Source organism: Microtus pennsylvanicus, chromosome 6 (genome assembly GCF_037038515.1).
Source record: "Microtus pennsylvanicus isolate mMicPen1 chromosome 6, mMicPen1.hap1, whole genome shotgun sequence".
In the NCBI taxonomy this organism is placed as follows: Eukaryota; Metazoa; Chordata; class Mammalia; order Rodentia; family Cricetidae; genus Microtus; species Microtus pennsylvanicus.
Window position 1 is genome coordinate 51,481,660 of NC_134584.1, and position 288,358 is coordinate 51,770,017.

Genomic DNA, 288,358 nt, shown 5'->3' on the forward strand with positions numbered 1-288,358 from the left:
TGTGATTTCAATTTCCTACAGTTTCAGGCTCTTCCAGGTATCTACTTTCTGTTGGGTGGATTATGGTCAATTCTTTTGTACGATGGCATTTACCCATGTTTTGCTTAATGGAACAGTCCTCAATCTTTGGAGGTTGCATATCAAATATCTTGCATATCAGGTATTTACATTACAATTCATAACAGTAGCAAAGTTATAGTTATGAAGTATCAATGAAATAATTTTATGGTTGGCGGTCACCATAAATGAGGACTAACTGTATTAAAAGGTCACAGCATTGGGAAGCTTGAGAACCACTGGCTTAATGTCTTTCTTGGATTCCATGGTTCCTATAATCCTTCTTTTACAATTTCCTCTTTAGAGAACTCCATTTAACTATTTTTCTTCTTCAGAAAAAGCCCACTGCTGACAAAAAATGCTTTAGTTTCCTTTCATCTAAGAATGTCTTCCCTCATCCTTGCTTCTAAGGGTTCTTTTGGTGGGTTTGGGATTTGAGTAGGTTTTTTCCTTCTGAGTGAGGTGGGATTTTTGTTTGTTGCCCATTTGTTTTTTGGGGAGTTTTGTGTTTTGTTTTGTTTTGTTTTCCTTTCTGCACTTGGCAAGATGTGTCATGCCTTCCTTGTGCCTCTAGGGTTTCTGAAATCCACTGTCATTTGGATTGCTCTCCCCTGTAGGGAAGGTGATATTCTTTCTGCTCTCCGGATTTGTTTCTTCATCTTTAATTCTCAGAAGTTGAAGAATGGGTGTCTTGACATAGATTTCTTTGCATTTATATTACTTAGGTTGTGTGTGCTTTATTTTAAATAATAGCTTTGTTGAGGTATAATTTGTAAAGCATAAAACTTAGCCTGTTAAAATGTACAATTCAGTAGCTCTTGGTATATTTACGGGGTTGTGAAACTTCATATCTAATTTTAGAATTTTCCCCACCTCAGAAAGAAACCCTATACTTCCTAGTTGTCACTGCCCCAACCCCGCCTACACCCTTAGCAACCACTAATGTTCCTCCTGTTTCTGTACAGTTTGCCATACCAGACATTTCACATAAATATGACAATTCAGTATGTGATTTCTTAAAAACTGGCTTCCTTTGCCTAGCATCCTTTCAAGTTTCATTCATATGGTAACATTCATATCTAACGCTAATAAAAGTATTTTATTCCTTTTTAGGGCCAGATAATAGTCTGTTGTAAGGATGTAAGGAATATATTGTTTACTCGTTAATCAGTTGATACCTCTATTGTTCTACTTTTGGGGTACTTATAATCACAAGATGCTGCTATGAACATTTGTGCACCGTTCTGGGGTAGGCCTGTTTTCATTTTGGCTATGAAAACTGCTGAGAGACAGGGAGATTGTGTATTTAATTGTTTGAGGAACTGCTAGACTGTTTCCTAAAGCAGTCTTAGCATTTTATAACCCTGCTAGCAAGGTATGAGGGCGCCAGCTCCTCCTGTGCTCCCCAGTAACACGTGAAATTCCATAGTTATACTGCTGGATATCAAGTGGTATCTCCATGTTTTGATTTGCATATCCCTAATAGCTACTGATCCAGAGTTTCTTCTCATTGTCTTTTACTTCATTTTATATGAAAGGATTTAAGTATATAAAATGAAGTATATATATCATATTCTTTGTGTGTGTGTGTGTGTGTGTGTGTGTGTGTGTGTGTGTGTGTGTGTATTTCTTGACTTAGCTTGGTGGGACACACTTTCAGTCTCAGCACTCCTGAGGCATAGGCTTGTGAATCTCTGTGAGTTCGAGGCCAGCCTGGTCTTCAGAGCTAGTTCCAGGACAGTCAGGGATATACAGAGAAACCCTGTAGTAAAAGGTGCAGGCTACTTTGTTTTGTCCAGCCCGGCTCCCTGTCGCCCAGCTAGCTTATACCAGAAACGACCACATGGAAATCTGTATTAATTAAATTGCTGCCTGTCCCATTAGTTCTGGCCTCTTATTGGCTAACTCTCACATCTTGATTCAACCAATTTCTAATAATCTGTATGTCACCACGAGCTCGTGGCTTACCAGGAAAGATTCAACATGTCTGACCTGGCAGCTTCATGGTGGGCAGCTCTCTGTCTCTACCTCCTTTCTCCCAGCATTCTGTTCTGTCTACTCCACCTATCTAAGTTTTGACCTATCAAAAGGCCAAGGCAGTTTTCTTTATTCAACCAATGAAAGCAACACATAGAAAGAAGACCCTCCTATACCAAAACTCTGTTTTTAAAAACCAAAAAGAAAATAATGCTCAATTTTCAGCACTTGCAATAGCTTTATGACCAATTTGTGGTTACTTTTTATACCCAATATGATGTACAGAATCAGCTTGACTCCTTGGCACATTTGCCCAACCCTTACAGCACTGCTCTTTAAAAAGGCTATCTTGCCTTCATTTAACTATGTTCAAATGTACTCAACTTCTTGAGTTATAGGTTCATATTTTTCAACAGACGTCAGATGCTTTCTGCTATTATTTCTAAGAATTTTTTTCCTTATCCCTCATTCCTCCCTGGGTCCATGAATGGACCATGTATTACAGTTACTCAGTTCCATGATATTGCTCAGCTGTTGTCAGGCTGTTCTTGCTTTGTTAGTCTGGATAATTTCTTTACCAAGGTCTTTGATTTTATTCTTTCTCCCCTACCCCCCCCCCCCCGTCTCCTCTATTCTGTTGCTAAATTTGTCACCTGTGCCACCCCTGTCGTTTTGGCCTACAATCTCCCTCTGCCCCATACAGCTTGAGTCCTTGATGAATCTTTTTCTGCTATACCTATGGTATTGGGGGGTATTACACTACAAGATTTAGAATTTTTGTTTGTTATGTTTTGTTTGTTTTTCAAGACAGTGTTTCTCTGTGTAATAGCCCTAGCTGTCCTAGAACTAACTCTTGTAGACCAGGCTAGCCTCGAACTCACAGAGATCCACCTGCCTCTGCCTCTGGAGTGCTGGGATTAAAGGCATGTGCTCCCACTGCCCAGCAAGATTTAGGATATTTTTGGTGGCGCACGCCTTTAATCCCAGCACTCGGGAGGCAGAGGCAGGCAGATCTCTGTGAGTTCGAGACCAGCCTGGTCTACAAGAGCTAGTTCCAAGACAGGCTCCAAAGCCACAGAGAAACCCTGTCTTGAAAAACCAAAAAAAAAAAAATTAGGATATTTTAATGTTCTTCTTTTTACCTGACTTTTTCTGAAAGTGCTGGCAAGATGAATGGGGTAGCAGACAGATATTGCCCACTACGGCCAATTTAGTAGAGAAGCCCAAGTTCCTCAAGTGTCTTTCTTTGACAATGAAGAGAGAAGGCCCCAGAGGTAACAAAATTGTAGACATTATCCTAGGGAAGAACAAACTAGGCCCCTTACTCTACCCAAGAGTAGAAATTAGGCTGTTAGGTCTTTGTTGATACGGCAAAGGAGTGGAAGGAGGGTTAGTTAGGATTTCTGTTGCTGTGAAGAGGCACCATAACCATGGCAACTCTTATAAAGGAAAACATTTAATTGAGGAGGCTCACTTACAGGTTCAGAGGTTCAGTCCATTATCATCATGAAAGGGAACATGACGACATGCAGGCAGATGTGGTGATGGAGTAATAGCTGAGAGTCCTATCTTGCAGACAACAGGAAGTTGACTGAGACACTGGGCAGTATCCTAAGCACAGGAAACCTCAAAGCCCGCCTCCAGTGGCACGCTTCCTTCAACAAGGCCACACCCACTTGAATGAAGCCACATCTAATAATGCCACTCCCTATGAGATGATGGGGGCCAATTAAATTCAAACTACCACAGAATGTGTCATAATTTTCTTTGATTTTTGCTGATTTAACGGGTTCTTTTCCAAAAGTTTTCTGTATCCTATGCTGCCCCTTCAGCTGGAGAGAGCAGTGTTTTGATGGACCTTTTTTATTGTTTGTGTTTTGTCTGGGCCATTGGTATTTCCAGCTGGTTGAGTCTTCAGTTTCAAGTGTGGGATATGTAAGGCCAAAGAAAAACCTAAATTCATCATTATGTCCTTCCTCAAATCCCAAGGTCCTTGCTTAGTCTGTTTTCTATCAGAGCTTCTTCTGTTTGCTTTCTATGTAATGCCTGGGACTTTTAGCTGTACTGAGAAGAACAGTGAACACTGTCTACTTCATCTTCCCAGAAACAGGAGTCTGAGTAGGGCATTTTTATAAATAGAATTATATTTAAATTACTAGGAGTTATTAATAGCTCAAGGAACTTTGAAGTTAATTTTTCCCATTTAATAATAACTCCTAATTTATCATTTTACAAATTAAGGCCTTATATAAGGGTTTGCTTTAAGTAAGAAATACCTACAAATTATTTACATATTCCTGAATTACTGTAACCCCCCCTTTCAACTCTTTTAAATTCCCGAAATTATCGCTTAGAAAATATTTTCCTTAAGGTTAACGTGGAGATGTTTCAAAGCAGAAGACAATTCCTTAAACTGTCTAGTGTTAAATGATGAAGCGTTAAGAAGGGGAGTGGGTACAGGGTAAGATAACAGTATCTTTCCCGAAGGACAACTGGAAAAACGGTTCTCAGAAGTACCCTATTTTAAAGCTTGCCTGCCTGAAACATTACTTCAGTTCTCTTGGTGAATTTTTATATAATATTGGTAGTTACTAATCACCACTAATAAAATAACTTATTAATAGTCATAAAAGTGTTACTAAAATAATGAAATATAGTAATATTTTCCTATTAAAGATATTTAGCAAGTTTTGACTTTCAGACCTTTTTTTTTTCAAAATCACCCCCTCCACCCAGGTAAACATGGTCATTTATATTCATTAATGTCCAGCAATACTTTTATCTATTGCCCCCCATTGCTGCCTGCCTACTGCTATTGAATTCCTCATGTGCTTTGTCTTCCTTAGTCCTGTCTAAGACAAAGTAAAGGTCTGAGAGACAGAACTGCACGCAAGCAGGAGTGGTAAGGCTGGCATCTGGATGCAGGTCACGGTAAAGTCGGCATCAGGATGCAGGTCGTGACCTCCTGAGTATCACAGGGTTTTTGATGATGCTACATCTGACAAAGTAAGCAACTTTTCTTTCCCAGGGGTTGGTTTTCTCATGGGGGTGCCATTTTGTAACTGTTAATGTTCTTTAATTTTTGTCTTTGTGAACTCTTTCACCTAAGGAAAATTTAATGTAGAAATTAAAGAACATAAAGGTTGTGAAGAGAAAAGCAATGTTTTTTTTTCTTTTTTTTGTTTTTTTTTCTTTTTTTGGTTTTTCGAGACAGTGTTTCTCTGTGGCTTTGGAGCCTGTCCTGGAACTAGCTCTGTAGACCAGGCTGGTCTCGAACTCACAGAGATCCGCCTGCCTCTGCCTCCCGAGTGCTGGGATAAAGGCGTGCGCCACCACCGCCCGGCAAGAAAAGCAATGTTTATTTACCATCTTAAACTTCAAAATATGTCAATGAAAAATGCCAACAACTCTGCAGAGTTTTGCCACATGAAATGTAAAGAGAAAAACACCACCGAGTAGCCATTATTATATGCACAAAGGAAAAATGAAATAACAGGAAAGAAAAATTAAATAAGCCATGTTAATAAGCTTCAATGACAAATAAGAGTTATTATTTAAAACACATATTTTTAATTTAGGCTAGAAGATGAGACAAAGGCCACCTAGATAAACATCTCTTCTACCCACAGTCACTTCACGGTGTCCTTTTCATCTCAATGTTATGAAAGAATAGATTCTTGGGTTACCTCATCTCAATTTCATAACATCTGGTAACCAAGTATTTTTTTAAAAAAATTTTGAGGGAACAAATGCCTCAATACTCAATTCCTCCTCCCTTCCAATTATTTCCAAGGTATTATTTAGGTGAATTTATATTAACTGCCTGGTAGGTCTCATAACTGTCATTAATTGCTATCCTTTCTGATTGGACTTAGATTTATTCATGTGTATGAGTGTTTTGCAGACATGGATGTCTGTGTGGTATGTGTGTCCCTGGTGTTTGAGGAGGTAAGAAGAAAGCACTGGATTCCTGAAACTGGAATTATGAAGTTATGATCGACCATGTGGGTTCAGGCCCTCTGCAAAAACAAGGCTCTTACCCACTGAACCATCTCTCCAGCCCCTAATCTTTTAGATTTCAACAATCTTTTGTTAAGCTCTAGCAATGTAAAACTCGGCTACCACAATCCTGAGTTATACAAAGTCCCTAGTCTGCAATGCAATCTTTTAAGTACAAAACAAGCCCTGCTTGCATTTCCTCGGAGACTCACCAAACAGCTCTGGGAAAAAGTTTACATTAAATTGTTTCCTGGGGGGAACATATTTCCTCTTAGAAACCCCCTTTCCAAGAATACTACTTGATCCAGCTTCCATTAAGTTAACATTATAAAATGCTGAAATGTATATTTTGGCTACTTTATTTTTTGAGACAAGGTTTCTCTGTGTAGTTCTGGCTGACCTGGAACTCTCTCTGAAGACCAGGCTGTCCTGGAACCCAGCAATCAGGCAGCTTCTGCCTCCTGAGTGCTGGGATTAAAGGTGTGTGCCATCACACCCAGTCATATTTTAGTTATTTTAAATATTTTCCCCTTCTATGTTCAACTTTCTGATAATAAACATCATCTTTTACTCAAATATGAGTTAAACTAATTGTAATGGATATTACAAGAGAAGATTCTTACGTTTCTTAATAAATAAGCCGTCTTAGTAAACGTTTAGCATTTTCTAGAATTAGGCACTATACCATATATAAAGTGATGAAGAGCACTAAGTGCCTAAACAAAAAGTATGTGCCACTAAGTTCTGGTGTGAGGATGTCTCCCCTGCAACTCCCCTTAAGAAATAAAGAGCACCTTGCTATGCACATTTACAATATTCATAGAGTATATTTGTGTAAAAGTAATCGCAGGGAAGGAGAACAATTCTTATCTATTCATTACCATCATCACAAATGGGTTTAAACATGTCTACCTCTCCCATTTGAAAACATTTTCAGTTTGAAATAACAGTACTTTTCTCATGGTGGCTGTATAAAGCTAGGAGCGCTAATTATTTCCAAGCACATAAAGTAGTTTTATATTAAGATACAGACCTAAAGAAGTAAATTTAATTTTCTAAATAGTTTCATTTGGTTTACACAGCAGCACAGCTCAGAAACCCGTCTGGTACCAAGCGGGCAGCGGGCAGCGGGCCGCCTACAGCCATCTGCCTCGTACCGGGGAATCTGTGGGATAAGCGGCGGCTCCCGGGACTCGGCTGTCACTCGAGGGGCTACAGCGGGGGACACAGTATGGCCGGGGCACGTCACCTCCTGGAAGGGCCCTGCATCTAGACATCACACTCACGGTCCGAGCAGAGACAGAGCCCCACGCTGGGCCTGCGGGGCCGCGAGGGCGTGGGGGGACGGGCGCGGGGCCGAGGACGCGACCTCGGGGCCCGCTCGGGGAAACCGCTGTCGTGCGCCGCCCGACCCAGGCCCGCAGGCCCAGGCCGCGGTTTTCCCAGCCCCGCCGCCGTTGCCAAGGCGACCGCCGCCGAAGATTCCCGCGCCGGGCTCCGCCCCCCGGCCAATCGGACCGGCGCTCGCCCGAGCCCACATTCTCTTTGTTCCGCAGCCATTTCAGGCCCCGGACGGGAGGCAGCGCCGCTTCGGCAGAAGGCCCGAGCACCGGAGGCCTCTGGGATGGTGTGGGACCGGGTAGGTGGCGTGAGGGTGCGTGGCCGGGGCGGAGGGGCGGAAGCGGCCGAGCGGGCTCCCACCCGCTACCGTGCCGAGGGGGACGAAGCTCGGCTGCCGGCTCTCCAGGACCCGGCCCGGCCGTTTGGAGCCCGCCGGCGACGGCGCGGTTCTAAGCCCAACAGCTGCCGCCCCGGGCGCCCTGCGGGACCGGGGCGGGGCGGGTGGCGCCCCAGGGCGTGGGAGGTCGGTCCTGGGGCGGGAAGGCGGCTGTCGGGCCGCACCGGGCTAGGACCCGAGGTCGCCGGTCTTTGTCCCGGAGTTCACACACCTCGATTTCTGCAACCAGCTGATCCGCCTCCCCCGAGGGCCTGCTGGCCTCGCGACGTGTTTTCATCATTTTAATGTTTATAACTACGGGTTTTGCTTAGGTTTGTGGGGCTTGCACATCTGACCGTGTCCTGTCCGTACAAGGCACGGGGGAACGGCCGCCGAGGAACAGACCCGCCACCACAATTAAACTGGTTTTAGAAAGGCTTTCTTCCCCCTCCTTAAAAATGATCTCGCGTTGTTTAATTTTTTTTCTTCAAATCACGTGGGCCTTGCAGGGATTGTTTACAGTTTCACTTTGTCATGCCAGTCGCAAATCAGCTGTAACTGTAGAAACGAATTTGGAGGCCGTCCACTAATTGGGAAGGTTGTCTGAAGAAGCTTAGTTTGTCCCTGCTGTAAAACAGGAATGGCTTCAGTGAGTATGTGAGCAGTGCTTGGCCCCCTAAAGAAAAGATGCTTGTTAAGTGCAACATGTTTGATGAAATCAGTATTCGGAACTGACTTGTCCGGAATATGCTCATTCATATGTGTTCATCTTTACCAAAAGGGCCTGCTGGGTTTGAAGGAAGTCTCCCTATCGAATTTTTTCCTTTAAGAGTGATAAGAAAATATACTTAATGAGGTAGTGGAGGATTTGGGTTTTGGGGAAGGGTTATGATTTCTACCGGCTCCCTTATCCTGCGTCCCAGTTATTCGAGAGAATGGCTGACCCGGCTGAAAACTTGGAACTGCCAAGAGAAAATAGTAGTTTAGAGGTGCGGGTTTCTTTGAAAATCTTTGACACTTGGGTGTGGGGGGAACGTGGCTTGGCAGTACTGTTTTTACTTGAGTCGATATAAACCCATTGGGGTCTGTTTCATTTTCCTCTTCTGAAAAGTGGCCTCCACCTTCCATGAGCCTTCATGTGCTCCATCGTCACCCCAGTTAGGATACTGAATTCCTCCCATTGAAAGACTATCACAAATATTTTTTGTACTTCTGTCTCCATCCCTAAAAGCCTTTTGTCATTCCATAATAGGAGTAGAATACATTTTGGGATAAAAAAATGTTATCCTTGCTGTGACAATTTTCACTATCAATATTTGTTCGTTGTTTTCATGACTGATTTTTCTCTTATATAATGTTAAAGTGCTTGTGTGCATTCAGTTTTTTTTTTTTTTACTGAATGAATTGTGTTGAGATGTGAACAAGCTTTATTCAGAGGAATTTCTTTATTTGTTAACCATATTGGGTTTTGCAAACATTTTTTTAGGAAAAGAAATCAGGTTTTAAGGAAACCAAATCAAGTTACATATGAAGTAAATTAAAGCAGTATAAACAGAAGACAGGTGTGCACGGCAGCGGGGACTGTGTTTCTTTGCCAGGTATGAAGAATGTGGCACACAGGGTGTGGCGGCGCTCGCCTTTAATCCCAGCACCCAGAAGGCAGAGGCAGTGGACTGTTCAGTTCTAGGATAGCCTGGTCTACAGAGCCAGTTCCAGGAACTGGCAGGGGCTGCACAGAGAAGCCCTGTCTCAAAAACAAACAAACAAACAAACAAACAAAAAAGTAGCAGAAAGACTCTCCCCTCCTCCCTCCGCCCCTCTCACCCCTCCCCACACTGACTTACATTGCAAAGGTGGAGAAAGCTGGACTAGAGTGAGCAACTGAGAGGTTTTCACATTCACAGAGGACAATGCCCCTTCAGAAAGGGAGGGGTTGGAGTGAGTGAAATTTCATGGAAGATGAGGTCCTGCTGGGCTCGTGTTAGTAAGGGTTTAGCAGGTGAGAAGATGTATTAAAGGTGGAACAGGTGGTTGTGAGAGGGGGCCGTTTGTGGTGAAGTAGGTAGAGGTTCATGAAGAGAGGTTGGAGAAGTGAGTTTGATTGGCTGGCTCTGGCACTTCTAGAGTGTTCTTGGAAGTCCTATCAGTTAGTGTAATAAAGCTCTTAGGCGTCTCTGGGGTCAAATGAAATATTGAAACAGGAAATGAGGATGGAGATTTATCTTGGAATTTTTTGTTTTGTTACGTGTTTTTGTCTGTCTTTTGAGACAGGGTCCCACTGTGCAACATTGGCAGTCCTAGAATTCACTTTGTAGACCAGGCTGGCCTCAAACCATAGAGATCTACCTACCTCTGTTCTCACCTCCCATCCCGAGTGCTGGGATTAAGCATACTCCACCACATGTGGCTGCCTTCGAATTTTTCTAAGATAAATTCCATACCAGAAGGGTGGCCACATCTTATTTCCAAAGGACAATGGCAGTGGAACTGTTTGAGCTCCACGTGGAAAGGAAATGTTGCTGCTGCTGTGGAGACCATGCAATTGGAACCGACGGGTGCCTTTCCATTGGTTTTCTTCATGATATAAAATAGAGCTGTCCCGCCAGGTGGTGGTAGTGCACGCCTTTAATTCCAGCACTTAGGAAGCAGAGGCAGAAGGATCTCCGTGAGTTTGAGACTAGCTTGGTCTACAGAGTGAGTTTCAGGACAGGCTTCAGAGCTACATGGACAAACCCTGTCTCAAAAACCAAAAACAAAAAGATAGAGCTGTCCTGTGTGGTATGGATGTCAGGAGCAGACACTTGAAGCCAGGCTCTTTGTAATTCTCAGCGTAACTAAAGGCAGGTTATAGTGCTTGAGTTTTTGTCTGATTATGTTCTGAGAGCATCTTCTGAGTCAGTACAGTATGTCTTCTAACCTGGCCTACATGTTGTGAATGCTCCATACATCACTACTGTTCTCATTGTTGGTGATTATTTTAGAAAACTAAGAAAACCACCAATCTCAGGACCATATAATGATTTCTATAAGCCCTTTGGTGTATTTCCTTCCAATACGAGTTTTTGTTTTCCTACAGTTTTATTAATAAGTAATTTTCTGCTTTTTTCTTAAAAACCTGATATAAACATTTAAGTTGTTTAGTTATTTTGTCTTTTTTTATGACTATAATATTTGTGTGAATTTCTCCTAAGAGTTTCTAATTTCTTGTAGCTGTATAAGAACCCTTGCAATGAACATCTCTGTGCATAGAATTGTTACTGCATCTCTGACTCATTGTGATACTGAGTATCTTCCCAAATTCTGGATCCATATTGCCAAGCTGCTTTTGCTTCAGGCAAGTGTTTTCATGGTAGTGTTCTGAGAAAGGGTCCATCTCTGTAGCTCTGGCCATACTGAAACTCTGTAAATCAGACTGGCTTCAAACTCACAGAGATCTGCCTGCCTCTGCTTTCTGAGTGCTGGGATTAATGGTATGGGCCACTGTACCCGGCTTCTGGTGGTGTTTTGATTATATTGTTGTGGCTGTTGTTTGTGTGAGTGCTGGGGATTGAATTGATGACCTCATGCAGGCTACACGGGTTGTAAAAGGACTAAGTTACACAGGCTGGCCTTGAACTCACGTGGTCCGTGGTCCGTGCAGTCCTCCATCTTAATCCTTTTCCTTAGCATATGCTTATAAGCCTCTACTACTGGGCCTGCTGGCTTGTTTGTTTTGTTTTGAGACAGTTTTTCTGTGTTGCTCTGGTTTCGTCTCTGTTTCTATCCTTCTGGCACCATCATGGAGATAATAATGTCCACTACTATGCTAGGCTTGCTTAAGGGAATGTAATAATGTTCCTAAAATAAATAGACGCAAAATAACATTAATGTAGCTACGGATGTGAGATGAAGGCAAAGAAAGACTGAATTGATACATTTTCCCTTTGTACTATGTCAGGAGTTATCTGTAGACATCTGGTACGTAGTATTTCTTTAACATAATTCTCAGCATCATAGTCCTGTTTTATACATGGAAATTACTTCCCTTTAATTGATGGGAGGAGATGACTATACATTTTGCACAAGGGCTACGTGTGCAAGCCTGACTCTGAATCTACGTCTGTCTAAGTAAAAGATGATATTTGTATATTTCTATGTAGCACATATTTTCAAAATGTGCCTATAAACCATAGGCCACTCTGTTAAAATAGTGAACAAAATTAAACCAGACAGAGATTAACTTTCCACATTTTAGAAAATGAAAAAATAATCTTTACCTGGATGAAGTGTAATTTCACATATAGATATAGAGATAGGTATGTAGATAGATAGGGAGAAATCTGAATTCTAAAATGAAGGCAGCAAGCATATGTGGACTCAGCATTCTTAGTAATGCTCTCAAACAAATGAGAAAGGGGAAAAACCAAAGAAATCACAAATTTGATTAAATTTAGTGACTAAGAGAAGTTTAAAGGCCCATTAAGTAATTGAATTGAAAAATACACTTGATGAAGCCCATTACTGGTGAAATAAATGAAAAGTCTTAATGGAAAAATAAGCCAGAAAGACTAGAGCTGTTTAACATAAACAGAATAGAAGATGTTATGCAGAAAGGGAACAAAAACACACACGCATGCATCTTTACAAGCGATTGGAACATTAGTAAAATAGTGACACTGCATCCCCTTAATTCTAGGTGCACAAATCACTCCCGCTGACACAGGTCCTTTCTATCACTTTTGATTTACTAACAAAAGAAATATAGAGAATTCCAAACTTATGTAGCATTTATGCAAACAAATGCTTAGTAATAGATGGTGCCAACCAAATCTAAAAAAATGGACGTAAATTTACAGAACCACATCATTTATGTTTCCATTAGCAGTTAACATTTTTTGAGGAAATAGCTGAGCTGAGGAGATGGTTCAGTTGGTCAGGTGTTTGCCACGAAAGTAGAGGGCCTGGGCTTTGATCCCTAGAACACATGTAAAGCTGGGTATGGTAGCCTGCATCTGTAATCACTTGTTCTACAGAGAGATGAAGACATATGTGGAGACTATCCAGAAGCTTGTGGGCTAGCCTGCTGTACTTGGGGGACTGTCCAGAAGCTTGTGGGCTAGCCTACTGTACTCAGCAATGAGCAAGGTAGAAAGGGAGGACTGACACACAAGGGTGTCCTCTGATCTCCACATCTGTCCCACTCCAATATTTAAAAAGAGAAGGGGAAAATATTATAAACTAAAAATAAACTGTTTTGACCTAGAACATAGGAGAACACGCAAGTTTTGGGAGTCTATTGGTTAATACAGTAAGCCCCTAGAGGTAGGTTCCCTCAGCTGAAGAGAACTGTACCACTGCTGGGTTCTAGGATTGACTGTTGTATGTAAACAGGCATGCCATAGCACAGTTATAGGGTTGCAGGTTTTATGACGTAAGCCTGTGTTGACCTCAGGGAGGACTAGAAGTAGAGTCCATGAAGGAAATAGAGACTGGCCTGAGCATTTGGGAAGTAGAAACCTATTTCATGGAATACTCAAGAGGTAAGAACCTGCCATGTTCTTGGACCACTGAGCAGGTCAGGGACCTAAATGGCCTAAGGTCAGGTCCATACTTTTTCTGTACGCGGTAGATAATATTTTCTCCTCTGTGGTCCATACCAGCCTTGGCATTGTCGTGCAGAACAGTTTCAGACAGTGAACCTCCTAACTAGTGTGGCCAGATTTGCCTCAAGGGTTTTCACTGGACAACCTGGTCCAATTGGACCAAGGTCTTAAATTACCCTAGAATGAATGATTGAAATTTTGAAATGAAAATGCTCATTACTTGTGTAAATCATCAAGAATGGGATGTTTTTTAAAAATAATTATGAAATACATAAAAAAGAAAACAATTTCTTCCTTTTTCTTTTCCTCTCCTCTCTCTTCATCCTGTGCCACCATACCTGGCACAACTCAGTTTTTTAAATGAGGAAATTGTCAGAAGAGGAAGTACGGCTAGTCAGTGATGATGGCGCTGTGTCACTAAAAGGGACATGGGCAGTAAAGTGTAAAGTCCCCTTCGTACTGGCCACAGTTTAGAAACAAGCACACAGAATCTATTGAAGGGGTCTGGCAGAATTCACACACTGCTAAATCAGCACAGGTATTTTATTTATTTGTTTACTTATTTTTAGGCAGGGTCTCATTGTGGAACCCAGGCCCAGGCTTCAAACTCATCCACGTGCCAGAGTACTGGGATTAAAGGTGTGTGTGCAACCACACCCAAACCAGGAATTTTAAAGTAAAGCCATTTTTGCCCTAGTAGCTTCCATTTTAACTGGTGGGTAGAAGGTGCCAGAAGGTCTTTGTAGTAACTGCAGAGCCTCCAGGTTCCTTGTCAGCCTTTGTCTTCTGCATTCCATTCCTAGGATTTGTAAAGTGGCTGTTTACGGTCTCTTCCCCACCTGCCTCACCTTAACTCCTCTCACCCTTGTATCGTACCTTCTGGGATTTACTGACCATCTACCAAAAAAAGAAAAGTTATAGCATATTCCTATTTTTAAGGGTTATTATTTTATGTATATGAGCGTTTTGCTTGCCTGTATGTGTGTACACTGCACATGCCTCCATGAGAAAGAAGAGGACATCAGATTCCTGGAACTGGAGTTAGAGGTCCTTGTGAGTGACCGCGTATGTGCTGAGAACTGAAACTGGGGCCTCTGCAAGAGCAGCCAGTGCTCCTAACACCTGAGCCGTCTCCCGCGCTCCCCTCTCAAAATATTCTTTTTTGTTTTTGGGGTTTTTTTTTTGTTTTGTTTTTGTTTTTTGAGACAGGGTTTCTCTGTGGTTTTGGAGCCTGTCCTGGAACTAGCTCTTGTCAAAATATTCTTTTGAAAATTTTCTTAGACTTATATATGAATGTGTTGCCTGCATGTAAGTGCATGCCTGAGAATAGACTAACAGAAGGTTGTGAGCCTCCATGTGGGTGCTATTACCAGTTTGCCCCTCTGACATTCTACTAGATTGTTCTGTTGTTTTCCTCTGGTGTGCTGGGGAGTGGGCCCAGCCTTTCAATTGCTCTGTTCCTTTCCCGGCCTCTTTTAAAATACATAGCTATAGGAATCCGAGAATGTGTAAATTCCCAGTAAAATAGCTAAGTGAACAGCCGGCTTGCAGTGGTTCAAAACTGTCGATAGGATAATTGTTCATCAATGAACTATACTGTATTTATCAATCTGTATACAATGACTGGGGAAGCTAAGGCATACTTTGAATGATTTGCTTTCATTATTTCTACATATTTAGATGCACAGAAAAGAACTTTATAAAGATAATACAAAAGCACATCCCAGAGTACTTCTAGGAAGGGAACCAGGATTACGAAGTTTTAGGGAGCTTGAATTTCATATTGTCTGCTTTTCCTGACAATGAAGAGTCATATTAATTTTTTGCTGAGCGGTGGTGGCACACACCTTTAATCCCAGCACTTGGGAGTTAAAGGCAGGCAGCTCTCTTATGAGTTTGAGGCCAGCCTGGTCTACAGAGCAAGTTTCAGGATAGCTAGAGCAATTACACAGAGAAACCCTGCCTCAAAAAAAAAAAAAAAAAAAAAAAGAGAGAGAGAGAGAGAGAGTCATATTACTTTTTCATCCCAGGCTTTTTTAATGAAGTAAAAGGGAAATAATGAAATAGATACTTTAAAAAAAGAAGAAACAGTAAGAAGAAATAGATTAAGAGGCTGGAGAGGAGAGCCGAGGACATTGCCTTTTTTAAATGTCAGAGTGGTCAGAAATCTGATCAAGGGTAGGAGGAGCCAGTGTGAAGATTTTAGGAGAAAAGTTGCAAAAGTGAAGGCCAGTAGGTAGGGATAAGTTGAACATGGCAGGGGAACCACAAGAAAACAGATGTTGCTAAAACATGACAAACAAGGTGGCTGTATGTAGTGCACTTGAAGAGGTACTGGCCCAAATTAGGTACTAACTTTGAGGACTGTGGTAGGAGGATAAACCCATCCACAATTAATCCCAGGCTTTACCAGGTCATCTTTGCTGGTTTATTTCAAGCAGCTACATGGGGGCAAAATGGAGGCCTGGACTTAGTTGTAGCAGGTCATGTTTTCAGAAAGCACAGTCTCTGGACCTCCCTGGGGGAGAACTGGGCAGTCTGATTCCAAGCACATTTGAAGGTATATTCGGATAGCACTGGGGGGATTTTAGATGTGGAACAAACAGAAAATCAAGGATGACCTTTTAATATTTTGATCTGAACAACTGGGTGAAAATTACTGACATTTAGTGATAACAGGCGGGGGTGGGAGTAGATTTGAAAGGACTGGAGAAGTAAATCAAGAGTTCTTCTTCAGTCTGGTTTGAAGTGATAGGTCTCATAGGCAGATGGCAAGATCCAAACCATCGGAGCTACAAGACTGTCCAAAAACAGATAAGAGACCCCTCTCTCACCCAGCTGTGTCTGAGATGTCTGTCTAACAGACATTTTGTGTCTTACACTGGATGTTTGAGTCTAGAATTCAGGATGCTATCTAATGGTACAGACCATATGGAATTGTGGACATGGAGAAAAGAAGACAACCTAACATGTTAGGGATAGTGAGTCATCAAAGGAGACTAACAGGGCCACCGGCAAGGTCAAAGGGAAATATTGACTGAGGTTTTTGTCTCACATTGGGTACCATTTGTTGACTGAGGTTTTTGTCCTGTTCAGGTTCCACAGTCGTTAAGTCTCAAATCACACAGAGGTCTATATTAATTATAAACTGATTGGCCTGTTAGCTCAGGCTTTTCTCTCTTTTTGGTTTTTTTAAGACAGGGTTTCTCTGTGGCTTTGGGGCCTGTCCTGGAACTAGCTCTTGTAGACCAGGCTGGCCTCAAACTCACAGAGATCTGCCTGCCTCTGCCTCCTGAGTGCTGGGATTAAAGGCGTATGCCACCACCACCCAGCTTTTTACTAACTCTTAAAACTTACATTAGCCCATAATTCTTGTCTGTGTTAGCCATGTGGCTTGGTACCTTTTTTGGCGAGGCAGTCACATCTTGCTTGCTCTGTGTCTGGCCTCCTCTCTCTCCCTGTGATAACTATGGACTGACTTTTTTCCTCTTCCCAGAATTCTTCTGTTCTCATTGTCCTGCCTCTACTTTCTGCCTGGTCACCCCACCTGACTACTGGTTAATCAGCATTTTATTAAAATACAATTGACAGGGTACAGACCATTGTCCCACAGCAGGGAAACCATGGGGATGTGGTGCCACAACTAAGGGAGAATGTGGTCACCTCTGTTCAGCACTGTGCTAGAAGGGAGGCCAGGAAATCAACAAGGAATTTTGTCTCAATGAAGTGGAGTAAAGAAGGGAGAATTGCAAACAGAATTTTCTGTCCTGCCCAGTCCTGCTGTTGTTTAGTCCCAAAGAAACACACAGGCTTATATTAATTATAAACTGTTTGGCCTGCTAGCTCAGGCTTATTACTAGCTAGCTCTTACAACTTAAATTAACCCATAATTCGTATCTGTGTTTAGCCATGTGGCTTGGTACCTTTTCTCAGGAAGGCATTCTCATCATGCTTCCTCAGTGTCTGGCTGGTGGCTGACTCTCTGCCTTTCCTCTTCCTAGGATTCTCCTAGTCTGCTCGCCCTACCTATACTTCCTGCCTGGCTACTGGCCAATCAGTGTTTTATTAAACCAATGTGAGTGATAAATCTTTACAGGGTACAAGAATATTGTCTTACAGCAGTGGGCAGCAACTAGGTCATCTTGGAGCATTTCTACAAATAGAGGGGAGTAAGAAAATTGGGTATGAGTAAGGGTGGGCAGTGTTTCTGTAGTCATTTGATACTACATGAAGGAATTTTAAATGCACAGACAAGTGGTTGCTTAGTCCAGTAATATCCTGTACACTAGTTGTGTTCAGTATACAGTTCAGGCCTTTGCGTTCTATCTGATTGCTAACACTGTTTTAGACAAGAAGAGTCTTTTTTTCCTCTCTCTCTCTCTCTCTCTCTCTCTCTCTCTCTCTCTCTCTCTCTCTCTCTCTCTCTCTTGTTTTAAGACAGAACTCGGGAGGCAGAGGCAGAAAGATCTCTGAGTTCAAAGCCAGCCTGGTCTATAGAGCTAGTTTCAGGATAGCCAGAGCTACACAAAGAAGCTCTGTCTCAAAAGAACAAAAGGAGAGAAACAGACAGACAGACACAGAACTTTGGCATTTTACCCTTAAACAACCCCATGAGATGTAGGTACTATTAGCTGCCTCTTAGATTTAATTCTGCAGTCATTATTTTCCCATGTCTGATTACTAATAGAGCCAAGCAGAGGGAGTGCAGTGTGTGTGGGAGCCTTAGACTGCAGTCCTTTCAGACAATACATAGGGAAAGATAAAATTCATTATTGGAGGCGGACAAAGAAGTCAAATTTCTAGATCATGACCTGGAGAAATAAGAGCACTGGCTGCTGTTGCAGAAGACCCAGGTTCAATTCCCTGGGGTGCACATAGGGGATCACAGCCAGATGTAACTTTAGTTCCAGGATATCTGACACCCTCTTCTGGCCTCCATGGCACTAGGCAAACATCAGGCATACATGCACCAGAATTCTCCATATATAAATGAAATACAATAACTTGACAACATTTCTAGGCCTGTAGTGTTTTACGTCTATTCTTAACTTTTTAAAAGGTGTATTATTTTTATTATGTATATGAATGTTTTGCTTGCACATATTTATGTACACTGTGTGTGCCTAGTGCCTGTAGAGGTCAGAAGAAGGTGTGCGATCTGGACTGGAGTTTTGGAAGGGACCTCTGAACAAGCAAAGTTAAGTGCTCTTAACCTGAGCCACTGCTGCAGCACAAAGCTTCTAAAGAAGGGCAGGTTGATGGCTCATGCTAAGAAGCTGTGTCAGGACAGAAGGAAAAGCAAGAAAAGTGAAGGTATTTAAACTTTATGTCAAAATGTCAGATCTGAGCATAAATGATGCTTTTCAGTTGTTGATACTAATTGTTTATTTGGTTTTGTTTGTTTTGGTATGTGTGTGTGGTTTTCTTGAGACAGGGTTTCTCTGTAACATGCCCTGGAACTGGCTTTATAGACCAGGCTGGCCCCAGACTCACAGAGATCCACCTGCCTCTGCTTTCTGGGATTAAAGGTGTAGGCTGCTGTCATTACCTGGCCAAGAAATTTCTATAAAATCAAATACTTAGATTAACCCTCTGCTGCTAAAGTCAGTTAGTAGTATCTGAAAAAAAATTAAATACTGGATCTGAGCTAGGCCTCTAATCCCAGCACTCAGGAGGCAGAGACAGGCAGATCTCTGAGTTCCAGGCCAGCTAGGGGATACATAAAGAGAAACTGTCTCTAGAAAAAAACCAACCAACAAACAAAAACAAACCAGTAAACAACAACAAAAAAAAATCACTTGATCTGTTGCAATTTGTTTCCACTCCAAAAGTGTTGCTTCTCCCTTTTGTCTTTGAGGCAGGGTCTCATTGTGTAGCCCTGGCTGTCCTGTAACTCACTATGTAGACTAGTCTGTCCTATAATTCCCAGAGATTCTCCTGCTTCTGCTTCCCCAGTCTGGGTTTAAAACCATGCCTGGCTCAGCATCATTTTTCTGCTGAATGTGACTTCTGAAAGAAGCCACCAAGGCAAGCATAGCCCTGTGCTTTTCACAGGAGCCCCACATAGTCTTCAGAAGAACTGAGTGACAGACAGCTCTCACACCACTAGCTCAGTCTTCCCCAGAGCATCACTTGGATGATTGAACTGAATAGCAGGTTCTGGAAGGTAGGAGGGGCTTTGAGACTCACAATAGCATAAATGAACAGAAATGAGGCTAATTTTGTACATGAATTATATCCTTGTTCATTATTTACAGTCAGCAAAATTTACTTCTAGAAGCTGAAATGAATATGGTCTTTAGTTACTTTTTTAGGTAAAGAAATAAGCCAAATAGATCCATGTCTATCACCATGCACAAAACTCAAGTCCAAATGGATTAAAGACCTCAATATCAGTCCGAACACACTGAATCTGATAGAAGAGAAAGTGGGAAGTACTCTACAACACATGGGCACAGGAGACCACTTCCTACGTATAACCCCAGCAGCACAAACATTAAGGGCCTCATTGAATAAATGGTACCTCCTGAGACTGAGAAGCTTCTGTAAAGCAAAGGACACTGTCACTAAGACAAAAAGGCAACCCACTGACTGGGAGAAGATCTTCACCAACCCCACAACTGACAAAGGTCTGATCTCCAAAATATATAAAGAACTCAAGAAACTAGACCGTAAAAGGCTAATCAACCCAATTATAAAATGGGGCACTGATCTGAACAGAGAATTCTCAACAGAAGAAGTTCAAATGGCCAAAAGACATTTAAGGTCATGCTCAACTTCCTTAGTCATCAGGGAAATGCAAATCAAGACAACTTTAAGATACCATCTTACACCTGTCAGAATGGCTAAAATCAAAAACACCAATGATAGCCTTTGCTGGAGAGGTTGTGGAGGAAGGGGTACACTCATCCATTGCTGGTGGGAATGCAAACTTGTGCAACCACTTTGGAAAGCAGTGTGGCAGTTTCTCAGGAAATTCGGGATCAACCTACCCCTGGGCCCAGCAATACCACTCTTGGGAATATACCCAAGAGATGCCCTATCATACAACAAAAGTATATGCTCAACTATGTTCATAGCAGCATTGTTTGTAATAGCCAGAACCTGGAAACAACCTAGATGCCCTTCAATGGAAGAATGGATGAAGAAAGTATGGAATATATACACATTAGAGTACTACTCAGCAGTAAAAAACAAGGACTTCTTGAATTTTGCATGCAAATGGATGGAAATAGAAAACACTATCCTGAGTGAGGTAAGCCAGACCCAAAAAGAGGAACATGGGATGTACTCACTCATATTTGGTTTCTAGCCATAAATAAAGGACATTGAGCTTATAATTAGTGATCCTCGAGAAGCTAAATAAGAAGGAGAACCCAAAGAAAAACATATAGGCATCCTCCTGAATATTAACCTTCATCAGGCGATGAATGGAGACAGAGACAGAGACCCACACTGGAGCACCAGACTGAAATCTTAAGGTCCAAATCAGGAGCAGAAGGAGAGGGAGCACGAGCAAGGAACTCAGGACCGCGAGGGGTGCACCCACACACTGAGACAATGGAGATGTTCTATCGGGAACTCACCAAGGCCAGCTGGCCTGGGTCTGAAAAAGCCTGGGATAAAACTGGACTCGCTGAACATAGCGAACAATGAGGACTACTGAGAACTCAAGAACAATGGCAATGGGTTTTTGATCCTACTGCACGTACTGGCTTTGTGGGAGCCTAGGCAGTTTGGATGCTCACCTTACTAGACCTGGATGGAGGTGGGTGGTCCTTGGACTTCCCACAGGGCAGGGAACCCTGATTGCTCTTTGGGCTGACGAGGGAGGGGGGACTTGGTTGGGGAAGGGGGAGGGAAATGGGAGGCAGTGGCGGGGAAGAGACAGAAATCTTTAATAAATTAATTAATTTAAAAAAAAGAAAGAAAGAAGCCAAAAGAGTTTAAATCATTTGTGTAGCATTGCCCCATGGTTATTATTGGTGCAGAGAATTGAGAGTTGAGCCTGGAAATCCTAATGCCCTTTCCTTTTGATATTTTTTTCTTAAACTCTTCACGACACTGAAGACTTACAGACTAGACTGTTGGAGGGAGGCAGTTTGTGTTGAGTCTGGCTGTTGGCTCTTGCTCCAGACAGGCTATAGCTGTGAGTTTGGATCACCTTGCCAAATACCATCCCTTTGGCCCAAATCCTTTGCTCAAACAAATAAAGGATATGGAACAGTGGAGGCCTTGTAAAGGTAGCGGATTTTCTGGAATCTTGTTTTAGCCTAAACAGTACTGAATCAAGGGACTTAGCATAATGCTTCCCTGTCAGAGTTTAACTGAGAAGGCAAACAAGGAACAGAATAAAAGGAGAAGGTATAAAAAGGAGAGCGCTTCACAGAATTCTAACTTACCTCATAGCAACCCAGGAGTGTGTGTCACCCAAGCCAGGCACAGTCGCTGCATGTGCCCGCTGCTCCGGGAGGTTGAGGCAAGATAATGAATGAGCCTTTGAGCAACATGGTGAGAGAGCAAGACCTCATCTCAAAAAAAAATCTATTTAACCAGGAGTTAAAAAGATTTACACATTTTGTTAGGTGTAAGTGATGTAGCTGGGTTGTTACATGCAGTTACTGTTTAAACTGGAGGAGCCCTTCATGATGACTGAAATAGAGATTTTTTGTCCATGCTCCACCCTTCTCTAGGGAGAAGCTTAGGAATTTATTTCGTAAGAAGTACATTTCTGACTCTGATAATCCATTTGAAGTCATAGAGACAGTGAATCCTTTAGAGGCATCTCTTTAGACCCCATGTGTCTACCATGTGTGAGTGAGTGTAGGCCCCAATGGTTGTCTGCCTGGAAGGGGGTGGACACCAGGACTGTGCCCTGAATTCTAGACCAGGGAACGCATGTGTTTCCCTTCCATGTCTTACCAGACTAACTTCATTAAGCAGAATCTATCTGCAGCACTTTTTAAATTGTAAAGTTTTCATTTGCTGCTTTGAAGTTTTTATATAACTTTTATATTATTTCAATGTTCTATGACTTTTTTTTAGCAAGCACAACAATACTAGCTCTTTGGGTTATTTGAAGAAGTGTCATCTAGTTTCTTGTATGTTAGTTTTTCTTTTGATACTTATAGTTATGATTTTTTAAAAATCTGTTGTACTTACTATTACAGAAGTCTTAGAAACCATTATAGAGCCGGGCGATAGTGGCGCATGCCTTTAATCCCAGCACTTGGGAGGCAGAGGCAGGCGGATCTCTGTGACCAGCCTGGTCTAGTTCCAGGATAGGCTCCAAAGCCACTGAGAAACCCTGTCTCGAAAAACCAAAAAAAAAAAAAAGAAACCATTGTAGATTTACAGGTTTCCTTTTCTGAGTAGTTTTTTGTTCGTTTGTTTGTTTTGTTTTTAGCTTTTACATTTTAAAATTTTTCTGTTAGTTCTGCCCATGTTGTTTGAGTTATTTGTGGGTGTTTTCCTGCATGGCATTTTCACAATTATGTGTCAGAGCCTTGAAAAATTAGGAAATTACTAAAAGATGCTTTTGAAATTCAGTAAAATTGTGGCAGTGGCTCTTATGTTAAATTTTGAGCAGTGTTAACTGTGTCTCTGTGTCTTTTGTTGGTGTTTTACATTTAGCCAGTCTGAATATTGATCTCTTCCCATGATAACATTGTTAAAATCGTCTCCACACAGAATTAGAGTAGTTATCACAAGGGAACTTTCATTGTTCTATAAGGAAAAAATAAGGCTTCTGTCCTTTGATATTCAGGCCAGCCCTTCTCTGTGTCCAGGACTCTAACTATAAAACAGTTTTCTGATATAATTCTAGCGACTTGCAAAAGTTGAATCAGTGTTTTGTTTGTTTTTTATTCCTACGAGGATGGTTTACCATTTTGTTTACTAATTTCAGTGGCAGAATCTGGGGAAAAAGTGGCTCCACATACATGGATCTTATAGGTAACTCGGTCTTGACTTCTTTAAACATGTGTATGAATGTTCTGTATGCTACTGGTGTGCCTGGTGCCTGTAGCGGTCAGAAGGAGGCACCAGATCCCTAGAACTGGAGTTAGCGATGGCTGTGAGTCCTAGTGTGGGTGCTGGGAGTTGAGCCCAGGTCCTCTGCAAGAGCAGCTGGCACTCTGAACAGCTGAGCCATCTCTCTCACTAGCACCAAAGACTTGACTCTTTTAAGTGTGATAGCCTTCAAAATCTTTTCACAAAAATTCTCTAGACTGTCTTTCATGCTTTGTACCTTTTAAAAAGTTTTATGTTGTCTTTTAAAAATTATTTTTCAAGGCCAGCCTGTTCTACAAGAGCTAGTTCCAGAACAGGCCCCAAAGCTACAGAGAAACCCTGTCTCGAAAAACCAAAAAAATAAATAAATAAAAATTAAAATATTTTAGTTTCCATTCTATTTTTATTTATTTTTTTCTGTGTCTATGTTTTACCTGCCTACGTGTCTGTGTACCATGTGCATGCCTGATGCTGGTGGAGGCCAGAAGAGGGTGTTGGATCCCTGGAACTGGAGATATACAGGTGGTGCTGGGAATCAAACCCCGGTCCTTGCTCTTAGCGGCTGAGCCGGCTCTTCATCTCGACTTCAATGCCTTCTTAACACGTTTTAAAAGTGTTGTCTAAGCTCTGTGACCGAAGGCACAGCTTTGAATGGCAGCATCATGACATGAAATAGGGACACTCTGGGGTCCCTGCTCGGTATGATTTCCAGTGACTGCACTGCATTGTAAACTCAGAGTAGTAATTAACAGTTTAAGGAGACCTAAAGACCCTATGATAGCAACACTTTGGTAATCTACTTTTTATTGTGTCTGTCCAGCCTTTTTCAATTAATGATCTGTGTGTGTGTGCGTGTGTGCGCGTGCGCGCGTGCGTGCAATGCTGGAGTTCCTATTGAGATTTTTCTTTATTGAACTGTTTTTTGGTTCTAAGTTAGTTTTCCAGATAGTTATTAATGTTATAAGAGCATCTCAGTTCATACAAGTACTTTATATTTACTTGCAATTATACTCTGGATACAACTTCTGTTTTCTTTTTACTTCCTAGGTAGGCACAAACTCTTTTTATGTTATCACAAAAATTAATACCTTTTTGATGGCTGTGTTGAATGTAACTCATCAGTTAAATATGCTACTTTCCTGAGAGCAGAAATATCCTGGAGTGTTATTTTTAAATATATATATATATGTATATATGTATATGTATATATGTATAAGTTAACCCTTTTCTGTATTTAATAATCTCAGAATGCAAACTCAGAAAAGTAACCCCGAGGGGAGAGAGCATAAGAATGTCTAAGGCTCATAAACATTGAGTTTACTTGTAGCAGGTTGTTTAATTTCATTCTACCACAGTTAATGTGACTTCATCACACCCTTGGCTCCATAGGACATCATAGCAAAATGTTGATGGGTAGTTATACTAAAAAGTTGCTTAACGACTGCATTTATTCCATATCAGTGAAACTTTGTGCTTTCCTGTGTGTATGTGTGTGTGGTTATGTGTGTGTGTGTGTGTGTGTGTGTGTGTGTGTGTGTGTATGTGCTGCTGGGGTTTTTCTTGTGAACTTTCTTGTATGTGTACTGTCTTTGGCTCTAAATTAGTTTTCCACAAAGTTATTTATGTATTACTCTTATGAGAACACACCAGTTTGTACTGATATATCATGTGGGATACCCTTTTACATTTGTCCAAATAAAGCATGTGTTTGTCTACCAACTTACGCATAGTGTACCCCTTGGGAACACAGGAGATGGGAAGGATCTTAAGAAACAAGTAGCACCCTAAAACTGGGACAGGAGGGAAAAGTGCCACTGTCCTACCTCTCTCACTTGGATAAAGTGTTAATAAAGTGAATATTATGAGGTGATTGCCTTTCCTCAAAACAAAAGTAGATAGCAAGAGCTGGGGAGATAGCTCAGTCAGTAAAGTGTTTGCCTTCAAAGATCTTGGATCTTTAGAACCCACTTCTAAAACCTTAGGCATGGTGGCGCGTACACTGTGCCTGACCGCAGAGGCAAAGACGGGTGGATCCCCGGGGTGTTCTAGCCAGCTAGCCTAGCAGATTTGGCAAGTTCTAGGTCACTGAGAGTCTATTTAAAAATTATATACAGTAAAGGTGGATGGTTCATGCGGGGCGTTCGAGGTTGTCCTCTGGCTTCGTGTACACTTGCAGATGTGCATCACACAGGCACACACACCCACGCCATAGGAAAGTGGATAACAAAGGAATTTGTAGTAAATGCCTTTACTAGCTGCTGACATTTTTCTACTCAGTCTCCTCTCTACCTTCTGGATATATTCGGTATGCCCTTACCTCTCTGAGACTTTGATGCTCACTTGCAAGCTAAGGAGATGCATTCCCGGGATGATCATGAGCCATCATTGTACCAGCGCAGCAAACAGTTCCCAGAGAACTGTAGATACTCAGCTGAAGCAAAATCTTTTGGGGAAGTTTTTTGCTCATATTGTTATATAATCACATAATGTGTATGCTTATATGATAGATATTTGAGTAGTTATTTGATATTTCTTTTCTAACTAAACTTTTTTTCCCCCTTTTTGATGGCTTTTTGTTTGTTTTGAGACAGGGTCTCTGCATAGTCTTAGTTGTCCTGGAGCTATTTATGTAGACCAGGCTGGCCTTAAACTCTCAGAGATCCGCCTGACTCTGCCTCTAGTGTGCTGGGATTAAAGGCAGGGAACACCACCGCGCCAGGCTGTGGCTTTACTTATTTCAAAGAAAAGAAACACATTCCATTATTTTGAAATCAAGGTTAAGATCCACTTAAGTCATTCATGGCTTAGAATCCCAAAGCAACCAGGAAGCAAGCCATTCCACGTGATCCTGCCCAGTACTTTACAACCCTCTGTGTTGGTCCGCCTCGCTTAGAATTCCTGATGTATGTAATTTTATCTTGGGTGTGACTACCTGCCTACCATTGTGACTCTTCAGCTTAAGCTTTTAGCACCAGCAAATGGTAAATCTTCCTGGTCGTCCTCCCGGGAAAGGAAATTGAATAGAACTCATCTTTTTGTACTAGGATGCATCACATGGAAGGTCATTGTCTGCAGCTTCTTCAGTTGTGTTTAGGAAATGAGGTTACACAGTAAACTTTGCCGTAACGCTCTTCTCTGAGACATGGGCTATGAGCTACTAATTCCTTAGGGAAGCAGCCCATGGCTTTCCTGAGGTATTTATCAGATGTCAGTGTACCATTCAGACATGAAGGTAGGAAAGATCTCGTAGATTGGATGCTCTGGTTTTAAAATCAGAAATAAAATTCTTCCTCTTAACTTGTAATTTTGATTTTTGAGCCTTATTTTTAAATAAAAGGATTGGCTAGCTGCTGCCTAGTGCTCTTTATTCTCATGGGTAAATGGTTTGTTATTCTCTAACTCAGTTAGATTTTAATTGATGAATACCAGCTTTGTGGGAGGAGGGGGTTGAATGAAGCCTCTCTGCTTGTGAAAGAAACTTCAGTAAGGGTTAGTATTAGTACAGTATTCAGTGTTAGGGTCATACACTTAAAACCAAATACTTTCTTGTGTATATTTGGTTATTATTATCCTATGTTCAACACAGTCTCAAATTTCCTCATATTTTATTCTCTTATTACTTTTGGTGGGGGTTTCCAGATAGGCTTTCTCTGTAGCCCTAGCTGTCCTGGAACTCTTTCTGTAACCAGGCCAGCCTTGAACTCAGAGATCTGCCTATTTTTGCCACCCCCCCTCGTGCTGGGATTAAAGTTTGTATCACCACACCTTAGTTTATTAACTTTATATTTCTCATTAAGCTTCATTTATTTGTTTGTTTGTTTATTTTGTATGGTAAAGGGGAAACAGACTATCACAGCTCACGGTTCCAAGCTGTTCTCAATGACATTAGCCAAAGTTGGGTTTACTATTGTGCCTCAGCCACAGTAAATCTGTGATTCCTTGCTGTCCTTCCTACCGTTTAGGTGTGTTGCAAGTCTGTCTGGCAGCAGTTAGGAGAAAATGTCTTCAGAAGACAAGAGAGAAAGTAGGAAATAAAGCCAAGAGCTTTTTTTTTTCCAAATGAAGTGTGGGCACATCATAAAAATAGGGATGTATGAACCACTGTGCAGTGATGGAAGTGTGTGTATTTTGTTTTGCCAAATTAATAATGTTAGAGTAATGTTCAATATTAAATTCTTAAAAAAGAAAACATTTGAATACTCAGACTATATAGTATTGGCTTTTTAAAAAAAACCAAACAAACAAAACTTCGAGACAGGGTTTCTCTGTGCGGACGTCCCTGACTGTCCTGGAGCTTGTAGACCAGATTGGCCATGAACTCACAGAGATCTGACTCCCAACTGCTGGGATTAAAGGCGTGTGCCCCCACTGCCCTGCATAATATTGCTTTTGTACTAAAACTTTTAGTTATGTGGTAGCTTCTTTTATTTGACATTATTTTCTACACATTTTCCCCACTTTTGAATATAAAGTTTTCTTGTGATATATTTTATCCATCTTTGCAGTCTATGAAGATCACCATCAAGCAACTTCTGTGGTTTTTCTCTTACATAATTTTTGCAGACATATTTAATTAATATTTGATCTAGTATTCACCACTTGATTTCCATGTCTTCTGTATGTTTCTCATATTTGTCTTTTTTTTCAGCTTTTCTGGTTCTGTGGTGTCACCTCTCTAAGTCTGTCCATGCCACTGTAGCAGAATGCTGGGTGGAGTCCTTCCTGATTTTTTGCTGTTGTCATGTGGGTATAGCTTGAGGCCAAATAAGAATAGAAGGGCCAACAACCCTCTCCTGAGCCCCTTTCACCTTCTAAAGACCCCGCTCTTTGCTGTCCTCTGGACACAGCAGCATCCCTCCCACGTAAATAACAAGCAGCCCGTTTTTGTTGAATATTCTTTGATAATCAAAACTAATGCATATAATCTTCATCTTACTGTTGTGGGATGGTGTGGGTTGGCGTGGACCAATCTTGAGTTTTAATAGGGTGTAGTGCACAGGTAGAATGCTGTTGTCACTCTTTGTGTCCTCATTTCATCTTCCCGGGGAATTAACTGTTCCTCAGAAAGTTTCCTGAAAAAGCAAATTCGAGAGAACTGGGATTGCGCTCATCAGCAGTAAGGAATATCTACACATATGTCAGTTATCAGCCTAGGAACTAAAACTACAAAGATTATTTTCTGGGCCCGGGCAGATGGTTTGGCAGTTAACAGCACTGGCTGCTCCTATAGAGGACCTGGGTTCAGTTCTCAGACCCCCATGGGGCCTCACAACTATATTTCCAGTTTCAGGGAATCTAATACCCTCTTCTGATCTCCCTGGGCACCATGCACATGTGTGTTGTATATACATACATGCAAATAAAATATATACAAAAAGTAAATAGGTGTAAAAACACTTTTTAAAAATTTATTTCCTCTGCTGTGCTTTTCTGCTGTGTCCCTCACCTATAACTGAACATTACTGAGACACGCCCCTGTCACGAGTGACTGGGCTTTTAGTGAACAAATGGAGGATGAGGGAAACACTGCTAATTGCATTTCTAGCAGCCTGCCAGTTTTTAACCTTTTCATTTTCCTCTTGAAACCGCTCTGGCCATTTTCTAATTCAGTCCTTGAGAGTAAATACAGCGCTGGGCTCTTTTCTCTGTTTCCTTGAAACGGTTAGACCCTGAAGCAATGCGTTGTGCTTAAAGATGGTTTGGGATGTGAGGGAGAAAGAGCGGGGCTGTCTCGGTTAGAACTTCAGAGCAGTCTGAGTGAATGGCATGCTTGTCATCAAGATGGTATGTATTGTTGGCCTGTGTGCTAGCTAGCTGTTCTCTTAGAATCAGCGTCATCCTCTATTGACTGGACCAACATGGCTCACTTGGTAAATATGTACAGTAGTGTCTAAGGTATTGGACCATTCCTTTTATCCACTTAAAAATTGCAGATGTTTCACAGGAAGATTTGGCATTTTGTTTTGTTTTGTTTTAATCCTACTCCTCTTTTTACCAATTTCTTATATAGTAAGAAGATTAGCTTACGTGTTGCTGGTGTGGTTCTGATCACTGAATAGCAGTACTTTACCAGGCACTGTTACGGTCTCATGAGACTAGCACAGAATCGTCTCCAGCATTTATGCATGCCAACATTTAACCCGTGAGTGAAAAAGCAAATAACAGTAACATTTCTTTAAGACAGGCTATAGTTTTTATTGAATGTACTTATGTAATTACCTATGAACCAAAGCAGTGTAGAGTAGTAGAAACATTGGGTGCAAAATAGAAAGACATTCCAGTTCTTTTTAATATTTTTACTTATGTGCATGGGTGTTCTGACTGTGTGCATGTATGTACATGACATGTGCCTGGTACTCTTAGAGTAAAAAGAGGGTGTGGAACCCCTGGAGTTGAGAGTTGAGAGCCTCCCTGTGGCTTCTGGGCACCAAACCCCAATCTTCTGTAAGAGCAGCAAGTGCTCTTAACCACTGAATCTCTCTCTTTAGCCTCCCAGCTCAGGTCTTAACACTTAGTAACTAAGTGACTTTTAGTGAGATATTTAACCCACTAAGACTCGCTCTTCAGTTCAAGTGGGAATTCTGAAATATCAAATACAAAAACATTTGGAAAATTATTAAAACCTCTTGGCAATAATCACTGTTCTGAAGTAAGATGTATAATAATGTTATAATAGAGGAGACTTGAAAGGAGCTTTTCCCTTAAATCCTTGTCTCAAGATCTGTGTCCCGTGTCCCACTGCAGTAACGGCACTAATTCAGTTTAGAGAAACAGTTGTCATCTAGCTGTGGAGAAGCACCTGTAAACCTGATACCCAGTACTGCACTGCTGGGGCCCTGGAACCAACCCTCTGTTGACTTCAGGTCGGTGTTAGTCACAGGGTAAACTACCAATCAAGGGCCTTGATTTTTACTTTTGTTTGTTTTGCTTGAAATTTATTGGAAATAATTCCTTTTGTTCTTACACCGAAACTGAACTCTTATAGGTTTTCCTTTCTGCCATTGGATTTAAGTTAGCTACTGTGTGATCTCTCCAACTCTGTGTTTCAAATTATTAAGTAACTTTTGACAGAATGGTCTTGCATTTTGATTTTCATTAGCCTTCAGATAGCTAGGTTTCCATATTAACCGGTTAAATCTATCTTCTGTTTTTGTCATTTTTAGTACAGAAATTCTTACTAGACTAAGAAGCACTGAACATTTCCAGAAGCAGATATACTGAATTAGACTGGTTTTCATCCAGTTGCAAGTCTCTAGTGATTATGATACATGGTCGGAGTTTAGAAACTATGGGCTTAAGTTGCTTAAAGATACATGGAGACGGGGATCCACTATAATGGTTAAATTTGCTATAGAACTCAACAAGGAACTACTGTTTTTTGCAAATGACAAATATTACCAAAAGTTAAATATAAAGAGACACCAGTCCTGTCAGCCTTTTGTTTTGATTGAAGATAGAAAGCTTAAACTCTAAAAAATGGGGCCAGTAAGATAGCTCTGTTGGTAAAGTCACTAGCTCTGCAAGCATAAAGACATGTTTGAGAGGTAGGTGATGGTGGCACACGCCTTTAATCCCAGCATTGGTAGAAAGAGGCCACCTTGCTCTACAGAGTGAGTTCCAGAACAACCAGGGCTACACAAAGAAACCCTGTCTCAAACAGACAGACAAAAAAGACATGTTTGATCTCCAATACCCACATCACATACACATACGTGCATGCACACACATATGTCTGTGTACCCGCAAACATGGGCAAAAAGCCAGGCGTGCTTTTTGTTACATGCTAACAATCCCAGCACTGGGAAGGCCGGGTGAGTCTCATCCTGTCTAGTCTAATCTAATCACTAAGCTCTAAGCCAGTGACAGACCCTGTCTCATAAAGTGGACAGTACCTGAGGATGGCCTTCACACACACAAGGGCCACCCTCCCCCCACCTTCAAGGAACTCTTAAAAACAAGATACAGTTACCATACCTGGAGAAGCAGGATCAAGAGGCCTGCTGAATCCTTGGTGATATATATGATAGGGAAGAAAGTGTACCAAGAGTGTTCACTGTCACCCACTGTCACAGGTCTGGAGTGGTGGCAAAGGGATACTAGGAAAGGGAATCCTGGCTCTCTGTTTATAGTGTCTGTGAGTAAACACATTGCTTTTCCTCTTTTAGGCCCCGTCATCTTTTGGAAAGTAGAGATAATAATAGTATATATACATAGAATTAAAGAGCATTTAAAAGCGGTATAAAGCCTGGCACGTGGATTACTGTTATTATGCAGCTCTGTACAGACTCGGGCATCATAATTCTGTGTTGAATAACCCCCTCTGCCACATATATTGAATAGGCTGCATAACCGCTCCCAGCTTCTGCCTCTGTTGTGGATTAATATCTGTCTCCTCACACTATAGCAAATGTCAAATAGCGGTGGATTAATATCTGTCTCCTCACGCTGTGGTGAATGTCAAATAAGTGAAAGTCTAAGAAGTGCCTGGTTATCGTATTGGCTTGAATTTTAGGATCAAGCTTTTCTCCCTTATCACTCAGTCATTAAGATAGCACATCTTTTAATGTTGGCTTACACACATGGGCATTTGAGCGGCATAGCTAATGGTCAAAGGTCTTCCTGCATGCTAAGAAAGCATTTATGTAAAATCTCCCTCATTTCTGTTTTCTTTCTGTGCTATCTTCCAGCCCTTTGGCAGCAATAAGTTTGTAATGCTGGAAAATTAAAATTTTAACTTCTTAGCATATTTCTTCCAAGTGGCTAATTGAACCACTTACCCTAAGCAGTCAACCAGTCAAGAGTTTTAAAACTTATGTGTCTAATACCATGTTAAATATACTGTCTTACTGGTAATATAGCTCAGTGGTACAGTACTTGCCTAGGATGCATGAACCCTAGGTTCAACACTTAACCCCCCCTCCACCCGCCTGCTGTCTTTGTTGCCTTCCAGTCTGATTGAGCTCAGTCTCTGAACTAGGTGAGGTTCAAATCTTTGCTTCATCCTTCCCCCTTTCACCCAGTGGATATTCTTTTCCCTCCTTGTGGATATCTGTTTTCCCTGCTTCTTTGCTCATCATAGCATCCCCCCACCCCAGGGAAACGAACGTAAGAAACATTTAGTGTGGGAGTTTGTCTTAAATTTTATTCTGCAAATGATTCAGTACATGATTCTTAAGCTCTGCTTAGATTTACATGCTTTTTAAGTGGAAGTAATACATGGTGTGTATGCACAACACGGGAACTTAGTGAAGATGTAGATTTAGAACGTTTCTAACTCAGTGTTGTCAAAATACCTCACTTTTATATTGTCAGACTGCATTATGATTTTTTCTGATGTTAGAGGATTTTTACAGTAGTACAATGGCTTGCTTCTTACCTCACACAGGGGTAGCCAGTATATTATTTCATGCGAATGTATATATATATATATATATATATATATATATATAATCAGGGGCCTGGACCATGATTTGATACCAGAGAAGATTCATGGGTGGTCTTTGTTTTATTATTCTTTGTTTAATGTTTTGAGACAGGGTCTTGACCCTGTGATCTCCTTCACCCTTCTCGGTCCTGGAATTATCGCACCACTGCTCTGGCAAGAGTGTACTCTCCAGCCAGCTTCCTTTGGGCTGAGTCATAGTCTTGCCATCTACTTGCTGAATAACCATAGGCGACTAACTTCCCTGTGAGTCAATTTGCTCATCCATTGCATGTGGTTACTATCAATACCATGTCGTGAAGTACTAAAATTAAATTAGTTATCATATGTAAGTGCTTAGAAGACTGCTTGGCTATCAAAAAGTATTAGCTGCCAATATTGACATAATATTGCATTGGATTTTTGTTGATGTTTTAGACAGTCTGGCTTTGAACTCACTCTCTAGACCAGACGCTGCCTCTGCCTCCTCAGTGCTGGGAATAAAGACGAGCACCACCGTGCCCCACATTTATAAGTGTATTGTGTAAGTTTTCTACAGTTTAAGGGCCAGAACTTTTAGTGAAACATGACTACCCTTCTCCTAACACTGAAACTCTATGTAGATGAAGTTTGTACAGTTAGGTTTCCTGTGGCTCCTCCTGCTGTCACTATAGCCTGAGGGGTTTTCAAAATCCCTGTAAAAATTAGCCTAACAGCAGGCAGTCTAGAGCAGAAGATGGGCATCTCCTTGATAGGAGGATCTTTAAGTGATATGGCTTTCACCCCCTTCACAGTGTGTCTACTAGCCATGGGGTCTTTAAAGGTGCTCCCCACCACACACACACCACACCACACCTCCACCCCCATCCCCATCCCCATCCTCATGTCTGCCTTCCTCACTTTTGCTTTTGCTTTTGGTCTGTTCTCTCCTTAGCTCCTAACTGGATTAGTCTCTTACCCTTACCTTGCTGTAGCCTTTCTCTACCGAGGGAGTGCTACTGACTAGGAATGACCGTACTCTTCATTTATAGGGTAAGACAGAGTGGTGTTGGATGTTCACTGGGAGGAAATGTCCTAAGCTACCCCGCATGGCTTGTGAATGCTACACTAGAAAGTCTCATACAAGTGAAACAGAAACATGTTTATCGCACACACACACACAGAGTTACGCATACATGCACATGCCCGCTTTTCTAGTGTTCGTGAGGGGTGATTATGCCTTGTTTGCTTTGGAATGCTACCACACCTTATTTACCTTTGGGGAAGTCCTGTCACTCATGACAACATGTATCCCTTCACAGTGACGCAACACGTGGATGGGACCTTCTGACTGTTTGACAAATGGTTGTTTGCATTTAATTGAAACAGGGAAGAGCTCTGAAGCAGATGAGGGAAACACTCTCTTTCCTAGCAGACTATATTTGCCTTTTCTCTTTAAATCACTCTTCAGTAGACAGTTGGTCTATCTCTTTCACCAAGTGAGAACTGTATTTTCCTTACCTTACCTTGACTCTCCACTGCTTATCAAGCATGTGCTTATTGACCAACTTCATATTGATTCAGCTGAATGAATAACAACGCAGTCTTTAACAAATACTTGTTCAATCAGTCTCCATGCACCACATATGTGCTTGGTGCCTGCAGAGACCAGAAGAGGGCATTGGAGCCTGCGGGACTGGATTTATATCTGGTTGTAAACTGCCATGTGGTTGCCGGGAATCCAGTCTTGGTCATCTAGAAGAGCAGACAGACGGTGCTCTTAGTCACAGCCAATTGTTCATCTGTTCATCTGTTGATTCACCTTTTTTTTCTTCCTTTTTTATTTTTTATTTTTTGGATTTTTTTTTGAGCTAGTCTCACTGTGTAGCTGTGGTTGTCTTAGAATCACTGTGTAGACCAGTCTGGCCCTGAACTCACAGAGATCCATCTTCCTCTGTCTCCTGAGTGCTGGGATTAATGGCATGCTATGCCAGGTTGTTGTTGTTGTTGTTTGTTTGTTTTTAAATGTGTGTTGGGATTTTGCCTTCATGTATGACTATCAGTGCACCACCACATGTGACTGTTGCCTGTGGAGGCCAGAAGGTGTCAGACTTCCCCAGAAGTGGAGTAACAGACAGTTGTGAGCTGCGGTGTGGGTGCTGCGAATGGATCCTGGATCTCTTGGAAGAGTAGCTGGTGCTCTTAACCACTGAGTCACTTCTCCAGCCCCTTAGTTAATTCATATAACTACCTTTTTCAAGTCATTCTTATTCTGTGCTAGGTATCTATAATCTAATTTGGAGTTGGTATATCCCAATTAAATAGTTGGGAAGCTAAGGCTCAGAGGGATTGATTAACTTGCCTAGATTTTCACACCTCCTAAGATTTATAGCACTTTAATCTTCATCTCTCAAAAGAAATGTTTATTTATACTTTTTGAGACAGTCTCACCATGAAGCCTTGATTGGCCTGGAACTCATGCAAACCAGGTTGACCTTAAAACACATAGATCTGCTTGCCTCTAGTTGGCTCTCCAAGAACTGCCTTTGGATTTATATTTTTGATTATCTTGTTATCTAATTGGTTGAGATACGGTTTTGTCTGATTTGAATTGCTAGTAAACTGTGGTGAGCTCTGAAGATGATATTGGCAGTAATGAGAATCTATTTAATGCTGCAAAACTCTACACTAAGAATGGTTGAAGTGGTGAATTTTATGTATTTATAATTGCAGCTTATGCTTTATTATGATATGGCAGGCTCTAGCTAGGTAGCCTAGGCTGACTTTGAACTCTTGATCATCTTGACTCTAATCCTTCTGAGTGCTGAGATTATATGCATATGCTACCATAGCTACTAAAAAGTGACAACAGAAGTTCAAAATGACAATTACAAATCAAATATTTTTTTGAAAGCCTTTTGTTAACAGATAACTTTAATAAGGTATTGGGGGACACTTACCAGCATTGTCGGACAAATTAAATCTTTTTTGTTGTTGTTGACTTTGTTTTTTGTTATTTAGAGAGGGCTTCCCTATGTAGTGTTGGCTGTCCTGGAACTTGCTCTGTAGACCAGGCTGGCCTCTAATTTGAAGATCCACCTGCCTCTGCCTCCTTAGTGCTGAGATTCAAGTCATGCGCCATGAGACCCAGGTCAAATGAGATATCTTAATACTAATCTGTTTGGAACAGAGAGAGAGAGATAATATTAGTGTAACATGGAGTATTATCTAACAAAGGACTATATGCATTAGTTATTTTTTTCTCATTGCTGCAATATGTTTTCTGAAAGAAGCAACATTAAGGAGCAAAGTTGATTTGGTGGGGATACAGTCTGTTATGGCAAAAAGCCAGGCATCATGGTGGGTGAGCATGGCATCCTGTGGTTCCATAGACTAAGAATATGCAAAGGAATGGGAAGCAGAGACCAGACAGAAGTTTAAAGGGCTATAGCACCTCAGTAAGCACCCTAGTGACCCATTGCTTCAGGGAGGGGCTACCTTCTAAAGGTTTCCACCATGTCTCAGTATTGTCAGCATCTACAAATCAAGGGTTCAGACACAGGAAGCTGTGGGAGCATCTCATATTCCAGCCATGGCACTGTGTGTGGCTGAGACTAGAGAACAGTGTAGAATCTATCCCATTTGCTATCGTTATCCCAGAAAGGTGGGTCAGCTTCACCTATGGGACCATGTTCTGGTGGAAGGTAGTTCTTGAAATTTTAAAAAAGCTTTGAAGTTAGAAGAAAAAAGAAATAGTTTATGATAGAAATTCTTCTAGGGTTTACTGTGCTAATGAGAATGAGAGACTTCCATTTTGAACTAGGTGTGTGTCAGATAGGTGTGTTCACTTATAAAGTCCATCTGGTTAGGTGCTTATAGTTTGTACAGTTTTGTGACTATGTCAATTAAAAGTTTAAAAACTTTACAACAATATAATGGAACACTATATATTTTAAAATATTTTCTTAAATTACATAATATGTAAAGAAAGCCAGGGAAGAAATGAAAATTCCCACTATTACATAATGTAAAAAATACACAGTACATATATGTAAATGTAAAACATTACAGATCAACAGATACTAAGAAAACTAGATTAAAAACCTTAAAGATAGCAATATTTACATGTTATGTTGAGATGAGACTTGTGGGTTTGATGTAGGTGTTTGGCGCTTTGTGTGTGTGTGTTTGGAAGAACGAACAATTGATTTTGTCTCCTCTATTTAGGAAGCCAATAGAAGACATTGAGCAAAGTCGTTACAGATCAGAAGCTCAAAACAGTGAAGGAGAGGAGGGGAAACCATTCTTTAAAAATGGAGAGGGCAAGGTCAGTTAGAGGATTGTAGTAACACCAGGGGAAAAAATGAACCTGCGAGGAAGGGGTTTTACTAACAAAAGTTGTTAAACTATTATGTAGAGGTAGAGCCGATTAAATCTCTCCTTCACCGAGCCTCTCACAGGTTTTCTTATTAAAAATAATTCACAGTTAACGCTTCCGTTTATTGGTTTTCTTGGAGAATTTAATTTTAATGAACTGTGTCATTGATATAGTGGCCTTAGTTTGCTGCAGCAGATACAACCCACACTTTAATTTCTAGCCTCCAACGATGAATCTTTGCAGTAATGTGCTCAGCGTTGTGTTCAGCTTTAGTGAGGGCAAATAACACACCTCATTCGGGTTTTTCAGATCGGGGTGACCAGCGAGAATATTTTAACAGAATTAAACACTACCCCATTGTAAACTACATGATTTTTGTTTTTCCTTCTTTCCACAGTCCTTTGTGGAGGGCACTTATTTTGTGATGGAATTTATTTCACTTATTGAGTTCATAAGTTGAGTTTTATGAAAGATGCATTTTTTTTCCATTGACGTTCTACAAAGGTTGGGTTTAATGTTTTTGAGGTGTGGTTATTATTGCAGCGCGCCCGTAATATTTTATTTGAACGATTAATATAGCTTTTTTTATTAAGTTGACATGCAAGTGCTTTTATTTTCACTATTGAGCTGTCAGGGGAGGCCGGCGTTTCCCCCATTCCAGTCGCTGTCGTTATTCCACCACGCTTATTTAAAATAACGAGCCGAATCAGATTTCTGCAGGGGCTTCTCAAGGGCTGGCTTTTGAGTAGCCTTCAGTGTAACAGCCTGGCTGAATGAGCCGGGTTGCTCTGAGAGTGCTCCGTGGCACTAGGACCCAGGGGGCTCCCGTGAGCGGATCTTGGGGCCAGATTGCAAATTCGCGGTGACTCAGTCTGGTCGGCTCCTGGCGCTCGAGGCGGCCGCGGCGGCACAGGCACAGCGGACGTTGGCGCGGAGCTGCGGAGCGGTCCGGCTGGGCTTCGGGTCCGAGCCTCGGTTGGGGCAGGGGCTGGGCGGCGGCGGGCGGGTGCGGGGACGCGCGGCGGGCCTGTGCGCGGGACTAACATCTGCTCGTCTTTTCCTGTGTCTGGCTTTATGTGCAGCAAACCAAGATGGAGTATGAGTGGAAACCTGACGAGCAAGGGCTTCAGCAGATCCTGCAGCTGCTCAAGGAGTCCCAGTCTCCAGACACCACCATCCAGAGGACGGTGCAACAAGTATCCTTGCCGTGCGGGACCTCGCGCCGCCGCCCGCCGCCCCTCCCGCCCGCGGCCCCCAGCCCGGCCTCGCGCACGCGGCCGCAGCCCGCCAGGCCCGCCGCCGCGTGGGGCTCGGCCGCCGCTTCCGGGCCGCCGCCGGGGAGGCCACACGTGCCGGACCGCCACGTCCCCGCCGCCGAGCGGGAGCGGCCGGGCCCACACAATGCCCGACGGGGCGGGGGCGCGGGGCCTGCGCCGGAGTGAGCGGCGCGGCCGGGGGTGGAGCTGGCGCGGGGTTTGAACTGTCGGGAGGGCCCAGGGCTTTCTCCAGCCGTGCCTGAGAGGCTGGCGGCGCCGGAGTGCTCCCGTTAACACCTGTTGCCGATTCCCTGGCGCTCCGGTGAGGTCTGCGGGGTAAAGCTTTGGCCCAAGCCTGGACTTCAGTTACCCAAGGTTCCTGGGTGCTGAGTGCTGGCGTAGCGGTCCTATTGCCACAGTTGGAGAGAGAAAGGTAGTGAGTGCTTTTGCAGGATGCACCGATGGAGCGCTCATGCAGGCTCCAGAAGGAATGAACACGCAGATCGCAGCCAGTTAACCCATTAAGTCCAAGCAAGTTAATTCTTTAAGAACTTAGGTCTGCTATGCTCTCAGCAAATTCTCCTGTTACCGTTTTCAGTAAGCAGCAAAATCACCTAAGAGGGAATTTGGTAAATAAGCTGGCATTTGAGTTTATTTCATTTTAAAACACCACAGAAGTGAACTTACTAGAAGGTTTCAAAGAAGCACTGCAGTGCTGTAACCTCAGCCTTCCAATAGATGAACGAATATTACACTGCCCGATTAAAAATGGATGGGACAGTGACAAATCTACGTGGATTGTTCAAAAAAGCCATTTTGTTTGAATACCTTTAAGACTAGGGAAAATAGTAGTTTGGGGTATAGTGGCGCTTCTATCTGAACCACGCTGTAGATAAATCTTCATTTATGCTCTCGTTGGAAGGTGAAAAATGTCAGTATTGTTTTACAAAATAATTGGCTTCTAAAATTAGCCAACTCCAGGATTGCATTGTAATTTCTGTAGCACTAAATATTTTAATTTCTTGTTTTAAATACCTATTATATACCAAGTATGGTGCTTGGGCCAGCCCAGTAGTCAATGTACAGTTTATTCTTGTATTGAGAGCTTGTTATGTTCCCTGAGTAAGAACAAATTAATCAAGCGTGGTCGTGCCACCTCTTTAACCCCCAGCACTAGGGAGGCTGAAGGGATTTTAGAGGCTAGTGATGACCTGTTCTTTTGTGTCTGCTTAGCAGAGAACAGATTTATTTTGTATGGGCTTAAGCACTTTCTGGAAGATTGTTATACAGATTTGCTTACATCTATGTGTGTGTTTGTATGGGAATACATTTTATCAGAAAATAATCTATAAAAATTATTAACATAAACATACTAAAACTTAAAAATCTTTGGGCTTGGAAAAAAGTAGTTATATTTTGGAATTTTAAAGTATATTTTGCTAGAATTTACATCCTGATCCTAGGCATTTTGAGGCCATTTCTGATATGTAAAATTTGAGTTTCTTCAGTAAAAAAACATTTTAATCTCTTTGTGCAGTAAAATACTATTGGCAAGCATGCTACTGATTTGAGAGTCAAGGCTTGAAAGGTTTAGAGCATTACGTCACTGTTACCTGCCAGTTTGTGTCCTCACGTGTTATCTGGCGTGAAAGGGAATTGACTTGACTGACTTCAAAAAAAAAGGCCATCTTTCTTAATTTCCTCAAGCTCTTGAGCTCAAAAATACTGTTTTTATTTCTTTAGGATGCTTTTGGGCTTTTTTTTTTTTTTTTTTTTTTGCCTATTCGTACTTAAGTACTTAACTAGGTTAGGTTGTTTGTAAGTTACCCACTCTGCCTCTGAAAATGCATTGCTTTGCTGGTCACACAGACCTTTCCTTCACTTGTGTCTTATTGGATATACCTGATGCGCATTTAGTCAGAAGGAACCGAAAGGTTTGGTTTTTTTAAATAAGTACTAGTGTTGTAAATAACATCAAGTTTGATTTAATAAGCAAATATTATTCTTAGGAAGAGTGGAAGCCTAAAAATATTGTAGAAAGGATCAATTATTAGATTTAAAAATGCTTAATTTCTTTCTTAGATTATACAGAGAAGTTTCCTTAACTACCATTTGTTCTAGAAACTGGAACAACTCAATCAGTATCCAGATTTTAACAACTACTTGATTTTTGTTCTTACAAAATTAAAATCTGAAGGTAAGTAGAGCTTGTGTAGATAATTAACTAAAAATATCTTTTTTATCACCATTAAGATCTACGTGCTGTGAAGTATTCCTTTCAGAGGATTTCCTTTTGCCATCTGATTGATGGCTGTCAGGTGTCCGCTTAGCGTTACTGCCCCTCTACTGTTTAGCTGGGTAATAAGAATTCTTCTGATTGGAAGTCGATATAAGTCTCTTTGTTGTTTTCAGCTAGAGAATGTGGGGCACAGTATGACTTGGTGTTTTGTTTCAGTGTTTATACATGAGTATAACAAAGACTGGCTTTTAATCGTTTACAGATTGAATGTAGGGTTTAATAATTACCTGAATATATGTGTATGTTCTTTATACAAAAAACCTAAAAAGCTATTTAGCCAAAATGAAAGCACTTTACCACCTGGTAATTGTTGTCTCTGAACTTTATTCTAGTTTATGATTATATACTATGTTAAAGTTATTCACAAATGATGGAGTCACTAACTATTAGTTTTCACTTTAGGTTATTCCTACACTACTTTAAGGCTAACTAGTCTTGCTTTTTAAGTGACAGTCTTTGATGGTTCCTAATCCATGTCACATGTCCTTCTATACTTTATTTCACAGATTACTTGTTAGCACCTCTTCTTTGTCAGACAATGTATAGGCCATGGGAAATAAATACGACTAAACAAATAATGATCATTGCCCTCACTGAGCTCATATTAGAGTGAGGTGTGTTCATCATAACACTGAGGTTGAACGTCCCTTCCTGGAACACTGCAGACACGTAGATAAGTATTGACAGTTTGCTGGACTCCAAATGAGTGCGCGCTCCCTTATTTGGCAATGGGTGTTTCAGAAGCCATAGTAAAAACACGGTGCTTGGAGTTGTAAAGTAAGCTGTTTGGACTCTGACACTAAGGCATGTAACCTTCTTGCTTCTTTCAGTTGGAAATGCCTGCTGGATACCCAGATTCTATAAGATCTCAGCTCCAGCCTCTAGCACATTACAGAAGTAAAGATTTGATAGTTGACCTATACTCTAGTGAATCTTTGGATTTGTTCTCAGATGATTTCCTAGTTACTTTTGTGGCTTTTGTGATCGAGGGACATAATAAAAAGTTTAAACTAAATCTAGGTTTTAAACTAGAAATTCTTTTAGCTTATCTTTAAAATCAGTGATTACTATTCTGCTTTGGTAAATACTAAGGAGTATATTGTTTTTCTTAGTATAGAAAAATCTTTTCACACACACCAGTTTGTGATCAATAATTATTTGACTGGAGGTATAGTTCATTTGTAGAGAAGCAAACCCCACCCCCCAATGCAGGGTTTCTCTGTGTAGCCCTGACTGTCCTGGAACTTGCTCTGTAGACCAGTCTGGCCTCAAATTCAGAGATTCATTTGCCTCTGCCTCCTAAATCCTGGGATTAAAGGTGTGCACCGCCACACCTGACTGACACACACTCTTTTAAAAAGAACTTAAGTATTTATAAATGAGATTCTGGTTTACAATTGTTTTATTTTAAAATTTTAACCTATTTGCACTCTATCCTTTTCTTACCCTACTTACAAATAAGTTGTTACAGTATTATATTTTTTTGTTAAGAATTTCTTGGCATGCAAAGATACTTTTAAAAAATTCATAGTTCAAATAACGAGAAGAATTTACATTTTAGAGACAGCTAACCCCCCCACAGACCTATTAAATTATAAATCTGTAAGATATTCACTTTTTTTTTTTTACCTCACATTTATTTTGTCTATTTCTTATGCATTCTTCAAAGGATATAGTGGGAACTCTGTGCTTGTGTAAAACTTCTTTGTTTCTTCTTATGCCACTGATAAACTTACCTCCCTTAAGCCCGGAAGAGTACCATACCTAGTTTTTCTAAAAAAGAAAGCCAGGCCGCTTCTACTGTTAGCCTTATGGCTGTCCACTTTAGAGAAGAAACGTGACTTTGTCTTTTAATAAAAGGACGGTTTCACTGCAGTAACATTACATTGACTTTTGCACTTTTTTTCCCTACTTGTGTGTCAGTGTTTGCTGTGTGGGGAGGTGCCCTCGACAGGTCCCCTGGAGATGGAGTTAGAAGTGATTGTGAACCAACCTCTATGAGTTGGACTACCTGTGTTTTCTGTCTTAAGCACTCATCCAACTGCAGCCCCGTTGGCTCCTGCATCTTGTGCGGAGGAGGGAGGCCCAGAGAGCTAGGTGCTACCACTTGGCTTTCCAGCCAGTGGTCCCGTGTGACTTCGTTTGAGACAGGGTCTCTATTTAGTTAGCCCTGCTCTCTTATCTAGCCCAAGCTGACCCTTCCCGCCTTCTTGTGCTTCCTGAGTTCTGGGATTAAAGATGTATGCCACCACACCTGATTGAAAATTTTAGATTTTTATTTTTTTGGTTTTTTTGAGGCAGAGTCTCTGTGTATCTGTTGGCAGTCCTGACGTCACTCTGTATACCAGGCTGGTCTTGACACTTAGAAATTCTGCCTCTCTTTCCAAGTGCTGAAATTAAAGGCATGCCGCCACTGCCAGGCTCAGATCAATTTAAAAGTCTGAAATAATAACTAGATTAAACAAAGCCATTGATTTGAAGTAAAGGTCTCTTTTATTACACTTGGCCTGCATTAAGTCTTTTTTGACTCAGGTTGCAAGTTCTTAACTAAGTATTCGGTTATTGCCTACCTTGAAAGGGTGTAAGGATTGATTACAGTAATATTTGTACTAGTGTTGGTGTATAACAGATTTAAAAATGTCAGCTAGTCTAGTATCTGTTAGCACCAGCAGTGAATTAAGCATCTTTCAGGAGAGAACTATGAGCCTTGAACAGCTGAGCTGTCTCCTGCTCTGCCTTTGAACATCTTTAATGGTTTGAGAGAGTTTTGCTTTACTGTTTCTCCCCAATAGATAAGTAAAAACATGGCAGTTGTGTAATAGGAAAGTGATCCTATATATCATATATATTTGCTCCCTTTTTCTACAACCTGGAAGAATTTTTGTGATTCTCAGGAGGAGTTTTCAAGGAGATATTTAGCATTCTCTGAAGCTATTTTAGATTGCCATTGTCTGAATAGGTGCTATAGATGCCACTGCGAATATTAAATCACTCTGAAAATGTCAGCAGCACCAAAGTTGAGAAACCCTGAACCATAAATTGTAGAGCTGATTTTTCATAATTGGTGATTTTTAAAACCAGCTATAGCAGAAAGAAATTGGAATGTTGGAATCAACTTTCAACATAAATGCTTTTAAAGTGATTGCTGTTGGTACCTTTTGGAATAAGGAATCCTTTAGAACTCAGTTGTGTCACTGCTTCTCACAGATGAGCCCACAAGGTCCCTGAGCGGTCTGATCTTGAAGAATAATGTGAAAGCTCATTTCCAGAACTTCCCAAACGGGGTAACGGACTTCATCAAAAGTGAATGTCTAAATAATATAGGTGATTCCTCTCCTCTGATCAGAGCCACTGTTGGTAAGTTCTGTTAGAGAAATTTTGTATCCTTTTTATAACTAAATTACATTTAGAAATGGGATGCTATTTTTGCAGGAGTTTTTGTTTAATTTAAATCCTTACATATAGTGTTCACCATTGCTGTAGGAGCTCTGCAACCCTGGGAAGCCAAGGCCAATGGCTGCTGATGAATCAGTTGGTTAGAGTGGGGCGTCAGGAACTGAAATTAGAACTTCTGTGAGATTACATACACTGGGATCCCTTGTTGTTTGCAATGCCTTGGGTCATTCCTATTGTCACTCTTACAGGTACAGAAAGTCCTGTTTCATGGCAACAGTCTTAAGTATAGGATTCTAAAGTTTTACTGTTGGCCTGTAGTACGAGCCTTCTTTGTGACTGCTCCAACCACAGGGTTTGTTTCTTTGCTTTTTAAGTCTTTTCGGTGTTCAGCTTGGTTTCATGCATTGAAAAACTGTTTATGTAGCAGTAAATTAAAATAATTATAACTGCTGGTGTGGGTGACTTTGGGAGCACACTGCTGACTGTTTGCTCGGTATGCATGTCAGTAGCTCCCCACAGAAATAGGCAGCTACACATACTTCATGCTGTCCAGGTGCCATGGGTTTAAGAAGCTGTCATTTACCAGGACCTGGAATGCTCGCTGTTAATCTAGTTTGTTTAAATGAAAGTCTGTGAAATGGGTCAATGTCTCATTAAGTATTCCTTGTTTGGGGAGAGGATCTTTAGTTTTATACAGTTTGTCTTTTAAGTTTTAGAAGTACTGTTTATGTCTGTGAGGCTCTGACTCTCCTCGGGCATTTCCGTATTAAAGAGTATCATTCTGACTTCAGATTTGAGAAGTATGGTACATTTGTAGTTTAGGGGTATAGACTCCAGCTCCGTAGGTTAGTCTTACTTGCTAGTGTATCAAGGCATTGCCAGCTCTTGGTGGTAGTAAAAAGAATGGAGCCTGCCTGCGATTTCTATGTAAAGCCAAGGAAAAAAGTCCACCCTAAGGAAAAGCAATTTAGCAAAAGAAAAGAAATGGGTGAGATACAGAAATTCATTGTGAGATTGTCGGCTCCCTATGCTGTGGTATCATAACCCCGGCTTTAGGATGTAGTTCAGACTGTAGAATTCAGTGTACTAACTGGAAGGTTGGAAATACTCCGAGAGAAGAGTTGACTTGCAGTGAGTGAAGACTGGATTTCCTTTACCAACAGCCTTTGAACGCATTTGGGACCTGGGTTTATTTTAGGATTTTTCCCCTGTGGTTCTAGGAATTGAACCCCTGGCCTCAGGCACGATAACCACACACCACCCTGAGCCTTGTCATCTTTTGTTTTCTTACTTCGAAATAGGAATACTATTGATGGCTGTAATCTGTACCTCTTGATAGCATTTTATATAAAGTCTGTCCGATTCTTGGGTTTTAGGTCTAGTTTTTATTATGTACTTGGGCATTCTGATTGTGAGGGGCTACTGAAGTTTTTCAGTGTAACCAGCAGTTCTTAATCTAACTTCAGATATAACTGCAGTATGTTTCCAAGTGATGTGTGGAATAGAATAAAGTAATTATGAGTCAAAGGTGGGCTGGATAGAAAAGCTGAAACAATGATTGGCATAAAGGGTAGCGAGTATATTTAGTTTAGTTCATCATATTTCTTTATTTTTACATACAGATTAGATATCCCTTGGTGTTTTTGAATGTTTACATACAAGTTGCCAGTTGGGCAAACCTTACTACAGGTCACATTGCTATAAAATCTGAGTGTTTATTAACTATATAAATCTCTCAACTTGAAATAGTTAAACAGATCAGTTAATTATGTGCCTTGTGTTGTTAATTAAAAATAAAAGACCAGTGACTCTACAAGACAAAATAACAAAAGCTTAAAATATGTAGATTTATAGCTGTTCATGGTGCTGAGATTGAGTGATAGTTAAGTGCTCAGCCCAAATAAGACAGCTGTCCCACCCTCTCTAACAGTGCGGGAAGCGTCACAGAAGAAGCTGTAAGAGGAATGTCAGTAAGTCCTGGAAGCTAGTGTCCTGGGACTGCCCGAGCCTGGCCCCCTGAACGGTCCGTCCACTACTGCTGACTTCTGAAAGAGTCTGGGGGAAATGTGGTCATTGTCCTTATTCATGTATGCACTGGTGAGCCCACCAAGCTCTCGTGCAGGGATGGATCACAAAACAGATGAATATGGAAAAGGAATTTGGAGGAAGAATGAGATAAGAGAAGGTGAGGGTGACAGTAACTAGAGTGATGAAATTGTCAAAGAATAACTTTAATAAAAGGCAAAACCCCCTCCATTGTTGGAGAGTAACGATGCCAGAACAGTAGGACTGACCGCAGAGAGAAGTTACTGGACGGGACCCGATATTAAAATTCCTTGTTTGTAAACCGTCACCTAGAATTTAAAGTTCTTTATTGGGGTGGAGGTAGTTCACATGAAGCATTGCCTAGACTTGTGAATTCTTTTTTCTTTTTGTTTTGTTTTGTTGTTTGTTTTCTCAAGTCATTTTTTTGCTTCAGGAAAATAAATATGAGCATGTTGTAAAACCTCAGTTTCCAAGAAATCTGGGGATTTTTAAAAATCATTTCTTAAATTAGTTCATCTTAGTTCACATGAGAAGATTTAAAGCACTTTGGGGAACAGTTTTGTAAGTGAAATAGTTCATCTAAAAGGCATTTCTAAGAATTGGAGAAGAGACCGTGACAGAATTGAGAGATGTATGATGTGTACTACATTATTAGTGTGTAGGAGCTTTATCTAGACAAGCATTTTACAACTTCACCTCTTGACATTTTAGGGTTAGATAATTTTTTATGGTTGGGCTCCTCTGTGGACTGTAAGATATTAGTCAGCATCTCTGACTTCCCGTAGGATGCCATAGCTGCAATACTCGCAGTTGTGCCAATCCAGTGTGCCACATTGCCAAATGACTGAGCTTCCTGAGGGCAAGGACCATTTGCTAATTTTAGATTTCTTGTCACCCAATGCAATATTGATACCATATTAAGAACTTAGTAAATATTTTAACTAAAGATTTCTGATTGTAAAAGTAAACTTGCAACTTTAGGTTTAAATTTTTTGTTTTTATTTTGTTTTGTTTGAGACAGGGTTTTTTTTTGTTTAGCTTTGAACCCTGTCCTGGAACTTGCTCTGTACACAAGGATGGCCTTGAACCTCACAGAGATCCTCCTGCCTCTGCCTCCTGAGTGCTGGGACTAAATGCATGCACCACTACCACCCAGCTTAAAAATTTTGAAGTTATTTTGACATGGGATCTTGCTTTTTCTTCACTCCTGTGCTGCAATTACAGCCATGTGCCTGTTGCACCTAAGTTTAATTTTTTCCTTTTCCTGTTTTCTAAAGTATTTGTGAATCTTGTCAAGAAAGTTTATTGGGAAGATACTTCATTTTTATGACTTCATGCTAATTCATTTGGATGAATGAATTGCTTACCTCATAAAATAATATATAGCTTGTTTGTAATTTTACTATTCCAATAAATATTGTTTAAGTATGCTTATACACTTGTGAAAAAGTTTAAGAGTAATTCATAGAAATAACCTTATTGGAACCAAAGTGGTTTTTTTTTTTATTTTATTTATTTCTGATTTATGTATGAGTGCTCTACCTGTACACCTGCATGCTGAAACAGGATATCATATCCTATTACACATAGTTGTGAGCCATCATGTGGGTACTGGGGATTGAACGCTCTTAACTGTTGAGCCATCTCTCCATCCCCCAAAATATTCTTTCAATTCTTAAGATTTGAATAAGTATTGTCAAACATAATTACAATTTTTGTTTTAGTGAGATATGTTCTCAGGAATCCAAGTCAACTACCTATCTGGTCCCCCTGCTTCCTCTTGAGTGTGGGAGTTATAGGCATGTGACATTATGCCCAACTCTCACAGTTCTAAACACTGAAAATTATGTCAGTTTTCAGGTTTTCAGCTCTTGTTGGTATTAGTATTCTTTTTTTTCTGGAGTAGGTAGAATTACGGGACTCTATAAATTTGGAGTTCTGTCACCATTCTTTAATGTTTGCCTAGCAAATGCAATGGCATTCAAGTTGTAGGTGTGTCTGTTTAGTCCACTTGGTGTTTCTGAAGTTCTGTTTGGGTTTTCCCCTTGGTTGGTTAGTTTTTTGGGAGACAGGGTTTCTACCTACCTGCCTCTGTGCCTCAAGTGCTGGGATTAAGGTGTGCATCACTGAGCCTGGCTTGACTTTGCCCTCTTGGGTCTTCTTGCATTCATCTTCCAAGTCTGGGATTGCAGCTTTAGTGACCACAGAGTCCCTGTGTTTTGTTATATTTTAACTTTAGGAAAGAATAGCTGACATGAGGAAGAAGATCTCGGTACCTAACTGATTCTTGCCTAAAGGCTAATAAGAGTGATATCTTTAATGTAACTCTGATTGTAGTTTGGGCCTCTTGGCATGTTTTGAAGTGTGTTTGTGCATGCGTCTCACACAGTGTCTTAATCTCCAAATGTGTGTCATCTTTCTAGGTATTTTAATTACAACCATAGCCTCCAAGGGAGAACTGCAGAATTGGCCTGATCTCTTACCAAAGCTCTGTAGCCTGCTGGATTCTGAGGATTACAACACTTGTGAGGTAAGGCGGCTTGCTTCTTAGGTCTGTCCTTTCATAGCCTATGTTAACCTTCAGGAAGATACTTTTCAACTAGACAGCTTCAAAGCTCTGAAACCTAAAGTTGTCTTTGTATTTTATATTTGTTACCTTTTACTTGTTTTTTGAAAATAATGTGACAAAAATCATCACTGTTTCCTATAAGGAAATGCATTGTCTCTGTAAAGTTTTTCTTAAATGTTACATGCATGTGATTAAAGCTGTTTTTATGTTTAATCAGTTAATTTTTTTTAATTAAATTTTTTTTTAATTTTATGGGTGGGAGCTTTTTGCCTGCATGTATGTTTGTGTACTGCATGTGTGCTCTCAAGGTCAAAATAAGTCACCAGATTCCCCTAAAACTGGAGTTCCTGGTGGTTTTGAGTTACTATGTGGGTGCTGAGAACCAAACTTGGGTCCTCTACAAGAGCAACAAGCATTCTTACCTTACTGGTGAGCCACCTTTCCAGCCCCTCATTGATGTCTTATGTATTTAAAGGTAAACCAGAGTTTACCAAAATACCAGACCATAAATTGTTTTTAGTTTCTCTAAATGACATACAGTAAGAGGCATAAACATTTTTATATATTTTTATTTTGATCCTAGCCTTTTGCAGCTGAGCCATCACGCCAGCCTGACACGAACATTTTTTTAAAGGTTTATTCATTATATATGCAATGTTCTGTCTGTACATATGCCTGCAGGCCAGAAGAGGGCACCAGATCTCACTGTAGATTGTAGATGGTTGTGAGCCACCATGTGCTTGCTGGGAATTGAACTCAGAACCTCTGGAAGAGCAGCCAGTGCTCTTAACCTTTGAGCCATCTCTCCAGCCCCCTGACATGAACATTTTAATCATAATTAATTCTGATCTCTTGATTTTGTGTTTTAGTTTCTTAGGTTTTGAGATCCTAGCCTTTTGTAGCTGAGCCATCATGCCAGCCTGACACAAACATTTTAATCATAATTAATTCTGATCTCTTGATTTTGTGTTTTAGTTTCTTAGGTTTTGCTTTGCATGTTTTGTTGTTGTTGTTTTAATTATTTATCACGACTGGTAAAATCTGTAAAACTATTGTGTTTGGGGAAATGAAGAAAATGTTTGGATTTGTATTTTGAGACAGTCTCATTGTGGCCCTGAACTCTTCTAGTCCTCCTCCCTCCCAAAGGCTGGGATTGCAGACAGGAGCCACCATGCCCAGTTGGAATTCCCTTAGTTACTCAATGTTGGTGAACACTACTATTTGATTTAATAGCAAGCCGAATTTTTTTTTGTCTTTCCTTCCTTCCTCCCTCCCTCCCTCCCTCCCTCCCTCCCTCCCTCCCTCCCTCCCTCCCTCCCTCCTTCCCTCCCTCCCTCCCTCCCTCCCTCCCTCCCTCCCTCCCTCCCTCCCTCCCTCCCTCCCTTCGTCTTACAGTGTAGCTCTGGGTGGCCTAGAACTCCTAGAGATCCATCACTCCCTTAGCTTCAGAGTGCTAGGATGGAAGCTGTGCGGCCACATGGGCGGAAACCCATCTTAGAGTCTTAGACTTGACAGCAGCACCGCTTGGAGGTGTAAGTGAACAAGATGGTGTCAGGAGAGAAGAGAGGGGAACTCAGGAGATTAGTCTCCTGAGTCACTCTTAGGGCATGCTGCAACCCTGGGAAACACAATGACGGTGTAAACTATAGTGATTGTAAGCTGCTCTGCTAAAGACGTAGGCTTTCTATCTAGATCCTCACACAATATTTCTAAATGTTTGTTTTTAATGGAATTTGGCTTCGTTGTTTGTTTTTTGTTGTTGTTTGGAGGTTTTTTTGTCTTTTTGTTGTTGTTTTGTTTTGTCATTTTTATTACCAAGATGATTAGAGGAAGTAGCTGTCAGCTTGAATCTTCTGTTACTATATTATGTTGTCAGTTTCCCAATATATGGCTTGTATATGATTGTTTCAAAAATTTTTGGTAAGATATATTACAAAATGAATTTATGTTACAGTGGTTAAATACATTTCTATGAAAAGTTATTTTAGCAGTCTAGCGGTGGTGGTGCATGTCTTTAATCCTAGCACTCAAGAGGCAGAGGCAGGAGGGTCTCTGTGAGTTCGAGATCAGCCTGGTCTACAAGAGCTAGTTCCAGGACAGGTGCCAAAGCTACAGAGAAACCCTGTCTCAAAACCAAAAAAAAAAAAAAAAAAGAAAATTTATTTTAGCATTTAATAAGATAATTTTAATATAGACTTAAAATTGATATTTCAGCGGAATTAGAAATTTTAGATGCTATTTATTAAATCTCAACTAATCAAAATATTTTCCAGTTTTAACTTATCTAATACTAAAAGTTAAATACATCATTAGAGTGATATTTTGATACTCTGAATTAATTTGTTTTTAAGTTTTATAAAGCATGTGGGCTGAGAACATAGATTTGTTAGTAGTCCACATATCTTGATTTTTCTTTGTTTTGCTTTGTTCTAGTTAGTTTTTTTCCTTTGAGAATGGGGTCTTGCCATGTTGTCTAGACTGGTCTCAAGCTAGTGTAGTGGTCTCCATGCCTCAGCCTCCCCGGTGCTGGGATGACAGATGGTGTGCCACCTCCTGCTCGCAGTTGTTTTCAGTGAGTTCTAATGCTATAAATCTGTCTCTTACAGGGAGCATTTGGTGCCCTGCAGAAGATATGTGAAGACTCCGCTGAGATTTTAGATAGTGATGTTTTAGATCGCCCTCTCAACATCATGATTCCCAAATTTTTACAGTTTTTCAAGCACAGTAGTCCCAAAATAAGGTGTGTATATGGCATTGTTAGCTTATAAGCTGATTGAAGCCTGATAGACCATTACATTCTTTTGTTTAAGACCAAGAATAGTTCCGGGAAATGGTTTTTTAAGTTATCTGATTTGTCACATCCAAATACCTTCATCTGTAGCTGAATAATTAATATTCTTCTCCCCATGCAATGTTGACGTACCCATGTCCATTGTGGTGAACAAGATTAGCTGATTTCTTTAAACTTTTAACAAGATATCCTCTTTCTTGTCTACTTCTGTTTTCAGGTTCAGTTCTGTCCTCTCCTTTGGTTTTCATCCTGTGATGGGTAAACAGACTGAGTTGTGATGAAAACATGTTTTCATTGAGTTGTTGACTATTGTCACTTTAAAAGTTTTAGATCTAGTTATAGAGAGTGGGCAGTCATTTAACACAGGCACCAGAACCTTTTTATATACCATAAAATGACATGGTAGGCCTCAAGTTAGGCTGGACTGGTATCCATTTTCACCTTAGCAGTTCCTAAAATGATACTGCCTTGTAGTGGTGAAAATACTATTAGAAGATGAATTAGTCTTGATGAAGCCGATTGCCGTCAGTTCCCTAGCAAATTATAATTGCAGTGTGTTAGTACAAGTATATTGCCTCCTGTGTTTCCCTAGGTTGTTGAACTTTTTGGCTTTTGTTTTGGGTGTTGTTGGTTGATTTCCCTGTTATTTCAGAAGGTATTGCTGGTTCTGTGAATTGTCAGTTCCTTTGATTTTTGTTTTATTTTTGTTGTTAATTTTTCATGTATTTCCATAGAATAGACAGATGTATTGGCATATAACTAGAAATCATTGCCTAAAATAATGGATCACTCAAAGGTAAATAGACTTCAGTGCAGATTATAGCTATTAGTTGGGTCATAACATTCCATCCCACTGACTCTTTTTCAACTCTGTAGCCAGATAGCTAACATGAATTTATTTCTCGATTAAATTCTGCATTTACAAGTACAACTCAGTTTCATTTCAGACATTTCATCTTGCATTGTATTTACTTTTGTGGTGTTGGTGGAAACTTTTCAACAGCTATTTGGTATGTCATATATGAAGTGTCCCCTTTAGAAGTAAGCTGTTATCCTCCATGTCTGTTTACTGGGTAGGCTTTATTCCCCATGGACTCTTCCCTGCTCACGCTGTCACCAGGTGGTCAGAGTGCTTGTACTTCAACTCTAGAAATCTGCTTGCTTATATTGGTTCCTCACAGCCTTGACTGGCCTGGAGCACCTTGTGTAGACTAGACTGGCTAGAACTCAGAGATCACCTGCCTCTGCTTCCTGTGTGGGGCTCAAGGTGTGCGCCACCATGTTGAACTAGAAATCTTAAAGGTTTTTATTTTATTTCATGTGCTTGCTGCATTTGGTTTCCTTTCTACTGTGTGGTTCCTGAGGATTAAACTCAGATTGCCAGGCTTGGCAGTAGGCACTTGTACCCACTGACTCTCAACTGTACCAGAAAACAACAATGGAAAGACCCACAGAAGCATTGCTTCACTTAGTTCTGTCCATGGTCATTTGTTAAAATTTTAGGTAGAATTCAGCAACAGAGAGATGTGTTTTCAGTGAATCTTTGTTGTTGGTTTTTGTTTTTGTTTTTTTCAGTGAATCTTTGTTATTAGGCTCTTCAAATTGTTTGCTTATTTTTTATGTATTTTTGGGTAAATAAACTTATCTGTTACATATTTTAGTGGTTTTAACCACGATCTTTATAATGTAACATATTTACTGATGACTTCTTATGTAGTTTACCTAGTTTTGTACTCTTAAGAACGCCCAGCATGCTGGGCAAGGGTGGCTCTCACCTTTTATCTCAGCACTCAGGAGGCAGAGACAAGGGACAAGCAGGTCTCTGCATTCAAGGCCAGCCTGGTCTACAGAGAGAGTTTTAGGATAGCTAGGGAGGTTACATAGAGAAACCCTGTCTCAAAAACAACAACAACAGCAACAACAAAATAACAGACAAAAACACCTTACCCGCCCCACCTCTAAACTGTTGGGAAATACAGTAGAGCAGTGGGCTGCTACGTAGTTTTGCATCTAAATCTCAGCATCACCATCTTTACAGAGTATAAAGGAATATTTGCAACACCTCCTTCACACCTGCTCTTCCTTTCTACTTTGAAGTGTTACGATGTGTATATAATTTACATCTAGGTCCTACATGTGAGAAAGTATGTGGTGTCTTTCTGAATAAGGCTTACTTCACCTTAACACAGCTCCAGCTTTGTCCATTTCCACACGTGCTCTCTGAGTGGATTAAATTCCATTTTCTTTTCTTTTTTTTTTTATTTATTATGTATACAATATTCTGTCTGTGTGTATGTCTGCAGGCCAGAAGAGGGCACCAGACCTCATTACAGATGGTTGTGAGCCACCATGTGGTTGTCGGGAATTGAACTCAGGACCTTTGGAAGAGCAGGCAATGCTCTTAACCACTGAGCCATCTCTCCAGCCCCTAAATTCCATTTTCTTTATTCACCTCTCTGCTGTTGGGCATCTAGGTCAGTTCCATTCATTGGTGTTGGAATCAGTGTATCAGTGAGCATGGGCATGGAAGTATTTGGACTTAGGATCTTTTTTTTTTGGACTTAGGATCTTTTGTGTGTGTGCCTAGGAATGGTGCGGCTAGACCATACGGTAATTCTATTTTTAGTTTTTTTGAGGAAACTGCTGATTTCCATGGTTGCTGTTCCCATCATCAGCAAAAGCAGTTCCTCTTTTCTCAGTATCCTTGCTGGCATTGCTATATGTCTTATTTATTTATTCATTTATTTGCTTACTTATTGTAGCCATTCCAGTGGGTATAAGATGAAATATCAGTGTGGTTTTAATTTACATCTCACTAATGCCTAAAGATGTGGAACACTTTCAGATGTTTGTTGATCATTGTATATTTCTTTGAGAATGTCCAATTCATTATTCCATTAGTGATAGGATTTTTGTTTGAGTTCTTCATAGAGTCTGGATATTGATCTTTGATAGGTAATTGTCAGAGGTTTTCTCATTTTTCTATACTATGTTCCTCTAGCAATTTACATTAAGGGCTTTGATCCATTTTGGGTTTTTTTTTTTTTTTAGGGAAAAAAAAAGTGTAAGGTGTGGATCTATCTAGTTGGTTGTTAGTGTTCAGATAACCCAGTTTACAGTACTTGTTTTGAGACACTGGGTAGCCACAGACAAGCAAGTTTATTTCTGGACCCTGTGTTGCATTCCATGGGTGTTTTTGTGTCTGTGGTGCAGGTTGTGTTACTGTTCACAAGTTTGAGTGGGTTTGAACCGTTAGTAAGGTGATGGTTTTCCTAAGAACTTTCCCTGCTGTGTCCTTGCTTTGTACCTATACTTGACCACCGTGTGTTCTCTGAACAAGTTCTTGGTGTTGATGCAGGGATTTTAAATGGCCTTTCTGTTTGGATGTCTGTTTCTCTGGGTTGAGAAGTTCTTTCTGCTATGATTTTATTGACCCAGTTCTCTGGCTCAGCGTCTTCTATCCTGAAAATTCTTGGGTTTGGTTTCTCGGTCATACTTTGGAGGTCTTGAGCATCACAGTCATGCTTGGTTTAGTTTTGTTGGGTTTCTTTGAAAAAAAAAAATTCTGAGTGTAGTGTTTCCTTGACCTTGTCTTTTCTTTTTCTTTTTTTTTTAAATAAGGTTTGTTTTTATCTTATGTGCCTAAGTATTTTTCCTGCTTGTATGTCTGTGTACCAATTGCATGGTACCATGGAGACCAGAGGATGTTGACTGTCTGGAACTGGAGTTATAGACAGCTATGAGCTGCGGTGGGTGCTGCAAAGAACCCCAGTTCTCTGAAAGAGCAGCCAATGCTCTTAACTACTGAGCATCTCCCCAGAGCCAATTTGACCCTTGACTTATGTAAATTTTCATTTCTGGCATTTTTTTTTCAAAATTTCTATTGACTTACTGAATTTCTCCTTTATTTTGCCTTTTTAGCTATATAGCCATATATATATATATGTGTGTGTATATATATAGCCATATATATATGTATATATATATATATAGCCATATAACTAAACTTTCATCATTTTTGTCTAGTCCCTCCTCTTTGCTGCTGGCTTTCTTCTAGGTGCTGGTTTAATTTCTTCCCCAATTCACCCATGTGTTTATATCATTTTTTTAGGACATTGATCACCTTTTGCTGTTAAACTCTGAGGTCAGCTGGCATGCCACCCTCTCAGTCTGAATTCCTTAGGATCTCTGAGGGAGTCTTGTGGCCTTGCCCTTTCACATTTCTTGTGTTTCTATGTTGTAATTTGTGCTACTCTTGGTTTAGGGATCTTGTTAGTAAGTAACCTAATTTGGTGGGCTTAATTTCCAGTTCCATTTAGTGAGAAGCAAATAGGCTGGGTTTTTGTTGTTTTGTGTATGGCTTTTTGTTTGTTCATTTGTTTTGGTTTTTGGAGATGGGGTTTTGGAGATGGCTGTCCTAGAACTTGCTCTGTGGGCCAGTCTGGCCTCGGACTCACAGAGATACACCTGCCTCTGCCTCTTCCGGTACTGGTACTAAAGGCATGTACCACCTTTGCCCAGGGATGTACAGAGAAGCAAACAAATAAAATTTACAAAGATAATTCATTGGTGTTGAAGACAGGTAAAAGACTGGACAGAGCACCTGAGTCATTCCCAGGACCCAAACCTCTTAACATATGACAGCTATGAAGGCACTTGCAGTCACCTGCACATACCCACACACACACAGACACACACATGATATAAAAATAGCGGAGTAGAGAGATGGCTCCGTGGTTAAGAGTACTCATTGCTCTTGCAGATGACCCAGGTTTGGTTCCTAACACCTCCATGGCAGCTCACAACCTCAGTTTCAGAGGCTCTGATGGCCTTTTTTCGACCTCTGCGACCTGCACACACATACGCACATGGTACAGATATACATATGTGTGTGTGTGTGTGTGTGTGTATTATGTATATGTATATATGCACACACAGTCAAAATATCTATATATAATACAGAGAAAAATTTTAAATTCTACTAGAAGTTTTATATTAGAAGAAAGAATCAGAGGGCATTAAAAAGATTACCTTATGGTGGAAATGCATAAATACATTAAAAGTAGTAAAATATGAAAAAGTAAAAATACTAAATACCCGTGGAGTATTGGATCTTTGAAAATTGGAGCATGCCAAGAATGTGCAGGTTGTAAGGAAGTAATTGTACTGGGAGCGCTTAACTTTCTTACAGTTTATTCTGGTCTTAAGCTTAGGTGTGTCTTCACTCTGATGATTCTCTTTCTTGCATGTCAGGGTCCTCTGCTGACCACACTGCTTTGTAGACTGTGCGCTGTGGTTCTTCCATCTTCCTGGGTGTGTCGAAACAACCCTGGGATCTGTGTAGGTGGAACTTTCCTACTTTAAGTCCTGCTAAGTATTATTCACCCTGCTGGTGGAGTGGAACTGTGGAGCTTTGGCGTGTGAGTCCATGACAGACAGCTGGCTCCAAAGGTGATGCTACCTGCTGACACTAAGTGGTTCCACCTCAAACTGATGAGTTCAGCTCAAAGACACCTATAGATTGCTGTTTTCTATATACTTCTCTGCCTGCACAGAGCCTTTGCTCCTCAGCATCTGGCCTTCGTTCTCTCAAATTTGTCTCCCAGGATTGTCCCTCATTGTGGGCCTATGGCTGGTTGAATGTAGGTCCCTTGACTTCAGTTGTTTCCGGTGGTCAGGTCCCAGGTTACCTCATTTTTAAACAGTAGGATTCCTCTTGGAATGCCACTGGGCGTCAGCCCTCTGAGCCTTTGGAAACTCCTTCCTACTGCTGATCTGTCCTGGGTTTGAGGTTTGAGAGAGGCTTGTCCTGTGGGTAGGACTTACCTCGAGCTGAGACTTCTGCTCTCCTATGACTGGAGCTGTGTTTGACTTTATCACACATTTTTATTACTTTTTTTTGAAATTATAGTATAATTACATCATTTCTCCCTTTTTTTTTCCCCTCCAAACCCTCCTACATCTCTTCTTTCTGTCTTTCAAATTTAATGGCCTCTTTTTTTTTTTAATTATTAATTGTTATAGATGGAGCTTCTGACCTTCCCAGGAGACACAATTTCATTGCAGACTCTCCAGTCCTCTGGCTTTACAGCCTTTCTACCCCACCCCCTCTCTAAAAAGTTCCTTGTGCCTTAGGTTGCAGGAGTTGTTTTATTGATGTTTCCCCTGGGACTTGCCTCCATAACTCCCCATTCTAATTGGTTGTGGTTTTCTGCATGGTCTGTTTCTGTTGAAAGGGAATTTCCTTGATGAGAATGAAGACTGTGCTTGTCTCTGGGTGTAAGGACAAACATCGGGACTGGAGTTGAGGATTATGCTGTTAGTAAGTTGGTGGGCATAGGTTCCTTTCAAGATCCCTGACTTCACTTGTCCTGGGTACTTGACTGGGTTTCTAGTAAGTACCAGGCATGATTCCCATCTTGTTGAACAGGTCTTAAGTCCAGTGAAAGAGCTGTTGGTTACTGCCAAGGTATGTGGTCATTGCAGCACCCTTAGGACCAAGGTATACGGTCACTCCAGCACCCTTAGGACCAAGGTATACGGTCACTCCAGCACCCTTAGGACCAAGGTATACGGTCACTGCAGCACCCTTAGAAAGATTTTTGGGTTGTGCTTGTTGTTAATAGGTGACATGGCTGGATAGAACTGTTGGTTGTTTCTCTTCTTTGAAAGCTTGCATGGTGCCTTCTCGTACTATGAAATATGGAAACTAGGGAGGGCATATAGATCAGTTCCAGCTCAGGGGCCTCTGGGGCCTGTGTTTGAAATGCATGGTGTTTTCAGCAATAGGGACTGACTTTCCACTTTGGGGTGGCGGGGGGGGGGGCAACTGAGGGCAATAGAATAGCAATGCCTGTAATGTGTTGTTTTGCCTTCCTCTTTCCTTCTCTCTTGTCCCCCTGTTGCCCCCATCCCCATACTCTAGCAACAGTCCCTGTCTACTTTCCTGGTTTCTGCAGTAGAGTAGCTCCAGGATATATACTCAGCTGAAGATTTGGAGCTAGGAACCTCTGATGAGAGGATCCATATGTTTTGTTTCTGGGTCTGGGTTACCTCACTCAGCATGATTTTTTTCTAGTTCCACCCATTTACCTGCACAGTTTATGATTTCAGTTTCCTTTATGGCTGAATAGTATCCATTACTGTATATGTACCATGTTTTCATTATCCGTTCTAGGTTGTTTCCATTCCCTAGCTATGAATAGAGTAGCAGTGAACATGGCTGAGCAAGTGTCTGGACTAGGATGTTAAGTCCTTTGGGCATAGTATGCCAAGGAGTGCTATGGCTGGGTCATAGTGTCAGTACCTTTTGATAATTGTCCAAACTGTTTTCTGTAGTGACTGTACCAGTTTGCAATCCTATCAGCAATGGATGTGGGTTCTCTTTCTTTCCGTGGCATTTGTTGTAGAGTTTTTGCCATACTGGTGTATGATGAAATCTCAAAGTTGTTTTGATTTATATTTCTCTAAATTGCTTGGGACAATGAAAATTTTTTTACATATGTCTTAGTAAGTTATTTTTTAAATTCTGAGAACTGTTTAGGTCATTTTGTGAATGGGTCATTGGTGATGGCTTGTTTGTTTCTTTTCTTTTCATATGTTCTGGATATTAATGTCAGATGTCTCACTGATGAAGGTTCTCTCCCATTCTGTAGGCTTTCTCTTCACCTCACTGGGGATGTCTCTTTATCTGTGCCGAAGCTTTTTAGGTTTTACCAACTTCCACTTGTCAATAACTGTTAGCTTTAAATTTGGGGCAAGTAGAGTCCTACTTCCCACACCCCAGTCATTTGGCATTCTGCCTGTTTTCTCCTATAGTAGCTTCAGTGTTTCAGGCTTTACTTTAGGTCTTTGGTCCATTTAGAGTTAGCCTTTTATGCAAGATGATGCATACTGGATTAATTTCATTCTTCTATACATGGACATAGGTTTTTCCCAGCACTGTTTGTTGAAGTTGCTTTCTTTTCTCTAGCCTGTGTTTCTGGCATCTTTGTCACAGAAATGGCTGATGTCATGTGTACTCATATTTGGGTCTTTGATTATTGTTCAAATGGTCAACACATCTGTTCTTGTGCCAGTTCCATATTTGGGTTTGGGGGTTTGCTTTTGTTCCCCCCCCCCTTTTTGGACTGGGTCTGTCTATGTAGTCATGGTAGTTCTGGAACTCTCTGTGTGGTTCAAGCTGACCTCAGATTCACAGAGATTGGCCTGCCCCTGCCTCCTAAATACTGGGACAAAAATGTGTGCCACTATGAACAGCTCATGCTATTTTTATTACTCTGGCTCTGTAATATATTTTAAGATCTGGAATGGTGACCCGACCCCCCCCCCCCCGCATTTTTAATTTGGCTCAGATTGTTTTGGCTGTCTGAGGTCTTTTGTGGTTGCACCTGAATTTTAGGGTAGTTTGTTTGTTTCTATTTTCTGTTCATCACACTTTTTAAATGCTGTTAATCAGGTAGATATAAAATAATGTTTTATTATCGTTTTGATTGTATATTTTTCTGTCATTAGACTATTAATGGTTCGTGTTTTTATAAGCATTACCCTTTTTCTTGTCTTTCATTCTTTTTAAATTAGGGGTCTTCTTTTGATCTGTGGATCTGGAGGATCTGTCATCCTCCTTCTGTCATCTTTAAAATCACCTCATGCTGTTGTTCATTATGGTCTTTAGACTCCAAGGCTCAGACTGTGTATCTTAACCCGAGTTCCTGGGTGCAAACGACAAGGCTCTAGAGCAGTGGTTCTCAACCTTCTAATGCTATGATCCTCATGGTGTGCTGACCCCCAACCATAACATTATTTTGTGACTACTACTTCATAATTTTGCTACTGTTATGAATCGTAATGTAAATATCTGATATGCAACCCCTCTGGATGGGTTGTTTGACCCCTCCAGAGGGTCCTGACCCACAGGTTGAGAACTGCTGCTTTCGTGATCATGATTCATTTGAGTAGCATGTTTTTATTATGATTTATTTCTTTGTTTTTATATCCTAACCACAAGTTCCCCACCGCCCCTCCCCACAGTCCACTCCTCCGCCATTGAGAAGCATGATTTTCCCTAGCTATTCTGTTGCTGTGAAGAGACAAGGACAACTCTCTTAAAAGGAAACAAACAGTTCAGTGGGGGCTTTTTTATAGTGTCAGAGATTAGTCCTCATTATCACAAGCTCCAAAAAGGCCACACCTCCTAATACTTGTAATCTTTTCAAACAGTTCCACTCCTTGGTGACTAAGTTCAATTATGGGCCATTCTCATTCAAACCACCACACCATCACATCCATTAAACTGCTCTGCTCCCTTCTGAGCTCAGTCTGGGATGCAAGTTCATCTTGAGTTTGAGGCCAGTTGTAGCTATGTAGTGAGACCCTGCCTCAAAATAAATACAGTTACCACGTTGGTTTTAGAATCTCCCGTGACCAATGTGAATTCTATGTATATGTTGTTCCTTCTGGGTCCTTGCTTAATGACCATACGAGATTTTAGTCTGTTCTTTGAACAAAATTTTGAATTTTTAACAAATTGCAATAATTTAGAATATAGCTTATAAAGACAGTTTTTATTACTCTTATAGAAAGTAATCACTGCACAACAAAGAAAGAGTTAGACACTGGAGGCTCATAGGAATATAGATTTTTACTTTTGAAAGTTATTTTTGGTGAATCTCATTTCAGAAGAAATTGTAATGGCTACTGATGAGAGCAGAGTGATGGCGGCAGGCTAGCTGCTGATCCTGTGAACGTGGTGACTGACGGGAGAACTTAGTTCTGAAGCCCCTCCCATTGAGGTGGGGGATGAGTGCATCTCTTTCAATTCCTATTTTCCAAGCACAGTGGTAGGTGTTGCCTTGTAGAGTGTTTGGGGAAACAGAAGGCTACACCTTCAGCTTTCAAGGAGTTGGCCTCATCTGTGCTGGGAACCATCCCAGTGATAAGTACCCCCGCGAGCACTGAGGAGCCACCTCTAAAATTTCTAAATTGTAAACCTCCAAAAGAGCTGTAGAGTTGCCCTCTTAGTACAGTCTGTCAAGCAGGCAATTAGGGAACCTACCCTAAAAATGTGAACTCCTGCAAGAGCTCGTTTGTAAGACACAGTGTGGGTAAAGAAAGACTGAACATGATTTGACCTAAACTGTGTAGGCATTTTAAACTGGAAATTGGAATTAAAATGTGTTTCACTTTGCTTAAATTTGCTCTGTGCTTACTGAATACTCAGATACCTCTAAAGCAATCACTTTTTCCCCCTTTAATTTAAAAGTATTGTGTTCTATGGGAAAGAAACTGTACTATTTAAAAAAAGGTATTATTTGGATAAGTGCCATTTATGTAATGTCAAGCAAGTCTTATTAAGAAATTAGTTAAGGAGTTGAGAAAAATGTACAGCTCAATAAAAGAAAATAAATAAAATTAGAGTACATGGCTGTGTGGCAGGACTATCTCAGTGGTGTTGCCCTACTGGTACACATAAGGGCTCATATACCATAGTATTCTAGAGATGCACATTAAAGTTCTTATGAATTTGGTTTCTAGGTCTCACGCTGTTGCATGTGTCAATCAGTTCATCATCAGTCGGACTCAAGCACTTATGCTACACATTGATTCTTTCATTGAGGTAAGATTCACCACTGCCCATGTAGGACTACCCTGGGGCTGTGGGTTCATTATATACCTAGTAATTTACAATGCAAAAAATAGCTATTATTGCTGGCGGTATTAAAATTGGATACAATCTGATGAGTTTTTCTTAACTGGAAATAAAGGCAGTCTGTATGTGATAGAACATTGGAGTGGTGGTGCAGACACTACTCACGGAGAAAGTATATGTAGTTAGTTCTGCTTCCTAGCTTGACTACTTAAAGAATTCTTCCTCAATAGACCATTCAAATTGTATGTGCAAATTGATTTCCCAGCTTGTGAGTAGTATTTGAAGCAAGTAAACACAAAACAGTAAGATTGATGAAGTTAAGAATCCAAAAGGCACTTAGTAAAAGAACAGCTATGTAATTGTTGACCTTGTGCCCGCCCGCCGTGCATTACCACCGTGTGACCCTAAGTTTCCTCAGTGTATAGGCCAGATCTTTAGGTTACAGGCCAACCAGGGGGCACTAGCTACTGTTCTCATCTTAAAAGTTGGCTTACTCTTAGAGTAAAAACTTGTTGACCTAGGATTCTATGTAAGCCAGTTTCAAATCCCTTCTCTGAATGGCATGTTTTTAAACCCCTACTGAAGTTCACTTATTTATCTGTGAAAATGAGTAATAGCATATGTTGTGACAATTGGATATGTCACCACAGCCTTGTGATCTATTCATCCCCCCTTCCCCCCATACACTCACACACTCTTAACCTTGTAGAATTTGTGAGAAACATAGCATTGATTACCTTGATTACTGTCTGCTTCACTAGTTTAGGGTTAAGTTGTTAACCTGCTTCTGCTGCTGCTCCATGAGAGCATACCTTTGGCCTCCCCATGTATTTATCTCCATCACTCACATGAATGTAAGCTACACACAAAAACCATAACTGTGTGTAGTCTCTCGTTAAGATTGACATTTTAGGCCTGGAGAGATGACTCAGTGGTTAAGAGCATGTACCATATTCATCTAGAGGACCTGAGTTCAATTCCCAGTGCCCACATCAGATGACTTACAACCATCTGTAACTCCTGCTCCAAGGGATAACACCTTCTTGACCTCTATGGGCACCTGTATTTACATGCACCCCTACCCCCCACCTAATTAAAGACACGGGTTTTTCCCCCCGGACAAGGTTAATTAAACACACAAACATAATTAAAAGAAATAATTATATAATTGCATTTTAGTCTGGCATTATGGTGCTTTAATCCCAGCACTTAGGAGGCAAAGGGAAGTGAATCTCTGTGAGTTCCAGGACAGCCTCCTCTACATAGAGAGTTCCAGAACAGTCAGCAATATATATATACAGAGAGACTTTGTCTCAGAAAATCAAAAAGAAAGACTTTTATCTTTATATCTCAGTCATGGTCTTTGGTAGTTGTCACTTAGCAATTGGTTGTCTGTTTTATCAATTGTCCGTGAGGCAGTTCTGGGGTTGGCGGAATGTTTGTTTGTTGGATTGGATATTTGAAGCAGAATTTTAGGTGTCCCGTTCTGGCCTTGAACTTTAGGGTCTTCTTGTCTTCAGCTGTCAGGCGTTATTCAGTCTTTTTGTAGGTCTGTTAAAGTATGGGTAAAATTGTCTTTTTTTCTACAACAGAACCTCTTTGCACTGGCTGGTGATGAGGAAGCAGAGGTGCGGAAAAATGTGTGCCGGGCACTGGTGATGCTGCTGGAAGTCCGGATGGATCGCCTGCTTCCTCATATGCATAACATAGTCGAGGTAACCCTAGCCGGGCAGACCCCAGAGAAGTGTCGGCACAAAATGTAATAATTGTAATAGTGGATAGAGTTTTCTGAATTATATAATACCTTTGAGAGGAGGGGCAAAAAATAGATATGATGGTTGTTTTTAAATCCTCTTGGTGATTTGTCTCTTGTGAGATTTGAGATGTTTATGGGAGAAGTTTTTTAAACAGAGATAGGTTTTAATTGTAACTGCTAGGAAATTCTCATGGTATAGATCAACTTATGGGTGTTTGGGGGATATTAGGTGACATCAATCTTAAATTGATGGAACTAGAATTAAAAATTGTTTTCACATTATCAACAAGATTTGTCTGATTCAAGCCGTCTTCAGTAGAGGTAGGGTCACACTTTCCCATACGATTTCATATTGCTGAATGTAATCATACTTATTTATTACATGGCTCTCCGGGTGCTTTAAGCAGTATATTGTCCAGAGCCTTACGTCTGCTTCCAGTTTTATCTTGGGAGGTGAGAGTTACAGTGTGTTAGACTCTGGAGAGATGGTTCAGTAGTTAACAGTGCTTGTTGCTCTTGAGGAGGTTGTGGTTTCATCTCTAGCGTTGGAAGCTTACAGCTGCTTGTAGTTCTGGCTCAAAAAGATCCACTCCTTCTGGCTTCAGTGGACAGTTCGTACACAAGGTGCACACTTACAGACAGGCAGGCACACACAGAACATATACACATGATGCCATTGAGTAACTTTTGTTTGTTGTTTTTGAAATGTGTTAGATATGCTGGCTCAGCAGTGTGTGTGTGTGTGTGTGTGTGTGTGTGTAGAGAGAGAGAGCGCATCTTCTTTTGTCAGAAGTATAGAAATGGTGTCTTGAGTCTATTTTGTCTATGAAGTCACCTAAGATTAGTTTTGAAAGGTTAGAAGAAGCTAATCAGAACATTTAAAATTTTATCATTTGGTGTAGATCACAGCAGGGGAGCCTGATATAATGTTACATAGCATTTTCTTCAGCAGTACTCAAAGCCTAGTATTTGACTGTAGTGCAGTAGTGACAATTGCCATATTTTTTCGTAACAGTCTGTTCAGAAGCGAGAGTGTACTAGAAATTTGTCGATTGACTTTGATTCCAGTCCTAGGTATACTGGGAAATGCCCTGAGTGAATTCAGTTCAATGTGTTCAAAGTACGCGATTGTAGTTACGGGTGTTCGAGGTGTGGTGTGTGCACCCCTTATCCCTCACTTAGGAGGCAGAAGGGGAATCCTAAGTGTGAGGCCGTATGGGCTACATAGTGAGCTCCAGGACAGCCGGGGATCCATGCTGATCCACCCTGTCTTCTGAAGACAAAAACAAAAAGGGGAAAGAAATCTAACTTTCTTTTCCCAAAATTAAAAAAGATTGACATATATCACTTTGAATATGGAGAAAAGTCTGTCTACTAGAGACAACTTGTTATTTTTAAATTCTTCATTTTAAGGAAGATACAGAGTTCTTATTTCCCCTCTGATTAACATTGACATGTCAGAAAGGTCAGCAGCTTCCCTGTATACAGGATCAGTAATGCGCACAAATGAGAACTTCATTCTTAAGTTTAGTCTTGTTTTAAAGACACATAGGGAGCTCTAAAAGAGAGACGTACAGGTTGGAAACCAGGATTTGCAGAATGTAGGATCAGGACGAAATTCCTATTTGCTGTCCAGAATAAAATGACGAGTAGTGTGATTCCCTTCACAGTACATGCTGCAAAGGACACAAGACCAAGATGAGAACGTGGCTCTGGAGGCCTGTGAATTCTGGCTGACTCTGGCTGAACAGCCAATATGCAAAGATGTGCTTGTGAGGCATCTGCCTAAGTAAGTGTCCCGCTTCCAAGTGCCGCTAGTCCTCAGGACACTCAAAATGCATTCTCTCACCATGGAGATGTCGGATTTCATTATTGATAGAGTAGATTTTCACGATTACCTTTTTTTAAACTACATCAAAGTAATTTATTCATGTGTTGGGGGGTGGATTCAGAGGTACCAAAACAGGCACTTGGAGATCAGAGCACAAACCCTACCTTTACAGATAAAGCATAATTATAGTGTTTAGTTACTATTGGTCTTCTATTTTGGAACTTTTAACCATGAATGTTTGACTGACCAATATTTCTTAAACCTGCCCTGTTCATATTCCTTGAATTAATTGGAGCAGCAATGCATCACAGGATATGCTCACAGACTATGTTGCTACTGTTATCATTGGCTTGGTGTGCATGAGGTTGTTAAGACAACTTAATACTCTGAATCTTTAGGTCTGTGTTTCATTAATTCTCTCTAGGTTGATTCCTGTGTTAGTGAATGGCATGAAGTATTCAGATATAGATATTATTCTGCTTAAGGTAAGTAAACCATCATTTGATTAGGGAACATAATATCTATATTGATGATAAAGTTTTGAATTTGATCATTAGGGCATTTATTTAAGATAGACCCTGTGTAAGGGCTTTCTATTACCTATAATAGGCTACAGATGTTCAAAGTGGAACAAACTAAATTTGTTTGTTACCTTAATTGATAGTGACATTGGTGCTCTCCTTAATTTGCCTTTGATCAAAGCTATTTGAGGTTTATTTTTAGTTTGTAATTTGTTTGTTTAGACCGTCTTACTCTCTCTGGGTTTATTTTAAATACACTGATCTGAATTTAATTTGGGTTACTCTTATTGCACCAACTAATAGTAGAAAGGGCCTATAACCTAGCAGGTGTCATATGCCCATTGTCCCTTTCACGGGGACCTGTTTACTGCAGAGGGAAGTAGTTTTCTCTCAGGAAATACACTCCAGAATCCTGTGCATCCATATGATGCTCTGGTCCCTTTACTTATGTAGGCATTAATAGCTTAAAATGGAGTAGCCACTGAAGGCTTCTGTTTAAATAACAACAGGGCGATGTGGAAGAAGATGAAACAATCCCTGATAGTGAGCAGGATATAAGGCCACGGTTTCATCGCTCAAGGACAGTAGCTCAGCAGCATGAGGAGGATGGAATTGAAGAGGAAGATGACGACGACGATGAAATTGATGATGATGATACAATTTCTGACTGGAATCTGAGTAAGTGGGATAGGTAAAGCACGGTTGCTTTCTTGGACAACCTCTTTTGTTGGTGTCTAACCCGGTTCTTAGGAAGCTGTGAGCAGACTCACAAGTTTGATTATGTCAGCCTGAACTATGTAGTAAGACCTTTGTCAAGAAAATAATAATACAGTGAGTTTTATTTGTACATCTGTCCAGCCATCACCATGATCATTAATGCGAGCTATTTCTATTACCTCCATCCCCATAGCCATCAGTCTATGTCAGTCTAAGGATTTGCTGCTTGTAAACAGCCCTTCCTAACCAGCTTTTACTTGGCATCCATGTTGTAGCATGTATCCATAGTTTTTCCCTTTCATCAGTTGGTGAACTTTGTGTGGATGTGTTTTCAGGTCTGTGGGCAGATGTATCCAGCATAAGCTTGCTTGCTTGCTTGTCATGGCCATGGTTTAATCTATGACTGGAAGAGGGATGTAATGTGTCCCTACAAAGGGAAAATCCAAGACTTTAATCCAGTGCAAGCAAGCAAGCTGCTACTCTTCAATTAAGAGTGTGGACCAGAGGGCTGGAGAGATGGCTCAGCAGATAAGAAAGTTTACTGCTCTTGCACAGGACTGGGGTTCAAGTCCCAGTACTCACATGGTAGCTCACAACCTACCATAACTGCAGATTTAGGGAATCTGCTGCCCTCTTCTTGCCTCCTCAGGCATCAGTCACTTGATGTAAAGACAGAACAAGGGAGAACACCCAAACCAAACAACAAAAACTTAAAATAGAATGTGGGTCAGAAAAAAAAAAAAACTATAGCCGGGCGGTGGTGGCGCACGCCCTTAATCCCAGCACTCGGGAGGCAGAGGCAGGCCAATCTCTGAGCTCGAGGCCAGCCTGGTCTACAAGAGCTAGTTCCAGGACAGGCTCTAAAGCTACAGAGAGACCCTGTCACGAAAATAAATATATATATATTTGATTTTAAATGATCTACTATTAGAAATGTTATGTAGAAAACTGGAGAGGTGGCTCAGAGGTTAACAACTCTGGTTGCTTTTTCAGAGATCTGAGTTCAATTCCCAGCAAACCCGTGGTGGCTCGCAACATCTGTAATGAGATCTGATTCCTTTTTCTGGCCTGCAGGCATACATGCTGACAGAATGCTGTATACATAATAAGTAAATAAATCTTTTAGAAAGAAAGAAATACTAAAAGAGCTAAGCTGGTGTTTCGTTGCTTGTTTTGTTTTTGAGATGGGGTCTTGTAGCCCTCGCTGACCTAGAACTCAGTATCTGACAGATTGGCCTACCACTACTGGCCTGAGTAGAATTCAGTTTTAAGTGTGACTTTTTTTCTTTAGCTTTTTAGTCTGCTTGTTTGCTTTAAAGAGAGCACATTCTACCACAAAATTTTAATAACCATGCATGGCATTCTGGGAGCGCATTAGATTGAATAGAGCATTAGATTTTCCCACAAAGATAGAAGAATCTGTAATCAAGTACAGAAGAAAGTATCTTAATAAATTTGCTAATTCTGTCAACAAAAATGTATTTCCTTAGGAAAATGTTCTGCTGCTGCTCTAGATGTTCTCGCAAATGTTTATCGTGATGAACTCTTGCCACACATTTTGCCACTTTTGAAAGAGTTGCTTTTCCATCATGAATGGGTTGTTAAAGAATCAGGCATCTTGGTTTTAGGAGCAATTGCTGAAGGTAAGTCCAATTGCAAAGAAAGTTCTTAATAGATTTTAATAAGGCTAGGTTACTTTAAGCAGTCGTTAACTTAGTAAGCAGAGACTTCACTCTGAACTCATATACTACATGGCTCTGCTTGCAAGGCCAGTGTGTGGTAGACGGGACTGTGATCTCTACTGACCTTAAAAGAGATGACTGAATTCAGAAACCACCTTACTTTGGTAAGTTTCTGTTAAATACCACTAAGAAGAAATCTGATGTCTGAGGGCTGTTGCTCGGGAAATAGCTTTATTCCCCAGGTAAATCTAGGAAGTTTGGTAAGGCAAAAGTGTCACCATTCTCTATAAGAAGATTGGTTTTTTTTGTTCTAAAAAAACATCATATTGAGTTAGGTAACCCAGACACAGAAAGACAAGTATAATATGTACTCATTCATAAATGGCTTTTAGACATAAAGCAAAGAAAAACCAGCCTACAATTCATAATCCCAGAGAACCTAGACAACAATAAGGACCCAAAGATTAGATTACATGGATCTAATCTATATGGAAAGTAGAAAAAACAAGATCTCCTGAGTAAATTGGGAACATGAGGACATTGAAGGGGAGGGGAGAGGCAGGGAGGGGAGTGGAGAAAAATAGGTAATAATAACAATTTTAAAAAGACAAAGTACAGGGCTGGAGAGATGGCTCAGTGGTTAAGAGCATTGCCTGCTCTTCCAAAGGTCCTGAGTTCAATTCCCGACAACCACATGGTGGCTCACAACCATCTGTAATGAGGCCTGGTGCCCTCTTCTGGCCTTCAGGCAGAATATTGTATACATAATTAATTAATAAATAAATAAAAGACAAAGTACAAATACATATATTCAGGTAAGTCATCCTTGCATTTAAAATAATTAAATTAACAACAACAAAAAAAAAAGAAAACCAGAATTTTCATGACAAAAATTTAGATGTAATTTTAGCCTCCTATAAGACATCTAGGAGCAACTAACTCTGATTTATTATTCTAAATAATTTGGTATCAACTTTTCTGTTTGTAGCACTGGAAATGTACTAAATTTTTCTTTGTGAATGCTTATGTTCTTTCTATATACAGTTGAGTTTAGCACTGCTTTGAAGGATTGCTGTTCTTTCCTAGGTTGCATGCAAGGCATGATTCCATACTTGCCTGAGCTCATTCCTCACCTTATTCAGTGCCTCTCTGACAAAAAGGCTCTTGTGCGGTCCATTACCTGCTGGACTCTTAGCCGCTATGCACACTGGGTAGTCAGCCAGCCACCAGACACATACCTGAAGCCATTAATGACAGAATTGCTGAAGCGTATCCTGGATAGCAACAAGAGAGTACAAGAAGCCGCTTGCAGGTGGGACAATGTGATTGTGAAAGTAAGAGCCTGGTTTTGAACCAGTAGTAGAATGTTGACGTTAAACCATTAAACATACAACAATGCAGTTATGATGGGAAATTAGTTTTCCTTGGTTCAGTTTTAATAGGACTGATTTGTAGCTCTGGAATATTTGCACAATGGCATATTTTACAATTTTTTTTTTTAGACTAGAAAATTTTTACTGATGGTTTTGTTAAAGTGTGACTTTTAGCTAAGCATAAGCCTTTGCTTTCTTCCTCATTCTGTCAGCTAAAGTGTTTGTGGGATCTCAAAGGAATAACAAAATTCTAGATCTTTAGTCTACAGATCCACTGCCAAAACTTGGCAGAATGTCCTACAGACTTCTGGTATGTCCACAGTGACGTCATATGCTTAGTGAATCTTCCATAGCTGTTCTGTTGGATTTAGGGCACTCTTTTCTCACATCAAAACTATTTGCTTTCATCTCTACTAGTTTCTGTTTCCTGGAGCAAGGGTACCTGCCATTAAATTTATAACTCCAAGTAGTTTTTACCATTAACCCTTTTGTGGGTTTAGGGCTCAAACCTCAGATACTCAAATATGCCAGGCAAGTCATTTACCTGCCATTTGTGTTCTTGTATGGGTGATCTTTCATTAGCCTAAGACTTGCCTACTAAGCTCGACTGGTTTACCAAGTACCTTCCTAGATCTGGAATTACAAGAAGTCACTAATATGCCTGGTTTTATTTGTTTTAAATCTAGATTATGGAACTTACACTCCAGATTGCTGCATTCCCAGCACTCTGACAATATGAATAGTAAGCACCAAATAAACTTGTTGGTTGGATAAATACAAGGATGGTTTTAGATCTCACCACTGTAGCATATTAAGAAAAGAGGAGCCAGGCAGATCTCTGAATTCGAGGCCAACCTGATTTACAGAGTGAAATCCAGAACAGCCAGGGCTACACAGAGAGACCCTGTCTCAAAAAAAATTTTTTTTAAAGGAAGAGGGCGAGCTGGATAGATTGCTTAACACTTAAGGTTCGTTCTCAGCAGCGCATGACAGTTCACCACCACCTGCAACTTCATTTTAGGGGATTAGATGTTTATAACTGTCTTCAAGGACTCCCGCGTGCATGTGGTGTACATACAGACAGGCGTGTACACATAAAATATTTTTGTGAGAAAAAAATCATTTAAAAACCAAAGTAAGCCTGTAGAATGAGGCAAGAAAAGTAAGCCTGTAGAATGAGGCAAGGCTGTGCTCATGGTGTGATGTAAAATCTGTGACAGGAGACTTCATCTCCTATGTGTTTCTCATTTCCATTGTAGTGCCTTCGCTACATTAGAAGAGGAGGCTTGTACAGAGCTTGTCCCGTACCTTGCTTATATACTCGATACCCTCGTCTTCGCCTTCAGTAAATACCAGCATAAGAACCTGCTCATTCTGTACGATGCCATTGGGACACTAGCAGATTCAGTGGGACATCATTTAAACAAGCCAGTAAGGATCTGAGGACGACTGCTATGGGGACAGTACAATAAGCTGCATAAATACATAGTGTGTGTTTCAAAATGAAAAGCCTGAGAAGTATGAACAGTTAGGTTTTGCTACTGTGGGAATAGGGAATATAATTCTTAAGAAAGAGGTAGCAGTTGAAATAAGCTTATGGTTAGTATAGTAATAACATCTCATGAATACACTTTAGAGTGTCTGGAGGAAAGGGATAAAAAAGAGTTTGTACTCTACGTTTACTTGCTTCCATTTAAGCACCCTTTAACATTGGCTTCAAAGCTGCTGCATCTCAACATTGTACCTGACATCAGGAGTCTACTATATAATATAAAAGTTAGAATGGGAATGGTAGGTGGACAATGCTGACGAGCACTAAAAGTGTCTTGTCTGTCATGGTGTAGCATACGAGGTGAGCTTTGAAGATGTTTTAAAATTTTTAATATAGCTCAGTGTCCCTGCTGGAAATGATTTGATGAGATACATGGTCGCTGTAGGAAGAGCCTTAGCTCACCCTTGTTTTAAATTACTCTAAGCCCTAGAGCCAGACAGTCTGTAGGTCTACTTTGGTGTTGGGTGGTTTGCTTAGTTGAGGGATAGGTTGTGTTTTACATCCTGTACCTCTTGTCTAACTATCATGAGCTCACTATAGAGCAACAGCCATTATGGTATAGCCACAGCCAGACCTTCCCACCCCAAATAGTCTTATTACTTGGGAGGAAAACCTGGGATTTAGCAAGCTGTGGATTATGCTGGGTTTGGTGACAGACACTTGTAGTCCCAGCATTTGGGAGGCACAGGTAAATGGATCTCTGACTTTGAGGCCATCTTTGACCACACAGTGAATTCCAGGCAGGCCAGCCAGTACATGGTGAGACTGACTTAAAATAGAAAGCAGTGGTGGCTGGAGAGATGGTTTAGCACTTAGAGCACTGGCTGCTCTTCCAGAGGTCCTGAGTTCAATTCCCAACACGCACATGGTGGCTCACAGCCATCTGTAATAGGATCTGATGCCCTCTGCTGGCCAGCAGAGCACTCATACATAAAATATTAATAAGTAAGTAAATAAATAAATAAAAGAGAAAGAAACCCAAGTAGCAGATTTTAATGGAATGAGATACTTATATACATTTTGTTTTAGAAAATATGAAAGATTATTTTAAATCAGGGTCATATGAATTAAAAAGTGGAGATAGGATAGAAAAATATTTAAGGAAACTGTAAAGTAAAGACTGTGTCTTAAAAATAGGTTTGTAAAAGTTTAGCACAACTGCTCCAAATGAACTTTTAATTTTTATAAACTTGAAATGAACTAGCGTGTTCCCGGGTGGTAGTGAAGCTCTGTGTTTGTTGTTCTGTAAACAGGAATATATTCAGATGCTAATGCCACCTCTGATCCAGAAATGGAACATGTTAAAGGATGAAGACAAAGATCTCTTCCCGTTGCTTGAGGTATGCTGAGCTGGTGATATGCGAATTTCTGCAGTGTAAACCCATCACAAATGTGTTCTGAACCAAATTGTGTGTGCTTGATAGAATGTCAATAAATTGTTTCTCAAAACAATTTCTGTTGAAATGCTGAATAATATTTATAGAACTTGTTTTTTGCAGCATTTTAAAGTTCTTTGACAGTTTCATACATGTGTGGACTGTATGGTCATGTTTACCCACATTCCCTCTCCTAAAACTGCCCCACTGTGTGTCCCTTCCACTTATTGTAGGTATTGTGTACACTGAGCTGGCCGTAGAGCTCTCCCTGCTCTGTCTCTCAGGTGCTGGGATTAAAGGAGTACATCACCATACCTGCTTTTTTTTGTTTGTTTTGTTTTTAAATAACTTACTGAGTCCAATTAATATTGTCTGTATATATGCCCATGAGTATGGGGCCATCTACCAGAGCAACCTACAAGCAGCCACAACTCTAAAGAAAAATTGATATTCTGTAGTTGGTAACTATTGTAGTTACCAACCAGTAGCTGTTCAACTAGGGACGGCCTTCGTAGCTCCTCCCCCATCTGTTCTAGAATATTAACTAGCCTTGACCTTATGACACAGAGTTCATTGTGGCCTTGTCATAGCCAGAAGACAGCGTCTCACAGCACTTCTCTGCATTTTTTTTTTTTTTTTGGTTTTTCGAGACAGGGTTTCTCTGTGGCCTTCCTTGGAGCCTGTCCTGGAACTAGTTCTGTAGACCAGGCTTGTCTCGAACTCCCAGAGATCCGCCTGCCTCTGCCTCCCGAGTGCTGGGATTAAAGGCGTGCGCCACCATCGCCCGGCTCTTAGATTTTTCTTAAACCCTTTTCCATGATGTTCCCTGAGCTTGGGGAAGGGAGTATGTCGATGTTTCATTTAGGGATGAACATTCAAAAGTCAGTTATTCTCAACTCTGGACTGTTTCACAATGCAGAAAGAAGCTTCTCTGACCAAGGTTAAACTGACGGTTAATCTATGACTATAAGTATAAATATTTAGAAAAACATTTGACAACATATCCACTTAGCAAAAACAATCATAGTTTAACTCCCAGGGTCTGACCACCTCAACCATGAACTTTGACTAGGTTTACAGTACCAAGTATGAGTTCTCTACCGTGGACTAGGCCTTTGGTTAAATTACAGACTGGTTGGTTGCTCTGTAATAGTCTTGCCACTCCTGTACCATAGGCACAGCAGTCTACTTGGCAGACTCTCTTCCTCACTCTGAAATGTGTTCTCATGTTCGGGTTGTCTGTCATGTTTGTGTATCTTACACATGCCCTATCGACCCTCTTTATAAATCACACTTAGATTGCTTGTTATTTCTGATATAATGGAAGTTTAATTTTCTTCTGATTGGCTGACAACAAATGAAGTTAGAAAAGGTATGATAGCATCGTAGAACGGATACATAAACAGCTCAGACTTTTTTGCCGAATTTAAAGCATTTATAGTCTTTTCTATAATCTGAAAACTTAATGTGTCTACTTGATTCTTTCTAGTGCCTCTCATCCGTTGCCACAGCCTTGCAGTCTGGCTTTCTTCCCTATTGTGAACCTGTGTATCAGCGTTGTGTAAACCTAGTGCAGAAGACTCTAGCACAAGCCATGGTATATATATATATATATATGGTTTTTTTTTCTTTCTTTCTGAGTATCATAATTTTAGAGATAGGTATACACACTTTTTCATTGTGCAACAGCAAAGACAGTGTGTTTAATTTCAGCTAAACAATGCTCAACCAGAACAATATGAAGCTCCAGATAAAGATTTTATGATTGTGGCTCTTGACTTACTCAGTGGCCTGGCTGAAGGGCTGGGAGGCAACATCGAGCAACTGGTAGCCCGAAGTAACATCCTAACACTAATGTATCAATGCATGCAGGTAAGATTTGTAAGAGTGAATGATTTGGAACCTGCTTCTTTGTGTTATAAGAAGTTAATTTCTCCTTATTTCTTGTAGGATAAAATGCCCGAAGTTCGGCAGAGTTCTTTCGCCTTATTAGGTGATCTGACTAAAGCTTGTTTTCAGCATGTTAAGCCCTGTATAGGTATGAATGTTTTCTTTTTTGGGTGTGGACTAGCATATCTGTCTTAATTGTATTTAAAATCAAATTTCACAGAACAGAATGTAACAATCTCATTTGATAGGAATATACTTTCCCCTGTTTTCTTTTGCCTTTTTTTTTTTCTCTTTTTGTCTCATTTGTAGCTTTTACTGGCCTAGAACTTACAGAGATACACCTGCTCTGCCTCCCAGTGCTGGGATTAAAAGTTGTGTACCACCACACTCAGTAGAAATATGCTTTTTGAATCAGCTATTTATGGATTTTAAGTAATTTCAGCTATCGTATGTTAAGTCATTGTGGTTTTGGTTTAATTCTCTATTATATATAAGTATATATTTTTATTTGTTTTGTTCTTTGAGACAGGGTTTTTCTGTGTAGCCCTGGCTGTCCTGGAACTCACTCTGTAGACCAGGCTGCCCCCAAACTCAGAGATCTGCCTGCCTCTGTCTCCTGAGTATTAGGATTAAATGCATGCAGCTCGACTCCCTTCTTCTAAATTATAAAACATTTATTATATACACAGTGTTTTACCTGCATGTGTCCCTGCAGGCCAGAAGATGGCACCAGATCTCATAACAGGTGGTTGTGAGCTACCATGTTGTTGCTGGGAATTGAACTCAGGATCTCTGGAAGAACAGTCAGTGCTTTTAACCACTGATCCATCTCTCCAGGCCCTATAAAACATTTATATGACATACAAGTGTAACAAAGCTCTGTTGTCAGTGCATGTTAAACCATGTTTCCCATGCATTGCTGTCCATTGTCACAAAGACCATGGAATTTTTTTTTTCTTTGAGACAGGGTTTCTCTGTAGCTTTAGAGCCTGTCCTGGAACTAGCTCTTGTAGACCAGGCTGGCCTCGAACATCTAGATCCACCTGCCTCTGCCTCCTGAGTGCTGGGATTAAAGGCATGCGCCACCACTGCCCAGCTGACCATGGGTATTTTTAAATTCAGTATTTCAGAACCTGTTGCATGGAGAGGGGTCCCTTTGATTGTCCCGACTGCCTAGCTAGCTTACACCCAAAATAACCACACAGAAACTGTATTCATTTAAACACTGCCTGGTCCATTTGCTCTAACTTCTTGTTGGCTAATACTTACATCTTAATTTAACTCATTTATATTAATCTGTGTATTGCCATATGACTGTGGCTTGCTGGCAAGATTCTACCAGCGTCCATATCAGGCAGGAGATCCATGGCATCTGCCACTCTGCCCTTCTTCCCAGCATTCTGTTCTGTCTACTCCGCCTATCTATGTTCTGTCCTATCAACTGGGCCAAGGCAGTGTCTTTATTCAACCAATGAAAGCAACACATAAACAGAAGGACTCTACACCAAGAACCTATCTCTAAATCCCTTTTCTGTAATTGTTCTTTATTGCTAAAGGGATCTGAGATTTTGTCTTGAACTTACTGATGTTCTTAGTGTACTGACCACACTTCTGGTGTTGTCTAACATGCACTCCATTCCTCTGTATTAGCCATCAGCTAGGACATAGGTCCAGAAGCCAAGCTTCATTTCAGTTCCAGGGTTTGGAGTGTAGGCTTGTGGGGTTTCTTGTTTTTATAGATGGTTTTATATGCTTTTTTAATTTAAAGATTATTTGTATTTATGTTCATGTGTCAATGCAGTTAAGCATTATGTGCATATACATCCAGGGTGGTCTGAGGGCACCTGGGTCTTTTGTAGCTAGAGTTAGACCATTTGAGCCAACCAATGTGGCTGCTTGGAACCGAATCTGGATTCCTTGGAAGAGTAGCAAGTTCTTTAAACCACTAAGCTATCTCTTTGTTCCCAGTTTTGTATACTACTTCAGAAGGTAACTGGAGACTAGTTGTCCCTCTTTTTTTGTTAATGCTTCCAACTATGGTGGTTATTAAAGAGATAGTGGCTCTCACCCTGGAAGAGTTTTGCTGTCTGGGAGTGTTTATGGTATCTAAAGACACTGTTTAGCTTAAGTTAGTATGACTGGTATTCATGGGTATAGACATACACATTCAGGCAAAACACCCATACCCATATAAGCTAAAAGTAAATGTAGGGGAGCTGCTACCTGAAGTGTACTTAAGCCTTATATGAAAATTCAGTAGTCAGATATTATCTCTTGTAATTTTTAAAAAATACTAAAACTCCTTTAAAGAAATATTTTTGCATATTTTTTTATCAGTTTTAGTATTGCCACTATAAAGTTTCTTTCATGATAAAACTTATTTTTGCCTGGATTTCCTTTAAAAATAAGAAGTCTTTTGTTGACAGGTTTACCACATAGCCTTATTTTATTATTTTGTTGTTATTTTTGTTTTTCCCAGCTGATTTCATGCCAATATTGGGAACAAATCTAAATCCAGAGTTTATTTCAGTCTGCAACAATGCCACCTGGGCGATTGGGGAAATATCGATTCAAATGGGTAAGGTTATTTACCTCTGAGCTATGCATCATCCATAGATGCCTTAATCATTGTCATCAGTGTTCTGTGAGAGATCGGAGGGAGGAGGACTAGCTTGTGTCACAGTTATGAAGGAAGGAAAATGTTTTGTGATGATGTCTTAACATTTATTTCTTTTTATTCTCTCTCTCTGTGGTATGACCTAGGTATAGAGATGCAGCCTTATATTCCTATGGTGTTACACCAGCTTGTAGAAATCATTAACAGACCCAACACACCAAAGACGCTGTTAGAGAACACAGGTACCATATGAATGAAATGTTATGGTGAAGAGAAAATGATTTGCTTCTTAAGTTTAAATCAAGATGCGTAGAGAAACCAAAGCAAAGCTAACTTTGAAAATCCAGCTACTTGTTATTATCATGAGTTTGAATTCTTTGTAACAATGTCTTAGTTTAGCTATGTTCCATAGCCAGTTTATAGGGACATTGAACGAACATTTTTCTACATATTCTCAAGTTCACTACCCTCTAATATGTATTCTTGCTAAGATCATTGTTGAGTCATATGAATTTTTTACTGTAAATTCAGAAAGTAACTGGGAAAAGTAAAGACATTTACATATAGCCAAAAATAGATTATAATTCAGCAACTAATTGGCTCAAAATGTCATATATATTTTGTATTTTATCCTGAAACTTTTTTAAATCAGGGACTTAAGCAGTTCCTAGTGGGGTTTTTATTTTAGAGACTGTTTCTCTTCTGCATTTATGTAAAGCATGTTGGTGTTAAAGAATGCCTTCCATACAATAGCACACATAGGGTGATTACGTCTCTTTTCTTCCACGCTCTCAGACAGTTGCTAATGAATATTTCAGCTTCGTTTCTATTCAGGCACATCTTTCTTTATATATTGAGGTAACAATTCTAGCAGTTTATTCATAGTCAATGGGAGTCCTAATCACTATAGTAAGAGAAAGATTAAAATAAGGTCTTCCGAATATGAAAGTTTTCCCAGGCATTTTAATTTGGTATTTTTGAATTGCATAGTTTTACCTTCATGTAATTGAAGTTTGTAATGTTTATTGGTATGGAAGGAAATCTTTTGATTATGGAGCAGTTATCTGGCTGATTGACTGTATGGGTACTGTTTAGTTTAAAGTACATTAGATTTTCTTGCTGAAAAGTTTAACAGTCTATGTATAGAATGATTTTGAAATATTGGCAGATGTTTTTTTGTCTTCCTAGAATGCAGTACCTATACATGGCATTCAGAATGGAAACACTTGGTTATTATAAGAATGTCATTGAACCTAAAGACAAATTTTCTATTTATCTTTAAATGTGAATGCATAACTACAAATAAATGTTGAGTGTAATGTATACTGAAGTTTCTTGTGGGATATCAGCTGGCGGATGTCTTCCTTAAAAAAATTGGCTTTGTTTATTAGATTATACTCCTGGCATGGCAATACCTAAGTAATGATAATGCCATTCAGGTTGATGAACTGAGTCAGTATGAGAACCACACAGGATTCGTTAAGTTAATTTTGACACAAGTGGCTATGTAAATTACTGACTTCATTCCTTACCCAAAAGAATGGGTTTTAAACTATTAAAATCACCATATGTTTTAGCAACTTACCATATTCTCAATATCCCCTGAGGCCAATTCTTTAGTGTGTTGTATTTGCTTTTTCCAACTAGTATATCCTACACTGAACTTTTTCAATGGACCATCATCTGCTTTCTCGCATGTTTCATTGGATTGTTCATACTTGCCTGTTTAATGAGAATGTTGCATAGTTTTGTGTCTTTGAACATAGGTTTTCTTTCTCTTGCTTCATATGAATCTGCTGAATTTTAGTATTATCTGTGTAGTTTGCTTCAAGTAATCCTTAAACATTTTTCTTTACCCTCCCAACCCCACCCTTTTTTATGAAAGGTTAACCTGTAAGTTTTTGAGAGAACACCATTAAAGCACCTCATGGTTTGTTTTCTGTGTGTATATTTACCCGTTGTGTATGAATGTATTTATATGTATGTACCTTTGAACTGCAAGATGCAGTTCCGATTGCAGCTCTCTTAGCTCTTTGTACATTTATGGAATTCCTGAATTTTGATGGAGAATGTTTGCCCACTACAAGTTTTTTTTTAAAAAAAAAAAACAAAATGATGTACTATGCTATTATTTATTTTGTTTTAAGCCTTTTGTAGCAAAGATTGTTTTTTTTCCTATAGTCCATATCACCTGTCATTACAGTGGACTATCTAAATTTCCTTCTCTAGAGCTTTATCTCATATGGCTAGTGCTGTTACCTGAGTTATTGGAGATTTGTCAGAATGGAGTTTGATACACCGGAACGGCTTTTCAGTCTGTGCATTCGGTGGACACCATGGTACTTAATATCCAACAATTGATATTGATACAATCAACAAAACCCCATCAATTTGAGAAAAGTTAACTTAAATGTTACCAAAATTTGGGTTAATATCCCTAGGTGATTTTTAAAGGTTTTAATTACTTGTAAAAAGTGGAGAAATTTTGAATTAATGTAGCTCCAGAGATTGGTGTTTGAATGAACTTCATTTGAATGTAATCACATTTACTGCTAATTATTGGGGGAAGAATCCATGTTCTGCCATTCTGAGGGCTCTGAATGAAGATTCTCTAAGCCCACTCATGTTAATAGCTCATCTTTTTTACCAGTACTTGACACTTGGTGAGCAGGAAAAACACTTGATGGTTTTTGGTGTTCTCTCAATCTTTAGTTACTTTAATTCCTTTTGTTTTCCTTTTTCCAAGAGTATGCTATATATGTTGCTGCCCCTTCCATCAGGGGGTGGTAATAAACAGCACTGGTGAGATCTTATGTTTATTATCATACACAAATTCTGTTGGTTTCTGTTTCTGAGTTATTTGTTGTTTTTTCTTTATTTTTTCTCCTTCCCCCTCATTTGCTCATGTCTTGGTTGGCGTTTGGTGGTGTATAACCGTGATTGCGTTACCTTAGCAATAACAATTGGTCGTCTTGGTTACGTTTGTCCTCAAGAGGTGGCCCCCATGCTACAGCAGTTTATAAGACCCTGGTGTGTATTATTCAATCTTTTTTTTTAATTCATTTTTCTTCACTCTTTCTTTCTCTATCTCACTTTTAGATATATTTTCAGTTGGTTACAAAAATCACAATCCTTAATCATTGCCAACCATGTGACTAATCTTGTCCTATCAGGTTTGTGAGGTTTTTCAGTAGCATCGTCATGTATATTTATTTTATGTTGTGGCTAACGACTAATTGATGCATGGGATAAGATTGTCACATGCTTGCTGTGTTTAAAAGCTTGATTATACATAAAAGCATTTAAATATCCACCAGAAAAATTAAGATGCATGCAAATTTTATAAATTTAGGTTCTTGCATTATGTTTCTTTTTTAGAATTAATTTGGAAACTTGGATTGCATTAAATACACGTTTAAATTTGCTACATACAAAATCTTATTTGCTTGTTAATGTCAGAGTTAAACATCTACACCATAAGTGTATAGTAATAGTTTATATTGTGACAGTATAGCCTGTGTTCTGCTTCTTTCAATTGATAATCTTTTAACTCAAGTCATTTTCAGTAGTGTTTAATGGAATACAAGTCATAAAAAAAATTTAAAAAATAATTTGGTAATATACTTTTTGTCTCAGGCTGATTAATAGTTTAAGAAAAACCAGTTGCCTATTTTTATAGATTCAGTCTATTAAGAAAATGTGAATTTCACTGTTAATACTATTGAGATAAGATGGGTCAGACATGAGAAATGAAAGTCAAGCTTCCTGAAAACATAGTATAATCATTATCTCTATTGTGGTACCTATTCCATTAAATACTGTCTATTAGCATTGTGTTGAACTTGCTTTTTACTTTAAATACTAAACTCAGTTCTGTAATTCAATAGGTGTACCTCTCTGAGAAACATAAGAGACAATGAAGAGAAAGATTCAGCATTCCGTGGGATTTGTACCATGATCAGTGTGAATCCCAGTGGCGTAATCCAAGTAAGATGTTCACGGGGGTTTGTTCTCAGTATTCTGTGTACTACATAAGAGATTTTTTAAAGGAAAAATATTTTAAGGCTTTAATTCCATTTGTTTATTGTGTGTGGACAAACACATGCCATGGCACATGTGGGGGGGGAGTCAGAACAACCTGTAGAAGTCAGTTCTCTCCCTCCAACAGGTGGGTGCTAGACACTGACCTCAGCTCTTCAGGGATGGCAGCACCCCTGCAGTATTTCTCATGTCTTACTTCACTAAGTAAGATAGTGATAGCAGACTGTTGTCTTCCACTGGACCAGGCCTTTTCATGTATGTTTAGAGTTCATTTATTTACTTTGTACATGCCTCCTGTTTATGGATATCAGTTTAGAGTTTGAACTTTAAAATAGCAAATAAAATAGAGTATTGAGTTATTTTTTTCAAATTGTTTTAAAAACTTGTTATTTATTCATCCTATTTTATTTCCTAAGTTTGTTATCTTTAGACATTTTTTAAATTATAGCTATCATTTTTAATATGTATGGATGTTTTACCTGCATTTTTGTCTGTACACCTTGTGTGTGCTTGGCGCCCTTGGAGGCCAGAAGTCGGTGTCAGATCCCTTGGAACTGGAGTTAAATATGATGATGAGTAGCCATGTGGGTTCTGGGAATCAAACCTGGTTTCTCTGGAAGAACAACCAGTGTGCTCCTTTAACTGCTGAGCCATCTAACTGCAGCCCCTCTTGACATTTAATTATTTAGTGACAGGTTTTATATATGGGAGTTCAATAAAAATTTTCCAGCTGCCAGTTTTCCAGACATAACACAGAAAAAAAAAAAACATTGAATTCTATACCACATGCTCAAAATACAAATACAAAACACATGTATGGAACCCTAAATTAAATACTCAGCATTCATTTGTTCCGTTGATTGGTTGGGGTTTTTGTTAGTTGGTCCTCTCTCCAGACCCTGGTTGGTTCTCACTGTGTATCGCCTGTGGGTGCTGAGATCTGAATTGAGGTCGTCTGCAGAAACAACCAGTGCTCCTAACTGCTGGGCCATCTCTTTAGCCATGTATTTAAGGTTTTGTTTACTATCTCAAGATGGTTGTTAAATTTAATCCCCTTCGTCTATTTCAAGCTAGCATGTGGTATAAATTCAGGTTGATTCAGGTTGTTTACAATCTAGCTAGAACTGCCTTATTTTATTGTTGACTTTATCTGGTACTTTCAGACCATTTCTAATGCTAAATATTTCCTAGACTGGTTTGCTTTTGTTTTGTAAATTACAATTTGATATAAGTTACTAGGAGGTAATGAGTACTAATTCCTTAGTGGTCCTAGTTGACTTTAAATATTGGGGTTTTAGTTAAGTATCGCGACGAGCTCTTAAATTTGCAGATGTGTTTTACTGAATTCAGTAAAAAGAGTAGCAACATAAAATGCCTCTTGCTTGTTACAGGATTTTATATTTTTTTGTGATGCCGTTGCATCGTGGATTAACCCAAAAGATGATCTCAGAGACATGTTCTGTAAGGTAACTAATCAGCATTTATGACTGTTAATGCCTAGTTGAAACACTGGAGTTCCTCTTTATTTTTAATTCAGCTTCTTCAGAGCTGTATTGTGATCTCAACTCTTAGCAGAGAACCTGGCTTGATCTTAAGATCTGGAACTGGCTCGGGACAGTATTCTCCCAGTTAATAACACTGACTCGTGTTGTCTTGTTATTGCAATTGTAGAAAATGGCTTGAAGTTCTCAAGATGAACTATCTTGAACAGAGTAAACCTTCACCAGTGCCCTTCACAGGGATTGAGCCTGTGTTGCTTTGTTAGTACTCCCTTCTGATTATCTGTGGTCTGTACTCGGCTGTAACAGAGTGAGAAATATAATATGCTTGAATCACTTGAAATTAGTGACTATATTTGCATTCAAAAGCCCAAAGCTTATATATTTATTTCTAAGTTGAAATAACCCAACATTCTTTAAAAAGAAAGAAAGAAAGAAAGAAAGAAAGAAAGAAAGAAAGAAAGAAAGAAAGAAAGAAAGAAAGAAAGAAAAAAGTTACCCAGTAGGTAGGTTTTATGTTGTTTGGTTTTGACTTTTTTGGTTTTTTTTTTTTTTTTTTCAATTTAATATCAGAGATTTCTCAATATTATTTAGCAACATCATGTTGGTAAAGACATTTCCTGAATTTTAAATGTAAAGCATAGAGGGTAGTTTTGGTCATTCGTGGGGCCTAGAACTTAACTTACAAAGTTTGAGATTTACTACTTTGAAATGGAAATCGTAATTAAAATCAATAATGCTTGATTTCTGAAGATAAACAGATCTGAGTTTTTGTCTTTGTTTATAAGGTAATAGTTTTTCACTCTTTGCAGATCCTTCATGGATTTAAAAACCAAGTCGGGGATGAAAATTGGAGGCGATTCTCTGACCAGTTTCCTCTTCCCTTAAAAGAGCGTCTTGCAGCTTTCTATGGTGTTTAATCTAATACACTTAAGCTGCGTCCCAGAATTAGGGGTAAGTTACAAACTTTGGAAATTTTTAGAGTGAAAGTATTTAATGAATACGCCAGTCAAATAACGTCGTGTTGTCCCTCCATCTCCCCCGTCCTCCAGGAGTCTTAGATAAGCAGAAATCCTGGTTGATGCACTGGTTTGACTCTATACATTATTTCATCCCTTTCTTGTTTTCTGTCTCCCTGCTTGGGCGGCATTCTCAGTGGGTTCAGTTTTGAAGCCGTGTACCTTATAATCGTAGATAGAAGCAAAGACAAGAAGCTTTGTGTGTTGTGACCTTTAAGGAAACAAATTTAGAAAATTCTGGAAGTAGATGACATTTAACACTCGTTTGTTAATCACTTAGCAGCTACCCAGAATTTTTTCAAAGTTGTTCACTAATTGGTCTCTTGGTTTGAGGAAGTAGAGGGCCTCTTGGTAGTCTCTGTTCTCAGTTTGAGATAAACAGCTGTGCTCACTATGCTCTGGTTATGCTGAGGAGTAACAGTGTGGTATATAGTACGAGAACTTGGTGTGCTTGCCTTACCTACAAAGTTGACTTACTCTTGGGGTTTTGTTTTGTTTTGTTTTGTTTTTTTTGTTTTTCAAGACAGGGTTTCTCTGTGGTTTTGGAGCCTGTCCTGGAATAGCTCTTGTAGACCAGACTGGTCTCAAACTCCCAGAGATCCGCCTGCCTCTGCCTCCCGAGTGCTGGGATTAAAGGGGTGTGCCACCACAGCCCGGCTGACTTACTCTTTGGATAGTATAGTGAGCTAGTAAAAATTCTCCAGGTTTTGAATGAGACTTACCTATCTGACTGGAAGCCAGCCTAAGACACACTTAATGTGTAAAGTGTGTACTATACCAGATTGAAGTACCCTTTACATCACAAGGGTTTGGGGGTTGTTTCGTTTTATTTTTTTGCTAGCTGCTCGTTTAATCTGAGCATGAAAGATTTCATTATCCAAGTTTCCTAAGAGTAGAAATGAGTTTATATAGCCTCAGGCTGACTAGGCACTCTGTGAATTGTTCACTTTAGTTATGAATCCTCTGCTTCAGCATTTTGAAGTGTTTTATTTTTCTTAGGTCATGAGAATGCAATAAAGGGGAATTACTTAGCTTTAAAGATTCCACATCGAGCTAGTGAGTCTTAAGTAGTTTGTCATTCTTTAAATTGGTCAGTACCTTTTATTCTTGCTTCTTTATGCTTGCATGCAGAAGCAGGAGAAAGCAGTTGATCATACTTCACTGATGGGTCCGTTAACCTCTGAATTCATACGAACAGTTAGAAGTGACCAGAGTGTGGCCTGAGTGGTTTGTAGTATTTTTGTAAAAGGGCCACATATCAGACATTGGTTTATGTATTCTAGTAATCTTACTTAAATTTCTTATGTAACAATTTTTAAAAGTCTACATCAGCAAAAATGAAATTGCCTAAGAGTATACGAAATAACCAATAGGGTTGAAAGGATGACGAATTACAAACATCACGAAAATGGGTTTGTTAGACTGGAGAGATGGCTCAGTGGTTAAAGAGCACTAGCTGCTTAGAGGTTCTGAGTTCAATTCCCAGCACCCACATGGAGGCTCATAGCTGTCTGTAATGGGATCTGATACCCAATTCTGGCATAAAGCTGTACATCAGATAGAGCAACTCATATACACAATAATTTTTTTTTTTCCCAGGATTTTTGTTTTGTTTTGTTAGGCTTTTTGAGGCAGGGTATCTCTAGCTTTGGAGCCTGTCCTAGAACTCAGTATAGATCAGGCTGGCCTTGGATTCACAGAGATCCTCTTGCCTCTGCCTTCTGAGTGCTAGGATTATAGGCGAGTGCCACCACTGTACATGTTAAAAGAAATAAATCTTATTTTTTAAAGATGATGGTGGTATTAAATCATATTTTTGAATATTATTGAATGTTCTGATCCCAGTAGGGTAAAATTAGAATTTATTTTCTTAAACATCGGATATTGTGATTTCATTTTAAGAAAGTAAAGTGACATTATGCAGGAAATGTTCAGTTTGCGTGACACCCATTCTGCTAAAAGAAGTAAAGATAAATAACATGCAAAGCAGAATTTATCATATGAAGCACTATATACTGTATGTCCCCAGTGTGTGTTCACTTTCATATTTAATGCAGGTAACTAACTTGTTCAGTCTCACAAGAACATGGCATGCATGATCTTGGGCAATTTGTCGAATTTCCTTATTTCTTTATAGGTAAAGGTAGAAATGTTCTTTGACTGGTTTTGTGCTTCATTGGCTCTGAAAGAGAGGCAGGTATTAAAGATAAAATTGGTTTTGTTTTTTGCAGGTCCATCAGTCTTGGAGACTATAAGGGAGCCTCTGCACCCAGGGAAAATGTTACCCTTTACAGGGGGGAAGGGTAAACCAGTAGGGAATACAGTACAATCCCAACCCTACTGGGAGGGGCGGGAGGGAGGTGTTGCCGTCACTGTATTAAGTCGATGTTGGGAAATGTTTTAACATCTGGAGCCTTTGTGGGTGGAAATCTGTCTCCAATTACAACTCTGCACTGGATGTGAAGAAGCAAAAACTATTCAGTCTACTCACAGAACAGTACTTGCTGGAATATTATGGGGAATTGTACCAAAACAAGAACCACATAAACAATGCGTAGGGATAAGAAGGAGGAAAATCCCGTGGTCCACAACAAAGGAAACGTAAGAGTGGGAAGCTACAACAGTAAGGAAGCTTTTTTCATTAAAGGTTTTTATATAAATTTTCCCATGTTACGGGGCCTTGTTTTGCATGCTGATGAAGAACTACACAAAACTAATAGTTAAAATCAGCTTGCCTCCCCTAGTAGAAGCAGGTTCTTGGAAGTTACAATTTAAGGTACCCCCAAAAAGTTGGAAATAAAACAAAACAAATTTGAACAATGAAGCACCCTGTGAGATGCCAACGAGTCACTCCTTTTACCTTTGCGGGCTGGGCAGGGAGGGAGGAATAAATGGGGTCGGGGTATCAGACTAAAGGTGACATCTAATTTTACATTAAAACGTTAGTGGATATAATTTCATGGTTGTACTTCTTAGATTTAATTTCTAGGCCAACACGTTATCTTAAGGTGCAGTTTAAGGTTCAGGCATGCGCTCTGGCTCATAGTGATTGAAAGTGATGTAAATTAGTGGGACCGTAGCATGCTTGCATCACATAGAGTGCAGTTGGTATCCATTTACCTATGTTGCGCCAGTTTGGGTTGCAGTTTACCAGTTCAATAGCCCTGCATTAAAATTACTTTAAGATTTGTGGATTTTATTTTTATTAAGAATATAGATATATAAAGTACTGTAGTTTACAGCTAGGCCTTGAAATATCTTTTTAGGATCTGTTAGGAATAAGATTGATATTGTATTGTGTGTAACCTGCACAATGTGGAAAGCTGATATACCTGTGCAAAATCTCTGCCTCTGTGCTGTCAGTGTGGTGTGCTTTCTGCATGGTTATATACTACTAGTGATTTTATCAAATTTCAAATTACATGGTAAAAGATCTGTAAAAGGCTGCATAAATATTAGTTGGCACATAAAGACAATTGTAGAAGTTGAAACAGGATTGCTATATTTTAATGTTTATTCCCACTCAACATATTGCCTCTAAGCTTTCCTTTTTTTATTTTATTTTATTTTACTTTTTTGTTCAAAGCATGATCTTAAAGATACGTTTAAGTTAATGGATGTAATGCAGGGTTCCTACACTGTATTGGCGCATGTTGGTGGCCCTTTGTGCCCTAAGTATATGCACACAGGGTGCAAGTTCAAAGCTACAGAGTGAGAGTTGGTTTGGATCCTCTTCATTTCATTTGTTTGGCTTTTCTGTTATTTTCCCCCTCTACTTACATGTATTCCTGTGAATAAATCCTTGTTAAGTTAACCCTTTACTTTTCCTTCCATGTGTATTTTCTTACATACTGTGAATGTGAAGACCCTAACTGGTACACTTGATCTTATGTCCATATGAAAGTGCGAGTCTTTATTAATTCGGATTGCCTGAGCAGTGTGTATCCCATGATGATGAAGGAAAATGGAGAGTTTTGGGTTTTTTGTTTTGTTTTGTTTTGTTTTTAGCTCTGCTGGTCAGAGATAAGGCCACGCCTTTCCATTTTTCAATGCTGCATATTTAATCTGCAACAAATTGTTAAGCCATAACAGCCTTTTTATATTTTAATTTGTCACCTTTGCATTGCAGGATAAATACCGAATAACAGTTTTTATAAGCAGTTGCTCCTCTTTGCATGGTTCTGTTCTCTAAAAGTGTTGACTGATAAGGCCATTGCACTGAAGTGTGAGCTGTGTGCGTGTGACTTAATAAATGCAGTTTCAAAACATTTCACATGCATGGTAGCATGCAAAAAGGTTTTAGTTGTTGTGTATGTGTTTGTTTTAACATGTTCTTTTACCTTCTTTCCTTCTATTTTGGCTTTGCAAATTTCAGTCTATAGGGCCTGAAATAAAATCATCTAAAATGCCCAATCTTTGTTAATTTCAAGCTAGACTCAAGGGTGTATGGCATTTCCTTTTTAATACAGTTACCCTACAGAGAGCTCAAAAATTTGCTTCTTGGGTTGGCTTTAAAGCCGGAGCAGAATAACTGTTTTATCCTTGGGTTGTATATGCCATGCAGTGCTTCAGATGCTTTCCAGAACTTAACATAGGAGGTAATAGTCTTGCATAAGTAGCAAATAAGCAGCCAGATTTGTCTCTTAACATAATAAAACAAATATAAAAACTTTCAATAAAGTTATATGGACCTGTGATTAACAATTCTGTATTAAGTAAAAGCAATATTGTCACCTGTCTGATTAAGAATATGTTTCCAATTTGGCAGTTATGCAGCACAAAAACAAACAATATTTAGTTTTGTAGTAAACAGATTTGTTTCTAAGTTTAATAACTTTATAATAGAAAATTAAGTAAATATGACTGACAACCTAAGATTAGAGGCATTTTCTAATGTAGTTTTCTTGTTGAGGCTATTGTTTCTTCCTAATTATATTTCAGACAACATAGTATAGCACAGGAATTTGCAGAAGCCATGTAACTTTTTTGTTTTTTTTTTTTTTTTTTTTTTTTTTTTGAGGTAAACGCTGAGTTAGCATATATTGTTTTGATGAACGTAACACATCATGGGATATATAAATATATATATAAAGCAACTTAATTCTTGTGCAGTCTTGATAGCTTTGAATGTTGACTGAATGTCTGTGAGATCGTGCGTTTGTCATGGTTACATTCCAGTGTTTCTGCCTCTTGGCATGCTTAAAGCGCGGCTTCCTCCGCCTGCTCCTTTCACACTAAAATGCTGTTAGTGTGCTCAGCTACAGAGCTAGCCGCTGCTGAGTGATGTAGATTTTCTACTTGAATATTTTTATGTTGTAGGAACCTCAGGAGGTCAGTGTTTACTGTTTTATATATGCCTTCTTTTCCTGTTTGAGCTTCTCTCTTTGAAGGATTCTAACAGAACAAAAGCTGCTGATCAACCTAAGTTGGAAACAGAAAGTGTGTCTAGTAGCGTTTAAGAGCATACGCGGCAGTTCCATGTTACAGCCCATTAGTTAGCAGTGAACTTAGTGCCACAGGTGTTCATTTCTTCAGGAAGTAATTTTGCTTTTTGTATTGTCTAATCTCTTTATGACTTCATACTGTGTAAGAAAAATCACTTTTGTATTGTTTGTTGGTTATTTCCAAAATAATCAACTTGTAAATATCCTTAGAGCCAGTTCTGATGCTTACATTATTGCTACTTGATTTTGTTATGCAACTTAGATTTCAGATCTTAAAACACTTAACCAAGCCATTACATCTTAAAACAAAACAAGTAGCATACATTTTGTAATTAACATTGATAAACACTGTGATTTTTTTGGTTAAGACTTTTTCATTGATCTGAATTGCTTAAATTGCATATATTGTAAAATAGAGTCAGATGTATATTTTAAAATAATTTCAACTGACTTTCCTCTTACTGCTTTGTCTACTCAGTTATGAATATTCAGATACAAGTTTTATCTCAGGTGAATATCCTTGTATCATTTTGCTTTGGTGACATGTTTATAAAGAAAGATCATCATACTTAATAGTCTTGGGAGGTTTGTGAGTTGTTTTTGTTGTTGTTTTTTATGTATTTTATTGATAATCTTCCCAGTTAGTCTGGTGTTCCCTCCCTCCATCCCCCAATTGTTCTATCAGACTGGAGCAATACAGAAAGCTCTCCACATTTAGTATGCAGATTTATCTGAAATTGAGTCAAGTTTGGTTCTCCTCTTTTCCAGACCCTCAAAATACAAAAGTGGAACCTTTTCTCCCTTACATAAAATTTTCTGCATAGTTGAGGTGCCGGAATTAAATTATGTATTAAACTCTTGTCTCAATTTAACACCTTTGCAGTGAAGAACATTTTTTGCTTCATATAGTTAATTATATTCATATTGAATGTATTAACAGATGCCAGGGCAAAAGCATTCTTCCCAAGAGAAGAGTGTCGTGCACACCTAAAACCCTGATTCCTTCCTTTGCTAATACTACAGGTGCACACAGATTTGCTTACGGAGTTACTTTTGCAAATATTACAAGGCAGGGAGACACTAATTGTTGCTGCTAGTACTGTTTAATAAAGTGAGTAAGCATTGGAATCTAAAAGGAAAATAGGTTCTTGTGGTTAACAGCCTGGGATAATTGAGAAGGAAAAAGAGCAGTAGCGGCCTGTGTTGGTAACAATATTATCTAGTATCAATACCATACAGTAGCATTGTATATCAACTAGTGAGTGCACTTTGTAGTGTATTAAATATGGCAATGCTTCTAAGGCCTCTTTCAAGTTAAGTTTCACATGAAAGTTAGTTTCTCTTACCTGTATGCTTTCTGGGTAAGTAGAATCTAGCTTCAGGCTTGATATAGATCTTCTCCCTGTTGGTATTACGTATATGTAGATAATTCTCAATGCCTAATTATTATACTTATTCAATTGTAAGGTATACGCTTAATTACAGCAACTGCTTTTGTGGTTTGTATCCCAGAGTGTATTGTGTTGAAATAAAAAGATGCATAGCAGCTGAATGTATGCATGACTTAGAGGAAAGTTAAAGCCGGTTTTCTTTTCCCCACCTCTGTACATTAAAAACTAAGCCAAATCTATTTGCCAATAGTAGATCACTAATTACAAAGCCAGTAGTTTGTCTTTTTGTAGGAGTTTTTGTTTGCCATAAGTCACTCTTACTGCGGCTTGGTATTATGCAGGATTATCTATTTCACAGGTATAGTCATCTTGCTCAATGCCTGCTGTAACGTGGTTAGCCTATAAGGCAGTGTTGTCCCTCCTGATGTCCACCAGGTTCCACTATATTTTCCTCTTACCTTTTTGTCCCTGCTTTCCTATGTGGATATATAACCAAACTGAACTTCATTGGTTTTTTATGGAGATAATATTAGATAATACTGTGTAATTAATTTTACTCAATAGATTATCATCTTAAGAGATGCTTAAATGTGGTAAATCACTTCATATTATGAGAGTTTTACACTTAATCTTCATGCTAATGTTGGGTGCAATAACTTAGTAGTACTTGCTTAGTTATGAATAACTGGATCTTTCTGCTGACAACTTAGGTTGTATGAGTTATGCTTAAAAGCTTTAAATCTGATGTTTCCTGTACCTACCACACTATGTTAGAATGTGTCCTTCAAACATCCTCCTGCAACTTCTCAAACTGTACTCAATTGATATTTCTTGAAGTCTAACTCTGTGCTAACAGATCTTCATTTTAAATAGAATACGGTTTTAATTTTTGATAAGCTGCTGAATTTTAAAGAGAGTTTTTTGGGGCCACCAAATATTTTGGATCATGCAGAGAATATATATTGTACTGTAGTAATTTTGTATTTACATTTGTATGATGTGACATGATAGACGTGAATGTTAATCACTGCTTGACTATGTTAATAAAGTTGTTTAACTATAGATGTTGCACTCTGATTTTTAATGGAAAGAAATTCTTTGTCTTCCTCCATTTTGTGTCCTAATAGATTTGGTGGGGTTTTGGGGGATGGGATTAAAGTGTTGTGTGATTTTTATTGGTTTTGGTTTTGTTTTCTCTATCTTACACATTAGTGAGCTATTGTTATCCAAGCAGCCTTTTTTTTTTGATCACGTACTACAGAAACTTGCCTACATTTTAACTTAACTACTATTAATGCTTTTCAACTCAAGCTGCAGAGGATAGATGCAATAACTGCTTTGCCAAAGGAAACGAATAGAGGTGACCCTGTGACATAAAGAGCTAATCATAGGGAAGACAGTGTAAAAGTGTCCTGTTGTAGCTCTGCTCCTTCAGAAAACTGAGACTTGTGGTTTTGGAAGTTAACACTTTCAAGTCCTTTCCTCTTTAGGCTGTAATCAACAACGTAATTACATATTACCAATTAAAATGTAAATATATTGATACATCTAGAGTCCGCATACATAACTGTAAAGTGCTCTTTTTAACCCAAGTATAGAACATTTTAGAACAAGAAGGGGCCTGAGGTGAGTCATTACAGCCCAGAAACTTACAAAGTGAAGCTTGGGTTTCTTGGCTTTTATTAAAAATATTTGATGGAAGCTGGGCAATGGTGGTGCACGTCTTTAATCCCAGCACTCGGGGAGACAGAGAGGTGGATCTCTGTGAGTTTGAGGCCAGCCTAGTCTACAAGAGCTAGTTCCAGGACAGGCTGCAAAGCTACAGAGAAAGCCTGTCTTGAAAAAAATTTGACGTAACACAATTATGTTGGCGAGGATGAACTGTGCATTGGAACTGAGATACAGTGTTCTCTGAAACACCTGGCAGAAGGAATTCTAGAGTGCAGAGTTGGGGAGAAAGGAGTATAGGAGTCAAGAGGGGTCAAGGACACCAAGGAAACCTACAGAATCAACTATCCTGGGCTCACAGAGACTGAACCAACAACCAAGGAGCCTGCGTAGGACTGAGCTAGGCACTCTGTACATATGTTATAATTGTATAGCTTGGTCCTATTGTGGGTCTCCTACAGTGGGAACAGGGGCTGTCTCTGACTCTCTTACAGGCTTTTGGGACTCTACTCATATTGGGTCACCTTGCCCAGCCTTAATACACGGGGAGGTGCTTAGTCTTAATACAGCCTGATATGCCATGTTCTGTTGATACTCAACGGAGACCTGCCCTTTCCTGAACAGAAACAGAGTGGCCTGGGAGGTGAAGAGAGAGGGAAAACTGACCAAGTTGTAAAGGAAATAAATTGATTAAAATTGAAAAAACAAGAGCCCAGAGTGTGAGGTTTGTTTTGTGGAGATGTTCATTTTAATCTGCCCGATCATTAGTTCAGGTTCTAATTTGCTTCCTAAAGAAATTGTTCCAGAAGATGACATCTTGACATTTTTAGTGAAACTACAGTCAGCAGCTTTATTCAGTTTTTTATTCAAATGATTTTTTTTTCAGTTTATATGATAGGCATATTGATAAGCAAGTAAATAGGTCATTCTGTTTCTGAACATTTAAAGTCTGACCTTTAAAGAATCATGTTCTTATTTCGGGTTGTGGTTAGAATGGCACTGGAACCGTACAGGTCTTCGGGTGGGTCTTCTTTATTGTGCAGCTGACAGCAGGAGCTACTCACACTGTGACTGTCATTTGAGCTCCTTTGTCTGACTTCCCGAAATGTCCCCTTATTTACTACAGTTCACAGGTGACCGTCTGAAGTTGAGTAAAACTTGATCCACTGGTAGTGATGTGAAGATTGTTCTAGTTGTCACTTGAGATTTTTGTCCCAACCTCATGAGTTCATTTCTAGAAGTGTTACAGGTATCTTACTGTGACCATTTCAAGTATTCCCCGTCAGTATTGGTAAGAAGTGCATCAATGCACTCAGGAGACAGAGGCAGGAGGATTTCTGTGAGTTCAAGGACTACATTTTTTTTTTTTGAAAAAGAGGCCCTTTCTCTAAAAAACAAAAAATAAATCTAAATGAATTTTGTCAGTAATTTGCTGTTAATACTTCTGAGTACATAATTAGCGAGAATTTCTGCACTGTTTCTAGGCAGTGCTGTGTGCAGCCAGACTTGTCAGCTGATGGAGCTACAACTGTCCTCTTGGTGTGCGTTCAGATGTTATTTCTGGACTTTTCTGAGCGAAATAGTGATGAATATGGAGGTGCTGAAATACTTGGCACACATTTGCAGCAATCTTAGTGGAACCGGTAGGCCATTGCAATCGTAGTAGTTAGGTCACCCTTCAGTCTGCAGGTTTTCAGAGCCAGCCTACAGGGTGCTGTAAGTTGTAGCTAATGGCACGGTTTTGAACATCAGGAAGTTTTATGTATGAAGTATGTTTTCATATTGCAGACTTAACTGTTACCCCAGTCTTACGTTGCAGACACTGTTCCTAGTCCCATGAGGTGTTGTGTGTTGACAGAGTTGTGTAAAATAGTGTTCCGTGGTGGAAAGTGCTGGTATAAGAAAGGAGCTCAGGATGTCAGGGCACTGTTTTGTTACTTGAGCTGAGGGGAGATCAAAGTAGGCCTGAGAGGATGTCATTTGAGCAAAAGTGTGAAGGAGTGAGGCTGTTGATCTTGGGGAGATTATCTCAGGCAAGGGAACCATGCTAGATGGCCTGAAAGGCTATGCATTTGGGTAGCTCCTTAGTGTCTAGAGCAAGGAGAGAGAGAAGGTCTAAGAGATTAATGAAAGCTGACTGGGAAGGGCTCTGTAAGACTTTGGGATGGAAACTGATGCAACTTATTGAAAATGCTCTATGGCACTAAGGTCAAAATGGGTTTGAGAGGGGGATGCTGTTGTGGTCAGGGGAGGGTTTGAACCAGGGTAGTAGTGGGAAAATTGGAAAGCAATTGGCTACTTGAGTATGTCTTAGAGTGATCAGGGTTTGACAATATACTGAATTGTGTATATTGTAGAGAAGGAAAAAAAAAATCACAGATGGCTTGTGAGACCTTGGGCATGGCAACAGCTGGAAGGACATAACTGCAGTTAGCTGGAGGTGTTCATGAGAAGTAGAGAACGTATTTTGAATAACAGGCAGATACCTGCTGAAGATGATAAGCTGGAAGTTTTGTATAAATGGAAGTTCAAATCATAAAGCTAAAAAAATATCTGAGAATGGCAAAGGAAATGGGAAAGAAAAAAAAAAACTCAGGGACCAGACTGAAGCATGTCAGCACTGAAGCTCAAAGGTGAGTAAAGAAAGCCCGAGAAGTGGGGGCCTGGAGAGATGACTCAGAGAGAGGTTAAGAGCACTGGCTGCTCTTGCAGAGGTCGAGTTCAACTCCGTGCCCTCAGGTGGTGACTCACAGCTATCTCTGATGCCATCTTCTGGTGTGCAGACCTACATGTAGACAAAACTCAAACATAAAAAAAAACAAATCTTTAAAAAAGCAAAGAATGGAGAAGCATGGTATCTGAAGTTGGGTTTGGGGGAGTCGAGTGGACTTTGCACTCAGCAGTATAGAAGGGATTAGTTTTGGTGGGCTTTTTGAGAACTATAGGAAAGATGATGCTCCCTCTCTCCAGGGACTCTTTTTTTTTTTTTTTTTTTTTTTTAGGTACCTGGAGGGACAGCCGTGGGTGCTGGGAACCGAACTCTTATATTTTTGGTTGTGAGCCTAGCCTTTAACGGCTGAGCCATCCCTCCAGGCCTCTCCAGGGACTCTTAAGAGACCTTGGGTTTCCATTTTCTCAAAGTCAAATTGGCAAGTGAAGTCTTCAGTTTTGTGAAATTAAGTTCAAAAATTTAGAAACGTGTGAAAAGCAAGTGGCCTGAGGTCACTTTGAAGTCCACCTCCAGAAGATTTGCTAAATGTTAGCTGGAGAAAGTTATTTGAATTCATGGAGTCAGGCAAAAAATAAGTCACAAAGGGAGAAGAGTCTCCTCTTCCCGAGCTGCGGTAGAGGGATTCCTCTTGGGAATCAACAACTACAGAACCGAGCTTGGAAACGTCTGAACATGAAACCACTGTGCTCCAGTGGACAAGACGAATTATCTGACTAATTGAGGGCAAGGAAGTTGGGTTTATAACTTCATGTTCCACCAAAATTCCTGATTTGAAGATACTGCACTGAACTTTTAAATGACTTATGTTCATATTATGTTTATTTTGCCTGTGTGGTAACCACACTGAATGGGAGAAGTGCCCACTGAGCTAGACGAGGCATCAGATCCCCTGGAATGGGAGTTGGGGGTGGCTGGGAACTGGGCTCTTGGTCTTCTGAGGGCACAGCCAGTGCTCTCAACCGCTGAGCCATCTCCAACCCCTATGTTCATCTGTTTAAAATGATCGTAGTGTAACATGGCATCTGGGACAGCCCCCTCCTAAATAGTTGATTTTTCAAAAAGTTAATTGTGCATAATGTCAAAATCCTCAAGTTAAAAAGCTCAGCAAGTCAGACAACCAAGTAGAAAGGCTGGCGAAGGGGACTGTTTCTTTTTAAGTATTAGTCAGTCTAGGCCAAGTGGTGGTGGTGCACACCTTTAATCCCAACACTCAGAAGGCAAAGGCAGGCAGATCGTTGAGTTCAGGACAGACTGTGAAGCTACTGAGGAAAAATGCAGTGTGAATGCTATGTAATGATGCCCGTACATGTTGAGTTCAGACTCAGTGCCCGTCATCAACCTTCCCTTCTTAACCTCGCATGTCTCCTGTGTTCTGTTCCCCACGCCACCTCCCTTAAAGCCTTGTTTTCTATCTCGTGGATGTTTTTCAAGTTTCCTGGTCTCTACCCAAACTACCCCACTAAGTACTATGTCCTGGATATTAGAAGCTGAAATCCACATAGAGAAAAGATGTAGTTGAGTCTGGATTACCTTACTATATTATTTTCCAATTCCATCTGGGTTTTGGGGTTTTTTTTTTTTTGCAAATTTTACTTATTTATTGCAGTTTTTCATTATCTGTTTGTGTGCCATGAGAGAGAGAGAGAGAGAGAGAGAGAGAGAGAGAGAGAGAGATAGAGAGAGAGAGAGAGAGAAATAACCGTGTGTGTGTGAGAGAGAGAGAGAAATAACCGTTGTGTGTGTGTGTGTGAGAGAGAGAGAGAGAGAGAGAAATAGCCTTGTGTGTGTATGAGAGAGAGAGAAAAATAACCGTGTGTGTGTGAGAGAGAGAGAAATAACCGTGTGTGTGTGTGTGTGTGTGTGAGAGAGAGAGAGAGAGAGAGAGAGAAATAACCGTGTGTGTGTGTGAGAGAGAGAGAGAGAGAAATAACCGTGTGTGTGTGTGTGTGTGTGTGTGTGAGAAAGAGAGAGAGAGAGAGAGAGAAATAACCGTGTGTGTGTGTGAGAGAGAGAGAGAAATAACCGTTGTGTGTGTGTGTGTGAGAGAGAGAGAGAGAGAGAGAGAGAGAAATAGCCTTGTGTGTGTATGAGAGAGAAAAATAACCGTGTGTGTGTGAGAGAGAGAGAAATAACCGTGTGTGTGTGTGTGTGAGAGAGAGAGAGAGAGAGAGAGAGAGAGAGAGAGAGAAATAACCGTGTGTGTGTGTGAGAGAGAGAGAGAGAGAAATAACCGTGTGTGTGTGTGTGTGTGTGTGTGAGAAAGAGAGAGAGAGAGAGAGAGAAATAACCGTGTGTGTGTGAGAGAGAGAGAGAGAAATAACCGTTGTGTGTGTGTGTGAGAGAGAGAGAGAAATAACCGTGTGTGTGTGTGTGTGAGAGAGAGAGAGAGAGAGAGAAATAACCGGTGTGTGTGTGTGTGTGTGTGTGTGTGTGTGTGTGTGTGAGAGAGAGAGAGAGAGAGAGAGAGAGAGAGAGAGAGGCAGGCTGGTCTACAAGAGCTAGTTCCAGGACAGGCTTCAAAGCTACTACAGAGAAACCTTGTCTCGAAAAACCAAAAATAAATAAATGAATAAATTCAACTTGAGAGAAGAGTTTGAATAGCTATGCATATTTAATGCCATGCTTTTGCATAATAAGCTTAAAATAAGCAGATGCTTTATAACAAACAGGCCTAGAAGCGGGCAAGTTTATGTAGTAATGTGTTAAGATTAGTCAACTCTGCCAGGCAGAGAGGACTCACTTTTAATCCCAGACAAGGCAGAGGCAGGCAGATCTCTGAGTTCGAGGCCAGCCTGGTCTTCAGATCAAGTTCCAGGACAGCCAGGGCTACATAGAAAAACCATGTCTTGAAAAAAAGTAAAAAAAAATAAGTCAATACAGTGCACATGGAAGTTGCAGCATAAAAGTTTGTCTGCACTTGCTTTCACGCCACGGCAAACTGAAATATTTAGACTATTTAGCACTTGGATATAGGCCCACTCTGAAAAGGAAATGGTTGAGAATTAGTCACTAAGTAACTTTTTTTAATGTGTATGCTCCCAAGTACTCAAGGGAGACCAGGAGAGAGTGTCGCATCTTGGAGCTGGAGTAAAGGCAGTTGTGCACTGCCTAGTGTGGGTGCTGGGAACTGAACTCAGGTCCTCTGCAAGAGCAGTGCCAAACCCACCTGCTAAATCATCTCTCCAGCTCCCAAGTAGTTCAGTCGGTTGGTTTTTCCAATGACCTCATTTTGTTTTTCAGTGTAGGTGTGTACATTTTGATTGATTGATTGATTGATTGATTGATTGATTGATTATTTATTTATTTTGAGGCAGATTTTTCTCTCTCTCTAACAACCCTGACTGTCCTGGAACTCACTTTGTAGACCAGGCTGGCCTCCAACTCACAGGTTCCCCTGCCTCTGCCTTCTGGTACAGGGATTAAAGGCGCGCACCTTCACATCTGGCTCCCATTTTAAATTTTAAAATGCACACACATTAGAGGTGTGAGTCTCTAATCTTAGCACTTGAGAGGAGGCAGGAGCTGTAATTCAAGCCAGTCTTTGGTCTAGTTGGAGGCCAGCCTGGGCAACATTGTCTGGACACCCCCCTCCACACACACACACACACACACACACACACACACACACACACACACACACATCAATTTTAATTTTTTTTAGGTTCTTCTCAGGACTCTAGCTTGAACTATATCCAGTGATAAAGTGAGAGTATTTCCATTAGAAATTGCTGCTTCTGTGTATTGATTCTGCCATGTTGACAGCATTTTATAGAAACAAGTTCTTGTAATGAGGACATCTCCACTCCCTAAACACACAATATTATGGTTTTTGAGCTTTTGGTTTTGTTTTTTTAAGACGGTTTCTCTGTAACTCTGGCTGTCCTGGAACTCACTCTGTAGACCAGGCTGACCTCAAACTCACAGCGATCCACCTGTCTCTGCCTCCCAAGTGCTAGGATTAAAGGCGTGCGCCACCACCGCCTGGCCGGCTCCCACTCGTTTTTAAGTAACCAGTCACCCGGAAAGAGTTCAGGATTCTGACTGGCAAAGCAGTTCTTGACCTAGTGTGCTCTTTGACCTGTCAGGTCGCAGCGCTTGTCCCCCACGGGGAGATCGGCACAAGCATGAACATCATTGACAACCACTTGCTGACTTGGTACTCAGGTTGGGGATTGGGAGAAAGCTCTGTTTCTGAGGAGACTAGGTATCACCTCCAGCCTTCCCCGCTGGATGAGAGTCTCAGAGGATCATCAACCAAAGGAAGGAATGGCGTGGTCTCAAGTGGGAGCTGCACGAAGCTTCTTGGCAACTAGCCTTTACTTTACTTTTCTAGTCTCCTACGGCCACCATTTAGTCTCATTTACAAATCTAGAAAAGAGGAGATGGCTGATGTGCTACAAGTCCAGATATAATTTTAAAAGCAGTGTAATGACACATTAGTAAAGTTTATTTGCTCTTTTGTTACTAAAATAAAATTCTGTTTTTATGTACTTTATGGTTAAAATCCTGGAGGTGTGGTTTTGCTTAGTTATTACTCTCTGTGTGTGTGTGTGTGTGTGTGTGTGTGTGTGTAAGTCCTGGGTTCAACTTCCAGCCCATGAAGGTTTTATTTATTTTTTTAATATTTATTTATTATGTTTACAATATTCTGTCTGTGTGTATCCCTGAAGGCCAGAAGAGGGCGGCAGACCTCATTACAGATGGTTGGTTGTGAGCCACCATGTGGTTGCTGGGAATTGAATTCAGGACCTTTGGAAGAGCAGGCAATGCTCTTAACTTCTGAGCCATCTCTCCAGCCCCCCACGAAGGTTTTATAGCTTTGAACTGACGCTGAGTTAGTTCCTGATACTACCTCTTCTCTCCCCTACCAGTAGAATCAGCTATTTTCTTCAAGGTCCCTAGATTTGGGGTTTTGTTCATTTGTCTTTTGGCGCAACAATTTTAGTAGATTTTATTTGTAAGAGAAAACAACGGCTGGGCAGTGGTGGCATATGCCTTTAGTCCCAGCATTTGAGAGGTAGAGGTAGGCAGTCTCTGGGTTCGAGGCTAGCTTGGTCTACATAGTGAGTTCCTGGACACCTAGAGCTACACAGAGAAACCATGTCTTCTCAAAAAAAAAAAAAGAGAGAGAGATGGAGAGAGACAGACAAGGCAGGCAAGCTGTAAAGCTGTAAATCTCAGCAGCTGCCAGGAAAGAGAGATGAGAGAGAATGCGATGTCATCTGCAGTGGAGATTGACCAGAGTGAGGGCAAACATGCTTAGCCTCTGGCCAGTACCTAGAAAGGGGAAAGAAAAGTTGTGTTACTTCATGAGCAAGCTGGTGGCATGCAGGCAGAATAAATATCGCGGTGCTGCCTGATGGAGAGAGGTGTCTCCCCACTTTTTCTTTTAGAAACTGGTATTTAGGTGGTGTTGAGTGTGTTCACTGTTACGGCCATGTTTTTTTCTCAGTGGAGAGGAATTGCATGTACACTGTCTACTTGCTATGAATGTTACCATACTAAACATAGCTTCATGTTGATGTCTTCAGCTGTGATCCCCTCTCATCTCCCAAATACTGATGACCTTTCTCTGCAAATAATAAACTGGCTCATTATCAACAATGTGTGGTGTTATTTATGCAGTCCTAACAATCTAGACTCAGCTACTGCGATGAGTAAATGTAGGAACCAGATCCCAGTGTTTCCAGACAGTACCTTCTGGATCGAACCTCCTGCTCTCCAGCTAAAGCAGAAGCTCCCGAGGGCCCTTAGGCTGCTCAGCTGCTTTTCTCAACACCCTAGCTTAGGATGTGTACTTGAAATATATAAACTCATTTGAATCTGCATTTCATACATGGATCCCACTGCCCTTGGTTTCTTGATTATAAAAACACACAGAGCCAGGAGGTGGTGGTGTCTTTTATCCCAGCACCCAGGAGGCAGAGACAGGCAGATCTCTGTGAGTTCAAGGCCAGCCTGATCTACAGAGTGAGTTTCAGAATAGTCAGGGCTACATAGAGAAATCCTGCCTCAAAAGAATAAAACAAACAGCAGGGCAGTGGTGGCGCATGCCTTTAATCCCAACACTTGGGAGGCAGAGGCAGGCGGATCTCTGTGAGTTTGAGGCCAGCCTGGTCTACAAGAGCAAGTTCCAGGACAGCCACCAAAGCTACAGAGAAACCTTGTCTGGAAAAGAATAAAAAAAAAAGAATAAAACATACAAAAAACCTACACAGAAAACATTCTGATTTGACTAATTTTAACTATGCCAAAACCTTCCAAAACAGTTAATTACTCAAAATACTCCCCCCATATAAGCATGCTTTATACATCCATTGGTTCCCATAGACTTTTCCATTTCTACAGATCTGCTTTTGCTAATGTAGAACCAGAATCATATAATAGATAGCCTTTTGAATCTGGCTTTCACTTAAAAAGCATTTAAGATTTTCCTATGCTGCCGGGCGGTGGTGGCGCACGCCTTTAATCCCAGCACTCGGGAGGCAGAGACAGGCGGATCTCTGTGAGTTCGAGACCAGCCTGGTCTACAAGAGCTAGTTCCAGGACAGGCTCCAAAACCACAAAGAAACCCTGTCTCGAAAAACCAAAAAAAAAAAAAAAAAAAAAAAAAAAAAAGATTTTCCTATGCTGATTTCTAGACTCAATGGCTCATTCCTTTGCTGCTAAGTAGTATTGCAGTATATGGTGCCATGATGGAGGACATCTTGGTTGTTTTCTGTTTAGGGAATGTGGATTAAGCTTCAATAGACTTTTTGTGTGAATGCAAGGTTCATTTTGATAAATATTAGTGAGTAAATACTGTCTTTTAAATCTTTTTTGTAATAGACAAGTAGATAAAACTTCCTGAACCATCTGATAGTTGGAGGTACCTCTTTCTCTGTAAGTACCTCAACATGTATGTCCTCAAACAGTTGGCTGTGTGAACACTGAAGACATGCATGTCCTCAAACAGTTGCCTGTGTGAACACTGAAGACATGCATGTCCTCAAATAGTTGCCTGTGTGAACACTGAAGACACGTATGTCTTCTAATAGTTGCTTGTGTGAACACTGAAATAAAACTAAGATCCTTCTTGGTCTGTCACCTGGGAGACCGGGACAGGATGATTCCAAGTTCTAAGCCAACTTGGGCTATACGGTAAGCTCAAAAATGAAAAAGATCTAATTTATAAGTAAAAGATCTAATTTGTAACATTTTTCAGAGTTTACAAAGTATTCTAATATCACAGTAATAGAAAGCCCCCGGCTGCTCACTCGGGCGGCTCTGCCTGTTGTTTTCCCCGGAAAGGCTTCTTAGTCTCTTGTGGCATTGGTATTCTTTTTTTTTTTTTTTGATAGAAGCTAGATTATTTTTTTAGTAAATCTTTATTATGTATAGTGTTCTGCCAACATTTATGCTTGGACACCAGAAGAGGGCACCAGATCTCATTATGGATGGTTGGGAGCCACCATGTGGTTGCTGGGAATTGAACTCAGGACCTCTGGAAGAGCAGCCAGTGCTCTTAACCTCTGAGCCATCTCTCCATCCCCGGTTGGTTTGGGTTTTTTTTTTGGTTTTTGTTTTTTGTTGTTGTTGTTGTTTTTTAAGGTTTATTTTATATACATACATACATACATACATACATATACACACACAGTGTTTTGCCTGCATGGTCACCTGCAGGCCAGATGAGGGTGCCAGATCTCATTGCAGGTGGTTGTGAGCCACCATGTGGTTGCTGGGAATTGAACAGCCAGTGCTATTAATCACTGAGCCATCTCTCCAGCCCCTTTCTTCCAGCCTCTTTGTTTGTTTGTTTTGTTTTGTTTTGTTTTGTTTTGTTTGTTTGTTTGTTTATTCTCATGGCCTGGGGTGATTATTGGTGTGTGGATTACCAAAGCATGCTTTTTGCATTTTTTTTTTTTTGGTTTTTCGAGACAGGGTTTCTCTGTGGGTTTTTTGGAGCCTGTCCTGGAACTAGCTCTTGTAGACCAGGCTGGTCTCGAACTCACAGAAATTCACCTGCCTCTGCCTCCCGAGCACTGGGATTAAAGGTGTGCGCCACCACCGCCCAGCTGCATATTTTTTTAGTTGATCACAAAAAGGGGAGAGAGAGGAAACTTAAGGTATATATTAATAGCAAAGCAAGGAAAAGTCATGAGTGGCTACTATAGTTTTGGGCGAAGCAGGTTTTTGTTTTTTGTAGCCCTACCCCTGTCTGATCGACCTCATTCATACTCAAAGGGATCCTCCTGCTTCTGCTTCCAGCATGCTATGATTAGTGTGTGTTCCACTAACCATAATCCCCAGTCTAGTTTGCTCTGGCAAGGGAGGACTTCTCAAATGTTAGATCCAAATTGCCCACCTTCATGGGTCCTCTAAATGAGCCTGGGCATCCCTTTATTTGACCTGTAAGATCACACCCATTTGGGTCACCTCAGACAGACACTTGCTGTGCCTAGCCCAGGCACCTGTGGGCAATTCCACTCTGACCAGTATGCTTGGCCACCCTGCCCTGAAGAGTGTGTGCCCCAGGAGGAGCTCCAGCGGAGCAGTCACTATAACCTCAACCGAGCTATCAGTTTCCCCAGAAACCTTTTGGCAGCCCTTCTGCAGCCCTTCTCAGTTAAACCAGCTCTCAGGAAAACCACTGGTCATGGGAGAGGAGTGACCTCGGAAACAGAAGAGGAAGTGACTTCCCAAGCAAACAAGTTAAGGCACGAACTAGAAGGACTCCCTTTGCCTTTCCTTCTCTGAATCTCATTGAAATATTGAAATCACAAAGAAGTTACATATGTAATAAATTATATAATTATTTAATAGCACAGAAAAACCAGAAAGGGTACTTCCAGCAAACAAACATAAGACAGTTTTGAAAAAAGTACAAAACGTGAGGATTGATAGAAAATTCTAGCAGAGCAGAACGGGCATTCGGTGAGGTAGCCTGAGCATGAAGTCGCTGAGGCGATCCCACCTAAACCACCAGCTCTGCACCGGGGGCTAAGGAAAGCAGAGGCTACAGCAGAGCTGACTGGGGGCGAGAGGAGGGAAGGAAACAGGCTCTGCCCATCCATGCCATTCAGTGATACTGAAAGGCTCCTGTGGGAGAGCTTCTATTGCATGGAAATTAGGAAATGCTGCAAATCAGGATGACCCCCTCACTTCCAAGCTGGTGGTTAAACATTTACCAAATACCACAGTTCCAGAGCAAGCTAGGATGGAGAACAAGGACAGTGCCCTAGGGGTCAGGGAGGAGAGACCAAGAAAGCATGCCACCTACAGCCTCCCCTAACCAAAACTCCAATCACTACCAGGTAAACAGCTCCCATTTGAAGTGAGAATTTCCTGTAACCACAAACGGACAGGAAGTGAGGAACCAACTTGCTGGACAAAACAAGAGCTTGAAAAAAAATTCAGGAGCGGAACAGGGCCATCCTAATGTATCAAAAATTAATGAGAACTGATACGAACCTTGCATTAACTATAACAGATATCCCCAGGACCACAGACATGCGTGCATGTTCATGTAACTGCAGCAGTGTTCACAACAGCCAAGCTGTGGAACTTAGGCTTACGGCCCATCAGTCACAGATGGATACAGAAAATGTACTATATATACACAATGGAGTTTTATTTTGCCATAAGGAAGAATTAAAATTATGTAACCTGGAGGAAAATGGATGGAGAACATGAATTTAAGTGACTTGGATAATCAAGTTTTCTCATGAAATCTATTTAAATTTAGACTTAAATATGTGCATGTATGTATATGTATCACATGTATATGATATGAAAGTGTACAGGGCCTACTGGGAAGAAGGAAGGAGAGGGAACAGGGAAGGAACAGAAGGACACACAGTGCACGTTTTCTTATATGAATATGACACAAAAGAGAAGGGGACTGTGTGCCAGGGAGACGAGCACCAGCAAGAGTGGGGAGCATTGACAGGGCAGTGTGGAGGGGCAAACGTGAGCAAGACACACAGTGTAAACTGGGATCAGAAAAGCCCTCGATTTGTACCTTAACTAAACAGGTAAGCTATCCAAATATTGACATGACAAAGAAAAGTTAGGTCCTTGCTGCCTTTCAGAAACTAAAAGCAACAAGTACAAGAAAGCAGAATGCCAGTTCCACACCTCTAAAACTAAAAGATGACCAGAGCTAAAGACGGAAGGAGGACTTGAACGAAGGTCACAGACACTGGAGACCTAAACTTAGCTGTGGAACTGAGAAAAAGCCAGCAGAACTCATGGCTCCGAAGCAGAGTGCAGAGCCAGAGATGCAAAAGCAATTGTCCCAGCCCAGGATGATGGTGCGTGCCTTTAATCCCAGCCCTCTGGAGGCAGAGGCAGGCGCATCTCCGAGTGGTGGAGGCCAGCCTGGTCTGCGTAGTAAGATCCAGGACAGCCAGGACTACAAAGAAAGACTGTGTCTCAGAACAGACAGAAACCAGTCGTCCCATTCTTGCCCAAGTGGTATGAGGGTTAGTGGTAAAGATTATCTGGAGCTGACCAGAAGCTGAGGGAGTGGCTTTGAGCAAGAAGTTACGCAGCTGACTTCTGATTTTCCAGGAAGTAGCATGCAGCTGAAGAGAGAAGAGGAAGACTGTAATGTGAGTGGCACATCTGGGTTAACCTCAGGCGGCTGCTGAGGACACAGTCTTGCAGAGATGATTCGCACAGAAACGCTGTAGAAGGAGAATTTCTGCTGAATGGAATCCAACCTTCGCCTCTCTCACAGAATTCCAGAAAACAATTAAGAATTCACCTTTATTTAAATTATCTTTTCAAAACCATAGGAATTAGGAGACGATATTTTTATTGTTTTTATTTATTTTTTAAATTTATTTATTTATTAAAGATTTCTGTCTCTTACCACCACCGCCTTTCATTTAAAACATGTTCTGAGAGGTGAAAACAAAAGTTCCCATCAAGTGAATGGCAGACAAAGCAGGCTCACTATGCAGCAGGTAAAAAAAAAAAGAGCTGACAAATTGTCGTGGATTGTTTTTATGAATTAACTCTTTATTTTCCTTTTTTCTTTTCTTCTTTTCCTTTTTGAGACAGGCTCTCACTATGTAACGTTGGCTGTCCTGGAACTCACTATGTAGACAAGATTGGCCTCAAACTCACAGAGATCTTCCTGCCTCTATCTCCCCATTGCTGGGATTAAAGGCATGCACCAACACCTCTGGTTTGTTAATCTCTGGGTTTTAGGTGGTGGCACAGGCCTTGAATCCCAGCATTCTAGAGGTAGAAGCAGGTTCTGTGAGTTTGAGACTACCCTGGTCTACATAGTAACTTCCAGGCCAGCCAGAGCTACTGAGACTTATCTCAAAAAATCAAAGTAAAATAAAATAAAATAAAATACTCTCCATAAAATTCAGCTCCATTAAATGAGCACAAAACATGCAGGATTATAATCATGGAGACCAGCCAAATATGTTAGCACATGTGGGTAATCTCAACACTCAAGAAGCTGCAATTAGGGCTGGAGAGATGGCTCAGAGGTTAAGAGCACTGACTGCTCTTCCAGAGGTCCAAGTTCAATTCCCAGCAACCACATGGCGGCTCACAACCATCTGTAATGACAGCTAGCACCCTCTTCTGGCCCACAGGCATACATGGAGGCTGAACACTGTATACATAATAAATAAATAAAATCTTTAAAAAAAAGCTGCAATTGTTGAACTGTGAGTTCAAGACCAGCGTGGGGTACAAAGCAAAACTCTGTTTGATAAAAAGGGTGGATAAAGCATGAAGTCATATTTTTCTTCATGTTGATTAAACACGAGATATCAGAGTCTGGGGAAAACTGGAAAGAAACATAAATTTGCCCATGTTAACCAGTGCGAAGTCACATAAAGCAACATATACACTGTACACAATGTAAGCACAGGTAGGCAGGCCATAACTTTAAAACATGAAAAACTGTACATGTTCAAAAATATTGGAAAGAATTATTATGAAAGATAAGTTCATGAATGTATGATTGGTATCTTTCATTAGAAGCAGTTTATAATACTTAAAATAATCACTTGTTGCCCGGCCATGGTGGTGTATGCCTTTAATCCCAGCACAGGTTAGATAGACACAGGCAGATGTCTGTGAGTTCGAGGCCAGTCTGGTCTACAAAGCTAATTCTATAACAGTTAAGGCTACATAAAGAAACCCTGTCTCAGAAAACAAAAAAGATATTTGTTAATTTAAAACATTTAATATAAAATTTAAAAGAACAGTCCAGACATAACGATATCAGCTAATAAAGAGGCACATTCCTCACTGACAAACAAAAGTCCACACTTCCTACGAGCTGAAGAAATGACCAGAGCCCTTGAACCTCTATGTGGACAGAAGACATCCTACTTAAAATACTTGCTACAGCCATTTACCTTAGGGAGACTTAGCTTTCTGTCATCGTGCCCCTTTCGGGGATGTCTGCGATGGTTTAGTCTACCTTAGCTTGTCCAGGGTCACACAATAAAGCATGTGAGGCATCTATAACAACATAGATTTTAGCAAATGTATTTGATTCTTAAGAAAATAGATCAGGAGCTGTAGAGATGACTCCGTGGTTAAGAGTACTTACTGTTCTTGCAGAGGACCTAGGTGTGGTTCCCAGCATCCATATGGTGGCTCACGGCCATCTTCAGCTCCAGGACCAGGGGATGTGACGCCCTGTTCTGATTTTATTGGCATTGAGCACAGATGTGGCACACATACATACGTGTAGGAAAAATACTCACACATAAATCTTTTAAAATATATAATCTTTTGGGCAGGAAGATTTATAAGTTAAAAACAATTCAGGCTGGAATTTAAGGATTTGGCTTTTTAATTATGTATATGTGTAAGTCTCTGTGTGGGTACAAGAGAAAAGTGCCCACAGAGACCAGAAGAGGGTGTCGGGTCCGTTGGAGCTGGAGTAAACAGATGGTTGTGGGCTGCTGAACTGGGGTCTTAGGACCCTAACTTGGGTCTTCTGAAAGAACATTATGTGTCCTTAACTACTGCACTGAGTCATTTGTCCTAGGTTGGAGTTTAGAAGTCACATATCTTAATGCTTGGAATAGTAGACTTCTGTAGGCAGGGTTTTCCTGTCCTGGCAGCACTCCCAAATAACCACACAAAAAATTAATAGTGATTGTAGATGTTCAGCCAATAGCTCAACTTATTACTCGCTAACTCTTACACTTTAAATTAACCCATATTTAATATCCATACTTTGCCATGTGGCTTAGTACCTTTTCTCAGTATGGCGTACCCATCTTGTCTCTCTCTGCATCTGCTGGCATCTCTCCTGACTCTGCCCTTCTTCATCCCAGCATCCTTAGTTTGGTTGTCCTGCCTATACTTCCTGCTTAACTACTAGCCAGTCAACTTTTTTACTAAACCAATTCGAGTAACAAATCTTTACAGTCTACAAAAGGATTATTCCTCACCAGACTATTACTAAAATCAAGGAAATAAAGTATTAACTAGTAATTTTACACGATTGACAACATCTAAATTGTCATTGAAATAAAAAGCCAAAATAAGGGCTGGGGAGATGACTCAGAGGTAAAGAGCATTGACTGCTCTTTAAGAAGCCCTGAGTTCAATTCCCCGCAACCACATGGTGGCTCACAGCCATCTATAATAAGATCTGGTGCCCTCTTCTGGATGTAGGCAAACATGCAGACAGAACACTGTACATAATAGATCAATCAATCAATCAATCTTTAAAAACAAAAAACCCAAAACCTTTATTTATTTGTTTATTTATTGTGCTTAGAACTGAACCCAGGGTCTTGCGTACACTTGGCAAGCTCTACCACTGAACTACATCCCCAGCCCAGGAAAAAATTTTCATTTTGGTTCATTTTTATTGTATACACTCATCACCTCTGTAGTGATATTTGCATTTTTCATATTAAACACTCAAACCAGACTCATATGTTTGGTTACAGCACTAACCTTTAACCCCAGGACTACCACCATTTTTTTTAATATCTGGGTAAAATTTATTTTTTAATACAAAAGTTTATCTGTTTCTAAATATGTAGCACACTGACACAAAGAAAACTTACAAGGTACAAGAGTCAATCTCCTTTTTTTAGACTGTGTAGCTGACTGTGAGACTGGGTCTCGCTGTGTAGGCCAGGATGGTTTTGAACTCACGGAGAACCATCCATCTGCCTCTGCCTGAGTGCTGGGATTAAAGGCCTGTCAGACCCCACCTGACAAAACTTTCAAAAAATCTTGAATTATTTATGTGGAGTCCAGAAGAGTGCAGCAGAACTCCTGGAGCTGGAGTATGTGCTGGGAGTCGCACCCCAGGCCTCTGGAAGAGCAGTCCACACTACTGAACTGTAGGGGCATTTCATTTGTATTCTAATAAATAAAGCTTGCAAGAAGATCAGAGCATAAAACAGCCCCACTGGTTAGGTTGGCCTTACAGACCAGGCAGCAGTAACACACACCTTTAATAGTTGCCATAGAAACTGGGTGGTGCATGCTTTTAACCCCAGTGGTGTATGACTTTAATTCCAGCCCTAGAGAGGATTATAAAATAGGAGGAGACAGCTCCCAGTCACAGCCTCATTCTGAGATTCCTGGAGGCAGGGTCGCCATTTTGAACTGAGATAGAAGAAAGAGCCAGTGACCAGCTGTTTTGCTTTTTGGATCTTCATTTTGAACCCCAGTATCTGTCTCTGGGTTTTTATTAAACATGCTTCACTGAGCCGTCTCTCCAGCTCCTCAACCTCAATTTCCTATTTTTGGTTTTCTTTGTTTTTTCGAGGCAGCGTTTCTTTCTCTATGTATCTCTGGCTGTCCTGGGAACTGTAGACCAGACTGGCTTCAAACTCAGAGACTCACCTGCCCATCTATCTCCTGAGAGCTAGGACAAAAGGGTGTGCCACCACACCCGACTTTTGATCTCGTTTTCAATACTGTCACCTAGTTCTCCTCTTCAAAGAATCATTGTCACTACTTGCATACATATCCTCTGCTCCAGAGATAGTATATTTACATGAAGAAGGTAGGTATTAAAATATACACAGATTGAGTGTACATGTTTGAATACACATTAAAATGTTTATAATCAAACTTCTTTTTAAAGAATGTGGTAGTATGTTGGGGATTTGTTCTTTCCCTTTTTTTAATGGCTTTTTGAGACAGTTTCCGTATGTAACAGCTCTGGCAATCCTGGAACTTGCTTTGTAGACCAGGCTGGCCTCAAACTCAGAGAGATCCGCCTGCCTCTGCCTCCGATGCTGGGACCAAAGGCTGCGCCACCATGCTCCACCTGCCATGTGTTTTCTACGATGCAATGCATCGAATCTAGTGGTATGCTGGGGATGTTTAACGACCTGCTAACATACACTTCTATAATCTATTTTTCACATCACAGCAAAATGGACCTTCTAAGCATTTGGTCATAACATTACTGAAAATCCTCTGACCTCTCAAGGCTCTTAAAACCCCATCAGAAGTATTCTTCCAGGTCCTCGGCCCTCTGGCCCTGACTTTATTGTTTGTCTCATTTTCTCCGACTTACACTTGCTTTTCTGCCTGGCATAGTCTTGCAGACACCACAGGACTCTTTCCTTCCTTCTCCTCCTATAGGACTATGCTGGATACACTCTCTGAAATAGCCCCTTGCTCCCTGTTCTTAAAAGGACTGACGCTTTCAATTGACATGCTTACATTACACAATTCAGGCACTATTTCAGAGCTTTACATGTTTTGATTCATTATAGCAACTCTTTGAAGTCGGCACCATTATCCCTACTTTACAGCTGTGCAGCCTGAGTCATACACGTGGTTAAGCAGTATTCCTAAGGTCAGAGAGCTCACGAGTGGCAGCCTCGATATTAACCCAGGCAGTTTCATTTGACAGTCATTCCCTATCTGGTCCCTCATTTGCTATTTAAAAATCGAGACAACACAAAACAAAAACTTATTATTGCAGTGAAAGGGACTCAGGTCCTCACATATGCTTGGCGTGTGCTCTACCACTGACGCCATTTCAAAGCCCTTGCCTCAATAGCCTTTGGAGACAGGTCTTGCTAGGTGGCCTAGCACACTGTGATCTTTATACCTCAGCCTCCCGAGTACTAGGGGTGTGCACAGCAGAGGGGGGGGGTGGCACAGGCCTCTAATCCCAGCACTAGAGAGGCAAAGACAGGTAGATCTCTGAGTTCGAGGTCAGCCTGGACTACAGAGAGAGTTCCAGGACAGCCAGGGCTATATAGAAAAACCCTGTCTTGAAAAACAGAACAAGCCGGGCGGTGGTGGCACAAGCCTTTAATCCCAGCACCCGGGAGGCAGAGGCAGGCAGATCTCTGTGAATTTGAGGCCAGCCTGGTCTACAAGAGCTAACTCCAAGACAGGTTCCAAAGCTACAGAGAAACCCTGTCTGGAAAAACAGAAAGAAAAGAAAAGAAAAGAACAGAGGGAAAGAGGAAGGGAGGAAGAGAGAGAGAGAAAGAGAGAGAGAGAGTGTGTGTGCATAACATTTTTGGCCTGCCTACATTACTTTTTATTTGAAAAATATGTATTTATCATCAATGTACAGTGTGGAAAGCCTAACATATGCATTACCTCACATACTTATTTTCATGTGTCTAGTGAGAACAATTAAAATCTATCCCTGGGCCTGGGGTTGCAGCACACTTGCCTAACACTGATCCTCAGCACTGAAAACGAAAGGCTCAGTGATTTTGAAAAGTACAGCGTATTGTTACCAACTGTCCCCACCCTGTAGGGATCACTATTCAATACAACACTATTCTGCTGCTGCCCTCTTATGTTTTAACATTGTACTTACTTATCAGCCTCGGAGGTATCCACTCACAGACATTATACTATGTATTCCCTTGTCTATTCCCTCTGGCTGGGAGAACTCTGGGAACAGGATTCACCTGTCCTGTCCACACACCTGGGATGTGAGAAATGTTTGTGGAACGAGCTGGCAGCTGGAGCTGGAAGTTGCATATAGTTTTACCCCTAAACACGGAAGCCCATGCATGAAGTGAAAAGTAGCAGATGGTGCATTTTTGTTTTGTAATTAATTTGATTTTATATGCATTGGTGTTTTGCCTGTATGTGTGTCTGTGTGAGGGTGCTAGGTCCCTGGAACAGAAATCACAGACAGTTGTGAGCTGTCTGTGGTGCTGGGGATTGAACGCGGGTCCTCTGGAAGAGCAGCCCGTGCTCTTTAGAGCTCAACCCTGAGAGGCTGCATTTTTAAGGAGCAAAGAAACAAGAACACCCATCAATGTGCACACAGCAACACTGGTCAAATGCATATACATGCAGCGGGAGAGCATGAAGACATAAGCAGAGGCTATGGCTTTTGTCCCTAGACTATCCACAGAAGGAATGGATGCAGCCATCAGTCACATACAGAGAAAAGAAATAGAAGGGACATTACAGCAAGAAGGATGTTTCAGTGACATTCTTTTCTAGGAAGGCATATTTGAAGCCAACTTTGAATAAAGCAAGTGATTTTAGCTGGCATGTGGGAGGTAGGAAGGAAAAAAACATCAACCTATATTTTATGGGCCTAAATGGAGAAAGGAAAAAAACAGTTGGTGACAGTGTACGTTCTTGAAACACAGTAAAGAAAAAATAAAGGCAGATATATAAAAACTAGGACCCAAAATGTTATTTCCTTACTTTTCCTCTGTTTGTGTGTGTGTTTGTGTGTGTTTAGTGTGTGTTGGTGTGTGTTTGGTGTGTGTGTGTGTGTATGCCGGATAGGTGCTCTACGCACTAAGCTATACTTCAGCCTTCCTGCATTTGAACCCAGTCTGGTTGACTTTGTGCCCCCCACCTCCCTTGCAAAGGTTATGTAAACAATGTGGTAGTTGTTCAGGTTTTGATGAAGAGCAGCAGGCACATCTACAATTTTGTTTCCTTCCTCAGTGCTTTGGACCCCGCTTCCCAGCCTCCCACATGCTAAGCATCTGCTTTACCCGGAGCTGTGTCTCCAACACAGGGACCAGTTTTCAGTACAATCACCAGATGTCCTGTTTAGGGTGGGTCAGCCCTATATTTTTATTAGACTTTGAGTTTTCGAACAATTACACTTTAGAGCCAACAGTAAGGAGACAAAAGCTTTTTAAACAGGATGGTGTAAACAAATGTCTTTATGGGATTTTTTTTTAGCATTCATATCCACATCATATTACCTAGATTTAGGAATAATAAAATTCAGAAATTAAAGTCCCGGATACATGTTTAGTTTTCTCCCAATGCTCCTTTTTCAGCCTGTTTTGGTGTTCAAGGTCTCACTTCCCTGAGCAATACTCCCACTAACACTTTGCCTATGACTCTTTGTGTGTTCCTGTTGGGGAAGTGGGGTGGGAGTAGGGCACAGGTCAACCTTGGGTGTCCTTTCTTGGGCTGCTCCAGTGCTGGGCTTATAAACACAGAGCATCATACACGGCTTTTTTTATGTGGGTTCTGGGGATCAAACTGTGGTTTATGTTTTGACAGCAAGCATTCACTGACTGAGCCGCCTTCCCAGCACCTGCACCACTTCTTCCTCACCCCCATTTACTTGTCATGAAACTTTAGGCAACTCTTAATTCCCTGAAGCATATTTCTCAGTACAGGAAGCATATGCAGTGACACACCAATATGAATTCTTGCCTCTCCCAAGGAAGGAAATACATTTAAAGATGCCTCCAGAAAGGAACACACATTTATAGATAGTATTCTAATGGTGTTTACTTCATTAAAGACAAGTGTCTTTTTCTTTTGCGACTCACACTGTTGTGAGGAGAAATGTGGGCTATAATACCGAGGAAAATGGATCTGTGGAGGTCAAGGCAAAGAAACTCCAGGAGAGCAAGGGAGAAAGAGAGCACACATAGGCTCACGTGCCTGCATCTAAACCAATTTTCTTCCTAAATTCTTTGCTTCCTAATTCAAAAGGCCAGACAGAATTAAATGAAGGAAAACAGGACGTCTGCACCACCACTTCTAAAGCTTGGGGATCACTGAAGAAGCGGGGCTAGAAGTAATGTAAGAGACTGAGGCTAGGGACGAGGGCTGGCAATGCAGTCTTCTGGGCACAGTACAGTGAACCCTCGAGCAGCAGTGGTTGTCTGCAGTGGGACACAAGACCAGGCCTTCTAGCACTCGGGAAGCAGAGGCAGGTGGACCTCTGTGAGTTCGAGGACAACCTGGTCTACAGAGTGAGTTCCAGGACAGCCAGGGTACACAGACACCCCCCCCCCCCGTCAAGAAAAACAAACAAACAAACAAACAAGGTCCCACCCTTCCCACTGAAAGAATAGCAAGAAAGATTCTAGGGAAGGGGCAGTCATTGTTTTTGGCTGTGTATCCACTGAGGACTCTAGGGACAGCAGGGGCCTCACAGAATTCATCTGGATTTAGTGAAGGATGGTTTTAATATGCAGAATTAAGATAGAACAGAAAGCTGCCTTTCTCTGACTAATTATCAAGACCCTGAGGTGCCGGGGAGAGTTTCAAACCCATGTCCTGGCTAAACTCAGTGGATTTAAAAAAAAAAAAAGACTTGAATCTGAATCTGGAAAGGAACTTTGGAGGGTGGTATAGGAGCGAGGAGATATTAGAAAGGATGGGAGTTACAGTAATCATAATGTACTTTATGTGTGTATGGAGTTATCAAAGAATAAATTCAATAAAAATGTTTTACAAAGACAAAGATCTGGGTATGGCAGTGCATGCCTATAATCCTAGCACGTGTGAGGCTGAGACAGAGGACTGCAAATCTGAGTCCAGTTTGGGTTACACGAAAGACCAAGGAAGAGCCTGGTGGGGGCGCACACCTTGATCCCAGCACTCAGGAGACAGAAGCGGGTGCATCTCAGCGAGTTGAAGGACAGCCTGGTCTACAGAGTGAGTTCCAGGACAGCTAAGGCTACACAGAGAAACCCTGTCTCAAACAAAACAAAACAAAACAAAACAAAACAAAACAAAACAAAAAAACCCAGAGAGACAGGGAGAGCAAGGAAGGAGAGGGAGGAAGGGTTAGAAGGAGGGAGGGATAGAGGGAGGCAGGGTGGGCAGGCAGGCCATATTTATAGCTTCCATCACAAGCCCTTGCGGAAGCAAGCTGGAGGAAGAAGGGTTTACAGAAAATCTGAGTGGGAGAGAGGAAAAGGAATGAAGCTAAAACAGTTCCCAGAAGCTGGCAGGAGAGAGAAAGAGCGCGTGAGCGAGCAAGCATCCATGTGCGTCCCGATGGTTAAATTAGGGTTGCTTGAGTGAACAGGAGTTGGGGGCTGTTTTGGAGCAAGGGCAACCTACTAGAGGCTACACCACTGAGGAAAACAAATCTCCTTCCCATAGTGACCACTCAGCCACACAGTTCCCCAGGAGGAGATGGAGACCCGTGAGCCTTTCCCCCATCCATTATGGAATGTGGACAGGCTCCATCTCATGCCAGTAACTAGAGCTGCTGTGTGTTCAGGACTGCATGATCCTGCTTAAATTCAGTTTCTAGCACTCCTCCCCATCCTCCGGATCTTCCTTCTTCTCATGCCCTGGTCCTCGATGCTTCCTGAGCTGTGCAGGGAGTGATACTTCATGTCGGACTGAGCTTTCAACAGTGACTTGTCCTCAGCACTTTGACCAGTTAGGAATCTCTTCAATACCCATTGCTCACTACAAACCAGAGGTCTGATCAAGGCCAAGAGAAGCTCTAGTCCACTGGAATAAAAATAAGACAGTTGACACCTTGTTCATTTAGCAAAACAATGGTAGGGTTCTCTTCCATTCCCAGCCAGGCGGCACTCACCCTAGCCAAGGGCTTTTGCCGAGGTTTGCAGTATCAAGCACAGACTTCTTCCTGTGGAGCAGGCCTCACACCCAGTCAAGCCTAGATTTCTGGATATTGATAATTGAAGCACGTGGCACAGGCAGCTGCTCCAATTAGTGAGGGCATCCTGGTAGATGGCACCCCAGTGATAGGGCATAAAGGAACAGTAAGCAGTATTTGAGGAAGGGGGTCACAGAGATGCCTGCCTGGCTCTTTATAACATTCCTCTTTTTGTATGAACTAATCCAGTCCCATGAGACCTGCATTAATCCCTTCCAAGGGTAGTGCCCCATTCAGACATGAACTCATGGGGCAGGACCCGTATCCAAATCATACCAGCCAGACTCAGATCCCTGTCCAGGCTCCAGAGGATCTGCAAGGACATCTAAGTCACTATAGTTGAGCCAGTGGTGCCTCTGGCTCGGGTTGTTCCAGCGTAAGTCCTAGCGCTCTTCACTCAGCTAGGGAGTGAGCCCTGGAAGTCACTGTGGTTTCTACTCTTCACAGATCCCCAGTCCTGTGCTAACGGAGGACAACCTTAGTGAATGCGGGACAGTTGCTTGTCACCCCTTTATGAAAGACAGTAAGAGGCGGAAAGACTGAGTTCTGTGAGAGCTGAAACAAGGATGCGCTCATTCATTCACTGAACACACATGCACTGTTAGCAGCCGTGTGCCAAGCACTGCTCCACATACCTTAGTGGAGCCCTTCCACAGGCTCCACAACATCGGACGGTGACTTTCTCTTCTTGTACAAATGCTTTGTAAGTGGCTACTGCCTACATAAATGAAGGAAAAGAGCGAGCCAGTGAAAGACACTAAAGAACATTAGGCCAAGTTACGTTAAACAAAGAACAAGAATAGTTCTTTACTTTTGTTATTGTCATTATATCAAACTAAAATTAAGTATTTAGCAATTATTAGTCCAAATGTTTTTTCATTTTTCTATCTTATTCTTATTTTTGTCCCTTTTGTGAATATTTGTGTGTATTTGTAATTTTAATTTGCTTGCCATGCCATCTTCTGCCTGTCCACCTAACAGAATGACACTTGTGAACGTCTTTAGGTTTTTATTGCCGTTGTGACTCTCTCATTTCCCCCTTAGTTGTGAAAGTTCTGTTGGGTTCTCTGTGGCCACTAGCCATGTAAATCCGAGCCTGTCGAGTGTTTTACACTTCTTCCACAGACAGCAAGGTGAGGGATCCCTTGGGGAGAACAATCTCATTCTAGAGGAAGGGAAGGTGCTGCATCTAATGGCTGCCAGTCCCAAGTGCCCTGGAGGGAGAAGTGTGCCTGGTGGTATTTTCAGAACAGAGGCAGCTCTGCCGAGGGCTGCATTGAATTCTCTTCTGCCATTGGATCAGCCGTCACGGTGCAGCCTGCCTGGCTACCATCTGCTAAATCTTTGCTTTTTCTGTTTTACATAAAGCTTTTGCTTTCAATATGCTTCTTCTTGAGCAGGAAAAAAGAGAGACATAGAGAGAGAATTCCAAATCTCGGAGACCTGTCTTTTTCTCCCCTGCAGCGGGCTTAGCTCTTTTCCTTCTTGTTATTATTGAGTATGATATTGAGAAGGATTCCTGCACCTGCCACAGGATGCTGCCCTGTGGGGGAACAGCCGAGGACAGGTCCACGTGAGTCTTTCCTGTGCCACTCTCATTGAGGAAAATTACATAGAGAACAAATGGGGAAGTGTTGCTTTACTTTATGGCCATTCCTCTGAAATGAAACTAGTTTTCAACATGATTATAAGGAAATAGACTTTGCAACCAAATGTTGACTAATGTGCTTGGAGCTGTAAGCCGGATGGGAAGGTCACATTCATACCAAGGAATGCAAAAGTGGACATGTTCTATTGCCTAATGGGTCAGGCCTCTGAACTTGGACATTAGCCATTTTTTATAAACCCAAGTATGTAGACTTATTTTATGTAAATCTTCCCATCTCTCATTTGCTACCACTCATTAAGTTATGATTTAACAGCCCAGGAATGCTTTGGGCTATGTCTATGCTTGGGTAAGAATTTAATGGAGAACAACAGCCTCTCCCCAGAAACCAGCATGGCAGGTGTAATGAAAAATCTTAAGTGGAAGGTAAAGCCGCTGAGGACGCCTCAAAATGGGAGCTCAAAGCTCAAGCCCCTTCCCCAAAGGACATCTCCTGATAAAGCATAGCTTGAATACTTTTTTTCAACTTTAACTTAGTTTTACTAAAACTGGTACTTAATAAGGAGGATGATCAAGCCTGTAAGAATTTGCTTGGAAGCTAAGGTGAAAAGTTCAACCAAGCCGAACTTCATATTTTTTATAAGCTATAGGATTAGCATCAATTAAAGAGCAAGTGCAAAAGAATGGAGTTACTGCATAGCCAAGGACTCAGCCACCTTGACGTGTTTATGACAGGCTTAATGATCCATTTAGTCACCAAACATTAACTGAGTAACTGTCAGGTGACTGGGGTTAGGTGGCAGGAAGAGTTGCATATTGTTAGACATGTCGGCTTTTAATAATTTCAAAATCTATTTGTAATAGAAAAAGCTAAGTGTGTAGATCAATAATACTTTAAGGCATACTACGCACTCGGGGCCTTAACTCTGCTTTGCTAGAATATCTCTGCATCCCTGGGAACATCACTGAAAGCACAGAAGGTGACTGATGCCACCCACATTCTTCTTATAGTATGCCATCTGCACTGAAATTCTGCCACCTTAATCATTGTTTATGAAGTTCTACAACTTAAATACCAGGTAATTGCAAAACAATGACCCCTATGAACTTGAAACACACCGAGGAGCATTTGCCTTCACGGAAGACATCCTTAAGAACAAAATGGTGGCCAGTAAAGCAGCTACAGCTATAGGGAACACTCTGCTGAACAGTCTGTGTTGTAACCACAAATTAGAACCTTGAGAGAAGGCAAATCTGCGCTTGACGCTACCGGGAAACAACACTTTTTGTTATGCAAGAACCCACTGCATTCAAGCTGAGAGGAAGGATTTGACAAGTTAACCTCAGCTCGGAAAGCATTTCAGTGGCTCAGATCTGCCTGCCTGCTGCTGGTGTGAGCAGCCATCCCTGCCTCTCAGGGCGTTTGCAGTTTCCCTTTGGATGATAGAGGGGAGAAGACAGTTCTGTTGGGACCTGAGTAGTGTTGGTCATGGGAGGGGAGATTTATGGTCAGGGTTCAGTGTTAAACATTAGATCCCCATTAACAGTCACTGTGTAGGTTTCCTTTTGAAAGGATGTGTGGGTGTGGGTGACAGAGATACAGAAAGAGGAACACACACACACACACACACACACACACACACACACACAGATGTATGGTCATTTAACACCTAGAATTCAGGAGCCCTTCTAGCATCTAAGGGGGTAGTAATTAGTAATATTAGGAATTGGATGTCAACCTCTTTTGCGGGGTGCACTTTCTTACTCCTTTCAGCAGGCTTTTCTTACATCTTCAGCATCAAAGATCATCTAACTAGACTGACGGTTTACAGAACCGAAGCAAATATTTATTTTAAAGAAACAGAAGAGTTAACATATAACATTTTTTTTTTTTTTTGCAGAGATGGCTCAATGGTTAGGAGCATGACTGCTCTTGCAGAGGGCTCAGATTCAATTCCAACACCCACGCAGTGGCTCACAACTGTATCTTCAGTTCCAGAGGATTCCACACCCTCTCCTGGCCTCACTGGGCACCAGGCACACACAGGGAGTACACATATAACAGGCAGACAAAACACTCTTACACATCAATCTTTTAAAGTAGTATATTAAACCAGCATTTTCCCACCATCCAACCCCAGATATCAACTCATGGCCAATCTCGTTTCATTTGTGCCCTAGCCTTTTGTCGCACTCCCATGAAAGACTGAGCAGATCACAGATGTCTTATCCTTACGTGAATATTTATGAAGGATTATAAACGTATAATCGTTATCTAGTTATCTTTTACATTTCATCCATATGAAAGATAATGCAAGGTTTTTAGTTTCCGGGAGGAAAATAATTTCCCGTGAAGAAAGTGGCCTCAAACTCAAGAGACCCGCCTGCCTCTGCCTCCCAAGATAAAAGGCGTGCACCACCATCCCTCGGCTGAAAAAACGATTTTAGGGAGGTGTGGTGTGCACATTGTAACTAAAACTACACTAAATTATTTGTGGAGCTTGGCTTCAAACTTGTAGATTTTTGACCTGGCTTAATGAATTTGAGATCTCTATGCTTTTTTAAGCTTTTGGAAAGCAAGGCATGGAAAGGGATTTAGTTTCTCCATTAGGCAGAGGCATGTTAAAACTTGTGTCTTTTCCCTGAGTGTACAAGTTGGTAAGATTACCGTGGGTTTTGTGAGCTTGTGAGCAGGCCTGGAAGGGTCGCCTTTCTGGTCACGCCCGCTCTCTGCAGGAGGTCGGGGCTGGCTGGCTCCCTTGTGACCCGCAGCAGAGCCTGAGTCTTGCTGGCGACACTGGGTGTTTCCTCCCTTTCCGGCCTTGGACAGTTTTGTTTTGGATCTTACTTCCCAGTCAAGGAAAGGCTCCCTGTTGACCAAAGGTTTCCCAGTCTCCTCGGGGTGGCCAGCGGCCAAGTTTCCTTACTCCCAGCCTGCCAAGCCCTGGGTCTGTTGGAGATCCTCGAAGGCCCGGCCGGACGCTGGACTCACGAGGAGAAGAGAGTGGGCGGGGCCCTATTCGCTCCGCCCCCCGGGCCTGCTGATCTCCCCGCTCCAGCCAGCCTGGGCGACTCCGCTCCGCCCGATTCCCTGCGAGCGCTCGGACCCCGCCAGGCCGCGCGCACGCGCTCTCGGACCGCGGTGCCCAGGAGTCCGGCCCGCGGCGGCCGCTAGGTGGCGCATGCGCCTTGGAGGGGTGCGGGCGGTCTCCTGGGAAGAAGGCGGCGGCGGCGGCGAGAGAGGCGGGGGCGCGGTGGAGGCCGGTCCGTGTTTACACAGCGGCGGGCGGGTGCGGACGCGGAACCCGGCACGGCGGCGGCGGTGGCGGCGGCACGATGGTCATGGCGCATTTCGTGGAGAATTTCTGGGTGAGCGGAGGCTGTCGGGAACGCCGCGGGCTTCGGCTTCTTCCCGCGGCCTGCGTGAGCGGCGGGCGGCGGCTCTCGAGGCGTCCGAGCGAGAGTCGGCGGGGCCCGGGGCTACCCGGCCGAGCTTCCCGCTGGGGGCCGAGGCTCTCCGGCCAGCGATTCCAACGGGCTGGCAGCTGCGCGGGGCGCCGGGGCTGGCAGCGCGGCCTGGGAGCCGCGGCGAGGACTCCAAGGGCCCGTGGCGCCGGGCGGGGGGACAAAGCGCCGACGGGGCGTGCGCGGCGTCGGGCGCGGGGAGCCGGACGCCCTGCGGGGGTCTGCTTCCCGCGGCGCAGGCCCGGGACCCCGCGCAGAGTCGGTGCGCGGCCGGGCGGGCTGGGCACTTCCTCACGGGCCCGCGACTGGGCTCGTGGGGCTGCGCCCAGGACTTTGCCTCCAGGCCTGCTCACAAAGCCCGTGCAAGTCGCCTCGCTCGGACCTTCCTCATTCTCCCCACACCCCTCTCGCCTGCCCCGCGGTGTGCTTGCGTGCAGTCGCTGTGTGCCGGTAACGGCCAGGACGCTTGACCCCCACCCCCACCCCCCGTACCGGAAAAGTAACGCGTTTCCTCAGGTGGCTTGGCCGAACTTGGCTTTTAATGGCCCGACACTTGCAAATCCCGCGGTTTCATTTTGGTAAGATGTAGAAGTGTCGAAAGGCGTCAGCTTCCAGTCACGCCAGCCACTGCTGCCTCGGAGCCTTAATTCTGTCTCAAGCACGGGCTTGCTCCAAATACAATCACTTCATAGTGACTTGTTTCGAAGGTTACTCGTTTCCCACAAACATCTGGACGCCCGCCGTGGTGTTTTTAAAAGCGGTTTTTTAACCGAGGTTCCCTTTCCATGTATACAGTGCATGCATGTACAGCGCATACTGTGAAGAGTTCCTCATTGTTTTGTTCAGACATCACCACAGTCGGTTTTAGAACAATTTCATAACCTCCGGAAGAATCCTGTGCGGGTCAGCAGTCACTCCCAGTTTGCCCCTTGCCTCAGTCCCTGGGCAACTGATCTCTCTGCTTCTACAGATCTGGCTTTTCCGGAACCAGCATATAAATGGAACTCTTATGAAAGGCTATTTCACTTACCATAATATTTTCCAAGGTAATTCACGAGATAGCAGTGTTAATACTTAATTCCTTTTTATGGTCAAATAATATTCCAGTTCACGTTTTACTTATCCATTCATTGGTGACGCGTGTTTGGTGCCCATCCTAACTATCCTTTGTTTATCATGAGTAATACTGCTATGGACACTTTTATACACGATAGTCAGAGCATGTGTTTTCTTTTGGGAATGGAATTTATAGGGCTACACGGTTAACTATATTTGCATTTGATTAGCCAAAGGGCCAAGAAGCAGGAACTAACTGTATTACTAGTTAGGTCAACTGCTAGCCTGTTCCTCAGAGAGGTAACAGCATTGTGTAAATGCTCTACAGTGTCTCTGGATATGCTCACCAACACTTGGTATCTCTTGTGGTATAGTATTATGATGGTGGACATGGAGTAGCATTTTGTGGTTTTGATTTGCATTTTTCTGTGGCTAATGATGTTGAACTTTTTTCTTGTTCCTATTGCCCATTTAAAGTATTTTCCTTTGGGTAACTGTAGACCTATTGCCAGTTTTAAAATTGAATTATCTTTATTGACTTCTGCTGTTATTGAATTCTTTTTTATATTCTGGATTACTCCCCACCCCCTCTTGGGCTCACTTTTTAAAGACAGTTTCCTGGTTTTCTGATCCTCCTGTCTCTGCCTACCAAACACTGGAAATATAGGTGTGTGTCATTTCTATCAGTCCTGGGTGCACATTCTTTTTTGTTTTTGTTTTTTGAGACACACATAGCTCTGGATGTCCTAGAACTCACTATATAGAGCAGGTTGGTCTTGGTTCAGATTGCCTGCCTCTGCTTCCCAGGCGCTGAGATTAAAGGCATTCACTACCATTTCTGGCCCATTTCTCCTTCCTTCCTCCCTTTCTTCTTCCTTCCTCCCTCCCTCTCTCCCTTTCTTTCTTAAGGATGCTTTATTTAATAAAAGCAACAGGTAAAGTAAAACAGACATCAAGAAAAAAAGACAAGAAAATTTATGTTTAACAACTTAAAATAACCTACTTGCAGTTGCCTTTAACGGAACTCTTGGCTGTGAAGAATACAGCTCATGTACAGGTATATATAAATAAGTACATTTTTCAAGTATTCATTAAATACTGCCTTATGTGCTCATATACATTAAATTTGAAAAAGATTAGGTGATCCCCCGGTACTTCATTTTTGTTTGTTTTTTGGAGAAGTTGTCTAAAGAGAAGAATATGTGGTTCGTGAGTCATGTAATGAACCCCTTCTAGACTCTGGACACCCAGGCTCCTCCACTCCTCTTCAGACCTCAGATGAGTTTTTGATACTTTCTTGGAGAATTCTCTGAGTAGCATGGTAGCTTGTCAAAGTACTTGCCCAAGTAGTAGGTCTGCTTGTAGGCCATCCTGCCATTAAGCTCCCTGGCCACCTAAGGCTGTTGCAACAGTGCACAAGTAGACTCATGGATACATGGTGTGGAAATAGCTTTTCCATTCTAAAGACTGTCTTTTTATTTTATCAACAACATCTTTTGTAGTCCAGTTTCTCACTTTGATGAAATCTTTGTGTCCATTTCCCCACTTCTATGCCACTCCTAAGAGTGTGTAATCTAACTTACTCCTATAAGATCATGGCTTAAGCTCTTTAGTTCCTTCTGTGAGCTATTTGAACTTAATCCTGGATGTTCAAAGAAAGGGTGTAGCTTCTTTCTTTGCAAGTATATGTTTATTTTGTTCTAGCATTTTTTTAAAAGAGTCTTCTTCCCTCCTTGTGCTTTAGTGACACCTTTTTCTGGTATCACTTGACCATGAGTGTATGAGTTTATTCTTGGATTCTCAGTTTTATTCTATTGTCTACTTTATACCAGCTGCTACTATACTGTTTCATACAGCTTTGTATAATGAGTCAGGAAGCAGGAATTAAGTGAATCATACAAGTTTTTTTTTAAAAATTTTTTTGATCATTCTGGGGTCTTTTCCATTTCCGTATGAATTTACTGCATACACTTTAGACTTAAGTGGAAACTCACTAGAGGAGCAATAATATTTTGAATGTCTGAAATCTATGTTTCAGTCTTTGCCTTCATTTCCACTATTAAGGAACAGATAGTAAAATAGATTAAAAATAGATTGAATTTATTTCCCGGTATGGAATTGGGGCTGAAAGTTCTAAATTAGAGCATGAAAGGCTCCCAGAGGAGGCAAAAGGACCTAGGAGAGCCTAGGAATTAACTTAGCAGCCAGCTTATAAGGGTTTCAGTGTTCTATGTTAAACATCTTGCAATTTTACATAGTTCAACGCTATTTGTGAAGTAATTCCTTAAAGTAGAGAATTTAATATTTATTCCCTCCAGTGTTCAGAGTGGTAAGAAAATAAAACTTGTTAAAGTTCAAAACATTGTATGTGGTAAACACACACACACACACACACACACACACACACGAGTCAGTGAGGTAATGGAAAACTGAAGTTTAAGTTTCTAAGCAAACAGCCTATGAATGGTTTCTCTCTACCTCTGTAAAGACAGACCTTCTTATTGTGGCATTCTGCTAGAGGAAAGCTTGAGTCATTGAGACACCTTTCAGGTTCTTTTGAAAGCAGCACATCTTCCTCTCCTTTTCTTTATAATTTTTCCTAACTGAAACTGCTTAATTAAAAATTCCTTAATATTGTACTTTAAAGAAAAAACATGCTCAAGACTTCCCACATAACAGATGTTTTGTTGCTGATAAGTCTGTTGCCATAAAGCGTAATGCTATTGGTGATCAAGATGAAAATATTTTTCCTGTTAAAAATAATCCACACCATTACTCTTAATATGTAAAAACAAATGTTAGCTTTCTGACAGGTTACATAACTTTAAAAGGGTACTGTTCAGTATTTATTGTCTCTTAGGCTGCATATTGCTCAGAGGAAGAGTTAAGTACTAGTTTATGATACTGAGATTATCTGTAAAAATACTGCACTGTAATAATTAAAATGGCTGTTTTTGTATAAACCTAGATTATTCATCAGTAAAAACATTAAAGAAATAACTCCACAGATAATAATTACTTACAGGGGAAATAAGCATGACAGACTTGTGCTTAGTACTTGACAAATGTCATTTTACACAGTAAACATAATCTGTATAACATGCCATGCATTCCTTAGTGTATGTCACTTTACAGTAAATGGTGCTTTGAGTTAGGGAACTTTCTGCAGAGGGTATCTCAGTCAGTAGAACAATGAACAGATAAGTGATGGTAGGTGTTTTGATCCCGAAGCTGTTCCTTTTAATCTTATGTTTAACCTGGAAAGTCTCATCTCATTTACTGCTTCATGGGCACCATTATACTTTAGTTTATGTTGGAGCACTTGGTTATCCAATCCCATCTATAGTTAATATGGATAAATATGGGAGGATTAAAATGCTTTTAGAAAATCTGTATTAGTCTATCAATAGGACTTTGGAGTGTAAACCATTATTATCTTTTTGTTAAATTTAAATCTAATATCTTAGATGAGTGATTAATACATTTTGGGTTTTTTAAAATTCAGATTAAAATTTAAAAAATATGTATCTTTAGAAAAGTATTTGATATGACTGTGGAAACCCAAACTAGAGGCTTGTCTTTTCATTACTTCAAGGTTATAAATATTGTAATTTGGTATTCTTGCTTAGAATATGATCCCATCAGATGATATACTAGAATTAAATATTTGTATACATATGTGGATGTGAATATAGAAATATGTAGGTTTTTTTCTTTTTTAAAAACTCTGGGGGCCTACCACCCAGCTTCCAAATAAATATATGGAGATTTATTCTTGCTTATGGGTGTCTGGTATTAGCTTGGCTTGTTTCTAGCCAGCTTTTAAACTTAAATTATCCTGATTCTTTTTAACTATGTTTGCCTCAGGCCTTTTTACCTTTCTCTATTTTATATATCTTTCTTTACTTCTTGCCCTGTGGCTGGATGTGTAACTGGGTGGCTGCCCCTGGCATCCTCCTCTCCTTCTTTACTCCCTCCTTGCTCTCTCATTGAGATTTCTTCTGTTTATTTTCTCTGCCCACCAGCCCCATCTGTTTCCCTCTCCTGCTATTGGCTGTTCAGCTCTTTATTAGACCAATCAGATGTTTCAGGCAGGCAAAGTGACACAGCTTTATAAAGTTAAACAAATGTAACATGAAAGAATTCACATATCTTTGCATCATTAAACAGATATTCCACAGCATAAATGACTGTAACAAATCTTAAGCTAATATTCTGTAACAGAAATATTTACTATGTACTAACAGACTTTCAAATTGTTTTATGTCTGTTGATACTCAAAAGGTACAAAAGGCTAAAATATAAAATCTCCTTTCTCTAGCTGTTATGATCTTTCTAAACATTGTCCCTTATTTTTAGCATTCCAAAGAAACTGTATATATGCAAGCATATGTATATACAAAGTGAAATGTTTTGGTGTATGACTGTTAACTAGTTAGTTACTTTCATGCAATAAACAGAATATCCAGCTACAGGTTCAATTAACTTAGTTCAATTAGGCTTGATTATTGGCATTCCAAAATTATAGTATGTTTTAAAAAGACTTTGTATTATGCATTGTCTGTTCACCATGTGTATGCAGTGCCCATAGAGGTCAGAATGTGTCAGGTAACCATCATATGTGTATTGGAATTCGAACCCAGGTCCTCTGTAAGAACAACCAGTGCTCTTAACTGCTGAGCCATCTTTTGAGACCCATATTTAGTTTGTTTTTGAGATAGGATTTCACTTTTTTGCCCAAGCTCACCTTAAAATAAGACAAAACAAACAGAAGAAAACAAACCTGACTCTCTGTAGCCCAGGCTGTATTGTAGCCCAGGCTGTACACAAACTCATGATCCTTTTGCCTCAACCTCTGAATGATGGAATTAAAGGTGTGTGATACCATGACATTTTAAAGTTATTTTAGACTGCATTGAATTTTGTTGTGAGGTACTTAGAATTTTGAAAAGGGCATTTTATTTTGTATTTTTATTTAATCTCAGGGGAAATTGGAAGTGAAAAGTTGATGGTGATTTAGTCTGCTTATTTCTAATTCAGAGGAGGAATTTTAGAACACTAACATGGAAGGATATAATTTTAATGTTAGTTAATTTCTTTTTTAGGTTTTTCAAGACAGGGTTTCTCTGTGTACCTTTTGAACCTGTCTTGGAACTCACTCTGTAGATCAGGCTGTCTCTGCCTCCTGAGTGCTGGGATTAAAGGCCTGTGCCACCACCGCCTATCTGTGACTTAATTTCTAGTCTATAGTCTCACTGTGTAGCCCTAGTTGGTCTGGAACTCACAGATCCATCTGACTTTGCTTTTGGAGTGTGAGATTAAAGGCCTGTGCCACTGTGCTCAGTCTAAACTTTTTAATTAGAAATTTCAAAGTTACTTTGCTTGTTAACGCCATATTAGACTAAAAGATGCCTGAACATTTTCAGTGACTTGACTTTATAGTGTATCTTTTAGCTCCATTTCAGCTTAATTGATAATGTCAATCCAAAACTATGCATAATCAAGTCTTATTTTCACTAAACTGAAGACCGAATAATACATGTCAAATTATTTCCTGCAGTCTTGGGAAATGTGTTTTCCTTTTAAGGGCTCGTATGATTCTAAGAATATCTTTTTAGGGTTTATCAAATGCTAGGCAGGCACTCCGCCAGTGAGCCACACCTCCAACTTGGTTTAAATACCTGCCTTGGTGTTTTGTTTTTTTTTTTTTTAAATTTAGTGTGTGTGTGTGTGTGTGTGTGTGTGTGTGTGTGTGTGTGTGTGTGTGTGTGTGTGTGTTTTGAGACAGGGTCTTTGCTTTGTAGCTCTTTTGCTGTCCTGGAACTCATACAGATCCCCCTGCCTCTGCCTCCCAGAATTGGTTTTAAAGGCATTGCTCTCCCAGCCCTTAGATTGGGCTTTAATAAATGTGGTTTCTCCCAGGACATGAACAGTGAACAATGGGTGAATGAGAAGAGTACTACCTTGAGGACTTTGGAGAGAAAATACATTTAAAAGATTTACTTCATTCTTTAAAAACAATTTTTTGCCTGTATGTCTACTTTTTGAGATAAGGTCTCCTGTTGCCCAGGCTGGCCTCAAACTCAGGATGACCTAGAACTTCTGATTTCCCTGCTGCCACCTCTCAGTGCTAGGATTAATAGGCATTTGACATAATGCCCAGTTTATGTGATGTTGGGGATTGAACCTAAGGCTGGTGCATGCTAGACAAGCACTTTACCAGCTGAACTACATCTACTCCTCCCTAAGGTGCTATTTATTGTTACGTAAAGTGACAGTTCTTGAAGAACTCTTGAGTCAGAAGGCCTGCAATTGAATGACCAGTTCCATACAACCCTCCCAAATAGATAATAAAAATGTGAGTAAATAAAGTGCAGTTCGAGCCGGGCGGTGGTGGCACACGCCTTTAATCCCAGCACTCGGGAGGCAGAGGCAGGCGGATCTCTGTGAGTTCGAGGCCAGCCTGGTCTACAAGAGCTAGTCCCAGGACAGGAACCAAAAAGCTACGGAGAAACCCTGTCTCGAAAATCCCCCCTCAAAAAAAAAAGTGCAATTCGGGAGGTTTTGGTAATATAGATGCATAGTTGTGCTGACTAGTTTTTATTGTCTGTAGTCTTCCGAGGGAAGAGGGAGTCTCAGTTGAGGAATTACCCAAATCAGATTGTATTGATTGGTGATTGATGTGAGAGGGTCCAGCCCATTGTGGAGGGCACCATCTTTAGCTAGGTGCTTCTGGGCTGTATAAGAGCTCCTGACGTGCCTGGTGGTGATGCACACATTTAATCCCAGTACTGTGGAGGCAGGGGAATCTCTTTAAGTGTTTGAGGTCAGCATGGTCTACAAAGAGAGTTCTAGGACAGCCAGGGCTGTTACACAGAGAAACCCTGTCTTGAAAAACAAACAAACAAAAAACCCCCCAACCAACCAAGCACTAAATAAATAAATAAATAAATAATAGATAGCTAATACTGGAGAGTTAATTGAGCATAAGCAGAGAGCTGGCTAGTAAGCGGTGTTCCTTTATGGTTCTGCTTCTGTTCCTACCCTGACTTTCCTCAGTGAGGGACTGTGACCTGAAATAAACCATTCTAAGTCGCTTTTTGTCATGGTATTTATCATCAGCAACAGAAAGCAAACTAGAGCAGCAGCCATCCTCTCGTATAATTTCAGAACATTTGCATCATCTCAAAAGGAAACCTTCATACATTTGTTGTTCACCACATTGCCCCCCTCCGCGCCCCCAGCACCTATTTGTCTCTATGTAGCCTCTCCTACTCTAGGCTTTGCTATAAATGAAGTCCTGATAGTACATGTGTGGTCTTTTGTGATCAGCAGCTTTCACTTACTGTAATATTTTCCTTTTTCTATTTCTATTTATTTATTTATTCATTTTTTTGAGACAGGGTCTCTATATAGTCCTGACTGGCTTGGAACTTGCTATTATAGACCAGACTGGCCTGGATATCCACCTGCCTCTGCCTCTGGGGTACTGGAATTAAAGGCATGTGTCACCCGGCTTAGCTCTTACCATAATATTTTCAAAGTTCACCAGTGCTGTAGAGTATGTCACTATTTCTTTCCTTTTTATGGCCCAGTCATCATCTATCATATGAATATATTGATTTTTTTAGTGTGTTTCTTAGATAGATATTTGGATTGCTTCTACCTTTTGGCTGTTTTGAATACTGCTGCTATAAATGTACATGCAAATATTCCTTGTGGACATAAGCATTTACTTAACTCAGAAGATTGAGTCAGATTACATAAGCCTGCTGAAAATGAGCTTACCAATGATGAGTGAATACTTATTTTTAAATTTAGCCACTTGGATATGGATTTATTTTGGAGAACAAAAACTGATTGCTCTGAAAATTGGTTGATACTCCAAAATTGATGGTGATATGCCTGTGTAGTTACTAAACTGTCATTGCTTACCAGGCCAGTACAGGAACTTTGTTTGTTGAGACAGGTTTTTTTTTTTTTAAAGATTTATTTATTATGTACATAGTATTCTGTCTGCATGTATGCCTGCAGGCCAGAAGAGGACACCAGATCTCATTACAGATGGTTGTGAGCCGCCATGTGGTTGCTGGGAATTGAACTCGGGGCCTCTGGATGAGCAGCTAGTGCTCTTAACCTCTGAATCATCTCTCCAGCCCTCCTCTTTTTTTTTTTTTTTTTTTGAGACAGGTCTTCTCTGTGGCCCTGGCTATGCTGGAACTCTTCTGTAGACCAAACTGGCCCCAAGCTCAGGGATCTCTCTGCCTCTACCTCCTAAGTACTGGGATTAAAGGCATGTGCCACCATGCCCAGCTGTGCAGTAACTTTTTGGTAGCATGAAAAGAAAACCTGTGTGTTATTTGTTAGACATCTCAACTTTGAAAAGCATGCTTGCATATATATGTACATAGAGACCCATTTAAACTATTTACAATTTTGTTTAGTTTCTAACAAAGTGACAGTTCATGACCAATAAATACTGTATTGATAGTTTTGTGAAATTAAAATGGTTGGTCTGGAATTCTCTGGGCTGGCCTCGAACTTGCAGAGATGTAGCTGTCTCTGCCTTCCCAGTGTGGACGTGTGTCACCATATCTAACACCACTACTTTTTTTTTGGCAAACGAAAATAAAATTTGATACTTTATTTTTTATTTCTAAATAATTTTTTGTTTTTATTGAGCTATACATTTTTTTTTCTGTTTTTCTTGCTTCCTCCCCTTTCCCCTTGTAGCCTCCCCCATGTCCCCCATGCTCCCAATTTACTCAGGAGAGTCTTGTCTTTTTCACCTTTCTGTGTAGATCCATGTATGTCTCTCTTTGTTGTCTAGTTTCTCTGGGGTTATGAACTGTAGGCTGGTTTTTCTTTGCTTTATTTCTAAAAGCCACTTAAGAGTGAATGCATATTATATTTATCTTTCTGGGTCTGGGGTTATGTACATGTGCAGCCGTTCTGACTTTTTGAATGGGTGTTGGAGATTCAAAGTTAGGTTGTGCAGAGCAAACACTTTTACTCTGGCTCACTTCAGAGACTTTTCATTTGGAACATAGATTCTGAATGTAACTAGCAGCCTTTTATTTTATTTGCTTATTTTTGAGACAGAGTTTCATTATAGAGCCCAGGTTTTCTTTGGCGTAGAGCGCCTTCTGCTTCAGCCTCTCCACTAGTAGGAATGCATGCCATCACCATCACATCTGGGTCAGTCTTTTGTTTTTGTGACAACTAGATCAAATTCCAGGACTTTATACATATTAGGGAAGAACTCTACCCATGAGCATTGCCTTGGTTAATGTTTAGGTGCTGTGTTGTTTAGGGACTTAGCTTACTAGATGGTCTTCAAGTTCTTGTTCCCTTTACAACATGAGAGGTTTTTGTTATTTTCCTTGTGAGTCTAGTAAATATTTAATCTGTGTTTGTTTGGTAGTAGCCCTTTGCTTCCAGCTCTGATTTGTCTTTCAAATTTGTACACACAGACACACACATTTGGAGTGGGGGACTTGGAATTGAACCAAGGGTCTTATACCCTCCACTGAGCTTACATCTCCTGGCTACCTTTTAAATATTTATAGAACACATTGAGGACTGGGTAACCTGTCTTATGTATGAATAAGAACCTTGGGGCGTGAGGTCCTCAGACTTGGTTTTTTGTGATTTTGTATTTCAGTAGTTTTGTTCCTGTTTATTTAAAGGTTTCTAACTCAGCTGTAAGCTGGTAGGTAGCTTTGTTAAGCACATGTACTTTATGTCAAGTGATGGAATCCCTTGGAAGATTTAGATCCTTTGCTTTTGTCTGTTGCTTCTAAATCTTGATGCTGTTATGTTTTTGCTTGTTGCAGGCTACTAACAATGATTAGCTGAAATATTCTCATTTTGACTGGAAAGATTGTTTGAAAACAGCATAAGTTTAAAAACCCCCACAAAAATCTAAAGTTAGTTAATAACATTCTTAAATATGAAAACCTGTTGAACCAGTGGAAAGTTGTATTCATAAACGGCAATGATGTTTTATTTTTTTCATAGGTAAAAATGGATATTCAAAATATAAAGATAGTGTTTTACATAACATTTCATGTTGTATGTGTGGCAAAGTACTTGATGCTTACAAGCTAAGAGCGTATTAGAGATTACTTCAGCTTGATTTGAAGTTCCTGTTTCCTGTTTTTGGTGAGCTGTTGAAAACAGATTTCCGATCCTGTGATACTTGCTAATAGTATTACTTTTATATCCAACAAATATATTTAATTCTTGATTTAATTTTTATTCAAGGAAATTAAAAACTTAAGCTATAAATGTGGGAATTGTTAGGCTTAGTTTCTTGGTCTTTATTTTACATGTTAAATAGACATTTTTGGAATTTCCTTTGTGATAATTTAATAATGTAGAATTTACAGGGTTACATAGCATAAAGATTTTCAAGACTTAAATATTTGCAGAATTCTATTTAAATTCTATCCAATGGAGATAAAGCCAATAGCCTATTTCTTATCTTTCTTTAAATTGTTATATATGAAAATAAAAATCTTGGGGTTGGAGGTATGACTCAGCAAATAAGAGCACTGATTGCTTCTTGAGGACCTGGGTTCAATTCGTGCACCTACAAGGCAGCTCACAAACATCTGTTTGTAACTCCAGTTCCAGGGGATCTCATACCCTCACACAGACATACATTCAAGCAAAACACCAATACATAAAAGTAAGTCATTTAAAAAATGTCTGATTTTTTTCAAGTTTATTGAAAAATTTGAATAGGAATTACAAAATATTTTGTAGCTACAAATATTCTTTATTTCGCTGGTCCCTCCGGACTGGTTTCTCTCTACCCACCAGGTCCTGCTTATGAAGTGACCACTCTGAGGCTTAATATTAATTACATACTCTTTAGCCTATTAGCTTAGGCTTCTTCTTCTTCTTTTTTTTTTTTTTTTTTTTTGGTTTTTTGAGACAGGGTTTCTCTGTGGCTTTTTTGGAGCCTGTCCTGGAACTAGCTCTGTAGACCAGGCTGGTCTCGAACTCACAGAGATCCGCCTGACTCTGCCTCCCGAGTGCTGGGATTAAAGGTGTGCGCCACCATCGCCCGGCTAGGCTTCTTATTTTTTTTTAAAAATATTTATTTATTTATTTATTTATTATGTATACAATATTCTGTCTGTGTGTATGTCTGCAGGCCAGAAGAGGTCACCAGACCTCGCTACAGATGGTTGTGAGCTACCATGTGGTTGCCGGGAATTGAACTCAAGACCTTTGGAAGAGCAGGCAGTGCTCTTAACCACTGAGCCATCTCTCCAGCCCTAGGCTTCTTATTTTAACTGCATCTTAAATTAATCCATTTCTATTACTTTATATTTTACCACAAGGCCTGCGGCCTCTTACCTCACATCTTGCTTCTCTGGTGGCTGCTGGCAGCTGCCTGACTCTGCCTTCTTTCTCCCTATATTCAGTTTAGTTTTCCTTCCTGACTTTATTCTGCCCTGCCCTAAGCCAGAGCAGCTTCTTCATTAACCAATGGTAATAAAATCACAGCCTACAGATGGCAATCCTACATCAATATTTCATGATGTTCAGAGCTTATATTATTAGTAGTATGCTGTTTTGATTCAAAAGTCAGGATTTATTTTACCTAAAGAATTTTTTTTTTGTTTTGTTTTGGCAAGGTCTCACTGAAGCTGGTTAGCCTAGAACTTTATACATAGACCAGTCTGGCCTTGAACTTGCAGAGATCTTGCTTCCTCTACTTTCTAGTGCAGGGATTAAATGTGGGCATCACTATGCTGAGCTAGGATTTAGTTATTTTAAAGCATAAACTCTTGAGTTAAAAAACCCAGAATCTCTTGATATGTATAATGGGGTTTTGTAATGTATTTTACTATGATGTGTGTTTCTTAGTTTCGTATTTAATTTCGTTGATTGTACACTTTTGCATATTTATAGAATGTGTGTATAGTAAATTATAAATGTTATCAAAGGTATATTGCTTTGATAGTATGCAATCATTTAACGTTTGTTAGCTTAAGAAAAAATGGCTTACCAGAGCATAAGAGTTGTATAATATTAATGTAGCATTATTGTGCTTTCACATTTTTAATGTCTGGTTTTGTTTATCTCTTGAATTTCAGGGGGAAAAGAATAATGGCTTTGATGTTCTCTACCATAATATGAAACATGGACAGATATCAACTAAAGAACTAGCAGATTTTGTTAGAGAAAGGTATGTATTTTTATAAGTGGTTTAAGAACTTACCAATTTAAACTTTAGAGTTTAAGTAATTGTCAAGATTTTAGTTGGATTTGAATAATCAAAGTTCACTTTTTTAAAAAACATAATTCTATTTTAAAGGCATGTTTTACAAACTTTTATGATTTCTACATCGAGGATTGATAAAATGGCTTAAAGTGGCATTGTTGAATCCCTAGTTTGCAAATTACTGCCTTATAATATTTATAATATTTATACATTTTGCATTGAATGTATTAGCAAAATAATATAATAAAACAAGAAAATCCATGAAAATGGATTGAAACATTGCCGTTTCTTTAAGCAAATATGCTAAAAAAATTTTTGGAAAGATTCCTCTAAACACATTAAAAAATTTTTTTTTTTTGTTTTTTCGAGACAGGGTTTCTCTGTGGCTTTGGAGCCTGTCCTGGAGCTAGCTCTGTAGACCAGGCTGGTCTCGAACTCACAGAGATCCGCCTGCCTCTGCCTCCCAAGTGCTGGGATTAAAGGCATGCGCCACCATCGCCCGGCACATTAAAATTTTTACTGAAAAGTTTTGTGGTTTTAAATGCTATAAATTAATTTATAAAATGTAATTTTTATTACACCTTTAAGATATAATCTACTTAAAATTATTAGACATTAATATAATTTGATAGTGACAAAGCTACTTTTGTACTTGGGTTTTCTGCCCCACTTCTACTTTTACTTCATTCATTCATTCAAGACAGAGTCTCACTATGTATATCTGACTAGCCCAGACTCACTGTGTAAAATCAGGTTGGCCTGGAACTCTGTTTTGCCTGTCCTTGCTGTCTGAGTGCTGGAATTTAAGACCTTTGGAAGTTAAGACCCTGTGCGCCCCTTCTCTCCCCCAGCAAAGTCAGGTTGGCCTTGAATTCCCTTGGTAGCTAAAGATGACTTTGGCCCTCCTGCTTCAGCCATCCCAGTACTCAACTGCAGGTATATGCCACCACATCTGCTTGCTTATGCTGCGTCTTAGCACTGTTTTGTGACTAGTTCTGTTTAGTTGTTTTTTTGTTTGTTTGTTTTTGTTATTTGTTTTTTATTTGTTTAGTTTTTTTGTATGAACACGTTTAAAATCTTTAGATCATATAGGGACTTTTGGCCTTAAATATTATGTTAATTTATTCTTTACAACCTAGCTATTTCATATCTCTTAAAGCATTTGGCACTGAGTAAGGATTCATCTTTTAGTAAAAAGATGAATCTGCAGTTTCATCATCTTGATTCTGTTTATTTGTATTTTTGCCAGAATGCCAGCAGTTGCTTCTAACTAGTTTATCTGCATTGACTCTTTTCCTTGTTGATTTTTCGAGACAGGGTTTCTCTGTAGCTTTGGAGCCTGGAACTAGCTCTTGTAGACCAACCAGGCTGTCCCCGAACTCACACAGATCCGCCTGCCTCTGTCTCCAGAGTGCTGGGATCAAAGGCGTGCTGCCACCATCTAGCTTGATTCTTTTTCTTTAAACCATTTCCTGTGTTATAGCTAGAGGATTTTTTTGTTTGTTTGTATTTATTTATTTATTGTTGAACTACAAATCTGCTTGTTGATTTCTTATTTAAACCATTTCATGGGTTTAAGCCTGAGTTGTTTTAGCTCACACTAGGTTCCTTCTTAATTTCCATCCTAACAGTCTTGAATAGGTTTCCTCTACTCTAGGCATTTTATTTGCCTGTTCCTCTCTGCATTATTTTTCTGAGTTTTACAGTGTACCCACTTATCCTGCCCTTCCTGGTCTCTGTGACTAGGGTAAAACACACCTATTGTAATCTCTTATGGTGTTTATAACATCTTTTAGTTACTCATTTGTATTTGTTTCTGTGGTTTTGTTTTACTTATGAAACAGTGTTCTATTGAACCACAGCACTTAGCACTTTGTTATTGTCTGATATAAGTGCTATTTATTGTCTCTCTTCACTGAATAAATCCCACAATGCAGGGTGCTTGGTTTGTCCTGTCATCTTTCTGAATGTTTTGTTTTTTTACATTCTATCATCTGCATTTATTTTCCAGTAGAGCTATGATTTGTCAATCTCAGTATTATTTTGCTTTTTTTTCTTCAATTTGTTGTCTGCTTTTGGCTTTTGTAAAAATCTGTTTTCTTTTATTAGTTTAGAAGTAATGCCTGCTTTATTTTTTTCAATAGTTATTATCCTAGGCATTACAACATAAATTCCCTGTCCTATTAATTTCTGATGGCAGTTGTTACTTTTAGTGCTTCCTTGGTGTTATCTGAGGTTTCTGTTCTGCCCAGTTCCTAATCGTTGAGTTCCAAAGAAATCACACAGAGGTCTACATTAGTTATAAACTGATTGGCCCATTGGCTCAGGCTTCTTATTAACTCTTATAACGTATATTAGCCCATTATTCTTCTCTGTGCTAGCCATGTGGCTCAGTACTTTATTTAGGTGAAGCAGTCGCATCTTGCTTCTTCTATGGCGGGCTCACAACTGCGTCCTTTTCCCAGAATTCTCCTGTTCTCCTTGACCTGCCTCTACTTCCTGTCTGGTTGTCCTGCCTATACTTCCTGCCTGGCTACTGGCCAACCAGCGTTTATTTAAAATATAATTGACAGAATTATAAAGAATACAGACCACCCTGGAAATATTTAGACCTCAGACCATCACAATCTCCTGAGTTGTTTGGAGGTCAGAAGACAACTTACAGGACTGGCTCTGCCCTTCCATGTTCCGTGTGTCTGAGATCACACTAAGGTTGTTAGCGTTGGTGGCCATCTTATTGGCCCCTTTCTTTAAAATATTTTTTTTCTTGAGTCATGGTCCTGACTGTCCTGGTCCTCACTATGTAGCCGAGGCTGGCCTTGAACCCATGGTATTCCTTTTCCTTTGGCCTCCTAAGTGTTAGGATTACAGATAAGTGCTACCACACCTGCCTGTTCTTTTACTTTTCAAAAACTTCAATATGGAAATACACATTTTATATTATTTTTGCTGTGCTTTTTTCTTACTATTTTTAAAATGGTTTAATGCTTTTGTTGCATGTACATCTGCATCACATACGTGTTGGTACCTGATGAGGCTCCAGGAAAAGGCACTGATCCCCTGGGAGTGAAATTATAGTATGGTGGCTTTAAGCTGCTATATGGGTGCTGGAAATCAAACCTGGGTCCTGGAAGAGCAGCCAGAGCTCTTAACCATTGAGCCATCTCTCCAGTCCTTTATCTTTTCTATTTTTTGTTTCTTTTGAGACAAGGTCTTACTATGTCGCTCTGGCTGTTCTGGAACTCACAGTGTAGACCAGGTTGGCCTCTGCAACAGAGATCTGCCTGCCTCGGCCTCCCCAGTGCTGGAATTAAAGGTGTGGGTCACCATGTGTGACTCCTTCATTTAACTTTTTATTGTGAAAATTCAAATATCAGGAAGCTTTACAAACCAACATCCATCATTCATTCATTCATTCATTCATTCATTTATTTATTTTCAAGGCAGGGTTTCTCCGTGTACCCCTGCCTGTCCTGGAACTCTCTGTAGATCAGACTGGCCTGGAATTCTCTCTGTACACCAGACTGGCCTTGGACATGGAGGTGCACCTGCCTCTTCCTCTTGAGTGCTGGGATTAAAGGTGTGTGCCACCACAACTGGTCCTAGATTCTTATAAAGCCAATCAGATTAACAGATGTTACATTTTCTTCATTAAGAATGAGGTCACTCATGCTTTCCTTAACTCTTTATAAGTTTTGTTCATGAAAACCCCTCTTTTACTTCTTAGTGTTTTAGCTACTTTACCTAGGTGTCCTGTAGGAGAAAGCTGTGCCTGATACACCTGATGGGCTTCTCAGGATACCTTTACTGTTTGCTTGTTAGTTCCTTGATGCTCTTTTTTCATATGTATCCTCACCCTGTGTGCCCCTCCCACCCCCACTTCAAAGCTACTTCCTAATTCCAAGTTTTTCTAATTTTCCTTGACAGACATTTTTGGTGTCTAATTCATATATATTTCAGTATTTTTCTTTCTTTTTTACATTTATCGTTTTTATGTGTATGGATTTTTTGCTTGTATGTACCATGGACTTGCAGTGCCCATTAGGGCCAAAAGGAAGCAACAGATTCCCAGGACTGGAGTTAGGGATGGTTGTGAGCCGCTATGTGGGTATTGGGAATTGAACCCAGATTCTCTGGAAGAGCAGCCAGTGCTCCTAAGTGTCGAACCATTTCTTCATTCTTGTGTTTTTCTAGTTAAACTTAACCATTTTACTAAAATAAACAACAATAAAAACATACCTCGCCTCGTGGTTGGTGGCACATGTCTTTAATCCTAGCACTCAGGAGGGAAGGTAGATGGATCTCTGTGTTCCAGAGAGAGTTCCAGGACAATCAGGACTACACAGAGAAACCCTATCTCGAAAAACCAAACAAACAAAAGCTAGTATTTCTTTCTGTATTAACTTTTTAAAGACGATAAAAAGTTCTACGTATAGCATTATTTAAAAGTACACAATGATTTTTGTTGTTGTTATTGTCTATTTGTATGAGGTAGTCTTGCTGTGTTTCCCAAGCTGACTTTAATTTGTGATCTGCCTCAGCATACTGACATACTGAATAGATAGGTGTGTCCTCATGGGGGTTGATAAAGGAAAAAGGATAAAGTCGCAGTAAAGGGGTATTTTTGTTAGTACTTTCTGGGCAGTTGTGGGGTTTTGTTTTGTTTTTCGAGATAGGGTTTCTCTGTAGCTTTGGAACCTATCCTGGAACTTGCTCTGTAGGCCAGCCTGACTTTGAACTCACAGAGATCCACCTGCTGGGCAGTTGTGTTTTTGTGTGTGTGTGCTTGCAGGCACCTAGGAAGAAATTGAAGATGAGTGTGAAAAGTTGAGGTGATATAGATGTCTAAGTATAGTTAGACTGGAAAAGCAGCGTGGAACCGTCAAACTAAACACTCAGACAGGGACGGCTGTAGACTATTCTACTATTAAAGTTAACACACAATTGAGAAGGGCAGGGGAAATTATAGAAAAGGTAAAGGTGTAGCATTTAGAGGTTACGTGTATAGGACAGTTTGTGGGTTTTTTCCTCATATCTGCATTTATTTTATATGTAGTAATACTAATTTGTGTGTGTGTTTTAATTTTTGAATTTAATCACTTTGATTGGTTTTTTAGCCTAAAATCTTCACGCTGTTGGTAACTAATACTTTTTAGTGCAAAATACTTAATGTTTTAGATCTATTTTTAAAGTAAATTAAGTCTTTTTTTTTTTTTTTTTTGCTCAGACTTGATACAGGAGTAAATTAAACTCTTAAGGTTCAGGACCTCAGAAATGCCAGTGATTCAGTTTTGTGCAAATGATTGTCATAAGGCTCATTATTAAATTGTTTTAATTGCATCTTTAATTTGTGTGCATGTGTGTGTATATTTGTTGGGGTGGAGGTTAGAGGAAATTGTGGGATTTAATTCTCTCCTTCTATCGTGTGGATTCCAGGGGTTAATTCATGTTGACAAGCTTGGTGACAGATATATTTAGCCATTAGCCATCTCACCAGTCCAGGTTCATTATTTTAAATATGCATCACAGTCTTGAACAATAATAAAACTCTATTAAGTATGTTAAGTACAGGGACTCTTCTTACAGCTCAGGCTGGGATTATTAAACTCAACTGTGTCCTGGTCTTGAATTTGTGATTTTCCTGCCTCAGCTTCCTCAGTGTAGGGATTATAGTAGGTATGTGTTACTATGCTTGCCCTTGCTGGTTTTATTGTTGTTGTAGTATTTTATTAGCTGTTATTGTTAATCTCTTAGTGTACCTAGTTTATAAATTAAAATTTTATCATTGATGTATGTATAAGGGCAGATTATTTGCTCATACTTGCCATCACTATGACAAAATACTTGAGAAAGGCAGTGTAAGAAAAGATTTATTTTGACTCACTGTTTCAGAGCTGTTACCCATGGTCAGTCATTTGTATTGCTTTGAGCCTGAGGCACAGCCATTTATCACAGCAGTGAGAGACTCTAGCAGGAACTGCTTATTTTATGATGGCCAGGAAGCACAGAGCTAGATTAAAAAAAAAAGAGGATTAAGAGTGATGTCTACCTTCCCAGGATACATAATTCCTCCAAGTAGACTCTACAACTTATTTTTTACCACCTCCCAATATCACTAGATTATGAATCCACTACAGGCTAATTAATCCATTACTTCGGGCAGAGGGCTCCTAACCTCATGCCCTCTCAGTGATTGAAATAACCAGCTGGAGACCGAACATTCAACATGGGGGCTTTTTTTTGGGGGACACTACATATCCAAACCATAACCATAGAGCTTCACACTGTCCATGATTTCAGACATCCACTGGGGCCCCCTGCTGCTTTTTACCATGTATTTTGAGGCATGCTCTCATTTTTTCATTTTTAATCATATTTTTGTAACTTTACTATGTTTGTATTGCTAAACAATAGGTATTATAATACCACAATTTAATTTAACAGAGCTACAATAGAAGAGGCATATTCGAGATCAATGACAAAACTAGCGAAATCTGCAAGCAATTATTCTCAACTTGGGTGAGTTAATTTCTGACTGTTTTTCAAATGTTTATCTATTATTATGTTTTTTTTTTTTTTTTCTGAGACAAGGTTTCACCGTGTTGTATAGCCCTGGTTGTCCTGGATCTCACTCTGTAGACCATGCTGGCCTCAAACTCAGAGATCGGCTTGCTTCTGCTTCCCAAGTACTAGGATTAAAGGCATGTGTTACCACTGCCCAGCTGAAATTTCTTAAGTAAATCTGTAAAAAAGTCATATTCTTTTTTATTTGGAAATTAAATTAAATAAAGCGCGAGTGCGTGTGTGTGCGTGTGTATGTTGTGTGTGTGTGTGTTGTGTGTGTGTAAACAAATGCACTCATGCATAAACAATAACATGTAGAAAAGAGAAAAGAAAGGATAAATAGGAGAATGGTGAAAGGACCAGCTGCAAACACAAATTGTAAAAGAGGATATAAAGTTAATAATTTTTCTGACTCTTAACTGTGTCATGGATTTTTTGGTTTTCATGGAAGGTAAGGGCATAAAAACATTCAGTAGTGAAAGCACGACCTTTAGTGTGAAGCTTTATGGCTTCCATTCCAATGGCTGCTCTAACTGCATAGAAATTATACTGAGCTGTGTCTTTCGGTCTGGTTAATTTTGTGAGTGATTTTTTCTTTAAATTTGCAACTTTCTTATAATAAAGTTTAAAATAAAATTTAAAATATATTAACTTTTTTTAAATTTGTGGAATTGGAGAGATGATTTAGTAGTTAAGAACTCTTGCTACTCTTCTAGAGGACTCATATTCAATTCTTAGCACCCACATTGTGGCTAACAGTCATCTGTAACCCCAGTTCCGGGGGACTCACTGCCTTCTGGCCTCCTTGGGCACCAAACACTCACACAGTATGCAGACCTGCACACAGGTATGCCGACATACACACAGGCAAAGCACCCACACACATAAAATAACAACAGTTGTCTTGTGTAGACTGGTAGGAAGGTAGGGCAGAGGGTGCCTTTGTGACTCAGTGCTCATCTTTCTATCTTTGCGTGGGTTCCAAGAACTGACCCCAGTGCCTTTGCCTGACAAGCCATTTTGTTGGCCTTAAACCTATTATTAGAGAAATCTTGTATTGAATCCCCTTTTGGTGTAAAGAATACATTGGAGCTGGGCAATGGTGGTGCATACCTTTAATTCCTGCACTCGGAAGGCAGAGGCAGGTGGATCAGAACAGTCCTAGTCTAAGGAGTTTAATTAAACTCTTTGAACTTTTTTATAATTGCATATTATGATTGTTCCAGCTAATTTTTCTACTGGTTAGGAATTATAGCAGTTGGCAATAAGTCATTCTGTTCTCTGCCCTCTTGCCTTAGTGGCTGTTGTTGCCATTTGTTTTTTCTATTAGAAGCTTTAGAGTAGAGACTTTTTAAGCAAATACTTGAGCACAGAATTCTCTATCTTTAGAATATTCTACACTGGCCAGGTAGTTGTAGAGCACCCAGCACTCAGGAGCCAGAGTCAGGTAGGTCTCTGAGTTCGAGGCCAGCCTGGTCTACAGAGTGAGTTCCAGGACAGCCAGGACTGTTACATAAAGAAACTCTGTCTCGAAAAACAAAAACAACAAAAATTTTAAAAAGGGTGCTGGGGAGATGACTCAGCAATAAAGAGCACTGGCTACTCTTCCAAAGGTCCTGAGTTCAATTCCCAGTAGTCATATGGTGGCTCACAGCCATCTATAATGAGATTGGTGCCCTCTTCTGGCCCGCAGGCATACATGCAGGCAGAACACTATATACTTAATAAATAAATCTTTAAAAAAAACAAAGAATATTCTACACAGACTAGACTGTTTTAAACTAATCATAGAAATTTTATTATTATCCAAGGGATGGTAAGTTTAGAAGTCCTTTGATGTATTTGAGCCTGCTGAATATTTCACGTCTTTACTATTGAGAAGAAGTAGGAGGAAAATATGTCACACATTCCATACACTGTGGTAGTAAGTTGTTTAAGGACACAGGTACAATTACAAAGCTCAGATAAAGGGTTCAGATTGCCGCTGTTAAATAATTTGTGTGAAATTATTGAAGGCACAATGAAATCACATGTAAAAATTGATTTTTGTTTATTTAAATTCAGACGAGAAGGTTTTATTGTTGTTACCTTTATTATTGTTGTGTTGGGAGTCAAACCCAGGGTCTCTTACATGTGAGGCAAGCACTCAGTGGAGCTATGTCTCCACCCCAGAGAAACTTTATTATTATTCTTTTAAATTTACTTAGTTTATTTAATGTGCATTGGTGTTTTTCCTGTGTCTAGTCTATGTGAGGGTTTTGGAACTTCTAGAACTGGAGTTACAGGCAGTCTTGAACTGCCATTTGGGTGCTGGGAATTAAACCTGAGTCTTGGAAAAGCAGCCAGTGCTCTTAACCACTGAACCATCTCTCCAGCCCTGAGAAACTTTATTTTTGATGAAGCATCTTTAATGGGATACTCACAGTTTGAAAGTTTGATAAGTTAATTTTTTACACTAGTTAATCATAGAAAGGCTTATGATGTGCCTAAATACAATTAAATGGCAGGAACTCTGAAGACTTGTGACATAAGATTAACCAAGTTTAATTGGTCCCTAAATAATTAACCAAGGACAGACATACACAATTTATGGGTCATTTCATTATTTTAATTTTATCTTTTACTTTTGCTGAATATAGCATTATTGATTCCATTTGGTTTAATTTAGAACCTTAAACTTTACTTTTTATTACGGTATGTGATGGTATGTGTGCATGTGACTGGACACACCTGGGCCACGGCACATGTAAGCAGCAGATTGGAAGTCAGTTCTCTCTTTCTGTGGTGGGCTCTGGGGATTGAACATGGATTTAATGGCAAGCATGCTTTTCCTTATTGAGCCATCTCACTGGCTCCTTTTTATCTTAATGCATTATCCCCATACTGTGCTTTTCCCTTAGAACATTTGCACCAGTGTGGGATGTGTTCAAAACATCTACAGAGAAATTAGCAAATTGCCATTTGGATCTTGTTAGAAAATTACAGGAATTAATAAAGGAAGTTCAGAAGTATGGAGAGGAGCAAGTAAAGTCTCATAAAAAGGTAACTTTTTTCTTGTTAAAAAATTGAGTGGTAATATGGTAAGTGCTTTATAACTCATTTTATTGAACCACTTCTTATCAAACAGACTAAAGAAGAAGTTGCAGGGACTCTGGAAGCAGTCCAAGCCATTCAAAATATAACTCAGGCCCTCCAGAAATCTAAGGAAAATTACAATGCCAAATGTGTAGAACAGGAACGTCTGAAAAAGGAAGGAGCTACACAGAGAGAAATAGAAAAGGTAATTATATAAAAATATCTCTATACTTTCAAATTCCTTTCTTCTTTGTATGTGTAATGTGTGTGTGTGGTGTATGTAGAGCAGATGCATGCACTTGTGGAGGCCAGAGGTCAATCTATCCTCCTCTGTCCTTCTCCCTTATCTTTTGAGGCAGGTCTGCTTACTGAACCTGGAACTAACTGAGCTAGACTGACTAGGAGGCCGTTGAGTCCCTACTCCAAGAGTCTCTACTTTCTTCAGTACCAGGCTTACAGAAGTATACCACCATGCCTGGCTTTTATATAGATGCTAGGGACCTGAACTCAAAGTCTTTATGCTTCCATGGCATGAACTTTACTGACACCCCCCCCCCCCAAATACTTACATAGTAAATTAATTGGTGAAATAATTTAGCATATTTAGAAACACATAGCCAATTAAAGATAAGCTTTAAATGTATGTTGTTGCTGACCAGCCAAATTTATGTTACATTGCAGTGGACTATAACTTTTTCCCTATTCTATTTAAGCTGAAAGTAGGTCTTTTTTTCTTTTGTTTTTGTTGTTCGTTGAGAAAAAAAACAGACTTGGATAGTCTGGAACAGGCTGGCCTCAAAGTCAGAGACACCTGCCTCTGCCTCCTGCATGCACCACCACTCCCAGTCTTTCCTTTCCTCCTAAAACAGTTCAGCCATTCGTTTCTTTGACATGTATCTCATTTAAAACTAATTTTGGAATCTTAGTAAAATATTTAATATATCTAGTTAGAAAAACAAATGTATACTTTCATATAGAAGTTAGTTGAGAAAAAAATAAAAACTGATGGGATTTGGAGTAATAAGTCCTTTAAAGTTTATATAATGAGTAAAAATTGGGAGGCAAGAAAAAGATGAGGTTCAATTAAATTTGTAGTTTGAAACCTTCTGTTTCAAACACAGCAATTATAAATAAACTATGAACAGAAAAGCCAAGAATGAATTCAAAGGAAGAGGATTGTTTTGGGGGGTCAGCAGCCAAGATGACATGAAAAGATTGTAATCAAAATTTGTTGGGCTCAAGTTCCTAAGGTAGGTGGGATTTGACTCTTACATGACAAAGGAGAGCAAAAGTTCCCATTTCTGATAAGCCATAAAGAACTTGGCTCTCAGCTGAAAGCCGTGTACATGAAACAGCCATCTAAGTCCACAGACTCTGGGAGATTGGGGTCTTGGAGACATAAACTATAGGTGCAGAATCCTGATCTGGAGTCAGTTTATAGAACCTGTCCCTAATATTCTAAAAGGAGAGTAGTTAAAACTGTATTTTAAAAACACGTTAGATTAGATCTTGGAGAGTTGGCACTGGATAACCTGAAAACTCAGTGGTTGAGCATGTGAATGATAAAGTAATGTGTGGAAGGTGTGAAGTGGAAGGGAAAACCCAGAAACCTCCCATTTGGAATGAGCAAACAGGTAAGATTCTAGAACACATTTAAGAGATCTAATATTGAGACAGGGCGCTAATGCATTTAATAACTGGAATAAGAAATCTCATTGGATGAAATTTAAATTTAAAAAGCATCACAACAAAAATGTGTTAGGTTCTGCAAAGAAATAAGTGAATATGAATTGCACTAGAGAGGATGAAGAAGTTAATGAACGCATCGTGAAACAAGATTTACTCAATAAAACCCAGCTAATTTTAAAATATGGAAATGAAAAAATAAATACTAAAAACATTATTTTTAAACCAAAGAGCTAAAGAAGTTAATAGTTAAAGAAAAATTTGGAAGATAGGTTACTTTAATATTTACTCTTTATCCAAAATACTTGGAGCAGGAACTTTGTCATTTTTTTGGATCTTTTTCAGATTTTTAATTATTATCAATAGTATTTTTTATTTTTTGAGACGGTTTCACTATGTATTCCTGGATGACCTAGAACTCACTATGTAGACCAGGCTGGCTTTGAATTTAAGAGATCCACTTGCCTGTACCTCACAACACTGGATTTAATGACTTGTACCAGCATGCCTAACTGGGATTGTAATATTTGAATATGTATAATAGGATAGTAGTAGGACCCAGGTATTTATACAAGGTAAATTGCTTTGTTTGGACTAGAGAGATGGATTGACTGCTCTTCCAGAGGTCCTGAGTTCAGTCCCCAGCAACTACTTGGTTGCTCACAATCATCTGTAATGAGATCTGGCGTCCTCTTCTGGCCTGCAGGCATACATGCAGACAGAACACTATATACATAATAAGTAAATCTTTAATAAATAAATAAATAGCTTTGTTTATATTTTATATTTATATACTTTTGAGGAGTGGGCTGGCAAGATGGCTCAGCAGTTAAGAGCACTGGGTGGTCTTGCAGATGACCCGGGTCTGATTCCCATCACTCATATGGTGGCTCACACCTATTGTAACTCTGGTTCTGGAGATCTGATGTCTTCTTCTGCCCTCTGAGGGCACTAGAAAGGCATATCATTCACAGACATACATGAAGACAAACACTGTACACATAAAATTAAAATAAATACGTTCTTAAATGCTTTTGTTTTGTTACAGGCAGCTGTTAAATCTAAGAAAGCTACAGATACTTATAGACTCTATGTGGAAAAGTATGCATTAACAAAAGCTGATTTTGAACAGAAGATGACAGAAACAGCTCAGGTTGGTATTTTCAAGGCTTTAAATTGAAGACAGAATGATTATATATGCTGATTAAATAATAGAATGTTTTTGTTTATTTTTTTTAATATTAGAAAAATTTAAACGAACCATTTCGGTGCTGTAATAATTTATATTGTCTTCTTGTTTTGGAGATAAAGAGCTAACATGCCAGAGTGTTAATGCTTCTCATACATACTAGTTGCTTTTCATATTACTGTGACCAAACACCTGAGAAAAAGGGCTGGATATACCTTGGCTCGTGGTTTACATGTAGTCCATCATGATAGAGAAGAAAGAATATAATGTTATGTTCTTACATTTTAGAGGATCAGGAAACAAAGTTTGGTCTAGAACTAGAGCTAGATTAGACTCCTCAGGCCATGGCCCTATCTACATCGACCAGCTAGGCACATTTGTCCAAAGGATTCTATGCTCCCTCAGAACAGTTCAAACAGCTGGAGAACAAGTGTTGAAACACATGATCCTGTGATGGACATTTTATATGCAGACTGTAACATGTCATAAAGGTTCAGTCAAATAAATAAGAAGAGCTATTTAGAGATCGTTGAGGAAAATGAAGGCATTGGTAGACGGTAAAGACAGTGCTGGCCCCTCAAAAATGCCTTTAATCCCAGCACTCGGGAGGCAGAGGCAGGCGGATCTCTGTGAGTTCGAGACCAGCCTGGTCTACAGAGCTAGTTCCAGGACAGGCTCCAAAGCCACAGAGAAAACCCTGTCTCGAAAAACCAAAAAAAAAAAAAAAAAAAAGACTAAAACATTCCAGTCTCCTCATTAGCCTCAGGTCCAGAGCTGCAGCACACCGTGAAGGATATGACTTATGATCATATTTATGATTTACTTCTGTGTAAGAATGCAACTGGAAGATATTCAGTAATGAAGATACAGCAGTAAACAAAACAATGAAAAAGCTCTGTTCTCACAGTGCTTAAATTTTAGTGGAGGGCCGGGCGGTGGTGGTGCACGCCTTTAATCCCAGCACTCGGGAAGCCAGAGGCAGGTGGATCTCTGTGAGTTTGAGGCCAGCCTGGTCTACAAGAGTTAGTTCCAGGACAGGAACCAAAGCTACAGAGAAACCCTGTCTTGAAAAACCAATAATAATAATAATAATAATAATAATAATAATAATAATAATAATAATAATAAATTTAGTGGAGGAAGGTAGGCAATGGCAATGTTTGTGTTCTTTTAACTTGGGTAAATTATATGTAATTTGGTGTTCTTTCAGTCCTAGTTGAAGGCTTATTTTAAGATAGGTGTATTTTATGAATCCTACCTTATAACGTTTTTGCTCCCACTCTTGTTTTAGAAGCCAGAAGAGGGTTTTAGATCCCCTAAATCTGGAGTTACAGGTGTTTGTGAGTTGTATGGTTTGTACTTACTCAAAGTGTGTGTGATTTCAGTTTTCTCATTTGGGTAGAGAGTAAGAATGGCTGAAATTGTAACTTCTGTGAGAGTAGAATGGTAGCTGTTGGCGGCCTGGAGATGGGGAAGAGAAGTTCAGTGAGTACTAAGTTAGAGTTAGATGAGGCAGGAAATTGTTATGTTCAAAGTCTCTAACATAAAGAATTGATAAATGTTTGAGGAGATAAAGCTTTTTCTGATATAAACATTATATGTGGATCAAAATATTACATAATACCCCACTAATATGTATAGCCTTTATGTTTTTGTATGTCAGTTTAAAATGTAACTTCCCTTTACGTTCTTGCCTCTTTCCCACAGTTAGTTATGGGATATTTTAAAAATTAGAAACATAATCTGAAAATTTTGTTTACTTGGATGCAATGATATTGCTCTCTGTGGAAATAGATTCTGATCAAGTTGCTTTTGGGTATCTTTGGTGGCTGACGAGATTATGATTTTTAAATGTAATAGTGAATGTGAGCATTATAAGGGGGGAAAGTTCAAGAAAGGTCATTCATTGGGCTGGGGAGATGGCTTAGTGATAAAGTGCTTGACACCCAGGAGTGAGGACTGGCGCTCAGAGCCCCAGACCCCACATAGTGCTACACTCAGTGTGTTTATGTAGTCCAGTGCTCCTATGCAATTTGGGTGGAGACAACCTTGTAAACTCATGGGACCCCTGGCCTGTATATGCTAGCTGGGTAATAAGAGACCGTTTCAAGTCAAAGGCGAGGACTGACACCTTAGGTCGTCCTCTGACTGCATACACACTGCAGCATGCATGTGCTGGCACTCAACACATTAATATGCACACAGGTATGCAACCACCTTTAACTTCAGCTTCAGTGCATCTAAAACCTGCTTCTGACTTCCTCCAGATACTTACACACATGGCACATTCATCAAATGTACATACATACATAAACACAAAAATTTTAAGTACAATTTTTTTTAAGAAAAATGTTTTCATTTATCCTTAAACACATAAGACAATATTCATATTTTACTGTTGAATTACCCTGAATTAGTAGTAGTTACTAGTTTAGAGTAATAACGTTAGTTAGCAGTGTGCTTTTTTTTTTCTGTAATGTGAATAATAGAAACCCAGAGACAGTTATTGGGGTTCAGCATGAAGATCAGAAAAGCAAAACAGCCAACCACTAGAGAGACCTTTTACTTCTACCAAATCTTCAGACCGAAGGGAGAGAGCCTGTCTCCACAAATGCTCAGGCTTAACACTCCTGAGTTGCTGTCACTTCCCCTTTATATTCCTTTCTCTTCCCAGCCATATCGCTCCTGTTTCCAGCTCACTAGTGCTTGGACTAAAAGTGTATGACTCCCAAACACTGAGATTAAAGATGTGAACCACCACCACTTGGATCTGTTTCTGGATCGATTTTATGTATCCCAGGGTATCCTTGAACTCATAGAAATCCATCTGACTCTGTCTTTTGAGTCATGGGATTAAAGGTGTGTGCTACCACTTCCTGGCCTGTATGGCTGATTAGTATGGCTGCTTTGCCCTCTAATCTTCAGGCAAGCTTTATTTATTAAAACACAAATAATATACCATGATATTTCTTATTTTTATATAAAACAAAGAAAGGTATAACAAATAGAACAACTACATACAATAAATACAATAACTATATGTAATAAATATATACAGGCAATAAATATATCAACAATGTCTAGTCCATTTGCATTTGACAAATTCAGAGAAAATACTCCATTATCCATCCTATCTTGCTGAGTTCAAAGTGTTGTACCTAATTCACTTTCTATCATAACTTGCTTTCTGTGTCTGGTAAACAAGGAAAACTATATCTAGTCTTCAACTCCCTCAAGACCTAAGAAGGAAATATTATTAACTGAGTATGCAGGAAGCTCAAGCAAGCAACTTCTAAAACATGTGAGAAACGACAAAAACAGCTGGCTGCCTGGACAGTCACCCAAAGTTTGTCTGCAGAGTTGGGCTTCCACCTTCAGCCTACAGGCCTAACATATCCGACAGACTTTTCTGTAAAGCAGGGTATTCTAAAGAGCTGTCCATCTTTCCTAGATGATATTTTACAGTCACTCTCTTGTGTCCTGCGTGTCCCATTAGGACAGCGTGCTGTCAGGAGTTGAGGCAAGGGCATTTTCTTGCCCAGTGGCTTAGTTTTTGCCACAAAGAAAGTAAACTCCATGTGGATGGAGTTTCTTCAAGTCCATTATCTTCTCTGAAGTAGATCGATGCTTCCAGGAGCAGGCATGTCTCATTGTCATAAAAAAAAGAACCTATGTTATTAAAACATCTTAAATGCCTATGCTGTAGATCGGAAGTATTTTAAGATGACATGTCTATCTAAAATATCTTTATTTGACCTTGAAAACATACCTAATGTGACTACAAGTTTGATTTTAATAGGTGATTAATAATAACCTGCATTTCCTTATTATCCTAAACAGTTGGTAATAATAACTTTCAAGAACTAGCAATTTGGGAAGGTTTATGTCATGTTCTTAAATTTACTTCCCACTCTCTGGGTGTGACAGTATCTTTAGGGAATCCTGAAAAGAAAAATTTAGGTTAATTGTCAAGTCCTGGGAGAGATAGCTGTATCATTTGTTGTCCAGTCTCTGCATAATGGGAAAGTGCAGGGCTTGTCTCAAGTCCTGGCTAGTCTGTGAGGCTGGATCATCTCAGCTAGCCACCTCAAAATTGTTCTGAGCAGTTTCGGGAGTTGAAAGCCAATCTTTAGGTGGTGTTTTTCAGCTTAGTGATGTTATAGTCCTGGATAAATTGTCACTGTGGGGCCCCATCCTCTTTTCGGAGACTTCAAAGGTTGCTGTTAGGCATGCTCATGTTTCACTGCAGAAAACTGATAGAGACTCAAACCCAAAATCATGTACAGGAAGGTAGATGAAACCTTTTTCTAAAATTAGTACTCTGTATGACTATTAATATGACAAAAGTTTAGAATATATATATTAATCTTGTAAATTTTACATCTTAAGAAAAACTGCTAAAGAGTCAATATAAAACCAATGGATTATGAGATTAGTAGCAATAAAATAGTCCTTAATTGTTTTTATTCTGTCCCATATCAGGTGGCTTTTCTGACATGAGACAGAAATTTTGGATTTTAATTTAATAAACACATGTGGGTTTATAGACGAAAAGAGCCACACCCCAACTCCAAAACCAGCTTTAATTTTTAATTAGATTGACTACAAAAAGACCATTTGCATTATATGTCTGTAGAGAATAGCAGAAACAAACATTTGGGAATATTTATGGAATTTTATCTTATTGGAAATGTGATATACCATTAGGCCAGTTTTTTCTTGGGACAGTTTTTTCTGGATGATTTGTCTTTTCTTCAGCTGTCTCATTTGTCCAGTGGTCTTCAGATTCCTTAACTGGATTCCTTTATTCTCCGGAAAAGACAGAAACAGAATCCTTCCCTAGCCCTAATTTTGGGGCGATTCTCTTTTGGCAAGTTATATCTGATCAAATGAAAAGCATTTGTTGGTTTTATAGGTTAGTTTAGATTAAACGCCATACTGTTTGGTGAACTATCATCTCTTCTAATTAAGAGGTGTCTCTTGTTTAAATCAAATCTTTATCATTTTATGGTAGTCATAACTTTTCTTCTTCTGTGGAAACAAAAGCAAAACCTTTTCCTCAACATAACACATGTCCTGGTTTCCATTCTGAGGTTAGTACAACTTTAAAGTATATTGCCAGATTTAATTTTGTAGTTTTTTTCTGCTATCCAATGTCTCTCCATAGCTGTTGTATCTTTCTCATTAGCATTAAAAAAATTCAAAGTTAACAAAGCATTATGCAGTCCGTTTCTGCGGGGTCTTTGTCAGTCATCCTGTTCTTTTTGCTTAGCATATCTTTTCAAGGTCAGTGTGATTTTCCTATAACTGCCTTGCCTGTAGAATTGTGCGGTATACCTGTAATATAATATTTATATTATTATTATAAGTAAAAAGCTGTTTAATATTCTTAGAGACATAATGCTGGACCACTGTCCGTCTTTATTTGTACAGGTATACCTATGATGACCTTAACTTCCAGGAAATGTGTAATTACTGAATCAGCTTTTTCCAAACTCAAAGCAGTTGCCCATTGAAAACCTGCATAAATATCAATGGTGGTGTACATATATTAGTTTTCCAAATGCTACAAAATGGAACACACCCATCTGCCAGATTTCATTCCTTTGAGTACCCTGAAGGAAGTGGTGTTTGGTTGTGTAAAGAACAAGTAGAACATTTCCTTATAATTTCCTTGGCTTGTTGCCACGTGATGAAAAAAAATCATTTTTAAACTTTTGCTGTTGACACGAAGTTTTTTGTTGTTTTTTTTTTTAAATCAAATTCTGAGGCCTTCAGCACATTTTTGATCAATAATTGATCAATTTCTGTATTACCTTGTGCTAGAGGACCTGGCAGACCTGTATGGGATCAGATGTGTGTTATGTATACGGGATGATTCCTATTCCTGATTGTATCTTGTAACTGAATAAATAATATAATTAATTCAGTATTATTTGGCATAAATTCAGCTGTTTCAATATACAAACCAACTCTATATACTGTGAATCAGTAATTATGTTGAGAGGTTCTTTAAAATCTCTTAGTACTATGAGAATAGCATATAATTTTGACTCTTGGACAGAATCATAAGGACTTTGAACCACTTTACTTAAATTTTCTGATTTGTAACCTTCCTTTTCATATTTATTTGCATCAGTATGGAAAATAGGGGCTCTAATGCTAGGAAGGATCCAGTTAGTTCTCTGTATAAGTTGAATTCTCTTGCTTTTGGGATAGTTGTTGTTAATCTCTTCCAACAAATTACTATAAGCTCTTTGCCAGGGTTCACTTTCTTCCCATAATTTGTCAATTTCATCATTATTAAAAGGTACTATAATTTCTGCTGTGTCTATTCCTGCTAATTGACGAAGTTTCAGTTTTCATTTTAGAATTAACTCAGAGACCTTTTCCACATAAGTTTTTAATTTTTTTACTCGGTTTATGTGGTAAAAAGGGCCATTCTAAGAAAATATATTCTCTCTGTATTAAAATTCCTGTGAGAGAATGTTTGGAGGGTAATATGATCAGAATGCAGTTAAGATTTGGATCTACATAATCAATCCATATGTGTCTTCTGTAATTTCTCTTCAACCAGAGCCTATTCTGTCATCTTCATCTGATAATTTTCTGGGACTATTTAAGTCCATGTTACCATAAGGCTTTGTTTAAGTTAATCAGTTCATCAGGTTTTACCTCAGTAGTGCACCATAGATGTGAAAGGTCTACTAGTAATTTTTGGAAGTCATTAAGAGTCTGCAGTCAGTCCCTTCTAATTTGTGCCTTTTGTTGTCTGTCTGTAAACCTATTTTATAGCCTAAATAATTAATAGAATCTCCTTTGTATTTTTGGGATAAACTTGTAATTCCCAACAAGGCAAAATTTTCTTTACTTCTTCAAACATTCTTTCTAAAGCAACTACATTTGAATCAGATAGTAAAATGCCATCCATGAGTGGTAAACTACAGATTCAGAAAATTACTTAAGTATTATTCCCAGTTGCTAACTTATGAAATATTGGTACGGGGTGGGGCTATTTAACTTTCCACGTAGGAGAACCTATTGATACCTCTTAGCAGGCTGAGAATTATTATAAGTAGGCACTGGGAAGGCAAATTTTTCTCTTTTTCTTGTAAAGGTATGGTGAAGAAACAATCTTTTAAATCAGTAGCTATAAGTGACCATCCTTTAGGCAATAGAGAAGGCAGAGGAATGGCAGACTGTAGAGAGCCCATTGGCTGAATCACATTATTAACAGTTCTTAGCTTTGTTACCGTTCTCCCTTTTCCAGATTTCTTTCTAACAGCAAATGCCGTAGAATTCTAAGGGCTGGTTGATTCTTCAGTATGCTGAGCATCTAGTTGCTCCTGTACCAGCTGTTCTAAAGCCTGTATTTTCTCTCTTGTTAAAGGCCATTGTGCAACCCATGCAGGTTTGTGTATCAGTCATTTTAAAGGTAGGGCTGTTGGTGTCTTTGGAAGATCAGTAGCTGTGGTACCTTGTTCTTTATAATAGCTTGTTGTATTTTTCCCAGAAACATATGCTAATTTATGGTTTGTTTCTAAATTTAAGGGAATGTTAATCTGAGTATTCCATTGCTGTAACAAATCATGTTCCCACAAATTCATTGCTGTGTTAGCCACATATTGTTTTGATACTCTTTACTGTCGTCCTGACCCTATTCATTTGACTGATCTCATGCTCTGCTTTACCTGAAGTATAGTTCCAGTTCGTAAAAACACTTTAATCTATTCTATCCAGTCTTTAGGGCTAATTCTATTACAGACTGACCACGAGTTTAACATTTGCTTCACAAAAGGTGAATGCATTCCATATGAGACTTGCTTCTTTGAATCTTCTTAACTCTAACTTTGGCACAGGAATCCATTCAGCTCTTACTCTGTCATTAGGCAATTCCTATAAGGTTACTGGATATATTAACGTTGGTTGTTTGAAAACCTTAGACTGTTTGTCTCTATTCTTATAATGCAACACTGAAATTGGTTTTCTGTTAAATTCCTCTGTTTGTATTTGAATGTCTCTGTGATCTGTTTTATTAAGTTTTTCTTAGGCCTGCCTCTTTGTACTCAGATTAACAAACTTTTTTAGTAATACAGCGTAAATGATGAAACTGATAATGTTTACAATTGACATTACTTAAGTCCCATCTAAGTTATCCTCTCAATTAATACTTCCATTTTCAAACTGCCTAGCATATTCTCATACAGAGACCCAAATTTCTCCATTGTAATGGTTTTTCACATTCTTTTCTATCCTTAAAAAAAAATCTTTCCATCTCAGAATTGTATTTGAGTTATTTGTGAATTTACGCTTCAAGATACTTCTAAGATGGTTCAGTGGTTAAGAGCATTGGCTGCTTCGGAGGTCCTGGATTGAAGTCTCAGTACCCATCCCCATGGCAGCTCACAGCTATCTGTAACTTCTGTTCCAGGGGGTCTGACATCCTGTTCTGACCTCTTCAGGCACAGCAGGCATGTGGTGCACAGATAAACATGCAGGCAAAACACTCATACACATAAAAAGTAAAATAATACTTCTGGGTAGTTAAAAATATACCTTATTTGGTAAAGCTCTTAAAAGGGAATGAAGACACACTTTCCTTAGAAAATGGTGGGGTAAGCCAAGTGACGCAGGTTCCATTATTTTAGTAATTCTAGAGTTTTTGATCATGAGTTTTGCAATGCAGGAGCTAGCAGTGTTATTCTCTGGGAAAAGATGTTATCATAACTGGGAAAGTTTCCTTCGTTGCAGCGTTCCCGCCTTCCTACCCCAGACAACACCCTCAGCTGGTCCAGTGCATTCTTCCCTTCGGTAGAAAATTGCTGAGACAGTCCCTCAGGCTTCCCCAAGGTTCTCTGACCACAGACTCTGCTAGCTTTTTAAAAGTTAGGCATGTTAGGAATCTTAGACTAGATTGTAAACTTCAAAATCAAGTGGTGGTAAGGCTTTGTTCTGCTAGCATCAAGTTTTAGTTTTGGAAATCTCTCTGACTTTTGTAATGCTCTTATCTTCTGGCTCTCCTTATTTTTCAAAATCCTGATTTTAGAGTTTAACTTCTAGTAGCTTCAGACTCTGAAAAAGTTTATACTTGCCCAAGAGAATGGAATAACAAAAAGTTAAATTATTAGGTGTTTTGTCTAGAAGCATTTTAAACATAGTGCTAATTTATTTAATTTAGTTGTCTATATTAAAATAGTTTCTAAAACTTCTTTTAATTCTAAAGTATATATTTGTATGTATATATGTATTTTTTTATAATCAAAACTTCTATATTTTAAATCCAGAAATTTCAAGATATTGAAGAAACTCATCTCATTCACATAAAGGAAATTATAGGATCCTTGTCAAATGCTATAAAGGAAATTCATTTACAGATAGGCCAGGTAAATTTTTTGTTTTATGTTGAAGTGGTTTATGAAATTTTCATGTTCATTTATAGCTCTTTATTAAGTCTTTTATTAAGTCATTTATCAAGTCTTTCATCACATTATTTGGAAATCATACATATGATAATTATTTCAGATGAAGAATATGTATTTATATGTATTTTATTGATCACCAAGCATGATAATTTATTATTATTGTTGTTGTTATTATTATTTGCTTTTTGAGACAGGGTTTCTATGTGTAACCTCGGCTATCCTTGAGCTCACTCCGTGGACCAGGCTGGTCTTGAACTCACAGATACTTTTCTGCTTCTGCATCCCAAGTTCAGGGAATAAAGGCGTACACCACCAGTGCCTGGCTGAAATTTATTTTTTTTTAAAGTTTACTTTTGATGTTTTAAAAATTATGTGTGGGTATGTACATATGACAGAAGGTGCTTGAAGGGCAGAAATGCCATCTTGCCCTGGAAGTGGAGCTATTGGTGTCTGTGAGCCTCTTCAGTGGGTGGTGGGGATTGAATTTGGGTCCTCTGGACAAACAGCCACTAAACCATCTCTCCAGCCCCAATTTAAATTGTTTTATAGTAACTAAGTTGTATAATTATATAGTTACTATATAACTATACTTATCAGTATAACTATGTAATTAACCATATACTTAATATATATTAAACAACTGGTTATTTTAAATAGTTATATACTTCTAAGAATTAACTATATAGTACTCTTCATACAAATTGGATGTTACCAACTTCTGATTATTTTTCTTTTCAAGTTTTACTATTTTAAGTTTAAAGCAGCAACTTCAGTAATTAGAAAATACACATGTGAAAAAGTGTTCAGTGATAATCTGGGGTGTATTGAAGTAAGGAGAGAAAGGAAAAGTCTTCCTTTGCTACTTAAAAAGCAAACATTAGGGAGGCAGTGGTGACCCACACCTTTAATCCCAGCACTTGGGAAGCAGGTGCAGGCAGATCTCTCTGTTCAAGGCCAGCCTGGTCTACAAAGAAAGTTCCAGAGTAGCTGAGACTTGCAGAGAAACCCTGTCTTGAAAAATTATAAAAACGAAGAAAAAAAAGAATTCTGTCTCTAAAATAATCAAAGTAGCAATAATATATTGCCTATAAAGTAATATCTTAGTGGAGAAGGTAGGCAGATGGTCTCTAGAAATCTGCCAACATAGGAAACAACATGGGAGATTAAAAAAAAAAAATCTAGCCGGGCGGTGGTGGCGCACGCCTTTAATCCCAGTGCTTGGGAGGCAGAGACAGGCGGATCTCTGTGAGTTCGAGACCAGCCTGGTCTACAAGAGCTAGTTCCAGGACAGGCTCCAAAACCACAGAGAAACCCTGTCTCGAAAAACCAAAAAATAAAAAAAATAAATATCTGGTGTACCTTTTGTTTTGTTTTGTTTTTGGAGACAGGGTTCCTCTTTGTAATAGTCCTAACTGTCCTGGAACTCTCTAGGCTGTCCTCGAACTCACAGAGTTCTTCCTGCCTTTGCCACCCGAGTGCTGGGATTAAAGGCATGTGCCCAGCTTTGTGTAACTTTTTAAATTGCTTTGTAAAGCGAGAATGTTAGTTAAAGAAAAATAAAGTAAAAAAACTTTATTCTTTTTTAATAGGTTCATGAAGAATTTATAAATAATATGGCTAATACTACAATTGAAAGTTTGATACAAAAATTTGCTGAGTCAAAGGGCACAGGGAAAGAAAGACCTGGTAAGATGAAACAAGTACTTTCCTTATTATTGTTATTTTTTAAATTGTGACTTTATATCACATATCCTGAACAACATTTTTAAACTGTAAAAATGGAGTGAATCATAAAAAATGAGTCATGTTTGTTTGTTTATTGTATATTTATGAGTGTTTTGCCTACATGTCTGTATGTGTACTAGTCTCATGCCTGGAGCTGGAAGAGGCTAGAAGAGGGTGTCAAATTCTCTGAAACTGGAGTTGTGAATGACTCAGCCACCATGTGAGTGCTGGGAATTAAAGGAGGATCCTCTGCAAGAGCAGCAAGTGTTCTAAAACCACTTAGCCATTTCTCCAACCTCTAAATTTAGGCTTTTGTTACAGCCTGTAGTAGTTAATAATTTAGTACTTAAAATGGTCATTTAACTTTTACAAAATGAAACTATCTGTGGCTTGTTTGCATCTCTGAAAGGAGATTTAGCTATAGATACAGAAGACCTGTTTATTGAAGGAAGATGAGAAATACTGACCCTTCAGCACCGAGACTAATATAGGACCTTTCTTAAAATTTAATGGCTTTCTTTTTTCATGCACATACATTTCTAGGGAGTGTTTTTTATTGAGTGCCAACTGTGCAAAGCATTAAGAATACACAAGCGAATGAATGTAGGAGTCTTGCTTTCTAGAACTCAGCATGTAGACCATGCTAACCTTAAACTTACAGAGCTCCTCCTACCTTTGCCTCTTGAGTGCTGGGATTAAAGGCAGTGTGCTACCATGCCTGGCCTCCACATTCTACTTCTTTCAATAGGTGTATTTTTGTTTAATGTTTTAATTTTTATTTTTTTCTGTTTTTTTAAACGGGTTCTCTGTAATATTACTATAACTGTCATGGAACTCTATGTAGACCAGGTTGATCTTGAACTCACAGTGATCCACTACCTCTGCCTCTCAAGTGCTGGACTAAAGGTGTGTGCAGCTATGCCTGGTCCCATATTCTACTTTCATTTTTTATTTTTTTAATTATAAACTGGTTGGCTTATTAGCTCAGGCTTCTTATTAATTAATTCCTTTTTTTTTTGTTGTTTATTTTTCGAGACAGGATTTCTCCGCAGTTTTTGGTTCCTGTCCTAGAACTAGCTCTTGTAGACCCGGCTGGCCTCGAACTCACAGAGATCCGCCTGCTTCTGCCTCCCGAGTGCTGGGATTAAAGGCGTGCTCCACCACTGCCTGGCTTCCTTTTTTTTTTTTTTGAGGGGGGTTTTCGAGACAGGATTTCTCTGTGACTTTGGAGCCTGTCCTAGAACTAGCTCTTGTAGACCAGGCTGGCCTCGAACTCACAGAGATTCGCCTGCCTCTGCCTCCCAAGTTTTTTAACTAATTCTTACATCTTACAGTAACCCATAATTCTTGTCTGTGTTAGCCACGTGTCTTGGAACCTTTTATGAGTGAGACAGTCTCATTTTGTTTCCTCTGTGTGTGGATGATGACTGCAAGCTAACCTTTCCTCTATCCAGAATCCCATATTCTACTTTTAATGAGCATCTTATGACACTGAATGTAATAAGTAGCCATTGCCAATTTTTATTTAGTATACTTCATATCTTCCTTCCAGCTTCTTGACTTTGTTTCTTACTATAATGTATAAGAAATATATTTTATTCCACAGGTAAAAATAATTTAGTCAACTTAATTAAACTGTGGTGTGGAATTTAGAAAAATAGATAAGCAATGAAAGAAAAGTTTGAGTCAGTTTTCTTCAGTATATCACAAAAGCAAGACTTGAAACCTGGGCCATCTAAAGTTTCTTTTCTTCCCAAATCTCGTATTTCTCCCTCAAACCTTTCTGGTTTTGTTTTTTTTTTTTTCCTTATCTGGCTGATTAATTGCAGTTTTTTTGCACTGGTATAATAGATATTTCTTACTAGGTCCCTTTAAAACATTATGGCCACATATTTGTTTGACTATGCAATTAAGAACTTAAAATTATGGTACTTACAAATCTTTGGTTTTTATTATAGACAGAATATAAGTTAAACTCTGTACTTGAGGGGCTGGAGAGATGACTCAGTGGTTAAGAGCACTGGCTGTTCTTTCAGAGGACCCAAGTTCAATTCTCATCACCCACATGACAGCTCACAACTATCTGTAACTCTCGTATCTGACACCCTCATATAGCATATATACAGTCAAAACACCAGTGCCCATTAAGTAAATAAACAGCTAAATAAATTTTTTTTTAAATCTGTACTTGAATTTGAAGCCCTTGAAGATGTGTGATTCAGTACCCTCACTTTGGCCAGCTTGATCTGCTTGCAAGTTCCTGCACAGGCCTTTCTTTGTCTTTGACACTTTAGTTGTATTATATCTCTACTCTAGAGAATAGTGCATTCCACATCTTCCCATTTATTTAAGAAGTAAATGTTCTCTTAAAGAGCCAGGTCACATATTAACTCCTTTCATCAAAAATGTCTCTGAACTTCATACTTCTCCTTTGTGTACTTGTGGAAACATATCCTTTTCTGTTCATCTTTTATTTCTGTGTTTATAAATAGTGTACTGAATAGTTTTATTATTTACTTACAAATAGTTTATAAATAAAATGATGAATAATATTAGACTGAAGTGGATGAATTTACTCTTAGAAAAATCTTCATTATGTGCACACAAATCATTATACTTAATACTTAGTGAACACTAGATTCTGTGTCCTGAACTGTTAGTCACTTTGCAGACACACTTTGGTTTCTGAAGTAGGTACTATATTTCAGTTTTATAATTGAAGTGAGAAGCTTAAGATAAGGGCCTGGAGAGATGGCTCAGAGGTTAAGAGCACTGATTGTTCTTCCAGAGATCCTGAGTTCAATTCCCAGCAACCACATGGTGGCTCACAACCATCTGTAAAGAAATCTGGTGCCCTCTTCTGGCCTGCAGGCACAGATACAGAACAGAACACTGTAAACTAAATAAATAAATCTTTGGAAAAAAAAGCTAAAGATAACCCTAAGTTAGTATATGGTGAAGCTGGGATATAATTCCATGATATCCCCCGCACCACACACACATATATCCAGACAGTTTTCTGTTTTGTTTTGTCTGTCTGTCTGTCAGTCTTCTGTATAAAAGTCATGACTGTCCTGAACTCACTTTTTATACCAACCAGGCTAGCCTCAAACTCACAGAGATCCACCTGCCTCAGCCTCCCTCATGCTAGGATTAAAGGTGTGTGCTGCTGCCTAGCTTCAGTTCCAGGATTCTTGATCTCAAGGTCAATTGGAGAAAATGGGGACAGACCAAATTAAAGATAGAATGAAGATGATGCGATGTCTAAGTAAAGAAGAGATTTTATCTTTATTCTGGTCATGTCAAACTGGAGTTTTCCAAATGTTATCATTGTTAGAAATTGGGCAAGGTGTTCCACAGACCTTTCTGTGTTACTTTTTATAACATGTATATCTACAATCATCTAAAAATACTCTGAAAAATTAATTGAAGCCCAGTATATACTTGAATTGAAATCTGAACCTTAACTTATTAAGCAATACTTTCTTTTAAGTCACAGGTGATCCCAGAGTATTATGTAAAGAACAAAAGAATCCAAAGAATGAGCTTCAAGTGTCTTGTTCTTCAAATATAAAATCAGAGAATAATTGGAACATTAAAATGTTATGCTGATCTGTCTCAGCCTCTGGAGTGGAGCCTCTAGGAGCCTCCACCATTCTTAGCTTTGATTGGCATTTTTAATAGCTTTTTTGTGTGTGGGGGGTTGAGACAGTGTCTCACTGAATATAGACACTCTACTGGTGATACTATGCTGGCCCTGATGTAATTTTTTTTCACTTTTTTTGGGCTTCTTGGCTGCTTGTTTGTATATGTGCCAATGTCATTTCCAAAGACTCAGTCAAGAGCTGACATGTGTGTGGCATGTGTATCATGGAAAATACTGCCGCTAGACCATAGTAGTTTTCTTTCAAGGGGGATCTCAGAACCCCTGTCATTACGGGCTCTATGCAGTTATTGCCATTATCTAGGTCTGGCTCTCATGTTGATACTGTCATCTCTGACTTAATTGAATAGAGTCTTTGTTTCCACATGTTGACCATCCAGTTTAAACAAGTTTAAAATAAAAAGTTCATGACTTTTTTTTAACCTGGAAGGACAGGAATGAATTCAAGGAAGCGGATATCATCAGGATTTGTTTTACTCTCCCCTAACTCCTTTTTTATTTCTGCTGTCTCTGCTTGGCTTCACTTTCTTACACTCCAACTGTAGATGTTCTCTGCGTTGCTGTGTAGGAGTCTTCAACAGGCAGTGACTGTCAGTTGAGAATCCAAGTAGGAAAAATCAAATTTTGTTTATCTAGTGTTAGTATAGTAATTTTAGGGAAGGTGTTTTTATGGCATGTCCGTTTCAGTTCTGCATTGTAGTATCAATCTACTAACTACATTAGACTATCAAATAGAAACTTTTAAAACTAGAATGCATTGTATATATGTTTGAATTATAGGACATGATCTTATTAATATTTAATCAGTAACATTAATTCAGAAGGATTTATTTTATATTTAGGTAAACTAGAGGAAAATGTTACATGATTTGATTTGTATTACACTCACAGAATTTTATTACTGAGAACTTGAAATAATCTAGTACAGTGCATTTATTTAACATAAATATGTTGAAACTTATGAAAACATGCCTTTGTTTTCATTTCATATAGATACCCTAGTTTGCTTTCTGTTGCTATGATAAAACACTTGACAAAAATCTTGAGGAGGAAAGAGTTTATTTCAGGGTACAATTTATAGTTCATCATATAAGGACCTAAAGATAGGAACCTAAACAGAGGCCACGAAGGAATGTGACGTACCTACTTGCCCCTCATGGCTCACTTAGTTTCCTTTTATATTACTTAGGTATCACCGCTTGCAGTGGTCTAGGCCCTTCTACATTAGTCATTTAATCAAGAAAATGCCCCAAGAGTTGCCTACAGGCAATCAGATAGAGTCGTTTTCTCAGCTGAGATTCCCTTTCCCCATTTGACCGTAGTTTATGTCAAGTTGACAAAAACCTAACCACCACAGTGGGCTGTAGGAGACGAGTAAAGTTTTGTTAGTTCTCACGAGTTGCGGGACCTTTACATTCATCCTAGTTCCTACTGCCTGCCCACTGATCCGCATTGTCTCTGATAAACTCAGCAGGAAGAACTTGTTTCATAAACTGCCTTCTGTTGTTGGCTGTTTAGAATAGCGCCCATCAGCAGTTGCCTTTGACTGAACATGTGATTCTTTTTACATTCTAGACAAATACAGTGCATGTGTTTTCTTACCTCTATTGCAGTACAGTAGCTTATGGTCTGATCTTTACCATCAGTGAGACTTTCTAAGTCCTCATCTATTAAGTGGGCGTAATATAGTACCTGACCCTTGGGACGATTGTGAAGTTTGCATGATAATGTGGCATTACTGAGTATTTAATAGTATTCTGAAAAGCTAGAACATTGCTTACTAAATGGTATTGATAGTTATCATTTCTTTATAAATTTACCTTTAATGCCTCAAGATATACTGTAACATGTAGAAAATACCTATAATTTAGTTTTAGAAAGAGGGAAGATAAGCTTTCCTGGTATCATGAAACTTAGAATTAGGCAGCTGTTTCAGGATAACTGCTGATACTGTGTGTGTAGGTGTGTTTGAAAACGTTAATAGCCAGGTGGTGGTGGCGCACGCCTTTAATCCCAGCACTCGGGAGGCAGAGACAGGCGGATCTTTGTGAGTTCGAGACCAGCCTGGTCTACAAGAGCTAGTTCCAGGACAGGCTCCAAAACCACAGAGAAACCCTGTCTCGAAAAATAAAAACAAACAACAACAACAAAAAAAACAAAAACAAAACAAAAAAAAAAGAAAACATTAATAAAAAAGGGCCGTGTGGAGTAGAAAGGATCCGTGTAAGTGCTCTGCTTCAGTTTCTTCTTGTTCTTGTTCAGTCTGTTAACACTGAGCAGAGGAGCCAAGGGGTCCTTACAGCTATATAACATTTATGTTTCTTAGAACAAGAAACTTAGAATTTTGTATGTGGTTGTATAAAATTCATATATTTAAAGTATTTTATTACCTAAGAAGTAATCTTGTCTTAGTCTCAGTCTAGTCTAGCAGATTTCTGTTATTTGTACTATTTTGTAAGGGCCTCCCTGGTGGATGAGTTTCCTTGCTAGTTTTGGCTTTATGGGATAGAGATTTTAATGAGAAAATCAGAAGCTAAATTATTTTAAATGCATACACTTAAATGTTTAAACACTTCTCTGGGGAGAGGTGTTTGTGATAGAGGCCAGAGATAATAGATAGTGTTTAGTTTTCTGTTATAATATATAACATGTCTTTTTAAGGTATCCTTTGTAAATTAAATATTTTGAAGGTGTTCAGCTGTTTCCCTACTATTCGAGATAATCATAAAAATTCCTTTATGTGTAGTTAGTACTTCCTGGTTTCTTTGGAATGTGTATTGTAATGACTGGGTGCTTTGACTACCACAGCACCCTGTGTTTGAAATAGTCAGGAAGAAACAGGAGTTTTCTAATTTAGATCTAGACTTTATCCTTCTATTCTCAATTGTTCTCATGTCTTTAGTTTGCTAAAAGAGATATTTATATAGCTAGTGCTGGTCAGGAACTTGCTGTGCAGCCCAGGGTTCCAAACTCAGTCTTCCTCATTACTTCTATGGTGCTAGGATTATAGGAGCACCACTGTGTCCAATATTTAAGATCCACAGTTTTGTTGTTGCCTGTTTTATAGTCTTCCTGTTAATTTTACTGTGTGCTTTCATAAAAATTTAGTAACTGCCCATTTTAAAAACCGATAGGATAAATCACTTTAAAAATAAAAAGTTAATAGACCACAATATAATGCTTAAAGATAAAAGTTTTGTTGAAAAACATCTTTGTTTTCATTACATGCAGAGTAGATTTTTGGCTTCCAGCTGCAGAGTCCTAAGTATTTTAAAGTCAATGGTCCAGATCTATGAAAGTAAACATACAAATGGGAGAAACTTTAGACAGGGTAGATTTAAAAAAAAAAAAACCATGGAGAAAATGAGATTCCTCTGGTCAGATTTTCTACATGAAAATGAAATTAATGTGCTAGTTTAGCTGTCAGGAATACTGCAAATTATGATTTAAAACAAAAACTTGTTGAAAAATACAACCTATTGATTGTTTTTCTAGGCCTCTTGAAGATTTGATAAAATACCAAACCTAGAGAACTTGCTATCTGTGACTCTACCTAGACTTCTTTCAAATTTTATAAATTTATTATAAAAATATTTGCAAATAAAAAAATTTTACGCATCCAAATTAGCCAGACCATAAGTTTGTACAACTCTGTGAACCTCTATATAGTTAGAATAGGTATTTGAAATGGAAAAATATATACATTTTTGTACTAAATTTTACATTTTTAGTACGAAATATATTTTATGCACTTAGTTTCCACCAAAACCAAAAGATTTATGCTTTAGAACTAGAAAAACAATTAGATTTGTATCTTTTATAATCCAGATTTTTAAAAATTGCTTTGTTGTTACTGTTTTGTTTTTCAAGACAGGGTTTCTCTGTATAGCCCTGGCTGTCCTGGAATTCACCCTGTAGATCAATCTGACCTCTAACTCAGAGGTGTGTATTCCTATGCCTCCTGAGTGCTGAGACTAAAGGAGTGTGCCACCACCACCTGGCAAAAAAAATTAAAGAAAATTTTTTGTGATTATTTTTTTAATATTTATTTATTTATTTATGTATTTATTGTGTATACAATATTCTGTCTGTGTGTTTGCTTGAAGGCAAGAAGAGGGCATCAGTTCTCATTTCAGATGGTTGTGAGCCACCATGTGGTTGCTGGGAATTGAACTCAGGACCTTTGGAAGAGCAGGCAATGCTCTTAACCACTGAGCCATCTCTCCAGCCCTGTGATTATTTTTTTTTATTGGCCTTTTTTGGGGGGGGGGGGGCGGGGGGGGATGGTGGTTGAGGCAGGGTTTCACTGTTTAGCCCTTGCTGTCCTAGAACTCATCCTGTAGAACATGCTGGCCTTCCGAGTGTCAGGATTAAAGATGCCTGGTAATGTTTTTATGCACCTAAGGCAGGCAGATTTTACAGTCAGCCAGGCTGCCGGCCTGCCTTCCTAGTTTCCCTCCCTCACTCCCTGCCCCTCAGTTCTCTTGCCTCAGCTTCCTAAGTGCTGTTATTTCATGCCTGCTTCACCAGTAAAGCTTGGTGTCCTATTGAAGTATTTGTTTAGTATGTGGTGGCCCATGCATTTAAGCTCAGCACTTGGGAGGGAGATGCAGGTGAATTTCTGAGTTCAAGGCCAGCCTAGTCTACAGAGTGAGTTCCAGGATAGCCAGGGTTATGTAGAGAAACCCTTTCTTGAAAAACCAGACAACTAGAAAACCAACTAGAAAAGCCCCCAGTGGTCATAGCTAGAATGACTTGAGCAAGTATTTTAAGTAATGAAATGCATTGTTACCCAAAGAAGAAAATCAGTTTATTGGAGTTCATACAGGTATTGAAAATGTTTGGATAAATAATACAAAACTGTTTTGAAAATAAAGATGTATAAATCTTGTAATTTTACATTCATTTATGTGTATGTATGTACAACTTGAGGGAGTTGATTCTCTGCTTCTGTCTTGTGATGTTCAGGCTTGACAGCAAGCCTTTACCTGCCTAGCCATTTCACTCACTAGCCATTATTATTTCTAATTTTTATTTTATTCTATTTTGAGACAAGGTTTAGTTATATAGCCCTGACTAGCCTGGGGTTTTCCTTGCTGAGTAGGCTGGACTCCCATTTAGAGATCTGCATGCCTCTGCATCTAGAGTCTTGGGGTTAAAGGGCTTTGCCACCTCAGCTGTATTAATTTTACTTTCAATTAGTTAACTTTTGAGATAGGCTTTTATTGTATACAGCCCAGGCTGGCCTCAAATTACAGATAATTCTTCCTCAGCTTTCTAAAGTGGTAAGACTACAAGTATGTGCCACTATACCTAAAAATAACAGTGTTTTGTTTTGTCTGTTCTCTTTTTGAGGCAGTATGTAGCTTTGGCTGAGCTAGAACTCTATTATGTAGACCTGGCTGGCCTCGAACTCAAGAGATCTGCCTGTCTCTGCCTCTAAATGCTGGGGATAAAGGCATATGTGCCTCAATGCCTGGTCCAAAATACATAATTTTAACAGCCAAAACAGCAATAACAAAAAATTTAAATATTTGGGTACGTCAAAGAAAATAGGTGAATGCCAAAAAAATAAATAAATAAAAGTCACAGAACTTTGTTAATTATGAAGGATGCTCAAATTACGACTATAATAAGATTTTTTTTTAAATTACAAATGTGGGAGACTGGAGAGATGGATGGCTCAGCGGTTAAGAATACTGACTGCTGTTCCAGAGGTCCTGAGTTCAATTCCCAACAACCACATTGTGACTCACAACCATCTGTAATGAGATATGGTGCCCTTTTCTGGCCTGCAGGTATACATGCAGGCAGAACACTGTGTACATAATGATAAATAATATCTTAAAAATAGAGAGCTCCATTTAAGAAAAAAATAATTACAAATGTGTCACCTTAGAAATTTTGTTTTTACTGCTCTATTTTGGGGACTATTTTTTAATTCATTTTATTTTAGTTAATGTTCCTCATCTCATTTAGCTTTCATTGACTATTGAGAAACTGTAGCATTAAATTATATGCAATCAGATGTACTGGAATTGGAATAATAGGATTGTGAGCCACCATGAGGGTGGTAGGAACTGAACCCAGGTTTTTGCAAGAACCTAAGTGCTCTTAACCGCCAAGCTTCTCTCCGGCCCCTTAAGGCAGTTTATAATGTGAGAGTTGTAAATTTGTTGTTGATGACTTGAGATTTAGGATTAATTTCAGAATACTGTGAATTGTTAGTTACATACTTCATATTCAACCTCATTTAACAAAACATTTTGGTGATTCAAGATTAATGAGTTTGTTTTTCCTTTTGTAATATTTCTTAAAGATTCTGATCCAAATTAGTTTGTGTGAATTCATTGGGTTGATAGATTTTCTCTTTGTAATTTATAGGCCAAAAAAGCTGATTATATGATGGGCATACTTTAGTTCCTTACCTTTATTTATCTTCCTGTCTGTTTTCATCTCATTGTAATGTTAGCAGATCTCTAAACGATTCTAAGACAAGCCCTAAGTCCTTTTATTAAGTGATTGCCCAGTTTCCAGGTCTGTAGTGTGCGTTTACATAATCTCTTTAATTTCTTTGACCTTTTAAGGCTATTGTGAGTATAAGTGATAAAACTTTTCTTAGTCACATGTTATAGAATATTTATGTAGAAATGAAGAGGTAAATAGTTAATTGGTTAGGACCTTATCAGCTCTTTTTGTGAACTATTTTAGTTTCTGGGAATAAGCAGTGGTAATCTGATTTGAAGAAAAACAAGAACTAAAGAAAAAGAAACTTTAGATTTGTGATAAGGGAGAGGGAACATTTAGTCTGTTTTTAGAGAAATATTTTGTATTAAGTCATTAACAAGAACTCTGGTCATCAGTTAGCACATAGTTAAGTGTAACATCTCAGAAGAACAAGGAAGGAAACCTATCATTATCTCTTTAAGTCAGTCTCTATAAATTTCTTAATAATGAAGGTTATATCAGTTGCCACTCATACATTATTTCATAAAATACACTGGACTTTTATAATCTTAAATATTACAAATGACAGCTAACACAGGGAGAGAGATAATTTTTAGTGTGACTTTTAACTGAAGTATTTTAGAAGGAGAATAATTCAGGCCATTTGTTGCTTTTACTATCACGTAAACAGTTTATTACTTCATATATGAAACATTTCTTAATCTATGACATGTAAAGCTAGTCTGCAGCTCTGTTATTTTAGGGCTATTTTAATTAATTTCTGTCTGAGTTTGCTTTATCATTTCTTATTCTGCAGTATATCCATCCTTGTTAGTAGCACTAAATTTATTTTTCTATCATACCACCCTGCCAGGTTATGTGTCTAGGTGAGATGTGTGGTGCACACCTTTAATCTCATCATTTGATAGGCGAAGCCAGGCTGGTCTATATAGTGAGTTTCAGCTCAGTCAGAGCTACATAGTTAAGACCCTGTCTCAAACAAATCTTTCCATTGCCTGTAAACTGCACTTAAAATATCTTGGCCTTCTAATACAATTAGAGATTGGGATTTTTGGTCCTAGGGTGACCACCTTAATGAGGGTGTAATTATTTATGTAACTGAAGACAGTGTTTCCTAAGCATAATTCTAGAAATTGATAGAATAAAGAATGGGACAGATAAGGTGCCAAGCTTGTCTTCTAGTACAATTTTCTGTGTTTTTCTCCTTTCCCATGAACATAGCCAAGGATTCGGTGCCTGCCTCTTACTACTTATTTTCTCTAGTAACGGTGCTGCAAGGTCCTTGAAAGCAGAAACTATGTGTGTTCTGTGGTATAACTTAGAAAGAGTTTCTGGTAAAGTACTGTATTAGTAGTCTCAGTTTTTAATTTACATTCATTTATTGGGAGGGCATGTACCTCATGGTGTACTTGTGGAGGTAAGAGAAAAACTTATTGAAGTCAGTTCTCCTCCTCTCTCTCTGTTTTTTTTTTTGTTTGTTTGTTTTGTTTTTAGTTAGAATTATTTAATCAAGAATTATTACTGAGGGACTGGAGAGATGGCTCAGTAGTTAAGAGCACTTGCTGCTCTTTCAGATGACCTGAATTTTGTTTCCAGCACCCATGTGGCAGCTCATAACTGTCTGTAACTCCAATTCCAGGGGGGTCTGACACCGTCTTCTGGATTCCTCAGGCTCCCAGGCATGTCTGTGGTATATATCCACACATGCAGATACTCACACATAATCAAATAAATATTTTAAAAAATGATTACTGAGGCCCAGTGAGATGGCTCAGCAGGTAAAAATATACAAGCCTGGCAACCTGAATTTGATCTTTGGGACCAGGGTGGAAGAAGCAGTTCCTGAAAGTTGTTCTCTGACCTCTGTATGTAACTGCCAGCTCTCTCACTCTTTTCACCTATACAATAACATCTCATGTTATAGCATGATTTATAAAGAGTATCTTGTCAGTCTGGTGAGATGACTTAGCAGCTAGAAGCACTTGCAGCTCAAGCCTGACAACCTGAATAGAAAGCTTATGCAGTGGTGTGCATGAGTATTTATTCTCTCAAGCCAACCTGGAGAACAAAGTACAGAAGATATATGGAGGCTCTTCCTCAGCAAAATGGAAAGAACAAACCCCTGTCTTCCACATGTGTACCTGTGCTCAAAATAGAAAGACACATATAGTCCATAAATAAAAAATTTGGAATGTCCAATTAAATTATCAAAGTTAAAATAGTTTTTCTGATAATTATTTTTTAAAGCAAGTTTTTCTTTTCTACCCAGGCCTTATTGAATTTGAAGAATGTGACCCTGCTAGTGCAGTTGAAGGTAAGGTGACTGCTTGTAATATACTAACTATAACTATATGGGAACTAGTGTCTTCTGCTTGTTGAGCAGATAGAAAGGGACTGCTTTCTATTGATGTTATAGCACAGTGCTAAAGCACGTATATTTAATGGTCTCAGATACTGAACCCAGGATCTAGCTTGTACTCTACTAGTGAGCCACCCATGTAACCTAACATAATACTTTTAAAAATACATGCAATGAATTACGTACTTTTTACCCCTGTATAACAGCTTTGCTGGCCTGGAACTCACTCTGTAGACCAGGCTGGCCTCAAACTCATAGAGATCCACCTGCCTCTGCTTCACAAGTGCTGGGATTAAAGTGTGTGCCAATTTTTTTTTTTTTGAGTTTTAATATATCTTCATATGCTCATTTTACCTGAAGTTACTGAGGGAATATTTACCAGAAGAAGAGAATTTCTTTAAGTGAATATTCTGTAACCCTTTAATGAACCATATTGCATTACATAAAAGTCGAAACAGACTCTGAATATAAGTTGAAGGCTTTACTAATTGATGCTTTTTATGTCATTTGTTTGCTCATTGATTCATCCATCTATTCATTCATTTATTAGGATTTTGGGGATAAAAGAGTTTTGCCATGTATCCTAGGCTACCAACAAACTTAAAACCCTCCTGCTCCAGCTTCCAAAGGGCTAGGATTATAGGTGTACACCACCACTCCAGAAGATGCTTTTATTTCTTTCATCCAAAGTTTGCTTGTCACAAAAAATTTGTCTGAGTTTTTGTGCTTTATATCCTTATCAAGAACAGTTACATTTCTATTACAATGTGTATTTATGTTAAAGGCATAAAACCAAGGAAAAGAAAGACTTTTGCTTTGCCTGGAATAATTAAGAAGGAAAAGGATGCAGAGTCTGTGTAAGTATTTTAAATATCGCCCAAATCCTTTTCATTGTTTCTGAGTGACTACGAATTGCTTTGATTTTGAAAAGAAAAGGTCCTTTTGAAAGTATTCAAAATGTATGTCTAAACTGGAGGAAGAAAAAACCTTTTAAATGATTAGATTCACAAATTTCTCTGATTTTAGTTCATGATAACTTTTTCTCGTTTACTATGTTAAAATTTGAAGATATTTTAGACAAAAGCTGATGTGCCCAGGACCCTCATGTAGAAAAATGGAAGCCGGTTCTGCAGGTTGTCCTATGGTCTCTCCCCCTCAACAAAGTTTTAAAAATGTCTACTGCTAGACAGCCCTGTAGAGTAGACAGCTTTGTTATCACACTGAGTGAGTATGTTCCTAGAAAAGAAGTACACCTACAAGCATTTTAGATTATGTGTGAGCTGTTCATGTTTAACAGCTATTTTTGAGATGAGAATGTCCACTTTTGAATTTTAAAATTTTAAAATAAATTGATACTATTTTAATCTTCATGACTTTGCTTCTCAGTATATTTTTGTAAAATTCAAACAAAATCTATATTTTATTTAACTATTAAGATATCCTAAATATGATCTAATTATCAGATAGTTTTAATAATTGAATCTTGCAATACTTTATTTTTTTGTCTTTTTTTAAAAACAGGGAATGTCCTGACGCAGATTCACTTGTAAGTAATTTTAATTTTATTACAGACAATTTAAAGTATTTTCATTAGAAAAGACATATTTGACTTTTTAAATCAGTCTTCAAAGAAAAATACCACGTAATAATTTGCTGCCCAAATTATTACAAAGATGCATCTCAGTTTTACATTATAGTATACTTTTCTGCTAAACTGAAAACACTTCTCACTGTGAGAAACGGATTTTACTTTTAAAATTTGTGTGGCACCGTCTCATCCCTCACAAATGAGAAACTTTTTTTAAAATTTATTTATTTATTAAAGATTTCTGTCTCTTCACCTTATAACTTAGGTTTTGTATTTGTTTTTTATTTTTAAAGGTGGTCTATTTTTTCTTTCTTCTTCTTCTTCTTCTTCTTCTTCTTCTTCTTCTTCTTCTTCTTCTTCTTCTTCTTCTTCTTCTTCTTCTTCTTCTTCTCTTCTTCCTCCTCCTCCTTGTCTTCCTCCTCCTCCTCCTCTTCCTCATCCTTCTCTTCCTCTTCCTCCTCCTCTTCTTCTTTTTTTTTTTTTTCCAAGACAGGGATTTTCTATGTAGCCCTGGCTGTCCTGGAACTCTCTCTGTAGACAAAGCTGGTCTCAAACTCACAGAGATCCACCTGCCTCTACCTCCTGAGTGCTGGGATTAAAGGCACGTGCCACCATTGCCCATCTTAAAAGATATTTTTACCTGTCATGTATCTGGTTTAAGACATCATTTTAGAAAGTATAGCAACAACAATTATGGTCACTGTTTTTGTTGTGTTTGTGTGTGTGTGTTTAAGATTCGTTTCTATTTCTTGGTTATATGTGCTTATATGTGCTTTTTATAAGTAATTAAAGTAGTTAACAAGTTAAGCTCCCAGTGGGCTTAATGCACGAATAGATTTACGAAATGCTGTAGGTAATGTGTAATAGATGTAGTTATTATTAGACACTGATTGTGTTGATTAGTGCAGGAGTTTGAGTAGTCTGTGTTTTTTGGTTTCTTTATATGCTTCAAAACATTTTAATCTTAAATGATATAGTGTAACAAAGAAATGAAAGTATTTTGATAAAACACTATCTCTTATGTAATGTTGATAGACTAGTATTTTGTATTTGAGCTTTTAAGTAAGAAAGCTGTGGTTTATTAATAGCCTTATTTGAAAATTGATGTTGGAGATATAATATAGCTCAGTGGTTCAGAGCATGTACTGCTCTCACAAAAGACCTGTATTTGGTTCCTAGCCCCAACTTCAGATAACTTCACAACTGTCTGAAACTCCAGTTCTAAGGTATCCTGTGCCCTCAGGCCTCCTCTTCATCTGCACACACATGGTTCACATAAACTCATGCAGGCACACTGACATACACACAAATAAAACTAACAGATATTTTAGAAATGTATGTTAAAATTAAAGAGTGAAAAATCACCAGAGACGCTTAACTGATTAATGAAGTTAGCAGGTGTGTTTGATATTTACTATAGCTTTCATCATGTATTTATTTTGAAGTTATTTATACTGTTTGATGGTTACAAATTTTAGTTAGACCTTTAGTTAGACCTATCTTAAACATCATTTTGAGTGAGGTAATCCACACCCAAAAAGACAATTATCATATGTACTCACTCATAAATGTTTTTTAAACATAAAGCTAAGAAAACCAGCCTACGATTCACAATCCTAGAGAACCTAGACAACAGTGAGGACCCTAAGAGAGACATATATGGATCTAATGCACATGAGAAATAGAAAAAGACAGGATCTCCTGAGTAAATTGGGAGCATGGGGACCATGGGAGCGGATAGAAGAAGAGGAGAAAGGAAGGGAGGAGAGCCGAGAAAAATGTAGAGCTCAATAAAAATGTAGGGCTCAATAAATATTATATATATAATATATTATATATATGTAATATATAATATATATTCTCTTAACTTTTTAATTGTTTCAGCTAGGTGACACAAAGGTCATTATCCAATTTTATAGTATAATTATCAGTCTTTAAGAAAAGTCTAATGAGAATATGATGTTCTAATACCATGGAAGAAGAGATTGGTAAATTTGATTGTAGAAATAAAAAATTTGTTAAGTTAGAAAAAAGTACCGTAAGGGTTTTGTATCACCATATTGAGAGAGCATATTAAAGGATACTAACAACAAAGGAACTTTAATTTTTTTTATGTATAAATTAGCTTGCTAACTAAGCAATTGTTTCTCAGGACAAGGATATAGGTAGAAGCAAAGCAGTTTTCTTTAAGTAGTGAATAACCTTAATGAATATCATTTAGAGATGATGCAAAATTAATTAAACAGGCAGTTTTCATAATAGCAGAAATGTTTATATACACATGCCATTGTATATGCATTATATATATATGCATTAGATATAAATTGGGGCAGTCTGTTTTCTGGATAATTTGGCAGTATCTCTCCAAATAAGAAGTATATGTTATTTTTAAGCTAATAGCTTTTTGCTCAGTATTTACTATTATGACTGTATTCATATAAAATCTGTAAATATCTACAGTATGTACACACATCCTCTTGATTGAGGTACATGCATTATAGAAACTGAAGAGGGGATAGATATGTTTTTATTTTTCAGATTTTATGTTAAAACATTAGGAAAATACTCAACAAACAAGAACTTGTTAAGTAAATTTTTATATAGGCAGTTTAAAAAGAATTAGGTTGATCTATATATCTTTTAATATGGAAAGAATTTATTAAAACTAAGTGTGATCTCTTAAGTGATACCAAAAATAAAACCTGTCAAAAAGTAATTGTAGTTGGTTATTTGGACAGAATAACTACCCCGATTACAGGCAGGAGAGGATACTTATTGTTTTGTTGCTTCATTTGTTTATGGCCAGTTGTTGTTACTTACATATGAGCTGTTCATGGCCTTATCTTCTAGTTATTTTATTTTAAGACTCTGTACATAGCTCTAGCTGTTCTGAAATTTACTTTGGTAAATTTCAGTCTGGCCTCAAACTCACAGAGATAAACCTGCCTTTGCCTTCCAAGTGCTGGGATTAAAGGCGTGTGTCTGGCTCTTCTATTTATTTTTTTTAAAACATCAATAAGCTGTTTTATAGGTAAAATAGTGTTCATTTGATGTCCTACATCTTTCCGGGGTTGCTTCAGGAGTATATTACTTTCTTGGGGCCATGGTCCCCAAGCAGAGATTATGAAACTTTGCATTGACTCTTAAGCTCCCTCATAGTATATTTACCTTGTTTGATTGGTTGGTTGGTTTCACAGTTTTGCCTCATATTCCCTAGTGCTAAGATTACAGGTGTGTGTAATGTTTTTTGTTTTGTTTTGTTCCCCCTCTGCTCAGACAGTGTTTCTCTTCATAACTCTGGCAGTCCTGGAACTCTGGAGATCAGGCTGGCCTTGAACTCAGAGATCCGACTTCAGGGGTGCTGGTATCAAAGGTGTGGGCTGCCACACCTGGCCACAGTGCTCTTTTAGAAACCATTACTACCACAACTATATTTTAAAGTGTTCTGTTCTTCGAAATTGTTAATGACAAAATACTTCATTCCAGTAGTGAGAGCCGAAGTATAGAAACCATGGGTTGAATGAAGATATGTCATGTTATCTGTATGTTTTTATTAGCATTAACATTCTGAGTATTTCCAGCATTTGTAAAACTTAAGTAACTAACTCAGTTTTGTTGTTGTCTTTTAAGTGTGTGTGTATTTGTCTGGGTTTGCCTTATGTATGTAGATGCTTTAGCAGCAGTCAGAACAGGGTCTCTGATGCCCTCTTGGAGTGACCAAGACACTAAACTTGGGTTCTCTGGAAGAGCAGGAGATGCTCTTAGCCACTGACCCATTTCTCCAACACCATGCCTTTTTTTTTTAAAAAAAAAGAACCTATCTTATACAGTTATATAAAGGGGATTACATTAAGTAACCTTTGCAGATTGGCTTTTCACTCTACCTAGTTCTCAGAGGGTTCATCCAGGTTGTAGGCATAATAAATTGATTTCTTTATATGTTATTTTGGTCCCCCGCCCTCCTTGTTTTGTACTGCTAGAAATAAGCTTTCTAGCCAGGCAGTGGTGGCGCATGCCTTTAATCCCAGCACTTGGGAGTGAGAGCAGGCAGATCTCTGAGTTTGAGGTCAGCCTGGTCTACAGAGTGATCTCCAAAGGTACACAGAGAAACCCTGTCTCAGAAAAAAAAAAAAAAGAAGAAGAAAGAAAGAAAAAAGAAAATTTCTGTGTACAGTGTGAACAGGTTTTTATATAGACAACTATTTATGGTTGATAATTTTATTTCTGAAATCCAATATTAAGATAGCCACTTTAGCCTTTCTTATTTTTTGTTTGTATGTTGTATTGTTTTTCTATCCTTTTCTTTCAATCTATTCAAATTTGCATTGACTTTATTATAAACATTGCATCATTGAATCAAGTATATTTCATTTGTTCTGCCAGTATCTTTAATTAATTATAGTAGTAAATATGTTTTTTCATTTATTAGTAAAATGTATTTCATTAAAATTTTTGAAATATATTGTTTTTAGTTGATAAAATAATCATACATACTTTTAAGATATCATTTGATATTTTTAGTATGTGTATACAGAGTCTAAGAGCAGATTAGAGTCATTGGCTTAGGCCAGTGAATTATTTCTCAAATATTATTTTTTTAGCTTCTACACATTAAATAAAAATATTAAATATTTGTCTTTCTATGTCTGATAAATCATTTAGCATAATTTCCTTCGACCTGTTCTCTGTAGCTGCATGTGATAAGATTCATTGTTTTTAAGTCTGTTGCTGAATGCTATTCCACTGTGTCTGTGTATTGTGTTTTATTTACCCATCCTTCTGCTGATGGGTACCATGCTTAATTCCATGTCTGTCTATTGAAACTAGCACTGCAGTAAACCTAGGAGTACAAATGTCTTTTTAATTTTTTTTGAAATTGAAATTGGATGAATCATTTAGAGCTTTTTAATGCTTTCCCTGAGTTCCTCTTCACTACCTTCAGATAGTTTTATATGTTTCCACCACACTTTATAGTTACTATCTGCAGGTAGATCCAGAAGCCACCATTTAGAAAATGGCTTTTCAGCCTATATGTAGTTGTATTATTGTCTTCTAATGCTTTATTGCAATTTGAGTTTTTTAGAATGTCTAGTCTGTCTTCATGAGCAATTCTGTCTCTGTCTCCTGCTCTCCCTCTGTTTAACTTTCTAGTTATTTGCTGAAGAGACTAAGTGCTTTGTAGTTTCCTATAGCCTGGATTTTGCTGACTGCATTACCATAGTAAATTGTTTCACTTCTCTGTGTTATATAAATTTCCACTTAGTTCTGTAGTTTTTATTTTATTTTTTTAATTCTTTTATTTTCTTTTTCTTTTTTTTATTTTAAGTTCTGTAGTTTTGATAAGACTTAGATTCAATGGGTTTTGTTTTATCTTCCCTGGATGCACATGGTGATTTTTTTATTTTTTAATACTGATTCAATATATTAGGTTGTTCATTGGCTAGCCAAGACTTTAATCTGCTCTAAAGAAGCACTGTGTCTTATATTTTCATATAGCTTCTTATGGCATTGAGAGACTATTTAGCCTGACCATAGGTTTTTAAAAGTCACCTATTCCTTATTTTAACAGTAATGTTAATCTTGAGCATTCTGAATGGACTTTCACCTTGGCTGTTTCTCTTTTTTTTTAATTATTATTATTATTTTTATTGAAAAAAAATTTCCGCCTCCTCCCAGCCTCCTATTTCCCTCCCCGTTTCTCTTTTTTTAAACATTCATTTTAAAAATTAATTTTGTGTGTGTGTGCGTGCATATATATCTATCTGTATGGGAATTTATGCATGTATATGCCCTCAGATGTGAGACTAGGGTGTCAGATCCTCTTGAGTTGGAGTTAGAGGAAGTTGTAAACTGCCTGATGTGGATGTTGGGAACCAGATTGAGGTCTTCTAGTCAAACAGTATGTTTTCTTAACCATTGAATCATGTCTTGTACCCCACCTTGGCAGTTTCTTTTTTTTTTTTTTAATATTTATTTATTTACTGTGTATACAATATTCTTTCTGTGTGTATGCCTGCAGGCCAGAAGAGGGCACCAGACCTCATTATAGATGGTTGTGAGCCACCATGTGGTTGCTGGGAATTGAACTCAGGACCTTTGGAAGAGCAGGCAATGCTCTTAACCTCTGAGCCATCTCTCCAGCCCCAACCTTGGCAGTTTCTTGCTCTGAAATTATGAATTATGACTCTTATTGCATAGTGCAGGTTTTTCTTCAGATTTTTGAGGCATGGATTATGATTTGAAGCTAATTAATAACTGAAGAGATGTATTTCTTGGTATTTGATTAAATGATTTAGTTTTCTTTCTTTTTTATTTTTATTTATTTATTTTTTGTTGTTGGTGTTTTTGAAAAAGCTCTGTCTGTCCTGGAATTTACTCTGTAGACTATGCTGGCCTGGAACTCAGAGATTCCCCCTCTGCCTCCTAAGACTAGGATTAATAGGGTTAAAGGTGTGCACACCACACCTGGCTCTCTAGCAATATCTTAGACTATAATTGTTTGTTAATCTTTAGTGTCTGAATATTGGCATTGTCATTATATTAACTCTTTACAATTTTTTTCCTAGAATATTCCTGATGTAGATGAAGAAGGTTATAGTATTAAACCAGAAACAAATCAGAATGATATCCTTTTATGATCTGGGTGTTGTTAGTGGATTTGTTGATAGCATAGCTATAGAATTAGTGTACTACTTAAAGCCTTTTCTGTTCTAATTAACTGAAATATGACTTTTTCATTTTACATGCTTTGTTACTTAAAGCTAGTAGTTTTATTCTTGTCTCTATATGTTATTCTTGTAAGGCTCTCTTCTTTTTTATATATATGTGGAAAACCAGCTAGCTATCCATGATAAGTTAGTAGGTTAAACTAAATTCTTTAATTCATACCCACATACCAAAGAGAACCACTTCTACTCATCCAGTGATTCTGACTCTGAAGATGAAGAACCAAAGAGGTACCGGATAGAGATCAAGCCTGTGCACCCAAATAACCTGCACCACACCATGGCTTCTTTGGATGAACTAAAAGTCTCCATAGGGAATATAACACTTTCTCCAGCAGTGTCTGTAAGTATCTGATCACAAGCTGCTTTGTCCTATACATCAAAGCCTTGTTTATCTCATCTACCTATAGCCGGTTACTTTTCTAAAAATATTTTTTTTTATTTCTGTGTACTTGTGTATGTGTATGATGTATGTAGAGGAGACTGTGTACATGAGCCACAGGGTATATGTGGTAGTCGGGACAACTTTGTTGAGTCAGTTCTTTCACTTTATCTTATCATGGATTCTGGTGATCAGACTCAGGTTGTCATGCTATGTGTGTGACAGGTACTTTTTCTTTAACCTGCTGAGATACCGCACCATCCATGGTTAATTTTAAGAATAGTAAATAAGTTAAAAAAAAATGAACTAGAACACTGAGCAACAGTACATTGGTTGGGGAATTATTTTTTGATTTTGATTTTTTTCAAATAATCATTGTATGTATGTATATATATATATATATATATATATATATGTATGTATGTATGTGTGTGTGTCTGTCTACCTACCTATGTACCCATCCATCCATCCATCCATCCATCCATCCATCCATCCATCCATCCATCAGTTTTTTGAGACAGGGTTTCTTTGTGTAGCCCTGGCTGTCGTTGAACTCTGTGTAGACCATGCTGGCCTTGAACTCACAGAGATCCACCTGCCTCTGCCTCCTGATTGCTCGGATTAAAGGTGTGTAATACCACTACGTGGTTATTTTGTGCTTTTTACAAAAGATTTGTTTGTTTTTTAAATTTTGTGTATGTAAATTTTATTTTGTTGTCCATATAGTATGTGTGTCTGGTTTCCCTCCCACCCTATACCCCCTAGAGCCAAGTACTAAACCCAGGGCTTTGTGCTTGCTAGGCAAGTGCTGTACCACTGAATCCCCAATATTTCCTCCCCCTTTTATTTTTGTATTTCCCAGAGCTGTTAGTTGTGTGGCTATTTGCTTGCATATATGTCTTTGTGCCATGTATATGAAGTGTGCAAAGAAGGCAGAAGGGGAATTAGATGCCCTGGAACCGGAGTTACCGACAGTCGTGAGCTGTCATGTGGGTGCGAAGAACTGACTCTGGATCTTCTAGAAAAGCACCAGTGCTGGCAGCTGTTGAGCCCTCTCTCCAGCTCAGTTTATAATTTTTATATAGACAAATGAGGTCCCTGGGGGGCTGGAGAGATGGCTCAGCGGTTAAGAGCATTGCCTGCTCTTCCAAAGGTCCTGAGTTCAATTCCCAGCAACCACATGGTGGCTTACAACCATCTGTAATGAGATCTGGTGCCCTCTTCTGGTCTCCAGACACACACAGACAGAATATTGTATACATAATAAATAAATAAAATACAAAAAAAAAAAAAAGACCTGGCAAAGGCAATTTAAAAAAAAAAAACAAATGAGGTCACTGATTTGACTTACTTGTACTCTTGAAAACATTTTTAAGAAAGTGAAAATGTATTAGCTGGAGAGATGATTCAGTGCTTAAGAGCACTGGCTGCTTTCAGAGGACCCAGGTTCAATCCCAGTACCCACTTGACAGCTAATAAGTGTCAGTAAGGTAGTTCCAGGGGATCTAGCACCCTCACATAGATACATAAGCAGACAAAACACCAATACACATAAAAAAGGTTGTGTCTGTGTGTGAAAATGAAGAACTTTTCGTTATTTGTTACATCTATAAATACTGCTGTTTGTCTCTGGTAAAAGATTGTGAGAAGTTAATTGTTTTCCTCATCTAATTTCAAAGGTTTTGCTCTTGTGTTTTCAACTCTAATGTAAAAAGATGTCATGAAAATCAACTTAAAGGTTGATTCCCTCCCCCTTCCCCACATTTCTAGAGATTGAATCCAGGCCCTAACTTATGCTGTCCAAATACTTTACCACTGAGTGACATTCCTAGCTCTTCTTTGCATTTTTATTTTCTTGTCTTTCACCATAAGATTTGTGTTTGAGGAAGAAATAAAATAATGTTGTAGCCGTTGAGATGTCTCAGCTGTTAAGAACACCTGCTATGTGAGCTCAAGTCCAGGAGTGAACTGACTTTCCAGAGTTGTCTTCTGGTTTCCACCCACATGTGTGCCTGCATCCATACACACGTGCATCACACACACAGTAGTGATAAAATAAAAAACAACTAAAGTCATAAATACATTGATAATATATATTATGAATTCAGAAGTATTACAAAAAGGGAACATCGTGTTTTAGAATGAGAAGTATATGTGTATGCATATTGTCATTGTTTAAAAGTTGGTTTTCTTAATAATGAAGTTCTTGCCATTTTATGATATCTAATTTGTATGCATGTTTTAATTTTTTTAATTTTAATTTATTTTTGAGACAGACTGACCTGGTATATGACATGTAGACCATGCTGGCCTTGAATTCACAGAGATCTGCCCGTGTCTTCCTCCTGAATGCTACGATTAAAGGCATATGCCACCACCCCTGGCCTTAAGTATATGTTCTGTATAAAATATGGTAGTCTATATATCCATATGTTTTGAAGGTGAAAGTTTTTCTCTTATACATGTACTCATATTCTTGGGTATCAAATCATGGGTAGAACATCTGCCAGGCAAACACTATGCCCTTGGTTTGATACACAGGAAGGGGAGGGAAGGAGGAAATAATTTTCGATGAAGGAAAATGGTTCTATAATTTAATTTTCAAGGGCATGCCTCAAAGATTTTAATAGTGGGATTTTAGTCTGTTACTACTATTTTAACATTGACTGTTATGTAGTTCTAAAGAGACTTATATATGTGAAGTATAGAATTGTGAGCCATTGACAGTTTTTAATTGTATAACAGCACAACTAATTAATATAGTGATATGTTATTTGTGTTTTAATAAATAAAGCTTGCCTGAAGTTCAGTGGGCAAAGCAGCTATACAGACCAGGGAGTGGTGGCAAGCACCTTTATTTTCAGGACTCAGGAGACAGAGGCAGGATCTCTGAGTTCAAAGCCCCCCTGGGCTACACAAGATTGATTCTGTCTAAAAGAGAAACAGAGTTCACATAGAGGTGATCCCAGCAGATGGGATCACACACCTTTAACCCCAGCACTGAGGTGCTGGGTGGAGGTGGAGACAGGAGTGATATGTTGGACAGAGAGAGAAATATAAGGGGGAAGAGACAGCAACTTAGTGGACTGTGGAGTGTAAGGATTCGTGGAGACAGGATCTCTCGCGCCTTCGGTCTGAAGATTTGGTAGAAGTAAAAGGTCTCTCTAGTGGTTGGCTACTTTGCTTTTCTGATGTTCATGTTGAACCCCAATATCTGTCTACAAATTAACAATAAGGGTGAGCCAAAAGCTTAGAAGGATCGATATGTATTAAAATGGTACAGATCTCTTTAAGCAGTTGAGGTCATGAGTATTTTTAAAAAACTTTTGTGTCTCATCTGTCTTTTATAACTTCATACTCAGAGAAAAATTTTAGTAGTCAGTGTTGTATTTGGGAAGATTATCTTTGCATTTGTTTTGTTGCCCATTTGGTTAATTTGCATAATTTCTCCTCCTAACCATATGTTTTAAGTTGTATCTATTTTAAGTGTTATTTAGAAGGAAGAGATAAATTATTAAGTGTGAAGAGAATTGAATTCTTTACTGAACACTGTCTTTCTCTTTCTTTCCATGCACTGCTAGAGGCACAGTCCAGTAAGTGTCAGATTTTATATTTCACCTATTGACTTTTAAAGAATTAATGTAATTGAACATTTGATTTTAAAAATTTTGTTAAATTTGGATTACTAGTAAATTTTATGGTATTTTGCATTAGATACTGTTAACATTTTAAGCACATTTTATTAAGTACATGTATTCTGTATTCTAAATTCAATTACTATACTATTGAAATCATGCTTATATTTAGAGGTACAATTAGAACTACAGAGTTTTCATAAATGCAATTTAGTATTAAGTAGTTATAATAAAGACAACATAAAACTAGGTTCTTATTAGCAACATTTTGGCAAATATTTTGTTACCAAGTTAAATTATTTGTTTAATAATACTTAGTTTTTGCATTTCTGTTTTAGGTGCAGATGAATCGGAATTCATCTAGTAAGTTTGACATAGGGATTTTTTATTTTATGTCTGTAAGAACATAGGCAGCTTGTTAGTCTCAGCCTTGTGTAATATTCTTTTCATTTTATCAGTCTCACTGGTTGGCTAGAAGGGTATTTTATACAGACAAAAAAATTGCCTGTAGTATTTTTGGTTGTATTAGGAGACATTTCTTAACCTTTCATGCAGCTTATAGAATTAATTAGAAATCAACAAAGCCAGAGACTAACTTTTGATTTGGAATATGAAAATGGACTGGGGATATGGCTCAGTTGTTAACATAACCTAATATGTACAACCCGTGGGTTCAAACCTCAGCTTTTTGGCAGAGGAGATTATGAAAATGTTTTATAAAATAGTAATCTTGAACTTTACTTATTTTAAAGTCATATTACAATTGTAGTTTATTTTATATCTTCAAAATAGCAAGTTATAATACCAAAAATTTTAGGATGGCAACAATTTTTTTGCAGAATTATGTGCTATAAATCAGACTTAATAGGAAGCTTTTGTAATTTTGTAAACAGAATGCTTAATAAGAATCAGCCTTGATTAAAGTTTAGCAAAATTGATAACACCGATTAAATTAATGATAAATACCAAAATTAAGGATTTTACCCTTAAACGAAATATTTGATGATAGAGGTTGTAGAGAAACTAGACTAAGTGGAGTTGCTGTCAGGTGGAAGGTAATGCAGCAAACATCCAGAATAACTTGAGGGAAAACTAGTGCAAAGAGCATAGTGTACAGTGTACTAACTTCTCTGTAATGTGCTGAGTCACTGTAGTCATTCTTGTTGCTTGGTGATATAGAACATTAAAGTGTGGGGAAAGTATGTATTCACCGACATGGTCTTTCATTCCATGCTGTTCTTGTCAGTTGCTTATGAAATAAGACATGGCACAAATACAAAATGCAGCAGAAAAGAGTAGGACCTCCCTCAGTAGCTCATCATTACTGATGATTATATAATAGTCACTAGTAGTATTCTGAGAACTTGAAAACTGATTATAGAATTCATGAATTAAAATTCTTAAGTAGAATACACACAAGTGCTTAAATGTTTCTTCTAATTTTTCTCATCACTTATTTTTTTCGAGATAAGATCTCTCCTTGTAATCCTAGAACTCACTGTGTAGACCAGGGTGCCCTTGAACTCACAGAGATACACCTACCTCTGCCTCCTGAGTGCTGAGACTATATACAGACCTGAACCATCATGCCCAGCTCTTAAACTTTTTAAAGTTAACAGTCTATTTTTTGTTCTATAAAGTTAATGAAAGAAATCAAAAATCAACAGAAATTCAGCGTGTTTACCTTTTTTCTCCCACAATCATTTGTATTTAATTTTTCTATTACAAAATTTATAAGTTTTTCTTAATACTGGAATATGTAAGTATATAGAGGATCTTTTAATTAAAATATTTTTCTCCTAGGATTATTAGATTTTCATAATATTTTAATTTTTTAATTAGATGAAGAGTTAACAAAATCAAAACCATCTTCTCTACCCAATGAGTAAGTTTGCTGTTTATTTCTTTTAATAGACTTTATTATTTTGAACAATTTTAGGTTAAGATCAAAACTGGGTGAAAGGTACAGAGATGCCCTTAGATAGTCCCTACGCTTACATATACCAAGTCTCCTCTTCAAGTCCCTTACCAGATTAGTGCATTTGTTACATCTTGACACTTATCATCCAAAATACATAGTCTAGAGGGGACACCTTAATCTTGTGCGTTCTGTGGGTGTGGGTAACTCTTCTTTTCCCCTACCCCATCTTTCCCTCTGTCCCTCTTTTGGCAGGTCTTAAGGGCTGATATTGTAGCATCATAATCAGTATTTGTATTGCATGGAAATCTCATGCTTTGCTTAATCACTCCTTTTAAAACCACATTTATAATTTTTTTTGTATTTTTCTTTTCCTCTTTTTCTAGAGTTATACAGTTAAGTTTTGTGTTGTCTTCTGAACTGTAAAATTTATGTTGGGGCTTTAAGATATTTAATAATTTCTTTTCACATGAAACGTCTTTTTATGGTGGTTTTTCTTAACTACATTTGACTTTGGAAGCCTTACTACCGCTTCTTAATAGATGCTGATATCTTAGATTTATACACATCTGTTTTCAGATTTTTTTAAAAAAAAGTTTTCTCATTTGTGTTTCATTTTTCCCCTTCACTTTGGATTGTGACTTATAAAATGGATCATATGTCATGAGCTTCAAGATGAAGTACCTCAATTAAGATGGAAAGGCTAGAAGCCAGATAGTCATCTTTGTTGCTCTTAAAAAAGAAGGGAAATAAAGAAAATTGTTAAGCCAGTGTTCCATGAGTCCCTTTTCACTTCTCTACCACCAAGAGTACTTTCTTTGAGTTAATGTTTTAACATGAGTAAAAGTTTAGCTGAATGGAGTTAATAGTTAAAGATTGTTACTTGTGAGGTACAAAATAAATATAGTGGTGCTGTTACTGGTTTTAGAGATAAGTTGTTTAAAGCTTAGTCTTTGTCACTTAACGTAGTTATAACAGGGTTTATTGTACAGGGTAGAACTCATTTGCGTTGCTACATGTTGAAATACTAAATAAGTGATTTTAGGTCATGGTGATAATTTTAGCAGAGTAGGCTTACATTCTACTCAAATTTCATACATATTTCACTTGGTTTGAATTTTATTCTAGACTATGCTAGAACTTAGACTGTTAGAAACTATTGGGTAGCTCATTTAGACTGCTGCCTGTCTTCACTTGTAAATCTGAAATCACTGTATTTCATATTCATTTGAGTGAGCAAGGTATGATCAAAGGAGGCCAATCCCTATGGCTTTCCCTGCCAACAATACAGTTAATATTGTAGATTCTGCTTAAGCCCTTGGCTAAGTCTGTTGACTAGATTTCTCCATGTGCCCATCTATTTAATCACAGTCATTGAATTGGTATTCTGTGGAATAGAAATAAATGATTTAATGCTAATAAAATAATCTGCTAACTCGTTTTTTAACATGGTGTGCTAGGAAAGGAGCCAGTGATTTCCTTGCTTGGGACCCCTTGTTTGCATCACCTCTTGACTCAACTTCTTCAGCTTCACTAGCTTCATCATCGTCAGGTAAACAAAACAAAACAAAAATGATAAAATGTATATGAGAAAGATGTCTTATTTTTGGGAGTATAGTAGCTGCATTTTTCCCTTGATTGATTCCATTTTTTATTGTGTTTAATCATATAAAGTTCTCTTTTTAAGTTTTTCTTCCAATAAAATGAGTTCTATCGCTACCACCACCAGTAAAAGAACACTAAAACACTTAAGGATTATATAATAATTATAATCACCTCCTTCAGCAGCTTCTACACGCACTATCTGAGGGATGCAGATATAGTATTCATTTTTAAATACTTGTGTAGATAAGTATTGTTATTAGTTTTCCTTATAAAATAACTCTGATTATTGGAAGGAATTGATTTCACACTTTTACTGGGCTCGACTTAAGTCCATTTAGAATGACACTTGAACAGGCCTTCTGACCAGTAATTCCTGTATAAATGCCTATGCTGTGTTAAACTTATCCACAGCTTAAAATACCAAGTTCAGTTCAGTGCTGGTTTCACTTACATGACCATATCTTTACAATAGCCACGAGTAACACAGGGAAGTGCTGTAGTTATTCAGGTTGGTACACGTTTCTGTCGAGTATGGGTAGCATGAAAAAAACAGTTATCATTTAAAAGGAGGCAGCAGCCTCTGAATTTAAACTTGGTGTCTTCCAGCTTTTGGATGCCTTTCTGGAGCATGCACACATACTTTATGTGACGTGCTTTCTAATGGTAATTCCTTCCTGCGAGTTTATTTTCCCTCCTACTGCTTCCTGTCATGCCTCCACTCCTTATTGATGGATGACCAAGGACTTTTAGCTTTGTATTTTATTTTCTCATGTGTTTACATAGGCTGCTTTATGTGTTTTTAATTTTGCACATCTGTGAATGTGGAGAACTTGGCAAATATACTTTTCCTACCCGCATTTTTTTTTCAATGTTTGACTTATAGCACATAGTTTTGAGTGGACCAGAGGTTTTGAAAATCATTTTATTTGGAGATAATTTAAGGGCCAGCAGGTGGTATTGTGGCCAGGCCTAATGACCTGAGTTTGATCCCCAGAGCCCATATGGTAGAAAACAACTGATTTCCGTAGTTGTTCTCTGACCTTCATGCACATGCTCACATATGCACAAAAATAAATTAGTGATTTTATAATGATAATTTAAATATCTGCCTCTGTAATTCATCCCTACTTTGATTTTATACACACACATACATATTTATATATTTGAGTTTTGATTGTTTATACTTGAATTTTATTTAATATGATAAAGGTTGGTAAATTAGGGATACTGATTTTTTTAAAGTTATAAAAATATTGCAAATGGCATTGAAGCAGTGAACACTATTCATATAGAATTTAAGAAGAATTAAGGTATTATGAACATTTTAAAAATAAGTTGTACTGATTTGGTGCTATTTTTAAAAAATTAAAAGCATTTGTAGTGCTTTTCATTATTTGAAGAATATTACAATGTGGTTCTATTTAAGTCAGATTGCAAAGTTTAATTAAGGTTAAGTGTGTTTTGACATTCACATTATTTTGAAGGCAGAGCTGGAAAGCCTTGCACTCACATTAGTTAGTCTCTGTGAATTAGATGTGTTGGAGTAAACGACCTTTGAATTTGAATTGGTTTTTTTAAATCAAATTAAACCAGATTTAATTTTTATATGTATAAAATAATTGAAACAAGAATAAAATTTCTTTGTGTGTCAGTTTTATTGGAAAGTTTGATTGTTTGCAGTAACTTTGATAAAAGGATACCTGATGGGCAGATTTTTTTCACTGATTCAGGAGATCCCCTTAATTATATTAACACAATTGAAGAATGGTTTTTGGATTCTAATAGCTCTTTTGTCTTTATCCAGGATTGCTACATACTGATAATTTTCTTCAAGTTCTCTTTTCTCTCCCTCAGCCAGACCCACAACTCCTCTTTCTATAGGCACCATTGTTCCACCTCCAAGGCCTGCTTCCAGACCAAAGCTTACTTCAGGCAAACTGAGTGGGATTAATGAAATAGTATGTATTCACATTTTTTAAATTATATAACTATTTTGGGTTTGTTTGTTTTTGAGACAGGGTCTCAGTGTATGGCCCTGATGCCCTGGTGCTCACCATGTAGGCAGGCTGCCCTCAAACTCAGAAAGATTCACCTGCCTCTGCCACCACACCAGTCCCTAAAAATGGTATAATTGTTTTGACTTAAGATATTTTTCTCTATGCCCCTGCTTAGTTAAATGCTTTTTTCTAAAGTCCTTAAAGAGTAGGAAGTTTCTCCACTCACACTTCTCTCTCTTTTATACAGTCTGAAAATCATACTAGAAAAGCAACACACTGCCCAAGAGGACAGATTGCCTTTTAAAAAGTTGGCATATTACACAAGGCGGTGTCCATTGACTCACAATAGGCAAGTTTGTGTAATTCTGCCTTAGTTTAATATATTAGAAAGAAAATATGGTATGTTTTAGACCTTATTGTTAGGAGATTCTCAGGGGGCATCTGTCTGTTCTAGCTTTATTTTTATACATAGGAGACAAGTCCAAAGCAGTTAGCTGCCATAAAAGTACAAATAATAGGAAGCACTGGTTTTCAAAAGTCATCAGTAATGGCAGAAACACCTGTGGTCTCTACTCGGGTAAGTCCCAAGCCAGCCTTTGTGTCTCTGTGTTCTCTCTTTTGTTTCATCTTTCACACTCCTTACTGTTTAATCACCGTAGTTACATTTCTGAAAGCCAAGCTTATTTTATTTTCTCCCTTCTTGGGTATTTTAGCTGAATGTAGAAGATACTTTATAAAGTTGCCTCAGTAGCCTGCATCACATCCCAGCCACCCCTTTCCCATCTTTCCAACCACTCAAACTTTCAGCTATTCTCCAAACACTATATGCTGTGTTTTTTCTTTTGTGTTCTTCTAAGGAGATAGGAATAGGTTTGAACTTTGGGCCTCATCATGGCACGTATACCCTCACACTACCATTGAGCTGGTTCATGCTATTTGATACATCCATGTTTTCTTATTGTACTCCTTTGTTTGAAGTGACAGTTTTCTCTGAGGCAAAAATGGCCTTTTTTCTTTAAGACCTAGCTATCCATCAGCTGCCTGGTGGTTATTCTTCCAGCAGATTGTATTGTTCTCTGTGGGCTGCCATACACTTGGCTTGTAGTTCTGTTAATGACTGTGCATATCACACTGTGTAGACTTAGTATCTGTTCCCTCTTCTGGATTATGTATTAGCCTTTCATGTTCACATTGAATAAAGCCCAGTACATAGATTGGAAATGTACTTTGAATGGAGGGCCACTTTAAAATGGTAGCCTCTTTCATTTCTTGTCCCCGTGAACTGACTTACTGAAAATGAGAGAAGACTAGATGTATGCTGCCAAGGAGATAGCTATAATTTAAATAATATAAGAATCACTAAGTTTGTTTGTCTGTCTGTCTATCTATTCATTCATTCATGTTTTTTTGAGAGAGGGATTCTCTGTGTAGCACTGGCATTCCAGAACTCACTCTGTAGACTAGGTTGGCCTTGAACTCAAGAGATCCACCTGCCTCCAACTCCCAAATGCTGGGATTAAAATGCTTGACTAGAATCACTAAGTCTTAACTTTCTTTTTTATTATTATAAAACTTGGTTTGTTTGCTTTTTTTTTAGCCTCTAAACATGTTAGAAAATTTAGAAAATACAGAAAAATTTGGATCCCATGTATTACCAAAGATAACTGAATTAACAATTTAATATATATCCTTTCATTGTTTTCCTAATGCATAAATATTTGATGAAAGATGGTAGATTAACAGTTACTATAAGGACAGGCCTATTAGCTGTTCAGTGTTAGACAAGTTTTAGTAAGATGCCTAGGGAAGATGAAAATAATTGATTTTGTAAGATTTAAGTGACTTTAACATATATAAAACTGTAAGGATGTTATATACAGGCGATTGATTGCTCAAAAAGCTATGAAGCATATATATGTTTTACATATTTTTATTGTTTTTATTTTGGAATTGTCTTTATTGTGAATTCTTTATAGTCTTCAAGCTTCTTTAAAAGTAGTAGAATCCTGTGTCAAATAATTAAAATCATTAAAAGTGAATTCATAGTTGAATACTTTCTTCCTTGAGATCCTTCTCGAAACTACTTCAGGGACTTCAGGAAGCAACATGTCAAGTAGCTATAGAGGATTGCATTGTTTAAGTCTACATTGTAGAATTAAAGTCCTAAAGATTTTAGAAATTTGATAATTCTAAGTTCTTGTTAATATAGTAACTTAGTATAGCTATGCTTTGTAGACATTTCAATATTTCCTTATTAAGTGATTTTTACAATGAAATTCTTGAACTAAATGGTATACACATTTATTTTAGACCAGTGGTTCTTAGCCTTCCTAATGCTGCAACTCTTTAATGCAGTTCCTCATGTTGTGGTGATTCCCCAGCCATAAAATTATTTTCGTTCTACTTCATAAATGAAATTTTGCTACTGTTATGAATCTTAATATAAATATCTGATATGCAGGATAATCTGATTTGCGACCTCTGTGAAAGGGTCATTCAGTCCCCAAAGGCATCTTGACTTCTTTAGACTTTTGAGGATTGTTGTCTCATTGACCACTATAGCAATGGTGCCCTCTCTGTCTATCCCAAGGAAACCCTCATTGTCTTATAGTAGTTACCTCAGATGGTGTCTCAGACAAGCAGCATTAGTACAGTCTGGGAACTCAGTAGAAATGGTCTGTGCCTGTACCCAGATAAATCAGGAATTCAGGGAGTTGTCATTCAGTTTGAATATAGAGAAGTCTTCCATTGGCGTATAGTTTTAGAGCAATTCCACCCAAGAGGAATATGTACAGCAACATACAAACTTTTAAATTTTCTTGTAGTAAAAGCATAGAAATCCATCTTATCTTTTACTTAATATTGCAAAACATTTTTAATATACATAATAAAAGATTTTGAGATTTTTGCATTTTTAACATGTACATTATCTTCAAAGTTCACTTTTATACTTACAACACACCTCAGTTTGCACTAGCTGAATACCAGATTCTGCCGGTGACTGTGTTGGATAGTTGGTTGGATAGCAAGAGAAAATCACTTAGAAAAAAACCCACTTTTCCTTTTCCACTAAGAATTGTAAAATGCACTGTAAAAACCATCTTGCCTCTGGAGACATTTCCCCAAAGTAGTTGAACTGAAGATGTTTCCAAGTTATAACTTTGGAACAGTATCTGTACCTCTTTTCTGTATAAATATACAGTTGCCTGCTGTATTTTTTTCAACCTATTAACTGTAGTGATTGATGAGTCATTAGAAAGCTATTCTCAGCCAGGGTTACACAAAGAAAGCCTGTCTTGAAAAACCAAAAAAAGAAAAGGAAAAAAAGAAAAAGCAAGCTGTACCCAAGGAAAAAAGATGCTTAAAAATAATTATTAGTGGTGGTGGTGGGGTTACAAATTGTAAAGTACTTCATATAGTTAAGTCTTATTTTTATGCCTGTAAGTTTTTGTTAATATAATGAAAATTTGATTAATTTAATATGTAAATACTCACATGGTTTTTATGTTTGTTTTTGATATCTTATTGGTGAGAATAGTGTCTTTTTGTTTTTGTTTGCCTCTATAAGCAGGGAATGACTATTTTTAATTAAGCTAAGTATGTTTTTAAAAACAAATAGTACACTGTAGAAAGTATTGTTAGTGTATTATTGGAATAATTAATTTGGAAAGAAAAAGTCCACTTACCAATGTAAAAGATAAAAGAATTGGAGATATATTTTCCCTGTTTGATTTTTGTTACTTTCTAGTTGACCTCTTTTAAACAAGTAAACAACAAAATTAAAATTTTTCTCAAACCTTTGTTTGCTGTAGCTTTCTTAATAAGGAGGTATTTAAAAATTACAAAAGAAAATGTTAACAGATTTATAAGTATAGAAAGTAAAGGACAAGCAACATTTACAGAGGAAAATACTGCAACAAATAATATTAAGTGCTAGTAAAAGTTCAAATAATAATAATAATACCTTTCAAAAACATTCATAAAAATGAAAATACAGTGGCCGGAGAGATGACTTAATAATTAAGAACGCTTGCAGCTCTTGCAGAGGCACAAGAATTGGGTTCCTAGCACCTACGTCGGGCAGCTCACAACCATCCCAGCCCAGAGGATCAATACCCTTATCTGGCTTCCACATACCAATTTCCTATAAACATAGTAAATAGTAAAACTTAGAAAACAAACAAACATGAAAATATGCCTTTCTAAATTTGTATTAACTAGAACGTTTACAACTTGTGTTTCCTTATTCTGTGACTATTGATGACAGACTACAGAGAACTAATCTCATATTTATAGAAATTGTCGTGTACATAATCTATGGAAGGCTGTTTGATAGTAGATATGAAGGACTTTCATTCAGTTCTGAGTACCTTAGTATGTCTAATTTTTGAAATACAGAAAATATTTTATGCCCCAAACCTTAAAACCATTGTTTTAAAATAGCCTTATCAGGTTTCAGTATATTATTGGAAGTGATTTGACATAATATCTAATACATAGGTAAAAAAAAACTCATGGCAAAGTTATTTGATTTGTTATGACTTAAAAAATTTCTCTGACAAAGAAAATTTTGCTTTAGCGTTTTGATAAATAACTGTTTGTTTTTAAGCCCAGGCCATTCAGCCCACCTGTAACTTCCAACACCAGCCCACCCCCTACCGCTCCCTTAGCCCGGGCAGAGAGTTCTTCTTCTATCTCTTCATCTGCGTCACTGAGTGCTGCCAATACTCCAACAGTAGGTAAGTGGCTGTTGTTGGTTATGAAAGTCAGCATACAAAGGGTACATTTACATACACACTCACACTCAGACACACTTTTTTTCCTCTTCTCCTCTAGTGGGAAGTAAAGAATTTAAAATTGGAAATTTTGTTTTTCTGGACATATACTTGTAAAACTGACCACATTTTCTATTCTATTTTAGTCCTTATTTTCTGAGTAGGAGTATTTTAACTATAGCTGAAACTACTGAGAATTGTCAGTTTGTAAACTGTTGGTCAGTATACATATTAAGGGCATATTGTACAATGGCAGTCAATTCTACTTTGAACTGACATTTTCATTCTTTAAAAAAGTTTGTGTTTTAGGGGCAGGAGAGGTGGTTCACTGCTTAGAGTGCCTAACTGCTCTAGTAGAGAAATGGAGCTTCCATCTACATGCCAGTGCACAGCTGCCTGTAACTCCATTTCTGGAGGATCCTGACAGAGTCAGATTAATTTACCAATGTTGTACATATACATACACTTACACACGCACTAAATAAAATAATTAAATAATTTTTTTAAAAAGAAAGTTTGTGTTTGAAAATAATTTCTTGAAACTTTTTATTCAGTAAAAGTGTTGGGGGCTTATGGTGATCTATTTATTTCTAAAGGAATATATTACAAATATTAAAAGTAATTATTAGACTGAAATTATTTATATAACCTAAACCTTCGTAAACAAAAGCAGTGTTTTACAGCAGCTATAATTTACTCAAGAAGTTTTTAGCTTATTTCCTTGATCAGGATTTTTATATGTTCTCATCCCCCCTCCTTTTTTTTTTTTTAAGATTTATGTATTATGTATACACTGTTCTGCCTACATGTTATGCCTGCGTGCCTGAAGAGGGCATCAGATCTCATTATGCATGGTTGTGAGCCATCATGTGGTTTCTCGGAATTGAACTCATGATCTCTAGCAAAGAAACCAGTGCTCTTAACCTCAGAGCCATCTCTCCAGCCTTCTCTCTCTAATTTCTTTAAAATTATTTTTCTAATTCATATCACTGTTAAGAACAAACATAACCCCAGCTGTTTCAGGTGCAACTGTTTCCATCACAGTTAAAGCTGGTCCGTTTGCTTCTGCTGGTGTTGGTTCTACAATATCTATGCCATCTGGGTACTAAGAGAAATGTAGACTTTAAATGTCAGACACTCCAGGAGTGGGACCAAGCTTTTACATGCTTTTCAGGTGATTGTGATACATGCTGTTTGTGAGTGATAACTGTAATTAAGCTAATTTAATTAAATCCATTTTAATTTGTCCTAGCTTACTTATAAGAAATGCATCTTGTCTGTTTGACAATTATAAAAATAGCATAAGTAGTGTAGGCTAGAAGAAAATGTAAATGGTTTGATTTCTAAATGTTTCAGTCTGACACTACCATCTTATTTCACACTGCATTTTACATAGCATTTTTGTGTTTTAAATTTATGTAATTGAGGATAATAATTATTTTCTTTTAATGAACAACCTTATTTTTGTTTGTGTGTGTGGTTTTCTTAATTTTATTTCCACAAAATCTATACTTCTAAGAATAGATTGGTCCTACTGGAAATTTATCATGTAGCTTGAATAACCAAAATAAACTTCAGTTTCTTCATTGCCTGTGGGGATATCCAGCTCTTTGACATCTACATGATACTGTGATCTATAAACGTGTTGGGCTGTATTTGCATTTGTCCTGGGATGCATGCAGTTCGTTTGATGTGCATGTTTCAGAAGGTTTTCTTTTGTGATGGCAATGCTAAGTTGATTTTGATTGAGCTGGTATGTGTTTGTTTCTTGTTTTAGTTCCTAATGTTGGCAATAGGAGATCAAGTGGCAAGTGGCAGAGATGATGCAGGCAAAGCAGATGGATACTGAGTTTTTACACCAGAAGGTCTTCAGTTCACCTAAACAGTTCTTTGTTTGTTAGGATTATTAAGCTTGGTTTAGATTTGAGGTTGTTGTTTTGAAATTTCTTCTTTCTTGAAAATGTTTTCTTTCCCTGCAATGTTTTATCTTATTTAAATGTGATAGAAGACCATAATTTGATTGGGACACTCTCTGAAATTGAAAAGCACAGTGAGACATCACCAGGTATTGTATCAGAAGCAAGTATTCATGTAACTAATGCTTCTAAAGCTGTCTAAAATGTTTCACTTATTTTTTTCTTTCCAGCAATGTATGGTGCGTCAGCAGTCAAAAATAACCCTAATATTAACTATCTTAGTTTTGTGCTAATAATTATGTCCAGTCACTGTACGAGACCAGATCCTTACTTAGAAAAATGCATACTGTTTTTACATTTTCTTCCATTCTGCCTAAGCATTAAAAAAAAAAATCAATAGGCTGGAACTCTCAAGGTGTCAGAATAGAGTGATTAGAAAAGAAACAAAACATGTCAGCTTTAAAAATGTTATAAAAAAGGTTGGAGATTTGGCTCAGTGGTTTAGAGCACTGGCTGCTCTTGCTTTCAATTCCCAGCACCCACTTGGTGACTGACAACTAAACAGGCATACACATGCAGGCAAAACACCCACACATATAAATTAAAAAAATAAGTATTAAAAAAAATAAATTATAATACTTATACTGTGAGAGCAAAGGCCACATGGGTACGGTGTTGAAAGAAATTACGTATGAATGTCTTTGTTGAAGAAAGGTACTCTGTATCCTGTTTATCCTAGATTCTCAGACTCTTTGTTTTTAGAACTTAAAGCTATCTAAATATGTAGCATTTAAACCAAAATTGGAAATGAAAATATTATGAAGACTACGAGTTGTTTTTACTTCTAAAATTTTTAAATAAAAATATAGAATAAGCTTATTATTTTAAACAAGTAAATATTTCCTTTATAAGTTTACCTTGGATGCTCAGACTCTGTATTTTCAGACCTTAAAGCTATCTAAATATGTAGCAGTTAAACCAAATTGGAAATGAAAATATCCTTGTTAAAGGTACAAATTGTTTTCACTTTGAAAAAAATGCTTAAAGATAAGTTTATTGTTGTAGACAGATAAATATTTCCTTTATAAGTTCATTATTTTGAAGTCTACATGCGCAAAATGGTTTTGAAAAGAAAATTAGATAACACAAATGTGAATGTACCAAATGGTAAGGAGGTTTTGAGTCAATCTTCTAACTCTTTGCTTGCTAGTATTTCATAAGAAGCATGACAGTTTATAGGGAAATTAGTTCAAGAATTCTGATCATATGAACAAATTGGAAAATTGAAATGATTAACTGACTTGGTAATTTTTTTCTTTTTAGTTTAGTATTGTTGAACAAATATGGGGCTTTGTAGCTGTTTATCAATTGCTCTGTCATTGAGCACCCGTATTTTTATTTTATGTGCATTGGTGTTTTACCATGGGTGCCATCAGATCCTCTGGAACTGGAGTTGCACACAGTTGTGAGCTGCCATGTGGGTGCTAGGACTTGAACCCAGATCCTCTGGAAGAGCAGTCAGAGCTCTTAACCTCCAAGCCATCTCTACAGCCCTGGGGATTAGTTTTTACAACCTTCAGTGATACAAAATAATTCATGGATGCTCAAGTCCCTTATATAAAATGACATTGTGTTTTTATGTAGCCTGTATACATCCTTCTGTCTACTTTAAAACATTTTTAGATTACTTACAATGTGTAATACAAGATAAACACTATATAGGTAGTTGCAATACTGTTCTGTTTAGGGATTGGAGACAAGAAAAAGGTGTTTCCTCACATATACAATCTGCTGAACCTACAAATATAGAACCTTCAGCTTCAGGGGACCAGATGTGTAATTCTCCTTCATAGAAAATTTATTGAACTAGAATATAGCTCACTGGTAGAACCCCTGTTTCTTATGCTTGAGTTTGATCCTCATTATTTCAAAATAAATCATAAAAAAATCATAATTGCACATGTTGGTGAGGATTTGATGAAAATCGAGAACCTTTGTGCAGTGTTGGTTAGGACTATAAAATTTATAGTTGCTGTGGAGTATGACAGCTGGTCAGAAAATTGACAATAAAATTAACTGTGTGATCTAGCAACTTGACTTCTAGACACATATCAAAAGAAATGGAAAACAGGATCTCAAAAGAGGTGGTTTTATTCCCAATTGTAACAGTACCAGTTACAGTAGTGTTACAGTAGCAAGAAGGTGAAAAATTAATATGTGTATGTCATGGAAGATTGTTTAGTCTTAGGAAGAGAATTTTGACATTGCAACATAAATAAGCATTCAGTACATTGTGATATTAAGTATTATTTGATCCTACCTTGTAGCACGAGCTCTAATTGGTTTTAATAATAAAAGCGAAGAGACAGATGTTAGGGGGTGAAAGCTGAGCGATCAGAGAAGCAGTGCAACCAGCCTTTCGAGAGACTTTTTACATCTACAAATAAATGTTCAGAACAAAAGTGTGACCCTGTCCTTGGACTTGCATCCTCTGACTGCATCTGTGCTCCTGTCTTCTCCTTCCTTATATTCCTTTCTCTGCCCAGCCATATCCTTTCTTGTCTCCAACTTCCTAGTGCTGGAATTAAAGGTGTGAGCTACCACCCCCCGGCCTGATGCCTGACTAGTATGGCTAGCTCTGCACTCTGATCTTCAGGCAAGCTTTGTTAAAACACAAAGTATCGCTTTATTTCCCCTTTTTGTCTAAAATAAAAAGGTTATAGCTAATATAAGAAAAACTATATACAATAAGTATAATAACTATATGTAATATACACAGGCAATATATACATCAACAGCGTCTAGTCCATTTGCGTTTGACAAATTCAGAGAGAATACTCCATTATCTATCCTATCTTAATGAGTCCAAAGTATTGTACCTAATTCACTTTCTATCCTGTCTTGCATTACCAACTCAAAATTACCTTTTTATGTCTCTCGACCTTCTATACTTTACATTTCTTTTGTGACTTTTTAAAAATTTTTTTTGAAGATTTATTTATTATTTATACAGTGATCTGTCTGCATGTATGCTTGCACACCAGAAGAAGACACCAGATCTCATTACAGATGGTTGTGAGCCACCGTGTGTGTGCTGGGAATTTACTCAGGACCTTTGGGAGAGCAGCTAGTACTCGAAACCTCTGGGCTATCTCTCCAGACTGTGATTTTTTTTTTTTAAATCTGAGTTTGGTAAACAAGGAAAATCATAATTATCTAGTCTTCAACTTCCTCAGAGACCTGAGAAGGAAATAATAAGTGAGAAAGCACGAAGTGCAAGCAAAAGACTTCCAGAAATGTTAGAAATGACAGAAACAGCTGGCTGCCTGGTCAGTCACCCAAGATTCCTCTCCAACGTTGGCCTAAAGGCTTAGAATATTTAACAGACTTTTCTATGAAGCAGGATTTTTGGATGATGGCCCTTCCGTGTCTTGACAAGGTTTGTAGTCACTCTCTTTTATGTCCTGCTTCTCCAATTAGGACAGCATGCTGTCAGCAGTTGAGGCAAGAGCATTTTCTTGCCCGGTGGCTTACTTTTTTTTTTTTTTTTCCCAGTGGCTTACTTTTGCCACAAAGAAAGTAAACTCCATGTGGTGTTTCTTCGATGCCCATTATCTTCTCTGAAGTAGATTGATGCTTCCAGGAGCAGGCATGTCTCATTGTCATAAAAAAAAAAAAAGAACCTATGTTATTAAAACATCTTAAATCCCTTGCTGTAGATCTGAAGTACTTTAAGATGAAAACCTAGGTTGGCAACAATTGGGAAGTTTCATTGAAAAGAGTTGGATGTTATTTCCTATTTTTGATCCATAAACCGTCTCACTAATACTCTCTGTAATTTATAATTCAACACTTGAGCTGAGGGTTTTGTTTTTTCTTTTTGTTACAACAGAAACATCTTTCTGTATGAAAGTATAATTAATATGGTTCAGATACATGAGAATTGATGAAGGCAACTAATCGTACCTTTTATATGGTTGCTGTGTTTGTGTGTATGTATATATACACACATTGTTTTAAATCTAATAAAATTAGGGACAGTGAGCAAAAAACCCAAAACACCACCAACAGCAAATTAAAAAACCTATGCTATTAGAACATCTTAAATGCCATATTCTATAGATCTCTCAAGTGTTTGAAGACAATGTCTATTTAAAATATATCTCTTCGATCTTGTAACATACCTAATGTGACTACCAAGTTTGATTGTAATAGGTGATTACTAACCTACATTTCCTTATTCTAAGTAGTTGGTAATAAACTTTCAAGGGCTAGAAATTTGTATTATATTGTTAAATGAGCTGTATAGGCACAGTACCTTGAGCAAGATTAGAAAGGTATATGTGTAGTATGTTCTAACAAAATTAATCTCGTTTGTATCATTATACAAAAGACCAATCTAGTGTAAAATATTTAAAGATAGTAGTTTATTTTTAAAGGTAGATTCAATAATTTACCTTTTTGTCTTATATCAATATCCTCCCTTTCTTCTTTTCAGAGTAGATTCAATAATCTACCCTTTTATCCTATCATATCCCCCTTCTTATCAAAACAAGAACTCTGAATCTAATCTCTGTTGTATAGCTTCTTTCCTGACCATTACCAGTAACAACTTGTAATCAATCCCCCTAAACAATGACAAATATCCATAACTCATTGAACAACCAAAAACTACCCACTCACCTCTTGGAAATGTGGGCATCGTATTCGTAAATTTACTTTCTGCTGTCTTGGGGGCAACGACATCTTTAGGGGACCCTGAAAAGAAAATTTTGGGTTGTCAAGTCTTGGGAGACATAGCTGTATATAGTTGTCCAGTCTCTGTGCAATGGGAAAGTGCAGGGCTTGTCTCAAGTCCTGGCTAGAATAGTCTGTGAGGCTGGATCATTTTAGCGATCCCCCTTGAAATTGTTATGAGCAGTTTGTAGTCCAAAGCTGATCTTTAGGTGGTGTCATTCAGCTTAGTGGTGTTATCAGTGGAGGAATTGTTGTGGGGCTGCATCCTGGACCCTTTGGAGACTTTAAAAGGTTACTGTTAGGTGTACTCATGGTTCACTGCAGAAAACAGACATTCAAACTTGAAACCATGTACAGGAAGGTAGACAAAACCTCTTTCTAAAATTAGTTAGTACTCTGTATGTCCATTAATATCATGAAAAAAACTTTAAAATACGTGTATAATAATCCTATAAATTTTGAGAAAATATTTATGCTTTTAAAAAAATACTTCAATTATGTATACAATGTTTTGTCCCTGCATGTATGCCTACAGGCCAGAAGAGGGCACTAGATCTCATTATAGATGGTTGTAAGCCAGCATGTGGTTGCTGGGAATTGAACTCAGGACCTCTGGAAGAGCAGCTAGTGCTCTTAACCTCTGAGCCACCTCTCCAGCCCTGAAAATATTTATACCTTAAGAAAAGCCTTAAGGAATCAAAATAAAACCAAAGGATTATGAGATTAGAAGCAATAAAATAGTCCTTTAATTTTTGTTTTTCTTCTGCTCCATATTAGGTGTCTCTTCTGACGTAAGACAGAGATTCTGGATTTTACTTTAATAACAAGCATGCTTGAGTTTAGAAAAGAAGAGAGCCACACTCCAACTCCAAAGCCAGCTTTAATTTTTAATTGGACTGGGATGACAAAAAGAACATTTGTGTTATATGTCTGTAGAAAACAGCAGAAACAAACATTTGGGAAGATTTATGAAATTTTATCCTGTTAGAAATGTAATACACCACTAGGCTGCTTTACTCTTTTTCATGGGACAGTGTTTCTAGATGATTTGTCCTTTTGCTTCTTATGTCTCGTTTGTTCAGTGGTCTTCGTACTTCTTTATTCTCCTGAAAAGACAGAAACAAAATCCTTCCCTAATTCTAAATTTCTGGAGGTTCCCTTTTGGCAAGTTAAAGTTGATCAAATAAAAAGCATTCTTTAGATTTATAGGTTAGTTTAGATTAAACAGCTATACTGCTTGATGAACTATCATCTCTTGTAATTAAGAGGTCTCTCTTGTTCGTATAGAATCTTTATCAATTTTGATAGTGTCCATAGCCTTTCTTGTTCTGTGGAAAAAGCAAATTCCTTCCCGAACATAACACATATCTTGGTTTCCATTCTGAGGTCAACACATTTTTTAAAGTATTTCAGCTGATTTAATTCTGAAGACTATCCAATGTCTGTCTGCAGCTTTTGTTTCTTTTTCATTAGCATTTAGAAAATTCAAAGTTAATAAAGTATTATGCAATTTGTTTCTGGGGGTTTTATTACCCTTTCTGTTTATTTAGCATATCTTTTATTTTGTTTTTTTTTTTTGTTTTTCTTTTTTGATATTTATTGAGTTCTACATTTTTCTCTGCCCCCCTCCCTGCTTCTCCCTTACCCCCTTCAACCCTTCCCTATGCTCCCAATTTACTCAGGAGATCTTGTCTTTTTCTACTTTTTACTTCCCATGTAGATTAGATCTATGTAAGTCTCTCTTAGTGTTCTCATTGTTGTCTAAATTCTCTGGGATTGTGGTTTGTAGGCTAATTTTCTTTGCTTTATGTTTAAAAACCACGTATGAGTGAGTACATGTGCTAATTGTCTTTCTGTATCTGGGTTACCTCACTCAAAATAATGTTTTCTAGCTCCATCCATTTGCCTGCAAAATTCAGGATGTCATTATTTTTTTCCTGCCGTTTAGTACTCCATTGTGTAAATGTACCACATTTTCTTTATCCATTCTTCAGTCAAGGGGCATTAAGGTTGTTTCCAGGTTCTGGCAGTTGCCTATTGAGAACCTGAATAGGGATCAGTGGTGTGGTGTTCATATTTTAGTTTTCCAAATTCTACAAAGTGGAACACTCCCATCTGCCAGGTTTCATTCCTTTTCAGTACCCTTTGGTGTTGACCAAGGTTTCTGTCCCACCTGGTCCTCCAGTTGTTCATTCCCAAAGAAATACAGTTTAATTATAAACTGATTGACCTATTAGCTCAGGCTTCTTATTAACTCTTATAACTTATATTAGCCCATGATACTTGTCTGTGTTAGCATGTGGCTTGGTACCTTTTTCAGTGAGGCAGTCACATCTTGCTTGCTTAATGTCTGGCTTCCTCTGTGTCTGGGTGACAACTACAGAATGAAACTTTCCTCTTCCCATAATTCTCATTGCCACACCTCTACTTCCTGCCTGCCTACTGGCCAATCGGCATCTTATTAAAAATAATACAAGTGACAGGATAAAAGACCATTGTCCCACAGCACTTTGGGTTACTTCCTGTAGGTAGTGGTGTTTGTATAAAGAACAATTCCCTTATAATTTCCTTGGCTTGTTGCCATGTGATGGAAAAGTCCTTTAAAAAAAAAAAACAACAAACTTTTGCTATTGACACACCTTTTTTCCCCTTCAAATTCTGACACCTCCAGAATATTTCCAATTAATAGTTGATCAATTTCTTCATTATCTTATGTTCGAGGACCTGGCAGACCTATATGGAATTGAATGTGTGTTATGTATATGGGGTGGTTCCTATTCTTTATTATTTCTTGTAATTAAAGAAATAGTAATGTCAATTCTGTATCATTTGGTATAAATTCAGTGGTTTCGATATGTATTACTTCTATGAGATACTTAGAGTCAGGTTCATGGAAACAGAAAATACAGTGGTGGTTGCCAGAGGTTAGGTAAAGTGAGGGTATAGATATGGAGGGTAATTGTAATGGGTATAGAGTTTCAGTTTTCAGTTATGGGAATACATGGTAGAAATAGTTGTACAGTATTTCTTGTTTTCTTTCTTTGTACTTTTAACTGTGCGCCTAAAAATTAGTAAGAACAGTGAGACCCTGCCTTAAAAAATAAAAGGTAAGAAAATGGAGGTAGAAGTAAGACCATAAATTTTGTTACATGTTTTGCCACAGCTTAAAAAAAAAGAAACAAAAAGAAGTTTTCATCTTTGCCTAAAAATGTGATGTCCTTAAATTCTGATGACCTTCTGCTTAGAACGTTAAAAAGAGTTGATGGATTTAAACTTAGGTTTTATATATATTGCCTGTCTATAAACATGTATTTATAGTTGGAATCAGTGAATTCATACTTGGCATTTTTTCTTAACATTTCCTCGCTTGCATGCTCAAACTCATGCCTGTTGATTAATCCCTTATGTTTTACCTAATCATTTTTAATAAAGATTTAAACGTCTATCTATCTGATCCTTTTCATTCGGCATCATTTAATACTTAGAATAATCATATAAGATTGTTTCTCTTTAATTTTGACAGTGGTATGTTCTTAAATTTTTTTATTTATTATTATTATTATTTTGGGGGGCAGTTTCAAGATAGGCTTTCTCTGTGTAACAGTCTTAACTGTCCTGGAACTAGCTCTTTGTAGACCAGGCTGGCCTCAAACTTACAGAAATCCTCCAGCATCTGCCTCCCAGGTGCTTGGGTTAAAGGTGTATATCACCACTGTCCAGCTTTAATTTTTAAGTTAGCATAAAAATTTCCTTGTGAGTTCGAGACCAGCCTGGTCTACAAGAGCTAGTTCCAGGACAGGCTCCAAAACCACAGAGAAACCCTGTCTCGAAAAACCAAAAAAAAAAAAAAATTTCCTTGTGCCAATTTTGTATATTTTGTCCCCCTCCAGTGCTGTTCTCCCTGCCTCTCTCTTACATATTCCTTTATTTCTTCTCTGTTAGCCTCCTTTATCATCCTCTTTCCCCCCTTCTGTCCCTTAAGCTCTCTGTCTCCATTTTAGTTTTATGTCCTACAAACAAACATGCATGAATTCACACACACATTTAAATATAGATGTCATATATGAAAGAGAACATGTATATGTCTTTGAGTCTTGCTTATTTTTTTTTAACATAGTTCCCCTTTATCCATATTCTGTAAATGTCACTTATGTTTTCTTTATGACTGTTTAAAATTCCACTGTTCACACTACCACATTTTCTTTTTCTCCTCTCATCTTGATGGGTACCCAGGCTGTTTACAGTTCCTAGCTATTGTAAACAGGAGAGTAAATGTAGAAGGATTTATGTGTTCTGATCATGAAAGCACTCTTCTCTTCTTTCCCAGCCATCTATTCCTAGACCATACCTGTCTGTTCTGCAAAACTAGGACTTGTTATTTAAAAAGCCATCTCTTTATTTTTCTGCCTCTTTAGCAGAGTGCTTGTCACTTGTTACTTGAAAATCCTTGATTCAAATGCTCTGAAATCTGAAGATTTTCAACAAAGTTTCAGATTACAGAGCCTTTTAGATAGCAAAAATTTTAAGATTACGGATGGTCAACTGGCAGAGCTTACATAAATATTCCCAAATTGGAAAAAGCTAAAAATGGAAACTTTTCTGGTCCCAGGAATTTCAGATATAATTTATTTAACCTGTAGTGACTGTTGTTATTTTGTAAATGAATTTTGAATTACTGAATTCTTATATTCACATAGAATTATTTATTGTTCATTTTGGAAAATTTACTTTTCCTGAAGGTCAAAATCAGTAGTTTTGGTCTCCATGTAGTTTTCAGCACTAAAGATCTCTTCATAACTATAAAGAACCTTCTAAATAAAAATTCCTTCCAAGTGTAGATCAACAGATCTTCCTGGCCTCTTAAGGTTATGAAATATCTGTTATCATTGTTTGTAAGATTAGGTTTGTTCACAAGGCGTCAGGCACCATGGTTAAATGAGTGCCTAACTTAGGGAAGTCATTGCAGTGGTGGTAAAGCCTATGCTGGAAGAGTGCATCTGTGCAGAAAAGCAAGGCAGTGTGTCTCAGTGGGGAGGTGGTTTGTGTAGATTAAAAAGACATGAGATGTGCCCTGCCACTCCTGAGTTTAATGCTCTGCTCCCAAACTGGTGACAGTGTTTTGGAAGATTTTGCATGTTAATGTAAAGTGTCTAGGACCTACATAAATAAGAAAGTCATAGCCTTTGAAGGTTATGTCTGCTCCACTATACCTTTCTCTTTCCTTGCTTCCTGTCATCCTCCAGCGTTTGCTTTTGTCACCATGATACTCTGCAGAAGCATATGAGGACAACCACTAGGAACTAAGTCCAGTGATTTAGCCGTGAGCCAATATAAATAACTGTTCTTTTTGAGTTGTGCCAGGTGTTTGGCTCCAGTGATAATAAACTAGTTAAAGGTAGCTTAACATCTAAGTTTAGTTCACAGATTTGTTCAGAATTTTATTATGCTTTTAAAATTCCCAAACTGTATTTGCCTATTTATTTGTTTACTTATTTTGATTTTTCAAGACAGGGTTTCTATGTGTAGCTTTGGAGACTGTCGTAGAACTTACTCTGTAGACTAAGATGGCCTCTTGAGTGCTGGGATTAAAAAGGCATGTGCTGCCAGCCTAAAATTCCAATAGGATACCGTTAAGACGGTGTTTTGTCTGAATGAAAATTAAATCAATTTTTAAAATAATTATGTTAGTCAAACATTTATTCAGGCAAAGTAATATGGGACTGCAATACAAGATGAACACCTGCAATCTAGAAATTCAAAATCTCAAAATTCAGAACTTTGGTAATAATTCTCAAACTTTGATTTTTGGAACATTTTAGAATTGGGGCTTCTAGGTTACGGATAAGGGGGTGGATAAAGATGCAAATACTCTACATGAAATAGTTGAAAATCTGAAAGATATCTAACCCCAACTGTTACATAACTAAGGTTATATAAGCATCAAAGAGGAATTTAGAGAATTATAGTAATAAGTAGTATATGAACTATTATTATTTGAGAAACGTAACAGACAAAATTCAAATATGCCTTGAAATGACTAGTCTGTGACTAATAAACTTAAAAAAATATTTATATCTGAAGGGTTTTGGAGGCCACAGTAGTTATTTTAACTCTTTGTTTCAATGACTTTACTTTTTGACTTTCCTTAACCATCCTGTGTATCTCTTTCCATTTAAAAGTAAGTTTGTTCCAGACGTGTGTGTGTGTGATTCACATTATGTTCTAATTTGTTTTATGATGTCTTTTTTAACCTCTAGGTTTATACTTGCAGCATCAGTGAAACCAGTAATAAGGTCTTTTGTGACAACCTAACATCAATCTGTCTTGGTATTTATGGTATGAATCTTAGTATTTGGTGTATGTCTAGAATGATTTAACAGATTAATTATGTCTATTCTAGGTGTGTCACGGGGTCCCAGCCCAGTCAGTCTTGGAAACCAGGACACTTTACCTGTGGCCATCGCCCTTACAGAATCTGTCAATGCCTACTTCAAAGGAGCAGATCCTACCAAGTTAGTTTTAAATATATACATATGCACTTGTGTTTGGGGGTGGGCACTGTTCTAAAGAGATGTAGACGAGGTGTTTGGGTCCTTGTAGAATTGGTTTAGCATCTTGCTTTTGAGAAAAGTTATATCTGCTTTAAGGTTTTATTTTTGTTTTATGTGTGTATATTCTCTGCATGCATGTATACAGGCCATTTACATGCCTGTTACCCACAAGGCTGGAAGAGGGTATTAGAGCTCCTGGAACTGAAGTGAGTTTCCTAGTATGGATGCTAAGAGCTGAAGTTGGGTCAACTTTAAGAGCAGCAAGCATTCTTACCCACCAAGCTACTTAAATAATATTCAACATATATTCATTCACTAAGTACTTACTATGTGTAAGACTCTTTTTGGTTATTTTTAAAACAGGGTCCCTATGTATCCTTGGCTGGCCTGGAAATTCACCTGCCTCTGCCTCCAAAGTGCTGGGATTAAAGGCGTACACCATCATGCCCAGCAAGACTCTGAATAAATACTAAGGCTACTTCACTTCAGAAAACAGAGGTCTCCTGACCATGCATTATAGTAAAGAAAACACGAGAGGAGCAAATAGTTGTGTACTCATCCATGTTATTGAAAAGGGAGGTGTGAGAGGGTGGGAAATTACTGTAGGGAAAAAAGACTTTCGGAGGGTTTAAGCAGATACTTGAAAAGTATGGTGGAGCAAGCCATTCACATATCTAGGAAAATAAGACCCTGGGACAAGGGCACTGTGGTAGAATCCAGGGGAAAGGCATGCTTGGTGTATTTGGTGGAGCGGAGTGAAACATGTCTCTGAATAGGATAAAATAGGAGTGTGGTTGAGGATGCATCCAGAGAGGTACCAGATCAGATTGGGCATTGTAGGCCGTGATAAATTGGGAATTCATTTTTAATAAGATAAGCCAAGCAGATCCCATGAGTTGAGAGGTGATAAGGTCATTTGTGGTTTTTTGTAGTGTTTTGACAGCTTTGGAGGTGGGGAGGGAGGGACGGAGGGGGAGAAATTAGCAGAAGAAAGCCAGATAAGAGATGATGGTGAATAAGTATATTATTAGCAGGGAAGGTGGTAAGTGTTGGTGATATTCTAAATGTATTTGAAAGCAGTTATCAAGATTTCTTGAGAGAATAGACTGCCAAATTTGAGGTACTTGTTAAGTGTTGTTAACGTACACAAGTTGGTAGCTATGTACATGATTCTGGAGCTCACTGAGTAAGTATAGACTCGAGATAAAATATTTGGTGTTTTTGGTTTGTATGTAATATACGAAGTTGGGGTTTTAAGAAGTAGAAGAAAAGATCAGAGAACCAAGTCTTGATTCTGTGTTGAAAACATGAAGACCAGAATGACCAAGCACAGGAACTGGATGGAGATCAGAAGCAGCAAGAGAAGGACAGAACCAGTTGAGCAGTGTCTAGAAACTAAAAGTCGTTTCATGAAGGAAGGTACGACGAATTCCTTATGCTGCCATTGGCATTGACAGTATAGAAGTCACTAGTGACCTTCAAGCATGTAATTGTAGTGACGTGGTGAAGATGTGAGGCTGCTGGAGTGCAGGAGCAGATTATGCACACTTAGGCAACTGTTTGGAGAAAACAAATATAGGTAATTCTTTGGATGTTTTACTGAGGGGAAGCTGAGAGATGGAATAGTGGCAAGGACAAAGGAATTTTAGTTTTAATATGTTGACTTAAAGATGATAGAGCTGTGTGTGGTAACCCACACCTGTAATTTCACTTGGAAACGGGAGGCAAGAGGATCAAGAGTTAAGGGTCATCCTCAGTTACTTAGTGAGTTCAAGGCCATCTTCACCTTTGTGAGAGCCTGCCTCAATTTTTTTCTTTTCTTTTTCCTTTTTTCTTTTTTTAAACGCTAGGGACCAGGGAGATGACTTAACTTGATAAAGTGCCTGCACAAGCATGAGGACTGAGGACCTGAAATTCAGATCTCCAACATCTACATAAAAGCTGGGTGTGGAAGTTGGGAGGGAGTAGTGCCTCTGACAAGAATTAGGAGGAAGAGTAAAGTGTGAATATGATCAAATACATTGTATGTGTCTGTGAGGTTCTCAAAAGAGTAGTAAAAATACTACATTAAAGAGAAAGGCCTGGTATGGCCGCACACATGAGCTCCAGATTTAGTGAGAAAGGCCTTGAAAAAATTAGGTGGTGAGCAATCAAGGAGGAAATCTGATAACAACCTCTGGCCTCCGCGTGCCAACCTGCCCATGCGAACAAGTCTTCCATTGAAGCAGGAATGGTGCATGATAGATACAGGTTTGGCAGATTATGAGTTCAGTAGTGAAAAGAGAAAATCCTTTTCTGATTTTACTTCTTCATTAAAAATAACATAATCACCTACATCTAGGGTGAAGAAATATGCTGTAAGAGGAGAAACAGAAGCTATGAGAAGACAGAGGAGCGAGTAACTAGACAAGATAGAATGGCCAGCCAGGGCATGCTAAGGGAGCAGATGGGAGGCTTGGCCATGCAGTTTAGTTTTCTCTAGTCACATTCAGCTATACGTTTGTGGGAGGGAAACTAGGTTTAGTCAAGTCTTGTTCAGCTGATCGGTTAGCAAAAGCACAAAGGAGCATATCTAATGAGGAACCTGGAAAATCAAAGATAAGGAATATAAGGATATGAAGTTACAAAGTGAGGTAGCATGGTGAGGGACTAAGTAGTGCTACTAGATGGAATGACTCAGAAAAATGAGAGTCTGAGTCGATAAGTGCTCATTGTGCAACAGGTTGTTGAGGACCGTGGCTGAGGACAGCTGAAGGACAGAGCCCCTGGAAGAGACAGGTGAAGAACTAGGTGACCAAGGATATTAAAAGGACCATCTGGATGGATATTGAACTTAATAAAAATTATGCTAGAAATAGTGGTGCAGAGATAAGATTAGTGGTGAGTCAGGAACTCAGGATTTCAGGAAAAGAAAAGGGACCACTGGAGATGATCTGAAGAGGATAGAGTCTGAGCAATACAGTGTGAATCAAGTTTCAGAGGAAGAAGCAATGAAAAGAAGAGCAGCCATTACCAATCCTAGGGGTTCAGAGGTCTTAAGAGGAAAAAGTAACTGTAACTGGTTATTGATGCTATTACTAGGGAAGCACTGCCCACACAGGTCTTCGAAGGACGGCTACCACACACAAAGAACTGTGCTTATTTGTAATAGCAGGAGTACGCCATTACAGTTTTCTGTGTTTAGTCTGTAATTTTAAGAAAGGATATAATACATGTCTGTATGAGCAGATGCACAGCTGTATGTATATGCATACATACATACACTTTTTAAAACCAAGCATACTTTTGAGAAGACATTATTTAAGCACTTGTCCATGTCCTTCAATGTCAGGTGTATTGTGAAGATCACTGGAGATGTGACAATATCATTTCCAAGTGGAATTATTAAAGTCTTCACAAGCAACCCCTCTCCGGCTGTGCTGTGCTTTAGAGTGAAAAACATCAGCAGACTCGAGCAAATTCTTCCAAATTCACAGCTTGTGTTCAGGTTTGTGTTGTGCTTTGCTTTTAAGATTAAGATTGGAGTTTCTTTTTAAGAAATGATTTTTCTTTATGAAATAATGTTGATTGAAGACAATGCCAAAATTATTTATTGCAGTTAATCAGCTTTGTGCCATCCTTTTCTTTGTTTTGATGCTAGTGCTAAGTTACTTTTCAGGGAACCTTTTCACTGTTCCGTTCTTCATCTTCTAATCTTGGTTTTCCCTCATCCCACATTTTGACTGATTTCTAATAGTCTTTCCCATCTCACCAACTGACTAAATAAAGGAAGGAAAAAGATAAGACAAATGAAATAACAAAAATGTTTCTTATACATATAGTGATCCATCACAGTGTGATTCCAACACAAAAGATTTTTGGATGAACATGCAAGCTGTTACTGTCTACCTCAAGAAGCTATCAGAGCAAAATCCAGCTGCTTCTTACTATAATGTAGATGTATTAAAGTATCAGGTGAGTGTCCTATCACTGTGAAAACCTTAAATTTACAGATAAACAAATGGAATTTGGCAAAACTCTAAATGAGTAAATATGTAGCCAAATGAGGTCCATTCCAAGAATGCGAGATTATTTTGGAATTTGAAACTCTTTTATTAAGTTCATGACTATTTTAGCCAAAATGATGGTGTTTACCATCTGTTTTTTACTCAACCACTGAGCAAATATTAATACATGAAATTATATTTAACCAGAAAACTCTTGATATAGCCATTCTTCATAAAGAAATGCCAAATCAGTCAGTTAAAGTTTGATATGCCAAACCTCACTGTTTATATTAGTAGCACAGAATTTAAGTGTTTCTCTGGATTTGTTAGTACTGTTACATAAGAGAATAAAATAAGAAGTAATAGACAGGAAGTAGTGGCACATGTTTTTAATCTCAGCACTCAGGAGGCAGAGACAGGCAGATCTCTGAGTTCGAGGCCACTCTGGTCTACAGAGCAAGTTCAGGACAGCTAAGACTACACAGAAAAACTTTGCCTTGGAAAAAAATTTTTTTTAATGTAAAACTCTTAAGTCTACATGTATCAAACACTCAATAATAAATGAAACCATAAAGTGACTAAATTAAATATGTACAAAGATGTATGTATACATAACATATACTTAGTATATCATTTTACTGTTGAGCTATGAAAGCCATTTCTAAGTATGTTTAAAACCTGGAAGAGGGGCTGATGGGGTGGCTCTGTGATTAAAAGTGCTTTTTGTGCAATCCTCATAACCTGAATTTGATCCTGATGATTCAAGTTCAATTTCTAAATTCACATAGATGTGGAATGGGAGAACTGATTCCGCAGCACAACTCTAACCATAATATACGTGTGTGTGCGCACGCGCATACATGTGCATATGCACACACACATAAAATAATAGATTTAAAACCCAGGAGGTATATCAGAAGAGATAACTAACACAAAAACAGGTGAGTATGTATATAAAGTGCTGGAATGCATTAGACAGACTAAAAGGATTACTCTAAGAACCTTTATGAGTACAAGGTGGCTAACCTTTGGATGCAGTGGTTAAGGCAATAATGGTTGCTCCATCCAGTATTGAAAGAGGTATGCCCACTTACTCCTGAATGTAAATTAATAGAACCTTTTAGAAGGAAGTTGTAGTAAATTAATTGGTTTAATGCAAAGTTCTTTATGAAATAATTACTCAGAAGCTTCATAACAGGCAAAGAAAAGGTACAAAATACACTTACTGTAGTATTGTTTCCAGGGTACCTGAGCATACAGCAGCTGAGGAATACACTACTTCACCAGTATGTTATAAAAATCATGTTTCATGTTCCTAAACTTGGGGAGGATGTGTAACATGTTGTTAACAGTGGGAGTAAAAACACCAAGGGGTGGGCTTGGTTACATCTCAGTAGTTAGAGCACTTAATATCCTACACATGTTAAGCCTGGAGCTTAATCTCTATTTTACATTTATGTTTGAATTTTTAATAGTGTAATGATATTAAAGATAGCTTGTGTTTCTAAAAAAGACATTTATAATCAGTGCTTGCTAATTCCTGGGAATAGGAAAGGAGATGGTAAACATGATCAGTAAATAGTATTATTAGAAAGTAAATGCTATAGACGGAAGGAAATGGCTTCAAGGAGCCCTTTGAAAAAGGAGCTGAAGAGTCGGGAATTGTGCCATTCACTGTGTTTAAACTGAATAAATGAAGTGTGTTTTAGGTTTTGGGAAGCACATGGTGAACCTTCTTTTCTTATAGATGTATATCTAAATTCTTAAAATTCATTTATAACTAATGGGAACTCTTAGAGTCGTCCTTTGAAAGGCTTAAGACTTCATACAAATAAATTTTTTAAAATTGCGTAATTGAATGCTAATTTCTGGACATAGTGCCTAATCTATAAAGTCAGATTTTCTGCAGTTGGATCCAAGGGAACTGCACCATGGCAGTTTGCAGGTAGGCTGTCCCAGGTCCACACACAAGAGTGACCCTGGTGCTTTATTCTTCCTAGCAACAGCCACTCTTCTTGCTGCTTAGTTGTGATTCTGCAGATTCTTAGGCACAGGTGTTTGTGTCATGAACATGGCTTGTTTATTCTTCAGGCAAAAACAGTTACTTGTTTGATTCTCTTTAAAGGTATCATCAAATGGCATTCAGTCCACTCCTCTAAATCTTGCGACATACTGGAAATGTAGTGCCAGCACCACTGATTTGAGAGTGGATTATAAGTACAACCCAGAAGCTATGGTCGCACCGAGTGTGCTTTCCAACATACAGGTGGTGGTACCAGTGGACGGAGGAGTCACAAATATGCAGTCCCTTCCCCCTGCAATATGGTAAACTGTTTTTGCATTCCAGTTGCATTTCTGTTTGTCTTCAGCTGCAACAGTTCTAACCTCTTAAAGCTAACAATAATTGGTTAAGTGCTTGCCCTTGCAAATCTAACAACCTTAATTAAAAGATTCCTGTGAACACATGTAAAGGAGCTCTTCTGACTTCTACATGTGCCAGTGGCAAGCACATTTCTATACATACGTAGAATTTAAAGAACAATAATTATTATTTAATAAGGTTAAATATTGCACTTAGCCTATCTACAGGAATATCTGCTTAGTGTTCAGTAGTACTAGTTATTACCATTGCTAACCACCTCTTGTATCCTTCTACCTCTGTTAGTACTATAATACAGTTATCATTAAATACAATGTTTATTTTGACTAAGATACTGAGCCACGTATACACAGGCTTCTTTCCTCTGACCACTGGAAATGAAGGGAATCTTATAATTTGATAAACTTTCATTCCTTGAGAAAACTACAGCATTACATTTATTATGTATATGATATGTTTTCACTAGGTAATGCCATTTAAAGCCCACACTGTAGTTTTTATAATAAAAATACTTGAGGTATATTTATTGAGTGTCCATTTATGTATTAGATATTGTAAGAGACAGAATTTAAAGATACTTGTTCTTATTACAGGAATGCAGAACAAATGAAAGCCTTTTGGAAATTATCTGGGATTTCAGAGAAATCAGACAGTGGAGGTAAGGGTGTGCTCCTTCTCATTCTCTGTATTGTGCTATTCTGCTTCCCCTGGCCTTAGTTGTTTTCTATTATGACATTACTGTTACTACCTTTATTAATTATGTGTGTGAGTGCACACATATATGGTCAGAGGACAGCTTTTATCAATCAGTTCTCTTCCTTCCACACTGGGTCCTGAGGGTGAGACTCGGGTTTGAGGCATGGTGGCAAGAGCCTTTACTTGCTAGCCATCTTGGTTACTTTTTGTTTGTTTTTAAAGCCTATACTTGGAAAGTTTCCTTCTGAAATTTCATGGCTTCAGTTCTAGGACTGACCACTAGGTGGAAGTTAATCCCGTATGTAAGAATGTACAAGCTGAGATTCAGAACACTTTTTACCCTTCCCTTAAATATGCTTTCTTTGAGGGAAAATATAATTTTATAACTGCAGGATAAGTGTTTTTTGTGTTTGCATAAGAGAAATACCTAGTGGTAGAATTTATTAAAAAATAGAACTATCCCTTGGTAGATAACTCAGATAATTAATTGCACATGATTGAGCTTATTCTGTTCGTAGGGAGAACAGATGCTTTCTGTTAGAGTAGGTACCCAGCTTTCCCTCCCCAGATGCATAGAGACCAGCTGTGTTGGCATGAAACTTGTCTACTCAGTCTAGCTGAGAGAACCTTTCTGTTCCTTCTTGTCAGAGTAAGCCAGAGATCTTCAGTTCTGTGTGGCAGTTTTAAAGAGAGACAAGTTAATTGTCTTCTCCTACTGACTGAGTCTGTCTGTGTTCACCATATGGCTAGTTATCACTCCGCTATCTCCTGATTTAGTCTGTAAAACTAGCTTACAGTTCCCAGTTAAGTCCCAGTTAAGTCTTTCTTCCTAGCTAGCCTGCATTAATTTTTCTTATTGAGTGAATGCTTTAGCTCTTCCAGTTTTGTTCAGCTTTTTGAACATTTTGAGCTTATCAATGGTTTTTCTCCTCCTTTATTGCTATATATAAAGGACTGTCAGCAAATCTAGATTGTCTATTCTTGTATATCTGCTGTGCGGGAGCAGATTTGTACTAGAGAGCCACACCTGAGGTAAGGTGGCTGGCTTCTAGTTCTTTTTCGTTGTTTTAGTACTCAGAGTTAGTATTTTTAGTTGGTAGCTAGTTTCACTGATGGTTTGTGAACCACATTGGAATTTCTAACTTAAAACTGGAAGTAAATCAGACATCCTATGTATTAGGCTTACAGCCAGTTAGCAAGGAAAGAGAATATCTTGTTCCCTATTTAATAAAACATATGATAATTGTAAATATAACAGAAAAGGAATTTATTCTCTCAAAAACAAGATTCACATTTTGTATCACATAGTACTTTCCTTCTGTTATTCAGGTATGAAAATGTCTGCTCTATGTGAGGAAATGGGAGAATTTTATGAATGTGGTTTTGATGTGGTCATTCAAACCAGATTCAAATGCTGTAAAAGAGAAACATGTTTTCTATTCTAACTCAATACCAGAAAAGGAACAGGCAGTACTTGTAAAGCTTAAGGGTTGCTGGGTGACTGCTCCTCGGTGGTGCTGGTAGTGGAGCTTTCATAGAGCTGAGGTGTTGAGCAAGAGTGGCCAAGCTTTCAGAACTGTGTGGACAACAGTTAAGAGTTAGGCAAAAGTTCTCCACTCTGGTATGCATCCTCTGGCATGATAGCATAGGACAGACCAGTTACTACATCTTGTTCAATATTTCTCTGTAGTGTTAAACTTTGTATATACAGGGGATTAAAATGTCTTTTTTGTGCTATTGAGCAAGGCTGTCTACTTCCCCTGACACAATGGTTTTTGCCTTTCCTTTAATAGTTAGTTCCTCATGCAGTGGTAACCTCCAACCATAAAATTATTTTTGTTGCTACTTTATAACTGTAATTTTGCTATATGCTTGCTGATATGCAAGATACTTGGTATGTGATCCTGTGAAAGGGTCATTAACCCCCAAAAGGGTCTTGACTCACAGGTTGAGAACCCCTGCCCTAACCAGAAACCCAGGTTAAATTATGTTAGAAATCCCCCTGGACTTCTTTCTTTCCTTTTAAATATTGTGTTCTTTGCTTATGCTTTGGCTCTCCTACAGAGCCCCTTTTCCCGTCACCTATAGCCCTAATAAACTTTTATTGTCTTGCCATTGGTCTCCTTACTTTGCATCTCGCCCCTCCCTTCTCTTCTAGGACACTAATCTGAGATGTTCTTGCCTGTCTTATCTTGGGTGTTTCCTTGTGGTTATGTCATAAACTTCTTATTGGGGCCTGGGCCTTGCTACTATTCTAGTTTCCTCTGCTGCTGTCCTCCCTTTGTGTCGTGTTCTCCAGATACTGTGGTGTGGATTTGATTCTCTTAAGCCTGCTCTCACAGGTCCTCTGTCTACATCCCAGTACCTGCCAAAAAGGCACACCATCATACCCAGCAGTGTTAGAACTTTCAGCAGAAATGTATGTGTTCAGAGCATTTATCAGATCATTAGTGTCACTGATGCCCTCATTCTGCTTCTGTCAGGCGGGGACATGTGAATAAACGGTTACAGCTGAAGGAAAAGATTTACAAAATATCTATGGGGTGATGTGATGTTGTGCTAGTAAAATCTGAAAAATAAGGGTGATGCAGCTAGCCAGTTAGCTCAGTTGTTTAGATTATGATGCTAATAAGACTAGTGAAAAATAGTGAGGTTGATACCCTCCTCCCAATAGTAATAGCTGACTTTTCCTCTTACCTTGTTGGACTGCATGATCTGATATTATCACTCACTTCTCTTTACTTTGTCTTGTTGCTCCCCTGTCCCCCATCCCTTGTGTCATGCCCCTGTGTTCCCTGTGTGCTGCCCTTATTCCTTACCTCATCCTTGTTAAGTCATTTTAACACATGCATATTATAGGCATCTATCTAATCAGTTTACATTTCTGAACATTACTGTTAATTAAGAGAAAATAGTGATTGGAATTACTTGGTAGAAGTCCAGGCTCACTGAATAGGGTTTAATTTGAAAACAGGACAATGGTTTGTTTGCTCTGCACATCTCATGAATTTACCATTGGCTGAGGTAGTTTTGGTTAGATCAGCAGTTTTCAGCCTATGGGCTGCAATGGCCCTTTCCCAGGGGTCAGTTATCTGATATCTTGCATACCAGATACTTACGTTACGATTTGTAACAAGTAGCAAAATTATAGTTATGAAGTAGCAGTGAAAATAATTTTATATTTGGGCATCACCACAACATGAGGAGCTGTTTCAAAGACTCATAGCATTAGGAGGGTTGAGAAGCACTGGCTTAGGTGCTCATTTAATTTTATTTGGTTTGCAATGTAGTTTGCCTTTTATAAGGTTTTAATTCTTTTCTTTTCAGGTTCTGGATCTCTCAGAGCAAAATTTGATCTTTCAGAAGGACCTAGCAAGCCCACAACGCTTGCCGTGCAATTTCTTAGCGAGGGAAATACCCTCTCAGGAGTCGATATTGAGCTTGTTGGCACTGGCTATAGACTTTCTTTAGTAAAAAAGCGTTTTGCCACTGGTAAGTTGGGATATTTTGAATTCTGTAGTGTATGTGGGAAACACTTGTTCTCTAGCAGTTTATAATTTAAAAGCATGATTTTTTTTTTCCCCTTGCTATAACTGCAAGATAAAGACAGTCTTGGTAGAGTCACCATGATTGGCATAGTGGACTATGTAATGTGGTTCTAATGCATTGTAAACAGCAGGTGGGAACTAGAGTTCTGTGTCTGTAACCAGAGAGCAATGTGGTCATTTAGTGTGTTTGAAACTGTAACAGCGAAGGTCTGCTTGGTGTTTTTCAGGACGATACTTGGCGGATTGTTGATAAACCTAGAAAGCGGTTTTCTCAAGGGAACAGTGCGAACCTGCTACTGCATCACCTGTTCTTTCCAAACACTATCTTTACTTGTATGATGTCTTTCAAACTTCGTCTTTGAAAGCTGACTACAAACCTTAAATTGCACTTTTAAAGTGAGTCATTGAAAGAAATAGCACTGAAATGACCTTGTACACAGTAATGATCAAATGCAATATTCAGGAAGCACATGTGTTCAAATTGTCACTAAAATGAAGTTTATTATCTTCAATATCTGTGTTTCTAAAAAGGTTAGAATGTAGTAACAAACCTAAAATTTCAGGAGAGCAAGCACAAAATTATTTAGCTTTCCATACGTATTTAGACTCAGAGATAGCTTTGAAGTTCCATAAGTTTGATATTGAATGAATATAAACAGAACGTGAATTTTAAGTTTTGAATGTTAACTCAGAGCTCAATCTAATTGAGTTATGTGCCATAAGGTAATCAGACCAGAGTCCAAGTTGTATGCATAAAAAACCCTATAATCTGATTCTCATAAGCATATTAGTAAAGTGTAAATGGTGTTTTATATGATTTTTTAAAATTCTCAAGTGCAATGTGTTTTAAAATAAGCTTGCAAAGGACAGCAGAAAAACTTACTTCTGCAGTTGATTAACTTTATAGAAGTTGTGATTGTTGATGAATTAATGCTGTAGATTTAATTTATTTTTATATGGATTACATAATGTGTGCCTTTTAAAACAATAACAAAACCAGAAATGTGCCTCTAGTCTGTGTTAATTCATGTGCCTCACTTTTTTCTCACGCTGGATCTTGTATTCAGAATCATACAGTGGTCAAGCATATTTAAAAGATACTTGCAATTTTTAAAATACCTTTGAGCTGTAATTGGAAAGAAAATTCAAAGAACCAAAAGATAATTTATACTTAAAAATCCTGGCTCATGTCCTTTAATGATATACTGTGGCCACTAGAAAAACAAATAAGCCTAATGGAGTATGTTTACTGGGAATAAAATTATCTTCAGATATTCAGCATTGACCTCATAAGTAAGTGAAGTGAACAAGTGCTGAAACTGTGGTGATAAATTGGTAACTGGTATTTTAACTTTTAATTTAGCATTTCCCTTGACTGTATTTATCAAAAAAAAATTACACAGTTACTATTGTGTTGTGAATATGAGTTTTCTAGCATTCTATGAATAATTTTTCAAAAGATTGATTTTGGCAATGAGAGAAGTACTGTCACTTATGTTCACTTTAATGATTAGAAAATTGCCAAATTCCATATGGTAAGATTATTTGAAGTAAAGGATTGGGTTAAGTGTTTCTTAATGTGAACTGCTCATACTGAGTAGTTACTTTATAGCAATTCTGGTTGACAAAAGAAATAAAATGTTTTAGACAAAGGTTCATAACTTACAAGTGGAAATTTATGATAAATACCAATGTCATTTTTCATAAAAGTGATAGTTTGTGTTATATTTGATAATTTATGTAAACCACTAATTATTTTGTTAAGCTTTACAAAAGATAAAACCCCTATTACTAGACACTAAAATATCGTCTTGCTCTACTAAACACAGCAGAGAATCTATTCTTCCACAGTATGTAATACAAAATAGGTATTTTTATATATTCATTGTTACTCCAGTTCTAAATTTAGGTTTGACTTAAGCAAACATAAGGCAATTTATTGTACGTTAGTCTTTACTAACTAGCAAAATTAGAATTTCTAACTCAAGTTCTTTTAAATGCCAGTTACAATTACCCTTACTAAAATATTGACTAAATTTGCTTTTATTGGACAGCTAATGCTTTACTATTTGAATTCTGACACTGCTAAATTCACAATGTCTGTTTTTAATCAGGTATTACCTTATGTTGAAATGAGTGGAATGGCTAACCTTGTGCACTTTCTTATCCCCATAGCCTTCATACCTAGTGTTGACATGCAAGTTTGTATTGGGTACAGGTTACAGTTTTAAAGCCATATGAGTTTATAGGGATTTTCTTTTTTCACCTAAAAGTTCACTAATGTTTTTCAGATGCCCAGTAGATTTCAGTGAGAGACTATCTAGCAAGCTGGTTCTTGCTGTGTACAGTGATGACTTTGTAGCTGCTTCTTTAACCAGGAATTTGTAAACAAACTCTTAACAAGTTTGGCTTTTAAGGAGTGTTATTTACTACTTTGGGTTGTAATTTCAGCACATCTATCTTCCAAAATTTTGTAAATATTTTCGATTTTTTTCATAAAATGTAAATTTTACATAAAAGTTGTATCCCTAATAAACATGTAATATATACTTTAGCAGTTGATTTTATGTGTCTTTGTATCCCTATTAATAGATAATGTTATAGATAGGACAGTCAAGCTGAGGAAGGAATGAGCAATTGACTTTAAACTTTATTAGAATGATGTTTCCTTTTTCGGTAGTAGGGGTTGAACCCAGGGCCTAGTGGCTGCTAGGCAAACACTCTAACACTGAGCTGGAGTCCCAGAAGGTTTTGAACTTTAGATCACCATTTTTGCTAGCATACAGATTGAACTACTAAAGTTTTATTGGTCATAGAAAACTTGGTTTAGTATATATCTCTAATTATCAAGTGTTTGATAATGAATTATTTTTAGCATATTTACAAATATTTAAATTATGAATTTTAGTAAAGACTTTTCTTCTTGACCAGTTTTGTAGGAACAGTTGTATATAATTTAAAATCATGATGAGGCCTGAGAGGTGGCTCATCTAGGAAAGGTGCTTGTCATCAAATCTGATGACCTGAGTTCAATTTCCAGACCCACACAATGAAAAGAGGGAACTGACTCCCTCAGCCCTCCTCTGACCTCCGCACACGCACAGTAAGATAGCAAGTAAGTAAATGTAATTTTAAAAAATCATGTCAGAAGTTAGAACATCAAGTCTGAAAAACAAAACCAAAAAAGCCAAACCAGTGAATTTAGGAAGAAACAAAAGAATAAAATGAGAAAAGAAAAAAATTATATTAAATGGTGACAATTTTGTCAACTGTGTCATAAAATCAAGTAGTATAATTATTTAGGTTTGGTTGGGAGGCCTGTAGCAATCACAGCACACATCCCGTGGGTGGTCTCTCAATGTCTACTCCCAGCTCTACTAGACAAGTCTGAGAGTTGTGATGCCCTACAGTCTGAGGTAGAACCCATCCCAAAGTCCTAAATAAAGGAAATGTCTTTGCTTATACAGTAATTGAGGAACTCGAGGCCCCTTCCATTTCATGATTATCCTAAAAGTATTTTGGCCACCAGATGGGAAAAAAGCAAAGTCTTCATTAGGTTTTTTATGGGTCAGGCCTAGATGTGGGATCATCTGCTCCATCCATTGCCCATGAGGTAGGCTTTAGTCTTACAGCTGCAGTTGGCTGCAGGAAGAGAGAAGAAATGAAGTATCCCTGTGTGCCCATGAGACGAACACCAAACTAGCTTCAGATAACAGTCCTCTGCTACTTACCATGCCCCTTGTCCATTTTATTAATTTTCCTGACCCTTCCCCAAACATGCATTTGATACAGTCTTTGGCTTTCCATAAATTCTTACTTTATATTGATGAATATCCTCATTTTTATATATCTTAGTTTTTCTATACTCTCTTTTAAAATGACATTTGTGTGTGTGTGTGTGTGTGTACTATATTGTGTGTGTGGCAGTCAGGAGACAATTTGGAGTCAGTTCTCTTATCTCTTTATTATGGGTCACAGTGATTAACTTGCATCGTCGGGCTTGACAGCAAAGCACCTTTCCTAGCCTAGCCATCTCACCAACCCCTCCTTTCATCCTTCTAGTGAATATTCCTACATGATCATTTTTGATAACTCAGAAAAGATTGTTTATCTCTGGTATTCAGTTTTATCTGTTAGAAATAAAGGCTGACAAGATGGGTCAGGAGGTTAAAGCCTGATGATTATGTCTGAGTTCCCAGATCTCCCAGTGGAGGAGAGAACCAACTTACAGAAGTCCTGACTTTCATATGCTCACGTCCTGTCTGTCTGTCTGTCTCTGTCTCTCTCTCTGTCTCTGTGTGTGTGTGTGTCTCTCTCTCACACACACACATTGAAAAATGTTTTAAACAAGGTACGAAAGTTTGAACGAGGCATATAGTTTGCTCATTTCATATGGTCTGTAAGTTATCTGATGTTGGCACAGTAGAAAACTTTCAGCCTTTTCCCTGTGGCTGCAGTGGTGGCTACAGCTCCAGGAGGAGTATACTCATACCACAGGTAAACAAGCAGTTCTATTATGTCTGGGTTTTATGTTGGGAGAGTAAAAGCTTTTCTAGAAGTTCCTGGCACCTCTTTGCTTTTGTCCAGTTGGTCAGATTATGTATAAGGCAGAGAAGGCAAGAAACCTTTATATAAGGTGGTTGAGAGAGAAGTCATAACAATGAAAAGGAACTCATTGACAGCCAGAGATGTATTACACAGGTAATAATCCTAACCCTGATTCTAACCAATCAGATGTTTGCTCTTACCCAGTCAACTTTTTTTCTTTTGAGAAAGGATCTCAGTATATAGCTCTGGGTGGCCTGGAACTTTATATGTAGACCAAGATGGCCTCAAACTCATATAGAGAATGCTGGAATTAATGGTATAAGCAGCCACACCTGGCTCTAGTCAACATTTTAATCTATTAACAATGTGATGTTACAAATGAGCAAGATCAACTTGAAAGTAAATATCTATTGTTTTATCTTTAGAATAAAAAAATTCCTATGATCATTCTACATGGTAATTTTGATGTGATATACCCCTCTCTATATTGTATGTTTTATTACTGTTGGCTAATAAAGAAGCTACTTTGGGCCTGAGCCATCCGCCAAACAATTATAATTAATAGTAAGCCTTCAAATGATTATTTCATAAACTGACCGGCAGGCAGGAGAGAAATCAGTCCAATGGGATTAGGAAAGACGCAGAGAAACTTTCAGCTACATAATTTGAATCCAGTACCCCCCCCCCATATGTGTATCATTTAGTAATCACTGAATATTTTTCCTGGGAAAAAACAATGAACAAAAAATTCACACAAAAGATACTTATTGCAATATTGTTTCTACTGTGACAAAATTGGGAGGGTTGGCCAAAAAAACCCTGATGATTTCCATGTAGTGAAATGCTGTGTAGCTACTGAAAATACTGCAGAAGCTGGTGTCTGCTGATGGCAAGTGGATGTTTGTGAGTTAGCCTTGTTGTATAGCAAGCCCCAGACCAGTCAAGGCTACAGGGTAAGACCTTGCCTCAAAAAAGAAAAAAAACCTGAAGATAGTTATTGTCTTTTTCACTGTTCTGTTGCTGTGAAGAGACACTATAATCATAAAATCACTATATCATAAAAGAAAGCATATAATTGAGACTGGCATACTGTTTCAGAGGTTTAGTCTATTATCGTCATGGCTACACACTGGCAAACATTGTGCTATATAAGTATCTGAGAGTTCGACATCTGAATCCAAAGGTAGCAAAAAGAAAAAGTTACTGCAGTACCCTGACTTGGGCTTTTGAAACCTCGAAGCCCACCCTCATTGACACACTCCTCCAACAAGGCCACACTAATCCTTTCCAAGAAGTGCCATTCCTGATGACTCAGCATTCAAATATATGAGCCTGTGGAGGCCATTCTTATCCAAACCATGACATTCTATTCCCTTGCCCTCATAGACTTATAGCCATATCATAATGCAAAAAGCATTGATTTCAACTTCTAATGTCTCCACAATCTTATAGTCTCAACACTGTTTAAAAGTCTAAGTTCAGAGTCTTTTCTGAGACTCATGGCAATAAAAAAGCAGATCACATATTTCCAACACACAATGGCACAGAATATACATTACCATTTCAAAAGAGAAGAAAGAGAGCATAGTGAGGAAATACTGGACCAAAGCAAGACCAAAAACCTGCAGAGAAAACTACATTCTGCATTTCCATGTTCAATGTCAAGTCTTCAGATCTCCAATTTTTTTTGAGCTTTGTTGACTGTATAACTTTCTTTCTGATGGGCTGGTTCCACACCTGGTACCCTCTGGCATCTCCAGTATTTTGGGGTCTCCAACACAATCCAGACTTTACCTTCACAGATTTACACAGTGGCCTCTCTGGGCCTCCATGCAGGGGCATCCCTGATACACTCCTGGCCTCAGCAGCTTTTCTTAGCCAAGAAGGCAGATTCCACAACCCCTTTCTTATATCCTTGACTATAAAGCCAGAACCACAAGGCCAACACTGCCAAGTTCTTCTGCTTCCTGGGGCTGGAACTTGGTCCCCTCTTTCAAATGCATTTACATCAGCTTTCTGTTTTTGATAGTTTCTTTCACTGCTTATACTTTTCCTTAATTCCTTTTCACAAGTTGAAGACATAACTGGGTCTTGCCCTTAGGTCACCATTTCTTTTATTCCATTTAGTGCCAGGTTTTTCTGTACACCTTTTTCTCCTTGAACACTGGGCTTAGTGCCATTACACTTCCTGGTGCTTCCTTTCTCTTCAAACTATATTCTTTGTATTTTTCCTTGCTCAACTTGTTCATTTTCATTGTAGATCTGCATAAGAATGACCACTAGTAGTCATATGGCAGAGTCAGTACTAGGCTGTCTTGAAATCTCCACCAGTGCCATTAATCCAAAAGTTGTCAATTAGGCATTAGGCAGACTTAGGACAAGGGCAGAACACAACACTTCCTTTGCTAAAATATCATCAGAATGATCTCTAGGCTACTCTTTACTCTGAAACTTCTTGAGCTGGGATCCCACAGCTCAAATGACCCTCAGCATTGTCTTCCCTGCTCTAACTGATATGGCACATTAAGTCCCATGTAAAGTGTTCAACTGCTTTTTAAATTCAGTGTCTACATTCTGCCAGCAAGCAGAATGGTCAGGCCTGTCATAGCAACACCTCATGTGGTAGCCCCCATGAGCTTCCAGGGAGTGACACTATTGGGAGGTATGGCCTGGTTGAAGGAAGTGTGTCACTGGGTCAGGCTTTGAGGTCTCTCTTGCTTAAACTTCACTCAGTGTCACAGACCATTTCTTGTTGCCTGCCTCTGAGATGTAGGACTCCAAGCTACTTCTCCAGCACCATGTCTGCCTATATCACCATGTTCCCCATCATGATGATAAGGGAGTGAACCTCTGAAACTGTAAGCAAGCCACCCAATTAAACATTTTCCTTAGAAGAGTTGCCATGACATGGTGTCTCTTCACACCAGTAAAAACCCTAAGTAACATACCTTACTTCTGGTACCAACTTCTGTCTTGGTCAGTGTTCTGTTGGTGTGAAGAGATATCATGACTGTGAAAACTTTCAGAAGTTTAGTATGGCCGGGAGCATGATGGCACGCTGACAGACATGGTGCTGGAGAAGTACCTGAGTTCTACATCTAGATCCACAGGCAGCAGGAAGAAGAGAAAGCTACTGGGCTTGATCTCCTCCAACAAGGCCTCACCTAATCCTTCCCAAGCACTGTCACGCCCTGATGACCGAGCATTCAAATATAAGCGCCTATAGGGACCATTCTCACTCAAGCTTCCATCCACAGTTACTGATACTGAAACAGTGCCACAATATTATCAAATAGTTAGTGATAAGGTGCCATTTCAAATGGTATTTTTGAGACAGCTGGCCTGGAACTCACTAAGTAGCCCATACTACCTTTGGACCTGTAATCCTAGCTCTGTCTCCCAAGGGTTGGGATTACAAGTACCCACCACCACACTTGCCTCTTGAATTTTTGTAAGTGTATACATTGAGAGCAGATTCTTGATGGAACCCTCACCAAGCTGTTACAACTTGTAGATGGCAGAATTTTTATTTTCTATAAATGTTTGCTGTTGTCCACATTTTATGTCTTTTTCATAAAAGCACATTTACATTTTTTTTCAATACAGGGTTTCTTTGTGTAGCTTTGGAGCCTGTCCTGGAACTCAGAGATCTGCCTGCCTCAGTCTCCCAGGGGCCAGGATTAAAGGCATTTGCCACCACCACCAGATCCCGTTTACAGTATCTTTAGAAAATAGAAATACAGTGCAGGTTGAGCTTCTTACTGATCTGAACTGCACAAAAAATCTTCATAAAGCTTTCCTCCTGTAATTACCTGCTTTTCTTGGTCCTGTCAGGAGAGTGGCACTTCTCGGTGATGGTCTATTAAAATATAGTTAATCTCTAAGCTAAGGCCACAGTTCAAGTGAATCACAGAGACTTGAGGGCAGGAACCTGAAGCAAAAATGGTTTGTTTCCACCTTAGGTTGGTGGCATGCTCCCTTGGGAAACTTGATTAAGTTTCAGTTTTCACCAAGTATGAAAAGCTGTAGGCCATGCATAGTGGCACACACCTTTAATCTCAGCACTTGGGATGCAGAGAAAGGCAGATCTCTTGAGTTTGAGGCCAGCCTGGTCTACATACTGAGTTCCAGGACAGCAAGGGCTACACAGTTGTCGGGGGCTATGCAGCCTAGTCTCAGGCCAACATATGGCTAGCTGTCCAGAGGGTTTCCTTGGGACAAGGCACCTGTGGAAATGGGCTCTCACTGGTAAGTAGTCCACAAGACAGTAGAAATTTACAAAATTTGTTCAGTTTGCAGGTTCTTTCCTTGCATTATATTGTCGATTCTTTGGGCAGTTTTTATTTTTACTTTGTCAGTCACACGTGCAACAGCTGCAATTTCCCCTGCAAATTCTGTTCTTTCTCAAGTATTTTCCCCTAAGATTCAGCAGGGGGCTAATGCTTCTCAAATCTCTCATCTGGAATTACTTGTTACAACTCCTAATCCTGGGAACTTTTCTGGCTCAATAGAGACAATTAGGTACATATGAGAAAACAACACTTGAAACGTTAACCATGTCTCACAGTTATGGAAAGGAGAGTAAGATATGCATGTACAAAATAGGAAAAAATCTCAGGTGTGTGCATAGTGCCAACTGTTGACAGTAAGTTCCCTGGACACCAGTGTATAAAGTCAATGATAGAACTTAGTGTGATCCAATGGGGAAAATGCAGCATAAAATATGGGATGGAAAGATCCATTGTCACTATACACATGGGTTTACATTGGTGGGAGAAGTATGGTATAGCGAGATGGGAAAAGAGTGCCTTATCAAAGTCTGCCCTTTACAGAGAACAAGACATGGGATGCTCTGTAGAAAAGGGAACTATATAGAAGCATATCTTGCATCCCCTGAGTAAATTGAGACCCTGGGGACCATGGGAGAGGGTTGAAGGGGAGGGGAGAGGAAGGGGAGCAGGGAAAAATGTATGGCTCAATAAAATCAATTTAAAAAAGCATATCTTGCAGACAAGAAAGAATTATTGGAAGAATGGAGTGGTGGCTCAGTTGTTAAGAGCACTGAATGCTCTTTCAGAGAATCCAGGTTCACTTCCCAGCCCTGACACGGCAGCTCACAACTGTCAGTAACTCCAGGATCCAACACCCTCACACAGACATACACATAGGCAAAACACCAATAAAATAAAAATAAATAAATTTAAAAGAATAATGGTTTGGGTTTGAACATTGTTGTCCTTAAAGCATTGTACGTGTCTCTTACGATTGCTACTTTTTAACTCTTAACTGCAAGTAGCTGCCCCTGACATAAGTGCTTCAAGCAGGATGTGTCTGCCTCCATGTAGTTAAGCCTGCAAAAATGCTGAACTCTGTCTAGAATAAGGTTATGTAGGGGGTGAGAAAGTTTATTTGGGAAAGCATAAAGGGAAACGGGACTTTTTAGCTTTTTATAATGATTATGATGTATTTCTTGAAATACGTATTTTTTTTAAAAGTAGAAAATAGGAACCAATATAAAGCTGTTTATGTAAGCCTGGTAGAACAAACTGTGTTAAAGTATAAAGACATGCTCAAGATATTCAGGGCCACTTGTGTGCAGTCCACTTGGTCAGAATTGTTCCTTGCACTGGTGCCCCTTCCCTTGTCTCAGGACCTGAACCCGAGCCAAGGCTAGACCCCGGCACATAGTGGGACCCTGTCTTGAGAAACAAGCAAATGAAAACAAAAAGGAAGAAAAAGCAAACTTTGTCTCCATGTGAGTTTGCATGCACACCCTCACAGGCACATTTTCCACAGCCGTGTGACCAGAGCACGCAGATGCAGTTACTGCTTGAGGTGAGGTGGTCTTTCAGCTTCTTGCTAGTTTAAAGTAGTCATCAAAATCCTGTCTCCCCATTAGTGTAGCTACTGGCTTTGCTTTCCTTAGGGTCCACATTGGTGACACGCACCGTACTTAGTGAAAGATGCCAGCCAGTTCTTCAGCTGGAGGACAGGAGACATCATCCCAGCGTGTGAGCCTGAGGACAGAAGTGCAAGTAGTTACTCACACATTCACCAGACTTCTTTCTAGCCCCTTTCTCTTGTTTGTGTGTAGATTATATATATTTTCTCTTAGAGCGTGTGTGTATGTGTGTGTGTGCATGTGCCTGAACACACATGTATGAGTGAACATGCCTCAGAGAAAAACATAAGCTCCTCCTAGATACAGAGTTCAGAGTTACACAGAATTGTAAGCTACCTGATGTGGGTCCTGGGACTCAAACCCGAGCCCTGTACAAGAGCAGTAAAACTACCCCCTGAGCCACCACTCTAGTCTCTATGTGTGTTTTTGAGATTGCATCTCATTGTGTAGTTTTTACTGGCTTTGGGTTTACTGGGTAGCTCAGGTGGGCTCTGACTTCACTATGTAATCTAGCCTGGCCTCAAATGCACTGTGTAATCCAGGCTGGCACTGAACTCAGGATTCAGCTGTCTTAATCTCCCAAACAAGTAGCAAACAAGTACCGCCACACTGGACTATCTTACAGCCCACATTTTCAAACAAGAGAAGCTGCAAGTTATATACTGGAAACCCAGCTTCTGCAAGAGGGCATTTCCATTGATTGGCATATAGGAACAGATTTTTCTTCCTCCTGAAAGAAAAGGCATTGTATGAAATATGCAAAACATACCATTGCAAATAACCCCTGAAAACAGGCCTTTTATTGGTAGGCAAACTATATGAGGAAAGGAAAGACAACCCTATGTGCTTCCTGATGTCTTAATCCGAATATTTTCAAGTTCAGTAATTAGCCAGAAGTAATGTAGCCTGTCAAAATTCCAAGGCATGCAGATTTTATATAGCTTAAATAAATTTTTGAGATATTACTTACTTTTATATAACAGTCCTAGAAGTAACAACCTCTGGCTTTTCATGTGAATAACTGCAAACCGTAGCACTTGGAATATCTTTGGGCAGCCAAGGAAAAATGCCTAGATACCACCGACGACTCTGAAGTCAGTTTCTCGGAAGAAACCAGGAGGGGACTAGTCCCACAGGTACGCTGCTGCCTCGGAAGCACCAATTGGTGAGTATTTGATTTTAGGGGGTGTGATGCCGAAGAGGATTGGACCAGGGCTTCAAGCGTCTAGTTGTTTTGCTGTTGACATGGATGGCTGTGTCCCCTGGAGATTTTCACTGGAAATACTTAGTATAGGTGTGTTCTGCCTTCATGGCATTTTTTAATTCACCACTTGCAAGAAATGCCACTTCCTTGTCCTATAACCAAGGTGACTTGGAGTCTCCGAAGCTTTGCTCTGTCTTTTGAAGGTCTAGAAATGTAACCTTGTTGACCCAATGCACCATAGTTCTCTCTCAGTCATGTGCTTTGGGCACCGAGCCTTTCATTACCGGGTATGGTGAAGGGCATCTTTTAAATGTGAGATAACTTCTTGGCAGTAGCCATTTAGTGGAACGTGGCAGTCCTTGCCCCTGTGGTAGATGGTAAGATAAAGGAAATGGTCACCTCTAATGACAGCCTACCTGTGCTATTCCCAATTTAATTAAAAACACCCTAGCTTGCCTTCTGTGTTCATTGCTACAGGCAAACTTAGTTCTAAGGTGCCAAACTGTACAGACAAACCTTGTATGACGATTCTAGGGAAGAAATTTTAGAGACAATGTTAGGAAACAGTCTTGAATCTTAATAGAAGCATGGCGATGCTCTGAAGTTCACCTACTGAATCTCTAGACCTTTACTTGGTGAGGGAACCCATCTCACGCACACATACTTTCTCCTAAAGTACATATGTGTATTATGTATGTTTAGGATTTGTGTTTTAAATGGGTGCTTTTTTTTCTGGTATCAGTTCTTAACTATTGAGTGAGAACTAAGTTTGATAATGAAGACTTTAAGAAATAGGAATACCTTTTTAAATTATAAGAGAATGATGAACATAAAGCTCATATTATGACATCATGGTTTGTAATATGAAGTCAAGTTTGCTAATGATCTGTGAAATTGCATAATTATTTCCAAGAAGCTTACTCCCATTCTCTGGCCTCATAAACTGCACTATTGACCAGGCAGAAATATCAGAAGCATAACTGATTATTTTCTGTCTACACCAGTGATCTAGAAGTGTTTAATAAACACGTACCCAGCCTGCAAGCAGAGCATGTTCTAGCTGAAGCCATTATATTTTCTATCTGGTCAAGTGTCCTAGCTAAGTCAGGGGAAGCTAGTCAGGGATACTAGATATGCTGGAAACACAGATAAGCTTGTGTGTGCACCACCAGTATCTGGAAAAAACTCTGGCCTCTTTGAGAATGACAAGTACTCTGAAACACTGAGTCATCTTTCCAGACCCTTATATGTATTTTTAAATAACAGTTTAACAGTTTTTGCAATTATAGGTTACGTGTGACTAAGTCAGTTGGACTCTGTGAGTGGTATAACATGTGTTGGGGGGTAGTGACGGTGTTGGTCACTCACCACTTTGTTCTGAATGTTAGCATCATCCTCCCACAGCTCTCTTTGCTGCCAGATGCCCCTTCGATTTTCAGCTTGTTCTATAAGCTATATACTGATTCCCTCCATGGAAACTCCTAAAGGCTCTCTTGCCTTGCAACACCGAGAAAGCCCTACAACCTGGCATTGTCGGATGTCCGAAGTATCCTCTTTGACTCTTCCAAGCACCATTCTTATGTACTCTTTGATTTCCAATACTTGTGTGTATGTTGTTGTTGTTGTTGCTGTTGCTGTTTTCAGACAGGGTTTCTCTGTGTAGCTGTCCTGGAATTCACTCTGTAGACCAGGCAGACTGGCCAGAAGCCCAGAGAGCTACCTCCCTCTGCCTCCCTTGGTGCTGGGATTAAAGGCATGCATCACCACTGCCTAGCTCAATCTCCAATTCTTTAGTCCAACAGAGTCATCATTAATTCTGCTGTACTCTTTAATACCCTGTGTTCAGCCCATCATGCTCTCCTACCCCACCTAGAATATCTGCCTCTGTGCCTTCATCACTGGCATTCAAAATCCTACATAAAAAGATTCTGTGTTTGTGTGCAAGCCTGCAAATCCTTGTGCCCATATGTGGAAGCCAGAGTCAATGTTGGGTGTCTTCCCCAATTGCTCTTATCCTTATTTTTGAGACAGTATCTCACCCTGAACGCAGAGATTACCAGTTGGGCTAGACTGGTTGGTTGGCCCTCAAGCCCCAGAGATTCTGCAGTCCCCACCTCTCAGTGATGGGATGAGAACTCAGGTCCTAATGCTTGTGTGGCAGACACTTTATCAACTGAACCATTTTGACCTTGAAAGATATTTTTTTAATGGGATAAAAAAGAATCCTGTAATCTTCGGAATTTTGCGGTGACTGTACTGTATTTTAGAGTTTCCATTATGTGAAGAGATACCATGGCCATGACAACTTTATAAAGGGCATAAATGATGATCAAGGGAGCTCTGGAGAAGAACGGGAGGGTGGAAGCCCTGAATGAGCAGCTAGAGATAAGTAGAATAAAATGATCACTCATAGTAAGAGCTAATTATGTAAATTCATTTTTAGACTTAGCTTTTGGAATTTCCATGACCTGTGCCCCATTTGGATCCTGGCACACCTGGCCTGTCTGTCTTCTTCATATTGATCAGGGCCACCAGGTCTGGTTGGCTGACCTAAGAGGGTAGCTTCTATTTTGCCTGTTGCTCGGAATCAAGGTGTCACCTGGTTCTGTTTCCATTGGTTTCTATTTCTCATCTCATTAATAGAATTTCCATTATCTTTCTTCCAGAAAATATTCTTTGAGCACCTAGATGGCATGTCAGACACTTTGTTATGTGCAAGGGAACATAAAATTAGCAAATTTGAAAGGGGACATTATGATGAACAAATCCGATGTGTCTCTGCCTCATGGAGCACACTGATTTTCACACTAAAAGAATTGTGTTAGGTGGGCAAGTTGGATGACTGCTAAGATTAAAACAACGTTTTGAAAAAGAATCCACTATTTAGTCATCAGTTCCCAGCTTTAGTCTAACCGCCAGTTCACCAAGGAGCCGATCTGTGTTCTGGAGAGTCTCCTCTCAGCTAGAGAAAGTGCAAGACTCATCACGGGAGCTTGGTGGCTTGGAAGGACAGCAGCTCTGGATGCTCATGCTCCAAGGAGAGGCGTTCCCCACCTCCAACCCTAAGACAATCCTGCTGAACAGGTAGCCAGCTTTTTGGATGACCTCTAAACCTATTTTTTTTTTAAAGTACGTACCTCTTTGTTCATGTCAAAGTTGACAGATTTTTGTCATAAGTTCAAACAAAAGCATTTAGACTGTGGCACGTTGCATATGCCCTATTTTGTAATGTGTCGTGGTGTTGTAAGTACTGGCTCTATCACCCAATGCTCCTGCTTTTAAAGATGGCCAGCTGGATAAGCTTTCCTTAGTGATTTGATAGTGTTAAAAAATACTCACAATCTACTTTAAAAATTCTGAGGTCTGTGATATTTTGCCACCCAGGTGACATGGGACCTGAAGTGACATGAGGAAGTTAGCTGACACAGCCCGGAGGCAGCATCAACAGGCATCCTGCCAGCCTAAGACTCAGCTGGCTGACAGAACATCGGAGACTTTGCTAATATCATTTTTATTGATGAAAACTGAGCTATTAATAGTAAATGGCATGTGACTGCTAGCAGTGGGTTTCCCCAGGGCGATCAGGGAGATGGAGACATGCGCACTGGCTTTAGAAATGCTCCTGACTCTGGCATGAGGGTGACCTTCATTCTCCAGCAGGCTGACTGGAAAGGAAGAGATGGTGTGAAGGCATGCCACTGTAGTCAGAGCTTCTCCAGGTGTGGGACAGAAGGGGGACCCAGGAGCTGGACCAAAGCACGGGGAGTAGGAGACTAAGTTCTGGAATGTTCAGCTAGCTGCCTCTAGGCAGTTGTTGGCGAGCTGCTGTATAAACTACTTTGTAATTGTTGGTTAATATTTAATAAAGGCCTGTGTTTAATAGGACTTGATCTGTTGGAGGTGTTGTTCACACCCATCAGTGAGACTGTGGGCACTAGGTAGATTTTATTTACTGCAAGATACTATTGGTTGCTACTGAAAGTCACCTGACACGGACACAGTTGAGTTATATTATTATTTCATGACAGCCATGATCTCTTTTTAATCATTCAGATTATTTAAAATAATATGTTTCAAGCATGGTAAATTTTTATATCTATGTATTTGACACAGACTTTTTTCTGATGCATTATTTTTGTAAGTTTGTTATTATTTTATCATATTTCTTTGAAATACATTTTATTTTGCAAAGTAAATCAAATCATGCCTATATTCTATATATCTTTCTTTATAGCCATTTTAAACTTCTTTGTAAATGTTGGGTCCAAAGTATTAAAATACTCTTGCATTACATGGTCAGTACAAATTATGAGTAGCATAGTTGATCAGACATTGATGACACATGTTGGTAATCACTAAACACAAAAGTGAACTTTTACTGAAAAGTTCTCCTTTGATAAAGTAGATGAGGACTCTCAGTGAATAGCTAGTACCAAAAAGGACTAGTGAAAGACACATCGTTTGACCCTGAAACCAGAGCCATCTCTGCCTCTGACCAATGGAAACCAACCATTCCCTGAACAGGAAAACTGACTAATTCCTGAGCACTCTGACTGTGAACCCAGAGCCAGTGAAGGAAAAACACCCAGGATCTGAGACCTGAGCCAGTGAAAGAAACACTTTATCCATGAACCCAGAACCAAAGAAATACACCCAGACTCTGAAACCAGTGCCTAAGAATCACACTTTGGCTCTAGAATCAGAGCCAGTGAAAGAAATATGACCTGGTCCTAAGACTAGAGCCAAAAAGCTCAAAAGGACCAGTGAAAGAAACACAACTTGACCTTGAAACCAGAGCCGTCTCTGCACCTGACCAACTAAACTAACCAATCCCTGAGCAGAAAATCTTCTCCCTGGGAAAACTCTACCCCTAAGAAGCCCTATATAAACCCCTTTGCCTGTTTAGTTGCAGGCTGTCCTTTCCCACCCAGTATTGTATACACCAGTAGCATGGTCTCATTAACTTCTCTTAAATCTTGTATCAATCATTATTTTCCTGATTTCTTTTGAATCACAAAAATAGGAGAATTCCAGGAGGAATTGGATGGCATTAATGTGCCCACTATCCAACTGTTCCTGCACTAACTGCTGGGCAGCTTGTAGTTTTTCTTCTGTTAGAGGCCACTAATTTGCCCATACAGGCTTGTCACTTTTCCAAATAATTGGGTCTGCATGGAATGCAGGCTTTTTAGATTATTTTTTCTAAAATTACCCTAAGCCTGCCTTTTGCTAGATATAACAGGATCAATCCTTCCCTCATTCTCCTGGCCCAGCCCTTGATTGGGTAACAACTCTTTAGCAATGACTGTGTTAGAGGAATAAAATATACCCCCATTCAGGTCATAATGTCTTGGCCCTACAAATTTACAGGTAAATGAGGAACAATGTATGGCTGGAAAGTTCCTTCATGTTCCTCTCCTTCTCTTCGGTAAAGCTCATTGCTACTTTGTTCAAAATTTTGAGTTTGACCAATCTCTTGTAACTGTGTAATAGTCTCTGTTTTAGGCCACCTTGAAGGCCATTGACTGGCAATTGTAACAGAAATAGCCCCACCAGTATCCAGAAGACCAGAAACACCTTTTCCATTTATAAACAAAGTAAGTTCTGGTGGATGTGGACCTATGGCTTGTAGCCAGTAGGCATCACATTAATCAAATCCAGCCTCTCCTCTCTTACCTCCCTTAATTTGATTTCTAATTTGTACCTTATTAAGTAAAATTAATTGTGCAAGCCTCTGGCCTGTCTTTACCACAGAATTCCATTGCGTGAATGAGTCATAACCTTGATTTCTCCTTCAAAATTGTTGTCAGTGAGTGACTCCAGGAGGAACAAGGATCCTTTGCACAGTGGTACTACTTCTACCCAATAATAACCCTATTGTGCCTTCCAATAAGGCCCATGTACCCCAGTGGGGGAGAGCTTTCATCCTGGTTCTGTCCTGTGTCTCTGTATTTCTTCTGTATCTCTGTTTCTCCTCCTTAATTTTTCTAATCCTCACACTCCTACCCAGAACATGCAAACCCTGTCGAGGCTGGACCCTGACAGATAGCGCCCCAGCGTGTGGCTATAACACTAGTTCTCCTTTTGTCGAGGCTGGACCCTGACAGATGGCACCCAATGTGTGGCTATAACACTAGTTCTCCTTTTGTTGAGGCTGGACCCTGACAGATGGCACCCCAGTGTGTGGTTACACTGCTTCTCCTTTCGCGACTGGCTTGTTTTTTACTTTGCATTACATCCTCAGAGTTCATCTATGCTGTGGCACATGTCCAGTTCCTTTCCTTTTAAAGGTTGAATACCATTCTCTTGAAGGTGTGAAAAGTGTCTACCAAAACGGAAGTGCTATGTCAGACTGTAGGGATAGCCCAACCCCCTTAGTTATGTTAGGCCTTAGCCAAAGTTGGTTGACTCAACATTACAAACAAGACTTTGGGTGATTGCCCAGGTAGTCAGTTGTCTCTGTCATTTGTTGCACATTTTGGATATCTCTCGTTTGTTAAGTAATATTTATTCCCTTCTCAGATCTTTGACTGATTTGAAGATTATGTAATTGTAGTTACTCTCTACATTATTTAGACTCCTTGAGATAGAATGTTTAGCAAAACTTTTGTTCTCAATATTGTTTGTTATATTTATTATTTGTTATTATTGTATATAGTTGTATTTGGTTTATTTCTTTCTTATTTAGACAAAAGGGGGGGAGATGTAGGGATAGCCCAACCCCCTTAGGGGGCGTGTTCGCCTCGGGCTAATGTTTACATATAAATCTGGCGAGTGTGAGCCCGCTGTCCCTTCCGTTTTCCTGTTCTCGAGGGAACCTATGGTTCTATAAGTCTATTTCCCCATTAAAGCTGTATATATTATTACAGTCTGTCTGCATTCATTTACGCCGATACATCAGACCCTAATGAAGTGGAGCCGTGAAGAAAGAGCCTTCATGAGGATGCCCCTTAACAAGAGCTACCACAAAAGGTTTTTCTAAGGGAGCAGAACCCTGGGTCTCCCCGGCCTGGTGAGGGCCAGTGGCTGCCACAACTGGTCGAGAAGTACTGCCCTCCAGAGAGGAGAGTGCTTGCTCTGCAGTCCTACGTTTATCCCTCTGAGGGGAAGAACATAAATAATAAATCCTCTGAAAATTTAAATAGAAAGGAAAGAGAAAAGAAATGCACATTCCAGGGTCCTGCACTGGGAAAACTCTGTTACCCCAGCCCACCCAGCTTCTGGAGACTGGCAGTAGATCATCAGGGAAGGGGCTTGGAGCATTTGTATCTCTAGGAATACTGTTGAGGGGTGGGGTGTTGTGATTTGCTTTCAACAGCACAATCCTCAAAGCCACTGCATCAATCTCCAGAAACATCTAGATATTAGCTTGCTGTGCACGGCAGATTCCTCCTGAACACAGAACTGTGGATGCGAACATGAAGCCACTGACAGGAGACTGTGGCCAGGGAGTTTCTGTTCGCCGAAACCTCTGCCAAGCTCCAACAGTAAACAAATCAAATCTGATCATGCCTGACCCCCAGAACCGATGAAAGCGGTTCAGAGGCGAAGTCAGCCATGGCTCGAGGAGCATGCATGGAAAGAATATGTGGCAAACACCGAAGCTACAATGTGTGATGCTTTGTAGAATTGTCAAAGAGTGGTGATCCCGAGAATGCATTTGGTTTCTTGGAGAAGATGTGTTGATTCTCAGGATTTGTTTTGAAACCAATTTAATTTTGTGTATACAGAGCTGTTTTTATTAAGAATCTGATGCAGGGGCTGGAGAGATGGCTCAGTGGTTAAGAGTTGGATTATTTTCCAGAGAATCAGGGTTCAAGTCCCAGCACCTCTTTGGCAGCTCACAACTGTCTGTAACTCCAGTTCCAGGGGCTCTGACATCCTCACACAGACATATATGCAGGTAAAAAAACAGTATACATAAAATAAAAATAAATAATTTTTAAAAAGAATCTGATTAAGGGGGTAGACAGATGGCTCACTGGAAACCGAAGCTGGGTTTGACTTGCTCTACGAAAAATGCTCAATAGAACCTGGCAAGTTAAATAAATGAAGGCTAGACAGAAACTCCCAGGCGTATGGCAATCAGCAGGCAGAGACAGGGCTGTGACTTCCAAACGAGCCACAGCTACATAGTGAGATCCTGTCTTTAAAAAAGTAATGGCGTATGCATGCAATAATAACTAGGATACAGGAGGTTTTGAATTTGAGGGACACCAGGTGGTGTCACATAGGAGGGTCTGGGGGAAGGGACAGGAGAAATATTGTAATTATAATCTCAAAAGAAGATTCAAAAACCAACATTCATGGATGATTCCAGCACCCTTATCATGCAGCTCTGAGCCACCTACAACTCCAGCTGTAGGAGAGTCAGTGTCTTCTGGCCTCCTCAGACATCTGTACCCACGTGTTACACACACACACACACACACACAAAACATCTTTAAAGAAGAGACTATGATCAAAATTTACTGTATGCATATGTAAAATACTCAAAGAATAAAAATGAAAAACAACATTAAATAAATTAAACATCATTATTTTATTTGTACTTTTTTATTAAAATAAATTAAATCCTATTTAGAAATAGAATTCAGAGATTATATTGCTAAATTTAAGTATTTAAACATGCTTTTAATTAAAACTTTTTTGATATATGATATATTCAGCTTATACTTTCCCTTCCCCAACCCCTCCCAGATTCTTCCACTCCCCAATTCTACAACCTTTCTTTTTCTACCTCTCTCTTCAGAAAACAGGCAAACAAATAAAAAAAAAACAAAGGAAACACACACAACTACAAAATTAGAAGGTATAATATACAAGCAAAAGGTCAATAAAACAAAAGACCAAAAAACAATGAGAGAAAAAAAGTCTACAAACATACCATTGAGTTTGTGTAGTGTTGGCCATCTATTGTTGGGCACCGAGCCTATCCTGAAGGGCGGTTAGTATACTCAGTGAGACTCTATTGGAGAAAACTAAGTTTTCCTTTGCAAGCAGATGTCAGTTGGAGACAGCCTCTTGGTTAGGAGTGGAAACCCATATCTACTCCCCCCTCTGAGTGCTGGGACCCCATCTGACTTGGACCTGTGCAGGTCCTGGGTTATCTGCCACAGTCTCTGTGAGTTCATATTTGTTTCAGTCCTGTTTGTCCAGAAGACACTATTTTAGGGTCATCCATTCCCTCTGGCTCTTACAATCTTTCTGCCTCATCTTTTGCGTAGCTTCCTGAGCCCTGATTGGAGGACTTTGATGAATACATCCTATTTAGGGCTGTGTATTTAAAGTCTCTAACTCTTTGCACCTTGTCCAGTTGTGGATCTCTGCATTCCATCTACTGCAAGAGGAAGCTTCTCTGATGATGTCTGAATGAGGGTATATGTGATGTCTGATCTATGGGTATAGATATAGCAGTATGTTATTAGGAATTGTTTTATTGCTATGTTTCTTTAGCAGAACAATAGTATTTGGTTTTTCCCTAGGCCCATGGCCTATCCAGTTTCAGATTCTAGGCCACCTGAGCAGTGTCAGACATGGGTTCCATCTTGTGAAGTAGGTTTTAAATTTAATTAGAGTGGTTGGTTACTCACACAATGCTTGTGCCACTATTGCACCAGCATGCCACGCAGGCAGGTCACTACTGTAGATTAAAGTATTAGTAGCAGGGTTGTTGCTTACCTTTTCCCTTTGATGCATACAGAGTGCTTTCCAGTACTATGAACACTAGTTAGTGGGGGTGAGGGCTCTAGTTAGGCACCTGTATTAGTCAGGGTTCTCTAGAATAGCAAAACTTACAGAAAGAACCTCTCTCCCTCCATATATATACACATATACATGTGCATATATATATACATCCATGCATACATACACATATATGGGACTTTTTAGAATAACCTATAGACTGTAATACAGCTAGTTCAACAATGGCTGTCTACCAATGGAAGGTCCAAAAATCCAGTAGTTGTTCAGTACATGAGCCTAGATGTTTCAGTTGGTTTTGGAATCCCAAGAAGAAGGCTCTAATGCCAGTGAAGGAATGGACTTGCTTGTGAGGCAAGTGCAGGTGGACAAAGAGTGAAGCTTCCTTCTTCCACGTCCTTTAAAGGCTTCTAGCAGAAGGTGTGGCCCAGATTAGAAGTGAGTCTTTCTAGCACAAAAGATCTGAATTAAAGATGTGTCTTTTCATCTCAGAAATCCTAATTAGAGTGAATCTCCCCACTTCAAGTTAAGCTAAAGTCCCTCACAGGTGTGCCTTTCCATTTTTGGGTTTCAGTTCATTCCAGTCATAGCCAAGTTGACAACCAAGAATAGCCATCCTAGCACCAGGTCCACCTCTCTGTGTTCAAGTAAGATGGTCTTCAGCGATACAGCATTGCCATTGATTTGTGGAGAACGACTGACAGCCCCAGCAATAGCCCGAATTGTTTGGGAGTTTCAATCAGGCCCCTGTGGCCAATGACTCAACTAGATGTAACCCATTCTGGGCACTGGAGATTTCCTTGGTAGTGTAGGGTGTCTAACTGGGACTTTGTTGCCCTGTTATCAAGTGGCTCTGTTTAGATTTCTTCCATATATGTATATATTCTTCAAAGCTTCTATGTGGGACATTTGTACACCATGTGAAGGTGTATTGCCATGATTGGTGTACTAAAAAGATAAATAGCCTATAGCTAGGCAAGAAGTGTAGGCAGGATTTCCAGGGAAAGAAAGGAAGAGGAGGAAGAATTGAGGCACACAGAAATTGCCAGCCAGACATGGAGAGGAAATGGGAGGTACAAGTTGGAAGAGAGGCAGTGCCACATGAAAGAACACAGATTTAAAAATATGGGTTCATTTAAGTTATAAGGACTAGTTAAGACAAACCCAAGATAAAGGTTAAGATTTCATAATTAATAAAAAGTCTCCAGGCCATTATTTGCAGACTGGCAGTCCAAATGTAGTCCTTGTCTTAATTAAGGTTTAATATTGCTGTGAAGAGACACCATGACCATGGCAACTCATAAAGAAAACATTTAATTGAGGGTAATTTAGTGTTTGACACTAAAACTTAAAACCATTTCTTTGAGAAGGAATGATTACCAAAAGTTGGAATATTCCATAAGCAGCAATTCTTTTTTTTTATAAATATTTATTTATTATGTATACAATATTCTTTCTGTGTGTATGTCTGAAGGCCAGAAGAGAGCACCAGGCCCTATTACAGATGGTTGTGAGCCACCATGTGGTTGCTGGGAATTGAACTCAGGACCTTTGGAAGAGCAGGCAATGCTCTTAACCGCTGAGCCACCTCTCCAGCCCCCAGCAGCAATTCTTTAAAAGATAACACATTTCACGTGTCTGCTGCATGCCATCAAAAAAAGCACAATCAAAGTATTTAATATATTTCAAGATCATGGCAGGGTCCATTTGAAGAAGAGACAGATGACAGAGGGGATGTACAGTGTGAATAATACTGACATTTAATGTGTTCTCGAATTCAGTGTTGTGTTGATGTTATGAGATCTGGATTGAACACGCTCTCCCGAATGCCAAAGGTCTGGTCACCAGTCTGCGGCACTACTAGGAGGCAGTGTGTGGAAGGAAACTGGATCACTGGGAGCGTGCTCTTGCTGAAAATATGAAATCCCAGTGCTACCCCTCTGCCCCATTTCCCACATGACAAGTGGTGAACAACTCTCTTGCTGGTGCCATCACTCTAAACTGGGGTGCCACAAGTCCAAAGCAGCATGACCAAGTGACAACGGGTGAAAACCTTGAAACTACGAGTCCTACCCACCTTGTCACTGTGTCACAATGTGAAAAGCAGGCTAACACAACTTGTCTCTTACTTTGGACTAGAAATTATAGTTTCAGAGGTTCCATCCATTATGCTTATGAAAGGGAACATGGCAACGTATAGGCATACATGGTGCCGGAGTTGAGAATGCTACAGCTTGCAGGCAGCTGTGGTGTGGGAGGACCTTCTGTCTATGTGTTGCTTTTATTAGTTAACGAATAAATCTGTTTTGGCCAGCTTAGCAGAACAGAGCTAGGTGGGTAAAACTAAACTCAATGCTATAAGAAAGAAGGCAGAGTCAGAGAGACACCATGTAGCCACTGCCAGAGACAGATGCACTGGAAATTTGCCGGCAGGCCATGAGCCTGGTGGTAAATATAACCTAATAGTAAAGGGTTAAATTAAGATGTAAGAGCTAGCCAATAAGAAGCTAAAGCTAATAGGCCAAGCAGTGATTTAAATAATATAGTTTCTGTGTAATTATTTTGGTACTGTGGGCTGCCAGGAAACAAACAAGTGGCCTCCTACAACAATCTGGCACTCCAATGTGTGCCAGCTAAATCCACATAAAACCTGAGAGGGTTTGGAAAGGAATTCTAGACACAAAAAAAAAAAAAAGTTTAACCACATTTTTTTTTTCTGGATTGGCTCTGCTTACTGGCAGAATGTTGCAGCTCCTTTAAGAGAGGTCTTCCTGATTCAGTGGTAGTGTCAAAAACAAACAAATAACAACAAAAAAACTCACACAGTTTCAAAATGGCAGCACAAACCATTTTGGCTCTTTCAGGAGGCCAAGCAATTGAATGGTGTTTGTGGGCCTAGGTTCTTGTATGTCCACTCGGGGTCTGAAGGAATGTAGCTAAGACCATGTCCACAGCTCGGCGCTCCCCGCCTGGGCAGGCAATGGGATCAGGTCTACCAGGCATGTGCAAGCAGGGAAGCATGGCAGATTCCTGCCACCATATGCAGAGATATTTCCAGGCCATGCAGTGTGCTGCATGGCAGATTTAGCTATTACTTAGATTTAAAAAAAAAAGGTTTATGTGCTACATGCTCCTTCTCAGAGTTAAAGTGGAGAGTGCAGATCCTACCTGGTGGTTCCAGAGCTGGCAGTAATGGTACCTCTGCCATTTTGAAAAATGGAGAGAGGTGGAGCCAGCACCCTGTGCTGCTCTGACCAAGCTGCTTACCATTTTAAAAACTCTCTAGGACAGAAAAGGATTATAGATACACAATAGAACAGATTCAGATATAAAAGACCTTTAAATGAGTCACAGTGTGTTTAAAAAGTGTACATAGGCTTGGGAGAGAGAATAAAAAGAGTTAAGATACAGTAAATGTAATATAAAAGAGTACAGACAGTTATAGATTAAAGGAGTAAATATAATAAGATAAATAGTAAACTTGTAGAAAAAGTAATATAATAAAAAATAAGCTGTGTAAAGATGGAATATACACAGAGAGTCTGAATTATGTATATTAATGTGTCTTCTTTGAATTTTTTGACTGTTAAAGAGCTACATAATGAGAGACATTTCATTGTATGGACTGCTAAGTTAAATCAACATAAAGGTATCTATCTTGTCTTCAAAATTTGGGTCTAATGATATGTTGCTTTGGAAAAGAGGTTCTGCTTTTGTTTCCATGGAGAATGAGAACCTATGGAATCCTTCCAGACTAATGTGGTTTGATGGACCAAGACCCCCAAAAGGTCGCCATGAACACCTCCAAAATTACTTTGCCCAACAAAAAGCAGGAAGCAGTTTGGAGAGAACTATGCCCAAATTCCCAAATATTGGTTATAAATGTTTCTTTACATTTAAAGGGGATATGATATAGAGATCGATACTTTGCATTGGTATGGGTCTTAGTTTATTGATACAAATTTTAGGTCAATTTTGTTATATGTATATTTCTGTTCTTGATTAAGGAATTGTGTTTGGGCAGCTCATTTGAAAATGTAATGCATAATTAAGAAATATAGGTTAATAGATAATAAAGTCAAGTTTGTAATCATGTTAGGTTTTCTAGATATATAGAGATATATTTCAGTTAGATAGGTATTCTTCAAATCTCTCAGAGACCTTCAGAATATGGCATTTAAAATGTTTTAAGAAGTTAGGACTTTTCATGACAATGAGGCACATCTGCTCCTGACAGCACCAATCTATTTCAAGAGGATGATGGGCATTGAAGAGGCACCTGGAGTTTACTAGCCATTTGGGCAAGAAACTGTTCTTGTCTGGGACTGCTTGATGTTATGCTGTGTGAGTTGGACATGCAGGACCCACACAGAGATGACTGCTGAAATTGCCTAAAGGTGAGACTGTCCTTCAGGGTTCCTGATTCATGAAAGAAACTGCCATACATTCTGCAGGATACAGAAGAAAGTGACTGACAAACTGCCAATATAGGTGGAACTGTCTTTGAAATTTCCTGCTCCATGGAAAAGTCTGCTGGATACTATGGGCCAGTAGGCTAAAAATGGGTGCCTGCATAATTACAGAAGAACTTTGACTTCTTTTTTTTTAATATGTATTTATTTATTATGTATACAATATTCTGTCTGTATGTATGCCTGCAGGCCAGAAGAGGGCACCAGACCTCATTACAGATGGTTGTGAGCCACCATGTGGTTGCTGGGAATTGAACTCAGGACCTTTGGAAGAGCAGGCAATGCTCTTAACCTCTGAGTCATCTCTCCAGCCCCTACAGAAGAACTTTGGGTGACTGTCCAGGCAGCAAGATGTCTCTGTCAATTCTAGAGTTTTGGAAGTTGCTTACAATGCACTTTCTGTTTACTTAGGTAATATTATATCCTTCTGGAGTCTTTGATGGAGTTGAAAAATAGATAGTTATAATTATAGTTTTCCTTAGTTATAATAAAAGGTAAAGTAGATATAAATGTTGTAACTGTAATTCTTGCTTAATACCTGTCTTGTTATATGTAATTTTACTGTTAAAATTAAAATCTTTCTTTTTATTTAAATAGAAAAGGGGAAATGGTGTGGGAAGTTCTTCTTTCTATATGTAGCTTTTATTGGTTAATGAATAAATCTGTTTTGGCCAGTGGCTTTGCAGAACAGAGCTAGGTGGGGGAAAACTAAACTCAATGCTAGAAGAAAGAAGGTGGAGTCAGAGAGACACATGTAGCCACTTCTAGAGACAGATGTCCTGGAACCTTGCCAGCAGGCCACGAGCCTTGTGGTAAACATAACCTAATAGAAATGGGTTAAACTAAGATGTAAGAGCTGGCCAATAAGAAGCTAGAGCTAATAGGCCAAGCAGTAATTTAAATAATATAGGTTTTGTGTGATTATTTTGGTAGTCTGGGCAGCCAGGAAACAAACAAGTGGCCTCCTACAACAAAACTGGATTGACTGTCTCACTGAGTGAAGCGTGAGAAAAAGACCTCAAAGCCTGCCCCATAGTGTCACACTTCTTCCAATAAGGCCACAACTCCTAATAGTGCCACTCCCTTTGGGAGCCATTTTCTTTCAAACCATCACAGTCCAACAAGAAAGCTTGCTACACTTCTACAGTAGTAGGTTTAAAAATGGCTCCTTAAATGGCTCTTCGTGTTAGTTGTCCATCCCCATATTCCTCCCTTTGCTGTGGGACAGTGGTCTTGTATTGTTTTAGTAAAATGCTGATTGGCCAGTAGCTAGGCAGGAAGCATAGGTGGGGTAACCAGACAGAAGGTATAGGCGGGGCAGCCAGGCAGGAAGTAGAGGCATGGCGACAAGAACAGGAGAATTCTGGGAAGAGGAAAGACAAGGTCTGCAGTCATCACAGTGGAAGCCAGATACAGAGGAAACAAGATGAGAACATCTCACTGATAAAAGGTACCAAGTCATGTGGCTAGCACAGACAAGAATTATGGGCTACTTTAAGAGTTAATAAGAAGCCTGAGTTAATAGGCCAACCAGCTTATAATTAATGTAGACCTCTGTGTGTTTCTTTGGAGCTGAACGGCTGTGGGATTGGGCAAGACAGAAACCTCTGGCAACGTCCCTTTCCCCTCCCTCCCTATTTAATCCTAATCCAGTCCCCCTACCACATCTATTTATAAATATATAGTCTATTTCCCCTATCTTGGGAGATCGTCCCCCCACCCTCACCCCCAGTCCTTTGCTTGATATCTATCTACTGTGGTTATGTGGATTATAGTTGGCATATTGAAGGTTTAAAAGCTAACATGTACATATAAGAGAAAATATACAATACTTGTCTTTTGGGTCTAGGTTACTTCACTCAGGATGATTTTCTCTTCCTATCTCCATCCATTTGCCTGCAGATTTCATTATTTAATCTTTAACAATATTTTAATGTCATTCTCTATTCATCAATTGGACTCAAATATTTTTATGTGTATGGATATTTTGTCTGCAAGTGTCTGTGTACTCTGTGTGTGCCTCATGCCTTTGGAGGCTAGAGAGGGCAGCAGATTCCCTGGAACTGGAGTTAGAAACTCCAGTTGTGAGTGTTTATGTGAGTACTGGGAACCCAGCCCAGGTCCTCTGGAAGAGCAGCCAGTACTTCTAATCTTGGAACCATCTATTCTGTCTGTCAGTGGTTTTTTTTTTCTTTGTTCTAAAGATAAAATTTAGAGTTGGGTAATTAAAGGTGTGGTGTTGGTACACTTCTTTAATCCCAGCACTCAGGAGGCAGAGGCCAACGGATCTCCATGAGTTAGAGGACAGCCTGGTCAAAACAGTGAGTTCTGGGCCAACTGGGGCTACATTGTGAGACCATGTCTCCAATAAGCAAGTAAGTAAGCAAATCAATCAATAAATAAACAAAATTTGCATTCAACTTTATTTCCTGCAAAAAGAGAAATTTACACGCCAAATTATTTTTATGTTTATTCCCTCACTACAGACAAAGCACAAATACACAAAACATTCTGGCTCTCCAATAAGCACAGCATTGAGCAAGAGGAACAGGATGCTACAAAGCATCCCGAACACAGAACAAAGCCTGTGTTAGAGAACAGGGACCGGGAAGATGACTTAGTGGGTAAAGTAGTTGCAGCGATGGTTATGAGCCGCCTGATGTGGGTGCTGGGAACTGAACTTGGGTCCCCTGGAAGGGCAGCAAGTGTTCTTAACACTACGGCGTCTTTCCAGCGCTGTCACCTTCCTGTTTAAAGCCTGTGAGGAGTAAGCAGACCACAGCTCAGGGGTCAGATCTGTCCCTGCTGTGGAACCAAGGACAGCTATGCACTTAAGTAAAGAAAATTCTGGAATATGAAGCTTACACGAAATTCCAACTGAGGTGCGCATGGCTACAGCTGTGTGCCCACAGCCCGGCCTCTTTGTTGATACACGGACTGTCTAGGGCTGTTTGCCAGGGAGGGCAGCCGAGTGGAAGAGCCATTGTGGAGGCCAAATTGTCAGAGGCCCACAGAGCCGGCGGCATTTACTATCGGCCCCCTCCACAAAAAGCTCTCTCACCTGCTTTAAGCCTTGTGGATAGACAGAGGCAGTCCCACTAAGGCCACTTGCAAGAAATAGCGGAAGCTTTTGAGGAAGCCCTCATGGCAGGAGGTGGAAGAAGAGCCTGTTGTCATGTGCTAACATCTGTCCAGTCACCATACTGGAAAAACCAGCACTACCAGAGCAGGAGGGTAAGGCCTGAAGTCACCAACTGGGGCTGCAGCCATTATGCCTGAGGAGCCAAGCAGGTGATAACAAACCAGGGAGCAACCTGGGATCTGGCTAGTGGCACGACAGATGTGGCAGGCTTGGCTAAGGTTCACCTACTTGCTGCCTGAGTGAGTTAGGTCAGCTGGGCCCAGAGAAAGGCTTGGGGGGCTTTGCAACCTTCTGTGGAAAGTGAGCCCAGGAGCACCGTGGGGTTGCATAGCCAGACACCGCAGAGGCCCTACCTCAGCTGGCTCATACAGATAACCAGCTGATTTTTGAGTTGCATTATTTAGAGATTTTATTTATTATGGATACAGTGTTCTATCTGCATGCAAGCCTGCACGCCAGAAAAAAGCATCAGATCTCACTATAGATGGTTGTAAGTACCATGTAGTTGCTGGGAATTGAACTCAGGACCTCTGGAACAATAGGCAGTTCTTTTAACCTCTGAGCCATCTCTCCCTGAGCCATCTCTCCAGCCTGAGTTACATTTTTTTCTAGTATAACTCAGCTACTGAGGCAGAGACTTGGGCGTTATGGTTTGGATCTTAAATACCCTCCAAAGACCATGTACTAAAACTTGGTGGCCAACCTGTGACACTCTTAGGAAGTGGTACAACTGTTAGGTGTGGCCTAGAGGAAGGGAGTGAGGTCCTGGGGATGTGTCCTTCAAAGCAATGCTAAGCCAGTGGCCCCTTCTCCTTCTCTTTGCTTCACTTCCTGGCTGCTATCAGGTGAGCAACTTTAGTCCATACTGAACTTCACACAGGGATGTTCAGCTTTGCCTCAGGCTGGGGCCAAAGAGTTAGGGCCAAGTGATCAGGGATGAACTGTGGAGCCCAAACCTATCTCTGCTCTCTTGTTTATTTCAGGCATTTGTCACGGATTCAGGAAGCTAACCCACACAGCAGGCAATGACTGTCCTGCTAGTTGGGAACCAGAAGACGTAGACCAAAGATTAGGGTATCAGACTGTCCTGGACTGGTAGGCCGCAGAGCTGAAACTACTCACAAGGAAAGAGTTTGAACTGGTGGGCCACAGAACTAGATGAATGCAAGAAGAGAGAAGCAATGATCTAGAGGATGTGAATGAAGGGCAGCAGCAGCAGGGACAGCTGGATGTGCCGGGTCCGAGGCTGATACTGCAGCAGGGACAGCTGGATGTGCTGGTCCGAGGCTGATGCTGCAGCAGGGACGGCTGGATGCGTGAGGTCTGAGGCTGATGCTGCAGCAGGGATGACTGGATGTGCGAGGCGCGAGGCTGCTGCAGCAGGGACGGCTGGATGTGCCGGGTCCGAGGCTGATGCAGCAGCAGGGACGGCTGGATGTGCCGGGTCCGAGGCTGATGCTGCAGCAGGGACGGCTGGATGCACGAGGTCTGAAGCTGATTATTGCAGCTTCTTTTTAGCAGGTGAAGCTGTCCCAGCACCACTGGCCCCAGCTGAGCAGGGGGATGGTGGTATCCAAAGCCCAGGGAGAAGGAAGGACTCAGGGGACAAGGCTCAGATTCCAGGTGGGTCTCCATGTAAAGGCTAAAGAGGAGCAGGCTGAAGGTGAGATTTGGAGTGATGGAGACCAATCAGATGCTAGACAGCATCCAGACAGGCACTCCAGAACACCAATGATGATGATGACAGAAAGGACTGGGAGGTGACCCCATGGGGTGGGGATGGTGGGTCTCTGAACGAGATAATAAATAACCACAGCTCTGACAAAGGGCCTTGAATGTTCTGTAAATACACGGGATCACAGGTGCCCTCATTTAGATTAGCCCGTCAAAGGAGGCCTCCCTGGAGAAGAGCAGCCCGCTGGAACTGTAAAGGCTGAATGGGAGTTTGTTAGTTTGTCCTCGACTGACTGGAAACTGACTGATAGTCAGAGCGGCTTCCAGCTGGAGGCAGAGGGTCCTGGACAGAGCACCGAGCCTGCTACGGGCCATGAATCTGTGCGGTGCTGCGTATTGCCTTTCTGCATCACCGGGACGGGAAGCTGCAGCTGCGTCCACCTCTAAGGTACCGAGCACACACAAAGCACTCACACCTCTGCAAGGTACCAGCCTGGGCTGCCGCGGGGAGGGTGAGCCATTCTGAGGATTCAGCTAATCGTTTCTCCTGGACTTGCCCCAGCACACAGGACGGCAGCTTCTTCCTTCCCTTAGCCAGCCTCTGAGTGAGGTTAAAAAAACAGCTCCTACGAGCGGTGTTCCTTTTCTTCTGTCTGAAACAATATAGTCTCCAGCCCTAGCTCTACCTGCAGGCTACGCTTCCACAAAAAGCCTTTTGTTGAAATGTGGGGCACTGGGGGGGGGGGGGGGCTGGCTTGCTGCCAAGCTTCCTTTTCATTTATCAAACCCTCCCAGCTCTCAGGTGTTAGACTCTTAGTACTTGAAAGTTTTTTTTTTTTTTTTAGGTCAGAAGTTACTGTGGGAGAAGGTGAGGGTTTCCAGTGTGTCACCAAAGTGTGTCACTGAGATGATTAGCCACACCTGGAAAGAGCCTTAACCCACCAGACCCCTGGCACGTGTTAGGCAGCGCTTTGGAACAGCCAGGGCATCCCACCCAGGTCTGAATGAGTCAGGCCATGTTGAGAGCTATCTCTAAGTGCGTCACACAAGCCTCCTTGTCTGACCCTAAAATATCGTAAATATCTATATAGGTAACATCCAAAGGATTCTACCCCCCACCCCAGTGCATTGTCCACGGTCTCTCTAAAGGAAGCAGGAACTAGAGTAAGGCTTCCTTTTTCCCTCTTTTCTTCCTTCCCTCCATCATCTGTTTCCTTGTTATACTTCACTGGGCTATAATTTCAGAGCATGGTAAACTGATTGGACTCTGCCTCAGAGTCAATGGTGGCCACCAGGGAGTGGAGGGGCTGGGCAGAGAATTTGGAGATGAGTCTACAACCCACAGGGAAGGACCTGGGAGAATTAGGGCAGGTGGAACCCGAGCGCTGCCCGCGGACTGGCTGTAAGGTCACATGGCCCTCTGGGGACCCCGGCACCTTTCCCGAGTGCTATAAATGGAGATAACACAAAGACAGACACACAGGACAGATAACACGCGGATGGTGCAGACAGGCTGTGGCCGCTGTGTGTGCTGGGCTGGGGGAAATCTCCCCTGAATAAGTGCAGAAATGTTGTCCTCAGTGAGGCCACAAGGGCTTCAGGTGACCTCTTCCCTCCCGAAATGCATGCATGCATTCCACATTCCTGGTGAGGCAGCCAGGCACTGAGGCAGGGCTTGTCTCAGCTATGCAAAATCTGCAGTACCAGCCAGCCTGCAAATGACTGCAAAGGGTCACCATCGTGTAAGGTTCAGGTGAGGTACTCAGCGTGAACCTTAAATTCTAACCTGACAATCAGTCAACTCCTACCCATGTTTCGGGCTCCTGGGTTGAGAAGAAATAAGAAAACAAAGCAAAACAAAACATAAAAACGACCTCAGGCATACTGGCAGCATTGGCTGTGAAGCCGGGTGGCTGGATCCAGCGAGGCATTTTCAGAGGAGTATCTGGGAGTCTTGGGAATAGTATTGAAACATGGCTCCCAGTACCCATGGTGGGAAGTTCACAACCACCTGGAACACCTCAGGTGACTATGGGCACTGCACTCATATGTACACACAACCCTACACACACACAAACACACACACACTAAAAAAAATTCTTTAAAAATATCTCTAACTATGGCTCAGTTTAGAGTACTTGCCTAGGAAAATAAGGCTCTGAGATTGTTATCCAGCATTACAAAATAAATCAAATAAAATATTAAGTAAAACGAATCAGCAGCCCTAGCTTCTTTGAAGGCTAAGGCGGGAGGATTACTTGTGCCTGTAACTTAAAAGTTCCAAATCTGGCCTCAAGAGCCTGTGCCAAGAAATAAAATCAGATCCTACACTGAGCTCAAAAGACAGCCCAGGTGTCTCCCCACCCACACTGAGACTTCTCACCGTGCTCTTCAAGGCCCCATGGAAGCCGGTGGGCTTTCTCCTTCCTCTCAGTTCTGGCGTTCCTGAGCCGGCTGTGTCGTTTGTGCCCCGTGGTCGTCTCCGCTGTCTTCACCCCTTTGCTCACCTGCTTCAACCACCCAGGTTCCTGCTCTTTTCCAAACACGCCCATCTCAGAGTTTTGCTGCTTGTTTGTTTGTTTGTGTGTTTATGGGTATGGATACTTTGCCTGCGTGTTTGCTGGCACCAGGTGCATGTCTGGGGCTGGCAGAGGCCAGAAGAGGGCACCAGAGCCCCTGGAACAAGTGAAAGACAGTTGTGAGCTGCCCTACAGGTCCTAGGAACTGAATCCGGGACCTCTGCAAGAACAGCAAGTGCTCTTGATGGCAGAACCATCTCTCTGCTCCCTGATGTTTTTTAAGGTTTATTTTTATTTTATTTATGTGTCTGTGTCTATGCATGTATCTGCCACAAGGGTGCTGGTGCCTGAAGAGGCCAGAAGAGGGTGTCCAGCCTCCTGAGACTGGAGTTACATGTAGTCCTGAGCTGCCCAATGTGAGTGCTGGGGACTGACCTCCACTTTGGGTCCTTAGGAAGAGCAGCCAGTACAAAGCCATTTTTCTTCAGCCCCTACACCGCTGTGATCTCTGTCTAAAGGATTCTTTTCTTTTATAAAACTTGTCCTCAGATCCTTTGCTGTACAGCCGAATTCTTCCCTTGATTTAGTGGCTCAATCCAGAGGACTGGAATGAGGCGGAAGTAGAGGCGTGGAATCTTAGAGGCTACTGCACATTTCTGCATATTGCCCTCCTCTGGTGCTTCCTGGCGGGACTCCCACAAGGAAACCCAAGTGCCCCACTGTAAGGACATTCTTGCAGTTCGGCTAAAGGGATGGCTCTTGGCCATGGGGTTGTGATTTACCCTGAAGATGCTGCTCCTGCCCCAGCCACACCTACTCATATCTGCTTTTCCTGTCCTCACTGCGGCTGCAGCCTCGGGAGAGACCCCCAAACCGGAACCACCCAGCTAAGCCACTCCCAGAAACTGACCTCCTTTGTGACCTCCAGGAACTGTGGGAGACAGTAAATCTATTGTTTTCAGCTTCTTTGTTTGGGGGCTCTACGTTAATAGGCGGTAAAAGCGTGGCTTCCTCATTCCCAGCGAGTCTGTGCCACGGCACTGCCCGCCGGTGAGACACCTCCACTACTCGCCCCATTAAGAACAATCCTTCTCCACCTGCTATTCTGCATAGCTTTGTCTCCCCACTGAATTCTATAAGCCAATGTTTGCTGGTGAATAACCGGTGTTCACTGCTGCTCTAATTCTCCTGTATTCAGGGATTGGATGGATCTGAAGCACATCCAAGTTTTGTTTTGTACTGTTTTGTTCTCCGAGATCAAGCCTCATTGTGTAGACCAGGTTAACCTGGAACTTGTTATGTAGCCCAGGATATCCTTGAACTCCTGCGCTTTAACCTCCCAATGGGGCTAGGATTATAGGCCTTTGCTACTGTGCCTCGCTTCGTTCAGTTTTAAAATCTCGTTTTGATGCTGTTTTGATTAGAGGTCCATCGGATGTCCCTTTTCTCACTGTCTCCGGCTGGGGAGGAGCACCAGCTTTGGATCAGGCAGCCCCTCTCCCAAGACCAGGCGTGATCTAGAGACAAGCACCTTGAAGTCATACTTGACAGACCATCAGTTTTCACGGCTTTGGTTCAGCCGAGCAGGCTCCAAAAGACACAAATGGTGGCTGTCCCGAGAGAGAGCTAATCTGATTGTCCTTGGTGCCAGGACATTCAAGGCTGTCATGGGTGGCAAGCCCGAAGTCATGTGGCACCAGAGGGGCAGCTGAATCAACAGGCCCTTTGCAAGCTCATACAGGACTCAGCCAGAGACAGAAGGGAAGAAGGAGTAGGCAACGGGCAGGCAGGGAAGGCTTTGCTCGGGGAAGAGCTGTTAGCAGGCCTGGGGTGGAGGGTTCTAGCCCTGTGTGAGGGCCTGCCTGAGTTCTTAGAATGCCCAGGGCTTGCCTCGATTGTGCAATGCCCACTGGCAGTTCTCTGCCCCTTAACTTGACATGCCTTGGTGCCCTTCCAGGGAATGACTGGTTTATCATGACCCTTTGACCAAGAGAGCCCCCACCCAAGACGTGGATGACTGCAATGTCCTTGGGACAGTTCCTTTATTGATCTGCACAGGGCCCTCCCTGGCATCACAAGACCAAGTAATAAAAGCATTCTCCAAGTTCACAGCATGTGTGTTCTCTGGGTGACAGGTGAGCGCAGGGAAGAACTTTGAACTTTGGGCACATCTGGGCGCTTGCCCCCGTGCAGGCAGATGAGGTGGTCAGTTCAGCTCTGGGCTTCAGTTCCTTCACCGAGTCAAATGGTCAGCTAGATCCCCATGCACTATGGCCCCGACCTGCCCAGGGAATTGGAGAAACAGTAGGGAACCACGGGCTGCAGGTATAAGGCAGGGACTCTGCAGAGTCGACTGGGTGCTCAGTGCTGGTATTTGTCTCTTGTGAGAGACTGCCTTGCTAAGAGACTCAGTGCTCAGAGCACCCTGACTGTGTGAAAGCCCACATCTGGCCCATGAGACAAGGGCCCCCCTCCCCTCCCATGGCTGAGAGCCTCCCCATGAACCCCCATTTCACTTTTCCTATTCCACCAGTCCCAAAGCCCAGGTAACTCTCCAACCCTCTTAGACCCCCCGCTGTGATTCCTTTCCTCACCTTTTCTTACCAAGCCGAATTTATCAGAGGGAAGCTAGCAAGAATGGAAGGCTTTCAAGGAGACAGGAAGTTAGTGAGAAAAAGCGTGGCTGGGAAAGTCCCCAGAGCTCTGGGTGCCTCCGTGCTTGGGTCCAGAGCACACTTGACTCACTTCTCACAGCGGCCTGACCTCTGGTGTGGAAATTAGCACAGTTGGATACTTGTCAACTGTCACGGGGCAGGTTACAAATAGCACGGGGATTAGCAACCCCATCAGAAACTCGCGGTCAAGGTCAGGGAAAGTTAACAGTTTAATCCCTGGAGCACCAGGAAGGGTGTTTTATGGCTGCGTGCACATACATATATTGCCTGGACAGGACAGGGTGACACACTTGATGGGGATCCACTTCAGTCTAAGAGCAAGGCTCTCAGGTTGAACGCTGGAGTTCTAGATCCCCTGTCTCGCTCTCTAGCCGGCCCAGGTGTTCCCATACCCTGTTGTAGAAAGCTCCCTCCGGGGCTCTAGCTCTGGCGACTCCCACGTCAAGATCTCAGAGCAGTAGAAGGGCCATCTCTGCCTTCTGAGTGGCAGTGGCAGCGGACGGCGGGACCCGGCTCAGCCGCGGATTGGGATCCTCGGCTTTCTCTGTTGCTCTCTCCTGTTCTCAGCTCTTCCGCAGCTCCAGGAGCTCAACACCTAGGCTGCAAAGAAACAGGTGCCCCTCCCAGCTGCCCGCCACGTAGCCCCGGCTGCCAGGGGGACAATCTCAACTCTGGTACCCCCAGTTCGGTGGAGCGTACCAATCTGCTTCTCCACCCCACCCCCGTCCCTCTCGTGCACCGCCAAGTCTTACCGCCCCTAGTTCTGCGCTCGGGCGCTTCGCGCCCAGGCCCCAGGAGGGCAGCACCCGGCGACGGCCAGCTCCCACCGGTCAGCCCTGCCCTGCCCCGCCCGGCCGCCGTGCCCGCGGACCAGGCACCGCCCGGCCCTGTGCACACGGAGGCGGCCCTTCTTCCGCGCCCGGACGCGCAGAGGGTGTGCGTGGAAGCCAGGCGTGCGGCGGAGAGTCCCAGGATCAGCTCAGGTAAGCGGCACCCCGGGAACTGCTGCAACTCCCCGCAGACACTTGCTTTTCCTGGCTTGGTTTTGCCAGCTCTCCCGAGCTTTGGAAGCAGAGAGATGCTGTTGATTTGGGACTGTCTGACTTTTGGAAACATCAAAGGAGTGTTTATGAGCGGATTTGGCTTTGTGGGGTTGACTCTGGAAAAGTTTTAGGTAGAAAAGGTTCAGTTTCTTAGGTACTTTTCCATCTATGTGAATGTCCCTAGGGAAGACGTGTTTTAAATTAGCGCGATGCTTTAAGTCTTCCGTCTTCACAGCATCTTTATGGAATGTGACTTTTCCAAGTTTGAGAAGAAAGCTTACTTCATCCGTTTCCTTTTTTCCCCTCCACTTCCTTCTGGTTCTATTGCACTTTCCCTGGGAAAAATTACTTTTCATGATGGCTTTAACCGATTACTTTCTTTACCCAAACTCACCTTCTTACCTATGGTTTTGGTTTGACAAGAAGGTCTCAGCCATGAACTCCTTCCTGTGATCTTGAATATGAATGGCAAAGTACGTTTTAAAGTTTTTAAAAATTATTTTTGCCTGCATGTATGTCCGTATGTGGATACCCTGGAACTGGAGTTACCAATGGTTGTGAATGGCCATGTGGTTGCTGGGAATTGAACTCTGGTCCTCTGGAAGAGCAGTTCAGTGCCCTTAACCACTGAGCCATCTCCCCAGCGCGATGTTTTAAAGTTTTTTTCTATTTGGATATGTCCTTCCTGACTTTGGATGGTGTTCGTGAGTGGTACAGTAAGTTTCACTTGCCCAAGCGAAACAAGATCGCTTCAGAGAAACAAGATTGTTCAGAGACCAATGCTGTGTGACTCAGCACACCGTTTAACCATAGCTTAGCTAAGTTGGCATATAATACGATTTTGTTTTATTTTGAGACAAGGTCTCTCTATTACGTAGCTCTCTGGCTGTCCTGGAACTCACTCTGTAGACCAGGCAGATCTCAGACTCAGAGATCCTCCTACTGCCTCCCAAGTGCTGGGATTAAAGGCGTGTGCTACACGCCCAGCTAGTATGAGTATAAAATACACTTGAAGTATTGGCCTTTTGTGGTTCTGTGAAAGGTTCTTTCCCCCTGTTCCTGCTTTTCCAGGAAGCTTTGTGAGTCTTTAGTGCTTTGTAAGCAAGTGCTTTGCAATGTGTCTAAGCCTCTGTGGCAGTGGGTGGCGCTGTGGCGGAGGGTGAGTCTTTAGTGCTTTGTAAGCAAGTGCTTTGCAATGTGTCTGAGCCTCTGTGGCAGTGGGTGGCGCTGTGGCGGAGGGTGAGCCTTAGCCACCTGCCCTGGCCTGTCCCCCTACCAGAAGGCACTGTCTACCTCCACAGTGCGACTGGACTTTACCTGTTGTGCCCGATTCTCTCAGGTCAAGCCAGGGTCCAGAAGCTGAACTGCCAGTGGGGTTGGGGTGTCTCTACAGCCCCGGAGCTTGCATCAGATAGATGAGCCATAGAATCACATTTTGACAGAACTAACTTAAAAGTCCACAAACCCACTGCCCTTCTGAACTACCTCTCTGTTATGTTGAAGCTGCTGGCACTGGGTTGTGTGTCCATTCAGCCTTAGCACGAAGTGAGAATTGGAAAGGCGCGGGAGTCTTGAATGGGAAGTGGCAAGTTAGTAACTAGACAAAAATTTACCGCAATTCTCAGAGCAGTTCTGACTTGATACCGGGGGCAGCTGTATATCAGATATTCTTTCCATGGCTCTTCCCTTATCTGCTAATTATTATTATTATTATAGCCTAGAGACATGAGTTTGTAAGATTTAGAACAGGAAAAGCCACATTCAGTCATTTTATTTATTTATTTTTAAAAAGATTTCTTTATCTCAGAAGCATGGTAGTTGAATTTCCTCTTTTTTGATATATTCATGAAATTACACATTTGGAGTCTTTGAATGCCAGTTCTCCTGACTCATAGGCCAAGTCACTGTTCTACAGCAGACCGATTGCATGACATTCTGCCTCCTAACAGGTCACCCTCCTGTGATTTCTGCAATGGTCAGCAAGAGATCACAGCTGGTTGTAGATACCTGTACCCGCTGTGATTTTGCATTTGTTATTGTTCACAGTAGATACCTGTATCCGCTGTAATTTTGCATTTCTTATTGTTCACAGAGCCTAAAGCTGCGGGAGAGAAGGAAACGTATTTCCCCTTCACGTCGGAGAACAGCTAAGGAGCCTTTTCTTTTCTGGCCATGTCTTCCATAGGAACGACTGAGCCAGATAGGGACCAGAGGGACACGCATGTCAGCAAGCTCATTTTCTTCCTCTTCATCCTCGGTGCCGTCCTGTTGTGTGTGGGAGTCCTGCTCTCCATCTTCGGCTACCAGGCATGCCAATATAATAGGCCCCTCTCACACTGCAGCATGGTGCTAAAGATTGCTGGGCCGTCATGTGCCGTGGTGGGGCTTGGGATTGTGATTCTGGCCCGCTCCCGGGCACGCCTGCACCTGCGGGAGGAGCAGCGGCGAGGCCACCAGGACCCTGACCAATCCTTCGTCTGTGGGGAGAGCCGCCAGTTTGCCCAGTGCCTCATCTTCGGGTTCTTATTCTTGACCAGTGGCATGCTCATCAGTGTGCTGGGTATTTGGGTGCCCGGATGTGGCTCAGAATTGGGACCGGAGTCCATGAATGAGACGGACATTGGAGAACCAGAGCCCCAGATCTGCAGCTTCCTGTCTCTGCAGATCATGGGGCCGTTGATTGTGCTTGTGGGACTGTGTTTCTTTGTGGTGGCCCATGTTAAGAAGAAAAATAACTTGAGTTCCAGCCGAGATACCTCTGATATGGAAGGGGGACACGCCCACAGTATGGAGCCTGTCCATATCACCGTAGGTGAGTCTCGATCGTTTGTGCACTGGTTCAAGTCACAGTGGATGTGGCTTCAAGGCTTCACCAGGCTTCCCTAGGTCTGGTCCAGACTTCTTTTCTCAACTCCACAACTTTCTCTGTCTCATACATGTGCACACACCTGAGCACACAGGTAACCCACCACCAAACACACACACACACACACACACACACACACACACTACTGTATTGTGGGAATTCTGCTATCCCCAGCAACACTATTAACACAGTGGCTCTCAAGCCCCCCTCCCCTCCATGCTGTGACTCTTCACAACAGTTCCTCGTGCTGTGGTGAGCCCCAACCATACAATTATTTCTTTGCTACTTCATAACGGTAATTTTGGTAGTTATGAGTCAAAATAATGTAAATATCTGTGTTTTCCGATGGTCTTAGGCGACCCTTGTGAAAGGGTCATTGGACCCCAAGAGAGTTGCAGCCCACAGGGGTGGAAGGACAGACAGATTTGTAGACTGTACTATCCTAAGCTAACCACTCTGGTTCATCTGTTTGTGTATATCTATGTCCACAGCAACAACACAAGTATCATAAGAGCTAACACTCACAGGGGCTCTAATCCTGCACACGACCCCCGCCAAGATTCAGTCCTGCTTAAAGTGAGCCATGAAGGCAGATTTACCATCTCCACGTGAAAAGCAGGCTGTCACTTGTCTGCCCTGAGGGCTTCCTTTACAGGACAGTATATAGTTAAAATGAGCATTAATTCCAGTTCCTAGAATTACTAAAAGCGTCCTTGTTTTTTTTTTTTTTTTTTAGATCTAGCTATTGAGACATGGTCTCACTCTGCAGCTCTGGCTGTCCTGTTACTCACTCTGTAGACCAGGCTGGCCTCAAACTCACAGAGATCCACCTGCCTCTGCCTTCCTAGTGCTGGGATTAAAGGCCTGTGCTACTATGCCCAGCTAAGGTTTATTTTATTATTATCATCACTACCATTATTAGTATGTGTGTGTAGGGATATATCCATGTGAGTGGAGGTGCCTGAGGAGGTCAGAGGAGGGGGTTTAATCCCCTGGAACCGGAGTTACAAGCAGTTGCAAGCTGCCTGACGCTGGAGCTGAGAACTGAATTTGGAGGCCCTGAAGGAGCAGTCCATGCTCTTAACCGCTGAGCCATCTCCGCAGCCCAACCACCAATATCCTCTAAAAACCAGTTGAATCCAAAGAGAACCTTTCCAGTTTGTCAGAGTGGTAAATGGGTCAGAGTTCATCCACCATCTCCTCGTGGGAGAGCAGGACTTCATTCATTTTCTGGGCTGAGGCTACAGGGGCAGGGGGCAGGGAGGGCAGACGTTGCCAGTTGGAAGTGTTTCTTCCTCTGGCAAATAAGTGTCCTTAGCTGGTGACAGAGATGAAGGTGCCATCGCAAGGTGTCACAGGCTGAAGGTTTTGTTCCGTGTGAGGCGGCACTTTAACATTGGACACAAGGGCCACATCCTGTCCTTTTTGTTCTCCAAGACAGGTGCTGTTCGGCTTCAGCCGACAGCTGTGGCAGCTGAGCCCAGGGATTCTGAGTTTGCTTAGGGCTATGGTCACTGGCAAGTCTCCTCCCTACAAGGAAGGGACATTCTCTTTCCTACATCCTCCTGGCACTGTCACCTGGTGGTGCCAGCCTATCAGAGTCCGTCCTTCCCCGGTTCTCTGGTAGCAGAGTTACTACCTGTCTAGAACACTCTGGGCAGCAGCCGTGGTGGTATGCCCTGGAAACCTACAAGATTGGGATTGGAAGACAAATTAGAGCTTGTTTCTGGCCCCTCGTTTCTCTTCCTTAGAACACAGGGGTGTTCTCGAGTGAACAGAGACACAAAAGCAAACTTTGTAAAATTTGACTACACCCATGCAGCTCAGGCGGAGGTGGGGCACGGCGTGGCATATCGCCACGTGAGCAGAGTGCTGTATTTGAGCAACTCCACACATTATCTAGCAGCTGGATTCTGATGAATTAAGATTATCACTAGAAAGCAACGGGAGACATCCCTGGGAAGTTGAGGGAGCGTGCTATTGACTCTCGCAGATGCGTTAGCTCAGGTGTGCCTGATGAGGCCGACTCCATATTGCCCCTGGAGCACTCAAAGCTCGGAACTAAAGGCCAATTTAAAAAAAAAAATGTGGTAACCTATATGTATCCCAAAAGTTACTACTTCAGCACCAGGCATAGTCACACATGTGTTTAATCCCAGCACTCAAGAGGCAGAGGTAGACAGATCACTGTGAGTTTGAGGCCAGCCTGGTCTACATATAAAACTCTAGGCTACACAGTGAGACCTTGTCTTACAAAACAAACAAAACAAAACAAAACAAAAAGAAAATCAACCAAAAATAACCAGAACAACAAAAAACTTCCTGGCTTAACCCTTTTTAATTTTCATTTGCTTTTGTGTTCTTTGAGTGTGTGTGTGTGTGTGTGTGTGTGTGTGCGCGCCTTCATACGTGCACACGTGTGGTGGTGAGAGCTGGTGATGCTGGGCATCTTCCTCAGTCACACTGCATCTTGTGTTTTTGAGACAGGGATTCGAACTGCCACCAAATGGTTGCTAATTTGGCTAGGATGGCTAGCCAATGAACCCCAAGGATCCTTGTGTTTGTATCTCCCCAGAGTTGGGGTTACAGGAACATGTCATTCTGCTCAGGGTCTTACATGGGTGTGGGGATTTGAACTCATGTCTTCTTCTTGTGAGTCCAGAACTGTACTGACTAAGCCATCTCCCAGTCCTCTTTTAACTGTTTTAAATACACAGTATGTACAGTTTATTTATATATATATTATATATAATGTAGTGTTATATACATATGTATCTGCGTTTATATAATATACAGTACATACAATGTAATGTCATTAAATACACTCAAGATACTGTAATACTAGCATCACCATCAGCTTCCAGAATCTTCCCTTCATCCCAAACAAAACACCTGTTAGACAGGAGTTCAATCCCTTCCCTCCCAACCACAACCTATTCTACTCTACATGGAGGCACCACAGGCCTGTTGCTATCCAGACCTACCCCAGAGTGCACAGGGAGGTTTTGACCTTTCATGGTGTGTGTATTGGAGCAAGACAGAAGTCATTAATTTTGTTGTTTTTTTTTTTCTGATGTGTTTCCCCAGGTGACTCGGTGATAATATTTCCGCCCCCTCCACCGCCTTACTTTCCTGAGTCTTCGGCAGGCACTCGACCTCCTGGGCCTAACAGTTTGCACCACAATGAAAACCCACCTTCCTATTCCAGTCTTTTTAACTATGGGTAAGACTTCCCTTTCTTCATCTGTGGGCCTGTGTCGCCGGTCCAGGTCTTTGCCTGAGTTCAAGCCAGTCTAGCTCTGGTGACATTAAAGTGCCGTGTCTGATGTTATGTCAAGAGTTCCTGCCTTGATTCTCACACTCAGCCAGGAAACCTTGGGTAGCTTGTAGACAGAGTGATGAAGGGTTGCTAGGAAACCCCTGAGCATCTTTATTGGTCCTATTGGACACACCTGTCACACTGACAGCTTCAAGGAGACTGGAGGCCTGTGCTCTATTAACTTGGTTGCTTCAGACGGCAGAAAGGTTCAAAGCTCCAAGGGTCATGTTCAGAAGGATTTCAGTATTCTAATGGAGGAAGTCCTGGCCTGGCCTAGCTGGGCCTCTCCATCCATGTTCAGTTGCCCCTGGACCTCAGAGCTTCGAAGAACAATTGAGAGACAGATGCCCCATGCCCCACTTCACATCAAAAGCAGGAAGGAGATTCTCATGGGATAGTCCTGAGGCAGCAAGAACCCAAGACAGACTGAGAGCGTAAGAGGAAGGCTGGTCTCAAGAAAGCAGGGAGACACTGACCTCCAGACCTCAAGAAAGGGGGAGACACTGACCTCCAGAGTGAGTGACAGGGACAGTGAAGGAGGTCACACAGACTAAGGGGAGATGAGGGTTTGCTGTTGATGGAGGGAGCATGAGAACAGACATTGGAGGGAGACTTCCCGGGCTGGGTGTACCGAGAGAGGCGGTACTGATAAGGAACACCTAAGACATGATAGAAGATGTCCAGGCTTGAGTTCTGGGCAGTGCCAGACAGGGACAGGGACCAGGGTGTAAATGCAGCTGTTGCTTCAATGGAGAAAGACCAGGCAATTGGAGAAAGACATCTAGCAATGAATGCTGTAATTTTTCCTCCAACGGATAAACTTTCCCAAACCTAAAACCATGGCTAGGGGCTTCAGACAAGTCTCTGTTGAGGCTGCAATATTGATTTCAGTACCTCCGGGTCTGGTTTGGCTTGCATTATTTTCCGAGTTTCACAGTCACTCTAGGCGAAAGGTAGTGCAACCATCAGAATATTATTGACGGATCATGGAGATGCATAAGGGTGGATCAAAGATCACCCAATTCTAGTCCCTTGCTGTTGGAGCCTCTCCAGGGACTAGCGTCCCTCCCTGACTCGAGCTTTCAGTTTGGTTTTTAATTTTCCATTTGCACGTGTTCATGGACCTTGTATGGCCCTCAGAAGACAGTGTGTGCCAGTGGCACTCCAGCTGTCTCTGCATGATGTCAGAACCTTTCTGCTCAGAGCCTTTTCACTGACAAGAGCCCGGCAACAGGAGCCACGCTGTCTTAAGTTCCAGCCAATTCTAAGACAAACAAGAGATAGGAACTGGCAAGATGGCTCATTGAGTCAAAGCATTTGCTGCTAAACCAATGACCTGAGTTCAATCCTGGGGACCCACGTGGTGGAAGGGGAGAACCAACTCTTGACTCTTCTGACCTCCACACGTGCACTATGGCACCTGTGCCACACACTCGCACACAGAGACACAGACACACAGCGCAGGCCTTTTTAAAAAGAAGAAATTAAGGCGTAAGGAAAGCAGATCTATAAAACACAATAAGCAAGCATGATGGTGCATGCCTTTAATCCCAGCACTCGGGAAGCAAAGGCAGGCGGATCTGTGAGTTCAAGGCCAGCCAGGACCACATAATGAGACCCCGTCTCATCAACAACAGCAGTGTAGAATATAGGAGAAACAACTCCTAGCCTGGTTTGAGGCTCCTGGAAGTGTGACATTCAGAAAAGTCTCGTGCTTAAGGGCTGTCCCTGTTTCCATCGTGTCCCCTCATAATTTTGCTCTTTCTTTCTAGGAGGTCCCCAACTCCTGAGATCCAGGGCGCAGCCTCTGAGAGAGAACGGGAACTCATATACACCATCTCTGGCCCGGGGTCACCCTCCGAGAGCTCACACCCTGGACATCTTCCGCTGGATCTGCCCCCTAGATACGAAGAGAAAGAAACTGCCCTAGCCACGCCCTCGGATGCACCTTCTGAGCCGTCCCCACCATGAATTATGGACTACAGTTTTATACATTTCATGGATTGTTATTTTATTTAATTTTTTAATAAAACATACAATAACATTGGCTGTGTTCCCATTTTTCTGCCATAACATCAAGGGAAGTAGCCACATTTTAGGTTAGGTCCTGCTGCTGGTCTTTCAGCCCACAGGTGCGGTGAAGCACCTTCGTGCAGGTCACCAACAGGACACCACCCTCCAATGTCAGGGACTGGTGGTTCTGTTTGTACTGGTGGATAAGGTACCAGAGGCTCAGGGAGATTAGTGGAGTTTTGCAAGGTCACAGGACTTCTGATGAAGAAACACACACACACACACACACACACACACACACACACACACACACGAGAGATCAACTTTGGATGTTGTTCCTCTGGAGCTGTCTGTCCCCTTGTTTTTTTGAGACAAGGTCTCTCATTGGTCTGGAACTCATCATGTAGGGTAGGCTGGCCAGGGATCCTCAGAGCTGGGTTCCAAGTATGCCACCACACCAGCTTCTGCATAGGGGTCCTGGGGATGGCATTCCGGTCCTGCTGCCTGCAGACCTAACACCTCACTGACTGCGCCATCAGCCCTTAGCTGGTTTCTGGAAACCAGGCTATGAGTGATCGGCGCTGCCAGAGGCCAGCCAGTTGTCTCCATTCTGTCTCCAGTGTTATTCGCTTCGGAAACAAGGGATGAAGTTGTTGTCCTAATTTCTCTATCATGTTTCATCCTCCCCCTCTACTCTCCCCCCCTTTCCCATTCCTCATTCCCTCTCCCTTCTTTAGGAGCCTCAAAGCCTCAGAGCACAATGGGCAGTTTGGAGCCTCTGAATCAACTGGGATGCGATTTCCCTGGAGACTCCGTTCGTTCGTTCTTTCTTTCTTTCTTTGTTCCTTCCTTCCTTCCTTTCTTTCTTTCTTTTTAAAGATTTATTTATTTATTATGTATACAACATTCTGCCTCCATGTATGTCCACATGCCAGAGGAGGGTGCCAGATCTCAGTACATATGGTTGTGAGCCACCATGTGATTGCTGGGAATTGAACTCAGGACCTCTGGAAGAGCAGCCTGTGCTCTTAACCTCTGAACTATCTCTCCAACCCCTCTGCTTTATTTTTGAGACAGGATTTTGCTATGTTGTCCAGGCTAGCTTCGAACCTGTGCTCCGAGTTCTGGGATTATAGCCATAAACCACTATGCCTGCCCTCCCCCCACCACTCCTTCCCTCTCTCCCTTGGGTGTACCTAGCACTCAAGTGTCCGTCCGTCCGACCACAGAGTACAGGCAGGGCAGTTCATCCGTGGCACTCACTGGTCCCGTGTGAATTGCCACTGTTGATAAATCAGCGTGGCTGTTTGGACCGGCACTTCCAGCCTGTTTTCAAAGTGGACCTTTAGTAGGTTGAACCACTCTTAGAAGTCTGTATTAGTCCTCCTCCTGGCAGGTTAATTATTCATGTTTTAAAATTAGAACAAAAGGTAGACTATCGTCACTTCCTTCTGCGGCTGTTTGTTTAAAATGGCCACGTTGAACCTGCAAGGGAGAATTACTTCAGCTATGAGTCTTCATTTAGAATCCTGAGCCTATTTAGTGGCTCTGAGTTGGATTTGTGGCCGAGTGTTTTGCTTTTATGTAGTTGTAAAGCTAAGCAAACGGTTAGGAAGGGTCAGGAGGAAGTCTGACCTTGCGGGCTTCAACTGCTTGGGGAAGGAAGTCGGAGACAGGGCCGTGCAGGAGCTCCTTACTGCAGAACCGCAATGACGGGAGGGAGAGCTGAGCCAGATAGTGTCCCAGATGTTAGATCTCAAACCTGGGACAATCAGGCTGACTGAGGTGCCTACTTAACATATCAGAGTTCTCCCAGCATCCCTCAGTCCCTACCTGTTACAGGGTAAGGCTGGCATTCCCCACTTTGCTGTGAACTCTGCAGCCCAGGGGCTGGGCGGCCCTTCCTCCAGCTGCTCTTCCCTACATAATCCACCATTTTGGTTTATGGCTAGCAACCAAATATGAGTGAGTACATCCCATGTTCCTCTTTTTGGGTCTGGCTTACCTCACTCAGGATAGTGTTTTCTATTTCCATCCATTTGCATGCAAAATTCAAGAAGTGTGACCTGGATGGAGGTGGGGGTTCCTTGGACTTCCCACAGGACAGGGAACCCTGATTGCTTTTCGGGCTGGGGGGGGGGCTTAATTGGGGGAGGGGGAGGGAAATGGGAGGCGGTGGTGGGGAAGAGACAGAAATCTTTAATAAATAAATAAATTAAAAAAAATAATCCACCATTTTGGTTACGCGCCCTTTAGTCTACACTGTATCTCTGGCCCTCACCTCCCTCCTCTCCTCGCTTAGCCCAGCTCGGGGTCATGCTCACTCTGGACTCTCCTAGATGTCTCTGCCTTTGTGATTTTGTCTATAATAAACTTTCTCCTCCACCATACCCAGGAGCGGCCATATCCTATCCCTCCCCCCCCCCTTTTTTTTATTTCTTTGTTTCATTCAACAGGAAGTCACATCTTTGTCAAGGTTCTGATCCAGGTGACACCTTCCAAGAACCTACTCAGGGCTTCAGGCTGCTCAGAACTATCAACTTCCCTTTCCTTTTCGTTTAAATTGGGCCAACATTTGCACTACAGAATAAACCATTGTGTGTGTGTGTGTGTGTGTGTGTGTGTTTCTGGTGCTGAGGACTGAACCCTGGGCCTTGTGCGTGTTATGCGTGGGCTCTAGCAATGAACCACATCCCCCAGGCCAAATTAACCATTTTAAAGTGAAAATCCATTGGCATTTAGTCCACGCGCCCCCACATCCTAACCACCACTTCCTTCCTGCTCCCTGAAATAAAGGCCATGCTCGCTAAGCCATTGTTCCCTACTATTCCCCTTCACACCCTCGCTCCCAGCTCCTCACAACTCCCAGGCTGTTTCCAGCCATTCTGGATAGTTCATGTTAGCAGGACCGCACAGCACAACCTCTTGTGTTTGACTTCTTTTTGTTTAGTATATTTTGAGGTTTATCCATGTTGTAGCATACATCACCCCTTCCTTCCTTTTTTATGGTCAAGTAATATTCCACGGTATGGATCTACCACAGGATGTTTATCCATTTATTCATTAAAATACCACTTCACCTTACTGCTAGCAAGGTACAAAGATTTGAACTTTTCTATATCCTCATCAACACTTGTTTTCCTTTTTTTAAAATAAAATATAACTGCCCTCTACAACACGCAGCAGTATTTCATTGTGGCTCTGATTTGCATTTCCCTAATGACCAATGAGGTTGAGTACTGTGTTGGCTGATTTCAGCTGTCAATTTAGCAGGATCTGGAGTGGCCTGGGAAGGGAATCGCACAGAGGGATTGTCTAGATTAGCTTGGCCTGGGGGCACAGCTGTGAGGGATTGTCTTTAGTAGGTTAACTGAGGCAAGGGAACTCACTGGGAATATGGACAGCGTCAGTTCCTGGGTGGGGCTCTGAACGGACTGAGGAGGAGGAAGGGAGCAGAGCGTGAACAAGCATCGCAATCTGCTTCCTGGCTACGATGTCCTGCTGCCGTGAGAGGAGCTGGAGGCCGAATACACCTTTTCTCCCTTCAGTGGCTTTCACGAGACTCTTTTATCACAGAAAAAGAAACTAAGACGGAAGTTGCTATTGAGAAGTGGGGCTGCTGCCGTGAGGAGCCTGAACAGGTGATTCTTTGGCCTCTCAAACTCTTTTGTGCCCTGAATGCGGGGGCGCTTGATACTGGTGTCGGAAAAGCCCCAGTGTGCTGGAGCGGAGCCTGAAGGAGAGAAATGCGGGCTGTGGAGGCCTGGGTGGAGACTTTCCAGAGGGAACACGGACTCTCCCAGCGATCGGGTTAGGGGCCATTTGTGTTATTTTGGCTAAGAATATGGCTTCACTGTGCTCTTGTCTTGAGAACCTGAGCAAGGATGAATTCAAAGATGATGGTTGATTTGCCAGGACATTACAAGGCAGGATAGTTTCCAGGCTGGTGAAGAGGGAGCAGCTGTAGTGAAGAAATGGAAATCAGCAGGGGCCCTCGCTGGAGACTGGGCCATGCTCCCAGACTGTGAGCTAAATAAACCTTTTTTCCTTTTAAGGTAGCCCGCCTCAGGTACTCTGTTATATAATAAAAATGACCAACACAGAGCTCTTACTTCAGGCTCTGCGCTTATGATTCTGGGAGGAAACATTACAAAAATTTCCTCTGAGGTCTAAAATTCAGGTGGGGTGACCTACTCATGGTGGGAAGTGCCGCCATGTTGCCTCCGTAGAATCTTTTGTGAACTCATTGCCTTTTTCTGGGACTGTTGAAGTAGATCCCAGCCAACCCATTCTGCTAAAAAGAAAGCAAGTTTTAGCTAGTAATTCTCTTTGGTATTTGAACTGTAGAGTGAGGAAGAGTGGGAGGAGCCAAGGGCAGCGGGTGCTCTGAGGAAGAGAGTCACAGGGTCACTGGGTGAGGCAAGTAAGTGGGGCGGGAAGAGACATGGTGGCCCTTTGATGCCCTCCTGCGGATGTGACCATTGGCTTGCTGAGTGGGTATTGCATGGGGTTCTGGCTCTTCTAAGGGGACCATCATTCTAGAGTGGCCCTCAGGAAGGGATAGAACAGGAGACAGGGCACTCTCGGTATTAAAACGGAAGCAGTCTGCAAAGTGTGTCCCCAGCTTCCCAGAGGGCAAGAACCACCTAGAACAGCTGTTGGAGGTGCTGTTCCTTCATCCGCTGAATCCAAACCTCGAGGCAAGCAGTGTTTATCGCCTCGGAAATGCTGGAGATAGGACTCCACACAAAAACAGCAGAGACAGCATCTGCCTTCTCCGACTTCTGGGGAGTCCTGCTTATGTTTCTCAGCTGGTGCTCAGGGACCTTGAGGGGAGGTCTGTGAGGCTAGAGGAGGCCCCCAGCATTGTTGCTGGCTTCCCCATCTCCTTGTTTCAGCCTCCCTGGTAGGAAACCCTGTGCTCATCCCCTAAGGAAGGTGTGGTTTCAGCTTTGCTTGTTGTCTCTGATGAGGCCAAGACTGGTCCAGAGGGTACCCATGATGTTTGTCAAGTGAAAACAGTTTGAGGCTTCCCAAGTGGGGCACAGCATTCAAAGGCCCCAGCCAGGGTTTCTTCCTGCCTGTCCCCACCAGACCCTGGCGAATCAGGCGGGTGAGGTTTCCTGATGAGCTGGGCTGGGTTTTGCTGGCTGCTCCCTGATCCTGGGCCTCCCATACAACAGTGGCAGTGAGCGGGGTGAAGTCAGGAAGCACACTGCGGAGGTGGTGGGTAGGAGGAGGCGAGCTGACTTGAGGGGAACCATGCATGGTTGCCCAGAAGCCCTCCTGGGATTGATCTTGCATACCTGGAATTCCTGGAGTAGCAAGCACGGTGCCTCCAGCTCAGGTTCCCTGGGAGGAGCAAAGTGAGGTGAGGGGAGAGGATGAAGGCTGAAGCTTTCCTAATTAGGAATATTCTCTCTCTCCCCCACCGTGTGTGTGTGTGTGTGTGTGTGTGTGTGTGTGTGTGTGTGTGTGTGTGAGAGAGAGAGAGAGAGAGAGAGACAGAGAGACAGAGAGACAGAGAGAGACAGAGAGAGAAATAACCGTTGTGTGTGTGTGTGTGTGAGAGAGAGAGAGAGAAATAACTGTGTGTGTGTGAGAGAGAGAGAGAGAAATAACCGTGTGTGTGTGTGTGTGTGTGTGTGTGAGAGAGAGAGAGAGAGAGAGAGAAATAACCGTGTGTGTGTGAGAGAGAGAGAGACACACACGCACAGAGAGACAGAGAGAGATAACTGTGTGTGTGTGTGTGTGTGTGAGAGAGAGAGAGAGACAGAGAGAGACAGAGAGAGACGGACAGACACACACACACACACACACAGAGAGAGAGAGAGAGAGAGAGAGAGAGAGAGAGAGAGAGAGAGAGGTTTTCTGGCTAGACGCAGCTTGTGTCTGCACATGGTTGCGCTCTGTACTGTGACCTCCAGCCCAGAGTGGAGCACCACCCTGACCGAGCTGGGGCCACAGGTAGAATCTGGCGTGGGAGTGTAGAACGGCTTCCTCTCCAAGGATGGAGTTAACAGACAGAAAACTGGGCTGGGCAGTAAGTTCTGTGCTGCGGGAGGCCTAGAAAGTCACAGTGGGTGGGCGAGCCACCTCAGCTGCCCTTGCCATGCCAAAGCACTTACAGGACGGGGCCCTTAAAGGCCTTTGGACTTATCGCTGAGCCCCATCTACCGGCACTGGCTGAGTCAAATAGCATATTTATCAGGGGTTTTCACCAAGAGGGAGGGTGTACCTCTCTTCCTGAGAAACAGCTGAGGGACCAGGGCAGTGTCTAGGGCCTTCCCAGGCCAGGCTGTGCATGGCTGATTCCTTCTCAAACTTGGCATCTCTCTGCGGCCCCAGACCCTGTCCAGGATGTTCCCTCAGGAGCAGCTAACCACAGCTTTCCAGAAAGTTGTTCCTTCTCATGGGGGCCTTCAGTGCAGTGCGGGCCTTCGGTCATGTCAAGGGTGTTGAGTCACCTCACAGAGTCTGTTCCTTAGGCCTGAGGCCTCCTTTCTTCCTTGCTGAGGACAGTCAAGTTGCTGGCTACCCTGCTGCTGTGTTGTCCTGGCCTTTGCTGTCCATGGATTCTGACCCCAGCAACCTGCTTCCATGGCATGGGCACGCTTCCCTGGGTGCTGTGGCGCTGCCTTATGAGTTCCATGCTTCCCCTGTTGTGCTGAGATGGCGTAGGCATGTGAATCATAGCGCTGCCTCCTGACTGACTTGGAGGCCATGTTATCGCTGCTACACAACTTGTAGGTTTGTGTGAGCAGACAATCATTCCTCTTCCATCTGTCTCACGTCTGCAGCATCATTCGGCTCTGAAAAGGAACTATAATTACAGCCCAGATTTGTCAGAGACCCTTAACTCTTGACAAAGTAGGCTACTGACTTGAGGAATCCTGTTAGGCTGGAGAGGGCTAGAACAGTGACGGGTGACATTGTCATCATGGCTTCAAAGGCAGACTTTGGGTCCAGTGAGAGACCTTAAGACCAGCCGAGGGCACCTTTGCTGCGACTGGGCAGGCACTTGGAGTCCCTGGCTGGGACTGTAGCACGATTAATAAAACTCAGAATCAGATATTGGGGTTCAAGCTGAAGACTAGAGAAGCAAAGCAACCAGCCATTGGTTCTAACTTCAGCCTCAGTCCAAAAATGGTGATCCTGCCTCCAAGAAAGCTCAGAATGAGACTGAGAGCTGTCTCCTCCTGTTTTATAATCCTCTCTAGTTCTTGGATTAAGAGTGTGCACCACTACCACCTGGTTTCTATGGCAAACTAGTAGGGCCAGCAGGGCTGGTGCCCTGGGAAAATTCCTCATGGCTTTAGTAGCTGCCATTGCAAGGCCCTCACATAGCCTCTTTTCCAGGCTCACACTCCTGATAACTGCTTCCTCTCCTTGGAAGTTCCCATGTCCTGTAGCTTTAGAATCTCACCCTCAGACCTCATTTCACCTTCATTGTCTCTTCCAACTACTCCACCCTCACCCCGCCACAGTCATGTAGAGGTTTTGGTCCTCTACATGAATTCTACAGGGGCACAACTGAACTTCGTTTTACAAATGAAGGAGTTAGGAGGCTGGAGAGATGGCTCAGAGGTTAAGAGCACTGGCTGCTTTTCCAGAGGTCCTGAGTTCAATTCCCGGCAACCACATGGTGGCTCACAACCATCTGTAATGAGATCTGATGCCCTCTTCTGGTGTGCAGGAAAACATGCTGTATATAACCAATAAATAATTTTTTTTTAAAAAAATGAAGGAGTTAGTGTGTAAATTTCTTCAGTAAGCGCCAATGAGACCTTCATCACCTCTCTGTGTTACTATCAACTAGTAGATTTCCATTTTAATTGACTCAGTGCTCCATTTTATGTTTAAATTGTTCCAAATGTGGCCAGTCTTTCGAGCTGGATTCTTCTTTCCTTTGCATGTGTCCACAGCGTCTTTGTGAGCAGGGTCCCTGACGCTCTGGCACCAGCTACCTCTGGTGTGTCCTGTGCCTCCCCCACCGCAGATCCAGAAGCCAGCATTTCTTCCATGCTGTGCTAAGATCTGGAGACCGGAAGACTCCTCCTTTACCTGGTGGGTCAGTAGAACCAGGGGCTTTCTATAAACACAGCTCGTGTTAACACTCCCAAATTAGGTTTCTCAGCACCCTTCCTCTTCATGTGGACTTGGTGTTTGTAGTATTTCTCTTACCCCAAAACTCTTGTTTTGTTTTTAGATTTGTTTACTTTTGCTTATGTGTATGAATGCTTTTTTTTATTTTTTTATTTTTTCTGCATGTGGGTATAGAGGTTAGAAGAGGACATCGCATCCCCTGGAACTAGAGTTATGGATGGTTGTGAGCCGCTTTGTGGGTGCTGAGAATTGAACCTGGGTTCTCTGCAAGAGCAACAAGTGCTCTTGACCACTGAACCATCTTTTCAGGCTAGCTCTTGATTTTTAGGTATCATATCAGATGTCCATTTCATTTGCCTACTGATTTATTATACAAAGCACAAAAGAGTCTCAGTGTTACCATTTGATATTATTAATTCCAATTAAACTCTTAGATTTACCCAGATTACTTTTTTTGGATTAAGAAAAATCTTTAAACTATCTCACTACATTCATACAGTAAAAGTAGTATGCCAAAAAGCATTTCAACTGTTATTTCTTCTTTGCTTTTAGTGTCAAGCCTTCTGTTTCTTTGGAGCACACACGTGCATGCATGGTCTGTCTGTGTGTAGGTGTGTGAGTGGGTGTGGGTGTACCCATCACGGTATACAGGTGGAGGTCAGAGGTCAGTTTGTTCTAATTGCTTCTCTCCTCCAGCTTTGTGGACCTGGGTATAGTCCCCACAATGGAGGTCAAACTCAGATGGTCAGGCTTAGTTGCAAGCTCCTGCACAGTCATTTTGCTAATAAGTCATACAACTAGAGCCTTTTGGTCCTATTTAAATTACAACTTAAGGTTAATTTTGGGATTTTAACTCATTTTAATTTGAACATCTAGAGCATCTGTTATGCAGAGGAGGACATGTAATCCTCTGCTCATTCCCTTTTTTGTTCCGTACCTGCCCTCCAACAGGCCACTGTTATTTTATTACTTCCCTGAGGGCTCTTTGTTTCTGAGTTTCCTTTGGAATCACACGTACACATACACATTGCTCCAGACTTTTCCTTCTAATCTAGTAATATCTCCTGGCCATCATTTCACATCCATTCCTGTTTCTTTTTCAAGACAGTATATATATATATATATATATATATATATATATATATATATATAGTCACCCCACTGTGTGACTATGCCGTGATTTTTCTCATGGTAATCTAATGGAGACATTGAGGTTGTTCTGATCTTTAACGTTACAAACAGCCTCACTTGTGTGTTGTGTTCTTTTGTAAAGTGTGCATTCAGTGTAAATCTCTAGAAGCACCATTGTTATCTTAAAGGGTCAGTGCACATGTCATTATGCTAGTTAACCACAACTTCTCCATCTGTATATGCTGGTCAACCTTCTGGGTCCCTGTCCGTTGACTCTGAACAAATAAACTTGTTTTAACCAACCAAAACAAACAAACAAACAAAAACAAAAAACAACAACAACAAAAAAGAGGGACCCAGGTAAGAGAGAAACTTCTGTCTACAGATGACACCCAAACGTTTGGCAAGAATTTACACATAAAGCCTTAGAAAGCTTTCTTCTTTCTTTCTTTCTTTCTTTCTTTCTTTCTTTCTTTCTTTCTTTCTTTCTTTCTTTTTTAAGGATTCTAGACAGACAAGAACAGAGCCAAGTGCAGCTTCTCGATAACAGCCTTTTCTCTGATAGACCCTGATTGCTGGCAGCGAGCAGAGGTGCAGCTCCTCTAAGAGAGCCTTCCTGACTTAGCATTAGGGACAGAAACCTTGCAGCTCTTTTAAGAAGCTGACACCAAACACTTAAATGATGTTTATGAGCAGCTGGCATCAGGCTTCTTGGTGGTGGCCTTTAAATACCACAGAGTTGTGGCAATAAGCATTACTCTCACCAGTACCTCCATCATGAAGCTAGACTCAGAAAGCTAAGGAATGGGGTGGAGCCAGCGATCTAAGATGCACCTTACATCCTAGACATGCTGTTTAGCAGATTAAAGACGCATGTGATAAAAAAAAAATAGAGATACACAATAAAGACAGATTCAGATGGGAAAAAACTCTCTAATTGGTTTACAGTGTGTTTAAAAAATATACGTAGGCTTGGGAGAGAAAAGAAAGAGGATAGAGAAAATTCTTTAAAAAAAGAAATAGAGCCAGGCGGTGGTGGCGCACGCCTTTAATCCCAGCACTCGGGAGGCAGAGGCAGGCGGATCTCTGGGAGTTTGAGGCCAGCCTGGTCTTCAAGAGCTAGTTCTGGGACAGGCACCAAAGCTACAAAGAAACCCTGTCTTAAAAAAACCAAAAAAAAAAAAAATAGAATAGCTAGGGATAGTAACATACACTTTTAATCCCAGCAGTTGGGAGGCAGAAGGAGGCGGATCTCTGTGAGTTCAAGGCCAGCGTGGTCTACAAAATGAGATCCAGGACAGCCAAAGATACACGAGAAACCCTGTCTCAAAAAACCAAAAAATAAAAATAAAAGAAATAGAGTTTTTAAAAAAAAAGCCATATAAATATGGTAAATACACAGAGAATATGGATTCTGTATGTTATTATGTTGTCTTTGAATTGTTTGACTGCTGAGGAAGGAGCAACAGCTGCTAAAAGACATTTGATTATAAATGTTGCTGAATTAATCCAACCCATATATCTTGAAAATGCCTTGACTTCAACATTTAAGTCAAAAGATATGTCACTTTGGAGAAGAGCTTTTGCTTCCATGGGAAATGAGAGGCTGTGGATTCATTCTTGGTTAAGAAAAATAAGGTTTGATCGAGGAAGACTCCCTGTGAAAACTCTAGTAGGAGCAGATGATGCAGATGATGCAATGTTTTGAAGCACCTCTGTTTCAGTTTCTTCTGAGTTTTGCATCCAAACAGCTTCAAGGTTGCTGGCTAAGATAATCCAACCTCACAGAATACTCCAATCAGGACTTGATCATAATCCTAAATTTTCTTTGGGTCCCCATAAGACTATCAACACCCCCAATCAGCAGGAAGTAGCCTAGAAAACTACACCTTCATTCCCCCAGAATGGATTATGAACATTTGTCTTTGTTTAGTGTGTTGGTTATAAGTTGTTATAGACAATGATCAGGAAAAAAGCTAAACAAAAGAAATCAGATTCAGGGTCTTGTTTTGAAAAGGAAAAAGAGGAACTGCTGTAGGATAATGTTTTTGTATTCTGTTAAGATTTGTCTCTCATATTGGTTTAATAAAACACTGATTGGCCAATGGCCAGGCAGGAAGTATAGGCAGGGCGACCAGACGAAGAGAATTCTGGGAAGAGAAAAGGCAGAGATGCAGTTACCAGCCAGATGCAGAAGAAGCATAAGATAAGATAAGAATTCCTTGCTGATTAAAGGTACCAACCCATGTGGCTAAACATAAATAAGAATTATGTGTTAAGTTTTAAGAGCTAGTTAATCATAAGCCTGAGCTATTAGGCCAAACAGTTTATATTTATTATAAGCCTCTGTGTGTTTCTTTGGGACTGAATGGCTAACCAGATGGGCAGAAACTTCCATCTACAACCATGGGGTACTGGGAACCAAATGCAGGTCCTCTTCTAGAGCAGCCAATGCTCCTAGTTGCTGAGCATCATTCTAACTCTGAGGGCCATTTAAATTTTTTTAATTTATTTATATTTTATGTATGAGAGCTCTGCACGTATGCCTACATGCCAGAAGAGGGCATCAGATCCTATTATAGATGGCTGTAAGCCACCATGTGGTCGCTGGGAATTGAACTCAGGACCTCTGAAAGAGCAGCCAGTGCTCTTGACCACTGAGCCATCTCTCCCAGCCCTGCAAGGGCCATTTTTGTATCTCTACCAGAAACATGTACCAGTGCCTGCTGTCTCATAGCTCCAAGTTTCTGCCAATTTTACCACTAAGAGGCCATAACTCAGGAGTTTTAGTTTATTGTTCTCTAAGTGCCATGAGACTGGGCATCCTTTTCAGGATTAAAACCTGACTCTGCTCTCCTGTGAACCAGTTACTGATGGTCTGTCTTTGTTTACTAGGTCGTAGTATAATTTTTTAAAAGAATAGAATCCAAGTCTTTCCGGATGCAAGCAAAGTCACTCTAATGTGTATCTGACAACCATACAGACATCAAATGAAGATCAAACAATAGGGAGCTTCAGGACCTCCCTTCCCAAATTTTGTCTAGCAAAAAGTATTAGTAAGCTACTAATATTAACTTTTAGCTTTTCTCTATAGGTCCCATTGAATCAGTTGGAGTATTTTGGCAACAACCCACCACTTTAGTGCTTTTAGAATCCTGGCCAGTCCTCGGTTTTCAATGGAACATGGTGTTAATGAAAAGAAGATTGTAGTTCGTACAACCACATGTGCTGCTGGCTGCATGGGGAAAGCGGTCCCCCCAGCAAGTAGTGGGGCCGCCCAGCTGCCTCACATTCAGACAGAAGTCTCAAAAGGATCCTCTGTGGGGAGGGATGGGCAGTGGCGTCATCTCCAAAAGTAGTTAACCCCGGGGGTGGCTGTCCCAGGCTGTGGTTCCTTGGGAGCCTGGTGCTAAATTTTGCATGGGAATTTCTCTATGAGGTCAGCAGCCATCAGAAAGACACATGTGCCAAGCAGGAAGGGAACAGAGCTTTTGCCTTGTGTTCATCTCAAGCCAGATGCCACATGTGGAGGGAGGTGAGCCTCCCCATGGGATTCCAGCCACAGCCCTAAGAGGGTGCAAAGTCTCGATTAGCTATCTAGTGTTCCATGAAAATTGCTCCCCAAAGAGACGCTGAAGGAAGTAGACTCTGTTATCTCTCGTATTTCAGGAATCCAAGGCTGCTTAACTGGATAGTTAGTTCATGAGGGCGTGACAGGTATCAGCCAAGATGGCGGCTGTCTGAAGGTGTTAGTGGGGCCAGAGACCTGCTTCCGAGGTACTCAGTGCTTTGACTCAGTGTGTTCTTCCATCATTTCACTTGTCGGGTTCTAATCTACAATGTGATATCACCTTTGAAAGGGCTCAGGTCATGAGGGTGGAACTCCTTCACCTCTCCTATCATGTGGAGACATAAAGTCATCCATCTGTGATCCAGGGAGGAAGCCTGACCAGATACTGAAGTTTCTAGCACCTTGATTGTGGTCGTCCCAGACTTCGGAACTGGAATAAGGCCACCAGTCCGGGTGTGTTTGTCGTAGCAGCATGAAGATACTCACACAGCTGGCAAGTTGATGCTGGCTGCTGGCATTAGTCTGCATTGCATTCCAGGTAGACCTTCACTGGGATGTCTTCACACAATGTCTGATCTGCTGCTGAGGGAGAGGCTTTACAGAGAGAACGGGGAAGCTACATTGCTTTTTAAAATCCAGTCTTCCGCTATGGCCCATTAGAAGCAGGTGGAATCCAGCTCATATGCAGGAGGAGTTAGTCTTCTGTTTAGAAGGCAGATGTCACAAGGAATTTAAGAGCAGTTTTAACTCACCACAGACCCTGAAGCCAGCTTCCTGACCCTTGGCCTCAGAGGCAGGTCAAGGGGATCTGGCTTTTACCATACCTATTTACAATGTCCTTTCTGGCCCACAGAGCTGGAAAGCCTGTGCCCTAAAAATGGTCCAGATACAAAGAGCACCATGATTTGTGTCACTCAACCATCCCTGCCTCAGTGTACTGAAGATGTAGCAGGCCCCAGACCTCAGCACAACTGAAGCCACTTTAGAGGCACCGTTTTGACTTTAGGACCTAGCATATAGGCCCTGCCATCTGCCAAAACATGAACGAAGACCTAATCCATCAAAGATACGGTCCATAGATCAAGGAAGTCCTTGAATGTGCTAACCTTGCTTTTTGGTTTCTGTAGTTCTGCTTCTTGGTAATGGAAATGTGACACCAGTATATGGTTTTGCATAACAAGACAAAGGACTGAGCAGCACGATTTGGTCAAGTTCTCTGTGCCATCACTGGTTAGCAATAAAGCCTTTCTTTTTGGCCTTAAGAGTGTCTGGGTGGTGGTCTCTGATGGGCTTGCCTCACTACAAGGGAAAGTTGGATCATATGATATGACTCTTAGGACATTCACCAGCATGCATAGCAGAGGGTATGGAAATACACTCAGTGAATGGATGGTGGACAGGATAATTTATGTTCAAAGCTTAGTCATATTAACTTTGGTGATATTCCTTCAAAATTTAGTAGCCCTAACTTACCTCAAATACTTACTGTCTCAACACAGGTATGTAAAACCTATAAAGAAACATATTACATATCATCTTGAAAATACAATTAGTTTAGCCAGGCGGTGGAAGCACATACCTTTAATCCCAGTGCTTGGGAGGTAGAGGCAGGCGGATCTCTGTGAGTTCAAGGCCACCCTGGGCTACAGAGTGAGCTCCAGGACAATCAGAGATACATAGAGAAACCTTGTTTATAAAAACAAAACAAATAACCCCCCACAAAAAAGAAAATATAATTAGTTTAATCCCTAATTGTGATGATTAAGTAAGATGCCTGGCCTGGACTCCTGAATAAGTCAATATGTAGGGAACAAATGGGCAAAAACGCATTGTCCCAGAGAAAGAGCTATGGCTGCCAGATCAGGTGCTTGTCCATACAAATAAAGTTTTGCTCAAAAAGAGTCCTGCTGACAGGCTTGCTCTGGTCTGCGGCAGCATTGTCTCTGCTCTCCTTGGCTAAATCCTGCCAGCCAACCTAAAAGTTTCACAGTAAAGACATGGGATAAACAAGGCCTGCTTTACGACTCCATTAAACAAAGCAAACTAGATTCATGTAGGTGCTTTACAGAGGGCTACATGGATAAAAATTGTTTCCTCAAAAACTCCAGATGCAGTTTTCCTCAGATTCTGTTCGGTCTGCTCAGAGGGTCAGAACCACTGACGGGAGAGGAGAAGATGAAAAGCTCTTCCTTAAGCAACTCACGTTTAGCAGAGCAGGGGGAAGGTGTAGAAGCAGAGAAAGGAGGTGGAACAAGGTTCCTTTTACAGACCTGTGTGTGCCTGGCAGACTAGTATGGGCACAAAGATGGAGGAGGGTCTGCTCTTGGCAAAACAGCTCCCTGGCACGTGGGCTGTGAGGTCTCTGGTGGCTCTGCTTGAGGAACTGTGTTCAACGGGCTCAAAAGCATCCTATGGCTTCAGTCTTAAATGTCATCCAAAGGCCGTACGTTGGAGGCATGCATGGTTGTCAGCCTGTGGCACTTTTGGGTGCGGGGGGGGGGGGGAGGTTTATGGAAATTTTAGAAGGTAAGGGTCCCTGGAAGGAGATCATTGGTGGTGTGCTTGGGAGGGACTTTTGGGTACCCGGTTCTCTTTTCCTTTCCTTCCCAGCTGCCGATGCGAGTGGGTCAGTTCCACCACACTCCAGCCACAGTCTTCTGCCTTGCCTGAGGACCACAAGCTATATGAATCTGAGCCAACAACCATGGACTAAACCCTGACACAGACTACATCTTCCACCTTTAAGTTGCTTAGCTGCTAAGTTGGTCAGAGCTATGGAAATCTGATTCACTGGTGTTGCTCTAGTCATTGTGACAGGATGCTCTAACGTGTACCCTGGACCATGCTTTCTTATCCGGAGACAGCGCACTGTAGGCTGAAGAGACCCATCGTTACTTCAGCCATGAGCCAGCAGCAAGTCCTTTGTGTGGCTGCCATAATTGATGCTTAGTGGCTTTGTTAACAAGATTTGGAGCTGTCAAAAGGTAATACTGTCTTTGAGAGCCAAACTGAAAATATGCATGCATAAAAGATGGAATAGAGTTGACCATTTTACTGGGTATAACAGGGTAGTCCCCAGGAGTCCCAGAGACATGTGCCCCTCTGTGGCGCTCCCATGAGGGACACACGGCCTTCCTTGCTGCATGACCGCCACAGGGCAGTCCGTTCACGTGGCCATCAAAGACTTACAGAGTGATGCCTGATGTCACTTTTGAGTCTTGCAGGTTAAAGTTCCCAAGGAAGCCGGGCTTCGTTCCTTGCCTTTTAACTTGGAAACTAAGAAGCACCAGAGAGCTCGCTCCATTCCAGGAGAAGAGCCTTCTGTTGTGACCTTTCCCTTGGCAACAGAATCGAGACAGTGGCAATGGCAAATGGGAATCATCTGGAAAGTGTCTGCAAGGGTCTGCAATTGGCCACAGTGGTTTGAAAGGAAGAAGCTACTGAATGTCAGTTTTCCTAAAATATAATCACACTGCTCAGCCTTGTTTGGGCCAAAAGAATGGAGAGAAAATGGCAGCATCTCTATGGACGTGCACACTGTGAGAGGTGACAATGGTGACATCTCTATGGACGTGCACACTGTGAGAGGTGACGTGCAAGCCACAGAGGCGAGCTGAGACCACAGTGCAGGGACGAAGACTGGAGAGACGTAGCCTGTCAGCTGCCACAGCTGCTTGTCGCTGAACAAAGATATGCCTGTGGTCATCAGTGTCCTCTAATAAATGCTTCTGCCCTTAGATTTTTTAAAAAAATTTATCAGCACATATTAATTATATATAATAATGCCTTTCATTATAATACTCACACATGTATATAATTTTCAATCATGTTCATTCTCATTACCCTCTCTTGTCCCCTCCCATCCCCACTGACCCATTCCTCTTCCCAAGTAGCACCTCCACACTTGCACAGTGTATGTGTGTGTGTGTTTGTGTATGAGTGAGTGTGTGTGTGAGTGTGTGTATGTGTTAGTGAGTGTGTGTTTGAGTGAGTGAGTGTGTGAGTGAATGTATGTGTGTTTGAGTGAGTGTGTGAGTGAGTGTGTGTGTGAATGAGTGTGTGTGTGAATGTGTGTGTGTGTTTGAGTGAGTGTGTTTGTGAGTGAATGTGTGAGTGTGTGTGTTTGAGTGAGTGTGTGTGAGTGTGTGTGTTTGAGTGAGTGTGTGAGTGTGTGTGTTAACCAATGGTTTTAGTTAGGGTTATTACAGGGGCATGGATGACCAGTTATTTATAGACGTGTGGGCACATTACTCATGGCTTCACCAGCTTCTGCTTTAACAGGACCAGCGCTGCCACTCCCCAGAAATTCTTGCCTCTTTTCACACCATGGCACTTTGGCTGCAGCCAACAGCTTCCATCTGTCCCTCGTTTCTGAACCTGAGGCTGACTCCTGGTTCTGTAGTCCTGAGCTTTCAGTATTCTTCACTTGGGTGCTCAACTTGTGCATGTTGGTCCAGCATCCTGGCATCCCTTCTTGGCCCCAGCATCCCTGGGGATGGAGGGGCGACCCATGTACTGAACACACACATCAGGCCAGTCACCTGGGGCACTGGATGAGAGGATGGGACAAGGCCTTGCTCTTCACTCTTGCTTTCATCCTAGAACTTTGGGTTCTGAGAGTAGGGTGCTCGCGTTCTTCAAGCCATGCTCGCCTGTCACCATCATTGGCTTCCTCCCCTCTTCTTCCTTTCCTCCCTGACTCCCTACCTTCTCTACTCCTAGCATGGATCCCTCTTTTCCCAAAGGCAATCACAGCAAAATGGTTTATTATCATTGCGCGCGCACGCGCACACACACACACACACACACACACACACACACACACACACACAGAGTTTTATAAAGTATGGGCACCATTTTGTGTATCCATTTTAATTTACACACCTTAAGGTTTACTTTTGCCCTCATGTCTGTACCCTCTCCCTCATTCCTAACCTATATATAAAATATATCTCCACAGTGCCGGCTGCTGGTCTTCAAGGTGTCTCCTACAGTGGCATTTGATGAGCACTGTTTAGTACTGCAGAGTTCTCAGATATTCAGGATTCTTGTTGATCTGAATCTAATTATTAGTGGGCTTTCTGGAACTCCCAATGGGACAAAGGGGCACTGACCTTCTAGTTGTCCAACTGTGGTCTGCATAAAAGGAGCCAACTGAATTCATATGTCAGGCACCCCAGGGAAGAGAGTACTGGGCTGAGGATCGTAAGGGTACGTGTGAGCGCATCCTTGGGCCTCTGCCTCTGGACTAGGAAGGTTTCCAAAACTCCCAGATCCATGGTCTTATGTACTCTGTCCTTTCCAGGGGGACTCTGCTTGCTTGGAGCTGGTAATATTCTCCAAGGAAGAAGAATTCCTTGGCTTTCCCTCATATTTCATCAGGCACAGAAAAGTCTGGCAGCTGTTTAGGACCCAGCCGGAGACTGACCTCAAATCATGCACATGTCTGCAAGGCCTTGCTGCTGTCCCCAGGGCAGCCAGGATATGCGCCTCAGAGCAGCCAAGAAGACCAGCCGGCATCCACCCCAAGAGTTCCTGCGGTTGTTAGCGGAGCGGCCGGCGTCTTGGTGGCATTGAGGCTTACAGAACCATGTGGAGCCTGGGAACAGACTGCACGGGTGGAGAGCAGCTGTGGGGCTCAGTCCCTCTGTCTCTGCCAATAGCCCGGAGAGTGGATTCCATTGCAGGCAGCAGCAGTTCACACTGGGTGGCCGGGGCCTTGCCTCCCACATCAGCACGACAGGCCCGGCCTGGGAGGAGAGCCCAGCTCCCTTTGGGAGAAATGGCTCTCCTCAGGAAGGCCTTTCTCTTCTCCTCCTTCAGGCTTCTGGATCCATCCAGGCCTAAGAGCGATTGGTGGCTAGGTCTCTTCCAGTGTCTGAGGTCAGGGTGGGAAGGGGACCGTCAGTGTCCCTCAGGTGGTGTGCTTCCTTGTTCAAACACCACAAAAGCACACCTTAGCTCTATTCCAAGCCATAAGTAGTTCTAGCTTTTATTTTTAAAGGTACAATCAATCAAATCAACCATCACAGGACTGAAAGATGGCTCCGTAGTTAAGAGCACTTGCCGCTCTTGCCGAAGACTTGAGCTGGTTTTCCAGCACCCATTTGTCACTCACTTTCTCTGCTAAGTGTTCTCTGGCACATCACTTGATCTTCAGTTCCTTAGGAGGTTCGTACTGTTCTCCCCAAATGAGGAAACCGAGACCCAGAAAGTCGAAGTGGCTGACACAGTTCCATATCCAGAATTTGGTGGAGCTGAGTTTTCAGTGTAGACATTCTAGAGCTTACACTCTAAACCACTGGGCATGCGTGAATTTATACACACGTGCACACTTACGCACTGCTGTGTGTGTTCCCTGACTCAAACAGTCCGATCCCTTACGACACTCACAGAGTCTAACGTCATTTTCCAGGCTGTTTATCCAGCTCCACCCCTACTTTAGACGTTCACGCATAAGGCATGAGAGCCAGGGTTTAGATAGCACCCTCAGCCTGGGAAAGCACCATCGTCGGCTCAGTCCTGGCTGAAGTGCGGTCTCCAAGTCGTGCTTGCTAACTCAGTGTGTCTCAGAGAGGCCTGGAAATGTGCATTCTGCTTAGTTCCCTGATGATGCTGGCACTGGTTCTGGGCTCCAACCTCAGAACTTTGTCTTGGTCCATGTTTTAAAGCTACAACCGTGTACCCAAGGCTAGGTTTTTATAGAAAAAAAAATGTTTATTTGACCCATAGGATTGTAGGCTGGAAGTTCAAGATGAGACAACCAGAACCTTGCTGGTGTCTGCGAGGACCTTACAGCAGATAGGTGGAGATACAGGAGGCCAAAGAGATCCAGGGCTTGCTTTTGTGAGAATTGATTTGTACTCTCAGAAGCCATTATTTGTTTCCTCAGAAGGTGATGCCAAGGTGATGCCCCCAAAGGCTTCCACACGCCCCACAGGCCCCACCTCACCCATGTTCCACCACCTTTCAACGATGCTGCCGGAGGGACAAGCCTGGCACATCAACTTTTGGGGGCCACATTGAAACTATGCCTAAGCCATAGCAGAGACCCACTGCGTGAGAGTGAGTCCTACAGGCGGGAACCTTGAGAGTCAATGCAGTGTTATCTTTAGACGCTCTAGCCTTTTGATGAAGTCTTGGCAGGCTTGCCCAGTGGCATCACCTTTAAGAGAGTCTTTTTTTTTTTTTCTTTAGTAACTCAATGGAACTCAGCAATAGAGCCAGAATGTGGTGGGTGGAATTCTAAAAATGCCCTGCTCCAGGGGGGGGGGGGGGGGGAATCATTCCTTGGGTGGTTTGAAAGAAAATGACCACCAAAAGAAGTGTCACTATTAGGGGAGGTGTGGCCTTGCTGGAGTAGGTGGGGCCTCATTGCAGGAAGTGTGTCACTGTGGAGGCAGGCTTTGAAGTCTCATAAATGCTCAAGCCACGCAGAACACTTCTTGTTACCTGTGAGTCAGATGTGAGGACTCTCAGATCCTTCTCTAGCACTGTGTCTGTCTGCATGCTGCTTGCTTCCTGCCATGATGATAACTCTGAACTGGAAGCCAGGTCCAAGTAGATGTTTTCCTTTATAAGAGTTGCCATGGTCATGGTGTGTCTTCAGAGCAATCGAAGCCCTGATTAAGACATTCCCTTATCTGCCCCACCCCTGTGAGTGTATGGTGGGTGTGTGCGTGTGTGTGTGTGTGTGTGTGTGTGTGTGTGTGGGTGGGTGTGTGTGGGTGTGTGTATGTGTGATATTTAATCACATAGAAGCCAGAGAACTTTCTATGGCTTGAGGCAGAAGGATAAAGCTGAAAGGGAAGGCAGGAAGTGTGTGTTAGTCTCCAGCTGCAGAGGCTTGTGTGAGAAAGCCTGGGTGCTGCTAGAATTAAAAAGGGGCCCCAGTTCAACATCTGTCGGGGAGTGAATTCTGCCAACAGTCTAAAGAAACTCAGACAAATTCTTCCCTGAATCTCCAGAAAACTCAGCTGGGTCTAACTCAAGAACTGAGAGCTAATAAGTTATTATTATCATGACTGTGAGTCCTTAGGTGTGTGCGCTTCCTGCTGTGCACAGCTCCTGGACAGGTAAAGTGAATCCTTGAGGAGCTAAGCAAGCTGCCGCTCTCTGTAGACCCCTCCCTTCCAGAAGGTCCTCAGACCCAAAGCTGTGCCTATCCAGAGCTCTATATTCCAGCTCTGTCAAGCTATCCCAGAGGTCAGTAAGGTGAGCAGACTAAAGATTGTCAGAACCTGCTGGAAACCACCTGACCAGCCCACCATACACGAGCGTGGGCAGATGCCCTGTGGACAAGTTCATGCCCTTCATGGAAGAACAGTTCCAAAACACGTGAGGGAAACAGATCGTCTCCTGCATCAGCTATGAAGTCAAATGCCTCCCCTCCTGCGTTTGGGGTTAATCACCTAGAACATGGAGGCCCCGCCCCTTGCTAGGATCCTGGGAAGCCTGAGTCAGGGGAAAATCTAAGCAGGCAGGATTCACACAGAATTGTCTCCACCCTGATGGCTCGTGCCACTCTTGAAACAAAGCAGTGTCTAACTTCGGTGAGACAGTTTCCATTTTCAGCAACACTGGGGTAGCTAGAGCAGTCTAGCCACAAGCCAACTGCCTTGTCTTTTTATCATGAGACTAACACTAACCATTTGCTGCCACAGTCAGACATATTAAAGAAATAAAACAGGTCGCTTCATAACTCCTGCTATTGTGACTCCCCTCAAGTCCCCCCCGCCAGTGACTTACCCCAGGCATTCAGAGAAGTGGGGGCTCTGTGTGGGGTTCAGGAGCCAGTGCGGGGTTCCAAAGCACCTTTTAGTGCACCGCCCCTTTTGTTGAAAGTCCTTGCGAAGATGCTGGCGAGTGTGCAAGTTGCCTCATCTTTGCTTAGAGTCCTGTGAAGACCTCATCCTTGGACCCCTGAAAGCACAGAGCTGAGCATGCAGGGTTTTTTGACTCTGCTCACCCCTCTCCCTGACATTTGCCTGCTTCTGCTCTAGCCCCATGGAACAGGCATGTCATGATGCTTGGCTTGGATGGGAGACCAACATGTCTAGTTCCTGGGTTTCTGAGCTCTGAACTCAGACCCTGTGCATCTCTCCAGTCTGGGGGCAAAGCTGAGTCCACAGGTGAATTTGTTTGAGGACCTAGTCAGACCATCTACACCCATTTGACTTTGTTGTTTCCCAGTGTGAGGGATGATGGCCATGGATGGGCTCCCACCACACAGAGCAGTGGCCGTGGATGGGCTCCCATGACACAGAGCAGTGGCCATGGATGCGCTCTCACCACACAGAGCAGTGGCCGTGGATGGGCTCCCATGACACAGAGTAGTGGCCGTGGATGGGCTCCCATGACACAGAGCAGTGGCCGTGGATGGGCTCCCATGACACAGAGCAGTGGCCGTGGATGGGCTCCCATGACACAGAGCAGTGGCCGTGGATGGGCTCCCACCACACAGAGCAGTGGCCGTGGATGGGCTCCCATGACACAGAGCAGTGGCCGTGGATGGGCTCCCATGACACAGAGCAGTGGCTGTGGATGGGCTCCCATGACACAGAGCAGTGGCCGTGGATGGGCTCCCATGACACAGAGCAGTGGCTGTGGATGGGTTCCCATGACACAGAGCAGTGGCCGTGGATGGGCTCCCACCACACAGAGCAGTGGCCGTGGATGCGCTCCCACCACACAGAGCAGTGGCCGTGGATGGGCTCCCATGACACAGAGCAGTGGCCGTGGATGGGCTCCCATGACACAGAGCAGTGGCCATGGATGGGCTCCCACCACACAGAGCAGTGGCCGTGGATGGGCTCCCATGACACAGAGCAGTGGCCGTGGATGGGCTCCCACCACACAGAGCAGTGGCCGTGGATGCGCTCCCACCACACAGAGCAGTGGCCGTGGATGCTCTTTCACCACACAGAGCAGTGGCCGTGGATGGGCTCCCATGACACAGAGCAGTGTCTACCTGTGCTGCTTCTCTGTCTTCCTCTCCACACCATGTGCTTCAGAGAAAGGAAGCTGTTTTATGTTGGGGAAAGGTTCTTTGCAGTCTTGGACATTTCTGGTTTTCCATATCCTCGAAGCTCGTGATTTTATTTTATCTTGCTGTGCTGTAAGTGATTTAAATATTTGACACTTAAAAATTATTTTTTTAGGGTTCAGGAAACTATGCAGAAGAGGAGACAGGATTGTAAGAGTCAGTGGGGGTTGGAAGACACCAAAGAAACAGTGCCTCCGGTCAACAGCAGGCCTCACATGCACACGAGCCCACAGAGACCATGGCAACAGACACAGAGTCTGCACAAGTCCAAGTCAGATGGGGTTCCACCACTGAGATGGGATGTGGACGTGAGCCCCCATCCCTGACCCAGAAGTGTTTTCCAACTGATAGCTGCTCACATAGGACACATCGGTTTCTCTAATGGAGTTCTGTTGGTTACATCAATCACACTTAAGGGCAGGCCCCGTCCCCAACAGTAGACGGCCAACACAAAAGGAATTCAGTGGTATTTTTGGAGCTGCTAAGCCTCATAATGTTTTGTCTGGGCATTTTTTCCTTCCTTGTTTTTTGCATATTTATTATAGTTTTCGATTTTGTATTGTTATGGAATGTGTGTGTGTCTTTTTGTGACTGTGTTCCTCGTGTTTTTCCTTTTTTATTTTCTCCATTTTTTTTCTCTGCTTTGTTTTATTCTGACTTTTTTTTTTTTTGTCCTGTTTGTTTTCTAAATAGAGAGAAAAGAAAGTCGTTGAATTGGCTGGATGGGGAGTTAGGGAGGATCTAGGAGGAAATGGGTGTGTGTGTGATCAGAATACACTGTATAGAATAAAATTATTTTCAATTAAAAAAAATCAGAGAGCTTGGTAGTTTTTCACGGTAGTCAAACCAGAGTGAATATGACCCACATTCTTGAGAAAAGCCCACAAATCAGGTCCTGAGCATCTAATTTTTTGAAACACAAACTTGTCGCATTACTAAACTCTTTCTTGTTGTGTTGTTGTCCCGCTGTGTGACCTTGGTTAGCCGGCAACACACTAATACATCGTGTAGCCCAGGCTGGTCTCAAACCCATGGGTTTCCAACTGCCTCTGCCTCCTGAGTTCTGAGATTAAAGGTGTGTGCCAACCACAGCTGACTAAACTTTTTATAAAAGCATTCAATCACACACACAGAGAAATACTTATTCACATACCTCTCACACACACACTCACACACACACTCACACACATCTCTGATAGCCTCTGAAAGTCCTTTTTTATTTTAATGCCGTTCCTCCTCTATCTCACTGACCCATCCTCTCACTTTGCACCTTTTAGCCAGGAAAGGTGCTTACACACAGGAAGTCTGATGTGTCAGTCTGAAAAGCAGTGAAAATAGACAGGAAATGCAGAAAGTTCCAGAATGTGGCACTGCTGATGAGCGGGCTGATGTCTCCTAGGGACGCAGTGGGAACTTGAGCCAGGAGGAGGTTAGGAACCAATCAGTGTACAAATGAGTATAGGCACAGCCGATCTGAGTCTTGGTGCGTTCTCGGGTGTTCTTGTGAACAGATGTCCCAGTAAGAAGTCCTCAGTGGAAGGTATTTTGTGAAGAGGACAGCCACTATAATCTCCCGTCCAACAGGTCTGTCTGCTATGCGACCTTCACATTCTTCTCGTAGTGAAGAAGAATCACCTTCCATTCCCTGGCGTCGGGGTTGCCTTAATCACTGAGCAATGGGATGAAATGGAAATGTTTTTTCTAGTGTTTGCAAAGCCGGGCAGCCTGCTCTAAGACACTGTACAAACGGAACATCTTCCGGGTTCCCAGTGTGTATCCTGTCTGCCAGATTTTATGCACACACACTCAGTGTCCAGGATGCCTCTCTCTCCTGGCACGACACAGGAGGCTCACTAGCTTCTGCTCCCTTTAGGCAGCAATGCATCTTGGGAGATTATGCCGAGTTTGTTTATACAGACCTGACTTGTTTTTCAATCGCAGATCCTTGTAATGGCTTCTTTGGCTCTCCCATTACAGATTGCTGTTGTGGGGCCACTTAGTGTTTGACTGTGTAAGTCAATCTAAGAGTAAATTTATTAATAACTCTTATAACTTATAAGAGTAAATTTATTAATATAGTACATATTTTCTATTAAAGAATCCTAATACCCCATTATCACTATAATTGGCCCAGTCCACCACTGATGGGCATCGTTAGATTATTAAAAGGCAGCTGTAGAGAAACAGAAGACTTGGTCTGACCTTGGGTTTATTTACAGCGAGAGAGCACTTTTGTCACACATGTGTGTGGCCAGCTAAAAGGCCTACAGAAGAAGATGGGATGGGGCCCCTTACAGGGGCAGAATGGGGTTCTGTGTTACGCAAGGGAAGCTGGGAAGTGTAGTCTTTTAGTAGGAAACTATCATTCCTAACTCTGACAGGATTTTATATGTGTGTGTGTGTATATGTGTGTGTATGCAAGGCAGGGTTTTATGCCTGTTTTCTGCTGAGGAGGGTCTTTGCTGGCGGGAATAGTTCTGGGTCCTCTGGTCTTGTAGCAGAGGCAGAGTCCTAACTTGATCAGGCAGTCACTGTCTGATATTCTTGAAGACACTTGAGAAATAATTATTAGAGGGTATAAGTGGATGATTCGGTTACAGAGTAAAACGGAGGGATGTCCTGGGAAGGCTGAGGGAGGGGGAAGGGCAGGGGTGGGAGAGACAGAGTGGGTGGGTGAGAGGAAGTGAGCATAATGTTGATTCAGGATGCCAGTGACTGGTCCATTGCCAGGACTCTTGCTTGACCGAAATAAGCCAGCAGAAGTAGCAGAGAGCCAAGAACATCAACGAAGGGAAGAGGAGACCAAATGTAAGGAACTGTATCCTGCCTGGGGCGCGAGAGAGGAAGGTCCCTTTTAGCTAGTCTCTTGACAGTGTCTAAAAGGTCTGTGCACCAATGTATCAGGAACAAGCTGCGGGAGGCATTGGGATCACTCTGGTGGAAGATTCTGTTTGGGTATAGAGTGAAGTTTAGAAAGTAAAACAGGGTAAAAACCCAGGTGTGAGGATAACAGAGAGGAAGCAGTCGTCAAGGGGAGGAGTCAGAGTGGGAGGGAACCAGAACGAATTTTTGTCTTGTTCCTGTGTCTTTAGGCCCGATTTCAAACCAGTTAGGATTTGTTACCATGGAAGCAGCATCATTCTCAGAGGAGGGCACAGATCCCATCCTTAGCCTTTTTAGTTGTGAATGCTGCAGCAGTCAGGAGTGGAACTGGTCCTGCAGGTGGAGCTGATCTGAGCTGGTGAGGCAGAGAGGTTAGTTGATGTGAAGAAGGCTCAGGCCCAGCTGTTTTAGTTCTGAGTCCCAGGAACAACATCCAGAGTATCAAGAAGAGAGACGAGGTAGATGGCCCTTGGACCAATAGACTTCTTATAGAGGTCTCTTGAATTGC

General features: G+C 40.4%; 3 protein-coding genes across 6 annotated transcripts; all 3 read left to right on the forward strand.

Moving 5' to 3' along the window:
* The first annotated feature begins 7,544 nt into the window (after window positions 1-7,544).
* Tnpo1 (transportin 1) lies at window positions 7,545-91,897 on the forward strand. 2 transcript variants are annotated; one of them, XM_075976233.1, is made up of 25 exons: window positions 7,545-7,672; window positions 38,204-38,317; window positions 40,499-40,574; window positions 43,884-44,033; window positions 48,542-48,648; window positions 51,294-51,427; window positions 62,012-62,093; window positions 63,719-63,841; window positions 65,553-65,671; window positions 66,138-66,198; window positions 66,744-66,912; window positions 68,442-68,594; window positions 69,720-69,945; window positions 71,266-71,437; window positions 72,812-72,898; window positions 74,424-74,531; window positions 74,648-74,806; window positions 74,885-74,972; window positions 77,304-77,402; window positions 77,588-77,683; window positions 80,396-80,471; window positions 81,329-81,428; window positions 82,874-82,948; window positions 83,794-83,935; window positions 86,232-91,897. In XM_075976233.1, the coding sequence occupies exons 1-24, from the start codon at window positions 7,658-7,660 to the stop codon at window positions 83,899-83,901; spliced, it is 2,697 nt and encodes an 898-aa protein (XP_075832348.1). In that variant the 5' UTR covers window positions 7,545-7,657; the 3' UTR covers window positions 83,902-83,935; window positions 86,232-91,897. The 2 variants fall into 2 exon arrangements, with proteins under 2 accessions (XP_075832348.1, XP_075832349.1); XM_075976234.1 differs by lacking the exon at window positions 7,545-7,672 and adding an exon at window positions 37,962-38,084.
* Window positions 91,898-120,865: 28,968 nt separating this feature from the next.
* Fcho2 (FCH and mu domain containing endocytic adaptor 2) lies at window positions 120,866-219,589 on the forward strand. Of its 3 annotated transcripts, XM_075976236.1 has the most exons (27): window positions 121,019-121,051; window positions 122,118-122,193; window positions 134,317-134,408; window positions 140,889-140,963; window positions 143,909-144,050; window positions 144,136-144,288; window positions 146,818-146,922; window positions 156,243-156,341; window positions 157,970-158,066; window positions 170,507-170,551; window positions 171,381-171,453; window positions 172,118-172,142; window positions 178,751-178,808; window positions 179,077-179,252; window positions 182,873-182,884; window positions 183,265-183,289; window positions 184,769-184,811; window positions 186,305-186,396; window positions 188,304-188,407; window positions 193,056-193,185; window positions 206,275-206,386; window positions 209,757-209,912; window positions 210,247-210,379; window positions 212,537-212,736; window positions 213,385-213,449; window positions 216,815-216,979; window positions 217,263-219,589. In XM_075976236.1, the coding sequence occupies exons 3-27, from the start codon at window positions 134,356-134,358 to the stop codon at window positions 217,283-217,285; spliced, it is 2,361 nt and encodes a 786-aa protein (XP_075832351.1). In that variant the 5' UTR covers window positions 121,019-121,051; window positions 122,118-122,193; window positions 134,317-134,355; the 3' UTR covers window positions 217,286-219,589. The 3 variants fall into 3 exon arrangements, with proteins under 3 accessions (XP_075832353.1, XP_075832350.1, XP_075832351.1); XM_075976238.1 differs by lacking the exon at window positions 122,118-122,193 and having other exon boundaries at window positions 120,866-121,051; XM_075976235.1 differs by lacking the exons at window positions 122,118-122,193; window positions 182,873-182,884 and having other exon boundaries at window positions 120,882-121,051.
* A 34,108-nt stretch (window positions 219,590-253,697) lies between these two features.
* On the forward strand, window positions 253,698-262,145 carry Tmem171 (transmembrane protein 171). Its single transcript, XM_075976239.1, has 4 exons — window positions 253,698-253,856; window positions 256,009-256,728; window positions 259,870-260,005; window positions 261,874-262,145. Exons 2-4 carry the CDS (start codon window positions 256,089-256,091, stop codon window positions 262,070-262,072), a joined length of 975 nt encoding a protein of 324 aa, XP_075832354.1. The 5' UTR covers window positions 253,698-253,856; window positions 256,009-256,088; the 3' UTR covers window positions 262,073-262,145.
* Window positions 262,146-288,358: the final 26,213 nt, after the last annotated feature.

Coding starts and splice junctions, on each gene's coding strand:
- Tmem171 (XM_075976239.1), top strand. CDS start 256,089: ATGTCTTCCATAGGAACGACTGAGCCAGATAGGGACCAGAGGGACACG. Junction 256,729..259,869: donor GCCTGTCCATATCACCGTAG/GTGAGTCTCGAT, acceptor GTGTTTCCCCAG/GTGACTCGGTGATAATATTT. Junction 260,006..261,873: donor TCCAGTCTTTTTAACTATGG/GTAAGACTTCCC, acceptor CTTTCTTTCTAG/GAGGTCCCCAACTCCTGAGA.
- Fcho2 (XM_075976238.1), top strand. CDS start 121,019: ATGGTCATGGCGCATTTCGTGGAGAATTTCTGG. Junction 206,387..209,756: donor AAAGGAGCAGATCCTACCAA/GTTAGTTTTAAA, acceptor CTTCAATGTCAG/GTGTATTGTGAAGATCACTG. Junction 212,737..213,384: donor TCCCTTCCCCCTGCAATATG/GTAAACTGTTTT, acceptor TTCTTATTACAG/GAATGCAGAACAAATGAAAG.
- Tnpo1 (XM_075976233.1), top strand. Junction 51,428..62,011: donor CACAGTAGTCCCAAAATAAG/GTGTGTATATGG, acceptor TTTGGTTTCTAG/GTCTCACGCTGTTGCATGTG. Junction 68,595..69,719: donor TTTAGGAGCAATTGCTGAAG/GTAAGTCCAATT, acceptor GTTCTTTCCTAG/GTTGCATGCAAGGCATGATT.